Here is a 209,813-nt window from a genome sequence, read left to right on the forward strand (position 1 = left end):
ACGTGAGGAAAAAGATCCATTTAAGTGACTTTTGTAGATCTTAGCTTTTAAATGAGGTGTTACCCTGGCCTACAGGATTTGGGTAAAGCTGAACTGGAGAAAATGTTCTCGGTTCAGGCGGGAGTTAAGAGGTTAAGGCAGTGGTTCCCAAAGACAATTTTTTTTTTTTTACATTTCTGCCATTGAATTTGATGTATTTGATGTATTGAAAACAGTATATTTTAATGAAATTAAGCTGAATATCAAAATACAGTATCCAAACTAACACCATTGAACCAGATTTTAAATGCCTTGCCCCTGTTATAAAGGCAAATTGTCATATCTGGGCCACATTATTATCACACAATAAAATACAGTGGAGAAAAAAGGCCCTAAATGTGTTTGCAAAACCAGTTGGTTCAATTGTTAATGTTCACTTAATGGCTGAGATATTTTTCGGGGATGTGTCTCCCTCTTGTGTTTATTGACAGTTAATGCGCCTCTTCAGTTGGACTATAGTCTTTAACCTCTTAACTCCCACCTGAACCGAGCACTTTTTCTCCAGCTTTACCCCAATCTAAAAGCTTCTGGAAAAAAAGGTGTGAAAATAGCAACAAAACTGAGACGAAAGCAAGGATGTATATAAGAATTTGACAAAAAAATGCGAATAATTTGACGAAAAAGTGACAAAAAAGTGAAAAAAAAGTGAAAAAAATGGACAAAAATTTGACAAAAAAGTGAGAAAAATTTGACAAATTTTTTTGAAAAAATTGACGAAAAAGTGACAAAAAATGGACAAAAAAGTGAGAAAAAATGGACGAAAAATTTAGAAAAAAATGGACGAAAAAATGACAAAAAAGTGAGAAAAATTTGACGAAAAAATGCGAATAATTTGACGAAAAAGTGACAAAAAAAATCGAAAAATTTGACAAAAAAGAGATGACTGCCCAACAAAAAAGTGAGGAAAAAAAATCTGATAATCTGAGGAAAAAGATCAATTTAGTTTTGTAGATCTTAGCTTTGAAATGAGGTGTTACACTGGCCTACAGGATTTGGGTAAAGCTGAACTGGAGAAAATGCTCTCGGTTCAGGCGGGAGTTAACAGGTTAAAGGCCCTATACCTGATTTTTTTTATACTAAAGGAGGACAAAAGAAATGTCTTTCCATCAAATTGGGATTAGTGCCTTTATGTTGTTAGAGGCCAAGATACAAACAATATCCATGACACTTGATGTTGCACTATTTTAATTGTGAGCTAATCAACCATATGAGTCTGAAGAACAGAACCAACTGTATCTGGGAGGAGAGAGAGAGAGAGAGAGAAAGAGAGAGAGAGAGAATTTCTCTCTCAAAATGGCTGTAGTGAATGTCTTGAAATAGGCCTCTGTCTCTTTAAGAACCTCTGAGCCTTTCAGACACGCCCCCTCCACACGCTGTCTGTGGCATCAGTGGGGAGGGGGTTCTGCTGAGGAGCAGTGGTCGGTTACTCGGCTGGTGATGAAAGCTCGGAGGCGTCTCCAGGAGGTGGGGGCGTTCCTAGGAGGACTCAGGCAAACCTATCCCTAAAATGGCCGCCATCAGAGTTTTTACAGATTACTCAGAAATATGTGAATGTGCCAAGGCAACACTTCAGGCATGTTTTTAATGAGGGAGTGACATAATAACATGATGGAAATCTTGAAAAAGTCAATTTTGCATGATACCCCCCCCCCCCTAGCTTGAATGCCTTGAATGTAAATACCAACACCTTACACCAGGGGCAGGCAAGTTTGTGTTATGGAGGGCCGATTTTCTTGCCTGGCTCTGCCATACTCTTCCCTGTCCATTCCATGCAGGGAGTTAGTCTGGTCACGGAGCAATTGGAGCAGTTTGAAGGGGCGGGCCTAACGCGCACAGATTGTCAGTGAAATAAACCAATCGGCGATTAGCGGACGTGACGACAGCTGTGTCCAATTAAACAAATATGAAGTGAATATTAACTCACGCGGAGAACGCGAGGCAAAATCCTTGACTACTTCATCCAATGATTAGTTTTGGCTGATGTTAACGTTAATTGAACTAAAAACATAGAGGTGCAGCGAGTGACGTAGCCTTCTCATTTCTCTGCGACGTTCGTGATTGGTTCGGCTCGGCCTTAGCCGCCAATCAACAACGTGTCTACTGTGCGTGGCCAGACCCACCTTCTTTCATGCAGAAAGAAGGTGGGTGTGGTTTATCAGGCTACCGATTTTCATCATTGCCAAATCACCAGGGGCCGAACCTCACCAGTAACCTCACCATAACAGCCTAAAGTAAAAAACTTTTTTTCTGCAAATCCCAATGTTTTAACATCAGTGGTTGTGGTTGGCCTGGCTTCAGGGACCCACCATTACCCCAGGATGACAAGCCGCGACCAAAATAAAACTGTAATTTGCCATATGTCATATAAAATAACATTAATTTTAAATGACTCCTGTGTGTTTCCGCACAGTTTCAGATGGAAAATGTTGGAAAAAAAGTTCCCTATAGGTTTGAGACCCACTGAAAATAGTTCCGCAACCCAATGTTGGGTCCCGATCCACCAGTTGAAAATCACAAATGTTTTACATTATCAAGTGGAATGTTCTGTCAGGATGTTCATTTTAAATTTGGACACTATTTCTCCCATTTATAGAGTACTTGAATAGATATTTGATCTCTTATTGGCATAACAATATTTCTCAAATTCATCTTGGGGGCCAAAGGTTCTGTGCTGGCAGGCCGGATTTGGCCCGCGGGCCTGAAGTTGCCTACCACTGCCTTACACTTTTCCATTGCATGTACTAGTTATTACAGATTGTTAGAGTGCATTACATTGTGCTAATTTAATAGGTACAATGTATCAAGGGCCATTTTTATTATTAGCACTACTTTTTTCAGTGCAGTTCATTTTTCTCACTTGTGTTTTTATAGTACGAACCACATTGTGTTTGTGCAGCGTCACGTGACTGAGTGGCTCCAGCTCAAACCACCGGAGGTCGGTTCTCCTCCTCCTCCTCCTCCTCCTCCTCTGGTCTTCTCTTCTTCTCCTCGGCTCTCCCCCATCTCCTCCACTCTCTCCCCCGGCCGTGGCTGCAGACATGACCGCTCAGGCCCTGCTGAGGACGCTGCCCCCCATCATGATGCAGTCTGTCCGGCGGACGTACAGCCTGGACGTGGCCGCCCCCCTGCTCCGGACCCAGGGCTACATCAACGGGCGCTGGACCTCGGCCGCCTCGCTGTTCCCGGTGCTGGACCCCGCCACCGGGCAGGAGATCGCCCAGGTTTCGGACTGCGGCCCCGGGGAAGCAAAGCGAGCCGTGGACGCGGCGTACGAAGCCTTCCAGTCCTGGAAACAGTTCACGGCTAAGGTGAGGCTGCAGCTAAACCCGTCCCGCCGAACTCCGTGTGAAAACGCGGCGCGTTTAGGACGTTGTGTTGTAAACGGATTATTGCGCTCTCTGGATTAATAACAACCACTACTAACTATTCTGTGTCGACTTATCTTTTAATCGGCATAATCGAAATTCAGTTAAAACGAACCCACGTTTTTGCATTCGCTGTTGTTTACGTGGTTGGCGCTAAGCTAACACGGAAATTGGTAAGAAAATGATACATTATTAGCACAAAACTCAAGCCGAAATAACGCGTGTCATTCTCTGCTCTTAACAAATCTACCAGTTTATGAAATTAATATCGCCATTTTGTATATTTTGCATTTCGAGTTTGTAATTAAAGTTCTGCAGTGGTTGTTGCCTCATAGTCAGAAGGTCGTGGGTCAAATTCCCGGATCTGTGTCGAGTTTCTCAAACCAAAACATGCACAATAGGCCGTGTTGGGCAAGTTGCTTTAAGATTGTAATATATTCTATAGTTACAGCTTAAAAGTGTAATATGTTTGTTATATAGGCCTATTACTGTTTCATAAATGTAGCAGATTTACACTTTGAGTTACTTTTGGCAAAATATAAACTGAAAAGAGTAATAATGTCACCGAGGAAAAGTGCAAAAGATTGTCCTTTCTTTTGCTTCCCCACAGTCCCTCATGTTTTGTTTTGACGGCACTGACGACACATAACTGCAGATCTTACTCACCAGTGTAACTTGATTTACTGCATTTTATTTGGAGAGTGTGACATTTTTTATTTCATATATCGATACAAGCCATTTAAATGCACTTGTAACTCGAGTTACTTGAAATGTAGTGACTAATATATTCCTGTATTTTAAAGGTGCATTATGCAACTGTTCATATTTTTGTGTGTTTGACCTTGTAGTGAATGACTCAGTGGCTCTGTGAGTTGGCATCTTTATTTTCGATCATGGTGGTCTCTACAAGGCTCCGGGATCAGTTGTTTTGTAGGTTTTCTGGTGAGCATTGAAAACCTTCCCAGCTATTGATCCTGGAGCATCCAAGACACCACTGTGATGGAAAGTAAAGGTGCCGTGCTGAGCCGCTGGGTCACTACAAGGTCAAATACACACAACGCTCAACTTTTTTTTTTCACATACAATTTGCATAATGCACCTTTAACCTCTTACCACCCGCCTGAACCAAATGCATTCTGTCCTCTTTGGCCATTATATAGGCCTGTGTAACACCTCATTTGAAAGCTAAGACCCACAAAACTGATCTTTTTCCTCGCGTTGTTGCTGTGTTGTGTCACCTTTTGCATGTTTTTTTTTTTCTTTTTGGTCACATTTTTGTTGAGTTTTTGTCATTTTTGTTGTTGAATTTTTGTCACTTTTTGGTTGATACTACTATTAGTAAAAGACAACGTTTTGAGTTCTAAATAAAGCTGAAGTCGTCTCAAATTCTTGCAAAGTATCATTTAACCCCTTAATTCCCACCTGAACCGAGCACATTTTCTCCAGTTTGACTTTACCCCAATCCAAAAGCTTCTGGAAAAAAGCTGTGAAAATAGCAATAAAACTGAGACGAAAACAATGATGGAAATGTGACAAAAAAGTGACGAAAAATTGATGAAAAAGTGGCAAGAATGTCACAAGAAATTGACAAAAAATTGATGAAAAAATGACAAAAATGTGACAAAAAATGACAAAATATGTCAAAAAAATTACCAAAATGTAACAAAAAACTACAAAAATTTGATTAAAAAAATGACGAAAAAATGAAGATAATAAGTGACAAAAAATGAAAAAAATTGACAAAATGTGACAAAAAAAAATGAAAAAAATTTGACAAAAAAATTTGACAAAAAATTACAAACAATGTGACACAAATGTGATAAAAAAAATTGACCAAAGAATGACAAATGTGACAAAAAATGACAAAAAAAACGTACAAAAATGAGTTGAATACCCAACAAAAAATGATGGGAAAAAAATCTGATGACATGAGGAAAAAGATCCTCTCAGTTCAGGCGGGAGTTAAGAGGTTAAAAAGACTTTCCTTTCAAAATGACATTCAAAGCTTCTGAGCTTCCAATTTCACCACAATAAATATAAAAAAAACTTAAATCATTCCGAGTACCCCCAGTAAGACCCCGAGTGCCCCCCAGTAAGACCCCGAGTGCCCCCTGACTGGGACACAGTGCTATGGACCATGTGCTTAAATATTTAATCAGAAAACTGTCATGTCCTGATGCGCCGCGGCTCGGTTCACCCACTGGTCAATAAATAACAGTAGTAAATAAATGTTTTCTTTATTCTTTGAGGTGACGTAAGGACAAGGTCGATCACGGGCGCAGCCTTTGGACCTGCTTTGTTTTTCTTTTACAGTAACAACTGGCTAGTGGATAAAACGCTACAGAGACAGCGGACAGACATGAGAGAAATACTGTTCTTAAGGTTAAGTTATACTTTATTAACCCCTTAAGGTTAGGTTAATTTATTTGTACCCGTGGGTAAATTCGTTTTGCAATTCTGAGAACTAGTCGACACATTAAAACACATTTTACAAAGATAAAACATCACACATATAAAATACAAAACTTGTAAGTGCTCCACATACTAACAGGATGTGCCTTTGGTACAAAAAAAACAACTGAAGTTTAAGCCACTTGACAGTAACAAAGATAAAAAAAAAAAACCTGCGTCAGGGGCAATTTGATCCCGACTTGTTCATAAAGGAAAGGGCAGCGGGAACAAAGCTTTTCTTAAAACGGTTCGTGTGGCTCATTGGCATCAAAAAACGACGCCCAGACGGAAGCAATCGAAACTCTGAGTGCAAAGGATGCTCTGAGTCTTTTGCGATGCTTCGTGCCGTCCTCTCTAACTGTCTATCATGCAGAAAGTCCAAACTGGTCTGAGGCTGGCCAATGACTTTACTTGACCACTTGACGAGCTGATTCAAGGCGTTTCTGTTTCTAACAGAAGAGCTCCCGTACCAGGCGACCAGGCAGAAAGCTAGGGTCGCTTCGATGAATGCCCGATAAAACAGTGTCATCACAGTTTTATCTACATGAAAGAAGGACAGTTTCCGAAGACAATACAGTCGTTGGTGGCCCTTTTTACAAACAGCAGCACAGTTTTCATTAAAATTCAGTTTGCAATCAATAATTGTTCCAAGATACTTGTAGGACTCCACACACTCCACTGATTGTCCCTTTATATATGTTACAACATGTGGGAGAGTGCTCTTCCTAAAGTCGATGATCATATCTTTTGTTTTTGCAACATTCAAGAGAAGATACGACTTATCACACCATTTGACAAAATCCTCAACAACTGGGCCATGCTGACTTTCATTTTTGTGAAGTAGACTTACAATAACTGAGTCATCTGCGTATTTTAAGATGATTCTGTTTTCATGGTCACTCTGGCACATGCTAGTGTACAATATAAACAACAGGGGAGAGAGAACAGAACCTTGGGGTGAGCCTGTCGAAACAGTGCACTGATCAGAGAGTTCACCATTAACTCTCACCTTAACTCCCACCTGAACCAAGCACATTTTCTCCAGTTTGGCTTTACCCCAATCCAAAAGCTTCTGGAAAAAAGCTGTGAAAATAGCAACCAAACTGAGACGAAAACAATGATGGAAATGTGACAAAAAAGTGGCGAAAAATTGATGAAAAAGTGGCAAAAATGTCAAAAGAAATTGACAGAAAAAATGTACGAAAAAATGACAAAAATTTGACAAAAAAGTACAAAAATATGACAAAAATGTGATAAAAATTTGACAAAAAAAATTACAAAAATGTGAAAAAATGACCAAAATGTAACAAAAAATGTCAAAAATTTGATTAAAAAATGGACGAAAAAAATGACAAAAAAATGACAAAAAATTTACAAAATGTGACAAAATAATTACAAAAATATGTCAAAAATGTGATTAAAATTTGACCAAAAAAATGACAAAAGTGACAAAAAATTACAAAAGTGACAAATGACAAAAATTTGACAAAAAAAATGACAAAAAATTGTCAATGTCAAAAATGTGACAAAAAATGACAAAAAAATGACAAAGTTACAAAAATCAGTTGAATACTCAACAAAAAAAATGCTGGAAAAAAAATCTGATGAGTATAAGGTTGAACAGAATAAAGGAAGACTGGTGGAGTGCCCATTTTTTGAGAGCCACTGTAAAATGTAAAATATAAAATATAATGTAAAATATAATGTAAAAAATAATATGGAATTTATGAAAATATGTCAAGGACTTGTATGTACGTCTTGTATGTCCTGTCTTTGTGTTTGTTTGTCTTGTCTTTGTCTTGTCTTAGTCTGGAAGCATCTGTCTGTGAAATGTATTGTGATTTTGGTATTGTTGTGTTATTTATGTTTTTGTTTTATTCAATGTATACTGTGACTGTGTCTATGTCTGAGGTGAATGAATGAATAAAAAAAATAAATAAATAAAAAAAATCTGATGACGTGAGGAAAAAGATCCTCTCAGTTTAGGCGGGAGTTAAGAGGTTAATCCCCGCAGGGAAATTCATTCTCTGCATTTGACCCGACCTGTTGGAGCAGTGAGCTGCCAGCAGGGGGGGGGCCCTTCGGGGACCCATCTCCAGGCTGGTGGTCAGAAACCCCTGGCTGGAGGATCCACATATTGATGATGACTCTGTGACCCCCCATAAGACAACATTTATTCTCATATTGTGTTTTTGTTTTTCAGGAGAGAAGCGTGTTGTTGAGGAAATGGTACGAACTCATGACGCAGCACAAAGAAGACCTCGCCAAACTCATCACTTTCGAGTCGGTGAGTGAGGGGTTAACGGGGCTGCGCGACTCTGGTGTTTGATGCAGACTCTGGGACATCTTCTCACTGTGATCCTGGTGTTTCAGGGTAAACCTCTGGCTGAGGCGCTCGGCGAGATCGGGTACTCCGCCTCCTTCCTGGAGTGGTTCTCTGAGGAGGCGCGGCGGGTGTACGGGGACGTGGTGCCCTCCCCGTTTAAAGACCGTAAGATGCTCCTGCTCAAACAGCCCGTGGGAGTGGCCGCCGTCATCACCCCGGTAGGTCAGATGCCCTCCCGTGGGTCAGATGTGTGTGGGCGGGACTAACGCTGACGTCTTTCTCTCAGTGGAACTTCCCCAGCGCGATGATCACCAGGAAAGTGGCGGCTGCGTTGGCGGCCGGCTGCACCGTGGTCATCAAACCGGCCGAGGACACGCCGCTGTCGGCTCTGGCTCTGGCTGAGGTCAGTGCGTTTAACGTCACCATTTATATTTGTGTTTCATCTTTTATCACTTAAGGGAGACTTTGAGTTTCAAATCCATGTTATAACATTATTCTTCCGTCAAAAACAGACCTGGAGAATTTCACTTCTTTCAGGCAGTTTGGAGAATAATCCAGATCATTTTGGTTGTTTCGTCTTCTGCTGTTGAAGTGATTCGACCTGTACTTACTGTGTGATTACTGGATAATACTGCGTCATTGGTGAAACAGTCTTCCACATTTTTAAGCTCACTATCCAACATTGAAGAGGTTCTGAGACTTCTGTGCGTAGTCATTCCCACTGCTGCCTGAGGAGGGAGCTCTAGAATCCGTGTTCACTTCAATCATTGGTTATACTGTTTCAAAAGGAAACTGGAAAAACTACATTTCTGCTTGTTTTTTGTTTTTTCCTTGTCTAAAATTGCAAAGTTGTTAATATGTTCCAAACAAAATCATGGTGTTACTACCTTTTAGTTGAATTAGGGCTGCTCGATTATTGAAAAAATAATAATCATGATTATTTTTGTCATGATTGAAATCACGATTATTCAAACGATTATTTGTTGCCTTTAAAAAAAAGTAGCTTTATTTTATTTATTTATTAGTCAAAACACTATGATGATGTTTTATGTTTTCTGGACAGTCATAAAAGTACAAATGATTTCAAGTACGCCTTGATTAAAGAGAGGTCCCTGTTTCACACAAATTACTTCTGTATGTAGAAGTACCACATTTACTACCTATGAATTGCTGCTGTAGTATCCTTGAATTACCAATAAGTACCATAGATGTATCACTGTAGCTACTAGAAACTATCACTTAAAGTACCAAAGTTAATAGAAGTACAACCTTCATTACTAAGAGTTACCACTGTATCTCTTAGTAATGAGAGAGACAATGGTAACTCTGTCTCCCTAACCCCCCTAACCTTAATTACTAGTGATTATGACTTAGTACCCCAATAATAACCTAGAATTACCACTGTGAATACTAGTACTTATCACTGTAATTACCACTGTCATTACCACTGTAAGTACCACTGTAAGTACCAAGGACTAACCGGCCCGTAATGTAAAGTGTTACCCATATTCCCCCCGAATATCACTGCACATTCTCACATGCATGTTTATTTTCTTAGGCCACTCTCCTCCTCCTCATCGTTCTCATTGAATACGACCTGTTTCATGTCGCCTGCATTAATAAAACTGCAAACTTTTCATGCCCGTTCAGTCACAGTGGGAACATTTAGACACAGTGCATTGGGAGAGGAGGTGCTTTTATGAAGCAGAATAACCAGTAATCAAAGGGTACACACTGTCCTCACTGATTAGACATTCTCATTACCTGTTGGATCATTACCATGGATCAGGCCGGTCCCTGTTAAACCCGGCTCAGTCCGGACCAAAGGCTGGACCAGAGTTTCCTGGAGCTGAGCCCAGTTTGACGCCTGTGGCTGTGGAAAGTCCACACGTCCCGACTGAACATTAACTGTTCACGCCCGCGGAGGAACAGGCGGGAAATAATGATAATGATGAAGATTGATTTGACCGGTTAAAGGGTCAGGTCATACGAGCTGGTGTTGTAGCAAATTACACACTAAATGTATGATTAAAGAATGTCTAAGTAAAAGCCAGTTGGACTTTTTTTGGACTAGGGCTGTGTTTTATTGACAAAAACGAACACATCTTTTTTTATTCTTTTTATGTCACTTTCCCCCCAATGTTTTCAAAAATGTTTCCCCATTTTAAACATATTTTTTCCCATTTTTTCCACATTTCTAGACGTTGGAGGTGAATTCAGACAGAGGGTTTGTTAGTTAGTTAGTAAGTAAGTAAGTAAGTAAACCTAGTATCTTACTGGATTCAAATAAATCGTCAGTTTTCACACCAGGGAGCTGAACCCCGGCTCCAGAAGGACTGTATGAAAATGCTCTGTCACTAATGAAAGAACGTGGTGTCTGTGTGCAGCTGGCGGAGCAGGCGGGCATCCCGGCGGGGGTGGTGAACGTGGTGCCCTGCTCCCGAGAGAACACGCCGGCAGTGGGACAGGTCCTGTGCACGGATCCCCTGGTGGGCAAGATCTCCTTCACCGGCTCCACGGCCACCGGAAAGGTACCACTCACTTCTCTTAACCTCTTAACTCCCGCCTGAACTGAGAGGATCTCTTTCCTCACGTCATCAGATTTTTTTCCCATCATTTTTTTGTTGGGTATTCAACTCATTTTTGTAGCTTTTTTTGGTCACATTTTTGTCATTTTTTCGTCAATCTTTTATCACATTTTTTTCACATTTTTTTCACATTTTTGTCACATTTTTTGTCATTTTTTTGTCAATTTTATGTAATTTTTGGTCAAATTTTTATCAAATTTTTGTAATTTTTTTGTCACATTTTTTTTTCATTTTTTGTCACATTTTGTCACATTTTTTGGTCAATTTTGTATCAAATTTTGGTCATTTTTGTCACATTTTTGCAATTTTTTTGACACATTTTTGCAATTTTTTGTAATTTTTTGGTCAAATTTTTATCACATTTTTGTAATTTTTTTGTCACATTTTTTTCATTTTTTGTCACATTTTGTCACATTTTTTGGTCAATTTTGTATCAAATTTTGGTAATTTTTTGTCACATTTTTGCAATTTTTTTGACACATTTTTGCAATTTTTTTGTCACATTTTGTCACATTTTTGTAATTTTTTGGTCAATTTTTTATCAAATTTTGGTCATTTTTTTGTCAAATGTTTGCAGTTTTTTTGTAGAATTTTTATCACATTTTTGTCATATTTTTGTAATTTTTTTTGTCACATTTTGTCACATTTTGTCACATTTTGTCACATTTTTGTCACTTTTTTGTCATTTTTGTCACTTTTTTGTCATTTTTTCGTCCATTTTTCGTCAATTTTTTGTCACATTTCCATCATTGTTTGGGGTAAAGCCAAACTGGAGATAATGTGCTCGGTTCAGGTGGGAGTTAAGGGGTTAAAGCTGCTCAGGGTTAGAGCATGAATAAAATCTGGTAAAGCTTCAGAGCTGCTTCATTCTGTTTGAACACCGACCTCTTGTGGACGAACTGTATTATTGCGACTTCTCCTAAACACGACTGAATCAAATGTGAGTGGCCCTTTGATTATTCGCCCTCTGCTCCGCACAGGTGCTGCTGAAGATGGCGGCTGACACGGTGAAGAAGGCGTCCATGGAGCTGGGGGGTCACGCGCCGTTCATCGTCTTCGACAGCGCTGACCTGGACTTGGCCGTCAAGGGAGCCATGGCGTCCAAGTTCCGCAACTCGGGACAGGTGAGGGGGGGTTAAAACGTCTGGGGCCGACACCTCTACAAACCTGCTCTGAAACACACGAGACTCTGGTGTTAGTTTAGCAGTTCTCTTTCCTCTGTCTAATGAAATGCTTGCAAATCTTAAGAAAGAAAGAATTCAGCGCCATTTATTTTCTGCGTTTGTGGCATTAGAGTATAGTATTAGACAGCATTGAATCTGCCTGTATTAATCCTGTACAGGCCACATATTTTTTTCCCGAACTTATTTAACCCCTTACCTCCCACCTGAACCGAGCACATTTTCTCCTGTTTGGCTTTACCCCAATCCAAAAGCTTCTGGGAAAAAGCTGTGAAAATAGCAACAAAACTGAGACGAAAACAATGATGGAAATGTGACAAAAAAGTGAGAAAACATTGACAAAAAATGTCACAAAAAATTGATGAAAAAATGACAAAAATGTGACAAAAAAATGACAAAAATGTGACAAAATGTGACAAAAAAATGTGATAAAAATTTGACAAAAAAATACAAAAAAATTACAAAAATGTGACAAAAAATTACAAAAATATGACAAAAATGTGATGACAAAAAAATTACAAAAATGTGACAAAAATGCGATAAAAATTAGACAATAAAATTTATGAAAATGTGACAAAAAAATGACAAAAAATTGATAAAAAAGGAAAAAAATGGGACAAAAAAATGTGAAAAAAATTTGACAAAAATGTGACAAAAAAATTACAAAATATTGACTAAAAAATGACAACAAAAAAATGACAAAAAAAGTTCCAAAAATGAGTTGAATACCCAACAAAAAAATGATGGATAAAAAATCTGATGACGTGAGGAAAAAGATCCTCTCGGTTCAGGCGGAAGTTAAGAGGTTAATCCCACCCATAAAACGAAAATAAAAACAGAAGCTTTAAACCTGCAGGGTCTGGCCTTAAACAATAATTACTCAGAAGCCGCTTAAACTCAATGGAAAGATTAACAAGTCGGAGACATTTACGCTGCAGTTAATGATTTAACATTTGGAAAAACACTGATTTTGGGAAGAAATCTCCAACAGGAAAGTCCCAGGATTCTGTGGCTTAAAGCTGCTGTCCAGAACCGTGTGAGAGAAGAAGAGTCTCCAGAGCTTTTTCTCCAGTTTGGTTTTATCCAAATCTAAATGCTTAAAAAAAAAAAAATCAAAATAGTCACAGAAATAAATGAAAATGGATGAAAATGCAGCAAAAAGTGACGAAAAATACCATTAAAAAACAATAAAGTATCCACAAAAAACTGACAAAAATGTGACAAAAATTTGTTCAAAAAGTGACGAAAACGTGACAGAAAAGTGACAAAAAGTGAGAAAATAGTGAGTGTGTAAGAGGTTACTTTAACTTCACTTTAACCTCCAGTTTAGCTTTACCCAAATCTTAAAGCTGTTTTCATCCTCATTTTCGTTGCTGTTTTGACGGTAAGGGTTTCTAACTTGTAAAAACCTGAATATTTGCATCATTTCCTTGTTTTTATGCTGTTTCTTCAGACGTGCGTGTGTTCGAACCGTTTCCTGGTGCAAAGCGGCGTCCATGATCAGTTCCTTCAGAAAGTGGGCGAGGCCATGGACCGCGAGCTCAGAATCGGCCACGGCATCGAACCCACAACCACCCAGGGCCCGCTCATCAACCCGAGGGCGGCAGAGAAGGTGCGGCTGCAGCGCAGAGTCACGCTTTTGTTAACGAGATTTGTCAGTGTGACCTGGAGAGGGAGAGGGAGTCCGATAAAAACGAGTCCAAATAGCTTTGAATCTGCCGCCCCGTCCCGACTGCAGATTCACGTCCGCATTTCTTTTACATTTTTTTTCCTCAAATTTTCCCCTTTTTCCCAAATGTGTCAATTTTCTTCCCCAATTTTTTCTTGTCTTTCCCCTTTTTTTCCTTTTTAATGTTGATGATCAACAGCATCAAAACTTGAATATAAAGATTTTATATTTTTCAGCACCTGCTTTTGATCATTTTTTTCGATGACAGACTGGTATCGTTTAACGTTGCTCTGACAGAACAACATGAAGTGTCTCCCCACAATAATCCCGGGCCTGTCCTGCAGGTGGCGCACCAGATTTCGGACGCCGTGTCTCTGGGAGCGAAGGTGCTGAGGGGAGGCTCGCGTTTGGACGGTTCGTATGTGGAGCCCACGCTGCTCGCAGACGTAAACACCTCCATGCTGTGCACCCGCGAGGAGACCTTCGGCCCCGTCATGCCGGTCATCAGGTCGGTGGCAGAGTGGTTAGCCTCCCCCGCCTCCCGCGACTTCCCCCCGCCTCCTGCGCCTCCCCCTGCCTCCCCCATCTCTCACTGACGGGATCCTGATCATCTGTGTTTCATGTTTCAGGTTTGACACTGAGGCGGAGGCTGTGGCCATCGCCAACGCCTCTAATGTGGGTCTGGCAGGTGAGAAACACTTCCTCTTGGTCTAGTCTAGGTTTAGTCCTGACTTAATCCTGATTTAGTCCTGATTTAGTACTGATTTAGTCCTAGTTTAGTCCTGATTTAGAGCTGGTTTAGTCCTGACTTAATCCTGATTTAGTCCTGATTTAGTCCTAGTTGAGTCCTGATTTTGAGCTGGTTTAGTCCTGACTTAATCCTGATTTAGTCCTGATTTAGTCCTGATTTAGACCTAATTTAGTCCTGATTTAGTCCTGACTTAGTCCTAGTTTAGTCCTGACTTAATCCTGATTTACTCCTGATTTAGACCTATTTTAGTCCTGATTTAGACCTGATTTAGTCCTGATTTAGTCCGAGTTTAGTCCTGATTTAGAGCTGATTTAGTCCTAGTTGAGTCCTGATTTAGTCCTACGTTAGTCCTGACTTAATCCTGATTTACTTCTGATTTAGACCTATTTTAGTCCTGATTTAGACCTGATTTAGTCCTGATTTAGTCCTAGTTGAGTCCTGATTTAGTCCTGATTTAGTCCTAGTTGAGTCCTGATTTAGTCCTGATTTAGAGCTGATTTAGTCCGAGTTTAGTCCTGACTTAATCCTGATTTAGTCCTAGGTTAGTCCTGATTAAGTCCTAGTTGAGTCCTGATTTTGAGCTGATTTAGTCCTAGGTTAGCCCTGATTTAGTCCTAGGTTAGTCCTGATTTAGTCCTGACTTAATCCTGATTTAGTCCTGATTTAGAGCTGATTTAGTCCTAGTTTAGTCCTGATTTAGTCCCACTTAAGTCCCACTTAAGTCCTAGCCCCGGTCCCGTCTGCCCCGGTCCCGTCTGCCCTGGTCCTGACCCGGTCCTGCCCTGGTCCTGCCCTGGTCCTGCCCCGGTCCTGCCCCGTTCCTGCCCTGGTCCTGACCTGGTCCTTCCCCGGTCCTGCCCCGGTCCTGCCCCGGTCCTGCCCTGGTCCTGCCCTGATCCTGCCCTGGTCCTAACCCGGTCCTCTCCTCTGTTCCCAGGGTACTTCTTCTCGCAGGACGTGTCCCAGATCTGGCGTGTGGCCGAGGCCCTGGAGGTGGGCATGGTGGGGGTGAACGAGGGCCTGCTGTCCTGCCCAGAGGGGGCCTTCGGCGGGTACAAGCAGTCAGGGCTGGGGCGCGAGGGCTCCAAGTACGGCATCGAAGAGTACCTGGAGGTCAAGTACATGTGCTTCGGAGGACTGGTGCCGTGAGGAACAGTCGCAAATAATAATTCATTTCATTTTATTCCCACAATTTCTCCTGAGCTTTGTCTGGTCGGGTCGGGTCGGGTTGGAGGGTCGGCCCGTCAGTGAACCATAAATGCCAGAAGAAACGGGTCCTAAATAGATTGTTTATCACAATAAAAACAAAGGTGATACTTGGGCCCTTGAGGTGATTCTCACAGATTGAACAGAGTTTAACCTCTGACCTCCGCCTTAACAGAGAGCAATTTCTTCAGTTTGGCTTTACCCAATTTTAAAAGCTTCTCGGAGAGCAACAGTATAATGCTTCATTTGAAAGCTAAGACTTACAAACGTGATTGTAACTTTTTTTGTCTGTTTTTTGCTGATTTTCCTGCACGTTTTTGTTGCTCTTTTGACGCTTTTAGTTGTGTTTTCGTCATGTTTTTATGTCACTTTTTTGTTGTGTTTTCGTTAGCCTGGGAATACTTGTGCTGCTTGAGTGTTTCGAATCATTTCTGCTTGGCAGCTTGGAAACCAATGCTGAAATCTTCACATGGATTTGGACACCAATCACAGAACGGGGATTCATGACGGCAGCAGACGTGAAGCCATCTTTCCATCCAGCTGTAGACCGTGTTTCATAGTTTCGCTCGAAAATTAATATTAAAAGAAGAACAGCGTTTTGGCTGACACATATGGCTGAAACGACTTATCGATTAATGGACGACTGATCGTGTATTGAAAGAGTCGACAACTATTTTAGTAATCGATTAATCGTTTTCTGGCTCACACAGACTAAAATGGAGCAAAAATGACCAAAAAAAATGTAGTATATTTGATGAAATCCTACTTTGATTTCATATTTAGGGTCTGTAGTGTTTTGTACAATGTAAATTTCATGAATAGAGCCTTCAAAAAACATCTCCCTTCAGTTTACTCCATCAGCACTTCCTTAAACAGCACGACTTAAAGCAGTACTAAGTAACGTGTTAACCTTAATAAATCCTCTCGGTAGTCCCTGTGGGGGTGATACAAGTGATTATGGGATGATTTGAGGGTCTTTCATCGCCCCCTGGTGTCTCTGGACAGAAAACCATGTTTGCAACTTGACTGCCACCGGGCCGGAGAAAGAAATACACACTAATGGAATCACGAAGAAGAAGCTAACATGCTAACGGGCAAAGCTAACTGCGGGCTAACGTCACTTTAAACAGTATTTACAACCAAGTTTAGGGGAAAAAATATATATTTCCATTGTATAATTGGATGCACAGTATCCCTCTCTCCCTTCGCCTTTCCTGTCAGCGTAGTATTTACTCTCCAAGACAATTAATGAGTTAAAAAATCGTAACTTGCTACTACACCTGCAGTTGCGCTTATGGCCTCTAGGGGGAAGAGTTACTTAGTACTGCTTTAAGCTATAATGTGATAAAAAAAAATGAAAAAATAAAATTTTACTACACCATTCACAGCAAAGCGATTAATCGTAAAAATAATCGTTAGTTGCAGCCCTACTGACACACGTCATCGGGTACAATGATACGATTGGCTATGGGCTCCGTGCACAGAGGCGTAGCTTGCCATTAGGCTGCCTGGGACCCACAAGCCAGCAGGGCCCCCCAGAGGGCCAACAGATTTGACAGAAATTACCAAGAGAATAACAGTCTTCATTGTTTGGCATTCAAATATCATCAGCAAGCTAGTGTTCATCCTCCCCCACACTGGTCACAGAGCACAAAGCGGCCGCCAGAGGGCCCCCAACTGACATTCCTGCTTGGGGCCCCGGAACCCTTGCTACGCCACTGTACCTGCAGACACATATGATAGCATTCGTAGCGCCCAAAAAGTGTCCATGGACGATCGTAAACCACACCTCTCCTACCAGAAAATGTTTTTGTTTCCTTTTTTATTGCTTTTTTGTCACGTTTTCCTAATTTCTTGTCACTCTTTGTTGCGTTTTCTTCGCTATTTTGATGCTTTAATATGTGGATAAAGCCAAACTGGAGAAAATATGCTGGGTTCAGGCGGGGGGTCAGAGGTTAAAGGGTGATTTAAACGAGTTACTAGTTTAACAATGTTTTTTTTACAACAATAATGATTAATAAACCTTTCTCAAAAACAATCTCACCTCGATTTAAGGGTTTTTTGAATCGATATCGGGCTATTCAAAGGAAAATCTATTCAAGTCGATTAATTAAACCCACCCTGGTATTGTAACAGTAACTCAGTGGCTAATCTGATACTTTCTGTTATGAGTGTATAAATAGTAATCGATGACTTAACATTTTCAGGTCTTGTCCCTCAAAAAAAAAAAGTGAAAAGCACAAAAGAGTTCAGAGTATTGTAGTTTTATAGAGTTTATTCATTTAAATATAAAATGATATACTTTTTACTGAACAAAACCTTTCGTATGAGCCTAGAAGTGCAGAAGGTTCTTATTGAACCTGATGCTGGACTTAATTTTTGTATTAATTTATTTTTGATGTTATTGTTTAATATTCTGTCTGAAATAATGTGTCTTTAATGTATTAAATCGTCAGGTGCCAAGTGAACGCATGTTGTTTTTACATTTGAATATTTACTTGATTAAATAGAGTTTTAATACCAGTTTTGTTCTTTGTTTTATTGCTGATGGTGATGTGTTTATACAAAGCGGTTTTGCCACTTAAAGGCACACTGCGTAACATTTTGGACTATACTGTTGCCATCAACACAAAACATGCTCCCATTGGCCAGCTCGACACAGAAAATGCTTTTTTTGCGGTGGGTAATAATCACAGAATGGATTTGGATGAGAACCTAACCTGTTTACATCTCAAATTCTGCTGCCTTTGGTCAACACACAACACAACAGGAGGAAGGATATAGATTAAGGCGTCACATGAATTTCAAAACTCCAGTTGTCCGATCCACTAGGAGGAGTTTCTGCCTCGCTGTTTGCGGCGTAAAACTATGGAATAGCTTGAATGTGTCACTCAAGAAATGAACCACAGTTTGCCAATTGAAATCTATGTATAAAAACATGGTCTTCACAAACTATAGAGCTGGATATTAGTTATAATTTAAACAACAATTTAAACAATCCGTAACATTATTGTCGCTGGATTTCTATGGCCGTGATGTGTATATTGTGGAAAAACATTCATAGTTTGTAAAACAATTGTTGTAAATATTGTGCAGGTTGTTGTTAAAGATGAACGATATGAGCTTCTTTTGCTCCTGTAAAAATATCAAGTAGAAAAGGGGGTGGGACTAAATAAGGTCACACTTCAACCCACTCCTTTTTGAACAATTGCTGTATTGGTATCCATGACTTGTATTATCATTGTTTTTAAATTGTTCGAAATAAACTCAACTAAAAAAGAAGCAAAAAAACAACAACTCCATGGCGAAGAGCTGGAGACGTGCCCACTCCCGGTAAACATACAGTCATGTCTTTATAGTCAGGGACCCAAAGTCTCAAAAGCTCTTTAAATTAGGTTGAACCTGACATGGTCTGCTATACTTTTTATTTGTGTTTTTTCTTTTAACTTTGACCCTAAGGACAAATAATTGGAGGGTCTGCTCTGCTGGAAATATCGGGAAAATTTCAATGTCTTCTTTAAAATGATACCAAATACAATGGTGTAAATCATTATCTAATGGGCTGGAAATGGCCTAAACCAAAATATGGACTACAGTCTAAAGTGACTTTTGGCAGTTCTGAGGTTCTGAGTCTGTTGATCACTTATTGTTATTTAAATCATCACAGATCCAATGATTTTTGTCAGATTTTGATCATTTTTTCTGTGGAATGTGTCTACAGTCTGTTTAAAATAATGGCATATTGACTGATGCCATAACTGGGTGGAATAGTTGATTGTCAATGAAGTAAAGATTAAAATATAGGAAAAAAGTGAGAAAACACCTATTTTTTTTGCATTAAATTGATGCAAAAATGTGTAGAAATGTGTTTTAAGAGCTATTTTTTCAGTGGATGTTATCAGCGCATGTGTTCTGTGTATCTGGAATGCATTTATTGACAGCCTACCCAACCCACTGAGGATTTGAGGGAAAAAAATAGTTTTTCACATTTTTCTGATAAAAATACATGGTGCATACACGATATTTCCAGCAGAGCAGACCCTCCAATTACTGGTCCTTAGGGTCAAAGTTAAAAGAAAAAACATAAATAAAAAGAATAGCAGACCATGTCAGGTTCAACCCAATTTGAGACTTTGGGTCCCTGACTATTAGGAGACTTGAGAAGGCTCATGTTTGTTTGTACATTTTTTAGGTATTTTTCAATGAGGAAAATATTTGCCATGAAATAAATGCTTGTATTTAAATTTTATTTATTGGGTGAAATGTTACGCGGTGTGGCTTTAAGTAATAACACGAAAAATGTTTGATTAAAAATGTTCCCCAGTTATTATCCAGGTATCCGTCACACATTTTTGGCGGTGTTTGAGTCATTGAGCTAGTTTTACCTCTTGGATCTGGCAACCCCGCTCAGACCCCGGAAGTGAGCGCTGTGTTGTGCTGCTGTGTTAGCGTTAGCTCTGAATAGAAGTGAGACACTCTTTTCTCCTTAAAGCGGACAGAGCGCAGTGAAACATGTCAGAAGTGAAGCTGAAGGAGGAGCAGGAGCTGTGGGAGCCCGAGGAGGAGGAAAACAGGTGAGTTTAGAGCCAAGACAGGACTCTCTCAGATACAGAGGACTGTCCACAACAACACGAGGCCTTTGGGTCTTTATCAGGGACTTTATTTTCATCATCTCGATCTGTTTATCTTTTACCACGTTTCATATTAGCAGTGATGAAGAAGTACGCAATATTCTGAAGTAAAAATGCAGATGCAGGACAAAAAATGTCCTTGAGTATCTGATAAATGTAAACGTGTGCATTGTAACATGTGCTGTATATGTTAAAGTATGTAAGAGTTTAATGTGCAGGATTTTTTTTTGTCATTTGAATCAAACCAGCTCTAAACAAGTAAACCACTAACTCGGGTCAAAAACAGGAACTACGCCAAGTCTAAACTGGGACTAAATCAGTTCATCGTAGAGAGGTCACTTTGAAACTTAAATACTTACTTTTAACCCAATTTAAAAATGTAGTAAAGTAAAAAGTATTCATCATAAAATTTAAAAGAAGTTGCTTTACAGGGGTGTCCACGAGGGCTGGGACAAAATATTTGATCGGATTTGGATCTCAATACTTTGTGCTGCAAGTATTGATACATTTTCAAATATCGCAATACTTTCAATACTTGTGTTTGGAGGCATTTCTATCCTGCTCTTTGTTGCATTTTATGTTAATGCACTTTTCGATCTTAACACTTCAATAAATGTCAAATGGGTTTATAAACTTTAGACACGACTGTTTTCTTTGTACTAATTTTGAGGTAAACATTTTACAAATCATAATGACTTATTGTATCGCGGTACGTATCGTATCGGCCCCTGAGTATCGTGATACGTATCAGATCGTCCCGGCCTTAATGTCCACACTTTTCTTTACAAGGGCCACAATAACCAGCCCAAGTCCAGGGGCCAACATCCTCAAGAAAGGTTTTTATTTAAGGGGAGACACTACAGGCAAAACTCACTTTTTTCAGTTTTCAGGTTTTGGGCCAAATTGGTCTCTGAACATACAAGCTTTCACCCGGAAACAGAAAATATACCTAATCTTCACAATAACATGTTTAAATATTGCACTGATTCAATGTTCCCCCATAGACTTATATGGGAGAACACAATTTCAAGGGCCTTTTTCTCAAAACACATTTTTCTGTCATTGCGGCGACACTATGTCCACGTCAGTCGGACCTAAAGACTTCACATTTTCCAGCCTTGGACTGAACAATATTTGGAAGATTTTTTCTGAGGGATTTTTTATTATCTAATCCCTAAGCCCCATTTATTGAGTTTTGAATGTCTCAAAAAAAGGCGAAAATTATTTTTTTACTCTAAAAAACAGCTTATTTTAAAACTAAACAAGAAATCCAAAATCCCCTCTGAAAAAGTCTTGGCAACTCATTTATCAATAAAATGAAACAATACATTTTGAATGTAGCTCTATCCATTATTCAGCATAAAACACCTTGTTCTTATATGAAAAGATAAAATGACAGAAAACTTGCAATGTATTTTTTTCTCACATTTATGCCAGTGATCTATAATTTTATTTAAATGTAAGTAATGGGAACAGATTTCTTAATATAAAGGAAGATGCATTTGGGCTGAAGTTTAATCATTTCCTAAACACATGGAAACTAATTTAACATTAAAATGACCTGAAATACTGCAGGGGTTTGTTCATTGTTCCTTGTCAAATACAATTTAACAATTTAACAATGTAAAAAATGAGTTTTGAATTGAATAATCAGTCATATACAGATTTCAGTGAGATGGATGACACTGAGCTCTGGATCAAGATCTTTGGTTCTTATTGTGTTCACCATATCAGGTCTACGACTTCAGTACAAACTATAAAGTATTAGTGTTGTTAAGATTTCATGGGCAAAGTCTTTAAAACCTTTTGTTGTTTTACAGGACGATCAAAGAGGACCCAGACTGTGGAGGTAAGTTTCTTTATCGTTCCCTCAAAAACACACAGTTAAAACAAGACGGGCCTCATGACGACTGGGCAGGACGATGGTGAACGAGCCCTGGCCTGATCACTGATCGGCATAAATATAAGAAAACTAATACAATCAATAAAAACATCAACATAGAATTAATCAATTACAGTAAGAGGCAAGAGTGTAGATAAAATACTTTCAGTTATATGCATTTTTAAGTCTTGTTTTGACTCGCTCTGTCTTGAGCACTATTTTTTCTTGCTCGTTCACACAAAGTTACCTAACCTCTGTTTTGTCAAATTTAGTCAAATAAAGTCTGTAAATTACTTACTTTTACTTCTTAATGTGCCAGAGTTTCCTCCACAACACCTAAAAGTTTTCAGGAAGTTGAAAAAGGTCTAAGCCTCATGTAGCTTTCTGTCCGTCTCCACGCCCTCCCTCAGCTTTGTTTTTTCCAGAGTCATAGCTCCGTAACAGTGAAAGTGAAGCAGAACAAACGGCTAAACTTCTATAAAATGATCTGAACCATTTGCAAACAAACCATCACTGATTTACCTCATTTTCAAGTGTGGTTTAAAAAACATATGGTTTTGGTCCCAGCTCTTCATCTCCGGTTGAGTAAAGTTTGGCGGTGACTTCCGATGCAGGACAAAACATGTGGAATCATAAATGCAGTGACAGTAGCTACGCTCGGAACGCATGGATCTATTTAGGTGCGAAATGGGAGCATAAACGAGCCTTTAAACCAGGGGTAGGCGAGTTTTCTTGGCGAGGGGCCGATTTTCTGTATTGTAAATAGACCGAGGGCCGAAGCCACTGATTATTCGCCCAAAGTAAAGCACAACACTGGAAAATTAGATAAATGACTTAAAATTGCTTGAATAAGAGTTCTTCTATGTTGAATTTGAGTCGGTTTGAACTAATCCAAGATACAAATGCTATAGCACCAATGGAACAAGAATAAAATCCACTTGAAATGACACAAAATAATCTGAATTAAGAGAATAACTAGTACTAGAGGTTTTATCTCATCTAAGACCAGACCAAATCTACTCAAACCTTAGATTTAATCTCTTAATTCAAGTAGATTTATGTCATTTCTTCCTTAAAACGACTTTCTTTTTCCAGTGCACTTCCTTCAAATGCCAGTGTTGTAATAATAATATATGACCTCATTGGGTGCATTGACCGTATTTCTACCTTTTTTCTCCCATTTAACTCTAATAATGTTAAAAGTACTCTCTGATTTGTGTGATAATGTTTCTCAAAATCATCTTGAGGGCCAGAGGTTCTGTGCTGGAGGGCCGGATTTGGCCCTCGGGCCTGACGTTGCCTACCCTTGCTTTAAACTAAACTGCTACAGGAAGAACATCCTCTGCTGGGTCTTCTTGATGAGGGAGCTGATGGTCGGCTCCCGTTTGAGCTTGTCCTGGGTGATGGTGAAGGAGTCCACGATGGAGATGGGGGAGGGAGAGTCTGTCAGAGCGAGGGGGGGAGGTGGGGATGTGTCTGTCCTGAAATCCACGATCATCTCCACTGTCTTCTGGGCGTTCAGCTCCAGGTTGCTGTGGCTGCACCAGGACGCCGGCCGGTCCTCCTCTCCTGTAGGCGACTCATCACCGTCCGAGATGAGCCCGATGAGGGCGGTGTCGTCCGCAAACATGATCAGTTTTACGGACCGGTGACTGGAGGTGCAGCAGTTTGTGTACAGGGAGAAGAGCCAGGGGGAAAGTACACAGCCCTGAAGAGAACCAGTGGCTGCAGTTGGTATCAGTGGGTTGTCAGTCAAAGCCAGGCCCCCCCTCTAGCTCTGCCACTGAGAGACTATATCTTTAGGGTTGTGTTTTATCTTCGTCTTTCTCAGGGACTTTAGTTGTTTTGCTTTAAAGACTTGTCATCTGGTGATCAATCGTTTATGGTGTCTGTCTGTCTGTCTCTGCAGGTGTTCAGAGCTCACATGAGGCGGCTCCCAGTCCAGTCCAGATTAAAGAGGAACCGAAGGAGATTCAAATCGAACACGAGTCGATCCAAGCGTTCCCAGTCAGTGTCTCTGTGAAGATCGAGAATGAAGAGTCTCTGCTTCATGAAACAGTGAAAGAGGAGATCAGAGATGACGGAGACGGAGCAGAAGCAGAGAATTCCTCCGACACTGACGACTCTGCAGACTGGACTCCTTCAGCTGAAAGTCTCACTGATCCGCAGCAGGAGGCGGCTCATGGGAACAACGTGAGTGAAGATGGAGGTCTAGACAAACCGCACAGATGCTCTCAGTGTGGGAAGAGGTTTTCAACTCGCTCCCATTTAAAGAGGCACTTACGGACTCACACAGGAGAGAAGCCGTTCAAGTGTTCTGTTTGTGGAAAGAGTTTTTCAGAAAATGGTCATTTGAAAACACACATGAGAACTCACGCGAGAACTCACACACCAGAGAAAAAATTCAGCTGCTCCGTTTGTTCAATGACTTTTGCACAAAATGCCACCTTGAAAAGACACATGAGGACTCACACCGGTGAAAGACCTTTCAGTTGCTCTGTTTGTGGAAAGAGTTTTTCACAAAACGGTCATCTGAGATCACACGAGAGAAGTCACGCAGGAGAGAAACTGTGCAGCTGCTCTTTTTGTGGGAAGAGTTTTTCAGAAAACAGTTATCTGAAAAAACACATGAGGGTCCACACGGGGGACAGGCCTTTCAGGTGTTCTGTTTGTGCAAAGAGTTTCCCACAAAATATTACCCTGATAAGACACATGAGGTTTCACACAGGAGAGAAACCATTCAGCTGTGCCATTTGTGGGAAGTGTTTTTCACAAAATGGTAATCTGAACACACACATGTGGACTCACACGGGAGAGAGGAAGTTCAGCTGCTCTGTTTGTTCTATGACTTTTACTCAAAATAACACCTTGAAGAGACACATGAGAAGTCACACAGGAGAGAAGCCCTTCAGGTGTTCTGTCTGTGCGAGGAGTTTTTCACATAACAGTACCCTGAAAGAACACATGAGGACTCACACAGGAGAGAAACCCTTTAGGTGTTCTCTTTGTGGAAAGAGTTTTTCGCAAAATAGTACTTTGAAAACACACATGTGGACTCACACGGGAGAAAACCATTCAGATGATCAAAGTTATTCCAAAGCAGAGGTTGAAAACTCCGAAATATCCATCCAAACAACTGAGGACACCGCGGTAAAATGTGATGAGCCCAGACTCAGAGGTCAGAAAGCAGAATGAACAACAGTGAGAAAACCTCCTCCTGCGCTGCCTGAAGAGGATGTGGATGATCCAACAAAAGATGAGCTCGAATCCTCGGAGAATCACTCTGTGGTTTGGAATCCTTTATTTATCATTATGAAAATAACTACGGCTCTGCAAGACTGAAAAAACCTGCGACGTGTGATACAAATGTTTTTGCTAATTTTCTCGGAATCGGAACCCGGATTAATCCATTAACCTCTTAACTCCCGCCTGAATCGACTTTTTTTTGGTCATTTTGTTTGCCATTTTTTGTCAAATTTTGGTAATTTGTTTGTCAAATTTTTTTCATGTTTTTTTTTCATTTTTTTTGTCCATTTTTTTTTCATTTTTTGTCACATATTTGTCACATTTTTCATCCTTTTTTAATCAAATTTGTGTCATTTTTGTCACATTTTTGTCAATTTTTTATGACATTTTTGTCTTTTTTGTCAAATTGTTGTCCTTTTTTTCGTCAATTTTTTGTCACATTTTTGTCATTTTTTTTTGGTCCATTTTTGTTGTTTTTTTATGACATTTTTGTCTTTTTTGTCATTTTTTGTCAAATTTTTGTAATTTTTTTTGGTCAAATTTTTATCAATTTTTTGTCCTTTTTTTCGTCTTTTTTTTTGTCACATTTGTGTCATTTTTTGTCACATTTTTGTCATTTTTTCGTCATTTTTTTGGTCAATTTCTTGTGACATTTTAGCCACTTTTTCACCCATTTTTCGTCACTTTTTTGTCAATGTTTTCTCACTTTTTTGTCACATTTCCAACATTGTTCCAGTTTTGTTGCCATTTTCACAGCTTTTTTCCAGAAGCTTTTGGATTGGGGTAAAGCCAAACTGGAGAAAATGTGTTCGGTTCAGGTGGGAGCTAAGGGGTTAAATTTAAACACAAATTGTAAGTGTTGTGTCATAAGATTATATAACGTAAGTTATCGGCTGGTGATTTAGCCTGAAGATGAATTGTTAGAGAGTTTTGATTTTGCTTAATTAATGTATTTATATATGATTATATATTACACATTCATGAAGCAAATAAAGGTTAAAATTTACCAATTTTTCCAGAGGATGTGAATTCTTATTGAAAAAATGACAGTAGTCCGATCGTTAAACCATCGTCTAAACAAGCCTACAAACATATCTCACATGTATGTAATGAGTCTGTCACATGTTAGTTTAATTCACAGTTTAAAATGCAGAGTTTACCTTGTATGTTGTAGAGGTGATAGAGGGAAATGTATTTTATATATATTAAGGAAGAAACATGTGAAACAAACGGTTCAGTAACAAGAGTCATTGAGCTAGTTTTACCCCTTGGACCTGGCAACCCTCCTCAGACCCGGAAGTGAGCGCTGTGTTGCGCTGCTGTGTTAGCGTTAGCTCTGGACAGAAGTGAGACACTCTTTTCTCCTTAAAGCGGACAGAGCGCAGTGAAACATGTCAGAAGTGAAGCTGGAGGAGGAGCAGGAGCTGTGGGAGCCCGCGGAGGAGGAAAACAGGTGAGTTTAGAGCCAAGACAGGACTCTCTCAGATACAGAGGACTGTCCACAACAACAACACGAGGCCAAAACCAGACAAGGCCAGGGGTCAACATCCTCCATGATGAATATGTCTGTTAAATGTGAGCAATGGGAACAGATTTTTGAATATAAAGGAAACTGTGAAAGGGCTGAAGTAAAATCTTTTTCCTAAACACATGGAAACTATTTTAACATAGAGATGACCTGAAATACAGAGATTTGTTCATTGTAGTTTGTCATGAACAGGTGCCCATCATATAATAAGAATATCATGGAAAAAGTGCATTTACTTCTGTTATTCAACTTAAACTGAAACTAATATGTGATAGACTCATTACATGCAAAGTGACATGTTGCCTGTATTTGTTTTTAATTTGATTATTATGGCTCAGCTTGTAAAAGGACATGTCACTGCATGTGATGAGCCTTTCAGGGTCTCCGACTTTTTTCTACCCGACGAGCTACTTTTACACTGTGAACATTGGAGCTACTTATGTTCAAAAGGTCTTGTGACAAACTCAACTTAGCTGGACTTCACCCTGAAGAATTACCTGCCAAGACGGCATTTCAAAGGAAGTGACCTGAGTTTAGTCCTTATACCAGGGGTGGAAACGTCAGGCCTTTGTGCCAAATCCGGCCCTCCAGCTCAGAACCTCAGGCCCTCAAGATGATTTTGAGAAATATTATTGTACAAATAAAAGATCAAATACCCGTTAAAGTCTAAAAATGTGAGAAATAGTGTCAGTATGTTAAAAATGTCCTGTCAGAACGTCCCTCTTGGTCAAATAATGTTAAACAGTGATTCTCTACTGGGGGGTCGGGACCCGAAAGGGGGGCACGAAACCATTTTCAGTGGGTCGCGAGTTTATAGGCTATATTTGTATTCAATATTTTCCATCTGAAACTGCACAGAAACACTAACTGTGTCTGTTAAAATGAATAATAATGGGTTGTTTTAATCATTATTTCAGTCTTAAAGGGAAATCTACGGCTTGTTCAGCAAAAACTTATACGATATATGTCAAATTACAGATTTATTTGGGTCCTCGGCTCGTCATTGTTATAGAAATCTGAACCATTAATTGTTTATTCCTCTCATCATGTCACATATGCTTTATGGACATTTGACCATTACATACAGTGACCTATATTCAGTGAGCATTTCCTCATTTACCAGAGTTCATGGGCATGTTTGTGTATGAGTTGGTGCGATCGGGCGGAGGATTTCTGTCCTCACTCACTCGTGCTCTCACAGTTTATCTCTCTCACTCATGGCCATTGGCAGTTGTTTCCTTGTCCATGGCGCCTTATGTAGCTCAACAATGTAAGACAACTTTGACCATTACGTCATTGGGTTCGCTTGACCGGAGTTTAAGATATGGTGTTTGTGTCCTCGCTTTGGCGACGCTTGTCTTGTACATTTCGTCAGTGTCTCTGAACGTCTTAAGTCAATCTGACCCATTACACCATTGGGGCATTCCATAATCGTATGATCATTGTGCTGTCTGTGTGTATAAATACTGCGAGCTGTGAACTTCAGAGCATCTTCTATCCAGGTGCTTGGTGTGTCTCCATATGTCAGATAAACCTGCACGTTTGATTCATGACAACTTCTCTCCGGTTTTCATTTAATATAGTCTCAATGTTTACCATGACATCATCCAAGGGTCATGGTTGATGAAAACATTGGCATTTGCAGAAAATAGTTCTTTGCTTTAGGCTACAATGTTGAGGTTCGGCCCTTGGATGTTTTGGCAATGATGAAAACCGTCCCTCCATGATGCAAACTTGCCGACCCCTGCCTTATACTTTACTATATTGAACCGAATGTTCACAGATTGTGTTCGGCATTATCAGAACAAACAGAAAATGCGTCTAAAATTTGAGTTATGAAGCGTGTAGAGATGTAGAAAGTCTTTGGCGAGCTGGTTGGAGATACCTGGTCTATATCATACAGTAGTTTCACAGTTTAAGTTGAATTACAGAAAAAAATGAACTTTTTTATAATTATATGACGAGCACCTGTACAGCCTCTGAAACGCCATTATCAAATAATTACATTATTTTCATCAGCAACACATTTAAACAATGAAAAAACTGAATTTATAACAGGTGTATTTCTCCCTTGTGAGATCAATAAAGGAATATTTTATCTCTTTTTTTGAACTGAATAATCTGGGGTCACATACAGATTTAGATGAGATGATACTGTGCTCTGGATTAAGGCCTTTGGTTCTTATCTTGTTAATCACATCAGGTCTAAACTAAGACTTCAGTACAAACCATAAAGTATTAGTGTTGTTAAGATTTCATGGGAATAGTCTTTGAAACCTTTTGTTGTTTTACAGGACGATCAAAGAGGAACCAGACTGTGGAGGTAAGAAAAGCCAAACTGGAAAATGTTTATGTATCGTTCCCTCGAAAATAGAATTACAACAAGACGTACCACAACACAACTCCAAATGTATAAAGTAACAAGTTTAGGGAGTTTGTGCTTCATCAGTGTGAAAGGAATGAGCTGGTGGCGCTGACGCCGAAACACAGAGGTGTGAATTTTATGTTTTTTCTTTTTTTTCATTAATGGCTACCCCGAAGTTCCATCCATCCATTTTCTTCCACTTGTCCGTTGGGGGCAGCTGTTGGAGTTGCCCAAATCACATTGCACCAGCCCCTATGGCTCCTCCTGCAGGTGATGGGTCCACGGAAGGACGGCCTCATGATTAACCGGGCCTGTTGGTCTCTCATAAGGGGCTTCTGACCCGCTCTTTGTCTGACCCGTCACCTATAGGACCTGTTTGCCCTGGGAGACCCTACCAGGGGCACGAAGCCCCGACAACAGAGCTCCAGGATCATTCGGGCGCTCAAACCCCTCCACCACGTTAAGGTGGCGGCTCCAGGAGGGGACCCTGAAGTTCTAAAGTTCAAATAAATAAATAATCTTATTTAAAAGTTCTTCCGTTTGCTGGACAAAGGAAGGCATTTGGTTTGTTGACGCCTGATCATTATTCTGTAAAAGTAAATCGAGGGAGCAGCTCTTTTCCTGGAGAATATTGGCGTCCAAACAGTCCCTTAAGCAAACTTAAAAACTTCAAACTATAAGTCTAGAAGGGCATGCATAAGATTACATTGAAACTATGAAGACGACAACAATTTGACGTAGATCAACAGCAGTATTGTATCACACGTGCAGGTGCATTAAGTGATAGCAGCAGATCTGAGTGTGGACAGACCACATAGTGACATAGAGCAGTGAAAATGGCAGGAACAGGTTACTACGTTCATGAGTCTGATACAGAGTTACTGGGCCTTCATGAGGATGATGGTGGAGGTGAAAAAACTGTCCAAAGGCTGGAGGTGTGGGTGCGTATGGGCCGTAGCCTCCTGCCTGAGGGGGGAGGGGTGAATAGTCCATGTCCAGGGTGAGAAGGGTCAGCTGTGATCCGACCCACACGCCTCCGGGTCCTGGGGTGAACAGGGAGAGTCTGTCAGGGCGAGGGGGGGCAGTGGGGCTGTGTCTCCTGTAGGTGGACTCTTCACTGTCCGGGATGAGCTCGATGAGGGCGGTGTCGTCCACGAACTTCATCAGTTTTACGGACTGGTGACTGGAGGTGCAGCAGTTTGTGTACAGGGAGAAGAGCCAGGGGGAAAGTACACAGCCCTGAGGAGAACCAGTGGCTGCAGTTGGTATCAGGGGGTTGTCAGTCAAAGCCTCCTTCGAGCTCTGCCACTGAGAGACTGTATTTGTAGGTTTGTGTTTTATCTTTGTCTTTCTCAGGGACTGTTGTTGAGTTGTTTTGCTTTAAAGACTTTTTTGATGATCAATCGTTCATGATGTCTGTCTGTCTCTGCAGGTGTTCAGAGCTCACATGAGGCGGCTCCCAGTCCAGACCAGATTAAAGAGGAACTAAAGGAGATTCAAATCAAACAGGAGTCGATCCCAGTCATTGTCTCTGTGAAGATCGAGAATGAAGAGTCTCTGCTTCATGAAACAGTGAAAGAGGAGAACAGAGAGGACGATGCAGAGAATTCCTCTGACACTGACGACTCTGCAGACTGGACTCCTTCAGCTGAAAGTCCCACTGATCAGCTGCAGGAGCCGGCTCATGGGAACAATGTGAGCGACGATGGAGGTCCAGTAAAACCTCACAGATGCTCTGACTGTGGGAAAGGGTTCTCAACTCGCTCCAGTTTAAACAAGCACGTTCGGACTCACACAGGAGAGAAGCCGTTCAAGTGTTCAGTGTGTGGGAAGAGCTTTTCACAAAATGTTAATCTTAAAACACACATGAGGTCTCACATGGGAGAGAAGCCATTGATGTGTTCTTTTTGCGGAAAGAGTTTCTCACAAAACGGTCATCTGAGAACGCACATGAGGACTCACTCAGACGAGAAGCCGTTCAGGTGTTCCGTCTGTGCGATGAGTTTTTCACGAAACGGAAACCTGCAAGCGCACATGAGGACTCACACAGGGGAGAAGAAATTCTGCTGTTCTGTTTGTTCTATGACTTTTACGCAAAACACTACGTTGAAAAGACACATGAGGAGTCACACAGGAGAGAGGCCTTTCAGGTGTTCTGTCTGTGCAATGACTTTTTCACAAAGTATAACCCTGGTAAGACACATGAGGTTTCACACGGGAGAGAAACCGTTCAGGTGTACCGTGTGTGGGAAGTGTTTTTCACAAAATGGTGCCCTGAGATCACACGAGAGAACCCACACAGGTGAGAAGCTGTGCGGGTGCTCTTTCTGTGGGAAGAGTTTTTCAGAAAAGAGTTACCTGAAAAAACACATGAGGGTCCACACGGGGGACAGGCCTTTCAGGTGTTCTGTTTGCGCAAAGAGTTTTTCACAAAATAGTGCCCTGAACACACACATGAGGACTCACACCAAAGAAAAAAAACATTCAAATGATCGGTTTGTTCAAAGTTACTCCAAGTCTAAAGCAGAGGTTGAAAACTCCACATCGATGGGAACAACTGGGGAAGCGGCGGTGAAATGTGATGAGCCCAGTGACGGCCGGGAAGCACAATGAACGAGAAGAGCATCGGAACCAAACTGCGCTGATGATCCAACGACTGCAACAAAAGACGAGCCCAGATCCTCGGAGAAAGACTCTGTGGTTTGGAATCCATCCATCCATCCGTCCGTCCATTCTTCCAGGGTGGGGCCCCGGCTGCTCTATACCAGGCGACTTCACGGGCCTTGTGTGTTGTACAAGGTCCGTGCACGTCTTCTGAACTGCTCTTCATCTGACCCGTCACCTAAGGCCTGTTTGCCATGGGAGACCCTACCAGGGGCGTAATGCCGACCGAGACAACAGAGACAACAGAGCTCCTTGGGTCATTCAGGCGCTCAAACAACCCCACCATGTTAAGGCGGCAGATCACGGGGTTGAAATATAAACTTGAAATAATATGCTTTTTTTGTTATAAATTTTAAGTCTTTTGTTGAATCGTCGTAATGTTGTGATATTTCCACTGTATAGTAACACCCACTAACCCCTTAACTCCCGCCTGAACCAAGCACATTTTCTCAAAAAAATGACCAAAATTTGATGAAAAAAATGACAAAAAAAAAAACGTGACAAAAAATGACCAAAATGTAACAAGAAACAATTCCAAAAAAATGACAAAAAAAGACAACAAAATTGATAAAAAATGGATGAAAGAAATGACAAAAATGTGACAAAAAAGTTACAAAAATGTGATAAAATTTTGACAAAAAAATTACAAAAATTTGACAAAAAAATTACAAAAAAATGACAAAAAATGACAAAAAATGACCAAAAATTGACAAAAATTGACAAAAAAGTTACAAAATTTGGACAAAAAAATTACAAAAAATGGACAAAAAAGCAACAAAAAAAAGATAAAAATTTGACCAAAAAATGACAAATGTGACAAAAAATGACAAAAAAGTTACAAAAATTGATAAAAATTTGACAAAAAAAATTCAAAAATGTGACAAAAAATGACAAAAAAATGATGACGTGAGGAAAAAGATCCTCTCGGTTCAGGCGGGAGTTAAGAGGTTAAATGAAATATGGTCAAATAAAATGCAGTAGATTGCGCTGTTTCACTGAGCTAGTTTCCCTCTTGGACCTGGCAACCCCGCTCAGACCCCGGAAGTGAGCGCTGTGTTGTGCTGCTGTGTTAGCGTTAGCTCTGAACAGAAGTGAGACACTCTCTTCTCCTTAAAGCGGACAGAGCGCAGTGAAACATGTCAGAAGTGAAGCTGGAGGAGGAGCAGGAGCTGTGGGAGCCCGCGGAGGAGGAAAACAGGTGAGTTTAGAGCCAGGACAGGCAAAAGGGCCAGAGGCTGCGTGTCTGATCAGCTGCTGGCGCTGTGGGCCATAAGTAAAGAGACAAAATAACGAGAGGTCACTTCTGGCCCAGCACTGGTTCATGCTTCACTGCAAGTCTAATGAATTTATAAATTATGCTCATATATATATATTCTGTGTAAGCTCTTTTTAAATATACATATTCATTTAATTGCAGGATTATGAAAATGTCAACATAGCTTTCTCTAAATGCGGAAGTAAATATCTACATGCACAAAACAAACCAGGCCTACAAGTCCACGAAGAGTTGATTTTACCACGTGTATCTGCATTGACTAATAAAGAAAAGGGGGAAAAAGTATAGGTAAAGTATGAAAATAAGATCCAAGCTTTCTTTCTTTCTTTTTTTTGTTTTTATTTTATTGATCCCCTTTAGCACAGCAGAACTGTCGCTCTTCTTCGTGGGGTCCACATATAAAAACAAAAAGAAATACTTTAAAGAAAAAGAAAAGTACATTAAGATACAAAAGCCACGCAACAATGTATACAATATATTACTGTATCACAATTCATAATCACTACTTTCTACTACTTTCTATCAAATCTCAAGCCATAGTTATAGTATATTTTCAGTTCAGTTCAGTTGTAGATAGCATTTTTTTCAATGTCGATTTAAATGTTTTTAGGTTTACGAGCACAGTTAGATTTTCAGGTTGCGTATTCCCAGCATGCATTGCTCTGAACATGTTTTCTGAGCACTGTTTGAATGTACTTTTGGCGTGTACTAAGGCTTCATTGTTTTCAAAATGCCCCAAACTCTGCGTCTCAGGGACAAGTTTGGTCCTTTGTCCGTTTGCTGAAAGGTTCCTGAAGACGCGTAATAAAGAATGCATGAACATGAATCAGTTCTTAAGGCTGTTGTTAAGAATTAAAAAGGTGCGTAACTAAGTTCGCCATCTGCTCCGGTCCGCATCGAAATCACTCTCAGGAGAATGGTTCCCTTCTTGAGGTCATTTATTCAATCAGATGTCACAGAATACATGTTAAAGCCCAACATGCTTCCACGGACGTAACACGGAAGTCTATGTATCACAACCGAACATTCTACTTTATACCCCAGATGCCTTGCCTCCTAACCCCAACATTAGATTTGACTTTTCACCCAGACAGTACGTGCGGTTCCCTGACCACAACAAGTTTGTTCAGTCATTACTCATTAACCTTCAAGTCTGATGAACCTGGTGCTAGCAAAGTCAACCCAGTTCATCAGACCTTTAGCAGACGTTGAAGGCTGCTCTACAAAAACAGCTTATATAACCATGACAGAGCATTTAAATGACCCCTAGGAACGTTTTATAAATAGAAACAAGATTAATTAATCCATAATTTCCTCTCTTGATTACCTGAATACAGGTAATCACTAAAAAACAAAACATTCATAACATCTTGATGCACTTGACATTGAGACGCAAATCGCTATCTCTCTTTTAAAATTATAGAATTATACACCCATCTTCAGTAGTGATGTTCAAATAATTGGATTAAAACCAAAGCATTTTATCAATTTTGAAATTCAATTTGAGTCATCATCATTTTCGTTATGGCCATGTTAATAGATCTAATTGGGCATTGCATTCTACGTTTTTTAGAAGGGCTTCCGGTGTCTCAAATGGAATCGACATGTCGCCTTCAGTTAATGTTTTGCTGATGCCAAGATGGATGGATAAACCTATAAGACAAATAAACTTTTGGTAAAATTTTCAGGACTCATTTCCAATCGTTCTCTAAACAACATCAATAGGCTAAACACAAACACATTTGATATCGTTAGGAAAGGACATATCACCATACATTGAGAGCGACTCATCTTAAGTGGATTTACTTTTATAATGTTCATGATGGAAACAGCTTCTTCTGGTCACGTGTAAGATGTAAGATGTGACCACGATCATCTGTGTACCTGGAGCAGAGGTTACAAGCACTTACTCCTTAATCTGACGTAGCTTCGGTCTTCTATGTTCCCTAGAGCAGAGGTTACTAGCACATGCTCTTTTACTTGGTTCTAAAAGTGTCTTTTCCTGTACTTGGATGGTGTTTTTGTGAATTACAGTACCTTTGGTTCAGCTGGTGGGAGATACAGTCATAGATCTCTCTCTTAGGTAATGACCAGTCTCTTTTCAACAGTCCTTACTGAGTTCCAGCCTCTCCAATTACAGGTGCGTCCTTGTCCTGTAATGGAAGAGATTCATCCGGCAGTTCATCTGATATTTAATTATATGCAACAATGTCTTTTAGCTCAGCCTTAAGTATGTAAGATCTTCTTTTGCACCCCATTTTATTTTCCAAGAGTATTATTCAAATATGCTTTGTTTTACATCCAAAAAATATTAATTTAACGTACTGCAAAATTATAGTGAATACTATAATGATTCAAACTTCTGTGTATATATGGTTTTGAATTTTGACCTTAATGACCGTATTCAAAAAGTGTTAGAGGTATAAGGATAGATAAGTCAAAAAGTTAAAAATCAAAATTTTAATAATTATTTTTTATATATCTTTTTTTTTTGTTTCTATTTCTCCTCTCTTCTCTGTATTTTCCTCTCTTCTTCCCTCTCTTCTTCCCTCTCTTCTTCCCCTGGAACCCCAGGGGTAGAACTTCTTGAATGGTGATTCTTATCAGCATTTGTCAAGCGTTGCACAGCCAACCTCACTTTTTTCAGTGGCTCATGTTTGATGGTAAGACCAGTCGTCAGTTTGCAACCATTTCTCATCCAACCAGCAATGGATATTGTCCTCTTCCAAAGCTGCTTCGCCCTCTTCCTGTTCCTGTTCTTCTTCTTCTCGAGTGTTAACAAATGGGGCGGTGTAATAGATAGGCTGGTTTTGTTGTACAGTGTTGTACAGTGTCCCTTGTGCTTGGATCACCATCTTGATGGCAGTTGCCAATTGCTCAGTTGTTATTGGCACATTTCCTTCAGTGTGATCTTGTTTGACTGTCATAACATTAGACGTCTTTTCTTTCTTCATGTCTTCAGACTGTGCTTGCAATTTTTGCAATTGTAGTTTTATTGCTGCTAACTCAAGTTCTTTCTTCTTAGAGTCAGTTTCTTTGTTGTTGTTCAACCACTTGGTGACGTTGTGGTTGCAATGTGCATCAAATTCTTCTTCAGATTTAGTATATAAGCCAATCACATCACTCAATGCATTCTGCACTGATTTTGGCATTCCCTTGACCAAGGTGGAATAGAACATGATTGTTATGCCAGTTCCTGGTTGAATTGGCTCTCCTGTTGCATCATGATACAGGGCTTTAGCACGTTGTTTGTAGCTGTAGTAGTCTTCATCATCTTTCATCTGCAGTGACATAAGTCCATCAGTCATGATGCACGGGAATCTTGTTCTCAATTCTTCTTCGAGTGCGTTTCGAAACATGTGTATGGAAACAGTTTTCTGCAAGTTCATGCGCACTTTAATTTCCACTGCACGTTTGACGTTATGTGCGACTGTTTCATCTGCAGCTTTTGTCAAAGCCGCGTGCACGTCTCCCCAACATAATTTGTCTCCTGCGGTATGTTTAAGAAGTGCTCTCATCCATGGGACTCCGCCCTTTGTTAGTTTTGGCAACACCAGCATCAAGGCGCTCCAATCTTTAAGCGTAAATGGTTGATACATCACTTGTTGATTGTCCGTTGTTCTTAATGGATAGACTGTAGCAGAGTATGTTGATCGTGGTTCTGCTTTTGCATCTTCTTGTCGTGGGGTTAATCCACGGCGTTTTCTTTCAGTTTCCACTTCACCTTTCTCATCTTCCCCGGATGCATAATCATCATGTTCATATCTTATTGGAGAGGTTGGCCGTGTTGAAGGCTGTTGTGAGCGTGTGTAGCATCCGTGTCTTTTGTCTCCTTCCACTGTGTAAACGGTTGTTGAGGGTGTCTTCAAAATCTTCTTCGGGAGAGGCTTTGTTTTAAATGTCACTTTTTTATCTTCATCCGTCGGTTTCATTACAAGGATTGATGACAAGTCTCTTAATTCTTGCCTTTCCAGCATTTCCTTCGCCCATTTTTGCATCCTCCGAGCTTGGGCTTGTTTCTTCTGATGGTCTTTGAGTTTTAGTTCATTCAGTCTTCTTCCCCGGAAGGTACGGATGGAATGTGTCTTGTAGTGAAGGACTTTTCCTTCGTGGTATTGCATGATACTTCTCCATTGGTCTTCTGTTGGTGCAATCGCATTCTTTCCTCTGTGGATCAAGCCTTTTTGGGCGTATTTTTTCAGTAGATCTTGTATAATAGAGCGATTGAATTTGGCCTTTGTAGGATCGGGTTCATTTTGCAGAATCTTATCGTTCCAAAATAATATCAATTGGCTTTGTGTGGTAATTTGAGACATCCTTTATACTAATGTTTTTATCTTTTACTACATACGTAAGCCTTAATCAAGTTAAGTTTTTATTTTATTTTACTTTATTTAATTTAATTTATTTATTTATCTATGTATTTTGTTTTATTTTATTTTATTTATTTAAATTTGTTGTTTGTTTTTATTTTATATTAATTAGTCAGTCAATCGATTAATCAATCAATCAATCAATCAATAATTCAATCAATTGAACAACCGAACAATCAATTAACTTAACTAATCAATTTTAATTCTTAAATGGATTGCCAAGAATGGATTGCTAATTATTTTGGATCTCTTATTTTGTTTTGTTATTGTTAATTTTTACCTCAGGAATGTTTGAATATTCATGGATGGGCTGTCCTTTAGTCTCGCCCTATCTTGTCTCCTACGTTTTATCTAAAAGAAACAGAAAATCGCACTGGTCAGTTTTACTTATCGTTATTATAAAACATTTATGATCATAAAATTTGAAACCATTGTTATTATTTTATTAATAATTATTAATATTAATTTTATCATTACTATTATCGTTATTGTTATTATTATTATTATTATTATTATTATTATTATTATTATTATTATTAAACAAAATAATGTTTTTTGTTTATATGTTTTACCATAATTTATCTCATTTTACTTATAATCTAAGTATAAAAGTAATAAGTTTGATTATTCTAGTATCCAAAGCATATACATATTATTAAGATTAAATAAGGAAATACATCAGTCACCACAAGCAAGCAACTCAAGCCACAAAAACATCCTTATGTGCAAATGAGGAAAGAAAAGATTGTCAAGCTATTCTCAAACTATACGCACTTTTGCTGAATCAAACACACACTGCACCACTTGACGCTGACTGCTCTGTTTTCTTTTTTTTTTTCACAACACTAGAGGTTGCCACTGTTGTAGTACCTCCATATCGCCTCCAGTCTCAACCATTTACTGAAAGTCGGACTGTCATCATTGTACACGTCACACAAGGGCCGAGTCTACACTGCAGATCCCGCCCATATGACCTTTATAGGAACATGCTTCGTCAGAGCTGGGGAGGAGCTATGATTTTCCCCACAGCATGGTCACTGTGGGAGACGAGGGGAGGGGAAACTATCTAATATATATGCTTTAATATGTTTTTACAAAATACAAGAGAATGGGGGAGGCTACTCTTTAATTTATTTTCTATTTTAATATTTTTAGTTTATGCAATTGTGTAGGTCAGAACAACAATGGGCAAGCCATCCAAAAACATTGCAATACATTTCCACACCAGCTATCACAGCTCCAAACACGCAACGAGCAAGCATCGCACACCAGTGCCCCAAAAACACAGCCACGTCACGCCACACGAGGAGCAGTCACAGCCTACATTCCGCCAAAGGCAACTCAAATGTGTTTACCTTTTGCCAAACGCAGCCTATGACAACCCAAGCAGCGCAAACCAAGCCACGCCTCCGGAACAGCTGCATGCGACACAGACCCAGCGCTTCAAAGCCATAACCACCAGTACCGAAATGCATCGTCAAAACTCCAAGCACTCGCCCAATACTGTTCTCCTCCACACAACCACGCTTATACAGTATATCTTGTTATTTGGATTATTCAAACCATGTATATCCAGATTGGACATGTAGATCAAATTTATCGTCTAGGTTTTTTCTCTTGCCTTCTTATCAGGCAGAAGCTCAAAGGTCGGCGCGTTCAATAACAAGGCTCTTGTCACACCTCTTTGAACATGCTTTTACGTACTACAACCCAATACACACATACAAAGCCACAATCACAGCAACAAACAGCATGTACACATTTTTTCTTTAAATAAATCTATTGCTATTTTTAGACTAATTGTTGGTCATTTTGATTACTAATTTTATGCTATTTTTACGTTTATTATTCTTATTACTAATTTATCTTTACACTGTTTTATTATCTATTTACTTACACTTTTTATTACAAAACATATGGTATCTTTTAATGTAGTTTTTTTCAATAAACGCCTATAGCCTACTATCATCTGTCCCTACACTTTCCCTGTACTGTTTTTTACTTATACTCTTTTAAAAAGAAATATTTTTATATTGTTTTTATTTATTTTTTTAAAAAAAACCTACAGTCTGTTATAATTATACAGCTGTATACTATTTTCTCGTTATTTTCTTTCTCGTGCCCAAAAACAACATTTTAAAAACAGCACGGTATTTTGCTTTTCTCCTGTTTATTTTCTCTCGTGCTAGAAAAAGCCCTTGTTTCTTTCTTTTCTTGTAGCTACTTTAAAAAAATCAGCACGGTATTCAAGTGTTTTCTTATTTTTCTTAAAAAAGGTACAACTAGTTTATTCTATTAATTAATTACGAAAATGTATACGTAAAGCCCCTCTTTAACCCACAACAACAAAATTTGTTTTTAAACCAATTGACAGAATTTTTTACAAATAGGTTTCTGCGTCACCTTCTCCTTTTGCCGGCCTGTCGTGTGGGATGGGATCTTTACGGAGACTCCGGTAACCTCTGGAACTTTCTCGTGAGAGCCGCGGGGATGGGATGGGCTGCGCTGTTGGACCTTTGTACCTTCGTGTGAGCAGCGGAGATGGAGGGCTGCTCCGTCGGACTCGTGTTATAAAAAGTCTACGGACGATTTGTTACAAAAATATCACGTCGGGGTCACCAAATTGTTAAGAATTAAAAAGGTGCGTAACTAAGTTCGCCATCTGCTCCGGTCCGCATCGAAATCACTCTCAGGAGAATGGTTCCCTTCTTGAGGTCATTTATTCAATCAGATGTCACAGAATACATGTTAAAGCCCAACATGCTTCCACGGACGTAACACGGAAGTCTATGTATCACAACCGAACATTCTACTTTATACCCCAGATGCCTTGCCTCCTAACCCCAACATTAGATTTGACTTTTCACCCAGACAGTACGTGCGGTTCCCTGACCACAACAAGTTTGTTCAGTCATTACTCATTAACCTTCAAGTCTGATGAACCTGGTGCTAGCAAAGTCAACCCAGTTCATCAGACCTTTAGCAGACGTTGAAGGCTGCTCTACAAAAACAGCTTATATAACCATGACAGAGCATTTAAATGACCCCTAGGAACGTTTTATAAATAGAAACAAGATTAATTAATCCATACTGTTCATGTCACTTATTCATCCAAACCCCAGTGTAGATGCTTTTGTCACAGCGTGAGTTTTCTGTGTGTGACTTCAGGCTTTTACAAAAGCTCTGGCCTGAGCGTCGTAAAGACAGATTTATATAATAATGTTTCCCCTTCACTCACTGTTTCAGAACAGCCTTCCCCATATAGCCAGGCGCTTTAGAGGATTTTCACAGATTTTTCAAGACCCACAGAATATTGTGTACTATGACCATGTAAAATCGGAAACCAGATTTTGAAAGATTAGACTTTCTACTTCCATCAGTAAAAACAGTTTGTTTCTAGCTTGTTTTGTTCTTCCGTAATCACCAGTTGAGTATAGGTTAGTTTCACTGAAAACGCCTCAAACTTGTGAATGAATCCGGGTCTGACCTCTGAACTCTTCTGGCTGTGCGCTCGTCTAAACATTTGACACGTTGGAGGTGGGGCCTATGGAGGACCGTGGCTGCCAAAACTAAAATATATATAAATAATCTATCATATTTCATAACCTGAGCAAAATGTTAACTTACCAAGTGAAGTGAGCGGTGCATGAATTTCGGGCGTGTATTGCTCCATAAACACAAACAGAAAAAGGAAAACGTAATAAATAAAATGTAGTTTATGCTGCTAGACATCTCTATTTAAATCAGTGGATTCTTTTTGTCCCCTCCTGGAACCGTCACCTTAACGTGGAGGAGGGGTTTGAGCCTGAATGATCCTGGAGCTCTGTTGTCGGGGCTTCGTGCCCCGTAGGGTCTCCTAGGGCAAACAGGTCCTAAGTGACGGGTCAGACAAAGAGCGGGTCAGAAGCCGCTTATGAGAGACCAACAGGCCCGGTTAATGGTGAGGCCGTCCCTCTGTGGACCCGCCACCTGCAGGAGGAGCCATAGGGGCTGGTGCAGTGTGATTTGGGCAGCTCCAACAGCTGCTCCCGTGACCTGGCAACGGACAAGTGGAAGAAGATGGATGGATGGATGGATGGATGGATGGATTCTTGTTAGTCATCTCTGATGGCGCATTAGGCGAACGTGTAATGTGGCTTTAATGTATTGGCAGCACAGTAGCACAGCGGTTAGCGCTCTCGCTTCACAGCTAGAAGGTCCTAGGTTCGATTCCCACCTGCACGGGGCCTTCCTGTGTGGAGTTTGCATGATCTCCCCGTGTCTGCATAGGTTTCCTCCGAGCACTCCGGTTTCCCCTACCACTAAAAACATGTACAATAGGCCAGGATGTGTGTGAGTGAATGTATGGGGGTGTCAGAGGGACTTCTGTCTGTCTCTCCCAGGGGAAACTGAAGCTACAAACGTAACTTACCGCCGCCAAGTATGGAGTGAATGTACAATAGTCTCATGTAAAGCGCTTTTTTAAAATTCTTCTTCTTCCTCTTCCTCTTCCTCTTCTTCTACTACTACTATTATTACAATACAATGTAAATTTACGAGCTGGGTAACCGAGCCAACAAGTTATCTCATGTTTTCACAGAAAAGGAAATAATGCACATATATGACAAAACTGTTCACACATGTTTGCTGTTTCCCCCACATGGCTTCTGGCAAACAGCAAACGGGACTTCTTATGTTTTTTCTTTTTAAAATCTTGGTAGGTTTGCAGTGATGCCAGACTCTTTCCATTCCTGGACGGTGTGTTTAACTGTACTTTGAGAGATGTTCAAAGCTTTGGAAATCTTTTCATAACCCAGCTTTATACTTTCTGCTTTCAGAAACTTGGTAACACAGGCTTGAAAAGACTGTAAGCCATTACTATTATTAAAGAGATACCCCAATATTTACATCATAAGTCAGAAACCAAGTATCTAAGCTATTGTAAGCAGCTCATACAAATATTCCCCCAAAGTACCAGTATAAGTGGAATATTTACAATAATTTGTTTTGTGTTGTATAGATTTTATGTTCATATTAAAACCTTTAGTTCTTTTACAGAAGGATCGAAGAGGAGCCAGACGGCGGAGGTAATGGAGGTAAGAGAAATGTGTTTAGTGAAGAAAAGTCCAGTTCAATGTTTTTCCATTACATTTTATTAATGTATAGCTTATAATGAGACTTTATTGATCTTACTTTGGAGTAAAGAGGATCAACTTATTCACTCACAGCAACTAGAGATAGATACTCAAACCCCCAGTATCTGTATTGGAAACAAAAAAGCTAGATCGGTGCAGCCCTAAAACGCTGATCTACAGATAAACAGCCCCTTAAGCTCACAGGCTTTCTAACCAGAATGGCTGAGAGTTTATCTGTTTCTCAGGGACTGTTGTTGAGTTGTCTTTAAAGACTTGTCATCTGGTGATCAAGTGTTTATGTCTGTCTGTCTCTGCAGGTGTTCAGAGTCCACATGAGGCTGATCCCAGTCCAGTCCAGATTAAAGAGGAACCAAAGGAGATTCAAATCAAACAGGAGTCGATCCAAGTGTTCCCAGTCATTGTCTCTGTGAAGAGCGAGAAAGAAGAGTCTGTGCTTCATGAAACAGTGAAAGAGGAGAACAGAGAGGACGGAGATGAAGCAGAGAATTCCTCTGACACTGACGACTCTGCAGACTGGACTCCTTCAGCTGAAAGTCCACAAACACACACTGAACAAATGCAGGAGCCGGCTCATGTGAGTGACGATGGAGGTCCAGACAAACCACACAGATGCTCTCACTGTGGGAAGAACTTTGCTTATATAAGTTACCTCAAGAGACACATAAGGTCTCATATGGGAGAGAAGCTTTTCAGGTGTTCCGTTTGTGGGAAGAGTTTTTCACAACATTTTAATCTTAAAACACACATGAGGTCTCACACGGGAGAGAAGCCATTCGTGTGTTCAATTTGTGGCAAGAACTTTTCACAAAGTAGTTATCTGAAAAAACACACGAGGAATCACTCAGCAGAGAAACCTTTCAGGTGTCCTGTCTGTGAAATGAGTTTTTCACGAAGTAACATCCTGAATAAACACATGAGTACTCACACCGGAGAGAAGCCATTCAGGTGTTCTGTCTGTGCGATGACTTTTTCACGAAATAATACCCTGAAAACACACATGAGGACGCACACTGGAGAAAGGCCTTTCGGGTGTTCTTTTTGTGAAATGTGTTTTTCACAAAATAGTCACCTGAGACGACACATGAAGCTCCACACAGGAGAAAGGCCTTTCAGGTGTTCCGTTTGTGAGAAGAGTTTTTCACAAAACAGTCACCTGAAAAAACACATGAGGACCCACGCAGGGGGGAAACCATTCAGGTGTCCGTTCTGCGCAGTGACTTTTTCACGGAATAGAACCTTGACGACGCACATGAGGACTCACACAGGAGGAAAACACTCAAATGCTCGGTTTGTTCAAAGTTATTCCAAGTCTAAAGCAGAGGTTGAAAACTCGGTATCGATCAGAACATCTGGGGAACCGGCAGTAAAATGTGATGAGCCTGGACACAGCCCACTCAGAGGCCAGAAAACACAATGAACAATGTGACAAAACCCCCACCTGTGCTGCCTGAACTGGATGTAGAGCTCCAGGTGGCACATGGACAGCAGCAGTCAACTACGAGTATTTGTTGCATCTTTTCAGTGTAGAGGGTAAAGCTTGACGCACCCATGCATAGCCAATCAGTGTAGACCAGGTCCCATAAAAGGGGGGTCTTCTTCGTGCATTGACCCCTCCCACCTCTGACGTCACCCGTGTGTCCGGAAGAAGCAACTACGTGTCGACTGCTAAGCTCACAGTAGGTGTGTTTAAGATGAAGTGCGCCTCGCCTCGATTCCAGACGAGACCAGGCGGTGGCGTCCGAGGGCGGAGAAAGGCGCCTCTAACACATCTCAGCCCCGAGAACAGAGACGAGCCTCAGATCACGCAGCGTCTCGCGTTTGAGGACGCATTTCTGCTTCTCCCACACACCAGACAGACCCATCACTACAGCTAAAATAACAGACTCTCCTCTTACAGTTTAGGGTTAGAATAATAAACTTATGCTTATGTAGGCCATATGTTGAACACACGGGCACTTTCTGTCAAATATGAAGCATTTCTGCAGTTAAGTAGATCTTGGTGATGAGGAAAAAGGAGGCAGGAGTTGCGGAGCGTCAGGGCAACACGTTTCTGATCTAAAAACAACTCATATCCAATCATCTGTCAGTCGTCACTCTGTCGGCGGACGTGTTTACGGCACTTCATTTCCCACAATCCCTTTGGCCTTTGTAGTTCAGGCAGCCGAGCGAGGCGGAGAAAAGCAACTTCGCTCGCCGACCCAAGGCGCTCCAGCCGCCTCGGTCTCACGAGAATACGGGCACCGGAACAAAATGTCCCCTCAAACAACCGTGATCCTTAAGATTAGGCATTAGAACTCAAGTATTTTAGGATTAGGGCCAAGGACAGGTTAAGGCTCGCATAATCCATACCAGAAATCGGTGTAGTAACGTCACTTCACGACACGCCTCTGTTTTGTAGGATGTAGACAGATACTACCATCCGTCCGTCCGTCCGCCCGCCCTGGCCTTAATCTCCAGACTCTTATTCAAAGGCTCCATCGAACAAACTGGTCGAATGGTTAATGTTTACACACATGTATTCGTGGACTGCCTGTCATGGACTTGTTTTAATAGTGATCCGAAAATAATGAATCACTCAAACGGCTTATCCACAAAATGTCAAATTGAATAAATGTTATACATATTTTTTAACTCTGTATCTTTTCGGAATCAGAGTTAAAATGTGTTCGTGTGTACGACACAGGTTCGTACTGATTTTCGGAATCAGTACGAACCTGTGTCTGCCAGAGTTCAAAAATGTTAAAATTATGTATTTTCCTCCCCCTACACGTCCTAGTGTGTAGAATGAGCTCAGACCTGTTCACCACAACTGCCTCTAAAATCCTGCAGTCACTCAGAAAGGTGTTAATTCGGGTCCAAAGTGCCGTAATGCACGAGCTTAAAGGAACAGGCCACCGTTTTTACATACTGAGATATGTTCTTACCTTAGCTTTGACGAGTTCTTTAGGACCTGTCTGATCTTCCCCCGTGCCTTCAGTCACGTAAACACAGCGCAGACGCCGTTAGCATTTAGCCTCTCCCTCTCTCCTCTATAGCTCCAAAACAGGTCCAGATAGAAGCTACCAAGCTCTTCCACGTTTTCCCTATTTAAATATGGTTACGTGAAGTGTTACACTACAAAGTATAATTACACAAAATTAAACAATGTGGATTTTCTAAGCGGATAAAAGGGGGAACTATATTGTAAGGCGTAATAATACCAGGAGTAGTTTGAAATCCGCACAGTAATATCTTCACTTTACTGTGCGGACGTTGAGCGACTCCTGTCCAATACTGGAATCTTGAAGTCAGCTTGGAAAGATTGAATAAACTGCTTGACATTAAAGCCCTGTCAGCCAAAACTAGGTCTTCTGGAAGCTTCTACATTAGGCTCGTTTATGACGGCACTTCAGACCTGAGTCAACCCCTTTCTGAGTGACAGTGCAGGATTTTAGAGACACAGACCAGGCCTGAGCTCATTCTACACATTAAGACATGGCTGGAACATGTAGGGGGAGGAAAACATTTTTAAACTCTGTAAAGTCCCTTTAAGGTTAGTTACTGTAAGTAATAACTTGGTGACTTTGTCTGAAGATTAATTATTCAGAATTTTCATTCATCGAGCAATAAAAGTCTAAAATTTACCAATTTCTCTGGCAGATGTGAATTCTTATGGACAAAAGGGCAACATTTTAATATACATGGAATAATGTGTGTCATGTGATCAGCAGGGTCACATGACCAGAGAGCGTTCAAAAACAAAATACACAAAAACAGTAAAGGGATCGTCAGATGTTTTACATTGTAACACATAAAGCAATAATTAGTAGAAAAGAAGGGAAGGAACTGTATGAACTATAGTGCAACCAAAGCATGGTGCAGAAGACCAGCAGGAAAAGATTTGTATACATTATATTATTGTTATTATATTATTGTTATTATTATTATATCATTATATTATATATTATTATGTACATTTTTTTTTGCAAATTTGAGTCACTTAAATTATAAAAAAATCATCTCATTGCACTTAATTTTAAATATTAGATAACAAATATCAATGTATTTGAAATTATGCTTTTTTCTCATTCATTTTTAGTCTTGTTGAATTATCATAATGTCATAATGTAGTTTTTTGCCGCTGTAAAACAACACTCATTAAATGAAATATGGTCAAATAAAATGCACCAGATTGCACTGTTTCAAACATATTTGGCGGTGTTTGAGTCATTGAGCTAGTTTTATCTCTTGGACCTGGCAACCCCGCTCAGACCCCGGAAGTGAGCGCTGTGTTGTGCTGCTGTGTTAGCGTTAGCTCTGAACAGAAGTGAGACACTCTTTTCTCCTTAAAGCGGGCAGAGCGCAGTGAAACATGTCAGAAGTGAAGCTGGAGGAGGAGCAGGAGCTGTGGGAGCCCGCGGAGGAGGAAAACAGGTGAGTTTAGAGCCAGGACAGGCAAAAGGGCCAGAGGCTGCGTGTCTGATCAGCTGAGAGACATACTAACGAGAGGTCACTTCTGGCCCAGTACTGGTTCATGCACTGCAAGTCCAATGAATTTATAAATTATGCTCATATACATATTCTGTGTAAGCTCTTTTTAAATATACATATTCATTTAATTGCAGGATTATGAAAATGTCAACATAGCTTTCTCTAAATGCGGAAGTAAATATCTACATGCACAAAACAAACCAGCCAACAGGCCTACAAGTGCATTGACTAATAAAGAAAAGGGGAAAAAAGTATAGGTAAAGTATGAAAATAAGATCCAAGCTTTCAATTTATTTATTTATTTTTGTTTTTATTTTATTGATGGGATCCCCATTAGCACAGCAGAACTGTCGCTCTTCTTCCTGGGGTCCACATATAAAAACAAAAAGAAATACTTCAAAGAAAAAGAAAAGTACATTAAGATACAAAAGCCACGCAACAATGTATACAATATATTACTGTATCACAATTCATAATCACTACTTTCTTGGCAAAATTTAACAATAATGTATCAAATCTCAAGCCATAGTTCGTATATTTTCAGTTCAGTTCAGTTGTAGATAACATTTTTTTCAATGTCGATTTAAATGTTTTTAGGTTTACGAGCACAGTTAGATTTTCAGGTTGCGTATTCCCAGCATGCATTGCTCTGAACATGTTTTCTGAGCACTGTTTGAATGTACTTTTGGCGTGTACTAAGGCGTGGGGAATTTCATTGTTTTCAAAATGCCCCAAACTCTGCGTCTCAGGGACAAGTTTGGTCCTTTGTCCATTTGCTAAAAGGTCCCTGAAGACACAGAATAAAGAATGCATGAACATGAATCAGTTCTTAAGGCTGTTCTTGTCACTTATTCATCCAAACCCCAGTGTAGATGCTTTTGTCACAGCGTGAGTTTTCTGTGACTTCAGGCTTTTACAAAAGCTCTGGCCTGAGCGTCGTAAAGACAGATTTATATAATAATGTTTCCCCTTAACTCACTGTTTCAGAACAGCCTTCCCCACATAGCCAGGCGCTTAAGAGGATTTTCACAGATTTTTCAAGACCCACAGAATATTGTGTACTATGACCATGTAAAATTGGAAACCAGATTTTGAAAGATGGGACTTTCTACTTCCATCAGTAAAAACAGTTTGTTTCTAGCTTGTTTTGTTCTTCCGTAATCGCCAGTTGAGTTTAGGTTAGTTTCACTGAAAACGCCTCAAACTTCTGAATGAATCCGGGTCTGACTCCTGAACTCTTCTGACTGTGCGCTCGTCTAAACATTTGACACGTTGGGGGTGGTGCCTATGGAGGGCCGTGGCTGCCAGAACTAAAATATATATAAATAATATATCATATTTCATAACCTGAAGAAAATGTTAACTTACCAAGTGAAGTGAGCGGTGCAGGAATTCCGGGCGTATGTTGCTCTATAAACACAAACAGAAAAAGGAAAATGTAATAAATGAAATGTAGTTTATGCTACTAGACTTCTCTATTTAAATCAGTGGATTCTTTTTGTCCCCTCCTGGAACCGTCACCTTAACGTGGAGGAGGGGTTTGAGCCCGAATGATCCTGGAGCTCTGTTGTTGGGGCTTAGGGTGGATGGATGGATTCTTGTTAGTCATCTCTGATGGCGCATTAGGCAAACGTGTAATGTGGCTTTAATGTATTCAACAGTTTACAACTGGGTAACCGAGCCAACAAGTTATCTCATGTTTTGGCATCACAGAAAATGAAATAATTTACATATATGGCAAAACTGTTTGCACATGTTTGCTGTTTCCCCACATGGCTTCTGGCAAACAGCAAACGGGACTTCTTATGTTTTTCTTTTTAGAATCTTGGTAGGTTTGCAGTGATGCCAGACTCTTTCCATTCCTGGATGGTGTGTTTAACTGTACTTTGAGAGATGTTCAAAGCTTTGGAAATCTTTTCATAACCCAGCTTTATACTTTCTGCTTTCAGAAACTTGGTAAAACAGGCCTGAAAAGACTGTAAGCCATTATTATTAAAGCCCAATATTTACATCAAAAGTCAGAAACCAAGTATCTAAGCTATTGTAAGCAGCTCATACAAATATTCCTCCAGAGTACCAGTATAAGTGGAATATTTACAATAATTTGTTTTGTGTTGTGTAGATTTTATGTTCATATTAAAACCTTTCGTTCTTTTACAGAAGGATCAAAGAGGAGCCAGACGGCGGAGGTAATGGAGGTAAGAGAAATGTGTTTAGTGAAGAAAAGTCCAGTTCAATGTTTTTCCATTACATTTTATTAATGTATAGCTTATAATGAGACTTTATTGATCTTACTTTGGAGTAAAGAGGATCAACTTATTCACTCACAGCAACTAGAGATAGATACTCAAACCCCCAGTATCTGTATTGGAAACAAGAAAGCTAGATCGGTGCAGCTCTAAAACGCTGATCTACAGATAAACAGCCCCTTAAGTTCACAGGCTTTCTAACCAGAATGGCTGAGAGTTTATCTGTTTCTCAGGGACTGTTGTTGAGTCGTCTTTAAAGACTTGTCATCTGGTGATCAAGTGTTTATGGTGTCTGTCGCTGCAGGTGTTCTGAGTCCACATGAGGCTGATCCCAGTCTGGTGCAGATTAAAGAGGAACCAAAGGAGATTCAAATCAAACAGGAGTTGATCCAAGTGTTCCCAGTCATTGTCTCTGTGAAGAGTGAGAAAGAAGAGTCTCTGCTTCATGAAACAGTGAAAGAGGAGAACAGAGAGGACAGTGATGAAGCAGAGGCAGAGAATTCCTCTGACACTGACGACTCTGCAGACTGGACTCCTTCAGCTGAAAGTCCACAAACACACACTGAACAGCTGCAGGAGCCGGCTCATGTGAGTGACGATGGAGGTCCAGACAAACCACACAGATGCTCTCACTGTGGGAAGAACTTTGCTTATATAAGTTACCTCAAGAGACACATAAGGTCTCATATGGGAGAGAAGCTTTTCAGGTGTTCCGTTTGTGGAAAGAGTTTTTCACAGCATTTTAATCTTAAAACACACATGAGGTCTCACACGGGAGAGAAACCATTCGTGTGTTCAATTTGTGGCAAGAGCTTTTCACAAAGTAGTCATCTGAAAAAACACACGAGGAATCACTCAGCAGAGAAACCATTCAGGTGTCCTGTCTGTGAAATGAGTTTTTCACGAAGTAACATCCTGAATAAACACATGAGTACTCACACCGGAGAGAAGCCATTCAGGTGTTCTGTCTGTGCAATGACTTTTTCACGAAATAATACCCTGAAAACTCACATGAGGACGCACACAGGAGAAAGGCCTTTCAGGTGTTCCGTTTGTGAGAAGAGTTTTTCACAAAACAGTCACCTGAAAAAACACATGAGGACCCACGCAGGAGGGAAACCATTCAGGTGTCCGTTCTGCGCAGTGACTTTTTCACGGAATAGAACCTTGACGACGCACATGAGGACTCACACAGGAGGAAAACACTCGAATGCTCAGTTTGTTCAAAGTTATTCCAAGTCTAAAGTAGAGGTTGAAAACTCGTTATCGATCAGAACATCTGGGGACCCTGTTGTAAAATGTGATGAGCCCGGACACAGCCCACTCAGAGGCCAGAAAACACAATGAACAACGTGACAAAACCCCCACCTGAGCTGCCGGAGCTGGATATGGAGCTCCAGGCGTCACATGTCCAGTTCTGTTTGCGACGCCATGTTGGCAGGACACAGCTCGCGGCATAAAGAGGTATTAATGAGAAGAATGGACAGCAGGAGTCAACTTTCAGAAGGTGATGCACCAGTAAACTTTTGTGATCACATATTTGTTGCATCTTTTCAGTGTAGAGGGTTAAGCTTAACGCACCCATGCACAGCCAATCAGTGTAGACCAGTGTTTTTCAAACGTTTTCAGCCCAAGGCCCACTTTAACGGCGGCACGGTAGCGCAGCGGTTAGCGCCTCCGCTTCACAGCTAGAAGGTCCCAGGTTCAATTCCCACCAGGACGGGGCCTTTCTGTGTGGAGTTTGCATGTTCTCCCCGTGTCTGCGTAGGTTTCCTCCGGGTACTCCGGTTTCCCCTACCACTAAAAACATGTGCAATAGGTGAATCCTCCAGCCAGGTGATTCTGACCATCAGCCTGGCTCCACATCATGGAGATGGGTCCCCGGGCGCGGCACTGCCGTCGACCACTGCTCCTTACGGGTTGCCCCAGCGGCATCGAAGGATGGGTTAAATGCAGAGAACGAATTTCCCTACGGGGACAATAAAGTTAACAAACAAACAAACAAACAAACTTCCAATTTTTTTCTGAGGACCAGCTAACAGAATCCCACTCCAACACGCCCCCAGAAAACAACAAAATAGGGAGGATGAGCTAAATTGATGTTTAATGTGCAACTGTTTCAAGTCAAAAATAAATGATTCAAACACAAATGCAATGATCTGATCAGAAATTCTTATATGAATTTCATTTAATTTGAAAAAGTAAATGTAAAATGAGCTGCAGCTTAATATGAACAACAAAACAAGGGCAAAAAAGCTGCTGTAACTTAACCTTAATGTCATTCTAGAGCCAATAGTTTCAAACTGAGTTTGTGGCTATAGGAAATCTATGGTTGTAACCATGATAACAATAAAATGCTAAAAATAATGCTGGGAAGAAATGATTCCCTTAATGTCCAACATCACTGAAACTACTGGGATTTTACACATTAAACAAAAAGACTTTCAGTCCCCCAGCCATGTGAGAAATCCTGCGCGTTTTACAATAGCTACTTATTGACAAACAGGATGAGGAAGGATTACGCATGGTTCTGATTCGGTTCTGAGAAGTGCCAGTTGCGCGTCCATGTGCATCATAACACTTGTCTGTCCCTCAAAAAGGAAAGACTTGGCCCTGGTCACACTGCGCTGGTCACTCTGAAAGTTTGATCAAACTTTAAGTGATAATAGTTTGCCAAAACGGCCCAACTCCCTGTTCAACGTGCACTGTGTCAGGGTTGGGGAAAAAGGGGTTTGCGGACCACTAGGGGGCGACCAGTGGTCCGCGGACCACACTTTGAGAATTACTGGTGTAGACCAGGTCCCAAAAAAGGAGGGTCTTTTACGTGCATTGACCCCTCCCACCTCTGACGTCACCCGTGTGTCCGGAAGAAGCAACTATGTGTCGACTGCTAAGCTCACAATCTCAAGTGTATCTGTCTGCGGGCTGCAAGACAGAGGCGTGTCGTGAAGGGACATCGCGCAACCCGACGCCTCAAAGCAACGCACGCTCCACAACATAACTGCTGTCGACAAGAGGTTTACGCTCAAAATGTCCCCTCAAACAACCGTGATCCTTAAGATTAGGCTCAAAGTATCTTCAGATTAGGGACAAGGACAGGTTAAGGCTTGCATAATCCAAGCCAGAAACCATCCATCCATCCATCATCCATCCATCCCACCATCCCACCAGCCCCTTATGGCTCCTCCTGCAGGTGGTGGGTCCACAGAAGGACGGCCTCATGGTTCGAACCGGGCCTGTTGGTCTCTCATAAAGGGCTCCTGAACCGCTCTTTGTCTGACCCGTCACCTCTGACCTTTTTGCCCTGGGAGACCCTACAGGGGCACGAAGCCCCGACAACAGAGCCAGGATCATTCAGGCTCAAACCCCTCCACCACGTTAAGGTGACGGTTCCAGGAGGATTCTACACTTCTCCTACATGCAATCAGGGATGGACTCAGGTGTTTGGCCATGCCTTTACGGCAGTGGGTTTGGCCTAAATCTCCGGACTCTTATTCAAAGGCTCCATTGAACAAACTGGTTGAATGGTTAATGTTTACACACATGTATTCGTGGACTGCCTGTCATGGACTTGTTTTAATAGTGATCTGAAAATAATGAATCACTCAAACGGCTTATCCATAAAATGTCAAATTGAATAAATGTTATTTTAATTCTGTATCTTTTCGGAATCAGTACGAATCTGTGTCCGCTTTAAAGGGACTACAGAGTTCAAAAATGTTCAAACCAAGTATTTTCCCCCTATACGTTCCTCCATGTCCTAATGTGTAGAATGAGCTCAGACCTGTTCACCACAACTGCCTCTAAAATCCTGCACTGTCACTCAGAAAGGTGTTACTTCGGGTCCAAAGTGCCGTAATGCACGAGCTTAAAGGAACAGGCCACCGTTTTTACATACTGAGATATGTTCTTACCTTAGCTTTGACGAGTTCTTTAGGACCTGTCTGATCTTCCCCCGTGCCTTCAGTCACGTAAACACAGCGCAGACGGCGTTAGCATTTAGCCTCTCCCTCTCTCCTCTATAGCTCCAAAACAGGTCAAGATAGAAGCTACCAAGCTCTTCACGTGTTCACTATTTAAATATGGTTACGTGAAGTGTTCCACTACAAAGTATAATTACACAAAATTAAACAATGTGGATTTTCTAAGCGGATAAAAGGGGGAACTATATTGTAAGGCGTAATAATACCAGGAGTAGTTTGAAATCCGCACAGTAATATCTTCACTTTACTGTGCGGACGTTGAGCGACTCCTGTCCAATACTGGAATCTTTAAGTCAGCTTGGAAAGATTGAATAAACTGCTTGACATTAAAGCCCCGTCAGCCAAAACTAGGTCTTCTGGAAGCCTCTATATTAAGCTCGTGCATGACGGCACTTCAGACCTGAATTAACAGCTTTCTGAGTGACAGTGCAGGATTTTAGAGACACAGACCAGGCCTGAGCTCATTCTACACATGAGGACATGGAGGAACATGTAGGGGAAGGAAAACATTTTTAAACTCTGTAAAGTCCCTTTAAGGTTAATTACTGTAAGTAATAACTTGGTGACTTTGCCTGAAGATTAATTATTCAGAATTTTCATTCATCGAGCAATAAAAGTCTAACATTTACCAATTTCTCTGCCAGATGTGAATTCTTATGGACAAAATGGTAACATTTAAATATACATGGAATAATGTGTGTCATGTGATCAGCAGGGTCACATGACCAGAGAGCGTTCAAAAACAAAATACACAAAAACATTAAAGGGATCGTCAGATGTTTTACATTGTAACGTAAAGCAATAATTAGTAGAAAAGAAGGGAAGGAACTGTATGTGTAAGAGACCGTGTGCGTCTATTGCTGATTGTGGTTGTTCGTCAACTGAGTCTTCCTCGGTCAGAAGGAACACGCAACTTGGATGGTGCAGTTTGAGAATTTATTGAGGAGTTAGGTACATGAGATGATGATGGGTGACACAGGTATGTATGTCTGTGCGTGGATGGGTGTGTGTTTGTGTGTGTGTGGTTATCTGAAACAGAAAAGAATAAAATGTATATTAATAACATGTGAGCAGGCTGCATACAGTTGTATAAAAATATGACCTGCAGTACTACTGAAAATCCACTAGGGGGAGTGCTAACACTATAAATGAACATGTATAAACGATACTAAATAGCGAAAGTGCCAAAACAGGCGAAATATACATTAAAATAATATTTACAGGTATTTACAAGTGAATGGCTTTTACAAAGACAGCGGATGGCTACTTAGGAGCGCATGTGGAGCGCTGAAGCGGGCCGCGGCAGTATAGCAGTAGGCAATAACACGAGCATAACAACCTCGCCACAAATGGGCTTATAACGCTGAAATAAACACACCAGTCATGCAAAAAACTATACTTACATCTTAAGGACGCACACGACACTCATACACACGAGATTAGAGCAGGATTGACCATGGATGGCCATTCTCTGCTCCGTGGATGTTGCTCTCACTGCACCGGACCACACCAAAGTGAAAGCAACAAGCGCAACCACGAGTGAGTGAAACTACAAATTAACACATGCATTCTGGGTAATGTAGTCTATGTCAGGGCACGGACTTTTAACAGCCGCCCCTGTATTTGCCTGGCAAATACACTCATCCAAAAGTCAGCTAGTTCGAGGAAGTGCCGCTTGAATCCTCAGGCACTTCAGGGAGCTCCACCAGTTTGGCTACCGGTCGAATGTAGATGCTGTCTTTAACCTTCACCTCCGCAGCTCGGACGACACCATCTGTCCCTGGGAAAACCTTGGTGATGGACCCAACCGGCCACAGTCCTCTGGGAAGGTTGGAGTCCACGATCATCACGATTTGTCCCACAGCAGCATTATCAGTGGATTTCCTCCATTTATGTCTCAGCTGGAGCCCTGGGAGATAGTTCTGGACAAAGCGCTTCCAGAAATGATCACTGATCACCTGACTGTGTCTCCATCTTCTGTTAGACAGGGCATCATGAGGGCCGTATACTGCCTGTGGTAATGCAGCATCACGCCGCCCCATTAGCAGCAGGTTTGGCGTGATGGGGTCCGGATCGGCCACATCAGAGGAGGCATATCCGAGAGGTTTAGAGTTAAGGAGGCCTTCAGCTTCTATTAGAGCTGTTAGGAGCACTTCCTCTGCCACAACTTGGTCTTTCAGGACGACTTGTAGGGCTGACTTAACAGATCTGATTTCCCTCTCCCAGGCTCCCCCGAAATGAGGAGAATACGGTGGGTTGAAGTGAAAGTTGATGGTGTGCTTCGCCAGTTGCTGCTGCAGCTCTGGGGCCATGCTCTGAAAGGCGCTCTGTAGTTCTTTGTGGCCGCCTCTGAAATTGGTGCCCCGGTCGGACCACAGCTCGTATGGCTTCCCCCGGCGTGCAATAAACCTGCGTAATGACATTAAGAAAGAGTCAGTATCGAGACTAGGGAGGAGATCTAAGTGGACACATCTAGTAGTGAGGCATTTGTAGATGATCCCCCAGCGTTTCTCTCTCCTACGGCCAATCTTAATCAGGTATGGTCCAAAACAATCTACGCCTGTAGACCAGAAGGGAGGTTTGTAGAGTCTCAGCCGAGATGAGGGAAGGTCAGCCATCTTAGGCGTGGCGGGTGAGGCGCGCCATCTCCTGCAGTCCACACACCGGTACTGATGTTTCTTAATGGCCTGGCGACCTCTGAGGATCCAGTAGGTGCGGCGTACCTCTGCATAGAGTCTCTCTGCACCAGGGTGGCGCAGCTGAACATCATAGTGCTTTATGATGAGCTGAGTCAGAGGATGATCAGGTGATAACACGACTGGGTGGATGCTGTCAGGGTCTACATCTGTAGCTTGGCGCAGGCGGCCTCCCACTCTGACCAGTCCACTGAGGCTGTCATACTCAGGGGACAGGGCACTGAGACGACTGCTTGGGCGAACAGGGTTACCCGCTTGGAGAGCTTGGAGCTCCTCTGGGAAGCTGTCCTTTTGTGCAGATTGAAGCAGCTGGGTCTCTGCCTCCAGGCGCTCACTTGCAGTGTAGGAGGTGGCATCCACTCCATGTAAGGATTGATGAGTGGCCAGAATCAAATCATCTAAAGATGTATACTGTGCTGTATCCGGTAGGCTTGTTGGTACAGTTGTGAGGCCACAGAAGGCAGTCTTTCGGAGTTCTTCACTGCCACATTCTGGGAACTCTGTGGGGGGCTTCGGCCAGGTGTCAGGAGTCTGTGTAAGGAAGTATGGGCCCTGTGACCAGCGGCTGGAGATCATGAGCTCTGACAGTGGTTTCCCTCTCGTGATGTCATCGGCTGGATTGTCATCAGAGTTCACATACCTCCACTGTTCCGGGGAGGTAAGCTCCTGTATCTCACAGATCCGAGTCCCCACAAAGACTTTGTACCTGCAGGAGCTGGACTGGATCCACTGGAGTACTGTAGTGGAGTCTGTCCACAGGTAGACTGAGTGAAGAGGTATTGAAAGCTCAGTTTGGAGTACTTTTGCTAGTTGGGCTCCAGTGAGCGCAGCACACAGCTCCAGTCGGGGCATCGACACCTGCTTGCGAGGCGCTACTCTGGAGCGTGCCATGATGAAGGAGGTGGAGATGTGAGCCTGCTGCTCCATGACTCTTAGGTAGGCTACAGCTCCATAGGCCTTCTCTGAGGCGTCACAGAAGATGTGAGCCTCATATGTAGCGCTGTTACTGTTGTGAGGAGGAGCGTAGCAGCGGGGGATGGTGATATGCTGGAGAGAAGACAATTCCTCTTCCCATTCGAGCCAGGCCTGAAGCAGGTTTCCTTCTATGGGCTCATCCCATCCTCTCTCTGTGCTCCACAGGGCCTGCACAATGAGCTTTGCTCTCGTAGTGTAGGGGCAGATATAACCCAATGGGTCATACTGACTGGCCAGTACTTTGTAGACGTTGCGCAGCGTCACAGTTGTGTAGGCTACAGGGCGATGCTTGTATCCCAGGACGTCGGTTGGGCAGTGCCAGCTGAGACCCAGTGTTGACTCCTGAGGATCAAGGCTTTTAAAGTTAAGCCACAGTTCACAGCTATCTGACCTGGCCGTGCTGGGCAGATGGGCGACCACTTCAGGGATGTTGCTAGCCCACTGGCGTATCTCAAATCCACCTTGGATAAGCAGGTCTCTCATTCTGTCAATGAGCAACTTGGCCTCTTGTGGGTCAGAAAGGGACTGCAGGCAGTTGTCCACGTAGAAGGCTGTGTGGACAGAGTCATAGATGTCTTTATGTGCGTCTCTATGCTCCCTCACGTGGCTCTGAAGGGCAAAGGTAGCACAGCAGGGGCTACACGTCGTCCCAAAGGGCAGGACTCTCCACTCATATACATCTGGGGGCCTCTCTGTTTCACAGTCTCTCCATAAAAAACGCAGAAGGGGGCAGTCTTTAGGGAGCAGGCGGATCTGATGAAACATGGCTTTTATGTCTCCGCTCACTGCCACAGGATACTGGCGGAAGCGCAGGAGTACGCCCAGAAGTGTAGGGCTCAGGGTAGGTCCTGGGAGGAGGTAGTGGTTGAGGACAGTACCCTGGAACTCAAAGGAGCAGTTAAAGACCACCCGGGCTTTGTTGTTGTGATGTACAATGTGGTGTGGTACATACCAAGCTTCAGCAGAGCTATGAATCTCTTCGGGAGACAGCTTCACAACATATCCAGAATCTACCAACCTTTTGATCTCCTGGCTGTATGTGAGTGCCAGGTCGGGATTCTTAGCTAGCTTACGCTCAGTGGACCTCAGAAGGCCTTTAACTACTTCAGAGGAGACGTGCATCTGTGGGAAGTCCTTCTTTCTGAGCAGGGGAGTGGCATATCGCTCTACACCATCCACAGCTACTCTGGTGGTATTGGCCTCTAACATGGCTATGGCCTCTCTGTCCTCCTTTGAGCGTGTGACGTCCTTCTCAGGTCGGTGGAGGGTAGCGTCTAATTGCCACAGACGCTGTACATCCTGTTGAAGGGCAATGGCAGGAGAAAGGCATGATATGTTGAGGCAGTGTGCCTCCCCCTGTTGTGTGGGCAGACTGCAGCTCGGACCCTGGATGGCCCACCCGAGCTTAGTGCAGACAGCGACAGGTCCTTGAGCTGGGCCGCACAGGACGGGACGGACAGGAGTTATGAGGTGAGCATTGTCAGAGCCGATTAACACAAGTGGCTGTATATGGTTGAATCCTTCAAGCTGCACTCGCTGTAGGTGATGATACTTCTCCTTTAAGAGCTCCATGGGACATGACTGTTCAGCTAGGCAGAGCTGTTGAGCGGTAAAAGCACGCGTTATCTTGTAGCGTGTTTTCGGCTTGGCCTTTGGGGACACCTGGAAAGAGACGTAGCCTCCTTTTATCTGGATCACATCTTGACGAATAGTGCGCAGAGACAGAGTTTCCTCCTCCTGGTTCAAGCCTAGCGATTTGACAGCAGCGGGGAGTAGAATTGTTTTCTCTGAGCCATCATCAAGGAGAGCATATGTGTCCAGAGATTTCCTTTGATGGTGTAACTGTATGGGCACAACCTTGAGCATTACACGGCCAGAGTGACCGAGAGGATCCACAAACACTCTGCTGGTGCTCACTGTTAGGATATTCGGGTCCCTCCTTTTAGCTTCAGCCAGGTCATGAAGCACTAATAAGTGCTGTTCTCCACATGTGCTGCACGGCTTCTTGAGAGTGCACTGTTCAGGGGTGTGTTTACGGCCACAGCGCCAACATTTGGATTTTTCCTTAATCCAAGAGGCTACAGCTTTGAGGTCTAGCTTCTTAAAGTCTACACAGCCACTGAGGTAGTGCTCTGTCCCCTCACAGTACGGGCAAAATGGCTTAAACTGCTGCTTCTTCTTAGAGGGGGGAGAAGAATTAGTAACATGTGCCTTAGTGTCCGCCTTTGGCTGTGTTTGAGCGGGATCGGAGCCATAATAGATGGATGTAGACTTACTCTGAGCCTTGGACCCGGCAGAGGCTCTGGGGTTGCCCCTCTCTGGGCGTGGTCTGTCTGAAGGCTGCGGCTGAGTGGCTTGCCGTGATAACTGTAGGACTTGAGATTTGCGCTCGAGCCATTCGGAGAGGTCATACATGTTGTATGTGCAACTACTGCCAGTGCGTATGATGCCACGTGTGATACAGTACTCAATGAAACTGTCTCTGTAGGTAGGGGGAAGCTTAGCGAGTAGCCTGTCTACATGTGAACCACAATGAAGCTCGCTAGCTGCAACATCGTCCATAGTACTGAGGAGGCCCACTAGGCTGGACACCGACAGGGAGAAATCTTCAAAGGCTTGAGGGTCACCTGCTTTAATAGGAGAGCAGTTAAGTATAGCACTCAGTTCACTCTGCACTAACTGCCTTGGCTGCCCATATCTCTGCTCCAAAGCTCTCATTGCACTAGTATAGGGAGTGCGGTCATGAATATAGCGCCTGGCCACTTGTAAAGCACATGGATACTCTAAATGGTCTAGCAGAATGTGATATTTATACTCCTCTGTGAGATGAGCATGTGGCCCAAGTATGCTGTCCAGTCCTTTCTTCAGTAATGCAAAGTCACTCTCTCTGCCTGATTTGAATGTCACCAGTTGAGGCTTCGGGATGCCGTATGAAGATGCTACGATCATCTCCATCAGGTTTGGCTGGGTAACATCTGCTGCAGGAGGTACGGCGGCTTGTGCAGTAGATGCAGCAGGCAGTGGAGGGTAGGCAGAGGCTGATGGATAGGCAGCAGAGTAGTAGCTGGCAGAATCAGGCGGTGGAGCTGCATAAAACTGACTATAGGTCTGTGGCGTTGATATCCCCGGTGGTGGCTGATGCAGTGATGCCGCTGAAGCTGCAGAGAAGTCATGGGGTTGTGCAGAAAATACCTGAGTGGAGCTGCTCGGAGGCTGCGGGTGTTGGTACCTCTGACGGTATAGGGGCTCAGCCTGACGTGGTTCAAGCCTCCCAAACTGCACTGGTTGGGCAACTTGATTGACAGGTTGTAGAGCGGGTTGAATCACATGACTCATTCTGGCGGGCGGAGCAGGTAGCGGTGCCGGCTGGATACCTGGATGGACTACAGGGATTCTCAGCTGGGGAGCAGGCTGTGGTGCGGGCCGAGATGCAGACAGACCTGCGGGCTGAAATGCAGTATTAACCCTGGGCTGAAATACAGGCGGTGTCACTGGCGGTGGCTGAAGCACAGGCTGAGGTACTGGCACTGCGCCTGGCTGCTGTGCAGGTTGAGCTATAGGGTTCAGTGGCAGCGGCACTGGCTGAACATTTGGAGCAGGCTGAATAAGAGGTGTTACTCTTGGTTGAGGTGCAGGAGGAATAATGGGGCTTAAAGGTATTGGAGCTGGCCTTGGTGCTGAATGGAGAATGGGGCTTACATTTTGCAGTGGTGAAGATGCAGCAGGTTCTACCGGCCTTAACAGGTTTACAGGCGTTTCCTGCCTCGCTGCTGGTGCCAGGACGTGTAGCTGATCTGTAGTATGGATGCTGCGCATGCCCACCGTGCTAGGCGGTGGTGCTTGAAGTAGAGCAGGAAGTGAAGCGGCTCTATCTTGCTGTGGAGCATCACTCTGAGGAGGGAGAGGACTGCAGGACTTGCATGCTCGTTCCAGTTGTTCCACACGCTTGGTTAAGGCACCACTGGTCTCCTTCATAGTGATTTGCATCTCATTCATCGTTTTCAATACACTGCCCCAAGTTGCCTCCATTCTCTTCCATCTTTTCTTCTCCTTCTTCTCCTCCTTATCGGATTCCTCTGAACTGCTACTGGTTGAAGACTCTGTCTCCTCTGGATCAGGTAGGTCATGCTCATAATCCGCCAGATGTCCTGGAAGCTTCCTGCTCCTGCTTGGACGGGGACTATGCGTTGGACTTTCATCCTGAGGAACATCATCTTGTGGAGTTGCCATCTTGACTCAGCCAATAAACATCCGGCTCGAAGGACCACTTGTAAGAGACCGTGTGCGTCTATTGCTGATTGTGGTTGTTCGTCAACTGAGTCTTCCTCGGTCAGAAGGAACACGCAACTTGGATGGTGCAGTTTGAGAATTTATTGAGGAGTTAGGTACATGAGATGATGATGGGTGACACAGGTATGTATGTCTGTGCGTGGATGGGTGTGTGTTTGTGTGTGTGTGGTTATCTGAAACAGAAAAGAATAAAATGTATATTAATAACATGTGAGCAGGCTGCATACAGTTGTATAAAAATATGACCTGCAGTACTACTGAAAATCCACTAGGGGGAGTGCTAACACTATAAATGAACATGTATAAACGATACTAAATAGCGAAAGTGCCAAAACAGGCGAAATATACATTAAAATAATATTTACAGGTATTTACAAGTGAATGGCTTTTACAAAGACAGCGGATGGCTACTTAGGAGCGCATGTGGAGCGCTGAAGCGGGCCGCGGCAGTATAGCAGTAGGCAATAACACGAGCATAACAACCTCGCCACAAATGGGCTTATAACGCTGAAATAAACACACCAGTCATGCAAAAAACTATACTTACATCTTAAGGACGCACACGACACTCATACACACGAGATTAGAGCAGGATTGACCATGGATGGCCATTCTCTGCTCCGTGGATGTTGCTCTCACTGCACCGGACCACACCAAAGTGAAAGCAACAAGCGCAACCACGAGTGAGTGAAACTACAAATTAACACATGCATTCTGGGTAATGTAGTCTATGTCAGGGCACGGACTTTTAACAGTATGAACTATAGTGCAACCAAAGCATGGTGCAGAAGACCAGCAGGAAAAGATTTTTATACATTATATTATTATTATTATTATTATTATTATTTATTTTTCTTTTCTTTTCTTTTTTTTTGTGTGTGTAAATTTTAGTCACTTAAATTTAGAAAAATCATCTCATTGCACTTAATTTAAAATATTAGTTAACAAATATCAATGTATTTCAAATTATGCTTTTTTCTCATTCATTTTTAGTCTTGTCGGATTATCATAATGTAGTGTTTTTTGCCGCTGTAAAACAACACTAATCAAATGAAATATGAACCAATAATGCACCAGATTGCACTGTTTCAAACATATTTGGCGGTGTTTGAGTCACTGAGCTAGTTTTACCTCTTGGATCTGGCAACCCCGCTCAGACCCCGGAAGTGAGCGCTGTGTTTGTGCTGCTGTGTTAGCGTTAGCTCTGAACAGAAGTGAGTCACTCTTCGCCTTAAAGCGGACAGAGCGCAGTGAAACATGTCAGAAGTGAAGCTGGAGGAGGAGCAGGAGCTGTGGGAGCCCGCGGAGGAGGAAAACAGGTGAGTTTAGAGCCAAGACAGGACTCTCTCAGATACAGAGGACTGTCCACAACAACACGAGGCCTTTGGGTCTTTATCAGGGACTTTTCACACACGGACTCCACACAGACTGAACACTGAGCCTTTCCCCTGATTTCTAGTTTCTGCTATTATTATTATTATTATTATTATTATTATTATTATTATTATTATTATTATTATTATCACACATTTGTTATCACTATACAACCTATAATGTATTCATGTTGTTTCGACTTCACGGCCATTGTCTTTAAAACCTTTTGTTCTTTTACAGAAGCATCAAAGAGGAGCCAGACTGTGGAGGTAAGAAACTGGAAGAATCAGAATAGGTTTTTGTTGCCATTGTTTCAGGTTCACAGACCATCGTGCGACATAAACCATATATCATAGAATTTAGATTAAAAAAATAAGCTGTACAGATTTTAGCCTCTTAACTCCCACCTGAACGGATCCCATTTTCTCCAGTTTGGCTTTACCCAAATCAAAAAGATTCTTGGGGAAAAAGCACCAAAATAGCTACAAAAAATGAGAAGAAAACAAGGATGTAAACGCAACCAAGATGTGACAAAAATGTGACAAAAATTCAACAAAAAATTTACAAAAATTCAACAAAATGTGACAAAAATTCAACAAAAATGTGACAAAAATTCAACAAAAATGTGACAAAAATGTGACAAAAATTCAACAAAAATGTGACAAAAATTCAACAAAAAATTTGCAAAAATTCAACAAAAATGTGACAAAAATGTGACAAAAATGTGACAAAAATGTGACAAAAATGTGACAAAAATTCAAAAAAAATGTGACAAAATTTCAACAAAAAATCTACAAAAATGTGACAAAAATTAAACAAAAATGTGACAAAAATTAAACAAAATTGTGACAAAAATGTGACAAATTCATCAAAAAAATGTGACAAAAATTCAACAAAAATGTGACAAAAATTCAACAAAAATTTGACAAAAAATCAACAAAAATGTGACACAAATTCAACAAAAAAATTACAAAAACTCAACCAAAAAGTGACAAAAATTCTACAAAAATTCAACAAACATGTGACAAAAATGGGGGGGGAAAAAAAACATACAAAAAGTGACACAACACAGCAACAACGCGAGGAAAAAGGTCAGTTTTGTGGGTCTTAGCTTTCAAATGAGGCGTTACACAGCCAAAAGAGGACAGAATGCATTTGGTTTAGGCGGGTGGTAAGAGGTTAAGATATATAAGGCTATAAGGGCACAAAGAAGATTAAAATAAATAAATAGAAAAAAGTATGATAAAGGCGATTGTATTCACAGATGTGCAGGAGCATTGAGTGATAGCAGTGGATCTAAGTGTGGACAGACCACAGAGTGACAGAGCAGTGAAAACACAATGTACCAATGCAATGCTGTGTTTCTCCACTTTGCTCAGCTCAAACACCTGCTCACCTTTAATATTTATTTTCATATTGTGCATTTTGCTCATGCTTAAATGCCGATCATGAAATGTTTGCAGTTTTAGTGTAATCGCTGAGACCAGAGGCTTTAAATCAAATGGTCAGAAAAAATACAACTCACCTCGGAAATGTGATTTTTGGTTTAAAAAGAAAAACACACACACACACACAAAAAAAGTTTACATACATTTCATTAATATTTAGTGTCATTGCCTTTAAACTGTATATTTTGGGTCAAACGTTTTGGATTTCCTTCCACAAGCTTCTCACAATAGTTGGATGAGTTTTGGTCCATCCTCCAAACAGAACTGGTGTAACTGAGACACATCTGTTGGCCGCCTTGTGTGCCTATGCCGTTTCAGCTCTGCCCACACATTAAAACTGGACTGAGATCAGGACTTTTTTCCTTTAGTCACTTTGTAACCAGTTTGTCCATATGCTTCGAGAAGCTTTAACTTTCTGTCTGATGTCCTGAAATGTTGCTCTAATATTTCCACATATTGTTCTTTTCTTCATGATGTCGTCTATTTTGTGAAGTGCACCAGTCCCTCCCACAGCAATACAGCCCCACAGCATGATGCTGCCTAAAATTCTGGTTTTAGCCTTCAGAGCCGTGCATGGTCAGGCTCCTTCTTATCTCAGTGCTCTGGTCCAGCCTTACACCCCTGTGAGGCTCTGAGGTCTGAGGATCAGAATCTGCTAAAGGTTCCACGTACGAGTTTTTGTACTAGAGGCGACCGATCCTTCCAGGCTGTTGCTCCCAGGCTCTGGAATGATCTTCCACCCTCTTTGCTCTATTGACTCTGTTGATTCTTTCAAAAGCGAACTTAAGACACATTTATTTGTCCAAGCTTTTAATTAGCTACTTTTGGGCTGCTATGATTTCTGTGTTGTTTTGACCCCTTTTTTATATTGTATGTCATTTCTGCTTTTAACTGTGTTGTGAAGCACTTTGTGGCCTTTGCCTGTGAAAGGTGCTATATAAATAAAGATTACTTACTTACTTACTTACTTACTTACTTACTTACTTACCCCGTATTTCACAGTTGGGATGCTTTTCTCAGGCTTTTTCCCCCGAACGTGACGATGGTCATTATGGTCAAAAAAGACGGGATATGTGTCAAAAAATGTTCAAACTCCAAACTGGCTTTTTGATCTTTCTTTTGGAGTCAGAGCTTCTTCCTGCAGAGTTCCTTCATGTCGGTTCATGACTTGTTTCACTCTGGATAATGACAAACTCTCACCAGGTTCAGCATCTTCACCAGGTCTTTTGCTTTTGTTCTTGGGTTGATCTTCACATTTCACTGGAAATTTCCATCTTTATTTGAACCAATGAACCTGAACCTTAAAGTGTCTTGAAATTACACCCAAGGATGAACCAGACTTGTGCTTAATCCAAGGTCTCTGGTCATCTGGGCTTTCCCACAGTGTTTAAAGGTATAGTAGTCTTAGTGTATGTAAACTCTGACTTTGTAAAATATAACAAAGACGTTTGTAAAAAATAACAGCTGTCATTCTTCTTGCATTTAATGAACAGAAATAATTCTTAAAATTATAATTGACCTAAAAAAATAAAAAACTTCTCTCTGTCTGTCTGTCTCTGCAGGTGTTCAGAGTCCACATGAGGCTGATCTCAGTCCGGTCCAGATTAAAGAGGAACCAGAGGAGATTCAAATCAAAGAGGAGTCAATCCAAGTGTTCCCAGTCATTGTGTCTGCGGCTCATGAAACAGTGAAAGAGGAGGACGGAGAGGACGGAGACGGAGCAGAAAATTCCTCTGACACTGACGACTCTGCAGACTGGACTCCTTCAGCTGAAAGTCCCACTGCACAAACACACACTGAACAGCTGCAGGAGCCGGCTCATGGGAACAATGTGAGTGGAGATGGAGATCCAGAAAAAACGCACAAGTGTCCAGATTGTGCTAAAGAGTTTGCAACTTGTCGTAATCTGAGAAGACACATAAGTTCCCACCTGGGAGAGAAGCTGTTCACGTGTTCTGTCTGTGCTATGAGTTTCTCACAAAACGGTAACCTTAAAACACACATGAGGACTCACACAGGAGAGAAACCATTCATGTGTCCAATTTGTGGAATTTTTTTTGCACAAAATGGTTATTTGAAAACACACATGAGGACTCACACAGGAGAGAAACCATTCAGGTGTTGTGTTTGTGAAATGAGTTTTTCACGAAATGGTGAACTTAAATCCCACATGATGACGCACACAGGAGAGAAGCCATTCAGGTGTTCCGTTTGTGAAATGAGTTTTCCACGAAATGGTAATCTGAAAGCACACATGAGGACTCACTCAGGCGAGAAACCCTTCAGGTGTTCTTTTTGTGCTATGTGTTTTTCACAAAATAGTCACCTGAAAAGACACATGAAGCTTCACACAGGAGAAAAGCCTTTCAGGTGTTCTGTGTGTGAAAAGAGCTTTTCACAAAAAAGTGCCATGAACACACACATGAGGACTCACACAGGAGAGAGACCATTCAGCTGTTCAGTTTGTGGAATGGGGTTTTCACAAAATATTCAGCGGGAAAAGCACATGAGGACTCACACAGGAGAAAGGCCTTTCAGCTGCTCAGTTTGTGGAAAGACTTTTTCACAAAATAGTCACTTGAAAACACACATGAAGACTCACATAAGAGAGAAACAGTCAAATGATCAGTGTTTGTAAAGTTATTCCAAGGCTAAAGAGTTTGCAAACTCCAAGTGAGGACCCGGCGAGAACAAGCTCTCGAGGCAACAGCGCTCATGTGAAATGAAGACTTGATTTGACGTCATTTTAAGACTATACGTCGTGACCGTCCATCTGTGTTTCAGTAACAAACTCTACGGCTGTTAATGCTGAGAAAACACGAGACGTTTGATACAAATTGTTCGATCAGAGTGTTGAGTTTGATTTAGGGCCGTCTGCTTTATTAATGTTTATATATTTGATTATATACGAGTTAAACAACGAGACCTACCGTCTCTCTGGGAGGAGCAGGCTCTAAAGAAGCTGAATGTGTCTTGGGTCAACTTTCGGTTCTTTTTCTCTCCAAACGTCAATATATGACCCGCAGCGAGTCTTACAAAAGCAACATGGACGTGCGCAGATACTGACCCGCTTCAGCGCAAATGGAGCCAAGCAAAGATTTATTTTATAGATGTAACTTATAGCGAAGCAAAGCTATGACTTGTCAAACTTTTGTAATAGAGATGGCAGAGCCGCGGTCTGCGTCAGGACTGAGCCAGGACGTAAACTACACCGGTTGTAAAACCCAGAGCTAAACAAAATCAGTTATGAACCAGGACTAAACCAGGACTGAAAAAGAAACTTGAGCTTTTAGTCAATTTGAAAAGCAAAACCAAGCAGTGACAACAAGGAAGACGTCTTTACCTTTAGCGACAGATCCACGGAGGCGGAGCTTACGTGCTGTTGCAACTTTACAGCAGCTGCAGCGACAGGAATATCAAAGATTGTTTGTCGAAAGCGAGCGCTCACACCATGTGAGGATCTTTGACGTGTGAAGTTGCTTTCGCTTCCTCGAACAGCGCAGTGAGTTTATAAAAGTTTATCTGAAAGAAACCGTGTCCTGATGTGGATCTGACTCTGCAGCTCAGGAGGGAATAATGTCCTTTCTCTCTTTTATCGCTGCTTAAGTGGAAATTCTGCTCAAAACACGAAGTCACAGGCGACACTGCTGCTCCTGGGTCGCCTCTACCGTTTTAGGATTTTTTCCTGAACTATACTTTTAATACACGTTATTTTTATTCAATCAAAATAACATTGGTATCGGAAAAAGTACCGTTAAGGCACCGGAACCGAAAAGCAGGTATCGTTAAAGTACTTGTACGGTTCCCATCCCTAATCTTGGGTCGGCCTCTCCATGTCGTCTCCTCTGTTATTATGGACTTGATTGTCGGCATTTGTGTCTTGAAGATGTTTTTTTTTATCTGTTTTTAGTGTGAAGAACTTTGTGACTTTGTGTCTGTGAAAGCGCTGTACAAACAGTTTACTTACTTGTTTTCTTGAGCCTCTCATCTTGTCTGAATTGTTGGGAGTGACTGTGATGTGTTTGTGTAACGTTCGGAGGTTTACCACAAATGATTTGCCCTTTGGGATCAATAAAGTTTTCCAGTAAGGCGTTTGTCAGATATTACAGGGCCTAACACGTCTATAATGTGTATAGCAATAATTGGTAGAAAAGTCTGGGGTTTTTTTTTGAAGCCACTTGTTACCTGTAAGAATGGCACCTGAACTTATCTGTGTAAAAGACTTCTGTCCACACCTTCAAACAGACCTGAGCTCTGTCGAAGGAAACCAGGGAGACGGTGGAGCCAAGAACAAAAGGTGGAGCTGGCTTGTCTGACTTGTTAAGTTTCACGTTTTAAGAAAAAAACAAAAACAAGCTTTGACTTGTTTAACCCCTTAACTCCCACCTGAAAACCAGTCCAAAAGCTTCTGGAAAAAAGGTGTGAAAATAGAAACAAAACTGAGACGAAAACAATGATGGAAATGTGACAAAAAAGTGAGAAAACATTGAAAACTTGATGAAAAAGTGGCAAAAATGTCACAAGAAATTGACAAAAAAATGACAAAAATTTGATAAAAAATAGATGAAAAAATTACAAAAATGTTACAAAAAAATACAAAAATTGATAAAATTTGACGAAAAATGACAAAACTTTGATTGAAAAATGACGAAAAAATGACAAAAATATGACAAAATGTTACAAAAATCTACAAAAATGGACAAAAAAATGGGAAAAAATGTCAAAAATTTGATAAAAAATGACAAAAATATGACAAAATGTTACAAAAAATACAAAAATTTGATAAAAACTTGACAAAAAAATACATAAAAAGGACAAATGTGACAAAAAAATTACAAAAATTTGATAAAAATTTGATTAAAAAATGACAAAAAAGTTCCAAAAATGAGTTGAATACCCAACAAAAAAATGATGGAAAAAAAATGTGATGACGTGAGGAAAAAGATCCTCTCGGTTCAGGCGGGAGTGAAGAGGTTAATGGTTCATTTCACTTGCAAAAAGCCGATGTTACAGACGGGATGGAGGAAAATGTATAAATTAAAGAAGAGACACGATGTGAAACAAACACTGAAGTGACAAGAAACATGTGCGATTAAAAACATTGGTGATTGTAAAAGAACATTGTTGGTGGTGGTGTTGAAAACGGTGATTGTTTGACAGGACATGGAGCTAGTTTTACCTCTTAAACCTGGCAACCCTCCTCAGACCCCGGAAGTGAGCACTGTGTTGTGCTGCTGTGTTAGCGTTAGCTCTGAACAGAAGTGAGACTCTCTTTTCTCCTTAAAGCGGACAGAGCGCAGTGAAACATGTCAGAAGTGAAGCTGGAGGAGGAAAACAGGTGAGTTTAGAGCCAGGACGGGACTCTCTCAGATACAAACATGCGCCAGCCTCCGCTCGCGAGCTTTTGTTATGCTAACGCTAGCACCGGAGCTAGCTAGGTGTGAAATGTTGGAGGGGACAAGTCCACAGCAGTCCTTAAAGGCCCTCGTGCTGGGCTGCAGGATCTAGAATGTGATGATGTCACAGGAGCCAGTGTTTCCTGAACTACAGAAAATGTATGAACTACAATAATGATCATGTAGAAGACCAGAAATGTCCTCAAAAACAAAATCATTTCCTTCTATATAATATTAGGCCTATATGCCCTGAGAGGAGAACACGCTGGATCACTGTTGCACCACAATAAGCAGCGCGTGCCACGCTTTGTTTTTTTAATTGTACGCACACTTTTTATTTTTACTTTTTTTATTTACAGAAAAAAAAAAAAACAGAACATAGCCTGTTTCTTGTTTCGGTTCCATATTTTGTTTTGTCTTGTAAACCAGTGTTACTTTCGTCGACTAAATATTAAAATATATTAGACTAAAATATTTAGTCTTAATTTTAGTCAAAGTGATATTTTTGTGACTAAAATTGGACTAAAACTAAAGGAAAAGTTTCTCATGAGACTAAAACTGTGACTAAAATGTCCAGATATTTTAGTCGACTAAAATAAGACTAAATAAAAATGAAAAGGAGAGACTAAAATCATCCAAACTTCTATTGAGCGTCTGAAAGAGCCTCAGATCATGTAAATTCTCTGCCAAAGGATCAGCTCTGAGCTTTGTTCATGTGGAGCAGCTCCATGAAGCAGAGGAACAACATTAAATATGATTATAATGAATATTATCAATGCAAAGAGGAACAAGATTAAATATGATTATAATGAATATTATCAATGCAAAGTCGACTAAATTAGTCTTAAATTTAGTCGACTAAATTTACTTGCAATTTTAGTCGACTAAAACTAGACTAAAATTGAATTACATTTTCATCAAAAGACTAAAACTAAATAAAAATATGCGTCAAAATGAACACTGTTGTAAACCCCAGCGCGCGCCACGCTGTCCTCGCGCTGCACTCGGACTTTCAGATCACGTGATGATTCACTTAATCCTCTCATACAGACAGAGACTGAAACTCGCTGAACCTGTATTGAGCAGAATAAAGAAGTTCACCACTGAGGCTGGTGTTTGGAGACGACACTAAAGGCACTAAAGGCTGGTACGAACAGCCTGGATGAACATACAGACACTGGTGCCTCATACTTTCAGCTCCAACACGCGCCAGGGTCTGTTACAGTAATAACAAACTCCCACTGCTTTGAGAGGAGAAGGCTGTGGGGACCGGACCAGCTGCTGAGAGGCAAAGGTTTAGTAAGGAAACTCCAACCGTCTCCAGCAGCAGTTCAGTTCCAACGACTCTGCAACAGTTTGTCGTCGTCTCCGAAGCATCACCAACGGCAAACCCTAAGCGGCCCAGGCTCTGAACGACTTCACCCCAGCTCAGGACCTGAATACACATTACTGCCGTCACGAGCGCCCATCAGCCTTTCACTCCTTTCTCCAGCCCCTGATCAGTCTGAATGTATCAGATCTTTTAATATGACTGTCAAATTTAATTTGTCACTGGTTCTGTTCATTACTTTTATGGACAGAATTTCTAGGCGCAGCCAGGGGCCAGAGGGCGTCCAGTTTGGGAGCCTCAGAGTCTCATCTCTGCTGTTTGCGGATGATGTTGTTCTGATGGCTTCAACGAACCAGGACCTTCAGCTGCTCTGGGGCGGTTTGCAGCCGAGTGTGTAGCGGCCGGGATGAGGATCAGCACCTCCAAATCTGAGGCCATGGTCCTCCTTCCCCTCTTCGGGTCGGTGGGGAGTCCTTGCCTCAAGTGGAGGAGTTCAAGTATCTCGGGGTCTTGTTCACGAGTGAGGGACGGATGGAGCGTGAGATCGATAGACGGATCGGTGCGGCGTCAGCAGTGATGCGGTCGCTGTATCGGTCTGTCGTGGTGAAGAGGGAGCTGAGTCGGGGGGCAAAGCTCTCGATTTACCGATCGATCTACGTTCCCACCCTCACCTATGGTCATGAGATTTGGGTCATGACCGAAAGGACGAGATCGCGAATACAAGCGGCCGAAATGAGTTTCCTTCGCAGGGTGTCTGGGCGCACCCTCCGAGATCGGGTGAGGAGCTCAGTTACCCGGGAGGAGCTCGGAGTAGAGTCGCTGCTCCTTCACGTCGAAAGGAGCAGCTGAGGTGGCTCGGGCATCTGTTCCGGATGCCTCCTGGTCGCCTCCCGTGGGAGGTGTTCCAGGCATGTCCTAGTGGGAAGAGGCCTTGTGGAAGACCCAGGACACGGTGGTGGGACTATGTCTCCGAGCTGGCCTGGTGTCGCCTCGGGGGGACACTTTAACAGGAGGGTGTTTATTTTCTCTCACAGTGACGTCTAATGTCGCGGTCCAGTGCTGAAGCTTGTTTTGTGTTTGCCGTAATCTCTTTACAAATACATTTTCTCTTAAACCTCACGTTACAGGTTTGTGGTGTTTCCTTTACACATGCCCGGTCTCGTGTAGTCTGTGCCATGCAATGCAAAAGATCCATGGGAAAATAAACATGACCTGAATATTGGAGACATGGAGGTGGCCTGTGGAGCAACACTGACACAGCAAGAGACTAAGTGCGACATCTAGTGGATTGATGGTGTCATTGCATTACAATGATCAGTGCAGTTCCTTTTTGTTTTGTTTTATTATGGAGTTTCACTTGATACAGTTTCAATGTGGATACAAGGTGTGACATGTTCACAGTGTGATGAGATGTTCGGCGAAGGCAGCTGACATTTGAAGGTGGTCCATAAGTTGGAACCGAGTATAACAAAATATTATAACAGAAGCTCAGAAGGCTGGCTGGACCTTGGTCATCCAGAGGACTGTCCACAACCACAAGAGGCCATTGTGCCTTTATCAGGGACTTTATCACACACAGACTCCACAGTGCCGTCTGAAACTGTTCTATTTCATCATCTTGATCTGGTTTTCTTTGATCACGTTTCGCGTACATGGCGCGTAGCTCGCGTCGCTTCACGGTATTTTGAAAAGTCTGAACTATTTCCCTGATCCAATCTCTGCTTTCCACTATTATTATTATTATCATTATTTTTACGCTAATTTGTTGTCATCAATACATAAACCAAAACGTAGTGTTGTTGGGATTAAATGGGCAAAGTCTTTAAAACCTTTTGTTCTTTTACAGAACGATCAAAGAGGATCCAGACTGTGGAGGTAAGAAAAGTCACAAGTCCTTGCATTGGCTTCCTGTTGTGTATCAGGTTCAGTTTAAAATCTTGGTGCTAAACCTTTCGAGCTCTACAGGGTCAGGCTCCCGCTTACATTTCTGATATACTTAAACTCTACAGTCCGAGTCAGAGCCTGAGGTCATTCTGGGCAGAACCTGCTGATGGTTCCACAAACATGCTTTAAAACTCGGGGTGACATTCCCATTCAAATCCGTAGCGTCCAACTCTGAAATGGACTCCTTCTTCAGCAACTACCTTTCAAGCTTTACATCATGTTGTGTCATTCCCTCATTAAAAACATGCCTGAAGTGTTGCCTTGGCACATTCACGTATTTTTGAGTAATGTGTAAAAACTCTGATGGCGGCCATTTTAGGGATAGCTTTGCCTGAGTCCTCCTAGGAACGCCCCCACCTCCTGGAGACGCCTCCGAGCTTTCGTCACCAGCCGAGTAACCAACCACTGCTCCTCAGCAGAACCCCCTCCCCACTGATGCCACAGACAGCGTGTGGAGGGGGCGTGTCTAAAGGCTCAGAGGTTCTTAAAGAGACAGAGGCCTATTTCAAGACATTCACTACAGCCATTTTGAGAGAGACATTTTATACAAGGCAGTTATTCTGATTTACTGCATTTACAGACCAACAGAAGGTTTGTCATCATTGTAGTGTGATATAGACTGGTGCTATGTGACTGAAAAAAACATAATACCCCCTCTTTAAAAATAAACACACCTAAAAACTGGATAGATAACTAGATAAATCCCCAAGGGACTACGAAGGAGCACACGAGGGTTAAAGACTTGTCATTTGGTGATTAAGCGTTTATTGTGTCTGTCTGTATCTGCAGATGTTCAGAGTTCACATGAGGCTGATCCCAGTACCGTCCAGCTTAAAGAAGAACAGAAGGAGATTCAAATCAAACAGGAGTCGATCCAAGCGTTCCCCATCATTGTCTCTGTGAAGATCGAGAAAGAAGAGTATGTGGTTGATGAAACAGTGAAAGAGGAGAACAGAGAGGACGGAGACGGAGCAGAAGCAGAGAATTCCTCTGACACTGACGACTCTGCAGACTGGACTCCTTCAGCTGAAAGTCTCGCTCCACAAACACAGACTGAGCAGCTGCCAGACAAACCACACAGATGCTCTCAGTGTGGGAAAGGGTTTTCAACTCGTTCCGGTTTAAAGAGGCACGTACGGACTCACACCGGAGAGAAGCCATTCAAGTGTGCAGATTGTGATACGACGTTTGCCCACAGCAGTGCCCTTAAGAGACACACGAGGTCTCACACAGGAGAGAAACCATTCAGGTGTGTGGTTTGTGGTAAGACTTTTTCACACAATGCTAATCTTAAAACACACACGAGGTCTCACACAGGAGAGAAGCCATCCGGGTGTTCTGTTTGTGGAAAGAGTTTTTTACACAGCAGTCACCTGAAAAGACACATGGTGACTCACACAGATGAGAAACCGTTCAGGTGTCCGGATTGTGAGAAGACTTTTTCACACACTGGCGCCTTGAAGAAACACATGAGGAATCACACTGGAGATAAACCATTCCGGTGTTCTGTTTGTGGTAACAGTTTCTCACAAAGTAGTGGCCTAAAAACACACATGAGGACTCACACAGACGAGAAGCCATTCAGGTGTCCTGATTGTGGACGGAGTTTTTCACAGAATGGTCATCTGAAAACACACATGAGGACTCACACCGGAGAGAAACCGTTCAAGTGTTCCATTTGTAGGAAGCGGTTCTCACTGAACGGTCATCTGAAAATACACATGAGGACTCACGCTGGAGAGAAACCATTCAAGTGCTCCGTTTGTGGAAAGAGTTTTTCTCAGAGTTGTGCCTTGAAAACACACATGGTGAGTCACACATTTAAGAAACCAGTGAGTTTGGCACAAAATGTTGACCTGAAATCACACGTGACGACTCGGACAGGAGGGAAACCGTGCTCATGTTCCGTTTGTGGAAGGTGCTTTTCAGAAAGACGTAACCTGAAAAGACACATGAGGGTCCACACAGGGGACAGGCCGTTCAGGTGTTCTGTTTGCGGAAAGAGTTTTTCACAAAGTAACGGCCTAAAAACACACATGAGGTTTCATACAGGAGATAAACCTTTCAGGTGCGCAGTTTGTGAAAAGAGTTTTTCACACAATGTTGACCTGAAGCGACACATCATGACTCACACAAGAGAAAAGCCAGAACAGCCAGAAAGCACAGTGAGCTCGTAGTGCACTGGGCCAAAACATCCCACATGTTCAACAACAGCAACAAAAGACAATCCCAAATCCTTGGAGAATCCTCAGCCCTTTTCCGGTTCCTCTGACCATCACCATCCTGCTGCTCTTCATCTAGCCTCTCTCTCTCTCTCTCACTCCCTCAAACCTCAACTCCTCCTTTCATCCCGGTGGACGAGGTGACGAGGCAGCGGTTTATTTATGTCCATAAATATGGGGACATCGACTCAATTCTTATGTTTTTGGCTCCATAAACCACCACAATGGATTTGAAATGAAACAACAAAGATGTGCTTACTGTGCTGCCTGTCAGGCCTGTAAAGGTCTTCAGTTCCTGCCTGTTCTTGGGGCACTTTCCCTTCAGGTTTGTCTTCAAGTGAAATGCAGCTCAATTGGTTTCATGTGAGGTGACTACCGTAAATGCTCTAATACAGGCCGGGGCCTTTATTTACTCAAGCACATCTCGGACCAGGCCTTTATTGGAACCAGGCCACAATTAGAGACAGGCCTTTATTTCTATTTGAGCAAAACGGACGACCAGGAAAACGAAGAAAAACAAGATTTGTGTCCAGTTGCACCTAAAATATTAGATTCATTTATTAATGAACATTTCAAACCCTCTCCCAGCGGCTGGAACATTGACGCCTTTTATTTTGTCGGGACAACAGGAAGTGTTTCGTTGCTGTTAGCGGAGCTTTGACATCAATGTCACTGCAGGTTTCTGTTTCGTTTTTACCGGACCGGATTATTTGTTGTTATCTTGTGTAAAAGGCGAGTTTAGACGGAGCGTTTGTGTTTGTGATCGATCATGAGACTGACCCGAGAGAAGACGAGACGCTCGCGCTGATGGGAGGAGTTATTTTGAGGCGTGGGACTGACCTGCACACGGAGCAGCTGGACGCGCTTTGAAGACGCGATGGTGACTTTATTAAAACCCTGGAGGGTCACACAACATTTGTTACTTTCCCTGTTTCCAAACATCGTCACAGGAGGTTTGAAAAGTGGCTAAATCTGTGTCAAAGTTACGCTGGGATCAGCTCCTCCGCAGCGTCCCCCCTCGGCCCGGGTTCCTGTTTGTTACTTCCTGCACCTGAGTTAACTTTTACACGAGTATGAGACAAATTCCTAACATGGGGAATATTTCCACTGCTATAGTTTCTAATAAAAGCCTCGGCCTGTTTTAGAGACCGGCTTTAATTTGCCTCCGCCAGCCGCGAACCCGGCCTCTGTCAGAGACCCGGCCGCTAATGGAATACAGGCCAGTATTAGAGAATTGACGGTAACTTGGCTATTGAATAACATTTCACTTCATTGGTGGCTTTGGCAGTAGCTTTGGGTCATTGTCCATCTGCACTGAATTTGAACTCATAATATTGTCTGAAATACTAAAGAATTCATCCTGCTGCTTTTGTCAACTGTCACATCATCAATAAATACAAGGGAACCAGTTCCATCGGCCCAGACAAGCCCGTGCCATGATGCTGCACCGCCATGTTTCACTGATGAGGTGGATGTTCTGAATCATTAGCAGTTCCTTTATTTCTCCACTTTTCTCTTCCCATAACTCTGGTACAAGTTGATCATTGTCTCATCTGTCCTAGGATGTTGTTTCAGAACTGTTTAGATGTGTTTTTTTTTTTGTAAACTATAATCAGCCTCCTGTTTTTGAGGCTCACCAATGGTTGACTCCAGGGGTGCCCAAATTTGCGCCAGGACAAATCCGTTGGCCTCCTTTTGCGCACTAATACCAACTCTCCCATTCATTCGCAATGATACATATGGATGCAGTACACTTTTTGGCCACCATCGTCAAATTGGGGGCGCTGTTTCACTCCTTTCACAAAGTTAAGGAAACACTGTTGTGGTTACTTGGTGTTTATCACAGAGCGTTGTAACACATTAAATGTTCTTTTTTTTTTTTATTTACTTTTATTGCAAAGGTTGTTGACTCATAAAAGAATGTATGCTGAACTGACACTTTTCTTTGAGTTAACAAATGAATGAGGTAAAGTCACTGTAGGTGCTGTAGAAACGGGTGTTTACATTTTGCACTATATTGCTGCAATTGTTGGTATTGTTCTTCTAAAACTAGGCTTTTCCCGTAGTCAACACTTGTTTTAATGTGCTGTAGCAAGTTACCAGCACTACTATTACTATTATGCAGTTTTATGTGCTTCACGCTTGACATCGCTGTGTTTGGTCCGTGCATTTTGGCCTTGGAGACAAAATGTTTGGGCACCCCTGGTTTCCACCGTGTGGTTAATCGTCTGTGTTCTCTCTGGTGAATCTTCTCCTGATTGTCGACTTTGACAGACAGACACCACCTCCTGGATTGTGTTTCTGATCTGACTTTTTGTTGTGAAGGGGTTTTCTTCACCAGGGAAAGAATCCTTTGGTCATCCCTGGTCTTCCAGGTCTTTTGCTGTTGCTGAGCTCACCAGTGTGTTCTTTCTTTTTCATAATGTTACAAACTGTAGATTTAACCACGCCTCATCTGTTTCCATCTCTCTGATGGGTCTGTTTTGACTTTTCAGCCTCATAATGGCTTCATTGATAGCGATGACTCTTCAAGTAAGTGCCGGTCTCCATCACTTTCGGTTTCCGGAGATGTTGGTCGATAAAGGCAGATATCGGCTATTGGCTGATGTTTGAAAATACCCAAATATCGGCCCGATTTATCAGCCGGCCGATATATCGGTTGGACCCTAATCCTTCAGGGAGGGGCAGTAAGGTGAGCAGATCTTAACCGCACAAATATGGGACAGCAGGTCTGTTTTAAGTGGGACAAATCATGAAAATGAGGGACATTTCGCAGATGTAACAAAATCAAATCTTTTTTTATTACATATGATGTACTTTGTGAAATTAAGTGTAAGTGCAAATAAAGTACTGTATATTTCACTCCCGAAGTCTTTATTTTATAAGCAACTTAGCATTGATACATAGGCTAAGAAAACAAAACAAAATGTATTTTCTTTATCCCAGCCCAGAACTACAGCAAGAGGATTGTTACAAAAACTCACTGCAGAAAGAAAAAAGAACACAAAAGAGTCATTTGTTAACCTCTTACCCTCCGCCTTAACCGAGCGCAGTTTCTCCAGCTCGGCTTTACCCAAATGTAACAAGTTCTCACCTGGTGCTTACAGCATATTGGCCAGAGCAACGCCTCATAGTCAAGACATACAAACAGATCCTTTTCCTCACATTGCTGTCACTTTTTCACATTCTTTTTCATCTCACATTTGCCAGAGTTTGACACATTTTTGTTGTTTTTTGTCACATTTTTATTTAGTTTTTGTCACATTTTTATTTATTTTTATCACATTTTTTATTTATATTTTTTGTCACATTTTTCTTATTTTTTTGTCAATTTTTCATTTATTTTGTCATTTTTGTATAATTTTTTGTCACATTTTTGTCGCTTCTTTTTTAATTTTTTTTTTACACTTTTTCCAATAAGCTTTTACATTTGGGTAAAACCAAACTGGAGAGAAAGTGCTCTGTTCTGGTGGAAGGTAAGAGGTTAAATACGTTAAAGTCAAATATCTAACATTTTCATCAAAATAGGATACACTTTATTTCTCAACTTGTTCCTTCTGAAAGGTCTTGCTCACCATGTGTCTCAGTCCAAAACTGCAACGGGAGGATTGTTCAAAAAAACTACCTACAGAAAGAAAAGGAGCCATTTGTTAAATAGTTGCATTAAATCTGTTCAACTATTCCCCCCATCGTTAACCCCCTGTTTAAATAAGGAGGACAAGGAAACATTTCTGGAGCCGCCACTGCCAATTGAGAACCACTGGATTAGAGGACAGTGTATATTAATTATGGATGAAAATGGCGTTTGTAAAATTCGCGCTGTTTTGACATTATTTTGGCGGTGTTTGAGAGGACGTTGAGCTAGTTTTACCTTTTGGACCTGGCAACCCCGCTCAGACCCCGCGCTGTGTTGCGCTGCTGTGTTAGCGTTAGCTCTGAACAGAAGTGAGACACTCTTTTCTCCTTAAAGCGGACAGAGCGCAGTGAAACATGTCAGAAGTGAAGCTGGAGGAGGAGCAGGAGCTGTGGGAGCCCGCGGAGGAGGAAAACAGGTGAGTTTAGAGCCAAGACAGGACTCTCTCAGATACAGAGGACTGTCCACAACAACACGAGGCCTTTGGGTCTTTATCAGGGACTTTATCACACACAGACTCCACACAGACCGGGACCAGCTCCGTCTGAACCGCTGACGAACTGTTTTATTTCATATTTGTTAAGCATCGAAGGATGGGTGAAATGCAGAGGACACATTCCCTACGGGGACAATAAAGTATACAAACAACGTACACGGCGCATGCGCACTTTACTCCTTATCCTTGCTTTACGGTATGTCGAAATGACAAAACTTTTCCCTGACCCATTACAGTTTGGTTAGTGCTAGATCGTATGCTCCGGAGGGGCGGTCTGCTGTGAGTTTGTATAGATCTATGAGTTGAATTGTCTAAAAATACAAATAATCCTAATCCTAACCCTAATGGCTTTACCCCAGTCCAAAAGCTTCTGGAAAAAAGCAGTGAAAATAGCAATAAAACAATGATGGAAATTTGACAAAAAAGTGAGAAAACATTGACAAAAAAGTGACGAAAAATGTATGAAAAAGTGGCAAAAATGTCACAAAAATGTCACAAGAAATTGACAAAAAATTTACGAAAAAATGACAAAAATGTCACACAAAAAAATACAAAAAAATGATTAAAAATGTGACAAAAAAATGATTAAAAATGGACGAAAAAATTGACAAAAAAATAACAAAAATGTGATAAAACAAATTACTAAAAAGTTACAAAAATGAGTTGAACACCCGACAAAAAAATGTTGGAAAAAAAATGTGATGACGTGAGGAAAAAGATCCTCTCGGTTCAGGCGGGAGTTAAGAGGTTAACCATTTCCCTGGCCCTAACCTTAATTTGTGTCATGATATCTCACGTTTTCACAGCAGACTGTCCCTCCGGAGCATACGATCTAGCACTAACCTTACAGTTTTGTTTCTTTTAGTAAGACAGAAGGTTTAGTTTACCTGCTTGACTAGTTTCGATCACTTCCTGTGATCTTCCTCAGAAGCGACACCTGGTGGTGGAGGTGACGTGTCGTAGCAGCTGACATGGATTTTTCAGTCAGTAGGGAGAGCTTACGCCCCCTACTGGCTGGCGCCTTCTCCAGGACGGCCTCCCAGGTGTGGGATAAGGTGTACGCTCCCTCGTCCCGGTTCATAGTTGATGCACGTTTCCTGATCTCGATGGCTTCTCTGATCCAGCGGTGATACTTGTTACTTTCGGCACGGATGATCCTGGCATTGTCCCAGTTCATGATGTGGTTCTCCCTCTTGCAGTGGTCTGATATGGCTGATTTGAGATTTTCTTGCATTGCTTGTTCTTTTATTGCTCTTGTTTGTCTGTTGGCTTGTGTGGCTACGACACGGCACCTCCATCACCAGGTGTCGCTTCTGAGGAAGATCACAGGAAGTAATCGAAACTAGTCAAGCAGGTAAACTAAACCTTCTGTCTTACTCATAGACTGTAGAAAAAATGGATGTCTCCTGCTCACTCCTCCCCGTTTACCAGAATGACCACGGTCGTGGGGGAATTGATGGAGGATTTACAGACTCCCCCTCCCCAGCTCTGACGAAGCATGTTCCTAAAAAGGACATACGGGCGGGATTTTCACTGTAGACTCGGCCCTTGCGTGACGTGTAGCTCGCGCTGCTCCAATGCTAACAGTTCGAGCCTCATTAAGTACGAGATTTCAAAAATTCATATTACGAAAACCAGCCTGGTTTCATATATTGTGATTAACCCAGCGTTATCTCAGGAAGAGGATCTAGCCTAGTCTAGCGTTGAAACAATTGAAACCAGGCTTTAAAGTAGTTTTTAACGTGTCTAAAGTCCAATGCTTTTCAATGGGGGCCTAGCGGCGATATGGAGGTACTGCAGCAACGGCGGAGCAATGGCGGCCCCCACGTTTGTGGTCAAAAAGCAGGGCAGCCAGCGGCCATTGGTCTTACTATAAGAAACAAAACTGTAATAGACTTAACCTAAGAAGACAGTATGAACCTTCTACAAAGAATTTTCCCTGACCCCTTCTGAAACCAGTAAATTGGTAAGAGATCTAACACCAAACCGGATGTGCGTCAGCGTCCGCCATGTTTTTAAAAAGAAATTTATTTAACAGAAATGTAATTACAAAACAAAAGTACTGCAGAGGTACGTGTGTACATGTGAAACACATATTCCCATGTTTAAAGGCCAGGAGGGAGACGTAGAACCAAAACAAAACGAACATAGAGAAAAAAAAAGAAAGAAAAAAAAGAGAAGAGGGAAATACAGAAAATAAAGTTCTACATAAAATATGACTTTATCATGGCGTCCGCCATGATAAGAAGCTTCCAAATTGGTCTGTCAGTTAGGAAGTAGTTAGGAAAAGGAGCCTCGATGCTAACTATCATAGCCACTTTAGCATAGGGACCTCTGGTGCTAACTATCATAGCCACTTTAGCATAGGGACCTCTGATGCTAACTATCATAGCCACTTTAGCATAGGGACCTCTGATGCTAACTATCATAGCCACTTTAGCATAGGGACCTCTGATGCTAACTAACCGGTGATTAGGAGCTATGTGCGATCCCATAAGCCACTGCGCCAAATCCCCCCACCCCCCTCGCCCCCACCCTCCAGTGATTCATGCACAACCACTGTTGATTGACAGGTGCACATTAAATTAAAAAAAAATCTATTGGATAAGATTCTGCACAAGCCAAACTTTATAAAAGTGATAAATCCATGTTGTCGTCTCCACAGCTCAGTCACATGTCAGTGTTAAAGAGGAAACTCAGGAAACAGATTAAATGCTTTTGTTTTCATTTAGTAGAAACTTAAGCCACATGGATCATTTGCTCCTGTAGCTCACTAGTTCATTAACTGCACAGATCTAACAGTCGACCCCTTGAAAGGTTAAGGGTCAGTTGCTAGTGTTAGTTCTTAGAGGCTATAATTTGATGGTTTCGGCCCCTGATTGTCTGTTTTCCGTGATTATTATCATCATTATTACACAGGTTTATTGTCATCAATCCAAAACTAAAATAATAATTGATATTGGTATAATTGGTGTCGTTTTGAATTCATCCGCATTGTCTTTAAAACCTTTTGTTCTTTTACAGAGCGATCAAAGAGGACCCAGACTGTGGAGGTAAGAAAAGAAAAAACTGGAAAATGCATTTTATAATAGATAATTACAACAAGACATGCCACAGACTCAGCAGGTGTGTGGAAAAGGGGTGATAATAGATTAGCACCGCAATGCAAATTTGAAATGAAATGAAAACAATACAATGCCATCATGTTGCCTGCATTGAAAACCTCTTCAAAATCATGGACTCCAAACGTTGCCATATCTGATTTGTAGATAGCTCCTTTGTGAATTCCACGTGTAGTAATGCGGCCGCAGGTAAACAAACTACTGTAGATCCGGTAACCTCACAGATCACTCCGCCGCTGCGTAGCTACACAGACATTTATATGGTTAGTCTGGTGTTATAAGTGATTTGCCTCAGATGCTCTGTGGGTCAGACTGTTTTTAATGCAGGCTACTAGTTACCATAGACATGCACTAGCCTAGCACTAGCCTAGCACCGCTAAACTCTTCAAATATAAGAACTGCATGAATTAAAAACAAACAAAAAACATCTCCAGAAATCAACAACACTCTGGATAACTAGGAAATGAGGCCTTATGTCAAACATCTTGAATTCTGTTACCTTGTAAACTAGAGGTGCAGGTCCTACATTACTCTACACTCCTCAAAACTAGCGTTGATAAGCGCGCCATTTTGGCCCATGTAGGTGATGGCCCATAGATTGTGTTATGGCCACGGCCCATAGAAGTGAATGAAGCGTGTAACCCTCCTCAGAGAGGAAGGTGAGCCATGTGTGGCTTGTAAAGAGGCTCAGTTTAGGAGGCTTGTGTTCTGGATAAAGATAAGAACTTATCTCATGAGCAAATGCTTAGCAGTGTTCATTTTGGCAAGTAAAAAAAAATTAAAATAATTATAATTGAGACTTAGACTTACTCATACTATACAATATAATATAGATAATTGATGTAGTTTAAGCTAAATTAATATATAAAATAAAGAAATAAAGTAAAAATCATGAAATCAACTGGAGTTTCATATAAAACTAATCTAAATGAATAGGGTGCTAAACTTAAACCTTGACAAAATAATAATAATCTATGTGCAGATAATAATAATAATGCATTGGTTTTATATAGCGCTTTTCTGGACACTCAAAGACGCTTTACATTGCATTATTCATTCACTTAAACAATAAACAATAAACAATACCCGGTGGTGGTAAGCTACTATTGTAGCCACAGCTGCCCTGGGGTAGACTGACGGAAGCGAGACAACCAGTCTGTGCCATCGGCCCCTCCGACCACCACCAACCACTCACTACATTCGCGAGGCTTCCTGGTGTTACCAAACGGTCTCCCATCCAAGTACCGACCAGGCCCTTCCCTGCTGAGCTTCCAAGGTCTGACGGGATTGGGCAGAGCAAAGGCGGTATTTTATTATCTTATTATTATTTTATTTATTTATTTTTATTTTACGCTATTGATTTAACTATTTATTGATTTGTTTTGCCGCTGTTTTCTCCTTCTTTGTTTCTGTTTTTTCTGTTTATTTGTTTTTAGTTCATGCAGTCCTTATATTTGAAGAGTTTAGTGGTACTAGGCTAGTACATCATCATATCCTAAAATACCTCACAAGCTGCAATAAACATGAAGTATATTTAAACTTAATTTGCTTCAGGGAAAATGAACAAAGTTTTACAAAGAAAGAATGATGGGAAATACTAATAAATGTATAGACGATAAATATCGAGCCCAAAAATGTATCGCACGCATGTATCGAACAGAGGAAAAAAATATTTTACATACAGCACATACAGTACTTTGCAAAATGGGATGCATAAAGTATAAAAAAATTAGTTTAATTTGTGAAGGAAAATCAAGGATGAAATATGTATTAATTGATTTTGATAGAAATATATCACATTTTTGATTTTAGTGATTTAATGGTGAGTTTAAAAATATTATATCATGAAACAAAATATCAAACATGCTACACACATGAATACTTAAGAGTCTGCACAACCCAGATTTATATATTTTTTTGTAAATAATTGATTTTTCTAAAAAAAAGTAAGAAATAATTTGTGCCTGAAGATGTCACTGACCGCATATATTTCTATGATTGAACCCTTTACTATAATTTAAAACTGTTTGAGAGAGAAAAATGCATTAAACGAATGACTGAAAATATCGGCCTATATATCGGATATCGGCCAAATGCACTCGGTTTAGAAAGGTGGTAAGAGGTTAAAGACTTGTCATCTGGTGATCAAGTGTTTATGGTGTCTGTCTGTCCCTGCAGGTGTTCAGAGTCCACATGAGGCGGCTCCCAGTCCGGTCCAGATTAAAGAGGAACCAAAGGAGATTCAAATCAAACAGGAGTCGATCCAAGTGTTCCCAGTCATCGTCTCTGTGAAGATCGAGAAAGAAGAGTATGTGGTCGATGAAACAGTGAAAGAGGAGAACAGAGAGGACGGAGATGAAACAGAGGCAGAGAATTCATCTGACACCGACGACTCTGCAGACTGGACTCCTTCAGCTGAAAGTTCCACTCCACAAACACACACTGATCAGCTGCAGGAGCCGGCTCATGGGAACAATGTGAGTGACGATGGAAATCCAGACAAACCACACAAATGCTCTCAGTGTGGGAAGAGGTTTTCCAGGAGTTCCAATTTAAGGATGCATGTCCGGACTCACGCAGAAGAGAAGCCATTCCGGTGTTCACATTGTGCCATGACGTTTGCACGTAGGAGTGACCTCGAGAGACACAGAAGGTCTCACACAGGAGAGAAAATATACAGCTGCTCAGTTTGTGGGAAGAGCTTTTTGCGAAATGGTCACCTAAAAGAACACACGAGGACTCACACCGGAGAGAAACCGTTCAGCTGTTCTTTTTGTGGAAAGACTTTTTTGCGAAAAATGAATCTTAAAATACACATGAGGACTCACACAGGAGAGAAGCCATTCAGGTGTGCTTTTTGTGGCAAGAGTTTTGCACACAATGCTCATCTGAAAACGCACATGATGACTCACGCGGAGGAGAAACCATTCAGGTGCCCTGTCTGTGCGATGAGTTTTTCACAAAATGTTGACCTGAAATCACATATGACGACTCACACAGAAGACAAGCCGTGCACATGTCCTGTTTGTGGGAAGAGTTTTGCAGAAAGCAGTAATCTGAGGCCACACATGAGGGTCCACACAGGGGACCGACCTTTCAAGTGCTCTGTATGTGGGAAGAGTTTTTCACAAAATGGTAACTTGAAACAACACATGATTATTCATACAGGAGACAAACCTTTCGTGTGCGCAGTTTGTGGAAAGAATTTTTCACACAATTTTGACATGAAGCAACACATGAGGACACACACTGGAGAGAAGCCGTACAGGTGTTCTGTTTGTGAAAAGAGTTTCGCACAAAATAGTCATCTGAGAACACACATGAATACTCACACAGGAGAGAAGCCATTCAGGTGTTCAGATTGTGCAAAGACGTTTTCACAAAAAGGTAACTTGAACAAACACATGAGGACTCACACAAGAGAAAACCATTCAACTGAGCAGTTTGTTTAAAGTTATTCCGAGGTTGAACTGGAGACCCTGCAGTAACATGAGATGAGCCCAAACACAGGCCGCTCAGAGGCCACACATTGAGCTAGTGCACCGGGCCAAACCGTCCCACTTGTGTCGCCTGAGGAGAGGCGACACAAGTGGGATATAGATATAGATGGTCCAGTGACAGCAACAAAAGACAAGCCCAAACCCTGTGAGAATCCTCAGCCTTTGTCCGGTTCCTCTGACCATGACCATCCTCAAAGCTGGTCCCCAAGTACCCGGGACTGTCATTAACCATAAGCTGCACTTTCTGACCTTCTCGTTTATCTGTTGCACGGTTCACTTTCAGAAAAGAAACGTCTAAATCAGGGGTGTCGAGTTCATTTGGAGCAGGGCCAAAAATGTAAACACAGTATTGGTCACGGGCCCAAACAGAAAGTCTGTTTTGAAATATTCATTTTACTAATTCGTATTATTTAATTTTTCTTCGTTTAACATGTATGGTCTAAATCAGGGGTGTCAAATATGCGGCCCGGCCCCTGCCCTGTAGAGCATAAATTCCAGAGTATGTAAAAAAAAAAGTAAGTTTCTAGCCCATTCCTGTGCAGAGTTATGAATTTTTAAAGAATAACCAGAATGCTCATTCTAGCCACTAGGGGGCATTAAATAATAAAAAAAAAAAGGATAGAGTTCCACACGTGTCCAGCAGAGGGCACTGACATAAAAAGAGCTCAGGATATGAACAACACATTATGTAGCCATGTGGTAAATGGACAGTCTGCCCCAGGGCGGCTGTGGCTTCAATAACAGTTTACCAGCACCAAGTGAATGAATAATGACGACTGCACTTTCAGGAACTTGTGACACAGGCTTGTAAAGTGCAATACAAGTGTAAGCCATTATTAATGAAGCTACAGTCAAGTTGGGGCTTTGATCAAATCACAGCTTATTATTATTCATTTATTGGAAACATTTTCTCTATTATATGTGGCCCGCGACCCGACGTGGGAGCTGAATTTAGGCCCGCGACCCAAAATGAGTTTGACACCCCTGCTCTAAATTATATTGTGGATATTAGGGATAGGTTTGCCTGAGTCCTCCTAGGAACGCCCCCACCTCCTAGAGACGCCTCCGAGCTTTCGTCACCAGCCGAGTAACCAACCACTGCTCCTCAGCAGAACCCCCTCCCCACTGATGCCACAGACAGCGTGTGGAGGGGGCGTGTCGAAAAGGCTCAGAGGTTCTTAAAGAGACCGAGGCCTATTTCAAGACATTCACTACAGCCATTTTGAGAGAGCAATTTTATACAAGGCAGTTATTCTAATTTACTGCATTTACAGACCAACAGAAGGTTTGTCATCATTGTAGTGTGATATAGACTGGTGCTGTGTGATTTAAAAAAGCAGAATACCCCCTCTTTAAACGACCTCAGCGAGGGGTACAGGGTCAGATGTGTGAAGACGGCTCAGGCTGACCCTTCTCACCCCGTCCGGGCGTTGTTGTAATGATCCACGGTGTAACAGGTTTAAGAAGTCCATGATCCCAAGAGCAATTGGTCATTTAATTAGTATATTATATGTGATTATACCATGGTCTGGGTGAATACTCGATTCTGATTGGCTGGTGCATTATTTTCGTATAACCGCACACGTAGTCCGGTAGTTAAATCACTGGGATATCACTCCGCTGTGGGCATCGCCATAGCAACGCATGACACAGCTGAATCAGATAAACACGTAATTAGTGACTGACAGGAACGTATGAGATGGATTTTGTTTAATTTCAACGTTTTTGGCCAAAACAAAATGTTTGATAAATGTTTGTAGAGGAGAGTGAGCAGCTAGGTTAGATACTGTTAGTAACATATGAGCTTTCCATTTCTATTGAAAACGGTTAAGGCTATTCATCATTTTCAGGCGTACATAAAATGATCCTGCATTTAAACATATTTGTCTGGATTAGTAAAGTCAATCATAAAAGTTTCAGTTCGTGGGGCCCAGGTGTGAGCGACTCCACCGCAGCTGTTTCCATAAACAGTTGAGCTGGTTGAGCTAGCTAGCTAGCTTCAGGTTAAACAGCGTAAAAGTGAAATAACTCCTGCCCACGAGTGCCGCACATCGGTGTTTACTTCCACGGAAAAGTGCCCGGTTAGTCCAGTTGTGTTGTGATTCTGGCGATGCAGCGTGTGCTTATGTTGTTTCGTTGAGCCTGACTGAGATCCTCGTAATAGCTGCGGAGAATGACTCGCTCTGAGACCAGCCTTCAGTGACCGGCTAATAATCCACAGAAAATAGTCCCGGTGGTCTGGCATAATTAGTGAGTTTAGTAAATGAAACTTATACTTATTATAAATGTTACGTTTGTGGGACCATGGTATAAGCGGATTAAACAACTCGGAGCCGTGCATTCGACGGTTATAATGCACTTCGCGGAGTAACACCGCTCCGCTGCGCGTCGTGGTGTTCTTGACTCCGCGTCGTGCATTATAACCGTCGAATGCACGGCTCCTCGTTGTTTAATCCTTACATATTATTATGTCTTTTATTGTCCTGTTGATGGTCCGTTGTATGTGACTGCAAACTAAATGTCCCCATGGGGGATAATAAAGCTGAACTGAACTGAAAGCTTTGGAAATCTTTTTATAACCTAACCCCCATTTATACGTCTCAATAACCGTATCCCGGACCTGTCTGGTGTGTTCTTGGACTTCATGATGCTTTTGCTCCACAATAGTCTCTTAACAGACTTAACAGTCCAAATCTACACGCTGTGGATCCCCAAATTCTATCCAATCAGAGCAATGATGTCACTTCCGCTAAAAGGTGAAACGTGGTGCCAGGCTCGTTCGTGCGGACGAACAAGGAGGCAGAACTGCTCCTAAATGACTTTCAGAGAACAAAGTCACAAGACACAGGAAATTATCCATTGGGAAGATTCAATATGGACTTATTGACTCTGTATTCGCGGAGAGCTAAATCGGGCTCTCCTATCGGGCAATCATATCACCTTAAGAGTAATCTGATACCACGTCGGCCGCTGAGCAGGAGAGCAGTGTGGCTTCAGGTATGTGTTTGCATTGGTTAATTATAAGTTTTGTTTGGCAGTGTTTGTAAAATGAAAGGAGTTAACTTGGTGGTAAAACAGGTCACTTCTGTGTGACCGGCATGAGCGTCTGAAGAGGAATCTGCCAGCTGAGACCCAGTGGCTTCATGCAGTAGAACCAGTAGGACCAGTGCTTAATTTGTAAATGAGTATTTTCAGGAACACTTTTGGTCTGATGTGATGGATTCAGGGAACAGGCCAAAACATTTGCCGGAACACTCTCATTAGACACCATTATATCAGACCATTTTTTTTGCCGGATCCTCCTAAATATTTCCCGGATCCTTTACCCTGCAAAAAATTGAATTGGGGGAATGCGTTCCTCCAAACAGGGGATCAAATTAAGCACTGAGTAGGACCAACGTGTAAAGATGAAAGACATTCTGGAAAACTCAAGAAAAAACAAGCAAATGATAATTTTGCCAAAATGACAAACACGCTCCACATACTCACGAGTTCCATTGCTGAGGAGTTTTCTCCTCTAAGACGAGTCCTGCAGCCGCCGCCGACACCACCATCAAATGACCTGCTGTATGAAACAAGAGGACACGTTTCACCCAGACCATCGTGTCAATCAATCCACCCAAATCAACCAGTTCTGTCACTCACAAACAACTCACCTTCTCTCAGAGGAACAAGACAAAATGTCATCAGAACCATCGACACAGAAGCTGCGGGTTTATGTGGTTTTCATATCAAAGCCTTATTCAGTGATCATTAATACGCCTTTCAGTTCTTTATATACATACATTAAGTTTAATGTGTAAAATGACAAATGTTTGTTGGCTAATAAGGCAGCACTTTTAACACTTTTGCTTAAAAAGGGCATTTAAATGCTGTGAAAAAGTTGTATTTGTTATATTACAATTTCAAATTATAAATTTTTTTCAGTAACTCGGAAAATAACATTACTTTAACAAAATATAGTAACATATTAGTCATTACAATGAACGTAGCTCGAGTTACAAGTGCATTTAAATGGTGTGTTTTGATGTACGAATGAAAAGATGGCTCCCAAAATAAAATCCGGCAACAACTCAAGTTTAACACATAGGATCTGCAGTTGTGTCTCGTTACGCTGTCAGAACAAAACATGAGAGAATGGGCAGAACGAAGGATGAACTTTTCATCAGTGGGATTATTACTATTGTTAGTTTCTGTTTTGCCAAAAGAAACTCAAAGTGTAAAACTCAGCTACATTTTTGAAACAGAAATATGTTATACAAACATATTACATTTTTGAGGCTGTGACTAAAATATAGAGTGTATTACAATTTGAAAGTAACTTGCCCTACACTTCAGGAAACTGTGAGATTTGTTTGTTCCAGAAAAAAATGGAGCATGTCTTTACGATGTGTAGGAAATTAGATAGAGGAAGGGTTTTAATGAAAAGGAAAATGGGGAAAGGTTTATCTTAAAAGACATTTTATCTAAGACGTCAGATCGAGTATTAAATTATATGTTTGAATTTTTAAAACACACCGGACTCATGGATAGAGTATACTTGCATAGCCTGTATATTTTCTTCCTCTGTAGTTTGCAGGCTACAATATTCCTAAAGATGTAGCCGTAATGACGTTCATGCACAATTTATCCGGAGGGTGGCGGTAATGCGCTAAGTCAGTCCGCATCCGCCGTTAAGCAGCCGAAGAAGAAGAACCTGCTCAGACCCGGAAGTGAGCGCTGTGTTGTGCTGCTGTGTTAGCATTAGCGCGTTAGCTCTGAACAGAAGTGAGTGTGGCAGGCATATCGGGGACAGGAAGAGAATTGGAGACAGGAAGAGAATCGGAGCTAGCGAACGCTGGAGAATCGGGGCTACGGTGTTTAGCGCATGCGCAAGCCTCGCTTGTTTACGGCAGCTCTTATCTCACAGATGGAGAAAGTGTTAATTAGGCAATGTGTAAATTATGTCGGCTATATTTATGTAAAATACATTGAAATAAATAATTGTAATGATGATGATAGAAATGATAATAACGATTATGAAAGATTTGACAAAGCAAAGCAGCTTTATGAGGACCTAACCTATTTAAATCTTATATTTGGCTGCCTTGTGTGTATATATATAGGCCTATACATATTATCATAGATTGTACATTTTTTAATAGTCAATTGTTGTGTTTTTGTTTAGTCAAATCTGATCGTTTATAATTGTTATTATAATTTATATCATCATCAACATCATTATTTTGTTCATTTGTATTATCTATAAATATACACAATTTACAAATTGTTGTTCTGTTGCTTTGTCAAATCTTTCATAATTGTTATTATCATTTCTATCATCATCATTACAATTATTTATTTCAATGTTTTTTACATAAATATAGCCGACATAATTTACACATTGCCTAATTAACACTTTCTCCATCTGTAAGATCAATAAAGTATCTATCAAAGAGCTGCCGTAAACAAGCGAGGCTTGCGCATGCGCTAAACACCGTAGCCCCGATTCTCCAGCGTTCGCTAGCTCCGATTCTCTTCCTGTCTCCAATTCTCTTCCTGTCCCCGATATGCCTGCCACAGTGAGACACTCTTTTGGCCTTAAAGCGGACAGAGCGCAGTGAAACATGTCAGAAGTGAAGCTGAAGGAGGAGCAGGAGCTGTGGGAGCCCGCGGAGGAGGAAAACAGGTGAGTTTAGAGCCAAGACAGGACTCTCTCAGATACAGAGGACTGTCCACAACAACACGAGGCCTTTGTGTCTTTATCAGGGACTTTATCACACACACACTGGGACCAGCTCCGTCTGAACCGCTGAGGAACTGTTTTATTTCATCATCTCGATCCGCTTTTCAATGAATGAATGAAGGAATGAATGAATGGCGATGTGTTTGCTTGTGTGTGTGGTGTTTTTTGGGCCCAATGGCGCAGATGGGCAGCCTCGTCTAGGGGGCGGCTGTGGCTATAATAGTTCAGTTCAGTTCAATTTTTTTTATTTATTCTGCCATGGCGTTATTACAGACATAATAACGATAATAACAACAGCAAATATTCAATGCTGAATAGGAGCAAATTTCAGGCCCCTTTTCTTTTCTTTTTTCCAAAATCTGAGCTGGCTCTGAACAGACGGCTCTTTTGATTTGTTTTCGCCGATATCAAGGTACAATAATACTTTTCATCTAAATCAATGACTGTTTCAAATGTGTCAAACATTGGTTCTTATGTTTCGTTGCCTTCGTATCTTCCAAGTACATTTTTTTTATACATTTTATTGAATTGAGTGATTGTGTTACATGATTTTTGAACAATGTCCAAAGAAGAAGAAACCCCTTTTGTTTTTGTGAAGTGTGTGAATATGGTGCCCAGAAATGGCCCTTTCTTCTGTTGTTACTCTCTGTGATTAACATAAATTTGTTTTGAATATGTATTGGCACCAACTTATTTTTCGCTCTCCACATAATTTGTAGTATTTTAATTTTGACCAATTCATTAAATTTCAAGGTCTGCAATTTTATAAACAATTTGTTTGTGTCTCGTGGGGCTTTGAGAGTCACAATTCTTATAACTGGTGCCTGCATTACCCCACACTTCAATCAGCAGAACCCCCTCCCCACTGATGCCACAGACAGCGTGTGGAGGGGGCGTGTCGGAAAGGCTCAGAGGTTCTTAAAGAGACAGAGGCCTATTTCAAGACATTCACTACAGCCATTTTGAGAGAGACATTTTATACAAGGCAGTTATTCTAATTTACTGCATTTACAGACCAACAGAAGGTTTTGTCATCATTGTAGTGTGATATAGACTGGTGCTATGTGACTGAAAAAAGCAGAATACCCCCTCTTTAAATAAAGGCCCATGTAATGTGCTGGTTGGACTGTTGCTTTAATGCAGTAAACTGGTGAGATAAAGCTGATAAGACTATGTCAAAGTGAGCGGTGTCACTGTGATGGGCAAGGACGTGTTGATTGTGTGACATTAGATCTTTGTTTGAAAGAGTCCGGCTTCTCTCAGACGATGACACCTGTGCTCAATGAGAGCAGAGCTGGGTATTTGGGGGCCACTGCTCTCGCTGCAGCCTCTTAGAGTCCGTGTTGCAAAGAAAGCTGTCACGTAAACACGCTCAGACAAAATCACAGGGAAACTTATCTGCCAGATTTGCCTCTCGCCAAAATGAAGTCCAGTTATTAGAATACAGCAACTCGGAGAGGTTGTGAACGAGGGCGCCCACTGTGCAGTCGCAGGAGCGCTTGTCCCCTGGCAGACCCATAATGCAACGCTATGAATAATGACTACAGTGTGCCGCTTTCAGAAACTTGGTAACACAGGCTTAAAGAGTGTAAGAGGAGTGTAAGCCATTATTTTTAATGAAGTGTTACTCAAATCTTTACATCACAAGTCAAAAAACGAATCTCCAAGCCATTATAAGCAGCCCTTACAAAAAATGCCCCAAAGTATAAGATGAATAATTACAATCATTTGTTTGTGTTGTCTAGATTTTTTGGGCATATTAAAACCTTTTGTTCTTTTACAGACGGATCAAAGAGGACCCCGACTGTGGAGGTAAGAAAAGCCAACCCTGAATATGCAGAAGTTTATTTATTGTTCTCTATGATATAATTACTAAACTTTCAAAGCAAACTGCTGCTGTTTAATGACAGTATGTATGGGGTTCGAGGAGCCAGAGGTCCGCCAGTCTCTTTTATTAAAGGTTATCGCTCTCCAGATGCTGAAATAAACCATAATGCAGGGAGTTGCTTGTGTTTGGCCCCAGTCTTCCTATCCAGCCATTGAATTTCTTTGACATTTGCGCTGTGCAGTGTAGTGATGAATCGGTTTACGTTACACGGAGCTCCTCGTCTTATTTATCCCCTCAAAAAGTGAGAATGAAGCGGAGAAAGACACAGCGGGTCCACACTTTTGGTTTTGGTCCTCATGTGTTTCACTTGAGCCGCTGACAGAGCACAGGCGTCCGACTCGTGTATCAGCGAAACGTCCTCAATTGTACCAAACCCAGTCCAGTTGATGATTTAACCTTTTTTATACAATCAGCTTTCAGTCCCGGACCATGGTATTTGTGGTTTTAACAAATTAGAGCCTATAGAAGGCAACATCTCACCGAACACAGAGATCTCAGCTGTTCATGCGCACCCATGAAACGTTCAAATGTGACTACTGTCTGTAAAACATTGGTATATCTGCATAATGAAATATTAGTCCAAAGTAAAAGATAAATTGGCCTCTGGTGTGATGTAAATTGAGACCATCTTAATAAATGTGAAAGTGCATGCATTTAGTTGCGCCGGTCAGTCGACTAAACAACCAACAGGGTCAGCCCTAACTAAAGCTTCTGGAGGCTGGGAATGGTGACGTTACATCCCTGCTCTGAACGCTGATTGGCTATCTCAAAGTATCATGTTATCATGCTTCTCACATTTACTGCATATTTACTCAAAAGTCTGTAAAGAATTTGTTATGAATTACTTTTACTTCTGAATGTTCCAGAGTTCCCTCAGGAAGCCACGCCATCTAGTTTTCAGGAAGTTGACAAAGGTTTAAGGTAGAGATGCACTGATCCCGCAAGGGACTAGTTAAAATCAAGCTGCAAGGCTGGAGCACCCTCTCAAATCTTTTGTCACCCGAGTTTTCCCTAATTACAAAATGATTCCATAAATATTGCCCAGCCTGTAAGGCCGCTGTTCCGAGTGATGGGCGTTTCATAAGATTGTTCTATGTTTAGTGGCGCTGTTTCACTCAGCTTGTCTAGTTCCATAGGTAGAGCACCGGATTCTCAACCATGAGACTGTGAGATCAATCCCAACCCCCCCTTTTTTTTGTGTGTGTGGGCAACTACTGGAAATAACAGAAATCAGCGCCTATGGTTCCAACCTCATCACCAACGGGGGAAGACACTGTTTCAAAATGGGCGGAACTAAAGAATGGGGGGACAGTAGGGAAAACATTGAGGCAAAACTGGGTAAAATGTCAAATACAATGGAGAAAATGACCCGAAATGACCTCTCTTGTCTCTGCTGTAGGCTCGTTCCCCTTGGAAAACCTGCCTCCCCCCCAAAAAACAGGTGAAAAAATAGATTGAAAATATGGTCAACAAATTAGGAAGAAATGGGTCAAAAGAAGAAGCCGTCAACCACTTGTTAGGTTCAAACTGTTTCTAAAGAAAAACGTTGCTTTGAAAAAGAAGTCAAAGAAGCTATTTTTGTAAAAAAAGAGAAACACTCCTTGAACTCCGTTTTCACCTTTCGCCACTGCACAACAACTTCCTCCGTGCCAGGCCTGGAGGGCTCTGTCATGTTAATGAGGCTGCAACTCAGCCCAGGACAAATCAATAGGCCGGTAATGAGGTAAAAGTGATCAGCTGAGATTAGGGCCGTTCTGAGGTCGTTAGAACTAAGATCTGTAACTACAAAGACGGTGTAGCTGCTAATAGAGGGGCACTACTGAGTCAAGCTGAACTCCTCCCTGTGCTCTTTATCTGGGCAGAGGCTTGAGCTGAATTTGAGTGCGCTTTAGTGCGTTCGACACTTCAACTACAGAGTACAGAAGATGACTCAAGAACCTTCATTGACGACTGCTGCTTGAAAGACTTGTCATTTGGGTGAACAAGTGTTTATTTTGTCTGTCTGTCTGTCACCGCAGGTGTTCAGAGTCCACATGAGGCGGCTCCCAGTCCAGTCCAGATTAAAGAACCAAAGGAGATTCAAATCAAACAGGAGTCAATCCAAGCGTTCCCAGTCATTGTCTCTGTGAAGAATGAGAAAGAAGAGTCTCTGCTTCATGAAACAGTGAAAGAGGAGAACAGAGAGGACGAAGCAGAAGCTGAGAATTCCTCTGACACTGACGACTCTGCAGACTGGACTCCTTCAGCTGAAAGTCCCACTGCACAAACACACACTGAGCAGCTGCAGGAGCCGGCTCATGGGAGCAATGATGGAGGTCCAGACAAACCACACAGATGCTCTCACTGTGAGAAAGAATTTTCAACTCGTTCCAGTTTAAAGAGGCACGTGCGGATTCACACAGGAGAGAAACGGTTCATGTGTACAGATTGTCCTAAGACGTTTGCACATAGTAACGCCTTAGAGACACACATGAGGTCTCACACAGGAGAGGATATATTCAGATGTTCTGTTTGTGGAAAGAGTTTTTCACAAAGTAGCAACCTGAAAACACACATGAGGACTCACACAGGAGAGAAACCATTTAGGTGTTCTGTTTGTGGAACGGGTTTTTCACAAAATGGCACCCTAAAAACACACATGAGGATTCACACAGGGGAGACACCGTTCATGTGTTCTGTTTGTGGAAAGGGTTGTTTACAAAAGGTTGACCTGAAAATACACATGAGGACTCACACAGGAGAGAAACCTTTTAGGTGTTCTGTTTGTGGAAAGAGTTTTTCACGAAACGGTCGTCTTAAAGCGCACATGAGGATTCACACAGGAGAGACACCATACACGTGTTCTGTTTGTGGAAAGAGTTTCTCACAAAATGGTTGTCTTAAAGCACACGCGAGGACTCACACGGGAGAGAACATGTTCCGGTGCTCAGTTTGTGGAAAGAGTTTTTCACAAAATGGCAACCTGAATAGACACATGAGAACTCACACAGGAGAGACACCATTCATGTGTTCTGTTTGTGGAAAGACTTTTTCACAAAATGGTGGTCTTGAAGCACACATGAGGATTCACACGGGAGAGAAACCATGTCGGTGCACAGATTGTCCTAAGACGTTTGCGCGTAGTACTGCCTTAAAGACACACATGAGGACTCACACAGGAGAGAAGCCATTCAGGTGTTCTGTTTGTGGGAATAGTTATTCACAAAATGGTTACCTTAAAACACACATGAGGATTCACACAGGCGAGAAACCATGCAGGTGTCCAGTTTGTGGAAAGAGTTGTTTACAAAATGTTGAACTGAAAATACACATGAGGACTCACACAGGAGAGAAACCCTTTAGGTGTTCTGTTTGTGGGAAGAGTTTTTCACAAAAAGGTGCGCTTAAAACACATATGAGGACTCACACAGGAGAGACACCATTCATGTGTTCTGTGTGTGGAAAGAGTTTTTCACAAAATGGTGGTCTTAAAGCACATATGATGACTCACACAGGAGAGACGCCGTTCATGTGTTCGGTTTGTGGAAGTAGTTTTTCACACAGTGGTACCTTGACCACACACATGAGGACTCACACAGCAGAGAAAGAGAAACCATGCCGGTGTGCTGTTTGTGAAAAGGGTTTTTCACGAAATGTTGACCTGCAAAGACACATGAGGACTCACACAAGAGAGAAAGCATTTAGGTGCACTGTTTGTGGAAAGAGTTTTTCACAGAAATTCTATCTTAAAACACACATGCGGACTCACACAGGAGAGAAACCATGCAGGTGTGCTGTGTGTGGAAAGAGTTTTTTAGGAAATGGTCAGCTTAAAACACACTTGAGGACTCACACAGGAGAGAAGCCATTCAGTTGTTCGATTTGTGGAAAGAGTTTTTCACAAAATGGTCATCTTAAAACACACATAAAGACTCACACAGATGGGAATAGGGTTGTTCCGATGGCTGATGTCATCGTCCATTGTGATGAATGAGCCAACTTTATGATGGACGACATCATTGTGATGCCCCGCCCCCTCCTTTCAGAAACACACACAGATTTTCTGTAGGTCTAATAGCTATGGTTGGGTATAGACTATAGAGGAAGCTCTCCCTTTGATAAAATGTACTTCTTTTCTGTTTTTTTTTTATATAAAATTTAAATACTGTGTAAATATTATGAACTGTATTTTATGCTTTTTGTAGTGTTTTGTAGTTGTATGCCATATGCCGATTAATGCTACTGTACATGTCCCTGTCAAATAAATAATTCAGACTGCAGGGCTTAATGCTTGATTCAGATTTTTCTTGCATTCATATTACTCTAAAATACAACCTGTATGTGATCTCCTGTCTGAATGGGTTGCAGGATGCTCTGCTATTTGAGGAAGTAAACCTGTAAAGTCCTGTGGGTCGAGCAATGTAAGGTTTTAGGAAGCTCACGGAGCGAGTGCATCAATAACCAAATCATTTTAAAGGAACAGGCCACCGTTTTTACATACTGAGATATGTTCTTACCTGAGCTTAGACGAGTTCATTTGTACCTGTCTGGTCTTCACGCGTGCCCTCAGTCACGTAAACACAGCACAGATGGCGCGGATGTCGAATTACTCCTGGTTATTAATATGCCTTACAATAGAGTTCCCCTTTTTATCCACATTGTTTAATTTTGTGTAATTATACTTTATAGTGTAACACTTCACATAACCATATTTAAATAGGGAAAACGTGGAAGAGCTTGGCAGCTTCTATCCTCACCTGGTTTGGAGCTATAGAGGAGGAGAGGCTGTGTTTTCGATAATGAGGGCACGCATGAAGACCAGACGGGTACAAAAGAACTGGTCTAAGATCAGGTAAGAACATATCTCTGTATGTGTAAACCTTGGCCTATTCCTTAAAGAAGGAAGAGAGACAGTTTTTTGGACTGTGGACTTTTGTGGAGCAGACAGAGCGATGTCTTTAACGAGAAAAATGGGGTTGACACATCTGGAGAAGAAGTCCCTGATACAGTCGGTGTTTGTGGATTCCAGCACGTTCATTACAGTCCATCCTCATCTGACGGGACAAAAGCTGCTCCACACAGACGTTAATCCACATCTAATTTTGTGGGTCCTGACTAAGACAACGGAGGGTTTAAGTCGATGGACTTCTCAGCACATCACAGATCATCTCATCAGGTTTACCTCAAGGATCTGTTTTCCCTCCGGTTTTATTCACACAGTACACTGAGGCCTGCAGAAGCCCCTGCACTGGGATCACATAATTAAATACTCTGATGACATAGTTATAAAGGCAACAACCGACACAGACGGACGGCTACAAAAGGAAATGGACATATTTACAGAATGGTGTCTTAACCTCAACACATCCAAAACAAAAGAACTGGTCATAGACTCTCATGAGGGACATCATGACCCACTCACACTCCACATGTGTTGACGCAAACAAATATCTTGGTACTTCAATAGATCAAACTTACATTTCAACTAAACAGCGAGCACAGTTTTTCAAAGTTCCAACGACTTTCTGTCTGCAGCCCTGTCATGGAAGAGGAACCAGGAACCCCAGCAACAGAGACTGGACAAGAAGAACTGAAGCTCCAACAAGGACTGGACGCTCTGCAATCTTGGCCCATCTTCTGAGGGACTTCCATCAAGTCTTTCAGTCTTAGTGCAGGTAAAGTGGCATTGATTTAGAGGTAGAAATGACGATGTCCAGGGGTTATTGCACATGATTTTTGCATAGTAGTCATTGCACATGAGTTACAGTCTTGTTGTACAGTCTGACAACAAGGACGGGGAACTCTGCCACTGCTTATGTGGACATCATGTTTGCCTGGATACTTCATTGGCCTGAGCTTTACATTGTCTTGTTTACTGTTTTATTTCGTTGCTTTGGACAGGAATCACCAATTTCTGGGTTTATTTCATCAAAATGTAATCGATTTGCCTTTAAACATGCCGATATCAATTCAAACAGCACTTGAATTGATTCTGGTTTATTTCCATGAATCTACAGCTTCAGTCTGACATCTGCCATACATTTATTCATAAATAAGGCACTATGTTATTAAAAATACACACGTATGTGCAAACTGAAACTATAATACAAATGTTTTACTTGTTTGGGGGGGGCTACATATTCTTTACATTTCTTTACAATATGAAACTGTTTTTGAGGAAGATTTGCCCCCCTTAACCTCTTAACTCCCACCTGAACGGATCCCATTTTCTCCAGTTTGGCTTTACTCTAATCAAAAAGCTTCTTGGGAAAAAAGCACCAAAACAGCTACAAAAAATGAGAAGAAAACAAGGATGTAAACGCAAGTTTACATCCTCACAAAGTGTGACAAAAATTCAACTAAAATGTGACAAAAATTAAAAAGAAAAACATAAAAAAGGTGACACAACACAGCAACAACGCGAGGAAAAAGATCAGTTTTGTGGGTCTTAGCTTTCAAATGAGGTGTTACACAGACCTATATATTGGCCAAAGAGGACAGAATGAATTTGGTTCAGGCGGGTGGTAAGAGGTTAATAAAACAATGTAAAATGTCCAAATAGGTGGGGGAAAAACAAGTGCCATACTGAACATACTGAACCCTAAACTTAGTGTTTTTTTTGGATTATACTTAATCAGAATAGTAGTTTTGTTGCATTGCTTTTGTACAATCCTGTGAGGCAACACCATTGTGATATTGGGCTATATTAAACCATTGCTTGATTGCGTGCTTGGTTGATTGAAGTCCAATAGTCAGTCCTCACGGCCTTCTATAAATGCTCCATTATGTCAGTCGTAACATATAATATTACAGTGTTGTTGTTTTTTTGGATCCATTGGCGCCATTCACCGCAACCCACCAGGAAAATCATCACACAGGAATCACTAATGGACATGTACAGTCGGGTCCATAAGTATTGGGAAGTCTGAATTTGTATCTTTTTGGCTCTTTAAACCACCACAGTCTGTTTCAAATGAAACAACCAAACCAACCAACAACTGCAGCTTTGATTTGAGGCTCTTTACATCCAAATCAGCTGAAATGTGTATGAATGACAACTGTTTGTAAATGTGCGCCTCCCACTTTTGAAGGAAAGTAATGGGACAGAGTAACAATTATAAATCAAACTAGGGCTGCTCGATTATTGAAAAAATAATAATCACAATTATTTTAGTCATATTTGAAGTCATGATTATTCAAACGATTATTTGTTGCCTTTAAAAAAAGAGTCTTTATTTTATTCATATATTTATCAATAAAAACAAAACAACACAATATGCTGAATATTTTCTGTTTTCTGAACAGTCATAAAAGTACAAATGATTTCAAGTTTGCCCCAATTAAGGAGAGGTCTCTGTTTCACACCTGCCCCCTGCTGGCCAGCCCTCACACCTGCGCAAGCAAACAGAGCAGCGCGGCCTGATGACATCATCACACAGCGCCGTTTGTTTTTATGTCAGACAAAAGCATGAGCCGTGGCACGTGAAAAGTGAAGGGAAAATAATCCCAACGCCATGAAATAATGCTTTGCACAAAAAAAAAAAGAAAGAAAAAAAAAAAAATTGAAAGAAAAAAACAAAACATTTTTTTTTCGATTATTGTAATTTTGTAATCGTTTAGTGTAATAATCGAAATTGTAGTCGAATGCTAGTGAGGTTGCAGGGGTTGGTTATTGAGCTAGTTTTACCTCTTGGACCTGGCAACCCCGCTCAGACCCCGGAAGTGAGCGCTGTGTTGTGCTGCTGTGTTAGCGTTAGCTCTGATCAGAAGTGAGACACTCTTTTCTCCTTAAAGCGGACAGAGCGCAGTGAAACATGTCAGAAGTGAAGCTGGAGGAGGAGCAGGAGCTGTGGGAGCCCGCGGAGGAGGAAAACAGGTGTGTTTAGAGCCAAGACAGGACTCTCTCAGATACAGAGGACTGTCCACAACAACGCGAGGCCTTTGTGTCTTTATCAGGGACTTTATCACACACGGACCCCACACACACTGGGACCAGCTCCGTCTGAACCGCGGACGAACTGTTTTCTTTCATCATCTTGATCTGTTTTTCTTTTATCGCGTTTCATTTGGTTTAATCCGTACATGGCGCATGCGCACTTCACTCCTATTGCTGGGTTCAGGTGACATCCCAGCGTTCTAAAGGCCGATAATATTATATAGAGGTCAAATTATTTAGTGTTTGAGGACATTTTTTGTCTTGTACAGAGAGATCATGGACCCAGTGACTGATATTAATGATCATTTTTTGTAATTCCTACATTTTCTTTTTAGATACGACTTGTGAAAGTGTAAAGCAGAACCTGCAACCCAACATGTCAAAGTGACTAAAACGTTTCCCTGATTTCTGTCTTCTCCCCTATTATTATTTGTATTATTATCATTATTACACACATTTGTTGTTATCAATGTACAAACTATAATGTATTAGTATTGTTTAGATTTCATGGGCAGTCATTTAAGCCTTTTGTTCTTTTACAGAACGATCAAAGAGGACCCAGACTGTGGAGGTAAGAAAAGCCAAACTGGAAAATACATAAGTTTATTTATTGTTCTTTATAGTATAGTTACAACAAGACATAGCACAGCACGTCGAGATAAAGAGAGCGCATAGATGGGCCGACATGGCACATCTGTCTCTCCGTCCCCCACAGCGCCTCGTGAGGGCAGTGACAGGTGCGGGCGAGTCTGTATTTTACTTTGGCTTAACGTTTTATTTCACAGCTCTCACTTTGCGAAAAAATATCAGGATATATATTGTATATTCAACCTAAATATATCGGGATATTACTTTTGGTCCATATCGCCCGGCCTAGCCCCAGACTCCACCTTAACTACCATATTTCCTGGGGGGAAACCCTGCTGTTCATATGATGTTTATGTTAGAAAACATGTGTGATTGCAGGATCAATTGAGCTAGTTTGTTTTTTAAGGGTTATTTTTGAAAGACACTAAGCAAAACAAACAAAGCTTGTTCAAATACCTTACCTTTCGACGGACAAGGAATTTCTACTTCCGTCTTCATCAGAGGCGTCTCCCAACGTGCATGATGCGTCTCTTATAAGCGGATTCAGGTCCAGGTTAAAGGTCAGGCCTACCCAGATCGTATCCCAAACCTGACCGAGTGTGACACAGATATTGAATATTTTGAGCGTCACACCTTTTCCTATCCAACCATTTACATTTGTGGCGTAGTATCTCGAGTGACAACGGCTGGGCAGAGTTCATACGAGCGTTTTCGAGCCAAATGCGATGATGCGCGAATGTTTTGGCTTGAAGTGTCCCCGCCAATATTGACACCAAACCTACATGTTTGCAAGACAGCAGGTCCATGAGCTTCTGCGCCTGACGTTACACTTTTGGTTTCAGTTTTCATGTGTTTCACTAGAGCCGCTGACCGGGGACAGGCGTCAGGCTCTTGTATCGGCTACTGCAGTGTCGGACCGTGGTATTTGTGGTTAAAACAACTCAGAGCCTGTAGAAGTGACGTCTCACCTATAGAAGGACATCTCACCAAGACACAGAGCGGCTGATCTCATGAAACATTCAAGCGTCACTACAGTCTGTAAAACAGAGCTGAGCAGGGCTTTTCCAGGGCAATTCCACAACCGCCTAGGCCTCAGGGGAACTGAGAAACATCAGGATGAAAATTGGTTAACTATATAATAGAGCTAGTATGGACATGCTGTATTTCATTTTGAAGTGCAGAATCTGGAGAATTCAATTGCTGAGTTATTTTTAACCTCCGCTATTGTAATTTAGTTCGCTGCACAAAATGCCCCGTCTAGCAACAGTATGCATGGAAGTTCAGGAGCGAGCAGGAGCGTTAGCTGGCACTGCAATGGTTCACTCCCCTACGGAGGACCCAAGGGGACGTGCGATCAGGGTACGCCATGAAGCAAAGCGGTGATTGCTGTGGTGTTCCACATAAAAATCCGATGAGCGTGTCAAGCTAACCCTTAGCCGCTGCACCTTCCCCCGATGCGCTCGGCTCACTCTGCGCGGAGGTGGAGCCGGGACACAGGCAGGTGAGCCAGACCTCCAGAAGCGTCATGCGGTCATGCACTATGAGGGCAGAACCATTTGTGCCAATAGCTGACAGAAATAGCACAATGACAAAAAATGCTGGCAGGGTCAGACAGCGAGCCACACGCACAGGCCAAAATGTATGGTTGAAGTGTCGAATGTTTCGCCTCTCATCCAAAAGGCTTCGTCAGTGCACAAGTTTCAGCTCAGCCCAGATAATGACCACTGGGAGGAATTCAGCTCAGCTCAGTCCCTCCCCTCTGTCAACATCTACTCTCACCTGTGGGTAAACTTCTCTGTAGTTCTACATCCTAACGATCTATCGCACACCTGAGTTTCAGTCTGAGCGGCTCTAATCTCAGCTGATCGCTGCTAATTACCTGCCAATTGACCTGTCCTTGGCTGAGTTGCAGCCAAGGTGGTGGTCAGAGGGTCCGTTGGCGCAGACGTGTGTAGTCGCGAAAGCGCCTCTGATAGTCTCCCCCAGGGGAAACTGAAGCTACAAACGTAGTTTACCACCACCAAGTGTGGAGTGTATGTACAATTGTCTCATGTAAAGCGCTTTGTGACTATATGTCTGTGAAAGGCGCTATATAAATAAAGATCTTCTTCTTCTCTGTCCTCAAAGGACTGGTTGGTGGCTTTGAGGTGGAGGTGAACAGCAGACTGAGGGCTGCTTGTGCTTTCCCTGCAGTGTTGAGAAAACCTATTCTGTAAGACTTGTTTGGTTTCTCCAATATAGCACTCTTCCATTCCGCATTCTTCTTCTTTGCAGCAAATAAAATAAACCACATTGCTTTGTTTGTGGCTCTGGACCAGTTCATCCCAAAGACAAAACCCCGAGCCACAAAAAAAGCAATGAGGTTTATTCTATTTGCTGCAAAGAAGAAGAATGAAAGAGTTGCCTTGTGTACGAAATGCGCGGTATAAATAAAGTTTCCTTGTCAATAGGCAGGTAATTAGCTAAGATTAGGGCTGTTCAGACTGAAACTTGAAAAAGGTGTGAGTTAGATTGTAACTTCAAATATATTTACCCACAGGTGAGAGTAGCCGTTGATAGAGGGGAGGGACTGAGCCGAGCTGAACTCCTCCCTGTGGTCTTTATCTGGGCTGCGGGCTGAGCTGGAACTGCAGTGCACTGACAAAGCCGACGAGAAACATTTGTCACTTCAACAATATAGAGTAGAGAAGATGACTGAAGAACCTTCATTGAAGACCGCTGCTTTAAAGACTTGTCATTTGTTAATCAAATGTTTATTCTGTCTGTCGCTGCAGGTGTTCAGAGTCCACATGAGGCAGCTCCCAGTCCAGTCCAGATTAAAGAGGAACCAAAGGAGATTCGGATCAAACAGGAGTCGATGCAAGCGTTCCCAGTCATTGTCTCTGTGCAGAGTGAAGAAGAAGAGTCTCTGCTTCATGAAACAGTGAAAGAGGAGAACAGAGAGGACAGAGACGGAGCAGAAGCAGAGAATTCCTCTGACACTGACGACTCTGCAGACTGGACTCCTTCAGCTGAAAGTCTCACTCCACAATCACACACTGAACATGAGCCGGCTCATGGGAACAAAGTGAGTGAAGATGCAGGACCAGACAAACTACACAAATGCCCTCAGTGCGGGAAAGGACTTTCAACTCGTTCCCATTTAAAGCGGCACGTACGGAGTCACACAGGAGAGAAGCCATTTGAATGTCCAGATTGTTCGAAGAAGTTTGCACATAGGAGTGCCCTGAAGACACACATGAGGACTCACACAGGAGAGAATCTATTCAGCTGTTCTGTTTGTGGAAAGAGTTTTTCACAAAATGGTAACCTTAAAACACACATGAGGACTCACACTGGAGAGAAACCATGCAGGTGCCCTGTTTGTGGAAAGAGTTTTTCACAAAATGGTAACCTTAAATCACACATGAGGACTCACACAGGAGAGACACCATTCATGTGTTCTGTTTGTGGAAACAGTTTTTCACACAGTGGTGCTTTGACCACACACATGACGACTCACACAGCAGAGAAACCATTCAGCTGTCCTGTTTGTGCAATGACCTTTTCACACAGTGGTGCCTTGAAATCACATACGAGGATTCACACAGGCGAGAAACCATGCAGTTGTCCTGTTTGTGGAAATAGTTTTTCACGGAATGGTTATCTGAAAATACACATGAGGACTCACACTGGAGAGAAACCATGCAGGTGCACTGTTTGTGGAAAGGGTTTTTCACGAAATGTTGACCTACAAAGACACATGAGGACTCACACAGGAGAGAAACCGTGCAAGTGTTCTGTTTGTGAAAAGAGTTTTTCACGAAATTGTCATCTGAAAACACACATGAGGACTCACACCGGAGAGAAGCCATGCAGGTGTTCTGTTTGTGGAAAGTGTTTTACAAGAAATTGTTACCTGAAAACACACATGAGGACTCACACAGATGACCTGGCTGTCCAGTGAGTTTTTAATATGCCTTTTGTCTTATTCATTTAAGTCTATCATCACAATGTCCTGAAGCCCCTGGACCTGATCATACTGGCAGGCACTTGTTCAAAGCCTGCTCTCGTCAGCTGGCAGGAGTGCTGTGCTCTTTATTCACTCACTCCCTGTTAGAACACTCAAGAGGGGACTCTCTTTGGAAGTCCTCTGTGTTATGCCCAATTGCCATAAAGAACAACCCCACCGTAGTAACGACTATCGCCAGTTGAGTTAATAGTGAAATGTTTAGGGATGCACCAATACCGATACCATTGTCTGGTATCGGGCCGATACCACATTCTTGTACTCGTACTCGTACTCATTCATGAGGTCCCAATACCAGAAACCGATACCATTTGACGTGTGGTCAGCGCACCTACGAGGCGCAGCTACGAGGCGCAGCTCTCAGCTGAGGAGAGAAGAAGCAACAAACTGGAGAATTCTTTAGTGTAAATCCAATAATCCACATAGAGCTGACTTTATTACAGACTGCGCTCTCTAAACCAGAGTCTGAGCTGGATTTAACCAGAGCTAAATGTTGCTTAGTGTTTACAGCATACCGGCTAACATTGCTAACTCGCGGCTAGCAGTTTTGGCTATTCTGACGCCGTTTTATGCCCAGGGGTTTAATCATCTGGAAAAACTAACCCAGCGACTAAAAAGTCCTCAGAAAATCCAAATTAAAGACATACAGCATGTTTATATTGAGGGAAAATGAGCTGCAGCAGAACAATGAAAACGCTGTAGCTACTCGCCAAGTTACTACAAACACACGAGAAAATCTACAGGAGCTGAAGTAAAGACGAAAAGAGACCATTTAAGTAACATCTCAATACTATTGTTAAATAAAAATACATAAATGATTAAAGCTCAGGCATTGTGGAGCTTTAGGACATGGGCTTTTCTGTCTGATGGACAGAGCAATAAAAATTTAAAAAATTATATTGAATGAAAACCAAATAAATAAATAAATGGCATCAGCACAATTCTAATACAACTGCTCTTAAACGTGTCGCCTACTTTACTTAAGGAAATGTACATGAGTAAATTTACTGATTACAAACCAATCTGCTGTGAAAAAAGAAAGAACTTTGAAGAAAATGCCTTGTACTCGTATCGGTATTCGGTATCAGCGAGTACTTAAATCAAAGTACTCGTACTCGTATCGGTTTTAGAAAAAGTGATATCAGTGCATCCCTAAAAATGTTTTGAGCAGCTAATTTTGTCATGCCGTCAGAATTATGTTGGTTTACGGACAGTCCCCCTCCAGTTTGCATACAAGCAACACCGGGGGGTTGATGACGCGATGCTCGATGTTCTGCATGAAGCCCTCACACATCTACTCGGACGGACTGCGCTGTTGCTTCTATTTGGAGGCTTGACAGGCTTGCAGTCAGATCAGCCTGAAGTGAGCACATGTGCGATTGTAAAAAAAAAGAAAAGAATTCTCTGAGCTGTTGCTGCTAAGAACTAAGATGTGAATGAAAACCGTTTCCTGATTGTTGCTCGTACTTTGGTGACAGTGGAATAGTTTGACCAGCCTACCTTTCTCTGACACTTGAGGCAAATCCAGCCACTTTCTTCTCTCCCTCTCCTGGATATTATTTTATTATGTTTAGAGTGCGTAGAACGTGTCTGTCCAGCGATCATGTCACGATAAAATCCCCTTTAAAACATGTTTGTAATCCAGAGTATTCTTTATTGAAGCGTATAATTCCCCTGGTCCGAAGGTTCGGGAAAAGGCATTTGAAACCACAGCTGCTGCTTGTATTTGTGGATACGATCACACATCAGCACATCACAGTTCATCTTAACAGGTGCACCTCGAGGATCAGCCCAGCACAGTCGGACAGCTACAACAGGAAGTGGACATATTTACAGAATGGTGTCTTAACCTCAACACATCCAAAACAAAAGAACTGGTAATAGACTTCCGACAGGGACATCATGACCCGCCCACACTCCACATCAACGATGATGCAATAGAACGTGTTGACGCATACAAATATCTCAGTACAACATTACATTTCAACCCAACAGCTAACACATCGACAGCAGCGACTTTAGCTTTGCAAGCCTTCAGTCCAGACCATGGAGGAACATGTGCCTCAGTCATGTAAATAGAGCACAGACGGTGTTAGCATTTAGCCTCCTCTCCTTTATCAGGCCCAACGGAGGTGAAGTTAGAAGCGACCGAGCTCTTCCACGTTTCCCCTAATTTAAATACGGTTACATGTACTTACACCAAATGTATGTGCTATTCCTACACCTTGCAATATAGTTTCCCTTTTCATCCGCTTGGAAAATCAACATGTTTAATTTTGTGTGACTGTACTTGGATCATGTAAAGGCTCATGTAACTGCATTTACATAGGGGAGCTTGGTCACTTTGAAAGGAATAGGCCACCGTTTTTAAATACTGAGATATGTTCTTACCTTAGCTTTGACGAGTTCTTTAGGACCTGTCTGATCTTCACCCGTGCCTTCAGTCACGTAAACACAGCGCAGACGGCGTTAGCATTTAGCCTCTCCCTCTCTCCTCTATAGCTCCAAAACAGGTCAAGACAGAAGCTACCAAGCTCTTCCACGTTTTCCCTATTTAAATATGGTTACGTGAAGTGTTCCACTACAAAGTATAATTACACAAAATTAAACAATGTGGATTTTCTAAGCGGATAAAAGGGGGAACTATATTATAAGGCGTAATAATACCAGGAGTAGTTCGAATCTTCACTTTACTGAGCGGATTTCAAACCACTCCTGGTATTATTACGCCTTACAATATAGTTCCCCCTTTTATCCGCTTAGAAAATCCACATTGTTTAATTTTGTGTAATTATACTTTGTAGTGGAACACTTCACGTAACCATATTTAAATAGTGAACACGTGAAGAGCTTGGTAGCTTCTATCTTGACCTGTTTTGGAGCTATAGAGGAGAGAGGGAGAGGCTAAATGCTAACGCCGTCTGCGCTGTGTTTACGTGACTGAAGGCACGGGTGAAGATCAGACAGGTCCTAAAGAACTCGTCAAAGCTAAGGTATGAACATATCTCAGTATGTAAAAACGGTGGCTATTCCTTTAACTTCCCCTCTGTTTGGCTGCATAGAGGAGAGGAGGAGGGGCTAAATGCTAACACCGTCTGTGATCTACTTACGCGACTGAGCGCACGCGTGAAGACCAGACAGCTACGCATCAACTCGTCTAATCTCAGGTAAGAAGCTGTGCCCTATTAGTTTAATATTACAGTTTGGTTTGGATCCCTTAGCGCCGTTCACCGCAGCAAACGCCCACTCAGCAGGGGGCGTCCCTGCGCTTTGTCGTGTTTATGACTGACTGTTCATTGTTTCTTTTATTTATTTTTCCTGTGCACTGATAAAAGCAATGCTGCTCCACAAGTGAAGTTCCTAGCGGATTAATAAAGTTCTTATCCTATCTTTTTTTGTATACTTAAACTCACTAAATTAAATATGGTCACTTGAAATGCACCAGATTGCTATAAATGACACCTGTTCAACTAAACAATCAAGTTGAACATTTTTGGCGGTGTGTGAGAAGTCATTCAGCTAGTTTTATCTCCAGGATCTGGCAACCCGGCCTAGACCCCGGAAGTGAGCGCTGTGTTGTGCTGCTGTGTTAGCGTTAGCTCTGAACAGAAGCGAGACACTCTTTTCTCCTTAAAGCGGACAGAGCGCAGTGAAACATGTCAGAAGTGAAGCTGAAGGAGGAGCAGGAGCTGTGGGAGCCCGCGGAGGAGGAAAACAGGTGAGTTTAGAGCCAGGACAGGACTCTCTCAGATACAGAGGACTGTCCACAACAACACGAGGCCTTTGAGTCTTTATCAGGGACTTTATCACACACGGACTCCGCACAAACTGGGAACAGCTCCGTCTGAACGGCTGACGAAGAGCTTTATTAAATGTCGATCCGTTTTTGAGTGAATAAAGATGTGTTTGCCTGTGTGAGGCGCAGGGGCGGAGCTAGAAAAGAAAAAATGGGTGGCAAGCAGGGTCAGGGATCATTTCTGGGTTGGCAACACCTTTTACAGTGTGGGATGTTTGAATCAGGGGTACGCAAGTTTTTCCTGATTGCAAGGCATTTTTTTCCGCTTAGGCTGAATCTACCAAAATAATAGTGTCGTAATGTAAGTAGGGGGTTTCTGACTCGGGGTAAAGTTTATATATATATCATCGTCTTGGGAACCACAGGAGTTTAGCTATAAAGTTGTTTTAGTTTTTTGTCCTGTCAATAAAGTACCAAGTAGCTTCTTCTCTAGTTATACAGACCAAAAAGACTATTAAATGACTAAGGCTTTGAAGATCTGGACTGCAACTAGTCCATAAAGTGCCAGGTTGAAAACTACACTAGAATTTAGACTAGAGCTGTGCAATTAGTCGAAATTCGATTACAATTATTACACTAAACGATTACAAAGTTAGCATAATCGGAAAAAAATATATACCGGTATATCTATTTTTTTATTTTTATTTTTTTATTTTTTTTTCAAAGCAGACTTGCATTATTTCAAGGCGCTGGGATTATTTTCCCTTCGCATTTCATGTGCCGTGGCTCATGCTTTTGTCTGACATAAAAACAAACGGCGCTGTGTGATGATGTCATCAGGCAGCGCTGCTCTGTTTACTTGTGCAGGTGTGAGGGCTGGCCAGCAGGGGGCAGGTGTGAAACAGAGACCTCTCCTTAATCGAAGCAAACTTGAAATCATTTGTACTTTTATGACTGTTCAGAAAACAGAAAATATTCAGCATAGTTTTTTTTATTAATAAATACATACATAAAATAAAGACTTTATTTAAAGGCAACAAATAATCGTTTGAATAATCATGATTTCAATTATGACTAAAATAATCGTGATTATTATTTTTTCAATAATCGAGCAGCCCGAGTTTAGACATTTCCAGACAAGGACAAAACCTTCCTGAAATCAATGGGGTGGCAACACCTTTACTGTGCCACCCCTCAGGATCCGCCCCTGGTGAGTGGTGGTTTGTGGGCCCAATGGAGCAGCTGGGCAGCCTAGTCTGTGGGGCGGCTGTGGCTACAATAGTAGCTTAGTAGTAACTTACCACTACGGAGTATAGTGTGAGTAAATAATGACTACAGAGTGCCGCTTTCAGAAAATTGGTAAAACTGGTTTAACCTCTTAAGTCCCGCCTGAACCAAAAGCATTTTCTCCAGTTCAGCTTTACCCAAATCCTGTAGGCCAGTGTAACACCTCATTTGAAAGCTAAGATCTACAAAACTCATCTAAATGGATCTTTTTCCTCACATCATCAGATTTTTTTCCATCATTTTTTGGGGGGGATTTCAACTAATTTTTGTAACTTTTTTGTCAAATAGTAAATGTTTTGTCACTTTTTGTCACATGTTCATCATTTTTTCATAATTTATTTTTACATTTTTTGTCATTTTTTTGTCATTTTTTGTAAAAAAAAAAAAAAAGTCAATTTTTTGTGATATTTTTGCCACTTTTTCATCATTTTTTCATCAATTTTTTTGTACATTTTCTGTCATTTTTTTTTGGTTCTTTTTTTGTCACATTTTTGTCACATTTCTGTCCTTTTTTTTCTTTTCATTTTTTGTGACATTTTTGCCACTTTTTCATCATTTTTTGTCAATTTTTTGTCAGTTTTTTGTCTAAGTTTTCTCACTTTTTTGTCACATCTTCATCATTGTTTTCGTCTCAGTTCTGTCGCTATTTTCTCACCTTTTTTCCAGAAGCTTTTGGATTGGGGTAAAGCCAAACTGGAGAAAATGTGCTCGGTTCAGGTGGGAGTTAAGGGGTTAAAAAGCGTAAGAAGAGTAGGAAGCCATCATTATTTTTACCCAAATCTTTACATCACAAGTCACCTAATATCTAAGCTATTATAAGCAGGTCAAACAAAAGTTGCCCCAAAGTATAAGCAACAATAATTTCTTTGTGTGGTTTAGATTTTATGGACATATTAAAACCTTTTGTTCTTTTACAGAAGCATCAAAGAGGACCCAGACTGTGGAGGTAAGAGGAAAATGTTGGCTATATTTTAATGTTTTAATTATTTATTACTTTGTCCCTGCGTCTCTCCCTCATACAGTAGTTTTATCAAATGGTCTGAAGCAGATACAAAGTAGCTGTTCATTGGTTTGTAGACAACCTTCTCATGTGGATTTGTCTAAAGTGTATCGATGTTTTTACTTTTTCATGTTTTACTTTACTACTGTCTTGTTGGTCTTGCTCCGTCTGTGATGTGTCAGTTAGTACAAAAATATGTTTGTGCCATCAATGAGGTTTTAGGGAAAGACTTCTCCAGGTGTTTGCAGAGTTCTTTGGGGCAAAAGTAACCTTATTTTGAACACTGTCATGATGCATCATGGAACAGTCCATAGTCTGGGTCTTCAAAAGCACAATCGAAGTCTCTTCTTCTGCTTCTGATGACTGCTTCCTCCCTTTATTCTGCAATTGAGAAACTATATTTTTAGCTTATGTGTTGTGTTTTATCTTTGTTTTATCTTTGTCTTTCTCAGGGACAATTGTTTATGGTCTCTGTCTGTCTGTTCCTGCAGGTGTTCAGAATCCACACAAGGCTGCTCCTAGTCTGATCCGGATTAAAGAGGAACCAAAGGAGATTCAAATCAAAGAAGAGTCAATCCAAGCGTTCCCAGTCGTTGTCCCTGTGAGGAGTGAGAAAGAAGAGTCTCTGCTTCATGAAACAGTGAAAGAGGAGTCGAGAGAGGACGGACATGGAGCAGAAGCAGAGAATTCCTCTGACACTGACGACTCTGCAGACTGGACTCCTTCTGCTGAAAGTCCCGCTCCACAAACACACACTGAACAGCTGCAGGAGCCGGCCCATGGGAACAATGTGAGTGGAGATGGAGGTCAAGACAAACCACACAGATGCTCTCAGTGTGGGAAAGGGTTTTCGACCTGCTATAATTTAAAGAGACACGTACGGCTTTACACAGAAGAGAAACCACTCAATTGTTCAGTTTGTGCTAAGAAGTTTGATAATAGTAGTGACCTAAAGACACACGTGAGGACTCACACAGGAGAGAGTGGAGATGGAGGTCCAGAGAAACCACACAGATGCTCTAAGTGTGGGAAAGGATTTTCGACCTGCTATAATTTAAAGAGACACATGCGGCTTTACACAGAAGATAAACCACTCATGTGTTCAGTTTGTGCTAAGAAGTTTTCAACTAGTAGTGACCTAAAGACACACATGTGGACTCACACAGGAGAGAAACCATTTAGGTGTTCTGTTTGTTCAATGACTTTTAGACAGAATACTACTTTGAAAAAACACATGAGGACTCACACAGGAGAGAAACCATTTAGGTGTTCCATTTGTTCAATGAGTTTTAGACAGAATGCTACTTTGAAAAAACACACGAGGACTCACACAGGAGAGAAACCATTCAGGTGTGCTGTTTGTGGAAAGGGGTTTTCACAAAATACTAATCTTAAAACACACATGAGGTCTCACACAGGAGAGGCACTGTGCAGGTGTTCTGTTTGTGGAAAAATCTTTTCACGAAATGCTGACCTGAAAACACACATGAGGACTCACACAGGAGAGAAGCCATTCAGGTGTCCTGTTTGTGGAAAGAGTTTTTCACAAAATGCTAATCTTAAAACACACACGAGGACTCACAGAGGGGAGAAAACGTTCAGCTGAATCGGCTGTTCGATGATTTCCCCCCACAATATATTCAATTGAAATCATATGCCCCTGGATATGATCAAGGCCTGTCCTAATCAGCTGGCAGGAGTGCTGTGCTCTCTATTCAACTCTGTTAGAACACTCAGTCCCCTCTCTTTGGAAACAGAGAAGTCCTCTGTGGCAAACCTAATTTCCAAAACGAACAACCCCTCCTGTAGTAACAACTATCGCCCAGTTGCGTCAACATCATCAATAATGAATGTCTTTACACACAAATCAGTTCGGTTGTCAAGTTAAGCTTTTTTTCAATTTTTCCCAACTTACCAAAGTTAAATCCACCTTCTCCCATCATGATTTTGAGATTTAGATTCATGCTTTTATTACAAATTGGATCGATTATTTCAATGTGCTCTATTTCGGGATCAGCCACGAATAGATAAATTGGCCACAGCTCGTTCAAAATGCAGCCGCTCGGCTCTTAAAGGGGGGTATTATGCAAAATTGACTTTTTCAAGCTTTACGTCATGTTATTATGTCATTTCCTCATTAAAAACATGCCTGAAGTGTTGCCTTGGCACATTCACATATTTTTGAGTAATCTGTAAAAACTCTGATGGCGGCCATTTTAGGGATAGGTTTGCCTGAGTCCTCCTAGGAACGCCCCCACCTCCTGGAGACGCCTCCGAGCTTTCGTCACCAGCCGAGAAACCAACCACTGCTCCTCAGCAGAACCCCCTCCCCACTGATGCCACAGACAGCGTGTGGAGGGGGCGTGTCGGAAAGGCTCAGAGGTTCTTAAAGAGACAGAGGCCTATTTCAAGACATTCACTACAGCCATTTTGAGAGAGCAGTTTTATACAAGGCAGTTATTCTAATTTACTGCATTTACAGACCAACAGAAGGTTTGCTCATCATTGCAGTGTGATATAGACTGGTGCTATGGGACTGAAAAAAGCAGAATACCCCCTCTTTAACTGGCTTCCAAAAACAGGAGCACATCTTGCCAATTCTGAAATCCTTGCACTGGCTCCCAGTTCGCTTTTGTGTTGATTTTAAGATTCTTTTATATGTTTCAAAATGCCTCCACGACAACAGTCTGACCTGCTGCAGCCCGACACTCCTGTTCGTGCTCTGTTTTTTGCTTGTGGTGCCCAAAGCAAACAGGAAGCTACGAGGGAACAGCTCTTTCTGTCGCTGGACCCAAATTGTTTGCTTTTTAAGTCCCAGCTGAAAAACTACATTTTTTTTTCAACTTTTAACTTGCTTTGATTCATTGTCTTCTGTTGTATTTGTTACTTTCTGATGATTCAATTCATTGTACTGATTATATTTTGAAAAGTGTGTTGTTTTTTATGATGTGTGTACTGCACTTTGGTCAACGGTGCTGTTTTTAAAGTGCATTATAAATTGAACTGGAATGGTTTGGCTGATTTTGTCCCATCTTCAGAATTATGCTGGCACACGGGACCCCCTCCAGTTTGCATACAAACAACACTGGGGGTTGAAGACGCTGTGCTGACTATTCTGCATGAAGCCCTCACACATCTGGAGAAGCCTCAGTTCCTGGTACGGTTAATGTTTGAGGATTCCAGCGAGTTCAATACGGTCCAGCCTCATCTGACGGGACAAGAGCTGCTCCACATGGACGTTAAATCTACATCTTCTCTCTGTGGGTCCATTTGTTACTGGAAGACGACATCAACGGACACCTCAGCGCATCACAGATCATCTCAACAGGTGCGCCTCAAGTATCTGTGTTCACTCCGGTTTTATTCACACTGTACAGGTGACTGCAGAATCACCTGCACTGGAACATATTTACAGTTTAACCATCTTAACCTCAACACATCCAAAACAAAAGAACAGGTTATTAAGTGATGTCACCTCTACACTTCTGTGTCCAATGGCGCTTAAGCCCTTTTCACCATAATGGGATTTTTGCTGACTTTAAACTGCTGTAGAACCGACGACAAGGCTCTTTTTAAACATCTGATCGGCAAGAAATATTACATTTACGCCGGATTTTCGTTATTAAGTCTTTTCTGACTTAACTGTTGAATATTTTTTTCCATACAGAAAGGGCCCATGGTGCAAATTGGCAGCCTCGCTTCTGTCAGTCAACAGTAGTTTGCTACCACTGAGTATGGAGTGAATGGATAATGCAATGTAAAGCGTAAAGCGTCTTTGAGTGTCCAGAAAAGCGCTGTAGTAGTAGTAGTGGTAGTGGTAGTGGTAGTGGTAGTGGTAGTGGTAGTGGTGGTAGTGGTGGTAGTGGTAGTGGTAGTAGTAGTAGTGGCAAACAGGTCCTCGGTGACGGGTCAGACAAAGAGCACTAAAGAAGCTTCTTATGAGAGACCAACAGGCCCGGAATCATCAGGAGGAGCCGGGGCAGCTCGGACGGGCCCCCACGACCCAGCAACGTACAAGTGGAAGAAGATGGATGGATAGTCTTATGTATCGCTTTACAATTTTGTGCATTATTCATTCACACGACACCCGGTGGTGGTTAGCTACTATTGTAGCCACAGCTGCCATGACTGACAGAAGCGAGGCAACCAGTCTGCGCCATCTGCCCCTCCGACCACCATCAAGCACTCACTACATTCACCATCGAAGTACAGGCCACGGCCTTCTCTGCTGAGCTTCCGAGGTCAGACAGGATCGGGCATAGCAAAGGGGGGGCTGCTGTCTATTGTGTGTATGACTCTTTCATTATTGTTTTCTCTGCACTGATAAAAGTAATGCTGAAGTGAATGCAAATGCAAAAGTGATGTTCCTAACGGATTTATAAAGTTCTTATCCTATCTTTTTTTTTTTCTAAAACTCATTAAATGAATTAGTGTCACCTAAAATCCACCAGATTACAATAAATGCCCCCTTTTCAACTAAACAGTGAAATGTGTGTGAGTCATTGAGCTAGTTTTACCTCTTGGACCTGGCAACCCCGCTCAGACCCCGGAAGTGAGCGCTGTGTTGTGCTGCTGTGTTAGCGTTAGCTCTGAACACAAGTGAGACACTCTTTTCGCCTTAAAGCGGACAGAGCGCAGTGAAACATGTCAGAAGTGAAGCTGAAGGAGGAGCAGGAGCTGTGGGAGCCCGCGGAGGAGGAAAACAGGTGAGTTTAGAGCCAAGACAGGACTCTCTCAGATACAGAGGACTGTCCACAACAACACGAGGCCTTTGGGCCTTTATCAGGGACTTTATCACACACGGACTCCACTCAGACCGGGACCCGCTCCGTCTGAACCGCTGAGGAAGTGCTTTATTTCAACTCGATCCGTCTTGTGGTGGTTTGTGGGCCCAATGGAACAGCCTAGTCTAGAGGGCGGCTGTGGCTATAACAGTTGCTTACTACGACGGACTATAGCGAATGAATAATGACGACAGTGGGCCGCTTTCAGAGACTTGGCAACACAGAGTGTGAGCCCTTATTATGATAGAAGTGTTACATCACAAGTCAAAAACCGAACGGAATATCCAATCTATTATAAACAGCCCGTACAATATTAAAGCCTTTTGTTCTTTTACAGATGGATCAAAGAGGACCCAGACTGTCGAGGTAAGAGAAAAATGTATATGTTTATTTATATATCTGTCATAGTTTATTTTATTGACCTTTATTTAACCAGGACAGTCCCACTGAGATTAAGAATCTCTTTTTCAGGGGAGTCCTGGCCCCAGAGGGGAACCTATTGTACATGTTTTTAGTGGTAGGGGAAACACAGACACAGGGAGAACATGCAAACTCCACACAGAAAGGCCCCGTCCAGGTGGGAATCGAACCCGGGACCTTCTAGCTTTGAGGCGTGAGCGCTAACCGCTGCGCCACCGTGCAGCCCAGACCATTATCACATGAATTTTCGGATATGTTTTAACAGCCATGACTTTTATCATGATTTTACTTTTTTGATTAAGTGATTACAATGTTATGGGAAGGACTCGCTTCTCTTTTGGGTTCTGCCTTTAGTATCGGTCTGATACAAAACGTGTGCTTGTGTGTATTTTCTTCAGTTTGTAGGCCTTGTTTATGCACAAAACAAAATGTCAAAAGAATCTAAATCTGAGGATCACTCGGACTATCTGGTGAGTTTCCAAGTGGAATTAATCAAAATGTACCATCATACATTTGAATGAGAGCAAATAATTACACTCGTGGTTTCTCTAATACTTCACTTATGAAAAAAAATGTTGATATAAATTTGTTTTCTATCTTTAGTTTGACTTGAAAAAAGCACTGATTCTGCATTTTTTACATCTTTTTTTGTGTGTCGTTGGGCCATGTTTATGTAAAAAACAAAAAAAAAAAAGTATTTGGTGAATTGGGCTCTGGTTGAGGCTAAAAGGTACAGTGGGGGCTGTTTTTGAATTTTTTTTTTTTTTTTTAACTAGAGCAAATAGTTACACTCGTGGTTTTTGGTCGAATTCTATTCATTTTAATGGACATGAGCCAATCCTTTATGCTTTTTTGTCTTTAATGTGAGCCTGCCGTAATTGTTGGAGACATATCTTGTGGTCTTGTTTGACCATAATATCCATGATCACATTTGGAGGAAAAGGCCTGAGAACACCATCCCAACTGAGAAATACGGGGGGGCAGCATCATGCTGTGGGGCTGTTTTGCTGCAGGAGGGACTGATACACTTCATAAAAGAGATGACATCATGAAGAAAGAACACTATTAGAAATATTGGAGCAACATCTCAGCCAGGAAGTTAAAGCTTAGGCGCAGAGGGGTCTCCAAATGGACAATGACCCAAAGCAAACTGCCAAACTGGTGGCAAAGTGGCTACAGGAAAACAAAGTCAATGTTTTGAAGTGTTCATCACAAAGTCCTGATCTCAATCCAGTTGAAAATGTATGAAAACACTTTAAACAATGCATCTGGTTCGTCCAATGTAATTGCTATGTCCATATTAAATAAATAAATAAATGAAAATGAAAAAATGTATGGGCAGAGCTGAAATGGCATGTGCACGCAAGGTGGCCTACACATTTGGCTCAGTTACGCCAATTCTGTCTCCAACAATTACGCCAGGCTCACATTAAAGTCAAAAAAGCATAAAGGTTTGGCTCCTGTCCATTGAAATGCATAGAATTCAGCTGGGTTCATAAATGACCAAGAACCACGAGTGTAATTATTTTCTCTAGTTAAAAAATAATACAATTTTGAAAAAACAGCACCCACTGTACCTTCTAGCCTCTACCAGTGCCCAATTCACCAAATACTTTCAATGTTATAGGACCATTTTTGGCTAATTTTTGGCTTTTTTTTTCTTTTTTTTTTACATAAACATGGTCCACCGACACAAAACAAAAAACTGGTACATTTAGTATCAGTGCATTTGTAAGAAGTCAAACTAAAGATAGAGCCCAAGTTTATCCCATAATTTTATTTTATAAGTGAAATATAAGAGAAACAAACCACAAGTGTAACTATGTGCTCTCATTAAAACCAAATAAAAAAATTGCATTAATACTAAATTTTGACAAATTCCACTTGGAAACTGACCAGATCGTCCGAGTAATCCTCAGAATTCCTTTTTTTGATATTTTGGCCCGAACACTGGACATGCAGTGTCCCACGAGGAAGTAATTAAAATGAAGACCGAAAACGCAAGAATTACTCAAGATACGTAAGTAACAGGGATCAGAAATTAGTGCTCCGGGAGCTCTAATTTTGGATGGGGTACGCGAGAGAAAATCATAAAGGATGGCTCTGTAGCGCTCCCTCAAACAGGCCGTTTACACGAAGTCAATGAGAGTCCGGTTGCAAAAATGTCCTCATACAAAGGTGACACTGGCCAGGGACATAGACCACGGCAGCACATGTAAAAAAATATAGTATTGCCCCAACCCACGCTCTATAGGAAGTCGGCCACCTTGACCTGAACGGCGAACCATCAAAATCGTACTTCTCCAACGTTTGACATTTGATCCCTGAGTTTTCATCGGAAAGCCTCACATTTTGGTCAAAATATCCTTGTGGGCTTAAAGATCATCATTTAGATTCTTGCTAGAGTATTGGGCGTGGTCATGCAGAGCCCACAACTCAGAAGCCATATTGCACGCGTGCACAGTCCCGAGCTGGACCTAATGCTGTGCAAATACAGCCACTCTCGCCAAGTGGCTTGTAAGTGGCCGACCCATCCTCTGTGAAAATAGTCATATTTCTTAGCCTGACAGCACACTGATTTTTTTCCTCAAATTCATTAATTCTCACCTTCATTCACAAAAGCAACACATTTAGACTACTAAGCCTTTATACTACCCCCCAACCTCACTAGAAAATTGAAGACTACACCACTTCTGTAAATTGTGCCACAGCCCCACATCAAATAGAGACGTCTCATGCAAGTCATTGGTGATCTACCCTTGTGCCTCCCCAAGGCATCAGCTCTGCAACGTCTCCACCTTACACTCACACTTTTGATGCACTACGGATAGAAGTACGCGGAAAGGACTTCTGTGGAATTGGGAAACCCCGTCCAGATGCTCTTTTGCCTTGTGGCTACTCCTTACTATTGAGGCAATAAAGTTCACTGGCCATAGAAAGCATTTTAACTACATAGCTCATAAAAAGCACCCCTGCGGCGAGTGTGAAGCCTGGGATGAGGCAAGAGTGGCCGCCACCAGAGCTAGCAGGGACAAGAGTGAGGCCGGGATGGGACAAAGGCTGAGGGGAGAGTGGGCCGGGGCAAGTGCGAGCAGGAGCAAGAGGCTGGGTTGGGTTTGAGAACGAGGTGAGAGCAAGTTTGGGCGAGAGCAAGAAGGGACTGTTGCAAGGGGAGGAAATTGTGCTTTCATTTATGATTGTTGTTTGTTTGGGATTTTGTTGTTTTTATACATACACAAGGCCTACAAACTAGAAAAAAAAAGAAAAACAAAGAAAACACATAAAATATAAGAGAAACAATTTGGGGTCTTAAATTTCTCAAGAGATCATGAGTGTAACTTATCAGAGAGGAGCACACGAGGGTTAAAGACTTGTCATTTGTTGATCAAACATTTTATGGTGTCTGTCTGTCTGTCTCTGCAGGTGTTCAGAGTCCACATGAGGCGGCTCCAAGTCCGGTCCAGATTAAAGAGGAACCAAAGGAGATTCAAATCAAACAGGAGTCGATCCAAGCGTTCCCAGTCATTGTCTCTGTTAAGAGTGAGAAAGAAGAGTCTCTACTTCATGAAACAGTGAAAGAGGAGATCAGAGAGGACAGCGACGGAGCAGAAGCAGAGAATTCCTCTGACACTGACGACTCTGCAGACTGGACTCCTTCAGCTGAAAGTCCCACTCCACAAACACACACTGAACAGCTGCAGGAGGCGGCTCATGGGAACAATGTGAGTGAAGATGGAGGTCCAGACAAACCACACAAATGCTCTCATTGTGGCAAGAGGTTTCTGACTCGTTCCAATTTAAAGAGGCACGTACGGACTCACACAGAAGAGAAGCCATTCAGGTGTTGTGTTTGTGCTAAACAGTTTGCATGTAGGAGTAATCTACAAAAACACATCAGGTCCCATATGGGAGAGAAGGTATTCAGGTGTTCTGTTTGTGGAAAGAGTTTTTCACAAAATAGCAATCTTAAAACACACATGAGGACGCACACAGGAGAGAAGCCATTCATGTGTTCAATTTGTGGAAAGAATTTTTCACAAAATGGTTATCTTAAAACACATATAAGGACTCACACTGGAGAGAAACCATGTAAGTGTTCTGTTTGTGAAAAGAGTTTTTCACGAAAAGGTGAACTTAAATCACACATGAGAACTCATACAGGAGAGAAACCATTCAGATGTTCTGTCTGTGCAATGAGTTTTTCACGAAATGGTGAACTGAAAGCACACGTGAGGACTCACACAGGAGAAAGGCCTTTCAGGTGTTCTTTTTGTACAATGTGTTTCTTGCAAAATGGTCACCTAAAAAGACATATGAAGCTTCATACAGGAGAAACGCCTTTCAGGTGTTCTGTCTGTGCGAAGAGTTTTTCAGAAAATAGTCAACTGAAATCACACATGAGGTTTCATACAGGTGAGAAGCCATTCATGTGTTCAGTTTGTGGAAATAACTTTTCACACAATAGCACATTGAAAACACACATGAAGCTTCATACCGGAGCGAAACCTTTCATATGCTCAGTTTGTGGAAAGAGTTTTTCACAAAAAGGTAGTCTGAAAATACACATGAGAACTCACACAGAAGAGAAGCTATTCAGATGCTCTGTCTGTGCAATGAGTTTTTCACAAAATGGTGGCCTGAAGACACACATGAGGACTCATACTGGAGAGAAACCATTCAGGTGTTCTGTCTGTGCAGTGAGTTTTTCACGAAGTAATACCTTAAAAACACACATGAGGACTCACACAGGAGAGAAACCATTCAGGTGTTCTGTTTGTGCAATGTCTTTTTCACAAAACGGTGACCTTAAATCACACATGAGGACTCACTCAGGAGAGAAACCATTCAGGTGTTCTGTTTGTGCGAAGAGTTTTTCCCGGAATAATATCCTGAAAAAACACATGAGGATTCACACAAGAGAAAAACATGAAAATGACCCGTTCGTTCAAAGTTATTCCAACTCTAAAGCCGAGGTTGCTCCAAAATATCAATTTGAACAACTGGGGACCCCGCAGTAACATGTGATCTCACAGGCCTGAAAGCACAACGACCTAGCAGTGACCGTGACAAAACCTCCCACCGGTGCCCGAACTGGATATGGATGATACAGCAAAAGACGAGCTTGAATCCCCAGAGGACGACTCGGTGGTTTGGAATTCTTTATCTACCATTATTATGACGGCAATAATCATCATAATAATGGCCGACCATTGTTTAAAAATATGGACTTTTCCTGAATGTGTTTTTGTTCTTTCTGTGGTGCTAGAAAAATAAATCAATGAAGCAACTGTCATAAACATTCTCCAGTTTTCCTCCAAATCAATGCTTCTTTTTGCTTATCTAATATTTTACAAAACACTTGTTGAGGCAAGGCAAGGTTATTTGTATGGCAGATTTCATGTACATGTACGACAAATGTGCCTCACAGCAACACCAGACACCCAGACACAATAACAAATGCCATAAAAAACACACAATTACATTAAAAAATGACATTAAAATATGTATATCTATATGTTAAAATGTGTTAACCTCTTAACTCCCGCCTGAACATGTTTTCTCCTGTTCTCCAAATTCTCCAAATCTAAAAGCTTCTTCAAAACAGCGACAAAAAACAAGAAAATGAGGACAACTAAAACAAAAAAGTGACAAAAGAGCACAAAAAAATGACAAAAATCCAGCAAAAAAAAAGACACAAATCCAACAAAAAGTGACAAAAATCCACAAAAAGTGACAATAATCCAGCAAAAAAAGACAAAAATCCAGCAAAAAAGTAATAAAAAAAAGTGACAAAAACACATAGGGGAATTAAAAAGTGACGACAATGGCGAAGAGGAGGGAATGCATTTGGTTTTGGTGGGTGGTAAGAGGTTAAAATACAATCGGTTGCCATAGGCAGCAGTAAAAAGGGAAGCCGTTTCAGACTTTTTCCTGCGTGAAACTTAAACGCAGCCTCACCGTGACTCTGGGAACCACCAGGAGACCCCTCCCTGAAGTTCTCAGGGCCTGAGGTGGCAACAATTATTTAAACCTAAAGCTTAGAGGCCTGTAGTTCAGAATGACTGAGATTGACGTTTCACCATCTGTCAGAGCTGGAACTCGTTCCCACGATACTAAGGAGCAGTATTTGGAAGTAAAGTCTCTTTACCAACCACACCGTCTGAGTAAGAAAGTGCTTTATTTGTCTTTGTACAATTGTGTTGAGCTGTTAGTCCTGAGCCGCACTGCCATTGTGGGCCAACCTGACCAGAAGCTTTCGAGGTTGGGGAAACCTGGCTGGCTGCCTTCAGAGATCCTCTGAAACGGTGCACCTCCTCCTGGGTTTGTCCCTGTTTCAGAGCGTGGTGTCCTGCACTAGTCAGCTCCTCCACCTCCTCCGTCTGCTTCAGCTGCGCAGCTCCCTCCGCACCACAATAGTTTTTCACCTTCTTCTCCTCCTTTGTCCCCTCTTTGTTTCCTGTAGCGCCTTCACTGTGCTGCAGGTGTAGGGGGGGGGGGGGGGGGGGGGGGCTCTTGGTGCCTCTTCAGTGTTTCAAAAGAACTTTTTTTTTTCTTTTTTTTTTTTTGAACTAATATGTAGGTTTCAAATATCTTTAGCCCGTAAGCTAGCTGTTTGTTTACTTTTTAAAAGCTGCTTCCTTCAGGACCATTATGGACTCTGCAGGGAAAAAAACCCATCGATCCCCACAAAAACAAGGCAAAGATGTACAAAAGCGTCCGTCAATATAGTGGAACACAGGAACCACAAATGTAGTTCTCAGAAAAAGGCAAACAACACAAAACGCTGCTGTACCAAGAGAGAGGGAAGTTGCTGCTTGTCTATGCGTCGCCATACAAAGCCACCTCAGACGGTTTCCCTCACTCCTCACAGTGTGTTCGTTTAGGACATTTCTTGACTGAGGGGGAGGTATGTAAGCCACTTAGCAGGTGCGCATGAGCGGTGACCCTTGACCCGCCATTATATAAATGTACGTCATGTTTCCCTCGGTCTGCCTACACTTCAATTAACGGGGTCACGGTCCAGACCTGTCCTGCAAAACGTCCCTCTGCTTTGCCTTATTCTCTCCACGTCATATCGGTCGGCTGCACAAATGATGTATAAACAATTCAGGATCCACAAAATAATTATTACTTAAACCGTTTTTAACCAAACTTGAAAATGGTGATTGTTTGAGTATGTTTTGAGAGGACACAGAGCTAGTTTTACCCCTTGGATCTGGCAACCCCGCTCAGACCCCGGAAGTGAGCGCTGTGTTGTGCTGCTGTGTTAGCGTTAGCTCTGAACAGCAGTGAGACACTCTTTTCGCCTTAAAGCGGACAGAGCGCAGTGAAACATGTCAGAAGTGAAGCTGAAGGAGGAGCAGGAGCTGTGGGAGCCCGCGGAGGAGGAAAACAGGTGAGTTTAGAGCCAAGACAGGACTCTCTCAGATACAGAGGACTGTCCACAACAACACGAGGCCTTTGTGTCTTTATCAGGGACTTTATCACACACTGACTCCGCACAGACTGAGACCAGCTCCGTCTGTTTCTGCTGTTATCACTTTTCATTTAGTTTAATCCGTACATGGCGCATGCGCACTTAACTCCTAATGGTTGCTCTTACCACCCGCCTAAACCAAATGCATTCTGTCCTCTTTGGCTCTTATATAGGCCTGTGTAGACCTCATTTGAAAGCTAAGACCCACAAAACTGATCTTTTTCTTCGCATTGTTGCTGTGTTGAGTCACCTTTTGTATGGATTTTTTTTTTTGTCACTTTTTTTTTTAATTTTTGTTACATTTTTGTTGAATTTTTGTCACATTTTTGTTGAATTTTTGTCATTTTTTTGTTGAATTTTTGTCACATTTTTGTTGCGTTTACATCCTTGTTTTCTTCTCATTTTTTGTGGCTATTTAGATTAGGGTAAAGCCCAACTGGAGAAAATGGGATCCGTTCAGATGGGAGTTAAGAGGTTAAGGCATGATTTCTGTTTTCATTTTTGTTGAATTTTTGTCACATTTTTGTTGAATTTTTGTCGCATTTTTGTTGAATTTTTGTCACATTTTTGTTGAATTTTTGTCACTTTTTGTTGAATTTTTGTCATATTTTTGTTGAATTTTTGTCACATTTTTGTTGCGTTTACATCCTTGTTTTCTTCTCATTTTTTGTGGCTGTTTTGGTGCTTTTTCCCCAAGAAGCTTTGATTAGGGTAAAGCCCAACTGGAGAAAATGGGATCCGTTCAGGTGGGAGTTAAGAGGTTAAGGCATGTCGTAATGACAGAACTTTTCGCTGATTTCTGTTTTCCGCTATTATTACTTCATTTTTTCATGGATATGTTGTCATCAATACAAACTATAATGAATTAGTGTCGTTTTGATTTCACGGCCATTGTCTTTAAAACCTCTTGTTCTTTTACAGAAGGATCAAAGTGGACCCAGACTGTGGAGGTAAGAGAAAAAAGTTCAAGAGGTTATTTATCGCTCCATAGAAAATAGAATTACAACAAGACATACAACAACAAATCCCAAAGCATTTACAAACAGCTGCGGCTAACACTGATAACCATCAGATCCTTTTGAACATTCTCTGAGGCTGCTCTCTCTCAGTCAGAAGATAAACAGGATGCACATTCAAAAGTTAAATGGCACAAGGTGTATTGGGTTGGCTACATATTTAGCATCTCACAGAACGATTTAAAATTCATATCAACTTGGAATTGTATCTATATTGTTATTTTTATGGCACTCTGGGTGGATATTCTCATTACCACCACCTAGTGTTGATTCTGAGTGTATGCAAGCACAGGTCACGTCCTACCAGCTCACTCTTCCTGTTCCAGGTGGAGGAACCCTGTTGGTGGGTTTCTTGTATATACCACCTTTGCTATGCCCGATCCCGTCAGATCTCGAGAGCTTAGCAGGGAAGGGCCTGACTGGTATTTGGATGGGTGGCTGGGGCTATGTTTTTAGATATGCCATAGAAATAAAGGCATTAACCTCTTAACTCCCGCCTGAACCAAGAGGATCTTTTTCCTCTCGTCATCAGATTTTTTTTCCAACATTTTTTTGTTGGGTAACTCATTTTTGTAACTTTTTTGTCATTTTTTTGTCACATTTTTGTCATTTTTTCGTCAATTTTTTGTCAATTTCTTGTCAATTTCTTATGACATTTTTGCCACTTTTTCATCATTTTTCGTCACTTTTTTGACAATGTTTTCTCACTTTTTGTCACATTTCCATCATTGTTTTCGTCTCAGTTTTGTTGCTATTTTCTCACCTTTTTTCCAGAAGCTTTTGGATTGGGGTAAAGCCAAACTGGAGAAAATGCTCGGTTCAGGCTCCCACCTGAACCGAGGGGTTAACTTCACCAAAGAGTGCCTTGGTTTCAAGCTAATAAATCTACATGAAATGTGAATCCTCTTTAGGTGCCATTGGTCTTAAACTTTGTAATTCCAGGTCTTAAAGGAACAGGCCACCATTTTTACATTCTGAGATACGTTCTTGCCTGAGTTTACAAAGTGTCATTACAAAGTGTGCAGGAACCCTGTCCACAACCTCTGGAGGTAGTTTCATGTCTGGGTTGGAGGCCATTCTCTGCTGCTCGGCCTCATGCCGACTGGACAGGACGATAGTTAACCTCTTAACTCCCGCCTGAACCGAGAGCATTTTCTCCAGTTCAGCTTTACCCAAATCCTGTAGGCCAGTGTGACGCCTCAAGCTAAGATCTACAAAACTCATCTAAATGGATCTTTTTCCGCACGTCATCAGATTTTTATTTCCATTATTTTTTGGGGGGGGTATTCAACTAATTCAACTAAAACTTTTTGTAATTTTTTTGTCAAATAGTAAAAAAAAAATCACTTTTTGTCACATGTTCATCATTTTTTCATATTTTGTTTTGTCTTTTTTGGGTTTTTTTAATGTAAATTTGTTGTCCTTTTTTTGTCAATTTTTGTGTGACATTTTTGCCACTTTTTCATCATTTTTTCGTCATTTTTTCGTCAATTTTTTGTCACATTTTTGTCATTTTTTTGTCATTTTTTCGTCAATTTTTGTCAGTTTTTTGTCTGTTTTCTCACTTTTTTGTCACTCTTCCATCATTGTTTTCGTCTCAGTTTTGTTGCTATTTTCACACCTTTTTTCCAGAAGCTTTTGGATTGGGGTAAAGCCAAACTAGAGAAAATGTGCTCGGTTCAGGTGGGAGTTAAGGGGTTAACGAATGGTGACTCAAGATCTTAAGGTATCATGTTTTCAGGCATTTACTGCATATTTAGTCAATTAAAAGTTATTTGTAACAGCATACTTTTGCACCAAAATAACCCTCGGAAAGCCACAGCATCCAAGCGTTTTCAGGAAGTTGACAAAGGTCTAAACTGTCTTCCTCTGTCGACGCACAGTGGATTTAAAAGCACATGTTTCCACAGCCATTATGGCAGCAATTGACATCTGGGGATTGTCAGTCAGAGCCAGAGTTCACCCAGGCCCTTCCTCTATTCTGCAACTAAGAAACTATACTTTTAGGGTTGTGTTTTTTCTTTGTCTTTCTCAGGGACTGTTGTTGAGTTGTTTTGCTTTAAAGACTTGTCATTTGGTGATCAAGTATTTATCATGTCTGTCTGTCACTGCAGGTGTTCAGAGTCCACATGAGGCTGCTCCCAGTCCAGTCCAGATTAAAGAGGAACCAAAGGAGATTCAAATCAAAGAGGAGTCGATCCCAGAAATGTTCCCAGTCATTGTGTCTGTGCTTCATGAAACAGTGAAAGAGGAGAACAGAGAGGACGGAGACGGAGCAGAAGCAGAGAATTCCTCTGACACTGACGACTCAACAGACTGGACTCCTTCAGCTGAAAGTCCCGCTCCACAAACACACACTGACCAGCTGCAGGAGCCGGCTCATGGGAGCAATGTGAGTGAAGATGGAGGTCCAGAAAAAAACAAATGTTCACAGTGTGGGAAGAGGTTTCTGACTCGCTCCAATTTAAACAGGCACGTGCGGACTCACTCAGGAGAGAAGCCGTTCAGGTGTTCAGATTGTGTAAAAGAGTTTGCATGCAGGAGTGACCTAAAGAGACACATTAGGTCCCATATGGGAGAGAAGCAATTCAGGTGTTCTGTTTGTGGAAAGAGTTTTTCACAAAATAGCAATCTTAAAACACACATGAGGACGCACACAGGAGAGAAGCCATTCATGTGTTCAATTTGTGGAAAGAATTTTTCACAAAATGTTTATCTGAAAATACACCTAAGAACTCACACAGGGGAGAAACCATTCCGATGTTCTGTTTGTGAAAAGATTTTTTCAAGAAATGGTGAACTTAAATTACATATGATGACTCACACAGGAGAGAAACCGTTCAAATGTTCCATCTGTGCAATGAGTTTTACACAAAATAATATCCTGGAAAAACACATGAGGACTCACACAGGTGAGAAACCATTCATGTGCTCAGTCTGTGCGGTGAGTTTTTCACGATATGGGAATCTTAAATCACACATGAGGACTCACACAGGAGAAAGGCCTTTCAGGTGTTCTTTTTGCGCAATGTGTTTTTCACAAAATGGTCACCTGAAAAGACACATGAAGCTTCATACAGGAGATAAACCATTCAGGTGCCCAGTTTGTGGAAAGAATTTTACACTAAATGTTAACCTAAAAATACATACGAGGACGCACACAGGAGAGAAACCGTTCAGATGTTCTGTTTGTGTGAAGAGTTTTTCACGAAGTAATATTCTGAAAAAACACATGAGGTCTCACACAGGAGAGAAACCATTCAGGTGTACCGTTTGTGGAAAGAGTTTTTCACAAAATGGTAATCTGAATACACACATGAGAACACACACAGGAGAGAAAACATTCACGTGTTCAGTTTGTGGAAAGAATTTTTCACAAAATGGTCACCTGAAAAGACACACGAGGACTCACACTGGAGAAACACATTCAAATGATCAGTTTTTGTAAAGTTATTCCAAGTCTAAAGCAGACTTTGCAGACTCCAAAATATTGATCTGGACAACTGGGGACCCCGCAGTAAAATGTGATGAGCCCAGACTCAGCACAATGAACTAGCAGAGCATCGTGACAAAACCTCCACCTGCGCCGCCTGAACTGGATATAGATGATCCAACAAAAGACGAGCTCGAATCCTCGGAGGACGACTCTGTGGTTTGGAATCTTTACTGACTTTACCGTTATGACGATACATTGGGGGAATAAGAAGAGAACATGCGTCAGAGGCAACAACTCAGCTCATATGAAATGGAGACTATGGAGAAATGGAGATTTTAAGACTACACGACCGTCCATCCCATCCGTGGAAAAGCACCAAGCTGAAGTCTACGGCTGATACTGATGCGCTGTGTGATATGGACATAATTGCAATTTTTCACTACAGCCGTTCAACACAGTTTAATCCATTATACCGTGTGAATCATTTTAAACACAAATTGTGTTGTATAATAAGATAAATGTAGGTAATAGTTTGGTGAATTTCCCAAAAGATTCCTTATCTGATCTGAGTTTAAATTGGATTAGGGCCATCGGCTTAATTAATGTATTTACTGTATATGATTATATTAGATGGTCATCAGGCAATAAAAGGCTACAATTTAACAATTTGTCTGGAGGATGTGAATTCTTATGGAATAATTGGCAGTAGTCGGTGGTGATGGGTAGTTGACACTTTTGTTACACGACTAAACTACGTGAACGTTTTAACAATTGCTTTATGTACGAGGCTGTATCTGCTTTTGTGTTGCACTTCAGTATGGACGTGAGGGAGAAGCAGATGGCCCTTGTGCGTTACACGCTATATCTGTGGAATCATTTTGTTATCAGGGCAGAGTTGCCTCGTGCTCAAAGTATTGGGTGGCTCACCAGAGCGGGTGCTCGAGGGCGCTCCCACGGGATCAGCGCCCAGTGTATAAATCCCAGCCGTGCTGCTCGTTGCGTACGGCACTACATGATACAAAATGATACAGTGACTGTGTTGGTCATGTGACTATTCTCCAAGTGATTCGCTGCGTGACACAGCTCAGCAGAGGCTTTGCTCTCAGAGCATGATACTTGATACTTGTATCGGGGCCTCGGCTCGTTCAGCCCATCACTAGTAGTCGGTTGTATGATCTGCACAACTGTAATGCTCTCACCGCCTGTAACATTTCACACGGTGCGACAATACACGCCACGACGTGGATCTTTCTACTGACGGCTCCTCTCAATCAGCCTGTAATAAAAGCAACGGAAACAAATCAGAAACTAAGGAACATAGTGACATAGTGCAAAGTAACAAAACAATCATTAAGAACAACAGAAAAATAAAGAAACAACTGCAAAAGAATGGACGACAGCACTCACAATATCTAATCTATATCAAGTCAATTACAAAACATCTCACCAAATTTAACACAAACCAAACTTACGAGGCACTATTTTAACTGATCCAGTAATAAATAGAAAGGAATAGAAAAGAACCACAACAACAGCTGTCTCGTTTCATGATGTACAAATTGTTACCAATGCCAAACACCAGTATTACCAAAAATCACTAGTTATAAGTCAAAAAGGCACAATAATATCCATATTATACTCAGTAATCTTGCTACTTCCCAGTTGTCATCACCATCCTCAGTATGATATTTATATTTTTTATAATTAGTTTGTGCACAATTTTACTTTTTTTTTTCTTTCTTCATGTTCAGAGAATAATGTAGTGCATTAAAAGGCAGGAGGCCTGGTAACAGGTTGTATCTTGCTTTGTGTAACATCTGTGCTGTTTGGAACTCAACAACGCCACACAACTTCATGATCTTTGATTTTAAAAAATAATGAGTTTGAGTACTTTAAACAGGTATTTGATCCCTTATTTGCAAAATAATATTTCTCAAAATCATATTGAGGGCCAGAGGTTCTGTGCTGGAGGGCCGGATTTGGCCCCCGGGCCTGACGTTCCCCACCCGTGGTCTAAATGGTCATTTAAATGACTAAAATGTAAACAACCAGTGTTTATATTTACTTTATTTGTTAGCGTAAAGTTACTTGAGTAGTTTATAAAATAATGAGCTCTAAATATTATGGCTAATTGTTATTTTTATTTTTTGCGGTTTTGTCCTTTTCTTTTCTTTTTTTCTTTGCTGTTTCCATTGCATTTTGTTTTGTTTTTGTCACATTTTGTGGCTTTTTCGTTTTTCTTTTGACGCTGCATTTTTGTCACTTTTTAGACGCGTTTTTGCCGCAGTTATTGTTGCTTTTCTGGAACATTTTGCCTCTATTTGCCTTTTTATTTTATTTTTAAAGAAGCTTTTAGATTTGAGAAAAGCAAAATGTGCTCGGTTCAGGTGGAGGTTAAGAGGTTAATGTGTAAATCTTAAGTTTGCATCAAATAAATTAACATGGAATCCATTTTTATTAGAGACAGAAACGTGCTGTAGAAGAACAAGAATGTCATTTGTGAAAAGAATCAGTAGAATGTGTTAGCCTGATAAACCACACCCACCTTCTTTCTGCACGAAAGAAGGTGGGTCTGGCCACGCACGGTAGACAAGTTGTTGATTGGCGGCTAAGGCCGAGCCGAACCAATCACGACCGTCACAGAGAAATGAGAAGGTTACGTCACTCGCTGCACCTCTATGTTTTTAGTTCAATTAACGTTAACATCAGCCAAAACTAATCATTGGATGAAGTAGTCAAGGATTTTGCCTCGCGTTCTCCGCGTGAGTTAATATTCACTTCATATTTTTTTAATTGGACACGGCTGTCGTCACGTCCGCTAATCGCTAATTGGTTTATTTCACTGACAATCTGCGCGCGTTAGGCCCGCCCCTTCAAACTGCTCCTTATTCCGGAGGTTCGCGTGGGCGCCGCCATGAATTGTGCCCGCCCCTTTTCTCCTATGTGTTAACATGGGACTGGAGAAGTCCACATAAAATCAGTCACTACACGAAAACAAAGCCGTTTTCAGGCCGCGCTGAGAAACGCTGCAGTGTCGACATGTCGGTGCAAATGAACATTGGCCATTTTACATAAATCAATCGACTAAACATCAGATTTGAGCGGAGAATATTCTCCCTCGTTCTCCGTTAAAATGAACGGGCTTCGCGCTCGACCGGAAGTGTCTGGACAACGAAGTGCCGAGACAACGCAAAAAGTGGCAAAAGTGGGCGGGGCGGAATAAGGTGAATACGAGTGATCGCGATGTCGTCACATCCGGGGCGGTATAAAGGTTGGTAGGCAGAACAACACGAGATAACAGTGAATCGCGAGCGAACTAGGTAGCAATGCCGACCAGTTGCTGTGCCATAAACTGTACAAACCGGCAATCTAATGATTGCGAGAAGAACTTCTTTCGTCTGCCGTTGGAGCCACAAAGAAGGAAGGCATGGCTGAAAGCACTGAAGCGCGCTAAATACGAACCACAAACAACAACAAATGTCCGTCGACAACGCTGGATCCCAACCGGCACTGAACGAGTTTGCAGCGACCACTTCATATCGGGTAAGTTAGTCCATCAATGCTGTAGTATTTGTGACAAAAAGAGGCTTAAGTGAACATTTGCAAACTCTATATCATACTACTGCATGACATTAGAGTGAAACATCAAGCAGCTATAAGTTATGTGTGAAAGATCCTAGTCTCCTATATCTTCTTTCTTGGTTATAGGAAAGTGGTCCAGGGACCCCCTTGATCCTGATTATGCCCCGAGCATTTTTAACCTGCCAGTGTACAGCCTCGGGTCACAAGGCGACCCCCAGGCCAAAAAAGCGAGGTACGAGCGGGCACTGAAGAGGCAGATGCGCTTTAACTCCAGCCTTCCTGAGTCAAGTGGTGGACCACAGTCATCAGAGACACAGAGCTCAACTGGTAATATAACATATTGTGGGTGTATGTGTGGAGTCATGACTCCTGGGACAAGTGATGAGAAACACTGCTGTAAAGAGCCATAAATCCCATACCCAAACACTGAATTATTCCAGGCACATTTCACAGAGGGCTTATAACACCGTTACACAGCGCATTATATCATACACTTACACCTTCACTGGAGGCCTCCTGTATTTCAATAAGAAGCCCAGATTTAAGATAACATCCACCTTTACTCTGTAACATTAAATGTTAATTTATGCATCACTGATGTTCAACACAGGCCCAAATGCGGTGACTTTGCCGGTTGTGGACATAAGTGGTCGCAACATAAAATTGTGTACTTTGTGAACATATCCACAGCTAATGGTATAATTTTGTTTTTCAATTACAGATGCACAACAATGTGAACCACTGGCTTCTGGTGAAGAAGATGAGCTGAAGAAGGAGCTTAAGCAGCAGGTTGAAGTTCTCCAAAAAAAACAAAAACAAATTGAGGTCATCTGTCAACAGCTGCAGTTAGAGGTGAACAGCCTGAGGAAGGAGAGGGATGAGCTAAAAGAAAAGCTTCATAAAGTCACAACAACGTCAGAGCAACTCACTGACAAAAAGTGCAAACTGTACACTGGCATACCTACTGTAACTTTATTCCTATATGTTTGTGGACTTGTGAAAGATTTCATTGGCTCTTTGTAGAAGGTTCATACTGTCTTCTTAGGTTAAGGCTATTATAGTTTTGTTTCTTATAGTAAGACAGAAAGGTTTAGTTTACCTGCTTGACTAGTTTCGATCACTTCCTGTGATCTTCCTCAGAAGCGACACCTGGTGGTGGAGGTGTCGTGTCGTAGGCAGCTTACATGGATTTTCCAGTCAGTAGGGAGAGCTTACGCCCCCTACTGACTGGCGCCTTCTCCAGGACGGCGTCCCAAGTGTGTGATAAGGTGTACGCTCCCTCGTCCCGGTTCATAGATGTTGATGCATGTTTCCTGATCTCGATGGCTTCTCTGATCCAGCGGTGATACTTGTTACTTTCGGCACGGATGACCCTGGCATTGTCCCAGTTCATGATGTGGTTCTCCCTCTTGCAGTGCTCTGATATGGCTGATTTGAGATTTTCTTGCATTGCTTGTTCTTTTATTGCTCTTGTTTGTCTGTGGGCTGTCTCCTTTTCACATTCCTTCTGGTGTTCTTTCTTTCGTGTGCTGAATGATCGCCCCGTCTCCCCCACATATGTTTTATTGCATGATAAGCATGGGATTTCGTATATGACGTCACATTTCCGGTCCTGATGGATGGTGTCTTTGGATCTGACTAGCAACTGCCTGAGTTTGGTGTGTGGTTTGACTGGAGTGTTTATGTTGTGTTTTCTCATGGCCCTCTGTATGCGCTCTGTGACCCCCCTGATGTATGGTAAAGTGACAAAAGCTGTTTTGTGTTCTTTTTGTGTCGTCCTACTTCCCCTTTTCTCCCGTGTTTTTTCTGTGTTTTGTGCCTGTTTTTTCCCCCTTTCAATTGCCCACTGGGGATACTGGCAGTGTGTGAGTGTTTTGTCCTGTTTGAGTCTATTTTCTACAATGTTGAGTGTGACTTTGACCGGGGTTTTTGTGAACAGAGATACTACATCATGTGATTTGAACATTTCATCCGGTTTTATGGTCATATGTTGTAGTTCTTGGGCCAGTTGTTTGGAGTTTTTGCAGTGTTGTTTAGTGAGTCCGAGTAATGGTTTTATTATTTCAACTAGAGCTTTGGAGAGGTTGTATGTGACTGATCCAATACTGTCTAGAATGGGGTCTTGTGTATCTTGGGTGTGCCATAAATCCTGGGGGTGATAGTAGCTGTAGGTACTATATGGTTATAAGCTTCCCGGGTTATTTTGTTCTCATTAAGCAGTGGTTTGAGAAGTGTTTTGAGTGTCCTCTTCATTTGTTCAGTTGGGTCTTTTTTGAGTATAGTGCATGTGTTATCATCCTTGAGCAGGTCCTCCATTTTTCCTTTGTAACTGTCCCTGTCCATGAGTACTGTGGTGCGTCCTTTATCAGCTGGTAGTATGATGATGTCCTCTTGTTTTGCGAGTGCGTGTATGGCCCCCCTCTCTTCTGTTGTGATATTACTAGGTGGTAATCTGGCTGTGCGTAAAATGCCTACTACTTCGTTGCGTAGTTGTGCTTTTTTCCCTTGCTCTTGTATGGATTGACATGCTAGTTCTGTGGCTAATATGAAGTCCTCGTATGGTATTCTGTCCGGTGTTATGGCATAATTGAGTCCTTTTCCCAAAATGTTTACTTCAGTGTGCGTGAGATTGCGTTGCGAGAGGTTACATACCCAGTTTTCTGGCGGCGTTGTGGAGTTCGCTTTTTTCCCTGATTTGGCGATGAGCTGATTGAGTTTGTCTATATGCCTGGACTTGGTCGCAATGATTTCTTTTTCGTGTCTTTCCTCGAGGTAATCGCTCATGGCTGATGATGGCTTGAAAGTTTGTTTGAAGTCCCGGGTGCGTTTCTCTATTTCATTGGCTGCCTAAAATCTGTCAGCATCAATGACCAAGTCCTCATCACATTAATGAAGTTAAGACTTGAACTGAAGAACAGTGATTTGGCATATCGATTTGCCATCTCTCCCACCACTGTCTCGAAAATCTTGAATCGCTGCATACCAGTACTGGCAGCTCGTCTGCGGTTTCTAATCCATTGGCCTTCTAATGAGGCAATAAGGCGCAACCTCCCCAAGAAGTTCCTCAAAAGACACTCAAACTGCAGGGTCATCATTGACTGTACAGAGATCTTCACTGAACGTCCCTACAATCTGTCAGCCCGTGCAAAAACCTGGAGCAATTATAAACATCACCATACTTTTAAGTTTTTAGTTGGAATTACTCCTTATGGAACGGTTTCATTTTTATCCAGATGTTGGGGTGGGCGCATTTCAGACAAGGAAATCACTCATCGAAGTGGCTTCTATCATAAGTTACAAAATGGGGATATGGTCATAAAGTTGCCTTGCCTTGCCTTGCCTTGCCATTGTGGAGGTGTGCGGAGCGCTGACAAATCTGCTGCCAAAGCTCATCAAATGAAATTTAGCCATGTATTTCTATTTCCACATTTTATGTTTCCATTTTAAGAAGGAAAATTGTCATCAGATTTTGAGTTGTGTACTTTTGACTACTTTTTTTTGAAGACTTACCAAGGTGACTTTTTAATTTCAACAAGTTGATTGATGTGCTTAAAAAGAACTATTGAGTCATGTTTTGAGATGTAATATTTATTATGTAATCATACAAACAGTAAAACAGTGGTTGTGTATGAACAAGTTTGGCTCTTAATTTTAGAAATATAACAAATGCAGTACCTAGAAATGGATAGTAACGAGTTACTAGCTAGTTACTCACTCACTACACTTAATCAACTACTCTCTAAACATTAAAGAAACAGAACTGAAATGTGACTGAACATAACCTTTTAACATGAACATGAACTACAAAACCAGTGCCCTCGTGGTTTTCTCTTCACTCCCACACATTGATAGTGATACCACTCACCACTACACTTGTTGCCATTACATCTGATCATTTTGCCAAAAGAGGGTCTTTGACAAAAGCAGTACAGTTTGGTATTGTCATAGACAGGCAGGGAAACGCCTGTGAAACGCAATTTCTTTGTGAACATTTCAGGAATCAAATGTAACTTCACAAAATCTGTGCATGTCTGCAACATGTTCTGCTGAAATTCAACATTTTGTGGAACATTGACAATCACCATGCCAACAGAACTCCACACTATGAAGTCACATGCAGGGGCACCAGTTGACAACATGTGGGTTTGGACCTGCGTGTAGTACCTGTGGTGACTCTTAAGCAGGAGGTTTTTGTCCAGACAGAAAGCAGGGTCTGTCAAGCATATGCCATCTGTTGGGTGGATGTTTCGGTATTTGAAAGGACACTTAATCTCTATTACAGTAAGGCCATGACATGAACAGTGTTTGATGCCATCTGGAGAAGCACCTGTACAAATTGAGACCAAATAAATCAGTATTCAATTATGTTAATGCAACATTAGCACACATCATAGATGTCCAAATTTATATCACATTATCAACATCACTGTGTTATTACAAAATGACATAACTAAACTTCTACTTACAATGCTAAATAACAGCCAACTAGAACTTACCTATAAAGGGAAAGTGCTCATAGAGAAGTAAACCAACTTCTTCTACTGTGACATCATTGCAACTTGAGGACGCTTGCTGTGTGTATGCATGTCTGGCATGCTCCTCCTGTTCTATTCCCCATTTTATGGCTGGAATCTACAAAATGTAAAATGGTCACTTTATACTTTCATTCATGTGAAACTACACAGATATACACAGTATAAAAGCAATGTAAAGTCACCTCACTGAAATCTTTGTCATCGTCATACTGCATTATCTTCACTACTGTTGACTCAGGATTTGTAGAATGAAGAACATCATGCATGGATGTTGATGTAACACGCCCCTTACGATGTTGATGCCACAGTGCAGAGTTTCTTTGTCCAGTTGTTGCATGGCTTAGGTGATGAATCTGCTGTGGTGTGCACTTCACATCTTTCAAAACTCTGTCCACATCGACTGGTGATGCTGTCTCACCCAAACGATATGCCACAGGAGGGAAATCATCTACTCTCCTAGCATCCCCCTCCTCAGAGGCTGTGTCTGTGTCACTTTCAGTTTTGATGTTAGCACCCGCTGATGGGCACAAGAGTTGGCAAAAGCTGTCTTGGCCTCTTCTTGTGTGAGGGGTGGGGTAGAACGTTGTTTATGACGGACTTTCTTCCGGGCTGATGCTCCATGTGAAGGGCGAGAAAAGTCAATGTCTTCAGCTGTGGCTGGTGTGACCTGACATGACAAGGATAATGGTTTTAGACATGTGCAAGTATGTGAAAAATGTTGCAATGTATGAAACTAATACCAACCACTTACCTTCTCCTTGTAATATTTGTCCCAGACAGCTTTCTTGCTGGTACAAGCCACGTTATTCTCCTGCAGTGATGTTGCAGCTTCGACAGCAAAAAGTAAAGCTGCAATGTGGCTGCATGCTTCTCCCAGTCTAACATATAGTTTAAGTAAGTGACCATGATACAGATTATTTGAAGACATTTTATGCATACCCGGCCATGCAAGTTGAGACACACCCAAGGCAGGTGAGGACTCTCTGTAACCCTTTGGCCTAGTAGTACAAACCTTGGATGATTATTGTACATTTGAGTGATTTACATTACATACACTGTGGCCTTGATGATTGTAAGAGTTGGCACATTAATATTAATATTATTATTATTTTTAATTGTAAATTATTTTTAATATTATTACAGGTGGGTGCAGCCTATTTTCTGCCATTACATAAGCTGTATGTTAATATGTCTATTATGAATGTGAACATAAATTAATGAATTAATATATCTGTATATGAACAACATTATTATTACAATGATTTTGAGGCAGGGTTCACCTGGGATGACTTTGGCTTTCAGGAAACACACATCAACATCTCTGTGTATGTGATGGTACAAACATTCTCTGACATACCCACTGAGGAAGTAATTGTAGGCATCAAGGGACTTAAATGCTTTCATTGCTTCGCCATCATACGGCCAGGGTTGTGAATGAGATAGTTGTAAACACAACCATAATCAGTGTTAGGCCACAAACTTCTGTCATCCACCCAGCCTGATAAATCATATGGGTCAGGCAATGAAGCACCATCTCTGCCCAATTTTAGTTTTTCCAGGTATCTTTGTTTGTCTTCTGCTGCCAGAGACAAAACGTAAGTTTTTCCTGCCATTATACTGACACCAGCATCTACTTGAACGCATATACAAACGGCGCGCCACATGCCAGCCCTGCAGCTCTTGCCTACCAGACACTGCGCATGTGCCGGAAAATGCGGAAGTAAACAATAACAGCGATCGCTCGTATTGCTCCGTGACCAGACTAATTCCCTGCATGGAATGGACAGGGAAGAGTATGGCAGAGCCAGGCAAAGAATGTGTTGTGATCCTGAGCACCAGGGGGCGGTAGTGAGTCAGACCGGAAGTGAGCGCCTCCTCAGACCCCGGAAGTGAGCGCTGTGTTGTGCTGCTGTGTTAGCGTTAGCTCTGAACAGAAGTGAGACACTCTTTTCGCCTTAAAGCGGACAGAGCGCAGTGAAACATGTCAGAAGTGAAGCTGAAGGAGGAGCAGGAGCTGTGGGAGCCCGCGGAGGAGGAAAACAGGTGAGTTTAGAGCCAAGACAGGACTCTCTCAGATACAGAGGACTGTCCACAACACGAGGCCTTTGTGTCTTTATCACACACGGACTCCACACACACTGGGACCAGCTCCGTCTGAACCGCTGAGGAACTGTTTTATTTCATCTCGGCCCGTTTTTGAATGAATGAATGAGGATGTGTTTGCTTGTGTGAGTGATGGTTTGTGGGCCCAATGTAACAGCCTAGTCGAGGGGGCGGCTGCGGCTACAATACAGTAGCTTACCACTACGGGAGAGGGGGTTGTAGCCGAAAGTGTGGTCTGGTCCGTGAATACGAACCATGACCTCTAGGGGCGCTGTGCACTGGTCCGAGTGGTCCCTGATGGCCCCTGAGATGGTCTCTAGGTCCCTCGAATGGTCTTTGGGCTGAATTAATGGTCCTGTGTATTATGTGTGGCAGGAGTAGAGTCCTAATAGGTCTATATCAATATTTCTCATTCATTTTGAGGAAAACCAACAATTTGTTTTGGGAAGATTTTTTATTTGAAAATCATATTCTTTTTCCGGATGGTTTTCGACATCATCTGTTTCAAACATTGCTCTATTTTCATTCCAACCAACTGAAATACGCAAATTTGCGACATTAATTATCTTTTTTTTAAATTGTAGCTACTCATTACGATTATAGACAATATATACTGACATTCTGTAAATCATTTTAGATTTAACGTGGCCTAACGGGTTACGTGCATGTCTGCAATGTCGAATTTCGTGCTTCGAGTATGACTTGAAGTGTCATTTTTGGTTTCAAAACACAGAAGCATTTTACGGTTTATGATAATGATTCTTTGCATCATTGATAACCGTGCAGTTTTTAAAATGTCCAAATAAACTGAATTTACGGATCAGCATTAATGTTTTTCCCAGCCAAAAAAAGAAAGAAATTGAGGTGGGGACAGGATCGATCCACCGCCCTTGTACGCGTGAGCCATGCGCTCTACCTATGGAGCCCTACGAGCAGGACTGCTTCTGATAGTTGCGCAGTCGAAGATGGATTAATGTTATGAACCGGAATGGAGTGGTGGCTTTTCAAGTTCTTGAATCATTTTATTATTGTTACATGTTATTAGCGCAAATTCGCCTGAGCTTCGCTTAGCAGAGCAGCACCCACGCGATCCACGTGTTCAGCAGCACCATGTCAGGGACCGGTCCCTGACTGGTCCGGACCACTCAGACCAGTGGTCCCTGATGCCTGTATGAAGCAGAAACCAGTCACAGGCCACAGGCACCATTGATTCAGACCAAGGACCATGTCAGGGACCGGTCCCTGACTGGTCCGGACCACTCGGACCAGTGGTCCCTGATTCTTGCATGGGCCCAAGGACCACTTCAAGGACCACGGTCTGTTACAAACCACTGGCGGACTAGTGAACAGCATCCCCAAAGGTGACTCCTGTAATTCTCTAGTGCAGAGTCCAGTCCAATGTCCAGAGGTAAGAGAACAGTGAATTAACCTGTTTAATATGATAACTAACTACTGATCTACTAGTAGGGACTTATAAAATGGGAGCAAATACTATTCAGTGTATTAACTTTATATGAGTTTAGGCTAATTACCAAACTGCAAAAAATCATCCAAAGATCACATTAATTGTCACAATAAACAAATAAATTCATAGAGCTACACAGGAAATCAAACCATCGACCATCTGCACTATGTAATTCCAGAAATGTAAAGCAAGATGAAAGGGGAAGTGTATAAAAAGCGCAGTGTAACATTATTTCAATAAATTAATAATAATAATAATAATGCATTGGTTTTATACAGCGCTTTTCTGGACACTCAAAGACGCTTTACATTGCACTATTCGTTCACTCCATACTCGGTGGTGGTAAGCTACTATTGTAGCCACAGCTGCCCTGGGGTAGACTGACGGAAGCGAGGCAACCAGTCTGCGCTATCGGCCCCTCAGACCACCACCAACCACTCACTCACTCACTCACTCACGCACTACATTCGCCAGGCTTCCTGGTGTTCCCAAACGGTCTCCCATCCAAGTCCTGCCAGGCCCTTCCCTGCTTAGCTTCCAAGGTCTGGATTGGGATTGGGCATAGCAAAGGCGGTATGGCCACAAAGTTAAGTTAAAGACCTACTAACCCCTCCTTCCAGAGCCTCAGCCTCAGAGCCTCAGATTCGAAAATCTCGACAGAAAGGTAGAACGCCGGGCTCACGGGTAGCCTACAAGGTCGGTGGATCGATCCTGTCCCCACCTTTTTTTTTTTTGACTGGGAGTCCACTGGGAAAAAACATTAATGCTGATCCAGTAAATAAATGCATTTTTGCAATTCAGTTTATTTGGACATTTTAAAAACTGCACAGTTATCAATGATGCAAAGAATCATTAACATAAACCGTAAAATGCTTCTGTGTTTTGAAACCAAACCTCGAACCCTTGACATCGCAGTCATGCACGTAACCCATTAGACCACGTAATATCTAAAATGTTTTACAGAATGTCAGTATATATTGTCTATAATCGTAATGAGTAGCTACAATAAAAAAAAAAAGATAATTAATGTCGCAAATTTGCGTATTTCAGTTGGTTGGAATGAAAATAGAGCAATGTTTGAAAGAGATGATGTCGAAAACCATCCGGAAAAAGAATATGATTTTCAAATAAAAAATCTTCCCAAAACAAATTGTTGGTTTTCCTCAAAATGAATGAGAAATATTGATATAGACCTATTAGGACTCTACTCCTGCCACACATAATACACAGGACCATTAATTCAGCCCAAAGACCATTCGAGGGACCTAGAGACCATCTCAGGGACCATCAGGGACCACTCGGACCAGTGCACAGCGCCCCTAGAGGTCATGGTCCGTAATGGTCCGGACCGGTCTTTAAAATTCACGGACCAGACCACACTTTCGGCTACAACCGCTGCTGCACTACGGAGTGAATGAATAATGACTACAGTGACTTTCAGAAACTTAGTAACACAGGCTTCTTAAGCGTCAGAAGAGTGTAAAGCGTCACTTTTATTATTAAAGTGTTTTACCATAGAAATGGGGCATATTAAAACTCTTTGTTCTTTTACAGAAGGATCAAAGAGGACCCAGAATGTGGAGGTAAGAGAAACTTTTTATTTATATTTTAGTGGTGGGACTAGATAAAATGTTTTAATAGAGTTTATTACAGGTGTGAAATTAATTAAAGCAATATTAAAGAGGGGGTATAGGTAGCCTTCTCGATTCAGAATGTGATGATGTCATAATGTCAGATTGAGGGCAGGGCCAATACAACTCAATGGGAGAAATGCAGTTTTTGGAAGAAATCTCCAAAATGAAAATTTACAAATGTTTTTCCTCATCAGTATTTGATCGTGATTGGATTTACAAACCTGTGATATTATTTTTATGTCTGAAAGTCCTTTCTATTGGACAACGTCACACTCATTTTTTCGCATATTGTCACCACTTTTTGACGTTTTTCGGATAAGATAATTGGACATTAGTTCATATGTGCCGACAGAGGAGATAATGAACTTTGTGACAGTTTTTGTTTCATGTGGATTCCTCCAGTAATGACTGAGATATGAGCCAAAAACAAAGACATAAAAATATGCATTTTGTCAGTTACCACAGTTACCATAGTTACCGTCAGTTGCCCTCCACCTCAGTTTTAAACTATAGGCTCTTTAGAATGTTGTGATGTCACATGAACGCTACCTATTAAGCTTTTTTCAGTCACAAAGCACCAGTCTATATCACACTACAATGATGAGCAAACCTTCTGTTGGTCTGTAACTGCAGTAAATTAGAATAACTGCCTTGTATAAAATGGCTCTCTCAAAATGGCTGTAGTGAATGTCTTGAAATAGGCCTCTGTCTCTTTAAGAACCTCTGAGCCTTTCCGACACGCCTCCTCCACACGCTGTCTGTGGCATCAGTGGGGAGGGGGTTCTGCTGAGGAGCAGTGGTTGGTTACTCGGCTCGGAGGCGTCTCCAGGAGGTGGGGGCGTTCCTAGGAGGACTCAGGCAAACCTATCCCTAAAATGGCCGCCATCAGAGTTTTTACAGATTACTCACAAATACATGAATGTGCCAAGGCAACACTTCAGGCATATTTTTAATGAGGGAATGACATAATAACATGATGCTTGAAAAAGTCGAATTTGCATAATAACCCCCCTTTAAGTAAATTGTTTACCTTAATAAATCCTCTCCGTAGTCCCTGTGGGGGTAATTCAAGTGTTAATGGGATGATTGGAGGGTCTTTCATCTCCCCCTGGTGTCTCTGCCCAGAAAACCACAATTGCAACTTCACTACCACCGGACCAGGACAACCAATACGCACTAATAGAATCACGAAGAAGAAGCTAGCAGGCTAACGGGCAAAGCTAGCTTTGGGCTAAGTTTAATTGGATGTACAATATCCCTCTCTCCTTTCGCCTTTTCTGTTCACTGCTAGGTGGCAGCGCTAACCCTAAACACCTGCTGCACTTTTCTGGCATCCATCATGACTTGCATCAGAGCACAAGCCTGAAAAACGTGAGCCACAGCAGAAGAAAATGTTCACATTTACATTTTTAAACTAAAATATATCCTTGTGGTTGAACGACATTGAAACATCGACGACAACTGTTAAAACAAAGTTATGTCTGTGTTTGAAAACTATGATTTTGTGTTGATAAGTTTGAAGCTAAAATAGTAAAAGACTTAACAATGTACATTTCAACGTTACAGTGGATGAAAGTTAATAAACACAGTCTGGTTATCTACACTAGCAGTGGATATTACCCCACAGGTACATTTTTGTGGTATTTTCTCTGTTTTTATCATGAATTCAATTCACATCAAATAGAGACGGTCTCATGCAAGTCATTGATGATCTGCCCTTACCCTCCCCAAGTCATCAGCTCCACAACCTCTTCACTTTCACACTCACACTTTTGATGCACTATGGATAAAAGTACGCGGAAAGGACTTCCAGTTTGACTCTGTCCAGATGCTATTTTGCCTTGTGGCTTCACACTAGTATGCCTCAATACTAGGGAGAAGCCACAAGTTCACTGGCCATAGAAAGGATTTCAACTATAGAGCTAAAAAAAAAATCACCTCTACGGCAAGAGTGAGGCCTGGGTAGGCTTGAGAAAGGAGCACACAAGGGTTAAAGACAATTCATTTGGTGATCAAATGTTTTATGGTGTCTGTCTGTCTCTGCAGATGTTCAGAGTCCACATGAGGCGGCTCCAAGTCCGGTCCAGATTAAAGAGGAACCAAAGGAGATTCAAATCAAACAGGAGTCGATCCAAGTGTTCCCAGTCATTGTCTCTGTGAAGATTGAAAAAGAAGAGCTTCTACTTCATGAAACAGTGAAAGAGGAGAACAGAGAGGACGGAGACGGAGCAGAAACAGAGAATTCCTCTGACACTGACGACTCTGCAGACTGGACTCCTTCAGCTGAAAGTCCCGCTCCACAAACACACACTGAGCAGCTGCAGGAGGCAGCTCATGGGAACGATGTGAGTGGAGATGGAGGTCCAGACAAACCACACAAATGCTCTCACTGTGGGAAGAGGTTTCTGATTCATTCCGATTTAAAGAGGCACGTACAGACTCACACAGGAGAGAAGCCATTCAGGTGTTCTGTTTGTGAAAAGAGTTTTTCACAAAATAGTGAACTTAAAGCACACATGAGGACTCACACAGGAGAGAAACCATTCAGATGTTCTGTTTGTGCAAAGAGTTTTTCACAAAATACTAACCTGAGAACACACATGAGGACTCACACAGGAGAGAAACCATTCAAATGTTTTGTCTGTGCAATGAGTTTTTCACGAAAGTGTGAAGTTAAACAACACATGAGGACTCACACAGGGGAGAAACCATTCAGTTGTCCCGTGTGTGCAATGAGTTTTTCACAAAATGCTAACCTGAAAACACACATGAGGACTCACACAGGGGAGAAACCATTCAAATGTTTTGTCTGTGCAATGAGTTTTTCACGAAATGATGAACTGATAATACACGTGAGGACTCACACAGGAGAAAGGCCTTTCAGGTGTTCTATTTGTGCAAAGTCGTTTTCACAAAATGTTCACCTGAAAATGCACATGAGGACTCACACAGGAGAGAAGCCATTCAGATGTTCTGTTTGTGCAAAGAGTTTTTCACAAAATATTACTCTGAAAAAACACATGAGGACTCACACAAGAGACAAACATGAAAATGAAGTTATTCCAAGTCAAAAGCAGAGGTTGCAAACTCCAAACTACCGATCCAAACAACTGGGGACTCCACAGCCCGCTTTAACGCACCACGTGGAATCAAAAACCCCACGACGCGCGTCGGAACGCCTAAGAAGTAATCGTTAAATTACTCAGGTATTGATTTTTTGATTTGAGGAAGTTGTGATTAATCCACTACATTGGACATTGTGCATCAGCGCCAGCTACATTTTGACCACAATTTACTGCATTATATTAACGTTGTTGTTACTTACTTATTAAGTACTTAATAAGTAGTAACTATACTTGATCTGCTGTAATGTTTTTGCTCTAAATGGTGTTGGAGACACTGTCCAAAGCTCACTGACAAAAGAAACAGATGCCAGGCCAGAGTCATCACCACTGGGGAGGGGTTTGGAGGGAAACACCTGATTCAGACTGCATTATCTTTCTTTGGTTAAATGTTGGAATTTGTTCAAAATATGTAAACACAATATTAAAGATTGTTTTATAGAGTTCACAATATTTCTTTTTAATAATTGGTGTCTTTAAAACATATTTTATAAGTTGTTCAAATAAGTGTTAATTTCGTCCTTGCTTCCTGCTTTGAGAGGGTGCAGTCGTGTCTCTGCTTGCTTATGCTGCTTGCCTCTTTATTCGCTTTTTTAATCACTCTTTTTTGGCACATGTCACACGGATATGATTTTATTCTCTTCTTCTAAGTGAGCCAAGACTTTTTAAATCATTTTTAATCATTTTATGCCTTTTATTTTTTACAACTCATCTGGACCAGCGACGACAGTCTTATCAACATGGCTGCGGGAGTAACGCAAACATCTTCTTGTGAAAGCTGTCGGATTTATCAACAAGAAATTCTTTTGCTGCGGGACAAAATTCTCGCCTTTGAGATGGATAAAGGACTTAATGACACGCTCCCTATGGAACACGGTAAGAAGACTGGAAAAACTGATACTTGCAACCTAAAGCTAGACGATACCGTAACGTTCCCGAAACTAAACAGACAACTTGGCGCCAGGCCAAAGCAAAGAAAACGTGCTAGCAAAAATAAACCTGGAATAAAGTTAACAAACAGATTTTCACCTCTCTCAGAAGATGAGCATAACAAACGGAGAAAATCAGAGAGAGACAGAGAAAAAGAAGTCAAAACAAAGCTCGAGAGGAAAAGTGTGGCAAGTGTCAAGGCCAGAGATATCCTGGTGCTTGGAGACGGAGCCATATCTAATATAAACAATGACAGGATTACTACAAGCAGTTATCCCAGCGCCACAGTTTCTGACATCATAGATGTTCTAAACAAGGAAATCACAAATAACCCTGGGATTGACAAACTTATCATACATGTTGGTGCTGTGGACATAAGAGACGAAGAGTCTGAAGCCCTGAAAGAAAAGTTCAAAACACTTTTTGAGAGACTTGATTGTCTGGATAAAGAGGCAATACAAATGTTCATCAGTGGACCCATCCCAAACATCGACGGAAGAATAAACAAATTCTCCCGGCTGTTTCAGTTGAATACATGGCTGTCCAATGTCTGTGAGTCGAGAGGATTGTATTTCATAGAGAACTTTAATCTGTTCTGGCAACGTGATGACCTGTTTAGAGGAAATGGGCCTCACTTGAGCAGAGGTGGAGTGAGACGACTGACGGAAAATCTCCTCCACGCTCTGCAAAATCAGTGGAGGCCTGAGCTACAAGGGGGAGCCGAAAGGAGCATGAGAAGAGCTCCTGGCTCAGCAGCAAAGGCCTCAACTGCACCACCAATAAATGATACAGTCACAGCTGCGTCATCTGCATCTGCCGTAAAGGACTCAGCTGCAGTAAAGGTTTCAGCCATAGCAGCACCACCTGCACCTACGGACTTAGCCACTGTTAAGGATTCAGCCACAGCAGCACCATCTGCACCTATGGAATCAGCCACAGTTAAGGATTCAGCCACAGCAGCACCATCTGCACCGGTGGACTCCGCTGCAGTTAAGGACTTAGCTGCACCAGCACCACCCGCATCTCCAGAAAGCGTTTCAACAATAGCAGCATCACCACCTGCATCTCCGGGGAAAAGCTCAGCTTCAGCACCACCTGCACCTTTATTAAATTTATTAAATGATTCAGCCGAAGGAGCACTTTCACCTACTCCACCACAGGCCTTGAGCCCGACTACTACATCTACACCCTCCAGAGACTTTTCTGAATTGTTCCCATCCTCAGAGTCACCTATGGGATTTTCCAACCATCTTGAAAACTTGACGTCAAGACCAAGGCTTTCATGCCCAAAGAAGCATCCACAAACCAAGGTCTCCCCAGCTCGGCCCCCACCACCGGCGCCCACAGCTGTTATCTCCAGCAGCTTCACTGCTGCTGTCTAGGACATTAGGGGCCTCTGCGTTGCTACCATACATAGCAAACTCAAAACCAACCAGAGGTCCATAGAGGGAGTGTGTTCTTACAAGACAATTAGTACTGTCAAACAACATAGATTAGATAAGAGAGGGACAGTCAGACCGTCCAATCAAAGAAATCTAATCCATATCCCCTGCAAAAAGATTCCATCCACTCAAACACAGATAAATCTCAAACATGCTGTACTCAATGTCAGATCGCTAAAAAACAAGTCCTTTTTAATAAATAGTTTTATTTCCTCTTATAATCTAGATTTTATGTTTTTAACTGAAACATGGCTAGACAAAAACACTGGTAATGCAGTTTTGATTGAGTGTAGTCCATCTCACTTCAATTTTGTGTCTGAAACACGCCAAAACCAGAGGGGTGGGGGTGTTTGTGCCATATTCAGGGACAATTTACTCCTGCAAAAATTGTCATTTGGGGTTTTTCCAACGTTTGAGTATGTGTCATTCAAAATGGAGATAAAACAATCTCCCATACTTTATATGACTATTTACAAACCACCACAGAACTGTTTTATTGAAGATTTTACTCAATTACTGTCATTTATATGCATTGATTTCGATTGTTTAGTAATTTCAGGTGATTTTAATGTGCATGTGGATGTGACCAACGACAGGCATGCAATAGAACTCGGTGCTGTCCTTGAAATGTTTGGTTTAACTCAGCACGTGAGTGAGGCAACTCACAACAAAGGCCACACTCTAGATCTAGTTATTACAAAAGGTGTTAATATATCAAATGTGAATGTTGTTGATGTTGCTTTGTCTGATCATTTTTGTGTCTTCTTTGACCTGTGTGTTACACCGAAACCAGTGGTCGGGCCTGGAGTTATTCAAGGAAGACACATAAATGATACAACAGGGACACAGTTTATGGAGATGATCAGATTTGAAAATGCCCCATGTTCTAATGTTGATAATCTGTTGGACTCCTACACATCAAGGGTCTTAAATGTTTTGGATACTATTGCTCCTGTCAAGGTTAAAATGGTTAACAAGAGGCAAAAGGCACCTTGGAGAAGTGAAGATTCGGTCAGGGCACAGAAAAGGGAGTGCCGAAAAGCCGAACGGAAATGGCGCAAGTCAAAGCTCCAGGTTCATTTTGAGGTTTACAAAGAAGTACTTTGTGTGTTCAACCATATTTTGCGTGGAGCAAGGGAGAAGTACTTCTCTAAAATCATCTCAAACTGCAGAAACAATTCTCGCGTTCTGTTTTCCACAGTAAACAGATTAACTAACCCTCCAGTTTCACTGCCCCTAGAACTAATCTCTACATCTAAGTGTAATGAGTTTGCAATATTTTTCTATGACAAAGTCCAAAGCATTAAAAATGCCATAATCTCCACAACACAAATAGAAACTCTGCCACCAGACAAACACCTTGAGCTGACACATTTCACACCTGTTACTGACAAAACAATCGAAGAGGTTATCTCTGGTCTGAGTTCATGTACATGCTGCCTTGATGAATTACCCACTAAATTTCTGAAGTCTGTGCTGACCAGCTTGTTACCACAACTTGCTCAGTTAGTTAACATCTCACTCGAGACTGGAGCATTTCCAAAGGCCTTGAAAACTGCAGTCATCAAGCCTCTTCTAAAGAAGAGCAGCCTTGATGCCAAGGTAATGAACAACTACCGGCCCATATCAAACCTGCCATTCTTAGGAAAAGTCCTAGAGAAAGTAGTATATCAGCAGCTCACTTACTTTCTCCTGTCTAACAATGTGTTTGATACTTTCCAGTCAGGCTTTAGGCCCCACCACAGCACTGAGACAGCTCTGATCAAGGTGACAAATGATATCCGTATGAACACCAACGCAGGTAAGGTCTCAGTTTTAGTTCTGCTGGACCTGAGCGCTGCCTTTGACACAGTGGACCACGGGATCTTACTTCACAGGTTAGAAAACTGGGTGGGAATCTCTGGTAATGCTCTAAACTGGTTTAAGTCCTATCTCGAGGACAGGACGTACTTTGTTGAAATTGGCAACTGTGTCTCAGACAAAATTGCCATGACCTGTGGAGTCCCCCAGGGGTCAATCTTGGGACCTCTCTTATTCAACATGTACATGCTTCCATTGGGTCAGCTAATAAACAGCAACAACGTGTCGTACCACAACTATGCAGATGACACTCAAATCTACGTGTCACTGACGGCTGGTGAACATGGGCCTGTAGATACACTCTGTCACTGCATCCAACAGATCAGTTTGTGGATGCAAAACAACTTTCTCCAACTAAACTCAGACAAAACTGAGATCATTGTTTTTGGCCCACAGGCACAAAGACAAAGTGTTGTCAGTCACCTTGAGTCTCTCTCTCTAAAACCAAAAAATCAGGTTAGAAATCTAGGAGTAATCATGGACTCAGACCTGAACTTAAACAGCCACATCAAAGCAATAACATCAGCAGCTTTTTACCATCTGAAAAACATTGCTAAGATCAGAGGAATAGTGTCAAAACCAGACTTAGAGAGACTTATCCATGCATTTGTCTCCAGCAGATTAGACTACTGTAACGGCCTACTCACTGGCCTCTCTAAACGAGCTATCAGACAGCTACAGTACATCCAGAACGCTGCTGCTCGAGTCCTGACAAGAACCAGGAAATACGACCATATTAGTCCAGTGCTCCAGTCTCTGCACTGGCTTCCTGTCACTCAGAGAATAGACTTTAAAACAGCTCTGCTTGTGTACAAGTCATTTCATGGTTTAGCTCCAAAGTACATCTCTGACATGTTAGAGCCGTATGAACCATCTCGGGCCCTGAGAACCTCAGGGAGGGGCCTCCTGGTGGTTCCCAGAGTCAATAATAAACACGGTGAGGCTGCGTTTCAGTTTCATGCAGCTAAAATCTGGAACAGTCTTCACGAGGATGTGAGACAGGCCTCAACTCTGACAATGTTCAAATCCAGGCTGAAAACAGTTCTGTTTGCCCGTGTATATAACTGAAAGTATTTTATCTGCACTCTCGTCTTTTACTGTAATTGATTAATTTTATATTGATGTCCAGAGGAGAAGGAGCGACAAAAACAGAGGTTAGGTAACTTACTTTTGAACGAGCAACAAAAATAGTGCTCAAGACAGAGCGAAATAGTGCTCAAGACAGAGCGAAATAGTGCTCAAGACAGAGCGAGTCAAAACAAGACTTAAAAATGGTGCTCAAGACAGAGCGAGTCACAACAAGAATTAAAAATAGAGCTCAAGACAGAGCGAAATAGTGCTCAAGACAGAGCGAGTCCAAACACGACTTAAAAATAGTGCTCAAGACAGAGCGAAATAGTGCTCAAGACAGAGCGAGTCAAAACAAGACTTAAAAATAGTGCTCAAGACAGAGCGAAATAGTGCTCAAGACAGAGCAAGTCAAAACAAGACTTAAAAATAGTGCTCAAGACAGAGCGAAATAGTGCTCAAGACAGAGCGAGTCAAAACAAGACTTAAAAATAGTGCTCAAGACAGAGCGAATCAAAACAAGACTTAAAAATGCATATAACTGAAAGTATTTTATCTACACTCTTGCCTCTTACTGTAATTGATTAATTCTATGTTGATGTTTTATTGATTGTATTTGTTTTCTTATATTTATGCAACTGTGAAGCACTTTGAATTGCCTTGTGTATGAATTGTGCTCTACAAATAAACTTGCCTTGCCTTGCCTTCGTCGACTATAATATTTAGTCTTAATTTTAATTTGACGACTAAAATTAACTAAATTAAAAGTTTCTCATGAGACTAAAACTATGACTAAAATGTCCAGATATTTTAGTCGACTAAAATAAAACTAAATAGAAATGAAAAGGAGAGACTAAAATCAGCAAAACTTCTATTGAGCGTCTGAAAGAACCTCATATCATTTAAATTCTCTGCCAAAGGATCAGCTCTGAGCTTTGTTCATGTTGGAGCAGCTCCATTAAGTCGAGGACCTTGATTAAATATGATTATAATGAATATTATAAATGCAAAGTCGACTAAATAGTCTTAAAATTAGTCTACTAAATTGACATGCAATTTTAATCGACTAAAATTGAAAAGTTTTTTTTTTACTAAATCTCGACTAAAATTAAATTACATTTTAGTCAAAAGACTAAAACTAAAATAAAATATGTTAAAGGGGGCCTATTATGCAAAATCGACTTTTTCAAGCTTTACATCATGTTATTAAGTCATTCCCTCAAATAACGTCAATAAAGCCGGCAACTACTCGAAGCATCCTTTACGATGATCACACAATGAGCCTGGCTTTACACATTTATGGTTTATTGCAGACTTTTCATCAACAATGAGCTGTAGTCGATTATAACAAGCTAACGGGGTAACCTCGAAAAACCATTGTCCACCTGCACAGATAATGTCCGTCTTTGAATCGTATGGGCTCCTGCAGATCCTGGTGTCGTCCATGGGGGAATAGTTAGAGATCCATAGGGCATGGCAGATGCAAAGAGATAGCCTCCAAACAGCAGTTACTTTTCAGGCAAGAGCCCCTTCCAAGCGTCCGGTGTGGAAGGTTCGTTTCCAAATAATATCCTGTGTGGCCATTGTTCACAAAGTGATAAACAATAGCTCCTTTCCAACAATAAAAATTAAAATGCACCGATCGTAGTTTCAATACTGTCGAGACAACGAGCGCAGTGTTGACAGCGTGTAGAGGGGGCGTGTCGGAAAGGGTCAGAGGTTCTTAAAGAGACAGAGGCCTATTTCAAGTCATTTGCTACCTCCATTTTGAAAGAGCAATTTTATACAAGGCAGTTATTCTAATTTACTGCATTGACAGACCAACAGAAGGTTTCGTCATCATTGTAGTGTGCTATAGACTGGTGCTATGTGGCTGAAAAAAGCATAATACCCCCTCTTTAAAATTAACACTGGTTCAAATGCGTTGTCCAGCCTAGTGGACATGCCTCAAGGTTTGAGGACAGGTTTGCCTCAAGGGAGCTGTATGGGCCCACTTTTATTTTCTATATTTATAAATGACTTTCCATTTACAGTTAATATGGCTAATATTATAATGTACGCTGTTGACGCTACTCTGTTTTCCTCGTTACCCACAATATCTGAACTGAACAGTACCTTACAGCATGAGCTAAACCTGGCAGTAAAATCTTATCTTAAAACTAATAAATCGGTATTGAACACGTCTAAAACTAAATGTATTGTATTTAACAGAAGTGTGCTCAACCAGATACCAATTCTCTTCATCTGTCACTAAGGGGAGCTCTAGTGTAGCAGGTCTCAAACGTGTGTGGGTGTCAGAATGAATCAGTCATTGTCTTGGTCAGATCAGATTACTCATATTGTCGCTATGATGGGCAAAGGTATAGCTATGGCAAAGAAATGTTCTGCTTACTCCCCAACTCCTAGTATTGTCTCACCTACATTACTGCCCTGTAGTGGGGCAGTAGTGGGGCAGAAACTTCAAATTGCTCAGACCAGAGCAGCTCGAGTTGTGCTCCACTGTCCTTTTAAAATGAATGTCCGTGAGATGCACAAGAGACTGTCTTGGTTAACGGTTGAGGCCAAACTACAGGCCAGTCTCCTCATGTTTATGCACAAAACTCTTATTCACAGATATGTGACTCGCCAAGTGACGTCAAACTCTTTGGTTGTTCCCAGACCCAATAATAACTCAATGAAAAGAACTGTTCTGTACAGAGGAGCAAACGCCTGGAACTCGTTTCCTTTTAACCTCTTAACTCCCGCCTGAACCGAGAGGATCTTTTTCCTCACGTCATCAGATTCTTTTTTTCCCATCATTTTTTTGTTGGGCATTCAACTCATTCTTGTAACTTTTTTGTCAAATTTGTATCACATTTTTGTCACATTTTGTCATTTTTTTGGCATTTTTAATCAAATTTTTGTCTTTTTTGTCACATCTTGTCATTTTTTTTGTCACATTTTTGTCATTTTTTTGTCACATTTTTGTCATTTTTTGTCACATTTTTGTCATTTTTTGTCATTTTTTGTCACATTTTTATCATTTTTTCATCCATTTTTTGTCAATTTCTTGTGACATTTTTGTGACATTTTTGCCACTTTTTCATAAATTTTTCGTCACTTTTTTGTCAATGTTTTCTCACTTTTTTGTCACATTTCCATTATTTGTTTCGTCTCAGTTTTGTTGCTATTTTCACAGCTTTTTCCCAGAAGCTTTTGGATTGGGGTAAAGCCAAACCGGAGAAAATGTGCTCGGTTCAGGTGGGAGTTAAGGGGTTAAAACTAAAAACCACACTTCAAGTAAAAGATCAATTAGCTGTGAGCAATAGTCACCACAACCTATATGGGTCCTATGACTGTGTGATATATATGAAATGTGTAACATTCATGTATTCTATTCTAACTGTTTTGTAATTTTATATTGTGTCAGGACTCCAGGAAGACGAGCAACCACTTGTGGGAGCTCATGGGGATCCTAGTAAAGAATAAAGAAAGCAGGGCTGGACTGGCCATGGGGAGTACCGGGAGTTTTCCTGGTGGGCCGACCTGGTTTAAGGGGCCTGTCTGACCTGACGTGAGATCAGGCCTGTATTGCACCAAACCGGCCCACAAGAGATGCTACATAATCTCATGACGTGCTCCTCATTAATTGGGTGCAATTACATGATTTGTCCACTGGATGAATCTGACGTTTTTATACCTTTTTTTTTGCAGCTTTGAAATTTATTGAACACTGTCAGGGTGTACATACTCCATATTACTGAATAAACGCTCCCTTGCTCACGTTGAAACACATGGTCCAGGTTAAATATTAGCATTAGAGACGACAAAGAACAAAATGAAACTGTCAAAGCCACACCTGTTGATATAAGTTATGCTTTCGATACAACACACACACTGGACTGAACGAGAACAGGTAGATTTATGATGTAATTCAATTTAAAATAACACTGTAAAGTCTCTGATATTGGTCCTGCCCCACTGAACAAGACAAGGCATTCAAGTGTCGTATATCATAATTGACAATCTAATCTAATTTATTAACCCCTTAACTCCCACCTGAACCGAGCACCGTTTTCTCCAGTTTGGCTTTACCCCAGTCCAAAAGCTTCTGGAAAAAAGCTGTGAAAATAGCAACAAAACTGAGACGAAAACAATGATGGAAATGTGACAAAAAAGTGAGAAAACATTGACAAAAAAATTGACCAAAAAATTGACAAAAAATGACAAAATGTGACAAAAAATGACAAAAAATTGATTTTAAAAAATGGACGAAAAAATGACAAAAATGTGACAGGAAAATTACAAAAAATTGACAAAAAAATAATAAAAACATTTCTTTATTCATACAACTCTTTAAAGCCTTTTAGATCTCGCTATAAGAAAACTGCCCTTGAGGTGTGCTGGGAATGGACAAACCTGGCAACCCAGCTGCCACTAGAAAGTCTATGCTTGTTAGATAAAAGTAAATATGCGTTTTTTTTTAAATATATAAAGGCAAGGTTTAGACAAAAGAGGCACAAACACATCAACAACACCCTGCTCAAGACAATTGGCAGTTCACAACTGATCTCCCCGAATCCACAGAAAAACTATGATATTTTCACAACTACATTTAGGTAACAGTGAATAAGTTGCAGCATATATTTGAGTAAGAGCCATATAAGAGCCATTAGGTAGACTTAGGCCTGGACGTTTTTATGCCCCTCCCTTGGCATATTCTTGAGTTATGGTTTCCAGATAATCTCGTAGCCAATACCCATAAAGCCCCAGGCCTCTATTTTTATATATTTTAGACAAAGAAGTGCATTTGACGTATAATTTCAAGAAGTGTCATTTCATTATTTAAATCTACAGTGTGATCACTTGGTTGGTTTAATTGTGTCATAGTCACGAGAGGAACTTCCTTAACGGAATGCGCATTTTCAGATTGTTATAAAGTTTTACAAATGTGGCAACAAGTTGTAAACGACAAGATTAAAGTGGTGAGTGCTCACAATGCTTTACATTAAAGCGCTTTGTGACTATGTCTGTGAAAGGCCCTATATGAATAAAGTTCTTCTTCTAGTGTTCCGACTTTGTAAACAGTAGCAGAAACGTTTCTAAAATTAGACATTTAGCAAATAGAAATATATACATTCCAAATTCTAATTGACCTAAAATAAATAAAAGTTAATTCTGGATTCATGTCAGACAGTGAGGGAATAACATGCAAATGTCTCACAATAACACTCACATATCAGCCTCCTGTGTCACGTGCTCTAACACTTATGTGTAGTTGTTAAATCCACATACATAAGTATAAAAAGAGAAGATTTAAATACGCCATAGATGTAACAACAATTATATATTTTCAAAGCCATTTGAGAAAGAGGTCAGATTATGTCAATCCTGAGCACCAGGGGGCAGCAGTGAGTCAGACCGGAAGTGAGCGCCTCTAGACCCCGGAAGTGAGCGCTGTGTTGTGCAGCTGTGTTAGCGTTAGCTCTGAACAGAAGTGAGACACTCTTTTCTCCTTAAAGCGGACAGAGCGCAGTGAAACATGTCAGAAGTGAAGCTGAAGGAGGAGCAGGAGCTGTGGGAGCCCGCGGAGGAGGAAAACAGGTGAGTTTAGAGCCAAGACAGGACTCTCTCAGATACAGAGGACTGTCCACAACAACACGAGGCCTTTGTGTCTTTATCAGGGACTTTATCACACACGGACTCCACACACACTGGGACCAGCTCCGTCTGAACCGCTGACGAACTGTTTTATTTCATCTCGAGCCGTTTGTGAATGAAGGAGGATGTGTTTGCTTGTGTGAGTGGTGTTTTGTGGGCCCAATGTAACAGCCTAGTCTAGGGGGCGGCTGTGGCTGCAATAGTAGCTCAGCACCTCGGAGTGAATGAACAATGACTACAGTGACTTTCAGAAACTTGTTAACACAGGCTTGAAAAGCATAAGAAGACTATTGTTATTAAAGTGTTGCCCGAATCTTACCACAGAGAAATGGATCATATTAAAACCCTTTGTTCTTTTACAGAAGGATCAAAGAGGACCCAGACTGTGGAGGTAAGAGAAACTTTTGTTTTGTTTTTTAGTGGTGGGACTCGATAAAATGTTTTGAATTAAATTAATACACATCTGTAATTGAGTTCGCGAAAATCCACAGTTACCATGGAGATCCGCCATCTTTGCAGCTGTTAGCATACATTTTCCATAGACTAACATCCAGAGGTGGGAGACTTGAGTCACATGACTTGACTCGAGTCGCAATTTTCGGGACTTGAGACTTACTTGACCAAAGCTGCAAAAAGACTTGACTTGACTTGGGACTTGCTGTTTGAGACTTAACTTGGACTTGAGGCCAATGACTCTCAGTGACTCGCTGTGACTTTATAGTTTTTATTTATTTGAGTGAAACTGTCGAAAGATCAGGATTTATTTCGTTAAACCAGCGCATCTATGTTTACATTATGGTGATTAGCCACATGCGTGTTCGGTTTCCCAACACAGCGCTTCTAATCAATACAGCGCGTAAAGGCAGGAGGAAATACGAGGTCGAAATACGTGCATTAAAAGTTTTCTAAACAGAGTGAAGAGGTTACGGACAGGAAAACGTTTGAAACAATGGGCTGGACCTACAGCGCAGACGGGTGACCTCCAGAACGACGATGCGTAAGAGCTGATTAATCAACCAAGGAATCTTGGGGCTTTTCGATGTTCTAACACAAAGTTTACAGCATTTAATGTCTCTTTTACGCATCTGCACACAGCCCAGTGACAGTGGGACTAAAGGCTACGCGGAATCTATTTTGAGCAGGGGCGAATCCGAGTATACAGGGGCTGGGGCAAGTACAGGGGAACCACTGACAGAAAAACTGCCAGAAACTAACAAAAATAAAAATATTATTTTATATTTATCTTTCAGACTGCAGGGAAAAGCAGCTCATATTTAAAATACTATATTTCATATTTTTTAAGTCGTCCCCCTGGGCCCCCTTCCTTAAAATGCTGTCCCAGCAATTTTGTACATAGACTGTTTATTTATAATACACATATTTTGAATGTTGTCGTGTTTAAATATTAATTAGACTTTAAATCCAAATCCATGAGGTTTTAAAAAGTTTGATTTTAGCCTAAATTTTCAAAATTACGGTATCTTGAGAAAGCACTTATTGTTTTCAAGATTAAACGCATGAAAAGTAGACACGCTGGCGTTTGTGACTTGAGGTGACTTGACGGCTAAAGCTTGACTTGACTTGACTTAACCCCATGACCGATTGACTTGGACTTGCTTGAGACTTGGACCTTCACGACTTTGACTTGACTCGAGACTTGCATTGTTTCGACCCGGCTCTGCTAGTTAAAAGGAAGTAACAAAAACCAAGATGTAAAATGGATAAATAAAGTTGTAATTTAATAAAAGGAGTGTACACGGTAAATTTAACAAGGGAGTGGCAAAAATAACCATAAGAACAAAGGCTATTTACAGTAAGTACAAAAAGGTTAACCGAAACAAAGTTAGTCAAACTAAACAGACAAAATCAGGTCTAACAGGTCTTCGTGTCAGTAATGACTGTGTGTCCAGGGAACACTCCTGTTTAGTTAGGCTGCTGGTCTTTGTGGCCAGTACGCCATTTTTGTGTTCTGTGTCTCTTCGTTGTTAATGTTAAGTTTTGTGTATTCAGAGACACTCGCTCCCTGTTGCCGTTTGTGTTGCGTCACTTTTTGGTATGTTCACGTTTACGTGACGTGGAATCAAGTGACACTCGTTGTCTACTCATGACTTTGTTTGGTTTTGTTAGACCTGATTTTGTCTGTTTAGTTTGACTAACTTTGTTTCGGTTAACCTTTTTGTACTTACTGTAAATAGCCTTTGTTCTTATGGTTATTTTTGCCACTCCTTTGTTAATTTTACCTTGTACACTAAATTACAACTTTATTTATCCATTTTACATCTTGGTTTTTGTTACTTCCTTTTAGCTAGCAGAGCCGGGTCGTAACATGCATTTAGTGACTTACTCCCACCTCTGCTAACATCAGCTGAAAACAAAAAAAGCAGCGGAACAACTCCGTTAGCTGTTGAGCTACAGCTGCTAAATACATTTATTACACTGTGGTGTCAAAGTGTTTTAATGTGAACGACAACTCCAGTATTTTACCTTTTTAAAATCTCCATTAGTTTATTATTGGTGCTAATCCCATTATGCTTAGGTATTTTAAACGAAATCTAAAAACTCCAATTTTTTGGACCTAAATTATTCAATAGCTAGATAGACATGCAGAGAGTCTTGTTTTTGTGTTTTTTTTTGTGTTTTTGTGTAGTATCGTATTATTAGTCAAACTTGAATCTGTCACAGATTTAGCAGCACTTCTCTCTCATGTCAGAGACGCCTCTAAACTCAGTGAAATACTGTAATACTGATCTATATTCCAGTATTGTAAATAAGAATTCATTAGTATGATGTCCACAAAAAGAAAAATACTAGGAAGGAAGTAGTAGTAGTGGTAGTAATATTCTTCTTTTTTTTTTTTTTTTAATAAGATGTGACACAGATGAGCAGAGATAGACCTGCTCAGATGATGGAACTGTAAAAAAAAAACAGAGCTTTAGAAAAAGGTGGAGACCCAAACCCAAAGTAAAACTCATTATTTGATTTATATTTATACACTTGTATATTGCTTGGTAGAGTTAATACATTTTGGGCAGAACTGTTACAGTGAGTTCTTGTCACAAAATAAAGTGCAAATATATATATACATAATTATTGGTGTCATTATCAGTTATCGGCATCGGGACATGCGGAATTATCGGTTATGGGTTCAAATTGGCATTATCGTGCATCACTACTTAAAATTGATGAGAGTGTAACTTATCAGAGAGGAGCACACGAGGGTTAAAGACTTGTCATTTGGAGATCAAATGTTTTATGGTGTCTGTCTTTCTCGGCAGGTGTTCAGAGTCCACATGAGGCGGCTCCAAGTCCGGTCCAGATTAAAGAGGAACCAAAGGAGATTCAAATCAAACCAGAGTCGATCCAGGCGTTCCCAGTCATTGTCTCTGTGAGGAGTGAGAAAGAAGAGGCTCTGCTTCCTGAAACAGTGAAAGAGGAGAACAGAGAGGACACAGACGGAGCAGAAACAGAGAATTCCTCTGACACGGACGACTCTGCAGACTGGACTCCTTCAGCTGAAAGTCCCACTCCACCAACTCACACAGGACAGCTGCGGGAGCCGGCTCATGGGAACGATGTGAGTGAAGATGGAAATCCAGACAAACCTCACAAATGCTCTGTGTGGGAAGAGTTTTCTCACTCGTTCCAGTTTAAAGGGGCACGTACGGACTCACTCAGAGAAGAAACCATTCAGGTGTACTGTTTGTGAAAAGTGTTTTTTACGAAATGGTCAACTTAAAGAGGGGGTATTATGCTTTTTTCAGCCACATAGCACCAGTCTATAGGACACTACAATGATGACGAAACCTTCTGTTGGTCTGTCAATGCAGTAAATTAGAATAACTGCCTTGTATAAAATTGCTCTTTCAAAATGGTGGTAGCAAATGACTTGAAATAGGCCTCTGTCTCTTTAAGAACCTCTGACCCTTTCCGACACGCCCCCTCCACACGCTGTCTGTGGCATCACAACAACACTCCGCTCGTTGTCTCAAGTATTGAAACTACGATCGGTGCATTTTAATTTTTATTGTTGGAAAGGACCTACTGTTTATCACTTTGTGAACAATGGCCACACAGGATATTATTTGGAAACAAACCTTCCACACCGGACGCTTGGAAGGGGCTCTTGCCTGAAAAATAACTGCTGTTTGGAGGCTCTCTCTTTGCATCTGCCATGCCCTATGGATCTCTAACTATACCCCCATGGACGACACCAGGATCTGCAGGAGCCCCTACGATTCAAAGACGGACATTATCTGTGCAAGTGGACACTGGTTTTTCGAGGTTACCCGTTAGCTTGTTATAATCGACTACAGCTCATTGTTGATGAAAAGTCTGTAATAAACCACAAATGTGTAAAGCCAGGCTCATTGTGTGATCATCGTAAAGGCTGCTTCGAGTAGTTGCCGGCTTTATTGACGTTATTTGTGCATAATATGCTGCCTGTTTTCAATGAATGTTGTGAAGGTGAAGGTTTTTAGCTTGTCGCGGCTAATAGTGCCTTAGCTCCGGGAGAAACCACTCGGCTACGACTCACTGTAGATGAAATGAGAGCAATAAACTACACAATCAACAAGCCAGGCTCCGTGTGTGATCATCATAAAGGCTGCTTCAAGCAGTTGCCTGTTTTAGTGACGTTTTCAATGCATAATATGCTTGTATTCAGTGAATTTTCCCGTTAGCTTGTCGCGGCTAGCTTGTTAGCTCCGGGAGAAAACCACTCGGCTATGACCCATTGTAGATGAAATGTGAGCAATAAACTTCCAAATCAACAAGCCTGGCTCCGTGTGTGATCATTGTTAAACGGTTCTTTATGTGTGTGGTGGTTTTATTGACTTTATTTGTGCATATTTCTCGTTTTCACGTGATGACTCGAGGTTTAGCTTAGCATTAGCTTTCTCCGGAGGCTCTGTGCATCATCAAGGCCCAGCGCAGAACCAGACACTGAAATAAGTGTTCTTGTCACCGGTTTTAATCCTGGGTGTTTCGGTAAAAGAAACACTGATGTGTGTCTTTGTAAAGTCTGCTGTGGCTCCGGTTCACAACACATGAAGCTAATCCTCCATGATGACTCTGTTTACATCTTAGGGCTAGACACTGCGGGGAGGGGGTTCTGCTGAGGGGCAGTGGTTGGTTACTCGGCTGGTGACGAAAGGTCGGAGGCGTATCCTGGAGGTCGAGGGCGTTTCCTGAAGGAATCAGGCGTTTTATCCCTAAAATGGCCGCCATCAGAGTTTCTACAGATTACTCGAAAATACGTGAATGTGCCAAGGCAACACTTCAGGCATGGTTTTAATGAGGGAATGACTTAATAACATGATGTAAAGCTTGAAAAAGTCGATTTTGCATAATAGGCCCCCTTTAAAGTGCACATGATGACTCACACAGGAGAGAAACCATTCAGTTGTCCTGTCTGTGCAAGGAGATTTTCACACAAAAATAACCTGAAAACCCACATGAGGACTCACACAGGAGAGAAGCCTTTCAGATGTTCTTTCTGTGCGATGAGTTTTACACAAAATGCTAGACTGAAAGACCACATGAGGACTCACACAGAGACGCCATTCAGGTGTACAATTTGCCAGAAGAGTTTTTCATATAATTGTACATTGAAAAAACACATGAGTATTCATACAGGAGAGAAGCCATTTAGTTGTTCAGTTTGTGCAATGAGTTTTACACAAAATGCTAGACTGAAAGACCACATGAGGACTCACACAGGAGAGAAGCCATTCAGTTGTCCTGTCTGTGCAATGACTTTTACACAAAATGATAACGTCAAAACGCACATGAGGATTCACACAGGAGAGAAACCATACAGGTGTTCTGTTTGTGAAATGCGCTTTACGCAAAGTGGCACACTGAAAGTACACATGTGGACTCACACAAGAGAAAAAACATTCAAATGATCCTTTTGTTTAAAGTTGTTCCAAGTCAAAAGCACAGGTTGCAAAACTCCAAACTATCGATCTAAATAACCGGGGACTCCGGAGTGAAATGTGTCCCTCACTGTGTGCCAGGTAATCTGAGATATTTGTTTGTTTGGACAAGACATTGCTACGAAAAGCGCAGTACAAGTCGAGACCATTTCCTTTTAAATGAAACTGGAGGAAGGCATTTGTTTTTGTTTGAATAGAAGATGTATCTAATTTGATGAATCAGCAAGATGTATTTAATTTATTATGAAAAAATAATATTGAATCAAATCGAGATCGATGCATATGTGGAAAATATATATTTTTGTCTGTTTTTTTTTTACAATATCGCCATTCCCTCATTAAAAACATGCCTGAAGTGTTGCCTTGGCACATTCACATATTTTTGAGTAATCTATAAAAACTTTAGGGATAGGTTTGCCTGAGTCCTCCTAGGAACGCCCCCACCTCCTGGAGACGCCTCCGAGCTTTCGTCACCAGCCGAGTAACCAACCACTGCTCCTCAGCAGAATCCCCTCCCCACTGATGCCACAGACAGCGTGTGGAGGGGGCGTGTCGGAAAGGCTCAGAGGTTCTTAAAGAGACAGAGGCCTATTTCAAGACATTCACTACAGCCATTTTGAGAGAGACATTTTATACAAGGCAGTTATTCTAATTTACTGCATTTACAGACCAACAGAAGGTTTGTCATCATTGTAGTGTGATATAGACTGGTGCTATGGGACTGAAAAAAGCATAAAACCTCCTCTTTAAAGGGAAATAACGAGGCAGGAAGAGCAGCTTAGCCTGGCAATTCACTTGTGTGTGTTCAGCCCATAGGTAGAAGATTTATGTAGGTATGGAAGTATAAACTGCTGTCAATTCTTGACATTCAGGTTGAGACGACATAACTACAGTACAGACTGAAGATCAACTTCTCTGGAACTCAGTTCTTGGCTGTTTCCCAATTGCCAGGATCCTCGGCGTCTCGACCACTTCGGACGTCATTCACGTCATCATAGCGCCGCCAAGTGGTTCCATTTCGCCTGGACCACTCGCCCCCTCGCAGCTCGACTCCTCCGTTTTGGCTCATTTACGAAGGATACAGCTGTGGATCCAGAGCCGGTGCTGGACCTTCTGGCGCCCTAAGCAAAAATCCTCACGGGGGCCCTGCCTGGTTATTCGACGAAGAGCGTATCCATTTACGGTCAAAACGGTTCCACTGTGCAGTAGTGCAGGGCAGAAGTGGAAAATAATTACCCCAATTCAGGCCCCTTCCCTCTATGTGAAACCACTAACCACTAAGCCACTGTGAGACTGGGATTTAGGACGACCACTAGCCTATTGACCAACTTTTTAAAATGGCAAATGGTCACAATCTCTCACCTCTGGTTCCTGACCCACAGTTTTGGAACCGCTGATTTAGAACAAAAACAGGACATATACAAAATAGGACAACGCCTTCATCAATCAGTGTAACAACACCGTATTGACTGAGATGTGGGGCCCTTGCGGCTGCGGGGGCCCTATGCAACTTGCATAGTTTGCCTATAGGAAACCCCGGCTCTGTGTGGATCCTCCGCTGCCTCGGAGAGCTGAAATTACCCATGATGCACTGCAACATAGTTTCTTTTTTCTTTTCTCGCAAAACGTTATTAGTTAGAACACACTTTTAAAAAGTTTTGTTCCACATAAACAGTTTCCTGGCCTCTGTTATTCATAAAACAATTGTTTTAAGCATAGATTGACATTTGATTATATGATTGGACACGTGACATGACGCAGCCACTCCGGAGGCCGTTCCATTTGAGCTCAAAGGCGGCAGTGAGAGGACACTCCGCCACCGAGGAGGTCAACGAAGTGGCCAAACGGAGGACGGATCCTCAGCCCTTGTGACCCACAGACGACGCAGATGTTCCGCAATGTTTGTCCAGAGACTTTCCACTTATATGGGATTTTTTTTGGTGGTGATTTACTGCATACTCGTGATCACACTTTTGCAAGTCGATGCATTTTGTGGGTTCGCCAGACTAAATATCAGAAGTTATATTATTACATACACTAGAGGGCGGTAGTGAGTCAGACCGGAAGTGAGCGCTGTGTTGTGCTGCTGTGTTAGCGTTAGCGCGTTAGCTCTGAACAGAAGTGAGACACTCTTTTCGCCTTAAAGCGGACAGAGCGCAGTGAAACATGTCAGAAGTGAAGCTGGAGGAGGAGCAGGAGCTGTGGGAGCCCGCGGAGGAGGAAAACAGGTGAGTTTAGAGCCAAGACAGGACTCTCTCCGATACAGAGGACTGTCCACAACAACACGAGGCCTTTGTGTCTTTATCACACACGGACTCCACACACACCGGGACCAGCTCCGTCTGAACCGCTGACGAACTGTTTTATTTCATCTTGAGCCGTTTGTGAATGTAGGAGGATGTTTGCTTTTGTGAGTGGTGTTTTGTGGGCCCAATGTAACAGCCTATTCTAGGGGGCGGCTGTGGCTGCAATAGTAGCTCACCACCTCGGAGTGAATGAATAATGACTACAGTGACTTTCAGAAACGTGTTAACACAGGCTTGAAAAGCATAAGAAAACTATTGTTATTAAAGTGTTTCCCGAATCTTACCACAGAACAATGGATCATATTAAAACCCTTTGTTCTTTTACAGGAGGATCAAAGAGGACCCAGACTGTGGAGGTAAGAGAAACTTTTATGCTTGTTTTAGTGGTGGGACTCGATAAAATGTTTTGAATTAAATTAATGCACATCTGTAGTTATATATACCTTATATACCTATAGCTATTGTGTGGAAATATGGGGGAATACCTATAAAACTAACATACAACCTATCTTTTTATTGCAAAAGAAAGCAGTTAGAGTGATCAGCCATGCAGAATACTTGGCTCCAACAAATCCCCTTTTAATCAGACTAAATATCTTAAAATTGCATGATCTTGTTGATGTTTACACAGCAGTTGTGATGTACAAAGCTCACAATCTCATGCTCCCTCAGAGTCTACAGGAGATGTTTCAAACTAGATAATCTAGATACAACCTTAGAGGAACTGATCTGCTACAAAAACCTCTGGCGCACAGTAATACTAAGAGGAGGTGTTTATCAGTTAAAGGCGTTGATCTATGGAACGGTTTATCTATTCAACTTAAGGGCTCCAAAACTATTAAAGCATTTAAGAAAATGTATAAGTTAAACATGATAGAGAAGTATAGAACACTTGAATGAAGACCATTAGAAAAGAAATCGATCGAGGATATAAAGCATAATTTTTGTTTGTTGAAGTTTAAGTTTTGTGCTTAAGTGTTTCCATCGTTGGTATTAGAGAAATTGTATAATGTGTCTCTTTGGACACAGAGTCACAGTTGTAAAAGGGGGTTAGGCAGAATAAGTCTTGGCTTCAGCCTAAACCCCTTTCGGTCAGGCATCATTTAGATTAAATTCTTAATGTATGTGTTTTCTTATTGTATAATGTCTAAGATCTTTGGCAAACATGTGACATGTGATTTAAATGTTCATAATGACCGAAGAAAATAAATTAACTAACTAACTAAATTAACTAAGTTAATTGAGTTGGGGAAAATCCACAGTTACCATGGAGATCCGCCATCTTTGCCGCTGTTAGCATACATTTTCCATAGACTAACATCAGCTGAAAACGAAAAAAAAAGCAGCGGAACAACTCCGGTAAATACATTTATTACACTGTGGTGTCAAAGAGTTTTAATGTGAACGACAACTCCAGTATTTTACCTTTTAAAATCTCCATTAGTTTATTATTGGTGCTAATCCCATTATGCTTAGAGGTATTTTAAACGAAATCTAAAAACTCCAATGTAATAGCTAGATAGACATGAGTTCAACAAAAAATGTATTCACGTAGCAAATGTTTTTGCAAGCAGCAGGGATCAGAAAGGAGAACTCCGCGACCTCAAATTGTGGATGGGTCTGAAAAGATGGCTCTGTGGTTTACATGGAGTCAGTGAGAGCTGGTTACAAAAATGTCATCGTACAAAGGTGACACTTGGCAGGAACATAGACCACGTTATGTTTAAGCAGCATGGTCAGGCTTTGATACCATCATATTCACTCAGGACAGTAGGGCTGCAAACTTTGGTCGTTTAGTCGACTAATTGGTCGATGTTGTCATGGTCGACCAAGATTTTCTTTGGTCGACATGAACGCGCCTTTGCTACGATTAAGATGCTCTCAATTTACACAACACAAGAGATCTGTGGCAGGTCTTTTAACTTGGGCGAATGTTTTATTATAATAACAGATATATCAAAGTACAGACAGAGGGATGTTTTCCATTGTGTGAAATGCTTTTGCAAAATAAAATAAAGACTTTGAGGAGAGGGAGAGGCCTCTTCTGTGTGTGCATAAGCAGCAGATCAGCGGGTCAGTGGCTTGGCGAGATTTTGCCTTCAATACTCCAGACCCCTACTGTGGTTAAACCTCAAATCCCCTGATTCTACAGTGACATCGCCAATACGTGAGTCTGACGCCTCCTCTGTCAGCGCTCTACGGGGGAAATGAAACCGAAAGTAGCAATAATGTCAGGCTTTCTTTCGTGTCTTTCTCTGCTTCGTTTTGGCTTTTTCCGAGATAAATCAGACGAGGAGGTCCGCGTAACGTGAGCTGTGCAGCGTGGAGCATCTCACCATAAAGCACACGGCTCGTGTTTACATCACGCCAAAACAGAGACAAGTGTCACACGGAAGTGTTGCCCTGAGGACTTTTGAGAACAGGAAAGATGATGGAAGAAGAAACTACCGCTTTATTTGGATTGAATGGATGTATGGACAGCGCATGGACAGCAGCAGCAGGTGCAGGAGTGAGACAGGGAGCTGGAGATTAAAGGCAAAGGACAGATTAATGTGACTTTTTGCACATAGAAGCAACGTAAACGGTGCATTTATGTATAAATAGTAGTTACAGCACGAGCTCTCAAAGTTTTATGTCTTATGAGTGCAGTTTGGGATATTATTCTATGAGTTTGGGTCAGAAAAGTTGTAGTTTTGTCAGCGCAATGTCATGCCCCCTTTTAGTCGACTAATAATTGGTCAGAGCATTTTTTTGTCGACTAAAAGAATCTTGGTTGTTGACAACCCTACTGGACTTTTCATTTACAGTGGATAAATAAGCAGTTTGGTTCCTGTTACTGCGTTTAAATGTAGGGTTTTGTAAATGCAGCGCGTTGTTTATGAACGAGGCGGAGGAGAAGGAGAGAGACGTAAAAGAGGAGACATTTAGTTATGGACATTATTTAATCCTCTGTTTCTTTTATCCACTAAATTGTCTGAAATACTGAGTTAAATCTGATAACTGAAATTATCGTGATTCGTTCATGATTTCAAATCTCTGTTTTTATCATGAATTCAGTTCACATCAAACAGACGGTCTCATGAAAGTCATTGATGATCTACCCTTACCCTCCCAAGTCATCAGCTCAACAACCTCTCCACTTTCACACTCACATTGTTGATGCACTGGGGATAGAAGTACATGGAAAGGACTTCTTTGGAATTTGACTCTGTCCAGATGCTTTGTCTAGTGGCTTCTCTGTAGTGTTGAGGCAATGAAATTCACTGTTCATGGAAAGGAGCTATAGAGCTCGTGAAAAGCACCCCTAGGCTTGAGGCTGAGGCAGGAGTACGCCGCCACCAGAGCTAACCGGGGCAAGAGGCCAGGTTGGGTGTGAGGGGGAGGTGAGAGCGAGCAGGGGAGGGAAAATTTCCATTCATTTATGATTGTTGTTTGTTGGGGATTTTGTCTCTGCAGGTGTTCAGAGTCCACATGAGGCTGATTCCAGTCCGGTCCAGATTAAAGAGGAACCAGAGGAGATTCAAATCAAACAGGAGTCGATCCAAGCGTTCCCTGTCATTGTCTCTGTGAAGAGTGAGAAAGAAGAGTCTCTGCTTCATGAAACAGTGAAAGAGGAGAACAGTGAGGACAGTGATGAAGCAGAAGCAGAGAATTCCTCTGACACTGACGACTCTGCAGACTGGACTCCTTCAGCTCCACAATCACACACTGAGCAGCTGCAGGAGCCGGCTCATGGGAACGATGTGAGTGAAGATGAAGGTCCAGAAAAACCACACAAATGCTCTCATTGTGGGAAGAGTTTTCTCACTCGTTCCAGTTTAAAGAGGCACGTACGGACTCACTCAGAGAAGAAACCATTCAGTTGTACTGTTTGTGAAAAGTGTTTTTTACGAAACGGCGAACTTAAAAAGCACATGATGACTCACACAGGAGAGAAACCATTCAGTTGTCCCGTGTGTGCAATGACTTTTTCACAAAATACTAACCTGAAAACACACATGAGGACTCACACAGGAGAGAAGCCTTTCAGATGTTCTTTCTGTGCATTGAGTTTTTCACGCAATGATGAGCTTACAGTACACACAAGGACTCACACAGGGGAGACGCCATTCAGGTGTACAATTTGCCAGAAGAGTTTTTCATATAATTGTACATTGAAAAAACACATGAGGATTCACACAGGAGAGAAGCCATTTAGTTGTTCAGTTTGTGGAAAGACCTTTTCACTAAATGCTAGACTGAAAGAACACATGAGGACTCACACAGGAGAGAAACCATTCAGTTGTCCTGTCTGTGCAATGAGTTTTACACGGAATGGCAACGTAAAAACACACATGAGGACTCACACGGGAGAGAAGCCATTCAGGTGTTCTGTTTGTGAAATGCGCTTTACACAAAGTGGCACACTGAAAGAACACATGTGGACTCACACAAGAGAAAAAACATTCAAATGATCCTTTTGTTTGAAGTTGTTCCGAGTCGAAAGCACAGGTTGCAAAACTCCAAATGATCAATCTAAATAACCGGGGACTCCGTAGTAAAACGCGGCTCGGTAGCGCAGCAGTTAGCGCCTCTGCTTCACAGCTAGAAGGTCCCGGGTTCAATTCCCACCAGGACGGGGCCTTTCTGTGTGGAGTTTGCATGTTCTCCCCGTGTCTTTGTAGGTTTCCTCCGGGTACTCCGGTTTCCCCACCACTAAAAACATGTGCAATAGGTGAATCCTCCAGCCAGGTGATTCTGACCACCAGCCTGGCTCTACATCATGGAGACGGGTCCCCGGGCGTGGCACTGCCGTCGACCACTGCTCCTCACGGGTCGCCCCAGCGGCATCGAAGGACGGGTTAAATGCAGAGGACACGTTTCCAATAAAGTATACAAGTGTATATATACACAGAAGGAGCGACAAAACAGAGGTAACTTTGTGTGAACGAGCAAGTAAAAATGGTGCTCAAGACAGATTGAATCCAAACAAGACTTAAACTATATATAACTGAAAGTATTTCATCTACACTCTTGCCTCTTACTGTAATTGATTAGTTTTATGTTGATGTTTTTATGGATTGTATTTGTTTTTCTTATATTTTATTGTGCTTTAACTGTGAATCACTTTGAATTGCCTTGTGTATGAATTGTGCTCTACAAATAAACTTGCCTTGCCTTTTGTTTACAAACAAACAAACAAAACGCGCAGCGGAACTCCTGAGGAGTTTGTATCAAAAACACCACCACATAAATGAAACAACCTATTATTTATTTAATATTTGACCAGTGTATTGCTTCATGACAAAAACATCTCCAGCGTGAGGATGTGAGACTGGCCTCGACCCTGACAATGTTCAAATCCAGGCTGAAAACACTTCTATTTGCCCGAGCATATGACTGAAAGTATTTTATCTACACTCATGCCTTTTACTGTAATTAAGTTTATGCTGATGTTTTTATTGATTTTGTTTGTTTTCTTGTAATTTTATGCAACTTGAAGCACTTTGAATTGCCTTGTGTATGAATTCTGCTCTACAAATAAACTTGTGTTTCCTCCAGTTAGGTCTTTGCTCCAAAACAATGTTTTTAAAACATGATGCAGTGACTGTCCATCAGTCCCTCGCTGTGTGCCAGGTAATCTGAGATGTTTGTTTGTTTGGACAAGACACTGCTACGAATAAGATGAGACCATTTCCTGTTAAATGAAACTGGAGGAAAACGTTTGTTTTTGTTTGAGGTTTGAATAAAAGATGTATCTAATTTCATGAACCAGCAAGATGTATTTAACGAGGCAGGAAGAGCAGCTCAGCCAGACAATTCACTTGTGTGTATTCAGATGTATGTAGGTATGGAAGTATAAACTGCTCAGGTTGAGACGACATAACTACGGTACAGACTGAAGATCAGCTTCTCTGGAGCTCAGTTCTTGTGTGAGATGTTCCGCAATGTTGGTCCAGAGACTTTCCACTTATATGGGATTTTTTTAGGTGGTGATTTACTGCATACTCATGATCACACTTTTGCAAGCCCATGCATTTTGTGGGTTCAAGTAGCCAGACTAAATATCACAAGTTATATTATATACACTAGAGGGCAGTCGTGAGTCAGACCGGAAGTGAGCGCTGTGTTGTGCTGCTGTGTTAGCGTTAGCTCTGAACAGAAGTGAGACACTCTTTTCTCCTTAAAGCGGACAGAGCGCAGTGAAACATGTCAGAAGTGAAGCTGGAGGAGGAGCAGGAGCTGTGGGAGCCCGCGGAGGAGGAAAACAGGTGAGTTTATCCACAACAAGACGAGGCCAACCGAGAATCATAGGCCTATTTACCATCAACTGCTCTAATAATGTGAAGAATAATGAAGGGGAAGTTAAAATGATCTCCAAAAGGCATGAGTTTGCAGATAATATTCATGTGGGAAAAAACACCAGAGTAGAAGTTTTGTCACTCTGCAGATTTGATGCCTCGTAGACCTTAAACATGGTGAGTATCACAGTTTTAAACGCTTTTCGTAGAGAACTAAGGTGTTTCTGGGCTGTCCATCACGCTCTGCCTAGAGGTCAAAGTGCAATGAGGCTAAAAAAGTGAGCCATCATTCGCATTAATGGTACTTTTGTTTGTTTGAGCAGTGAACATTTTCACTTTCTCCAAAATGTATGTACCTGGACATGTTTGTGAGCAAGCTTTTATCCTGATGTAGTTACAATTGTCAACATACAATCCGAAAAAAAAAAGTCCATCAGGAGCTCTTCGAGGATCAGAGGTCAAACACGTCTCGTCCACAATGAAAGATTTTTAAAGTTTACAGCCAGACTGCCTTGGATCTTGTTTGTTCCTTTTTTTCTCATTGACAATATATACATTTTGTCATTTATTATTTATTTTTAGGTCTTCTACAGTGATATTGGATAAGATTATGCACACAGTTAATGGACATGATGAGGAATTACAGTCCTGCGGGAAAACCTAAAAAGGGAATATTATGATCCCGTCCCAAATGTAAGACAAATTATGTTTTTATTCAAAGTAAAATTGATTAAAACCTTTGTGTTATTTTACAGAATGATCAAAGAGGAACCAGACTGTGGAGGTAAGAAAAGCCCCTGACAGAAACTAAACGAATGGGGAAGCTGAAAGATCGCACTACTTCACAAATGTTTCTGCGATTAACAATCGTTTTGAATATCGCACTGTGTAAGCCCAGCTTTACAACTGCAGTACGATGTAATGCGTTAGAAAAGAGGTGGATCAACAGAGTCCAGGCGGTGGGGGCTAAAGTAGAAATCATCTTGTAAAAAACTTACAAAAATCAGGTGCTCCTCAGGCTTGGAGGGCCTAAAATCTGTGCAAGGTTCAGTTGAGACGCTGAGGCATTCTGAATTTGGAAAGGATTTATTGTTGACGCGAGTTGTCAATAGATAACAGTGTTTATAACGGTCTATGGGCTGTGCACAGGAGAGAAATAGTGATTTTTTCCAAATGGCCCTAAATGACCTAAATGTAAAATACATCAATGATAGTGAGTTTTGTCTCATTATTCATAATCCTGTGCTAATATTAACACAGAAACTCCAACACGTCTGCCCTTTGCTGGTTTACCAAGTAAACCAAGTTTAACGCTGTGGAAATGCAGTTGTTGCCACGGTCACCAGACCAGAGTGAGTCAGGCAACCTCAGCTTCCTAATACAGCGTTACATTATGCTATGTTTGTTTCATCAGGGCCGTCTTCTCTCTCGTAAGACTAAAACATATGCAATGATCAGCTCTGGTGCGGCACTAAGTCCAAAAAGAGTTGATGGGCAGCAAGCCATGCAGGCTGTGCAGAAAAGAGGTGATAATGTCAAAAATCAAATCAAAGTCTGTAACTAATCTGTAAACGTACTTTAGAATGTGCCGGGTGCAGGTTTAAACCTTCTGTAGACTCAGAGTGTATTTAAAAGTGTGTTAGGTTCACAGCGCCGTATGCTGGACAAAGGTGTTTACTGCAGGTTAATTGTTCCTAATCCAAAATAGGTTTTGTTGACACCTCATTTTTGTGTAAAAGCAGATCGAGGGAGGATTTTCTGGCTGCTTTTCTGGCTGGTGTTGGCACCTTGAGGTTTGTCAGTCAAAACCTGCAATGTCCAAGGCCCTCCCTCTTTTCTGCCATCTAGAGACTTTTATTTTTTAGGTTTGTGTGTTATCTTTGTCTTTGTCTGAGACTGTTGTTGAGTTGTTAATGAAACACTGCTGCTTTAAAGACTTTGTCATTTGATCAAATGTTTATGGTGTCTGTGTTTCTCTGCAGGTGTTCAGAGTCCACATGAGGCGGCTCCCAGTCCGGTCCAGATCAAAGAGGAACCAAAGGAGATTCAAATCAAACAGGAGTCGATCCAAGTGTTTCCAGTCATTGTCTCTGAAAGGAGCGAGAAAGAAGAGCCTCTGCTTCATGAAACCGTGAAAGAGGAGGACGGAGATGGAGACACTGACGACTCTGCAGACTGGACTCCTTCACACACTGAACGGCTGCAGGAGCCGGCTCATGGGAGCAATGTGAGTGGAGATGAAGGTCCAGAGAAACTGCACAAATGCTCTCACTGTGGGAAAGGGTTTTCAACTCGTTTCAATTTAAGAAAGCACGTACGGACTCACACAGGAGAGAAGCCATTCAAATGTTCAGTATGTGCTCAGGAGTTTGCATATAGGAGTAGTCTAAAAAGACACATAGTGTATCACACAGGAGTAAGACCATTCAGGTGTTCCCATTGCGCAATGAGGTTTTCACGAGATAATGACCTGAAAAGACACATTTTGACTCACACAGGAGAGAAACCATTCATGTGTTCAGTTTGTGCAAAGAGTTATTCACGAAATAGTCACTTGAAAAGGCATATGCTGACGCACACTAGAGCGAAACCATTCAGGTGCTTAGATTGTGCAAAGGGGTTTTCCCTTAAGAGTGACCTAAAAAGACACATGAAGTATCACACAGGAGAGAAACCATTCAAGTGTTCTGTTTGTGCCATGAGTTTTTCAAGAAATGCTGATCTTAAATCACACATGAGGATTCACACAGGGGAGAAACCGTTCAGGTGTTCTTTATGTGTGTTGAGCTTTTCCCGAAACAGTCATCTTAAAAGGCACATGTTCACTCACACAGGAGAGAAGCCTTTCAGGTGCTCAGATTGTGCAAAGGGGTTTTCCCTTATGAGTGGTCTAAAAAGACACATGAAAACTCACACAGGACTGAGACTATTCAGGTGCTCTCATTGTGCAATAGGTTTTTCACGAAATCATGACTTGAAAAGGCACATGTGCAGCCACACAGGAGAGAAGACATTCAGGTGTGATGTTTGCACCTTGAGTTTTTCACGAAATAGTCACCTGAAGAGGCATATGAGGATTCACACAGGAGGGAAGCCGTTCAAACCAATAGTTTGTTCGAAGTTAATCCAAGTGTGATGTTTAAGTCTCCAAGCTTTTATTTCTTTTTTGTTTTGTTTATTTGGTCAGGACAGGTCTGCAAGCTCCAAAATAGCAATCCCAACAACTGTTGCCCCCGCAGTAAAATGTGATGAGCCCAGACACAGGCGGCTCAGAGGCCAGAAAACACAATGACGTAGCAGGGCAGAGACTCCCCGGCTGAGCTGCTGCTGAACTGGACATAAATTATCCAACAATCACAACAAAAGTCAGGCCTGAATCCTCGGAGGGCGACTGTGGTTTGGAATCCTTTATTGACCATCATGACGATTCCTTTTGTCTGTAAAAAGTTCATACTGCCTTAGTTAAACTATTACAGATGGTTCTTTTGATAAGACAGAAGGTTTGTTTATCTGCGTTGCTTGTTAGCTCATGGTGTGAACATGTTGTGCTCTATATTTCCACAAAAAGAATATAAAATTGTGTTACTTTTGGTATAAATGTGTTAAAATACAATATAATTTGTTCTTCCTTATCATATATTACTCAAGCATCTCACATTCACTCTTTATTCCTACATTATTTTTAATAAAGTATGTTTGTCCAATCCAATCCACTTTATTTATATAGCACATTTTATAAACAAGTGTTTCCAAAGTGCTGCACATAAAATCGGCAATATAGGAATAAAATAAATAAATAAATATAATAAAATCAAGTGAAACCAAACTATACATTTAGCTAAAACGATAAAATAGTTTAAAACATAAATAAGATGCAAGAATAAAAGAAATTTAATAAAATTTGTTAAAACATTTTTTTTAAAACAATAAAAGAAAATAAAAGACACAGTCCCTTAGTGTTGATAGTTTCTGAGCCCAAAGGCACATGATGAGTGTGGAAGAAACAGGCCTGCTTTTGCACCATGGGCTCAGGCTGATATTTTGATTAATACATATTTGTTTGTCTTACTATTTACACTTATGGTTTACAGTACAGTTCTTGATCATTTATTACTTTGCTCATGAATTGTTCTCATATTTAATTAATTTAACATTGTCAAAGGGAAAAACTTGGATCTGGGAAGAGCTTGGAGAAGCCATGGAGGAGGAGAACTGTCAGTCGGTCTCGATTAGATCCTGGAAACCGTCCGGTGCATCTGGAGATGGAAGTAGTGCTTCCCCAACACTGTTTACAGTGCGGGCAGGGGGCGGGCGGGGGGCTGCTGACCTCGGCTGAGGATGCTGTCGGGCGGCAGGAGAACTTTTAGGATCTCAATTCCACCGTCACGTCTTCTGCTCAGGAAGCAGAGGCTGGGGACCGAGAGGGAGACTCGCCATCACCCAAGCTGAAGTCACGAGGTGGTGTGAAAGCTCCCGGTGGCTCCGGGGGTGGATGAGAATAGTCCTGCCTGGATGTTGTAGGACTGTCGGGGCTGACACGTCTCTGCAACATCGCGTGGCGGTCGGGGACAGTGCCCCTGGATTGGCAGACCAATCCTGGGGCGGTTTGTGAAGCGGTGGGGATGAGGATCAGCACCTCTGAATCCGAGGGCGTGGTTCTCCACCTGAAAAAGGTGCTTCCTCTCTTCAGGTCGGTGAAGAGTCCTTGCCTCTGAGTAGCGGAAGCTGCAGTAAAAAAATTCTACGTACTTTTGTTTTTGCATGACAGTCAGCGGGAAATGCCCGCTATGCCAGACGGCCAGTTCAGCCCTGGCTGCATCAGACTGTTGTGGTGAAGCAGGAGTTGAGTCTACGTTCCTACCGTCGCATGACCAAAAGGACAAGATCCTTGTCCAGGCGGACCAGGAGAGACCATGTCTCTGAACTGGATCCCCCAGAGCAGAGGGAGGATGTGTGAGTGCAGAGGTAAGTCTCTGACTGCTGCATCTGTGACCCGGCCCCGGAAACAAAACAAAACTGAATGCATTTATGCTTAAATTTAAATGTGTTTATCGATGTTGTTCAGAAAACATTCAACACTTTTGTTTGGATAAAACGTTTCTCGTTTTCTTTTGCTGATTTGTTAATGCTTATGTCATGACCTATTTTAGTTGTCTTTTGGAAAAAAAAAAAAAGTTTGGATCACATTTTTTTACATTATGATTTGTTACTTGGGAGTCTTTCAATAATCTACAAAAAATATCAAGTTCCTGGTAAAAAAAAAAAACAGAAATATTTAACATCCAAAAAAGTTGTATCAGCAACAAATAGATGACTTTTTTTGTTTTTGCTCAACAAAAAAATGCTGTTTTTTATGTTTGACAAAATGGAAAGTCGAAAGTGACAGAAACTCTGGACTGGAGCTTACAGCATAAAGACCAGAGTAACGCCTCATTTGAAAGCTAAGACCTACAAGACTGATGGTGATTTTTTCTTTTCTTTTTTATGCCACGGATTTGTTACATTTTTACAGCGTTTTTTCGTCTCTTTTTTTGCTTTTGACACTGCATCCCTGTCACTTTTTAGAGGCGTTTTTGTCGCTTTTTATTGAGTTATTGTTGCTTTTATGGAAATGTTTGCCTCTATTTTGAGCTTTTAGATTAGAGTAACTGAAGAAAATGTGCTCGGTTCAGGCGGAGGTTAACAGGTTAATGTGTAAATATTAAGTTCGCATCAAATAAACTAATATGAAATAGATTTTTATTAGAGATAGGAGACTGAAACGTGCTGTAGAAGTTAGGACAAGACGTCCATGTGTTGTGATCCTGAGCACCAGGGGGCAGCAGTGAGTCAGACCGGAAGTGAGCGCCTCCCAGACCCCGGAAGTGAGCGCTGTGTTGTGCTGCAGTGTTAGCGTTAGCTCTGAACAGAAGTGAGACACTCTTTTCTCCTTAAAGCGGACAGAGCGCAGTGAAACATGTCAGAAGTGAAGCTGAAGGAGGAGCAGGAGCTGTGGGAGCCCGCGGAGGAGGAAAACAGGTGAGTTTAGAGCCAGGACAGGACTCTCTCAGATACAGAGGACTGTCCACAACAACGCGAGGCCTTTGAGTCTTTATCAGGGACTTTATCCGCACAAACCGGGACCAGCTCCGCCCGAACCGCTGACAAACTGTTTTATTTACTAATATTTTTAATTGCTATGCTATATTTGCCTGTGCCGCACGTGCACATTTCCCACGCCTTCCTTCAGTCATGCAGTAATGACTTCTCTGTAATAATGTAGTGCTGTTGTTTAGATATTATGGACCTTGTTATTAAAGCCTTTTGTTCTTTTACAGAAGGATCAAAGAGGAGCCAGACTGTGGAGGTAAGAAAAGCCCAAGACGCAGCTTTTACTTTATGCAGACATAAGTCATCAGCATAAACTCTTAACCCCCACCTGGACCGAGCAGTTTCTCCATTTTGGCCAAATCTAAAGGTGTCTTGAAAAATAGGATAAACAAGGATAAAAATGCATTTAAAAAGTGGGAAAAGAGTGACAAAACAAGCCCCGGAGCAACAATAACACAATAAAAAGCGACAAAATAGTGACAAAAAAGCACTGGAATAAAGCGATGCAACACAAGAGATGATAAAGCCACAAAAATATGAGACAAGAACTACGAAAACACGACAAAAAAAGTTGCTGTTAGTTTTGTAGGTCTTGGCTTCCGAAGGCTGTGAACACTCCAGTCAAGAAGCTTTTAGATTTGGGTAAAACTGAACTCGACAAAGTGCACTCGGTTAAGGCGGAGAGTAAGAGGTTAACCCCTTAACTCCCACCTGAACTGAGAGCATTTTCTCCAGTTCAGCTTTACCCAAATCCTGTAGGCCAGTGTGACACCTCCTTTGAAAGCTAAGATCTACAAAACTCATTTAAATGGATCTTTTTCCTCACGGCATCACATTTTTTTTCCATCATTTTTTGGGGTATTCAACTCATTTTTGTAACTTTTTTGTGATTTTTTTGGTGATTTTTTTCATTTTTTGTCACATTTTTGTAGTTTTTTTTGGGTCATTTTTCCGTCAATTTTTTGTCATTTTTTGTGTCATTTTTTGGTCAAATTTTTATCACATTTTTGTCAATTTTTGTGCCATTTTTTGTCAATTTTTTGTGCCATTTTTGTCTTTTTTCGTCAATTTTTTTCTCAAAGTTTTCTCACTTTTTTGTCACATTTTCATCATTGTTTTCGTCTCAGTTTTGTTGCTATTTTCACAACTTTTTTTCTGAAGCTTTTGGATTGAGGTAAAGCCAAATTGGAGAAAATGTGCTCGGTTCAGGTGGGAGTTAAGGGGTTAAAGGGATATTTCAGGATTTTTTACATAGGGCCTCATTTCCTAGTTATCCAGATGTAATTACAGATTGTAATTCATGCAATTCTTATATTTGAAGAGTCTATGGTATCAGCTTGCCTGCATTAAAAACGGTTTGACCCGCTCCACAGTGCACCTGAGGCAAATCACTTATAAGAATAATTTGGACCATTTTGCATTTAAAAGAAGTTATATTTGAGCAACATCAGCTTCGTGGTTGTATAAGCTACGCAGCGGTGGAGTGATCTGCTAGAAAATAGTCCCTCAAAGTGTGATCATTCATGTGATGCAAGGTCAGTAATATTCCAAAAATGATTCTATGGACACAGACATTGATATGGTTAGTCTGGTGTTATAAGTGATTTGCCTCAGGTGCTCTGTGGAGCGGGTCACACTGTTTTTAATGCAGGCTAGCTGATACCATAGACATGCACTAGCCTAGCGCCACTAAGCTCTTCAAATATAAGAACTGCATGAATTACAAAAAAAATATCTCCAGAAATCAACAACACTCTGGATAACTAGGAAATTAGGCCCTATGTTAAACATCCTGAAATATCCCTTTAAGGTCTGATGATGATAAATGATCCTTTGCTTTTGGATTGAGACTTGATGTAAACAAAGCAGCGTGCTACAGTTTTCCTTACGTGACCTTTTTTGGTGGAGCTACTGACACCAAACAAAACGGCAAACTCGGTTATTGCACTTGAGTTATTGCACATGAGTTAGTTTACTGTAGTGTTGTACAGTCTGACAGCAGTGGAGAGGAAGGACCTGCGGTAACTCCTGTTTACACTGAGGGAGTCTCATTCTCCCACTGAAGGAGCTGCTCAGCGCCTCTACAGTCCCATGCACAGTGTTATTACTTTTACAGAACATCTCATTGAAGTCTTAGAGTCTATTACCATTTCTGTCAGCACTGAAAAAATACAGAATATTGTTCTTTTATAGCAGACTTTAAGATAATGTCTCCAAGTACACGATAAAAGTGTGAAAGATTTGGTCAATCGCTGGATTTCAGGCGTTCTAAAGGCCTATAATATTTATACAGGTTGGGGCTGGTACAATGATTGTGTGTTTGAGGAGGTTTTTGGTTTTGTACAAAGAGATCATGGACCCAGTCATTGATATTAATGATCATTTTTGTAATTCATTTTCTTTTAGATACTACTTGTGAAAGCATAATGCAGTTCATGGGAATAACTGGCTCCTGCCCCCCACACAGTAGCGTGACACCACATTCTAGGACCTGTAGAATTCTACTTCAGTTGGAGCAGGTGCCGATGCCATTCAACGGGAGAGAAACCATTTTTGAAGGAAATTTCCAAAAAGAAAATGTCTGAATGTTTTCTCTGATCATTATTGGACAGTCCCGTCTTTCTACTGCTCCACTTTTGGACGCCTTTTATGAGGAAATAATTAGACCATATATAATCGCGTCACATGGCCAACCTTCGCTGATTGGTTACCCCTCTGCTGTTTGCTTGTGTATGTCCCGCTCTAGAAATGTAGTGGATGTCGACTCTTAACTGCTCAGCTGTTGCCAGACCTGCTTTTCCGGTCGTTGTGTTGTTCTTCTGACTCTTTCACAATGAAGCTCTCCCAGCTGCTGGTGACACTTTTATTTTGTAGGGACAACAGGAAGTGTCTAGCTGCTGTTAGCAGAACTGTTTCTGCGCTGTTGCTTTGTGGCAGACTTGTTTTATAATGTTGTGCAAAAGGCGAGGTTAGATGAAGCGTCTGTGTTCGTGATCTGAGGTTTGGGAAGTGGCTGAATCAGTGTCAAAGTTGATGAGTTTTCCTCTCTGTCTGGAATGTGTTTTCTTCCTGCCTCTCCTGCACATGACATACTGGTATCAGACAAATTGTTATCATGGGGTATTTCTTTTACCTCTACAGTTGTGTCTCTGGCAGTGTGAAGATTTTCTTGGGAGAAAATACAGTACACAAATCTCTACACCCAGGTTAATATTTCAGCACTATAGAGCAGGGGTAGGCAACGTCAGGCCCAGGGGCCAAATCCGGCCCTCCAGCACAGAACCTCTGGCCCTCAAGATGATTTTGAGAAACATTATGACACAAATCAGAAAGTACTTTAACATTTTTAGGGTTAAATGGGAGAAATACTGTTAATACACCCAATGAGGTCATATTATGAACAACTCTGGCATTTGTAGAAAGTGCACTGGAAAAATAATAATTTGAAGGAAGAAATGACAGAAACCTACTTGAATTAAGAGATTGAATCTAAAGTTTGAGTAGATTTGGTTTGGTCTTAGATCAGATAAAACATCTTGTCGCCAATGGAACAAGTCATTATTCTCTTCATTCAGATTATGTTGTATCATTTATAATGATCCATCCATCCATCCATCCATTTTCTTCCGCTTTATCCGGGGCCGGGTCGCGGGGGCAGCAGTCTCAGCAGAGATGCCCAAACTTCCCGATCCACACACACCTCCTCCAGCTGTTCTGGGGGGACCCCGAGGCGACACCAGGCCAGCTCGGAGACATAGTCCCACCACCGTGTCCTGGGTCTTCCACGAGGCCTTGTCCCACTAGGACATGCCTGGAACACCTCCCGCGGGAGGCGACCAGGAGGCATCCGGAACAGATGCCCGAGCCACCTCAGCTGGCTCCTTTCGACGTGAAGGAGCAGCGACTCTACTCCGAGCTCCTCCCGGGTAGCTGAGCTCCTCACCCGATCTCGGAGGGTGCGCCCAGCCACCCTGCGAAGGAAACTCATTTCGGCCGCTTGTATTCGCGATCTTGTCCTTTCGGTCATTACCCAAATCTCATGACCATAGGTGAGGGAGGGAACGTAGATCGATCGGTAAATCGAGAGCTTTGCCCTCCGACTCAGCTCCCTCTTCACCACGACAGACCGATACAGCGACCGCATCACTGCTGACGCCGCACCGATCCGTCTGTCGATCTCACGCTCCATCCGTCCCTCACTCGTGAACAAGACCCCGAGATACTTGAACTCCTCCACTTGAGGCAAGGACTGCCCACCGACCTGAAGAGGGGAAGCCACCTTTTTCCGGTGGAGAACCATGGCCTCGGATTTGGAGGTGCTGATTCTCATCCCGGCCGCTACACACTCGGCTGCAAACCGCCCCAGAGCGTGCTGGAGGTCCTGGTTCGTTGAAGCCATCAGAACAACATCATCCGCAAACAGCAGAGATGAGACTCTGAGGCTCCCAAACCGGACACCCTCCGGCCCCTGGCTGCGCCGAGAAATTCTGTCCATAAAAGTAATGAACAGAACCGGTGACAAAGGGCAGCCCTGGCGGAGACCAACACGCACCGGGAACAGGTCTGACTTACTGCCGGCAATGCGAACCAAGCTCCTGCTGCGGTCATACAGGGAACGGACAGCCCTTAACAGAGGGCCCCGGACCCCATACTCCCGGAGCACCCCCCACAGGGCACCACGAGGGACGCGGTCGAACGCTTTCTCCAGATCCACAAAACACATGTGGAGTGGTTGGGCGAACTCCCACGAACCCTCGAGCACCCGATGAAGGGTATAGAGTTGGTCCAGTGTGCCACGACCAGGACGAAAACCGCATTGTTCCTCCTGGATCCGAGGTTCAACTATCGGCCGGATCCTCCTCTCCAGCACCCTGGAGTAGACCTTACCGGGGAGGCTAAGGAGGGTGATTCCTCTGTAATTGGAACACACCCTCCGATCCCCCTTCTTAAAGAGAGAGACCACCACCCCGGTCTGCCAATCCAGAGGCACTGTCCCCGACCGCCACGCGATGTTGCAGAGACGTGTCAGCCAAGACAGTCCTACAACATCCAGAGACTTAAGGTACTCAGGGCGAATCTCATCCACCCCCGGAGCCTTGCCACCGAGGAGCTTTCTCACCACCTCGGTGACTTCAGCCCCGGTGATGGGCGAGCCCACCTCCGAGTCCTCAGCCTCTGCTTCCTCATTGGAAGACGTGACGACGGGATTGAGGAGGTCCTCGAAGTGCTCCTTCCACCGACCGACGACATCCCCAGTCGAGGTCAGCAGCCCCCCACCCGCACTGTAAACAGTGTTGGTGAAGCACTGCTTCCCCCTCCCGAGGCGCCGGATGGTTTGCCAGAATCTCTTCGAGGCCGACCGATAGTCTTCCTCCATGGCCTCCCCGAACTCCTCCCAGACACGAGTTTTTGCCTCTGTGACCGCACGAGCTGCAGCACGCTTGGCCTGCCGGTACCTCTCAGCTGCCTCCGGAGTCCCACAAGCCAACAAGGCCAGATAGGACTCCTTCTTCAGCTTGACGGCATCCCTTACTTCCGGGCGCCACCACCGGGTTCGGGGATTGCTGCCGCGACAGGCACCAGAGACCTTACGGCCACAACTACGAGCAGCCGCATCGACAATGGAGGAGGAGAACATGGTCCACTCAGACTCCATGTCCCCCGCCTCCCCCGGAATCTGGGTGAAGCTCTTCCGGAGGTGGGAGTTGAAGACCCCACTGACAGAGGGATCCGCCAGACGTTCCCAGCAGACCCTTACAACACGCTTGGGCCTGCCAGGTCTGACCGGCTTCCTCCCCTGCCAGCGGATCCAGCTCACCACCAGGTGGTGATCAGTTGACAGCTCAGCCCCTCTCTTCACCCGAGTGTCCGAGACACGCGGCCGGAGGTCAGACGACACAACTACAAAGTCGATCATCGACCTCCTGCCTAGGGTGTCCTGGTGCCACGTGCACTTATGGACACCCTTGTGCTCGAACATGGTGTTCGTTATGGACAAACCGTGACTAGCACAGAAGTCCAATAACAGAACACCACTCGGGTTCAGATCGGGGAGGCCGTTCCTCCCAATCACTCCCTCCCAGGTCTCACTGTCGTTACCCACGTGGGCGTTGAAGTCCCCCAGCAGAACAGTGGAGTCCCCAGTCGGAGCACTATCTAGTACCCCTCCCAGGGACTCCAAGAAGGCCGGGTACTCTGCACCGATGTTGGGCCCGTAGGCCGAGACAACGGTGAGAGACCTGTCCCCGACCCGAAGGCGTAGGGACGCGACCCTCTCGTCCACCGGGGTGAACTCCAACACGTGACGGCTGAGCTGGGGGGATATGAGCAAACCCACCCCAGCCCGCCGCCTCTCCCCGCGGGCAACTCCAGAAAAATGGAGAGTCCAGCCTCTCTCCAGGAGTTGGGATCCGGAACCCAAGCTGTGCGTGGAGGTGAGCCCGACTATATCTAGCCGGTATCTCTCAACCTCCCGCACAAGCTCAGGCTCCTTCCCCCCCAGCGAGGTGACGTTCCATGTCCCGAACGCCAGAAGCTGCGCATGTGGACCAGGTCGTCGAGGCACCCGGCCTCGACTGCCACCCAGTCCTCTCTGCACCCGACCCCTACGGATCCCTCTGCGGGTGGTGAGTCCACAGGAGGGCGGGCCCACGCCGTCTCTTCGGGCTGTACCCGGCCGGGCCCCGTGGGCAAAGGCCCGGCCACCAGGCGCTCGAGTTCGAGCCCCAACCCCAGGCCTGGCTCCAGGGTGGGGCCCCGGCTGCGCCATGCCGGGCGGCGTCACGGTCCTTGTTCTTTCATTGTCCATAGGAGTCTTGTGAGCTGCTCTTCGTCTGACCCGTCACCTCGGACCTGTTTGCCATGGGAGACCCTACCAGGGGCATAAAGCCCCAGACAACATAGCTCCTCGGGTCATTCGGGTACTCAAACAACCCCACCACGTTAAGGTGGCAGCTCATGGGGGTCGTCATTTATAATGAGTGAAAAACAAATCTTTTTCAAAGTAAAAGTTAATTTGTCTGATTTCAAAGTGGGTTTTATGTTTGTTCCATTGGCCTCAGCATTTGCATCTTTATCCGAACCTTTATTCAAGCAATTTTAAGTCATTTATCTCATTTAAGATGGTATTTTTTCCAGTGTAGTGCTTTACTTTGGCCTACAATTGGCGACTCCGGCCCTCGGACTTTTTACAATGAAAAAAATTGGCCCTCTGTTAAGAAAACTTGCCTACCCAAGCTAGAGACTCTTGATTAAATCCTGTTTAAAAATGTTCGGCCTTTATTGGTCTTTCATAGAACCAAAGGAGAAAGTCAATCATGTGCACGTCTCAAGTGAGTCCAAGTTTTGACATTCAATTCCCAGTTCAGTCCAAATTAGGGTCAGACAGCTTTTTGTGAAGTAAGACAAATCAAGTCCCAGTAGCGAGCTTTCAGGACATGTACAGCCCAGTCTCAGCCCAGTCTCAGCCCAGTCTCAGCCCAGTCTCAGCCCAGTCTCAGCCCAGTCTCAGCCCAGTCTCAGCCCAGTCTCAGCCCAGTCTCAGACCAGTCTCAGACCAGTCTCAGACCAGTCTCAGACCAGTCTCAGACCAGTCTCAGCCCAGTCTCAGCCCAGTCTCAGCCCAGTCTCAGCCCAGTCTCAGCCCAGTCTCAGCCCAGTCTCAGCCCAGTCTCAGACCAGTCTCAGCCCAGTCTCAGACCAGTCTCAGACCAGTCTCAGACCAGTCTCAGACCAGTCTCAGACCAGTCTCAGACCAGTCTCAGCCCAGTCTCAGCCCAGTCTCAGCCCAGTCTCAGCCCAGTCTCAGCCCAGTCTCAGACCAGTCTCAGCCCAGTCTCAGACCAGTCTCAGCCCAGTCTCAGACCTGTCTCAGACCTGTCTCAGACCAGTCTCAGACCAGTCTCAGACCAGTCTCAGCCCAGTCTCAGCCCAGTCTCAGCCCAGTCTCAGCCCAGTCTCAGCCCAGTCTCAGCCCAGTCTCAGCCCAGTCTCAGACCAGTCTCAACCCAGTCTCAGACCAGTCTCAGACCTGTCTCAGACCTGTCTCAGACCAGTCTCAGCCCAGTCTCAGCCCAGTCTCAGCCCAGTCTCAGCCCAGTCTCAGCCCAGTCTCAGACCAGTCTCAGCCCGGGCTCAGACCGGGCTCAGACCGGGCTCAGACCGGGCTCAGACCGGGCTCAGACCGGGCTGCAGAGTGTTGTACAGTTGTAGTGAAGCTCCGGCAGATGTCATTGCCTGTCTGTGCTCTGCGGTGGAGCATGAGAGAGTGTAAGGTATGAAAAGCTCTTCCATGTTACATACTAGGACTTCCGGAGGAGCACAGGGTGAACAAAAGAGTATTGTATTAGCCCTGGGGAAGATTCACAGATTACTCAAAAATGTGTGAATTGCTCTTAATACTGTTTTGTAACATGCTCGAAGGCTATAAAAGGCAAATTTTGCATATTGTTCCTCGTTTAAAGAGTTGTCATACGTGATCACGTAACAGATGGAAGATGTGCCAAGTGTTTATGTTGTCCGTCTGTCCCTGCAGGTGTTCAGAGTCCACATGAGGCGGCTCCCAGTCCAGTCCAGATTAAAGAGGAACCAAAGGAGGTTCAAATCAAACAGGAGTCGTTCCAAGTGTTCCCCGTCATCGTCATTGGTAAGAGCGAGGAAGAAGAGTCTCTGCTTCATGAAACAGTGAAAGAGGAGAACAGAGAGGACGAAGACGGAGCAGAAGCAGAGGATTCCTCTGACACTGACGACTCTGCAGACGGGACTCCTTCAGCGGAAAGTCCCGCTCCACAAACACACACTGAGCAGCTGCAGGAGGCGGATCACTGGACCAGTGGAGACGGAGGTCCAAACAAACCGCACAGATGCTCTCACTGCGGGAGGGGGTTCCCGACTCGTGGCAAACTAAGGACGCACGTTCGGACACACACCGTAGAGAAGCCATTCAGGTGTGCGGTTTGTGACAAGGACTTTGTGTATAGGTGCGATCTAACGAAGCACATGAAGTCTCACACAGGGGAGAAGCCGTTCCAGTGTTCGGTTTGTGCAATGAGCTTTACTCAAAACGGTCACCTGAAAACACACATGAGGACTCACACCGGGGATAAACCGTTCACGTGCTCAGTTTGCCCGATGAGTTTTTCACAGAACGGTCATTTGAAGACACACATGAGGACTCACACAGGAGAGAAGCCTTTCAAATGTTCAGTCTGCGCGATGACTTTTTCTCAAAACGGTCACCTGAAAACGCACATGAAAATTCACACAGAAGAGAAGTATTTCTGGTGTTCCGTTTGTGCGATTACGTTTCCAGACAAGGGAGCTTTGGCAAAACACACGAGAACCCACACAGGAGGGAGACCATTCAGCTGTACGATCTGTTCAAAGACCTTTGTTTCAAAATCGAAGTTAACAGTGCACACGAGAAGCCACACAGGAGAGAAGCCCTTCAGCTGTCCAGTTTGCGCCACCATGTTTTCAGCCAAGAATAATCTGAAAAGACACATGAGGAATCACACCGGGGAGAAGCTGTTGAGCTGCCCGTTTTGTTCGAAGAGTTTCACGTCCCCGTGTCATTTAACGGTGCACATAAGGAACCACACGGGGGAGAAGCCCTTCAGGTGTTCGGTTTGTTCAAAGAGTTTTTCTGTCAAGAGCAACCTAACGAGACACATGGTGACTCACACGGGGGAGAAGCCGTTCAGTTGTTCAGTTTGTGCTAAGGAGTTTGCGCAGAGCAATGATCTAAAGAAACATATGGAAACTCACACGAGGAAGAAACGGGTCAAATGATGAGTTTGTTGAAAGTGTTTTTTCCTTTCGAGTCTAAAGCAGCAGGAGGTCCAAAGATTTCAGACACAGCCCCTAAAGCTGGGGTAGGCAACGTCAGGCCCGAGGGCCAAATCCGGCCCTCCAGCACAGAACCTCTAGCCTTAAAAATGATTTTGAGAAACATTATTACACAAATCAGAGAGTACTTTTACATTATTAAAGTTAAATGGGAGAAAAAGGTAGAAGTACTGTCAATACACTGAATTAGGTCATATAATAATAATAATAATAATAATAATAATAATAATAATAATAATAATAATAATAATAATAATAATAATAATAATAATAATACATTTTCTTTGTCGGCGCCTTTCAAAACACCCAAGGTCACCTTACATGAGCTACAGTGATAAAATCATAACAAAATAAAACACATCAAAGTAAGTAGCTACCTTTAAACAAGTGGGTTTTGAGGCGAGATTTAAAAAGGGGCAGAGAGGTCGTTTGACAGAGTTCAGCGGGGAGTGAGTTCCAGAGGTTTGGGGCTGAGCGGCTAAAAGCTCGAGCACCCATGGTGGCTAAGTGGGCAGTAGGTACAGACAGCTGAGGGGCAGAGGAGGACCGGAGGGTGCGGGAGGGAGGAGGCACATGAAGGAGCTCAGTGAGATAAGATTATGTACAACACTGGCATTTGAAAGAAGGGCACTGGAAAAATAATCATTGTTTAAAGGAAGAAATTACATAAATCTACTTGAATTAAGAGATTTAATCTAAGGTTTGAGTAGATTTGTTCTGGTTTTAGATGAGACAAAACCTCTAGTAGTAGTTATTCTCTTAATTCAGATAATTTTGTGTCAAGTGAAAAACAATTATTTGTCTGATTCCAAGTGGGTTTTATTCTTATTCCATTGGTGCTACAGCATTTGTATCTTGGATTAGTTCAAACCGACTGAAATTCAACGTAGAAGAACTTTAATTCAAGTAATTTTCAGTCATTTATCTCATTTAAGATGGTCATGTTTCCAGTGTTGTGCTTTACTTTGGGCTAATAATCAGCGGCTTCGGCCCTCGGTGTATTTACAATAAAGAAAATCGGCCCCTCGCCAAGAACACTTGCCGACCCCTGCCCTAAAGTATCAACGTGAACTACTGGGACGCGCCAGACTAAGATGTGATGAGAGTTTGGTCAAGTTTATCGTCAGCATCTGAAGCCTTCACACTCACTGGGCCCGCCCCTTTTCTCCTATCAGTTCACCTGGGGCTGGAGACGTCCAGATAAAATCAGTGACTACACGAAAACAAAGCCGATTTGAGGCCGCGCAGAGAAACGCTGCAGTGTCGACTTGTTGATGCAAATGAACATCGGACATTTTACGCATTATAATCTGCTGAACATCAGATTTTAGCAGCGAACATTTTCCCTCCTTCTCCGTTTAAATGAACGGACTTCGCCGGAAGAGTCGGGACAACGGAAGTGTCGAGCCAAAGCAAAAGTGGGCGTGGCGGAGGTCTCATTGTAACATTATTAATTAGGCGCTACAAGTGATGAAGAAATGAAGAATCCATTGTCATTTCTCAAGTAGAACAAAGCAAAGCAAAGTTGAAATATATTCCTTTAAAAAACACCTACTCCTACTGACTGGCACTTGTTATTTTGTTTTTTTAAATTATTATTTTGAAGGCACTAAGCATGGACCAGAAGCACATGGCTACTTAATATGCATACAAGGAAATAGACACGCACATCCAAAGTCAGTGAAACCTGCCTGCTGGATCCAAAATAAGAATGCAGCGATTTAAAGTCAGGGTCCACCATTAAGTGTGACGTTTCGGGGCCACCGTCTGATAAAGGGCCCTTCTGTTTTGTGGACAGGCTTCGGGGGCCCCTGTAGTGCTTCTGAGGACCCCCAGGGATCCGCCATGTTTGTGGATTAATGTCAAAGCTAAAAACTACAAGGAAAAAGTGGACTCAAACTCTGTTTTCTGCTGAGTCACTGCTGGTGAATCATCCACCTCACTGTAGTGTCCATATGAAACAATAACTCCAGTGTTTTACCTTTTAACGCCTCCATTAGTTTGTTATTGCTGCGTATCCCATGATGCTCGGCGATATGACATCACAATCCTGAACTCTGTTGTTTTTTTGTTCTGGGAAATCACCAGTGGACCAGACCTGACTGATCAAGAGTTTTTATTGATGACTTCATTTGACGGGATCCATGAATGACTCGATGCACGTGGGACAAGAAAGGTCGGGAACCACTGCTGTAATGACACAAATATATCATACATCTATAGTTACCGCGGCAACTCATGTCAGGCGATGCTACGACAAGGTTTTTGGTCCGTACGTAGTAGAGTGACAAAATGTGTGCAATATTTCCTCTTTGTTTATGCTTATCGTACAATAACTGTTATATGCGACCAAAAATACTTTCTGTGTCTCCCTTTTACTTACGAAATAAAAGCTTGTGGACATTTGTACGAGGCGTGAAGTCCTTTTTTCTCAAGGTCTGTACATATTTTAACACGTTCATTAACTGTGGCTTGAACATATTTGTATCAATATTATTTGAATATAATCGACATGTTTCCACAGTCGGACAAACAGAGCTTTTTCTAGCCTGATTAAACTGAAGTTAAATTTGCGCTGTACAATGTGCAGTTTGACTTTATATTGTTTTTTTCTAAAAACACACATTTTGAAAGGAAATGCACATGTATTTTCCAAAATGTACTGTTTTTGATCAACATTTAACTACAGTCATTGTGTGATGTTGTTTTCCATGTCATTTAAAAGAAAGTATCGCTTTAGATTAAAGCGCTCTTCATTCTCTGAAGAACTAATGCTGCAAACAGTAGAAACTAACTCTAACTCTGTGCGTTGGTAAAAATATGAATATTTTCATTAAGAATCGAACACAATGCAGTTACATTCGTCACATATGTCCCTTTGGAATGGATTGATTCCCATACTTTTTTATTTAACATGACCTGACAAAACAAGAATGCAGGACAAGAAAGACTTGATTAAAACGTTTTTTAATCAATATGGGGCTATTTAAAGGAAAATATGGGAATGGCTGCTACACAAACACACTGTTTCATAACCTTCTATCCAATATTACATTTGCTATATACAAATTTTTCTTATAGCATGTAAATATAAAAAAAAAAGACTTTGCCTAGATCCCCACAACAACATTTGGAATATGTATTTGGAAAAATATGTTGTAAAATTACAATTGGTTTGGCCATAAAAGTTCACCATAATGATACTGATTGTACAAATCGAATTTAAATAAGATCAGAGTTCATCCATCCATCCATCCATTTTCTTCCACTTGTCCGTTGCCGGGGTCATGGGGGCAGCAGTTGGAGTTGCCCAAATCACATTACACGACCAGCCCTCCTCCTGCAGGTGGTGGGTCCACAGAAGGACGGCCTCATGGTTCTAACCGGGCCTGTTGGTCTCTCATGAGGGGCTTCTGACCCGCTCTTTGTCTGACCCGTCACCTAGGACCTGTTTGTCATGGGAGACCCTACAGGGGCACAAAGCCCCGACAACAGAGCTCCAGGATCATTCAGGTGCTCAAACCCCTCCACCACATTATGGTGGCGGTTCCAGGAGGGGAAGATAAGAGTTCAGATAAACCTAAATTCACTTGTTCCATCATCTCTCAAGAAACACCCAGTGCAGTAAAGACAGGACATGTGCAAACAAGTACAATGAATAAGAATGATGGGGCAAAAATGATAAATGATATAAAATGTCAGCAGTGACGCAGATACAGAGATTATTACAGTAGTTTGTATTTGGTTATTGCACATGCTACTTCAGTCTAACAGCATAAAGAGTCATAAAGAGCCCTGAGCATTTTCCTCAATGACTATCGTCTGAGAGTTTTTCTAAAGTTCATTTGTGGAAGGAAAGAGCAGAATGTGTCGCAGACCTGAGCACCAGAGGGCAGTAGTGAGTCGTGCTGCGCTGCGCCAACGAGTCCATTGAAATCAACCCGCGGCCATATTGGAAGCGCTGGTGCTGCTCATGGATCTATTGGTGCTGCTGCGTTAGCGTTAGCTCCGAGCACAGATGAGACTCTGCTTCCCCCAAAGCGTGGCCTTAAAGCGGACAGAGCGCAGTGAAACATGTCGGAAGTGAAGCTGGAGGAGGAGCAGGAGCTGTGGGAGCCCGCGGAGCCGGGAAACAGGTGACTTTAGAGCCAGGACAGGACGAGGCCACCGTGCCTTTATCAGGGACTTGAATCTGGGACCAGCTCGCCTGAGGATTTAATGTATCAATGAAAAAGATTTGGGTAAAGCGGAACTGGTTAAGTCTAATGTTATAAATACAATGTGAATACAAATATGGGCTCTACAGCTAAATCCCCAAAACAGCGCGGCTTCAATGTGTTCAAATGTTCAATATAAAGAGCTCAGCAGAACTGGCTCTTAACCCTGTCTCAATGTTTGTGTGTTTTTTGTGTTTTTGCAGTGAGGTCGAGGAGGTCGAGGAGGTCGAGGAGGTGAAAGAGGAGGCAGACGGCTCAGGTCAGTCTCCTGGACTGGACTCAAGTCACATTGGCATGAAACGCTCTTTGAAAAGCCTTTGCACATTCGGCAGCACCGTCCAATCCTAAACAGTACAGCACACAGTACACGGTGCACAGTACACGGAACACAGCACACAGCACACAGTCCAATCCTAAACAGTACACAGCATGCACACAGCATGCACACAGCATGCACACAGCAACAGCACACAGTACACACAGTACACACAGTACACACAGTACACACAGTACACAGTACACACAGCATCAGTCTACTCGGTACTTGTCCTGTTTCCATTCATACATGCAGTAACACAACACTCAAGGCCTCGAGGCAGGGCCTTAGAGACGCCACTGTTTCTCCACTCCACCACCTTCAGCCTCAGTACAGAGCGTTAAAAACTCAATTCAGGAAAGAAAAGGCCCTGTGTGTGTAACGGGCAACAACAACACTAAAACATGTAACGATCATTTTATCAGATCAGCAGCAGTAATACTTTTACTCCGAGCTCATCAAGCCTTTTCTGTAAATATTTAACACAAACGGCACTCTGTATTTGTTGCATCTTTGGATTTCCAAAGTATGTTTAATTGTTGTTTGGCCATTCTTATATTTTACCATTTAGACAAATTCTGAACTTGGGAAAGTTTATTTTAAAAACAAAAAGAAGAAATGTTTAATTATGAAAACAATATTTTTAATGGCAGAAGTGGGAGCCAGGGTTAATTAGAAAATTCATAAATATTAATCATCATGTTACACAACTCCTGACCTTGTGAGCCTAAAAACTCTAGTTTTCGATACTGATCCAATACTGGTATCCGATATCGGAGCCGATCCAAAAATATCAATTCCAAAGATCCGACGCTGAACCTGTTTTGACTCTCGCCGTTTTAAAAATACAATTTCCACCGACTTGGTCTCAGTGAACACGGACAAGCTGAAGCTGAAGCTCACGTTAAAGCTCTGAACCTGGAGAATTAAACTTATAGTTTTAAACTCTGTAAACATGCGTTTGATCATCACACAAAATAGTGTAGGTAACTGCCGCATGCTAATGCTAGCAGCAACTGATCAAGAGTGAGACCAAAACTTGGCTCACCTTAAGTGATAAAATAATACTGTGTTTGTAATTTATATATAAAAATACATTTATGAAATTAAGAAGAACTGATGTCGGGTCTTTGTCATTTGGTGCGACTAATAATAGCAAAACCTGTATTAAATTATACATAAAATATAACATTTCTGTTGCTGAAATATTCATCTCTGGCCCAGTGGTATTAACTATGTTTAAGAGGGACATTATGACATTATAAATGAATAAATAATGAGTTTTATTTATTTAATTAAAGTACTACAAAAAGTTTGCTTTATAATACTTTAAATTATAGAGAACAATTGATTAATTTTAGGGTAAATCACAGTCACACCACATGACACACCACGGCCAAGTCATTTTTATTTTTTTTAAAACAGTCAAATCATTTAACTTCAATAATCCATGTGAATTAATGGGTATAAGACATCCTTAATGTTAGAACAATAGCATTAGATTATACATTTTTTTCTATTCTAAAATGAGCCATTTGAAAATCCTTGTACGTCATTGACCCTTTAACATGATTGTATTGATCAGATGTTGTGAGTTGTTTATGCTAATGTGGCCTGAGTCACAGAACTGTGGATATTTAGTGAAGAAAAGTCCAGTTTTCATTCACTGTAGATTTTATTGATCTCACACACTGAGAAATTCACTTGTTACAAGAGAGGACAAACCCCCAGTATCGGTAATGGAAGCAAACAAGCTGCATCGGTGCATTTCTACTTGGTGGCACCGTTAGCATTGTTGGGAGTTGAGGAAATTATTCAAAACAAGCCAAAGGGAGCGGGGCAGTCTGTTCACGTCATGGTAGCTTCATCATGGACCAGAGGCAGATTCAGACTGTTGTTCCGGGGCAGAGGTTTTGTAACGGTGACGTTAAGAAGTGTTGTTAACAGTGCTTTAATGATGGTCCCAAAACCCTCCTCTGCAAAATCTTAAAAGTTTATTTTATTGATGTCTTCTGCCATTGCAGGTGACCAGAGTCCGACTGAGGCTGGTCCCAGTCTGGTCCAGGTTAAAGAAGAATTAGAAGAACAGGAGATACCACAAGTGTCAGTCCAGGCGTTCCCAGTCATTGTCTGTGTGAGGAGTGAGAAAGAAGAGTCTGCGCTTCATGACACAGTGAAAGAGGAGGACAAAGAGGACACAGATGGAACAGAAGAGGGACATTCAGACAATTCCTCTGACACTGACGACTCTGGAGACTGGACTCGTTCAGCTGAAAGTCCCATTCTACAAACTGACCAACAACAGCGACCGTTCAGCTGCTCAGTTTGTCCGAGGAGCTTTACACGAAAGTATTATCTCCATCTGCACATGAGGAGTCACCAAACAGAACGACCATTCCGGTGTGTAGAGTGTGCAAAGGATTTTACACGACAGTGTTACTTACAAATTCACCTGAAAACTCACAGACTCTCCACTCTCCATCAAACAGTGACAGAGAAGACCAGAGAGGATGGAGAAGGTTTAGAGGAACAGTCAGAGAACTTTGATCGTGAAGATTGTTCTGCTAAAACTCCACAATCACAGACTGACCAACGACAGCGACCGTTCAGCTGTTCATTCTGTCCAAGGAACTTCACACGAAAGTATTATCTCCATCTGCACATGAGGAGTCACCAAACAGAACGACCATTCCGGTGTGTAGAGTGTGCAAAGCATTTTACACGGAAGTGTTATCTTCAAATTCACCTGAAAACTCACAGAGAACAGACACTGTACCAGACCAAACACGAGGACCAGGACAAAGCGGGTAAAAATAAACTAAAGACGTCCACTCTCCATCAAACAGTGACTGAGGAGAACAGAGAGGATGGAGCAGGTTTAGAAAAACAGTCCGAGAACTTTGACCGTGAAGTTTGTTCATCTGACAGTCCCACTGCACTATTACACACTGACCAACGACAGCGACCATTCAGCTGTTCATTTTGTCCAAGGAGCTTCACACGGAAGCATTATCTCCATCTGCACATGAAGAGTCACCCAAAAGAGCGACTGTTCAGCTGTTCAGTTTGTACAAAGGATTTTACACAGAAATGTTACTTAAAGCTTCACCTGAAAACTCACAGTGAACAGAGACAGTCCAGGACCAAACATAAGGACCAGGACAAAGGAGGTAAAAGTAAGAAAGTAAAGAAGTCCACTCTTCATCAAACAGTGACTGAGGAGACCAGAGAGGATGAAGCAGATTTAGAGAAACAGTCAGAGAACTCCTCTGCCCATGAAGACTCTAAAGAAGCTAAACATCAAACTCTACAAAAACGCACTAAGGTTAAGAGTGAAACAGGAGAGCAAACAAAGCAGTGCTCTACCTGTGGAAAGGGATTTCAGACCATCAAAAGATTAAGGAGTCATGAATTAATTCACACAGAAGAGAAACCTTTCAGTTGCTCAGTTTGTCAAAAGAATTTTGCTCGTAAATATCATCTACAACTACACATGAAGGCTCACCAAACAGACCGCCCATTCAGCTGTCCAGTTTGTGCAAAGACTTTCATCCAAAAGTGTTCCCTTCAGCTCCACCTGAAGACTCACAGAGGACAGAGACCGCAACAAAACAAACATAAGAACCAGAACAAAGGAGGTGTTAAGAAACGAAAGAAGTCCACCCTTCAAACAATCAAGGACAGAGATGGTGGAGGTTCAGAGGAACATCCTGAGAACTCCTGTGACATTGACAGAAGTCAAACTTTACAAAAACGCACTAAGCTTCAGAGTGAAGCAGAAGGCAAAGCCAAACAGTGCTCTACCTGTGGGGAGGGTTTTCAGACCATCAAAACATTAAGGAGTCATGAGCTCATACACACGGAAGAGAAACCTTTTAGCTGCTCAGTTTGTGAAAAGGCTTTTATACAAAAGTATCATCTGCAGCTACATATGAGAACTCACCAAGCCGAGCATCCTTACAGCTGTCCAGTTTGTGCAAAGACTTTCACACAAAAATGTTACCTCACGCTTCACCTGAAGACTCACAGAAGACAGAGACGGTATCAAAACAAACATAAGGACCAGAGCAAAGGCCGCGAGAATAAGAAAAGAAAGACGTCTCTCCATCAAACGATCAAAGAGGAGAACAGCGAGGACAGAGATGGAGCAGGTTCAGAGGAACATTCTGAGAATTACCCCGACACTGACGACTCTGGAGACTGGAAGCCTTTAACATGTCGACAGTGTGGAAAGGGATTTCCATCCATCAAAAGATTAAACAGGCATGAGAAAACTCATCTGGAAGAGAAACCTTACAAATGTCTGTTTTGCAAAAAGAGTTATTTGTCAAACGCTCAGAGAGAAGATCACATGAGGACTCACACGGGAGAGAAACCATTCCAATGTTCATTCTGTACAAAGCAGTTTGCCACTGTCAGGAATCTGAACCTGCACACGAGAATTCACACAGGCGTGAGACCATTCAGGTGTCAAATCTGTTCAAGGACTTACACACAAAGGCAGAGCCTAAAGATGCACATGCTCACGCACCTAGAGGAGAAACCTTTCAGATGTACAGTTTGTGAAAAGGGCTTCACTGAGAAGAAAACGCTCAAACTTCACACGAGGATCCACACGGGAGAGAAACCTCACAAATGCTCCGTTTGCGCAAAGACTTTTACTTTAAACGGACATTTGACCCGACACATGCTGACTCACAGCGACGAGCGGCCGTTCAAGTGCTCCGTGTGTGAGAAAGATTTCAAAGAAGGTCGTCACCTCAAAGTCCACATGAGGATCCACACAGGCGAGAGGCCGTACAAATGCAAACTTTGCGATAAGAGTTTTGCACAAAATTACCTGAAGCAACACATGATCAGTCACACGGGGGAGCGGCCGTACGCCTGCTCGCTCTGCTCCAAAAGATACGCCGACAAGAACCGACTCCGCAAACACATGCGCACTCACAATGGACTAAAGTGCTCCATTTGCGAAAAGGGTTTTGCTGAAAAGAAAACCCTCGAATATCACATGAACATCCGCCACACAGGAGAGAGGCCGTTCCAGTGCACGATCTGCATAAAGGACTTCGCCTCCGAGGGCTGGTTTCAGAAACACATGCGGATTCACAGCAGAGCCAAGTCTTTAAGATGCGCGGTTTGTTCACGGGTTTTTAAAAACAAATTTAGACTCGACAGACACGTGGCCAAACACACCAACGAGGGACCATTCAGCTGCCCCGTCTGCTCCAAGGAATTACGCTCCAAGTCCAGCCTTTTCATCCACACGCAGGGTCACAGGTTCGACACGTTCTTCACGTGCGGGGTCTGCGCTCGACGTTTCGCGGCGAAGAGCGACTTGAAGACTCACCTGGTCGGCCACACGGGCGCCTGCTCCGTCCGGCTGCACAAACTGGAGACTGAGAGGCTGGCGGGAGATGAAGCACATTCCTGATTTTACCCAATGCTAAGCGGGGACGAGTCTTTTGAAGTTGTGTCGAGACTAATTTTGATTTCACTTCAATGAAAGACAATCAAGTTCAGCCGATTTTTAAATACGGCTAGGGGTGGACTGGCCATATGTCCATTCTGGAAGAGCACAGAAGGGCCACTGGCTCTAGGGCCACCGGTCTGGCCTCTCACTTTACCTTATACCCTTACCCCCGGGCGCAACCGAGCTTTACCCAAATCTAAAAGCTCAAAAGAAAAGCATCCAAAAACAAAAGTGTGCTGGAAAAGCAACAAAATGTGACAAAAACGTGACGACAAAGCAATGAAAAATGCGATGAAAAAACAACAAAAACATGACAAAAAAAAAAGAAAAACAAGAGATGAAAAAGTGACACAAAAGTGACGAAAACACGCCAAAAAGCCACAAAAAGGAAAGAAAAAGCTGCAAAAACAAACAACAAACAAAAATGCAGCGACGACGTGACAAAAAGTTACCATCGCTTTTCTAGATTTTATCTTTCAAATGAGGCGCTACAGTGTTGCTCTCCAGTCAAGAAGCCTTTGGATTTGGGTAAAGCCGAACTGGAGAAAAAGCTCTCGGTTAAAAGGAACTATAAGGAGTTTAAAAATGTTAAAACTAAGTATTTTCCTCCCCCTACATGTTCCAGCCATGTCCTCATGTGTAGAATGAGCTCAGACCTGTTCACCACAACTGCCTTTAAAATCCTTTCACTCAGAAAGGTGTTAATTCAGGCCTGAAGTGCCGTCATTAATATAGAAGCTGCAGTTACACGTAAGAGCTGAGGTGGCAGTAGTGAGCATAAAAGGACTAACTCGCATCTAGCCCCTTTAAGGCGGGTGGTAAGAGGTTGGTCAGAGTCCAGGGCTGTTTCTCAGTCAGAGTCCGGCCCTGAATACGGCTGATCCTGTTGTTTACTTCACTTATTCGTGACGTGCGCACATTCCGGCTATTGTTGCCCAAGAAGTCGCCCTTTTTACCTGACTGCAATCTGCCCCTCACAACAAAGATGGTAGTGAATATTAAGGCTGCACAATATATCGCAAACAATATCACATCCCGATATTAGGCGATGCAATATCCGTATCGTAAGAAGCCAGAATATATCGCAATATCACTCTTCATCTGTTAGTCTGGTTCACTATGTTTAGATTTCCACTGTAGAGCATCTCTGGAATCTCCCATATATGGTCATGTTTGAAAACAGTTAAGGGGGAAAACAATGTGAAGAAAAATCTAAACTTTCTCTAATTTTTCAAAAGTTACTTTAGAAAAATCTGATTTATGAATATAGTTTTCTATTAAATAAAGATACAAAGACATGGAGAGGAGCAAAGTGGTTCAACAGCCCATAAACACGGGGAATGCTAACATGATGCTTCATGTATAAACTTGTGTCACAACTTTCAGAAATGCAGTACTTTCCACAGTAAAATAACTAGCTACCAGTTCATAAGTGAGAAAATTATACTATTATACAAAGATTATTATTTTTTTCAGTGTACTGAAGGACAGAATAACAAGGGCCTTTCTATTTTGGGTTTATTTTGGCCTAATCCCAAACTGTCTCCAAATCATGAGTCCTTTGGAGTCCTTTGTTTTTGTTGTTTTAAGTAACTTCTGAATAAACTCATGAATTCACATTGTTGCCTTTCGTTTGTGCTCACGCATCCCTGGACACGACACAGGTCTGACCGAACAGTCGACTTCATCTCCACACACATCGAGCCCAGACACAAACCCACGCGAAGATCTACAAAACTCATCTAAATGGATCTTTTTCCTCACGTCATCAGATTTTTTTTCCATCATTTTTTTTTTTTTGGGGGGGGGGGTTCAACTAATGTTTGTAACTTTTTTGTAATTTTTTTGTCAAACAGTAGATATTTTTTTGACATTTTTGCCACTTTTTCATAATTTTGTTTTCCTTTTTTTTTATCCATTTTTTGTCAATTTTTTGTCCTCTTTTTTTCATTTTTGTGATATTTTTGCCACTTTTTCATAATTTTTAATCACTTTTTTTTGTCCTTTTTTGTCAATTTTTTGTGACATTTTTGCCACTTTTTCATAACTTTGTCAAATTTTTTTTTTATCAATTTTTTGTCCGTTTTTTGTCCATTTTTTGTCCGTTTTTTGTCTAGGTTTTCTCACTTTTTTGTCACATTTTTTTTTCTTCATTTTTGTGTGATATTTTTGCCACTTTTTCATCATTTTTTGGTCAATTTTTTTTATCCATTTTTTGTCAATTTTTAGTCCGTTTTTTTTTCATTTTTGTGTATTTTTGCCACTTTTTCATAATTTTTAATCACTTTTTTTTGTCCTTTTTTGTCAATTTTTTGTGACATTTTTGCCACTTTTTCATAACTTTTTTGTCAAATTTTTTTTAATCAATTTTTTGTCCGTTTTTTGTCAATTTTTTGTCAGTTTTTTGTCTAGGTTTTCTCACTTTTTTGTCACATTTTTTTTTCTTCATTTTTGTGTGATATTTTTGCCACTTTTTCATCATTTTTTGGTCAATTTTTTTATCCATTTTTTGTCAATTTTTAGTCCGTTTTTTTTCATTTTTGTGTATTTTTGCCACTTTTTCATCATTTTTTATCACTTTTTTGTCATTTTTCATCTTTTTTTTTGTCCGTTTTTTGTCTATTTTTTGTCCGTTTTTTGTCCGTTTTTTGTCCGTTTTTTGTCTAAGTTTTCTCACTTTTTTGTCACATCTTCACCCTTGTTTTCATCTCAGTTCTGTCGCTATTTTCACACCTTTTTTTTCCAGAAGCTTTTGGATTGGGGTAAAGCCAAACTAGAGAAAATGTGCTCGGTTCAGGTGGGAGTTAAGGGGTTAATCTCTTACCCATCACATTATTGCGAGACAAACGTGTGATCGCACCTGTAACAAATAATAAATGATAAAACGGCGTGTGGTGTAAACGGGGCCTGTAGGGGGCAGCGGTGAGCAGCAGGCGAACCACAGCTGCTGGCGCTGCTGCTGCGTTAGCGGTGGCTCTGCACAAACATGCGGCACTGACAGCGGACAGAGCGCAGTGAGACATGGCGGGAGTGAAGCTGAAGGAGGAGCAGGAGCTGTGGGAGAACAGGTGAGTTTAGAGCCAAGACAGGACTCTCTCAGATACAGAGGACTGTCCACAACAACGCGAGGCCTTTGTGTCTTTATCAGGGGCTTTATCACACACGGACTCCGCACACACCGGGACCAGCTCCGTCTGAACCGCTGGGATCCAGGTTTGAATGTGGATCAATGATGGTGAAGCGTGTGGGCGAAACGCGTTAAGCTTTTGGCCTAAAGGTGCGGGAGGAAAAACAGGCCTGAATGGCGCATGCGCACATCAGATCAACATAGATAAACAATGATAGGCTTCCAAAGAGATGGGGATAAAGGAGAAATAAAGTAAGATAATGAAATAGAATGAATGTGGTAAGACCGAAGACCAAGCACAAATTTAACCTTTAACTTTAGACTCTATCATATTTAATTTAACCTTTAACTTTAGACTTTATCATATTTACTTCTACTTGAGTAAAATTAGAATGAAGAAGGCCTATCTGTTTCTAACTTGAGTAAAAATTCGGCAAATGCTTAATTTTGATTTATAGAATAGACGCAGATCGTCCCATGCACCTTGTTCATTCGAATGTTTAGTTTTTATGCATTAAAAAAAATTGGTGGGAAATATCTCAGATTCCACATGATTTTATGTTTTGTTTCACACAGTTTATGGCAGGGGTAGGCAACGTCAGGCCTGTGGGCCAAATCTGGCCCTCCAGCACAGAAACTCTGGCCCTCAAGATGATTTTGAGAAAACCTTCTTATGCAAATAAGAGATCAAAGTCCTTTTACAGTGCTCTAAAAATGCAAGAAATAGTGTCAGTATTTTAAAAATGCCCAGGGAGAAGATCCCACTTGGTCCTACAGTACGTAACGTTAAACAGTGATTCTCAACTGGTGGGTCGGGACCCAAAAGTGGGTCGCGGAACCTTTTTCAGCGGGTTGTGAGTCTATTGGGAACTTTTTCAATATTTTCTATCTGAAACTGCATGGAATTTCAGTTTTTAAAGGCATATCAACTGCTTGTACGATATATGACAAATAAAGGTTTTATTTGGGGGGTTGTTTGGGCCTGCCATCTGAGGGTCGCGTTGGGCCGCAACTTGGGAACCACTGATGTAAAACTTTGGCATTTGCAGAAAAAAGTTACTTACTTTACAATGTTGAGGTTCGGCCCTCGACGCAAACTTGCCTATCCCTGGTTTATGGTGTCATTAAAAATAAATCTGACATTTTCCCTCAGTTACGTAGCACTCGAGTAATATTTTCTCCAAGTACTTTTTTGTCTCTGTTTTCCTCGAGTCATTTGGGCCGTTACTTTTTACTTCTCTACTTTGCCCACGTCTGTTCAAATCCAGCTAAACTCTCTGTGACCCTAAATCCTTGTGTTCTCTTCCAGCGAGGTCCGTCAGCTCAAAGAGGAGCCGCCCAGTGCAGGTGAGGCTGCACCACAATCATGTCTGTGTCAAACAAGAGTTAATGCTGTGAGGAAAGATAAAAGACATTCACTAAAACATCACAAATCAAGCTTTTCAAAAAACATGACCCGTGTGTATTTTAAATCTGGACGTTAGCCGGTGGGCTGATCATTAGATCATGTGGGAATTATGTCTCCCACAGTTATGTTCAGCTATAAACAATATTCATAATAATCTTTCCCATCTGTTTAAAAAGTTAAAACAGCCACAATAAACAAACAGCTGTGCCTGCATGGGACCAAATAAAGACATCACTGAATAAAAACACAAACAGTTAAAGGCTGCAGAGCTCGTTAAACAAGTCATTCAGATTAAACACGTGGTTTCTGCGGCAGTGAGGGAGGCAGAGAAGCTCCAGGCTGAAACAACAAAACAAGATACATTCTTCACGTTGGACACAATAAATGAAGCCAGGATCTTTGGAAGAGGAACGCCAAGTGTGTGATAGAGCGGATCATGTCTGTCCCACAGCCTCTGCACTCTGTCCCCCAGGTGAAGCTTGAGATCATAGATCTAATATAATAAAGATGAGCGGGTCCCATTCAGCCCCATTACTGAAAAAGGTTCCCGAGTCCTGTGTGAACCTTAATGGCCGCTCTGTCTCATCCTGGTCCTTAAAATGGCAAAAAGGCGGGAAGCCCTGCACTCACTGGGCTTCTGTACGATTAATATAGGATGTTGACTTTCCTGTTGTGTTTTGCTCTGCAGGTGTCCAGAGCGACAAAGCGGCTCATTCCACTGCGGTCCACGTTAAAGAGGAACGAGAGGAAGTGAAAATCCTACAGGAGACGAACCCCAAAAGTCCATTCATCCGCGTCGTCGTGAAGAAAGAAGCCGAGGAAACGGTGAAAGAGGAGAACAGAGGGGGCAGCGATGGAGAGAACTCCTCTGACACCGACGACTCTGGAGACTGGACTCCACAAACACACACTGAGCAGCTGCAGGAGGCGCCGGCTCACGGGGCCGAGGCAGACGACCCAGCTCAGACCGGAGAAACGTCTTTCAAATGTCCTGTTTGTGCGAAGGATTTTACAACAAAAAGATCGTTAGTTCGACACCGGAGAATCCACACGGGAGAGAAACCATTCGGCTGCTCGGTTTGCAACAAGGAGTTTACAGAAAAGGGCACCCTGAAGCGACACATGGTGACGCACACGGGCGAGAAACCGTTTAGGTGTTCGATTTGCGGCAAGGACTTCACCCAGCAGGGGGCGCTTAAACTTCACACGGCCGGACATGCGAGGACGCAGACGGGCGAGAGGCCGTTCAGCTGCGCGGTCTGCTCCAACACTTACACCCAACGGCACAGCCTGGAGAAACACATGAGGACTCACACGGGGGAGAGGCCTTTCAGGTGCACGGTCTGCGGGAAGGATTTCACCGGGAAGAGCAACCTGAAGCTCCACACGAGCACCCACACGGGGGCCAGGCAGTTCCGGTGCTCCGTCTGCTCCAGCGATTTCTCGCAGAAGCGCGCCCTGAAGCAGCACATGGGGACGCACACGGGGGAGAAGCCGTTCACGTGCCCGGTCTGCGCCAAGGGCTTCTCGGAGAAGGGCTCGCTCACGAAGCACGAGCGGATCCACACGGGGGAGCGGCCGTTCGAGTGCGGCGTCTGCGGGAAGGACTTCGCGGAGAAGGGGAAGCTGAGGGAGCACGCCAGGACACACACGGGGGAGAGGCCGTTCAGCTGCCCGGTCTGCGGCAAGCGTTTCACCCACGGGCACAACGTCCGCATCCACGTGAGGACGCACACCGGGGAGAAGCCCTTCAAGTGCCCGTGCTGCGCCAGGGATTTCACGGACAAGGGAGGTCTCCGGACGCACATGAGGGTCCACACGGGAGAGAAACCTTTCAGGTGTCCGGTGTGTTCCAGCGGGTTTACGCAGAAGGGCGCGTTAAAGCAGCACATGAGGACGCACACCGGGGAGAAGCCATTCAGGTGTTCGGTCTGTGATAAGGGTTTTACTGGGAAGAGTAACATGAAACAACACATGAAAACTCACAAAGAGCTTTCAGTTTCAAACACTCCACCGTCAGACTTTTCTTGAACGCAGATGGAGACATTACAAGTGAATGTGAAAAGATTAATGTAGAAATATCAGCTTGAAACTCGTGCTTTATAATCAGGACAAAAAATATGAGACAAAATGTATTGCAAGTTTTCTGTCATTCTATGTTTTACTCAAAAATAAGGTATTTTTGTGAATTAACCCCTTAACTCCCACCTGAAGCGAGCACATTTTCTCCAGTTTGGCTTTACCCCAGTCCAAAAGCTTCTGGAAAATAGCAACAAAACTGAGATGAAAACAATGATGGAAATGTGACAAAAAAGTGACGAAAAATTTATGAAAAAGTGGCAAAAATGTCACAAGAAATTGACAAAAAAATGACAAAGAAATGACCAAAAGAAATGACAAAAAAATGATCAAAAAAAGTTACAAAAATGAGTTGAATACCCAACAAAATAAATGATGGAAAAAAAAATCTGTTGACATGAGGAAAAAGATCCTTTCAGTTCAGGCGGGAGTTAAGAGGTTAAAAAAATGTCCAGAACTGCCTTTATTTTTTAAAAATCTAAACAAAAGATTGAGTCATAGATTTAAATGTCTGGTTATCATAGTAGTTACCGTGATATGGGATTTGGGATCTTGTTTACTTTTTAATGAACTGAAAAATCTGTTAAAATGTGTTGTTTTGAGGTTCAAAGCACAATAATGCTGCGTCCTCTAATGAACCTTCAAAATATTGTTGACTGGAAAGTTTGGAGCTGCTGAAGTGAAGGGGTGGGGCTTAGAAATCAATACTATTAACTAACTGTATTGTATTTTAAAAGCCCTTCTGGACACGGACGCCGCAAATTGTGTGACTTGTTTATTGTTCTCACTTGTCCCTATGAAGTAAATAAATATTACTCATATTGATACAGTACTGTTATTTCTATGAAGTACTTCAAAAACCTATTGTATGTGTATTTGTTTTTTTTATTCCTCTACATTTGGACCCAATTTATTTATTATTTATAGTCCCTTTAACTTACACATTTATTATATGGGATGTACAATTCAAAAATAGAAACCTCTTAAACCCCAAACCTCCAGTTTGGCTTTACCCAAATCAAAAAAAAAAAAAAAGCAACAAAAATGTGTGAAAAAAGTGACATAAATGTGACAAAAAACAACGAAAATATGACAAAAAAACACACAAAAATGTGACAAAAAAAACAACGAAAATGTGACAAAAAACAACAAAATGTGACAAAAATGACAAAAAATAAAAATGTGACATAAAACTAAAAAACTAAAAAATTGATGAAAAGAACGTAAAAAGTGACGGCAACATCGCAAGGAAACAGATCGGGTGATCAGATTTGTAGGTCTTTCATTTGAGGACTTACTCTGGCTGTAAACTCCAGTCAAGAAGCTTTAAGATTTGGGTCAAACCGAACTGGAGAAAATGCGCTTGGTTAATGCGGGGGTTAAGGGGTTAACCAGCAAATGATCGATTGCGTCTCATAAGTGTTTTGTTATTATTGTTTTGTCTGTGGCGACTGAGCACTGCTGTAAAATAAAGAACCACAGACTGACTCGACCTGCAGAGGGCAGCAGTGAGCACGATGCTAACGCTAACGCTAATGCTGTGAAATGGCTGTGTTAGCGTTAGCTCTGAACAGAAGTCAGACACTCTCTTCTCCTTAAAGAGGACAGAGCGCAGTGAAACATGTCAGAAGTGAAGCTGAAGGAGGAGCAGGAGCTGTGGGAGCCCGCGGAGGAGGAAAACAGGTGAGTTTAGAGCCAAGACAGGACTCTCTCAGATACAACAAGACGTTATCACACACGGACTCCACAGAACCGCAGGGACCCAGGTTTCATTAGAGATGCTGATGTTTAAGCCTGAGTGAGGAGTTTATTTCATCTGCCTCATGCCGCACGCGCAGCTTCATTGATTTGTGTGATACAGTTTCCAGGCACCATTACTCTGGTCAGAGACATTAACCCCTTAACTCCCACCTGAACCGAGCACATTTTCTCCAGCTTTACCCCAACAACAAAACTGAGACGAAAATGTGAAAAAATTGAGAAAAAAATGGACAAAAAAGTGATAAGAATTTGACAAAAAAATGCGAATAATTTGACAAAAAAGTGACAAAAAAAGTGACAAAAAGTGAGACAAATTTGATGAAAAATTGAGAAAACATGGACGAAAAAGTGACAAAAAATGGACAAAAAAGTGATACGAATTTGACAAAAAATGCGAATAATTTGACGAAAAAGTGTCAAAAAATGGACGAAAAAAATAGAAAAATTAGACAAAAAAGTGACAAAAAAGTCACGAAAATTGGACAAAAATGCGACGACTGCCCAACAAAAAAAGTGATGAAAAAAAATCTGATGATGTGAGGAAAAAGATCAATTTAGTTTTGTAGGTCTTAGCTTTCAAATGAAGTGCTACACTGGCCGACAGGATTTGGGTGAAGCTGAACTGGAGAAAATGCTCTTGGTTCAGGCGGGAGTTAAGGGGTTAAATCTATGACGTCATGTGCTGTGAGTGTAATTATAATATATAGTTGTTGGTTTTTTTCGTAGGCGAACACAGTCTAAAATAGTTTAACCCTGTGTGAATCCTTCTCTTCCAGCGCGGCGCTTCAGCTCAAAGAGGAGCCCTGTGACTGTGGAGGTGAGACTGACTGCACCACAGCCGTCTGTCATGGCAGGGGTTCCCAAACTTTTCAGGCCCCCGAAATGACTCAATGAGAGCCCCTTTTGTAGTAAAACGTATTAACATTCATAACAAACTAAAGTGCAAAACATTTAAAACCTGGTTTATTTCTGATTGTTGGAGACTTTATTTTGATATTTAACTTACGGTCACTAAAAAATGCATCAAATGGACATCAGGTCCCGACCCTCACTTTGGGAACCACTGTCTTATGGTCAATATGGGCACTGTCGAGAACTAACAAAAACAAAATTCTATGATAAAAGAGTCAGCCACAAAGGAGCACATTATTAAAGCTCATGAAAGTAGAATTTACAGGATATTTCTCCTTCAAATATATCTTCAAATATATTGAAGTCTCCTGCACATAACTGACAACAAAAAGGTTTTATGAATAATATTTTTAATCATATGTTTTATAGTCTGCTCTAACTTTATTATTTGCATTAATGGTACATAATATACCATCATTTCCTGTCTTTTTTTTGCACACCCCGAGTTTCTTGAACTGATTTAACAAGTGAATTTTTCCATTTGAGTTCAATAAAGGATTATCTTATATTAAAGAGGGGGTATTCTGCTTTTTTCAATCACATAGCACCAGTCTATATCACACTCCAATGATGACCAAACCTTCTGTTGGTCTGTAAATGCAGTAAATTAGAATAACTGCCTTGTATAAAATTGCTCTCTCAAAATGGCTGTAGTGAATCACTCTGAGGTAGGATAGTTTTCCGCTTATTGCTTGTTTATTGTTTTTTTTGTCACTCTTTTGTTGCTTTTTTTGTTGTATTTTTCATCCTCCCCCGTTTGTGTCGCTGTTTTGACGGTTTGTTGAAGAAGCTTTTAGATTTGGGAAACTGGAGACAATGTGCCCGGTTCAGGCGGGGTTCAAGAGGTCAAAAGAAGTGCAAAGATGACCTCAGCACTTCACACTTCATCACTTTTTCTTTCTTGGCCACATAATAACAGTTTTATAAGCTCCAAAACACGGCTTTTTCCTCAATAGCTGAGTTGTTTTCTGGTTAGAAACGACAGCAGTTGTTGAGCTGAAGTTGCTTACTTACACATTTTCGTGCGTTGTGCCCTGCAGGTGTCCAGAGCCACGAAGAGGCTGGCCCCACAATGGTCCACGTTAAAGAGGAACCAGAGGAAGTGAAAACCCTGCAAGAGACCAACTCTGTATGTCCGTTCATTCGCGTTATCGTGAAGAACGAAGACGGGGATGAAGAAGAGTCGTCGTGTGAAACCGTGAAAGAGGAGAACGGGGGGGACAAAGATGGAGAGGGTTCTTCTGACACTGATGACTCCGGAGACTGGACTCCTTCTCAAAGTCCACAAACACACGCTGGACAGCCGCAGGAGCCGGCTCACGCAGCGAAGAGACCATTCAGTTGTTCAGTTTGTGCTAAGGAGTTCACGTATAGGAGCGGACTAATGATACACATGAGGTCTCACACAAACGACAGACCCTTCAGGTGCTCCGTCTGTTCAAAGAGTTTCAAATCGAAGGGTCATCTGACGATACACACGGGCATCCACACGGGGGAGAAGCCATTCAGGTGCTCAGTCTGTGCCAAGGAGTATGCGTACAGGTGCGATCTGAAGAAACACCTGAGGACTCACACAGAGGAGAAGCCCTTCAGGTGTTCAGTTTGTAAAATGTACTTTCAGCTGCCTCGGGAGAAACGCAGAAGGAGAGGCAAACCCGGCACACAGGAAACGTGCTCCAAATGCTCGTCTCAGCTGAAGAACGCTAATCAATTCTGCCCGATCCGACCCAAACCGATCCAGTCTGGCCCGCCTCAGGTCACGCCCGGTCCGGCTCCGGTCCAGACGCCGTTAAACCTGGTTCAGATCCTGCTGGACCCAGCCAAGGGGACGGCCGTGTTACTGACTGAGGGAGGAGGTCAATAATGAAGGCGAGTAGCGGGTAAAGCTTTCCGTTCAGTGTTCATACCTCTAACTACTTACCCCGCCTGATTTTTGCATTTGAAAGCTAAGACTTGACTGATCTCAGTGGATCTTGTTCCCCGTGTTCTTGCCGTGTTGTCGTTGTTGGTTTTTTGCCACTTTTTCATCTTTTTTTTTTGTCAAGTCTGTTGTTTTTTGGGCCTTTTTTATTGCATTTTTGACTCATTTTTGTCACTTTTTCCCTCTGATTATTGCCACTTTTTCATAGTTTTTTGTCACTTTTTTGTTGCGTTTTCATCCTCGTTTTCATATATCTCTTGACATTTCGTCCCAGAAGCTTTTAGATTTGAGTAAAGCCCAATAGAATAAGCATATTATTCGTGACCTATCAGCGTGGCAGTTGATAATAACATAATGAGAAGCTCAGTTATATCTTTGCAAATATATTATTCATGGCCTATTAACCAACAGGGCCGAGTGCCGTTTTACTTTGACGATTCTTGGTTTCCGATGCCGACTCTAAAATATTATATTATTGTAACATAACATTATTAACATCTAGAACCAGGAAACAGAACAATAATGTGTGGAAGATCTGCACATTTACAATTTCGGGTTTATCTCCAGTGTCAAGAAATGTGTGAAAAATTAGAGACTAAATTGGGAGAAAATGGAGGAGAAATTGTGGCAAAATTATGAAAAAAATTAGCATAAATGGGGCAAAATGTTTTTTATAAAATGAGGAAAACAATAAAAAATTGGGGGAAAAATTGGGAAAATTTGCCTTTTTTTTTTTAATCTAAAAAATTGGGGGGCAAAAAATTGGGGGCAAAATATTAACAACAAAGTCACTTTCTTAAATGCCGTCCCTGGACCAACAGCATTGAAACTTGGATCTAAAGGTATACGTTACCTGCTTTCCATACTTTAATGTTTTGGAGACCGTTAGAACATAAACTTTTATTCTGATTCCACACTGGTACCCAGCCCTAATTACCTATATTTTTTTAATACTTAACGAGCACACCTTAACGTTAGAGGAAGTTTTCCAACTGTTCCAAACCTAAAACTCTTCCTGAACATATAGGTTTAAAGGGTTTCATACAAAATCGACTTATTAGAGATGTGAGAGCAACCTTTTAGGAATCAGCCCATGAACAAGGCGGGTAATGACATAATAAAGTTATTTGAATCTTGAATCCTGCCACAGTGTCATTTTTCTGGTCGTTTCAGTCTCATTTCTACTTTTACTTGTGGTAAATGTGCAATAACAGCTCGAACCATTATTGTCACTTTATCAACCGCCTCCCAAAAGTACATACGAACGCAGTCTGTTTCTTTGCACTGATAATGTTGATATAGATATTTTTATATATTGTAGTTTAGTTTCTTTAGCTCAAATCGTTGGTCGTATTTTACCCTTGTTGTTTACTTGTTTTTAAATGTTATATTTAAGAGCTGCTGTGATGAGTTACTTGTTCTACTGTGACATTAATAAAGTCTAATGTACTTGTATTTTGAGGTATTTTGATGTTGTAGTTACATTTCAGCCTGAAAGTATGAACAAAGTCTGGATGCAGCAAAAGTTTTTAACCTCTTAACTCCCGCCTCAACCGAGCCCATTTTCTCCACTTCAGCGTGTAACGCCTAAAGACATTCAAAACAGATCCACGATTTTTCCTTTTTTTTTTTTTTTTTTTGCCAGATTTTGTTGTTTTGATGCCTGTTCTTTT

General features: G+C 42.0%; 7 protein-coding genes across 7 annotated transcripts; all 7 read left to right on the forward strand.

Moving 5' to 3' along the window:
• Nucleotides 1-2,939: 2,939 nt before the first annotated feature.
• On the forward strand, nt 2,940-15,528 carry aldh5a1 (aldehyde dehydrogenase 5 family, member A1 (succinate-semialdehyde dehydrogenase)). The gene is made up of 10 exons (XM_079569026.1): nt 2,940-3,347; nt 8,059-8,142; nt 8,229-8,399; nt 8,468-8,584; nt 10,569-10,712; nt 11,750-11,893; nt 13,404-13,562; nt 13,964-14,127; nt 14,249-14,307; nt 15,308-15,528. Exons 1-10 carry the CDS (start codon nt 3,078-3,080, stop codon nt 15,517-15,519), a joined length of 1,524 nt encoding a protein of 507 aa, XP_079425152.1. The 5' UTR covers nt 2,940-3,077; the 3' UTR covers nt 15,520-15,528.
• A 6,501-nt stretch (nt 15,529-22,029) lies between these two features.
• On the forward strand, nt 22,030-105,916 carry LOC306973044 (uncharacterized protein). Its single transcript, XM_079569852.1, has 2 exons — nt 22,030-22,056; nt 104,696-105,916. Exon 2 carries the CDS (start codon nt 104,779-104,781, stop codon nt 105,865-105,867), a length of 1,089 nt encoding a protein of 362 aa, XP_079425978.1. The 5' UTR covers nt 22,030-22,056; nt 104,696-104,778; the 3' UTR covers nt 105,868-105,916.
• On the forward strand, nt 23,448-25,284 carry LOC306972748 (uncharacterized protein; the record flags this gene model as incomplete). Its single annotated transcript, XM_079569454.1, has 2 exons — nt 23,448-23,553; nt 23,999-25,284. 2 exons carry the CDS (start codon nt 23,448-23,450, stop codon nt 25,282-25,284), a joined length of 1,392 nt encoding a protein of 463 aa, XP_079425580.1.
• On the forward strand, nt 62,956-129,125 carry LOC306973026 (uncharacterized protein). The gene is made up of 2 exons (XM_079569825.1): nt 62,956-62,982; nt 127,765-129,125. Exon 2 carries the CDS (start codon nt 127,857-127,859, stop codon nt 129,096-129,098), a length of 1,242 nt encoding a protein of 413 aa, XP_079425951.1. The 5' UTR covers nt 62,956-62,982; nt 127,765-127,856; the 3' UTR covers nt 129,099-129,125.
• Nucleotides 96,601-97,391, forward strand: LOC306972749 (uncharacterized protein; the record flags this gene model as incomplete). Its single annotated transcript, XM_079569455.1, has 1 exon — nt 96,601-97,391. The coding sequence occupies exon 1, from the start codon at nt 96,645-96,647 to the stop codon at nt 97,389-97,391; it is 747 nt and encodes a 248-aa protein (XP_079425581.1). The 5' UTR covers nt 96,601-96,644.
• A 35,444-nt stretch (nt 129,126-164,569) lies between the features above and the next one.
• On the forward strand, nt 164,570-169,163 carry LOC306972750 (uncharacterized protein; the record flags this gene model as incomplete). Its single annotated transcript, XM_079569456.1, has 3 exons — nt 164,570-164,631; nt 165,037-165,065; nt 168,166-169,163. The coding sequence occupies 3 exons, from the start codon at nt 164,570-164,572 to the stop codon at nt 169,161-169,163; spliced, it is 1,089 nt and encodes a 362-aa protein (XP_079425582.1).
• A 21,810-nt stretch (nt 169,164-190,973) lies between these two features.
• Nucleotides 190,974-203,498, forward strand: LOC306973013 (uncharacterized protein; the record flags this gene model as incomplete). The annotated part of the gene is made up of 3 exons (XM_079569809.1): nt 190,974-191,062; nt 201,369-201,406; nt 202,156-203,498. Exons 1-3 carry the CDS (start codon nt 191,001-191,003, stop codon nt 203,496-203,498), a joined length of 1,443 nt encoding a protein of 480 aa, XP_079425935.1. The 5' UTR covers nt 190,974-191,000.
• Nucleotides 203,499-209,813: the final 6,315 nt, after the last annotated feature.

Source organism: Gobius niger (genome assembly GCF_951799975.1).
Source record: "Gobius niger genome assembly, chromosome: 13".
Taxonomy (NCBI): Eukaryota; Metazoa; Chordata; class Actinopteri; order Gobiiformes; family Gobiidae; genus Gobius; species Gobius niger.

What these genes read in the sequence shown, in the direction of transcription:
- aldh5a1 (XM_079569026.1), top strand. Translation starts at nt 3,078, where the DNA reads ATGACCGCTCAGGCCCTGCTGAGGACGCTGCCCCCCATCATGATGCAG. An exon ending in GCTCCACGGCCACCGGAAAG is followed by an intron (nt 10,713 to 11,749) that starts GTACCACTCACT and finishes TGCTCCGCACAG; the next exon opens with GTGCTGCTGAAGATGGCGGC. An exon ending in AGTTCCGCAACTCGGGACAG is followed by an intron (nt 11,894 to 13,403) that starts GTGAGGGGGGGT and finishes CTGTTTCTTCAG; the next exon opens with ACGTGCGTGTGTTCGAACCG.
- LOC306973044 (XM_079569852.1), top strand. Translation starts at nt 104,779, where the DNA reads ATGCAAGCGTTCCCAGTCATTGTCTCTGTGCAGAGTGAAGAAGAAGAG.
- LOC306973026 (XM_079569825.1), top strand. Translation starts at nt 127,857, where the DNA reads ATGTTCCCAGTCATTGTGTCTGTGCTTCATGAAACAGTGAAAGAGGAG.